We start from the raw sequence: 288,358 nt of genomic DNA on the forward strand, positions 1-288,358 counted from the left end.
CCCTATAGGCTTGAAAACATCCTCTATATGCCTCCTGCGTGGTGAATTGAGAGGGCTGATGGTAGGCTGGACTGAGAACCTTCAAGGTTCTGAGACCTTTCCCTAAGTGGAGTAAAAGGACTGCTTCCTCGTCTGCAGCGTGCCCAATGCCCAGTCCTTGTATTGCCCAGGACCAGAGCTGCATTGCCTCACTGCGCAGTGGCCCTACACCACCAATCTTGTTGAGGTAGTACATGGCAATGTGATGTCCGTCATTATCAGGACATTCTTCCATACAGAGGGCGAAAAGCCTTCAGCGTAAAAGATGGATGTGTAGTTTGGACTCTGATGGAGACAAACGACTGCCGATTGCTGGCGTGGGCTCCCCACCCCATGAGTAAGGCGTCCGTCACTACTGTTCTCTCCGGCCATGGATGCCAAAAAGGTTCTCCCTTCAGTATATTGTCCTCATAGGCCCACCACAGAAGATCCTGTGAGACCCCGCTTGGAACTTGAATTAGGTCTGACATGCTGCCCGAGCATTGAGACCATTGTGTCCTGAGAGCCCATTGAAGGGATCGCATTCCCAGGCCAAGCCTCTGGCACCAGAAAGTTGCAGGATGCCATGAGGCCGAACAACCTCAAAAAGTCAACGGCCGGGAGACGCAGGGCACTCTGAAACTTGAAGACCATCTGCAGAATGTCTTGAGCCCGCACCTCGGGTGACAAGCCCCCCCCCCCCCCCCCAAGGATGTATCCAGTACGGTCCGATGAATTGGAGCTTTAGGGATGGTGTCAGATGGGACTTCTTGCAATTGATGGAGAAGCCCAATCTGTGAAGAGAGTGGCAGGTGACGTTGAGATGATTCAGGGGATAATGTGCCCTGATTAGCCAATCGTCCAGGTAGGGGTAAACGTGAATGCCCTCTCTCCTGAGACTCACTGCCACCACCACCATCAGTTTGGTGAAAAACCTAGAGGTGGAGGTCAGAACTCAAAACTGATGAAGAGAACCGCCAATGGCGAACCTCCGGTATTTCCTGTGCTTGAGATGGATTGGCACATGAAAATAAAATGACACCATCCAATCCTGGAGTTGGAGGGCCTGAAGGATCTGAGAAAGTGTGACCATCTTGAACTTGTCCAAGATGGGTCTCAGTCCTCTGTCCTTTTTGGGCAGTAGGCCATATGGAGAATACCATGATTTGTTACTCTCCGCTACAGGTACCGGCTCTATAGCACCTTTCTCTAGCAGGGTCAAAATCTCCTACAAAAGGTGCGGATCTGGAACCCTCAAAGAATGGTTCCCCGGTGGATGGTTTGTGTGGTCTCTGAATGAAGGGAAGGCAGTAACCTTGGGCTATGGTTTCTAATGCCCAAGCATCTGAACTAAAGTATTGCCATTCTTTCAGATGCTGAGACAGTCTGCCTCCCACTGGGGTTTCGTACAAGACCGCAGGGTTTTGAGGTAGCTGAAGCAGTGGCTGTTGGTAAAGATGCCCCTGCTTGAGCAGGCTTTGCACCTCTCCCTTGTCCACCACGAGGGAATCTTCTTTGGCCTCTGACCTATCATTCCTCTCGCTCTTCCAACTGAAGAGTAGCGAAAGGATCTACCACCCAGGAAGGGCCACTGGGATGAAACGGCTGATGCTGCCTAATAGTGGCACCTTAAGATTTGGCTGCCGCCTTCGAGGTCTGCAGCTTCAAGGCTTTCATTTGCCTTGCTGCCAAAAAGTTGAGACCCGTCAAAAGGCAAGTTGAGGAGTCTAGATTGCACATCCGGTGCAAATTCAGACTTCCTTAACCACACAAATCTGAATTACGATGCTTGCTGCCATGGCTCTGCTGATGCTGTCATCAGAATCCAGACCCGACTAAAGAGACTTGCACATGGCTTCTTTGCAGTCTTTAACAATAGCCAAGAAACAGTCTTTCCTTCCCATCAGGCATATGCTCAGCCGCTATAGAAATACAGTCCCATAGAGTGTATGAGAACTTTGCTAAGGCACATGTGGAGTTGGGCGACTTAAGAGCATCCCGCAGAAAATACTTTCCTTGCCCATGTATCTACCATTTTGTCATCCCTATCCGGTGGGATGGTTGGATAAGCTGCCTGTTTTGAGGTTGCAGTAGCTGCCAGCACCACCAGAATTTCCAAGGCCTTGACTGCTCTCGATGTGGATCTTGCCTTCATCACAGGCTTGAAGGCACGCAGGATGTGGCTCAAGCCCTTTCCTTACAGGCTTTATAAGGCACAGTAGGAGCATGGCTCACTGAGGGTTTTTGTTTTTCAAAGACTTTCAACATTTCTAACCTGAATGCTTCTCTTGGCAGGATTGGAGGCCTTTGGGGAACAAGCCATAGCTCTCAGGAGAGGAGTCAGACAAAGAAGTCGAAGTAGGCAAGTTATGGCGCCTCTTCAATGACTTCCTCGGCAAGTGGTGGGAGCCACTCCTCGACCTGTACCTACTCACCTTCCTTTGACGAGAGTCACCTCTTGCATTGTCCAAAAGTTTCAACAGGGTAGTCGATGGGGATTTCGTGGCCAATTTCTACTGCCAATTTCCCCTTTTGCTCCTTCAGAGATTTTCCTATCATCGATTGGTATTTCTAGCAGGCTGAAGTCATGTGCTCCACACTGAGACACTATAAGCATACTCGATGCAGGTTATCGACATCTTGTAACCGCAGCGCTGACACTTTAAACCGGGTCTTCGGGGTGGTCGGTGTTGAAGATTAAGACGTTTTTTCGAACAAAACTATTGAAGCGCACCATAGTTCTCAGAAGCACCAGCTTACTCAGAAAGGCGGAAGTGAAGCCAACGGGCTCTGTGCGTGCTATATATACCTTCGATGGCATCCTCGAGATGGAGGCCCTCAAGGTACATTGAGTCGACTGCATTGACGCACCGTGGCCTCTGCCGAATGTATTTTTCCAAAGCAGCTGAAGCTGGATATTGAATATCAAAGATGAGGACTACGTGGGAAGACAATCCATTCGAATGGGCCTTTACCCAAGCCCAAGCCTAGATGATTGGCTGATAAGCGATTAACCTTTCTCAACTGCAGGTGTGCTGCCACAGTGTGCCCAAAACTTTGGAGAAAACTTTGGGTTCAGAGTATGGTCCGAATGGAAGACAAGTGTACTGGTAAATCACTTTTCCTATGTTAAACTTCACTGACAGGGTTTCCTCAATATGGGTATACAAAAACACACCTTGAAGATGTAGAGATGCCATCCAGTTGTGCTGGAGCGCGCAAGAATTTGAGAGACTGTTACCACATGAAGAATCTCCACTAGAAGGAATGGGTTCAGTTCCAAATGGACCAAGACTGCCAGTATTCAGACAGTCTTTTGGGATTATAAAATACCAGGAGTAGAAACCCAGACCCATCTTTCTGGAACCAATTATATCGCCCCCAAGGAGAGAAGTTTCTGAATCTGAGATGCTCCTGAGAGGACCTTTGGCGGGGGAAGATGGTGTAGCAGCAAGGGCCAGATAACCCTGACAAATGATGTTTAATACCCAATCCTCATGCACAATGTTCTCCGACTGATTGAACCATTTCACAATGCTTCTTGCTACTGGGGACGTATGCTCTGTGATAAAGAATGGAACAGATGGTTTGCACATCCCCAGATGTAAGTCAAAAATACTTTGGACCTATCTGTGGCCTGTATCTCTTCATTGAGGAATAGTACATTTTAGTTGTGGAGGAGGTTGCATTACTATTAGTAGTTGTGCAAGATTTGAAGGATTGCTGCAGTGACACATGCCTTGCACTTCTGTAGTTCTTAAATCTGTTCACAGCTCAAACATATCAGCAAACACCAAATCTATCGCTGTCTTATATGTTCTGGTGTAATGACGTCGCTGACAAATTAGGTCTACGCATGCAAACTGCCCTGGTCTTAGCCCCTGCTGTATCTTTTGTTTTTTTAAACAATTTTTATAGATTGCAACTTGTACACCTTACAGTTCAACAGCGAATATATGCACATAGATTCAATACACAGTATCAAGTTGTGCTTCTCCCACCTCCTACTCCCAGTCCCGTCTGGACCACCTCTTTCCCCACTTTAGACATCAGCAGCTCGTATATCCGGGAGACCTCATGGCCCGCTTCAGATGCATCATATATTGTTTCAACGACAGCCTCAGGCTGCAGCGTCAGTACAGCTTCGGGCCATGTTCCTCTTATACTTTGCAGCAATCTAACATATGTGATGTACTGTCCTTGATCCAGAGTCATCCACCAGTGCATCAAACTCTATTGCCTTCCCCTCCCGCCAGACTCCCCCCCCCCCCACCCCTCCCAAGGTCACCAACCCATGCTCTCTCGTTTGTCCATCTACTCCCTCTAGTGCCACTAGAGGCATCTGTGGGGAGCACGGGTACAGGTTCCCAAGCAGCTGGCAGGCTCTACGCCACATTTCCCTCTCCAAGGTCCAGTAATCTAGTCTTTCCACCCAGCTGTGTCTTTGACATCCACATCCACTCATTCAAAAAATAGGGGACACATTCAGCGCTCAACAATTTAGACTCGGACGTAGGATCCACTGATAACCACCTCGTCACATATTGTAGTTGACTAGCCATGTAGTATACTTCAAAGTTGGACAGTCTGATGCCCCCTAGTTCATACGGGTTTGGAAGCTTCCATAGCGCTATTCGATTCCTGGAATTATGCCATATGAACCCTCTACACATGCTTTGTACTTTGGCAAAGAATCGTTTGGGTATCATGTACGGTATGTTCCCAAAGTAGTGTAACAGCCTAGGTATCTCCACCATATTCACCAGTGCTGTCCTCCCCATCATGGTCAGAGGTAGCTTGGCCCAAAAAGCCATGATGTTCTTAATTTTAGACACTGCTTTCTTTGTGTTCTGTTCGTGTTCCTCTGCAACCTTATGATATATATCAACTCTGAGATATCTAAACGTCCTAGTTTCCCACTTTATTTGTAGTACAGGCAATTCTTGTTGTGGAATTCCTACATAACTGCCTAATATGCTTGACATTTTAGGGTTAACCGTTATATCAGATAACATTGCATACCTCTCCATAACCTCCAGGATATATTCAAGATTTTCTTCTGGATACTTCAGGTATAGCAGCATGTCATCTGCATACATCGATATCAGGTGTTGCCCACCCTTCGTGTCGATTCCTACCTCCCCATATTGCTGCCTCAAGTACGCTGCTAAGGGCTCCAGACCCAAAATGAAAAGCATCAGGGACCATGGACATCCCTGCCTCGTGTCTCTTCCCAATTGCCATCATTTAGATATGGCCACACCCGTCCTAACTCGTGCCATTGCTTTGCTATATAGCAATTGCACCCACCAGTGGGCCTCATGCCATACTCCTTCAGAACCGCCAACAGCCAGGGCCATTTAACCGAGTCGAAGACTTTCACCGCATCCAGTGGAAATATTGCTATCTCCCGAGAGCTTCCTTCCATCCGTTCTATGATATGATGGAGTCTCCTAAGTTTGTCAGAGATATTCCTGCGTGGGACATACCCAGTCTGATCCGGATGTACACGTTGATTTATGATTGGCCTTCGTCTATTCGGCATCACCGCTGTAAGTATTTTACTATCCTGATTGAGCATAAAGAGCGGTCTAAGACCCACAGTCCGTGCTTGGTTTATTGGGTTTGAGGAGCAGGAAAATGATCACCTCCCTGAGGGACACCGGCAACATGCCTGTGCTAAACGTTTCATTCAGCATCGCCAACGGCGGGGGGGAGTAGGTCCTTGCTATATGTTTTATAGAACTCGATTGGGAGCCCATCTGCTCCTGGGGCCTTGCTGGTAGGCAACAGCTTAATAACGTATTCTAGCTCCTCAATCGTGATTGAGCATCTACATTTTCTCTTTCTGCAGCTTCAAGTTTGGGAAGAGCGATCTGTTAATGCTTCCTGTATATCTATCTCTTCCCTCTCAGTCACTTCTGCATACAATTTCTGGCAATATTCAAGGAAACAATCATTAACCCCTCTTGGGTATCCCGTGTCTGCCCATCCTCGCCTTTCACTTTTCTGATCAGTAGTCTGGGGTGTTCACTTCTGTACACCCAGGCAAGAAGCCTACCTGGTTTGTCTCCTTCGGCGTGCTGCCTTTCTATATATTTCCTATAGTTCAGATTACAGTCTCTCCCAGTGGTCCCTACATTCTCGTTGCAGTTGGCATATCATCTTAGCCCCCCCCAGGGGATCTCGTACCGTCTTGCATGTTAGACTCCAGTTTCCTCTCTGCAGTCTGCAATTCCCGTATAATACCACCCTGTAAACCATTTGATTCTGATATTGCCACTCCCCTCACCACCACTTTAAATGCTTCCCACAGTGTCCCCGCTGATGCTACGCTGCCCATGTTATGTTTAAAATATTCCCTTATTTCAGTTCTCAGTTCTTACCTGACATTGTATCTTTCAACGCTTCGACCCTTAGCCTCCAGGTCGGAATCCTCACTTTAGGCGGTGGGTGAGTTCTGCCATATTACTATCAATGGTGTATGGTCTGAAAACATTATGGCCTTATATTCCGGCCGCGTCATTTCCCCAGCCAGTTCTGTTCCCGTAAATATGTAATCTAACCAGGTATACAGGTTTTGTGGAGCAGAGTAGTGCGAGTATTCCCGATCCTGTGGGTGGTGCATCCTCCATATCCACTAACTGAAAATCCCTCAGTAGGGCGCTCAATGCTTTCACTACTGGTTGGGCCTCCATACCTTGTCATCTGATCTGTCTAGTTTCGGGTCTAGGGTGCAATTAAAGTCCCCTCACCAAATAACTGCCCCGTCCATGTATGGGCAAATATTGGTATATAGGCTCCTGGTGCCACTAATCTACAGCAACACCTGCGTCTCCTGCTTGAAGCTGACAGCGCATTTTAAGCACTCATGCAATTCTTCTATATAATCTCAGTATATTCTTTTTTATAATCTAGTCCCAAGGTCAATATATACACTGTACTTATCTCTCATGGTATCTACTTGTCCAACAGTACACACTGAATAAATACTGGTTCACTTCTCAGTTTGGTCATCTACTCCTGACAGACAGTTTCTCGTGTCCAACCTCTCCCGATCCGTCCTTTTTCCGTTCCTTAATGGCCACGCCTTATAGTTTCCTGGTGCAATGTAGCAGTACACTGGCCATTTGGCTGCACTGCCCTAGATCACCTCCATCCACTTTGCGTCTATGTGCCTCCGCACTGCGAATCCCCACACTACATCTGTCCAGAAGTACACACCGGCATTCGTTTCTAATATCCTTCTCTTATGTTATGCTACCGCATTAATGTCATAGTAACACTGTGTCCATGCTTTCTTCTGAGCGTTTAGGGCCTGCTGCGGCAGCTGACTCAGATGTGTTACAACCGAGTCTCCTCGTTACCTTGTTCTTGCTGGTACTTTCCCGTTAGGATTGGTATCCTTGTTTTCTATCAAGCTGTTGAGTCATCTGCTTACCTCTCTACCTGTATGTATGCTGAGTGCTTGGAAGTATGAGGTCATGGATGGAATGTTTGAGGTGTGACTGAGTAGAATGCTATGGGACGAGATTCCACCCATGGCAGTTGAGAATGATGTAGCCTGGGTGGTGGGAGCCAGTGGGCTTCCCTGTAAGTCTTTCTAATCTCCATGATGACCCCTAATTAAAGGTACTTGAAGATTTCTCCTGGCATCCAGAGTATCCTTTACACTAATGACCCTACGTATGGTCATAACAGTTCCCCATTAATACAAAAGATTGCTCTTTTGGAACCTTAAATGGCATCCAGTGCTTTGGAAAAATGCAAATCTGAAGAACAAATTACTTACCTCTCAAGAATGGTCCAATGATGGTCCGGCCACAAATTCATCTATGATATCCACATCCCAGCACAGCTATTCACTGGAAATATTTGCTGCCATGGGGCAATGAGCAGCTCAGCAACAGGTCTGCCCAACACCTCTACACGTTCATTTGCCAGCAAGGACGTCAGGCCTATATAAGCAGCGGCACAGCATCCCATTACTCAGTTCCACACTGGACTGTAGAAGCAATTGTGTACTAGCTTCCTGCCGGAGAGGCAGGGAAGGGGGATGGAAAATCCATGGCAGGAACATCCATCACAAAGAACTAGAGAGGCAAGTCATTTGTTTTTCTAATGAATTCCTTCCTGCCATGGCTTCCTCATCTATGATAGACTCCCAAAGCAGTATGTAATCTGGAAGATGGTGTAAAGCAAGGACACCATGTACACCAGAATCCCCTGAAGGACTGCCCTAACAAAAACAAACACCCTGACGCACAAGGGATTCTAAGCAGTATTTCTTAGCGAACATGTGCTTAAATGCCCACGTTGCCACCTAGCAAATGTCTGGGACAGGAACCCCCTCATGCCCCTTCCAGGTGGGAGGTGGTAGCCGCTGCTCTGGTAGAATGAGCCCTGAGACCCTAAGGCACATCCTTCCCAACCAGATCTTAGCATTCTGAGAGAGAATGATCCACCTTGGTCAGAGCCCTGCCAGCATAATCAAGAAAAAGAGTCATCTTTCCTAGCCAGTCAAATTCCAAGTCTCTCGAACTAAAGGGCCTGTATCAGCTCCAGTTGCTGAAATTGTTCCTCTGCCTTGAGAGTGTGAGGCAGAGGGACAGGAAGATGGATCTTCTTAGAGACGGAAAGCTGAGACCACCTTCAGCAGAAAGGAGGGTCTCTCAAAAGTCACCTTCTCTTCGAAAATAAAATAGGGAGGTAAAACAGACAATGTCAGGAGCTCTTGCGTCACGTGCAAGTGATGGCAACCAGGAAAATCACTAAAGATGAGCAATCTAATTGAAGATTTCCTATGGGTGCTCTGTTTGAGCACCTTAATTCCTGTTCCAACCAAGTTCAAATCCCATACTGGAACCACAAATTGGCTGGGAGGAAACTGGTTACACAAACCCCACAATTACAGCAGGGATTGCAAAAAATTAGCCCTTGAACACAAAAAATAACAGCAAGGTAACCCATCACAGTGCCAATCTGCAGGTCCACTCGGACCAAGCAAAGCATAAAATCCAACACATGGGACAGACGGGATCAAGCATCCAGGTTTCTCTCCCAGCAGCAAATCGAAACTTGTCTCCCACCTGCCGGCATAAATGGATTTCGTAGCTGGCCTCTGAGATGAGAGTACACGGAGGACACAGTCTGACAAATCCCAATTCTTGTATCCCAACCTCAGTAGCCAAGCATGAAGTTTCAGACCCACGCCTCAGACAGAGCAAGTCTACTCTCCCCGAAAGGCGCCAAGGAGGGGAGATGGACAAGTCAAGTAGCTCCAGATATCATGTTCTGTGTTGCAATCAGGAACAGCATGGGTGGGATCAGATGACCAGCAGGATAGACAGAGCATAAATTAGGTTGCACACCCACTCTGTCAAAGCATCCCCAACCGGGACATTCCCTGGAGCAGAACAAGTCACACTTTCTCCCGACACTGGACGCAAAGAGGTACACTTAAGGAGTTCTCCCTTACCCCCCAATAAGATCTCCAGAACTTCCTGAAAGAGCTCCCACTTGTAGGAGACAGGTCCATCTGCTCAATGCATCCGCTGTGATGTTCTCCCGTCCGACCAGATGAGCTGCCGTCAGTGAGACTGTTCTCCAGAACCCCTTCTTATTACTGCTTTGCAGAGAGGCAAAAACCCCACTGCACCTAGTTTGTGGAGGTAGTGCATGGCCACTGTTGTCAGTCAGGATCAGCATAGACTTGTGTTTTAAAGAAGGGGAGGAAAGCAGCCAGCGCAAGCCTGATCACTCCACTCCAGAAGGTTTATGTGCTCCCAAGACTCTACAGGAGACCACAGTACACTCACCTTAACGTCCAACAAGTGAGCACCCACATCTTCTTTCTCCCCCCCCAAACCCTCCCCCCAACCAACCTTTTTAGATGCATCCATGGCGACCGTCACCTGGGGGCAAGGATGTTAAAACAACGTGTCTTTCAAATTGTCTCACCCGGGCTGTTAGGGAGAATTCTCAGAAATGTGAAAATTCCTCACTACCTTAGAGACCCCCCCCAGCACTTTTGCTGGACTCTAGGACCTTTTCATTTTTAACCTGGAGCGAGTGTGACCTTTTTCCCCCACTCTCGTATATTTTTGTTATGATTTTAACACTTTCTTTTGGTTGTGGAGTCTGACAAACACCATAGGCATCATCTTTCACATTGCGTCACACAGCACCTTTAGTGCAGGGGCACAGGGACGTCTTACAGAATACCTTTCCTCTTGTGTAACTACTGTTTCCAAGAGCAGTAAAGTGAAATGGACTTTACTTACATTTGTAACTTTCTAGACCCAGCACACACTATCTTACAATAGGGTGCTGGAGGGGTTACTTTGTATCCCCTTTGTCTAGTTTCTCATGTAACATTTTTATGTTATCCTTTACACAATTAATGGCTTTTGGCAGTGGTTTACTATTTACCACTGTGATGTGTTTTTACCACAGGCTGCATTCGCAGCTGCAGTGAAGCACCCATGGGTGTCATTTTGGTGGAAAAAAAAGACCAGGGCCATTTTGACAATTTCTTGTTGTTTAGGTCCTTCTTGAGATTTAATCTGCGCATCAAACCAGGTTTGGTCCCTTTGTTTTGTGTTTGGCGGGCTTCACGAGTGAAACCAGTCTCTGGCTCTAGGGTGGCTGGCGGGGGCAGGAACTAAGGGAGGTGACAAACTCCCTGTGCTTATGTGATTGGCCGGCTGGCTTTCCGGCAAGGACAGCCAACCTGCTGGGTGACTGACAGCTAGGATGGAATGAATGGGAAAAACCTGCATAAAAGGCAAGGCTTTTTTGGCTTGGAAGGCAGTCGACCACTGGACGAAGGAATCCAAAGAACTTGGAAGAGACACCTGCTGCAACACTGTTGGTTTGCCCAGTGAAGCCCTGCTTCTGTGCTGAAGCTCTGAATTCGCCTCGACTAGAGAAGCCCTGCAAGGATGACGTCTCCCCTTGAGTTGGTGGGACCAATCAACTCCAAAGTAAGCCACCTGGACATCCTCTCGAAACTGGTTGAATTGCCACTGCAGTCGCTGCTGGAAACGCAGAGCCATGGAGAGGAACACCAGATCGCGTGTGTTGCTTTTAAGTTGGCCAAGAGCTCCAGGAAGATCATACGGACTCCCAGGAAGCAGGACTGATGAGCCTGAGCCACCTCAGAGTGCTGGACCCCAGAAGCAAGGAAAGCCCATCTCAAGAGCCAGAAACTGCAGTGGTGCTATTTGCGGTAGACACGAGGAGCTGAAACACTGCAACTGGCAATTTTCAAACAAGTGGCGCTCAATCGGTCACTGTCCCGTTGCAGTGCAGGAGTCCCCAGAAGTCCTCCCTCTTGTCCACACGACTGAGGCCCAGGAACAACAGGCTCTGCAGAGCTGCATAGGAACAAAAGAAAAATGCAGCAGATGACTTCTAACTAAAGGTACTGTACAGTCTAAGAGAACTTACCTCTTGCATCTTCTACAATCACAAGCCTAACAGCTTGTGGCCCTACATTGATTCTTCTTTTTCTTCAAATACTTCTAAAACATTGTGCAAATACCTTTTACTTAACCTGCAAGAAGTGCTTCAGCTCACATTTACTTTTGCCCATTTGACATTGCCCTAGCCTGCTTCACGGAATGACTCTTCTCTCCTGACATTGTGTTACACCTGTCCTTCCAGGAAGGTGGAAACTTAATCTGTATTTGGGGGGTGGGGAGGAATCCAAAAGTATTTGCCTGCATAAGAATATTTGTGATCAATTATTTATTATAAATAACCCCTTTCATTTAATACATCACTGTTGCATTCAGAGTATGGCTTAGGAGAGTGTCAATGTCCTAGCTATTTAAGTCACCTGAGGGTGTAGGAAGTGTATGTGTGCCATCCCTAAAGGGTATCTGCTGATTCTGAGAAACCCAAGAGTGTGTATTTTGAAGTGTATTTGAGTTACTTTATTGCTCCCTTCTGAAGAAGGCTTATTTAACTGACTGGCAAATAAATTGTTTAAGAAACCTTGAGTATCAGTGTTTATTTGAATAAATGTCACTGTGAACCTTGGTTTAACTACCGTACTGCCCACATGAGGGCTTGCAGGATCTGGGCTATAGTGAACATTATGAACATGTCCTTGCAAAGGAAAGTTCAGCAGCCGCAGATCCAGAATGGGGTGCAAGCCTCAGTCCATCTTTGGCACCAGAATATAGGCGAGTACCAACCCCTCGTTCTGAACGAGAAACTAGTTAGATAGCATTCTTTGCCGAAGCAGACAACCTTTTCCAGAAGGATGGGGACTGGCGAGAGGGGGGGGGGCAAGGGATTGAAGTCTGGTAGGGGTTTGAGAAAAGGAAGGCAGTACCCCTGATGGAGGACCTTTAGGGCCCAAGCATTGCACATGGCCTTCGACCACTCCCTGCTGAACAATTATAGCCTAGCCCCTCCCCACCACCGGTGACCTGTGCTGCAGCCAGTCACTGAGGTGTGGTGCCTCAAAGAGCTGGGGGACAGACCCTGACGCGATAGCTCCTCGCTGCACACCTCTCCCTCTTGGGAAGCATCTGCCTTGGCCCCTTCACAGCGCAGGTTGCCCACGACCACTCTGGACAAACACTGAAAAGGGATGAAAACCCCTGCCCCATGAAGAGGATGGCATGGTGGACTTTGTGCCCAAGGACCTGGCAGTCACCTTTCTGGAGGAAGTCAGCCTTTGCTCCAAATAAGTTTGGTCCATCAAAAGGCTGGTCTAGCAGCCTCGAATGTACGTTGGCCGCACACCCACCTGTCTTTAGCCATGAATGGCACCCGAACACAGTGCTAGTTGCCAGTGACTTGCCCACACAGTCCGCCATGTCTAAGACAGTTTGCAGCAGCTGCCGCACTGCCTCTGCCATCCAGGGACAAACTCATACCTCATCTCACCTTTGTGCTCTGCTGCACTGGCTACAGCCCACCGAAGGAGAACTGGGCTCTGGCACTAGACCTGCCTGATGCAAACACCTTCTTGCCCCACGTGTCCTGTCTTTTGCTTTCCCTGTCCGGTGGAAGGGACAGAAAGGTAGAGGTCTTCAGGCTCGCCGTAGCTGCCTGTACCACTAAGCTCTCAGGTGATGCATGGGTGGAGAAGAAAGCTAGGTCCGAAAGTGCAGGACTGTGCTTCCAAACCAAAGTTTCTCCCACATTTCCAACAGTGGGGCCTCCACCGCCATGTTAAAGGGCAGCAGCGTCTCCTTTGGAGCATCACCCGGAATGTCCGAGTTCGTATTGCCCCCTGGACGGCTCAGAGACCAAGGGCATTTTCCACCTTTGCCATAAGGTGCTGAAAAGCAGCCTGATGTTGGACTGGTGTCAGTGATGGCAGAATGACCAACTCTGGGGAAGTGTCCAGACCATTGGACGCTTGCAGGTCAGCTGCCAGATGCAGCAGGGAGCCACCATCATAGAACTCCTGAGGGGAGGGGGGTGGGAGGAAGAGACCCTCTCTTTCCTAGGACCCATTTGTTCTAACTGAACCAGGACCTGGTTGCCTTATGCATCGTAATGCCATACATTTTTGACATAAAAGCTTCTGGAAGTAGGATGTATTCCTGCTGTATATTCCCACTCACCCATCCTATACCCATTTTTGTTCCTTCCATTCGCCTAACATTCTGTGTTTGTACTTGCATTCACTTTATGTGCACTCATGCTACTTACATCCTTTGATCATCTTCTGTACTCATATCCTACCATCATACCTCTTCCTTCACTAATCCCACCTGCCCTACCTAACTTCACCCTATCGCCACCTACTCATTCTAGGCACAATCTTTCTTCTGCTATCCACTTGGCTTGCAGTCATTGTCTGTACATGCATGGTTTACCCACATATTTCACTTCCATTCTCTGTACCCTCGTACACACACACACTAACTCCACCATATTTACTTTTATTCATCCTACCGCCATCTTCTCTAGCCCTATGCTCTTTATTTCCACCCACTTGAGTTCCATTGTCTCTGCTTCCATCCATTTATCCACCATAACTTACTCCTGTTCTCCATCTACACTCTACCTTTATGTCGTCACTCTACTTGCAACCTCTGTACCCCCGTTTATCCACCATAGCCCCACACACTTGTTAGGGTAAGTTGTGGGGTCGGCAGAGCCATACCCAAGGTCGCGGCCCTCCAGCTCTCGGAAGGCCCCAACTCCTTCCAATGTCCCAAAGAAGTCGAGGTCCACACAAGGAGCAAAGGGTTACTACTGCTTTATTATAGCAAACAAGCAGGGATCATACGCATGGAGCAAAATCCAGTCCAGGCAAATCTTGTCGATTTTGGGCTTGCGGGCTACATTTGTACACTTGTGACGTCACAATCAGCGTCACTTACCAAAATCCTTCCCCAAACCCAACACCACTCCAGGTTGGCTCCCATAGTGGTAGGTCCAGTATGGGGACATATAGGCCGTAAGATTATTGGTGGCCCCTGTGTCAGGTGGTATACTTGGCTCATCCCTGAAAATTGCTACCTGGAAAATGTTACATTGAAAACCCTGTTGGCTGGGGATTCCTGCCACCAGCCCATAACCCTCCCACCCCCCCATGTCCTCATTGGTCAGGCCGCGGCCGCCAAGCCTGGGATTACCGTTGTTCCCAGGCCACAAAACACCTGCTCTTGTACAATGTGTATCAACAAGGTGTGACTATGCGACAGTGTAACAATGGGGTGCTTCTACTAATGCGCGTCTTCCCAGCTTCAAGGCCTTGGCACCATGTCAGTTCGGCCAAGTCACGTTTGAGGAGACAGTGAGGCCGAATTACTTCGATTGAATTTGTATTTTGGCTGGGAATATTCCCTCCTCTAGCCAGCTACACCGTGGTGCGGTGGGTGAGGAATGTCACTTGCAACATCATGGCCTTGGCAACAGCGGTCCCTGCCAGGGCTATTCTGCTTGCACAGGATCTTGCGGCCTGGGATGTCAGACGGCGCTGGCTTGCTGGATTTTCCTAAGGCCTACTTCAGCTCCGATTATGCATTCAGCACAATTGTCCATAGGGTTAGGGCATTACATGGTCTGTCAGGTCCCTAGAATGCTCCTGTCCATCCATAGGGTTAATAGTGCGTAGCATCTGCAAGCATGTGTACAAGCTCTTCTGTCATCTTGCGTTTCTGCAGTGCTGTAGCGAGCCTAAGTGGCAAAATAATAAACATGCAGACCGCATGTATAGGTCACTGTCCTCTAGCTCAGAACTGTATGCATGTGTTCTTCTTGTGGATTGGTGTGTGAATGTCCCGAATGTGCAGGTTCCACATGTGCTTCCTGTCTGACGCAGCCATGTCGTCATGGTGTCTAGCGACCTGCAACATGGTTTGCGGGAGATTGTCGATTCGGTCCATATAATCATCTCCAGCTCGGTCTTGACTGTAGTCTCTTGGTTTGGATAGAGTCCGTACCATTGCATGGTCAGGTAGCTGGGTACCGTTCGAAGTGCATGCTCATGCTGGGAGCGGTGGGGATTGGTGCAACCTCATACAGTCAGTTATTCTGTCTGGGGTGCTTCTTCCGGTTGGGGGGCCCATCAGGAGGGAAGGGACACTCGATTATCCCTCTTCAGTCCCCCCTCTGGTCGACTTGTTGACCACAAAATTATTGCTTCTTTTGTCATCGCTCAGGCGCCATACCTTCATGATCCCAGCCAGATGTCTGTAGTGATTTACATGATCTTCAAGTGACCAATACATATACACGCATCTTCCTCCAGGCTTGCAGTAAGCCCATTTTCCAACATAAATCTTTTGATTCTCTAGTTTCATTGATGGTGGATACATGTCGGATTCCATTAGCTGTTGCCGTAGTCTCTCTCATTCCATATGTATGTCGGTCTGCTGGTCATCCTCTGCAGGAAGGAGTAGCTTAATTCCGACAATTTCTTCTGCAGTCTTTTGCCATACATGCTTTTACCCCAAGTAGTGCGGCCAACCCCAGCATCAGGCCTCCCGCCAGTATTTTTAGCTAGCCAGGACAGCATCCAGGACCAGAGGTATGAAAACCAGCTTCCGTCTTTCTTTGTGCCTTTGGATCCTTCCTGCATCTTAGCTTGCATTTTTGCAAATTGTGATACGGCTTCTGATAATGTCCCGTTATCTTTGTTTGCTGGTGTGAACGTGCAACAGGAACTTCCGATCTTTGCACACATTTCTCCCTCCATTGCTGTGAGGAGGTCCAAGACATACCTGTTTTGTAAGGCCACCAATTGTATAGCTCAGAGCTCTTCCTTTATTGCGTTGAATCGGTCACTGTTGAGTTTGTCATCATTTGCTCCCATCTTGTTATTTGGAGCCACTTTGCATTTGCGTACGTTTGGAACCTGGGATATATTATCGCTGAGAAGAACATGGCAGTCCTGCTGAACAGCCGATGGGATGGTGGTACTTTATCGATAGCAGTTTCCGATTTGCCCCACAGGTAATTTCCTTGTCATTTTACTCTGTAATTTGCCATCTTTGGTGGTGGTGTTGCCTGGTGGTATTTCAGCTGGGGAGAACGACCTCTTCCTTCTTATGTTGCCTTCATCCATTTTAGGGAACAAGTCTATTTTCACATGTTTCTTAGGCACTACCAGTGAGGGTACGTTGACATGTGCCAGTGAACAGATCCCTCCCCAGTTCGGTGGTAGTTTGTCGTATGCTTTTGATCCACAAGTACTGCCGTACCGGATCTCATCTCCACCATCTTCTCTATCCGCCTGCATCCCTAGTTTGTTCCTACTTCAATATCCCTGTTGTGTTGGTAGCAACAGAGGAATAATTGTCAGTGGTCCATCTTCCTTGTCTAGCCATGTCAGCAAGCTTGGGCTCCTGGCCCACTCCTTGAGGCACGTCATTTTCTTCCTGAACCTGGTTTACTGCAGCTTTTGTCAGCGTTAACAGCTTACTTCCAACCACTCCATCTACCCATCCTTCAGCATATACTTTTCCAAACACCAACATCTGGGGACGCTTCCAGCAACTGGGTTCTCCGCCGGTTTCCCTGGTGTCCCATTTGCACGCTAAGTAGTCCAATGTCACTTCATTTCCCCTCTTTTCTGGTCCATCAGTTATGTATCGTTGTGCTCGAGTGTGCTGCCAATAATTAGCAAACATACGCAGTGTTTTTATGACACTATCCATTTACCCATTTCAATTTTCTGTATACCAACCCACCCTACTTCTACCCTTAGCATGCATTCTATCTGCATTCTCTTTACTTTTAGCACATCTCACTTTTTAATCCCACCCTAACCATCACCATCTTTTCTACTGATATGTCCTATCACCACCCTCTTTTCTATCGCAGGCAGTTTTCCAAACACGCCTGCAGTTTCCACTTTGTCTTTTGGCACAATCTGCAAAGCATGTGCCAAAATAGTGAAATAATTTTTTTTAGGCGAAACAGATCGTTCGCCCACCAACTCCGAATAGGTCTTTCGACACTTTCTGCTTCTCATTAGGAGCAGTTTCCTCTTCAACAATAACTGGTGTTTGTGTAGGTAATGTGGGGTTTCTGTAGAACCCGCATTTTGAAGGACCTCAGGAGAGCCCATCTGGTCTTTAATGCATTGGGCTAACCCCTTGTAGCATTGTGTCTTGCATTGATATACACGAGGTTCCAGGATTGACAGTTGGTCACACAGGATGGGAGATACACCTAGAAGGATGAATTTACCTTAGCTCCTCTTCACATCTAATCCCTGTAAATCAATAAAGCCTATTCCTATTTATACTTACCGGCTTCCAGAGTGCTTCCTGATTACCTGTGCTTACTGTGTGAACTCTGATACTACAAGTGGCGACAAGGATTTTTTGGATGTAGAAAAAGGGTAGCAGAAGTTGCAGCAAGAGTGGAGCAACTGCCTGGGCTGCCTTGAGGGTAAGCTCCGGCCTGCAGTGCGAGCCATGGAGGATGTAACTGAATAGGCACGGGTGATGGGGAGCTTGGCAATTGTTCTCCTCAAGGTACTGAGCTTTCAATAAGGGGGGGGGGGCATGCTGAGACACTTGGTTCCCAATGTTGAAAAGTATTATCGCTTCCATAATGGGAAAATACATTGATTTGGGCAATACCGTAATCGATTGAGACAAAAAAAAAGGCAGAGCAATGATGAATACATTTTGGCTTTGGCCACTAGGAAAGCATTATAGGGGGGCATGACTACTTGTGGAGCGGGTGCAGTCCTGCAGCTCAGTTCTACTGAGCAGTAACAACTGGTGACGTCATCCCGGGCGGCGAGAAGATAGAATGCTGGTTCATGGCGTTCCACTCTTTTGGTGAGTACGAAAACAGGACCCAGTGACTTTGGAAACCTAGCCCGGAATGTATGGAGTTCGCTCACATAAACATTAGAGAAAGGGCCCTACGGACATGGTCAACGTGAGGACGCTCGTGTAAGGGCAGTGCTTCAAGTTTTTGGATTACATTGGAGTGCGTTGTTCCGCATCGGAAAAGAACCGTTTTTCACATTAATAAGGTTCTCCTGCAAACGCGTATGCGGTCAGTTGTCTATGAAGTGGAAGCCACGAAAATTTAATTGTTTTCGCCATCGGCAAAAATAGAGGAAGACGAAGGGTATATGGATTTCTTTTAACTGGAACACCTTTTGGCTCACCAGGAGTATTATGGAGTCAGGTACTGCAATACAAGTACACACTGCTTGTAAGTTTTTTCCTATGACAGTTTGTGAAGCGTGATGCCGGCACTCGTTTCGTTGAATGGTTTTCTTCAATTACAGTGCAAGGATTATTTTACATTGATTAATGAGGTTTGTTGTGCCGCTACACTTTTGGATGGACATGTAACACCTTGTAGCATTGTTGCTTGCATTATTGTACACAAGGTTCCAGGATTGACGGTTGGACACAGGTTGGGAGATAAACCTAGAGAATGCATTTACCTTAGCTCCTGCCTCCCTTCACATCTAATCCCTGTAACACAAAGCCTATTCCTGTTTATACTTAGGAGCTTCCAGAGTGGTTCCTGCTTACCTGTACTTACTGTTGGAACTCCTATTACACACCTCTAGTAAAAGGTTGCCAGCATGGCTTCAAGCACCATAGCTGTGATGTCTTGCCACTATGAGGGCTCACCTTGAATGCCTTCTACTCTCGCAGGAGATGTAGGAGTCTGCCCTGTCCAGCTAGTGTATCACATTTGAAGGATTATAAATAAAAGTCTTGGTGCCTGTATATGGTCAAAACCAATTGTTGTTCAGGCTGAATGGTTCAGTCAAATTTCCTGAAGGTCAAAAACTGGGGCAAAATCTCTACGGTCTTGCATCTCACTGGATTACCAAATTCCTCAGTTGGTACAGTGAATTAGAAGTCTGAAATGAGAACTATGCTCATCTTCAACCCTCAGTACCGATGCAATATCCGAGCATCTCCTTTGACCATTTCTTTTGCCTTTTTGGAGTGGTTGGTACCGAAAAAGGATGATCTTTATGCCACTGAGGATCCCTCACTTCTCTTGGGTACAAAAGAACCAGAAGATTTTTCTGCAGTAGCCAATTTTGGTACCAATGTATATCCAGGGGAGCCAGTCGGTACAGATTCAACCCTGGAAGATTTTGCCTTTTTAAGGGTAATCTGGTCTGTTCAGTTGTAATTCGAGGCAGATAAGCTCTTCCCAGGTACTGTAATCATTTTGTCATAAGTGAACATATACTCTGTACTGGGTGATCTTTTCAGATCCCTTCCTTCCTTGGTGGTTCTCGTTTTCCCACCAAGAGGTACTCACAGATGTAAACGCCCGAGGGTTTCCTCTTAAACTGTTCTGCGTAGACCCTAGAGTTGGGGTGGCGGTCTTTGCCTGGGTACCGAAGGCTGGTGCCGAAAACATACCTCACCTGCGGTACAGTCTCCCTCTAACTACAAAGTCCTAATTTGCCTTCAGTACAGGTCCCAGCAGTGACATGGATAGACAACTCGCAGAGTCCTTCATTGAATTCCACTTCAGAAAACAAACTCAACAGGTGATAAATCCCCACGCATTGAATGTCAGTAAACGATCGGTTGCCGAGAACTGCTTCCTACAATGGATTAATTGCTTGAATCCTGTAGTTAAACTGCATGCATCATAGGCGGCACCACATAAAAAAAATAAATAAAACAGAAAATCAAAAATGAAGAGTGGCCAGCCAATAAGTAACTCAAAAAATTGGGATGTCACCAAGCGCAGCAATTCCGACTAACCCAGTTGGTGGAAAAAAACAGGAATTGTGAGGGTGAAGGGTGGGCCCCGTGGAGGGATGCACGCGCCTACAAGAATCCCATTACAAACATTTCTTAAAGGGGCAGCTGAGTTGGCTTTTCCTAAGCCACCTGCGAATGCAGGCTTCCCAATCAGTTAGGAAGGAGGGAATCGCAGGATGACAAATACACCACTTCCAAGGACTGTTAGCCAGCAAAAAGCACAGCTTAAAAGGGCACCTGGAAAATCTTTCCCCAGAGACCAAACAACCTGCCAGAAAATGAGGGGTGGTGGTTGATGCAGGCAAGGCTCTGCTGCCTGAACCCAACAGCCACCATTGCAAATTCTTGCAACTATTTTTTTCCGGTGCAGCTGTGTACAACCATTTAGAAGGATTAGTGGGCAAAGTGCAGTTCCTTCTGAATAAAAAGCTCTACCCATAAAGATGTATGGCTTGGGAGAGACTTTCTGCACTTCATTGTAAAAGTATGTAGGCCCACATCTTACTTGCCGTCACAATACAGTCAATTTTAGAAAAGCTATCTGTGCAAGGAATGCAAATCACACTTCTCCCGAAATCTTGATCATAAACAGTACATTTAAGGAAGCACCCAGTGAAGCCTGAATCCCAAACTGAAATTTCAGTTTTAGACTGAAAACTAAATGCCCCATTGGCCAACCCACTCTTCTAGATTGTGAGTTTTTGGGGTTTTCTAGCATACAATATTAAAGCTTAAAAATAGTTGGTTTAAGGTTTACTGTAACCAACAGCATTCATTCCTAGGTTGCAAACCCCAAACTGCCATAGCCACTATGCCTTCCAAAATGAAAGAAAATTTACAGGAATCAAGAGACGGGCCATTTTAATAGTGCAAGATTAACATGTACAAAAAAGGAATTGAATCAGTGTTCAAAAGATTGGAGGCATATTGGAAAATCTGAGCAGTTATTGTTAAGGTAGTTTCAGCCAGCTTTACAGGTCCCATTTGGTCAAGTAATGATAGTCCACAGACTCCAGACATCACTCTTGTAGAAATGATCTTCACTTCCCATTTTGAGCAGCACCAAACATCCGGGTCTAGAAAACAAAAACATCTGAAATAAAGCCTTGCTCAAAAACAAAAGGAAAAGCATGGAGACAAAATGCGGGACTGTTCACATAAGAGGATGATGGAGCAAAATCAGCCACTTTAAGACATGCACTGCAGTATTTACCAAAAGCCATTACAAGCCAACACAATTATGGAAGGAAATGGCAGACTGAAATTGCAGCCACTACAGAAAGCTGTTTAATTGGATGCATTACACTTCTGGAGCAAGTGCAGCCTACTCAAAAGCAAAACCCAAAAGTTGAACCAAAAGGGTGGCTGCACTAAAGTATTACCATGGTCCAGGTATTTTGTTGCCTCACCTTTATCATTTCTTCTAGTTTCCTTGAATCTGCAGAAAACTTTCTAATTCCATCTGACAGTTTCTCTACTCCCATTTGGTCCTCGTTGTGCAGAAATCGAAAGTATGCCTCATCAAGGTGGAGCTTTGCCAGGTCTTCCTTTTGCGCTGCCAAGAAGACCAAATGAAGCTTACAAGATATCCACATATGACTATTAGAAGAAGTGCTACAACATGTCAAATTCAGCAGTTTGCCCAAAAGTTAGCAGGCACTAAAGTTACATTACCCACAAGGAAAACAAACATTGAAAGAAAAACTAAACTTACCCATTGGTAATAAGGTTTCTCCCATGTATTCATTGTTGAAATACGGATATCCTGCGTGCAGCTTTGGAAACTGAAAGCAGAAGGCCCTGTGCGCCAAGTCAATGTCCCTCGGCAGCCTGCGTTTGGACGTCAGTAAAAAGTAACACGCACTGAGCCAGTTGCTCTGGTTTCTCCCACCTCCCACTTTTCGCACAGCAGACTTGATAGGGTGTTGAAGGAGTAGTCTAGACTGAAAATTACCCATAGTCGGGGATAGGCTGGGAGGGCGATGAGGAATCTGTGGAAGAACACCCAGTAGAAATAATACCATGGGTAAGCAATTTGTTTTTCTAATGGATTGTGTCCTCCCACAGGTTCCTCATCTTTGATAGACTCCCATAGTCGTTGGATAGGAAGAGGTGGGACCAGTGGATCTTGTTACTGGGTAATGTGTACAAACTAGTACCAAACCTAGCGTCCCGACCACACAAGGTGTCCAGACAGTAACGTTTATACAAGACCAATTGCAGCAGTACAAGTGTACCTCTTTGCAGAGCCAAAGTGATTGCCATTCTCTGGTGGAACATGCTTTTAGATTTTCAGGGACATCTTTCTCAGCCAAAGAAGATATTCTGAAATGCACAGAATGATACAGCGTGACAAAGTCCGTTTAATCACAGCTTGACCGAGTCTGTTCGGTGTAACCAATGGAGTAGAGTCTGGTCTGACATTTGCCATCTATGCAATATAAAAACTTAAAATCCTTTCTGGATTAAGTCTAAGCAACCTTTATTTCTCTTTAGAAGCATGAAGGTGGCTAGGGTGCCAGCATGGTAATCTTGTGTGCCAGATGAAATTCTGACACCACCTTGGTAAGGAAGGAGGGGTTAACCCTTAACTTTCTCCTTGGAAAAAGTAGCGAAGGGAGGTTTAGATAACACTGGGAACAAAAATTGTCTTTAGTGTCAATCTGAGTGGACAGGAACGGAGAGGCTCAAATGGATTCTCCCATTAAAAATGGGAATAGCAAGTTCAGATCCCAAGCCAGGACTATAAAAAAGGTACGGGTGGAAAAATATTGGTCAATCGCTTGAGAAACTGTGCAATAGTTAATTTAAAATAAGTCTTGCTCTGAAGCACGTGTGAAGATGGATAATGCAGCCAGATGACACTTGGCTTTAGTCACCTGCAGCACCTGATGAGCCAGGTGTAGCAGAAAAGAAAGTGCTTTAAGGGTATCACAAGTGAAAAGATTTCGATTTTTAGCTCTACACCTGTAAAGGTATTCCAACGGCTGGGGTATAGTGTTTTTGTTGCTCTTTTGGCTGAAAGCAGCGCCTCTACAACCTCTTCCAGGAGGTCCAAACCTTTGTATCTTAGCCTCTCCGAAACCAAGCTTGAAGGTTCAGAGTCCTGGGTCATCGAGACAGCTGACTTGGGAGGTGGTCTGCCCCTGAGGGGGCGGGTTGGGGAGAGAAGAGGAAAGATTGATTAGTCTAGAAGGTCATGGTACCACATCTTCCTCGCCCAATCCAGAGCAATCGGAATCATAGACTTCCCGAATTTCAACCTCCCGATGACAAGGAATACCAGGGACAGGTGGGAACCATGAGTGAAAATCACAATTCAGCTCAAATGCATTGAGGGACTCTCCTGGAGCAGAACAGGTCGCATTTCCTGTTAAAAACTGTTCCCCAAAAGGCGAATATGCCTAGAAAGACTTCCTGAGCCAACTCCCACTCGTGAGACCCTGCTCTGCCTTCTCAGAGCATCCGCTGTCGTGTTCTCTTCTCCAGCTAGGTGAACAGCCGATGGAGTTTACTTCTTGTAGTGCCCAAAAATCAGAACTGCATTGACCCCCTGCACAGTGGTAATGACTCTACACCTCTCTTGTAGAGGTGTACATTCTACCCAGATATGGACAGCAACAAGGCCATAAGCGCTAGACCGATGGCCTCATTCTTGTTTTTGATGGGACCAAAAACCACTGATCGTAATTGACAATGTGGGCGCCCCACGTCATCTCCTGCCAAGGTTGCCCCCCCAGCCCCCATCACAAGATTTTCCTTGTAGGCCCACCACAGGAGCTCCTGCGCAACAATGCTCAGGACCTGAAGGTCTGTCATCCTGCGCGAGATTGGGACTGGAGGGTCCAAATCCTTGGACGAGCCTCAGGGACCAGGAAAATGCAGGAAGCCCAACAACCTTAGAAAAAAAAAAATGGTGTCACCATCTGCAAGATAGGTTGAGCCCTCAACTTGTCCCGGGAGGATAGCTCAGCGGCAACGAGCGCGCCTTGGAAGCAAGACGACACGAAGCAACACAGGTTTGATAACCTGGTCCACGCTTAGAAATCTCTGGGTGTTTAAGCACGTTATAAATACGCAACTAAGACAAAAAAAAACCTGTAACAGCGCCTCGATGCCCGCGGCTGTGTGAGCGCTTTAAAAATGTAAAAATAAAATAAAACTTCCAGGGTGGCAAAGCCTTCAGAGGAAGGATCCAGGACTGCTCCAATGAATAGCAGCTTTTGCGAAGGTGTCTCCTGGGTCTTCTTGAAGTTGAGGGAGAAGCCCAGTTTGTGGAGAGTGGCAGGTGCTGTTGGTGTTCGAGCCTGCTTCAGGAGAAAAGCTCTGATCCACCATTAGTCTAGGTAGGGGAAGATGCAAATCCCCCTGCTCCTTAGAGTCACTGCCACCAGTGCCATCAACTTGGATACCATCTGTGAGTAGGTCAGCCCATAGGTAGTTCATTAAAACAAAGTGAGAACTGCTAATAAAGAACTGCAGATTCTTCCTGTGCTTGGGGCGTATAGGTACATGAAGCATCCCATAGATCAAGTGACACCATCCAATCACTGATTGGAAGGGCCTTGGGGATCTGTGAAAGACTATTTTGAATCGGTCCTTCCTGAGGCACTTGTTCAAGCGTCTCAGGTCCAAGATGGGTCGGGTCGCAGTCCTCAGTCTTTCTTAGGAACCAGAAAATAAGTGGAGTACCAACCGTGGTATTGCTCCACCACAGGTCCCCTTTCAAGGCACCCTTCTCCAGCAGGGAAAGAATATCATACAGAATGAGCAGGTCTGGTTCCCCCAAGACATAGCTCACTCGAGGGGAGACAGTACCCTTGAGATACAGTCTGCAGCGCCCAATCATCCTATGTACTGTGTTGCCATTCTTTAAGATGCAGAGTTAACCTGCCTCCGACCTGAGACCTGTGAATGAAGCACTCAAAATGGTTGGAGCTGTGGCAGAGTAATGAGGAAGTGACTGAGTTGCCCTTCCTCCAAAGCCTCTTGTACAAAGTGGAAACCACCCCCCTTTCGGGGGACTGGCCTCTTATGTCCAAACGAGAAATAGAAAAAAGAACGTCCTCTCCAACTTTGGGAAGACTGTTACAGCCGAGCTTGATGGAGGCTGCACCCAAGGATTTTGCAACTGCCTTAGAAGCTTGCAACCTCTGAGGTTTAGTCAGCCTTTACCCCCAAAAGGTTTGACCCATCAAAGGGCATTTCCAAAGGTTTTGCAGGACATTAGGAGCAAGGCCACAATCAGAAACATACAGTCCAGAGTGAAGAGACCGACATGCAGCCTCCTTATTAATGTACATAAAGCCACCCCTCATTTCTCCTTCAGGAATAATTTCAGCCGCTTGCGAGACATCTCACAAAGTGTAGGTGTATTTGGCTAATGCAAAAGGCACATTAATGGCTTTAAACGCCAAACTTGCAGCAGAGAACATCCCCTTTCCTAGAACATCATATTGTTCCTTGCCATCAGGTGTGGTGGTTGGACAGACAGCTGCTTTAGATCTGGAAGTAGCTGCTTGTACTATCAAGCTCTCAGGATTAGGGTGCAGGGAAGAGAAAAATCAGGGTCAATAGCCAATAGTTCATATTTTCTTAGCAACTCCTTGTTGACAGCAGCGGTGGTTTCTTTTTTTAATTTATTATTACACATTACTTGGTTTTTATTAAACCTTAGATGCAAATGTATACAATTACATATGTGAATTTGATCCAGAATAAAAAGCCAAAAAAATCCCCATTTCTTCCCCAAAGGCCCAATCTTAAGAGTTTGGTTTCATCCGACAGTTAGGTTCGTTTTCCTCCAGGATAGTGAAAATTATCCTCACGAACCGGAGCACAGCGAGCGTCAGGACGATTGGTGGGTCTGCATAAGATGGGGTTGGAAGCTTTCTCCGAGTGTTTGTAATCTATTCCCCAAAGAATCTCCCCAGGATCTTGACTCTTGTAACGTTTAGAGGCTCGCACACTAGTACTAGATGCTTCAAAGTCTCAGTACTTTTACTGCATATCCGGCAATTTAAAGTTCTCTTCCTGGGCCTTTGATCTCCTTTCTGTGACCTCCCGTGTTGGGTAGAGGTTTAAGTGAAGTCTTAGACAGATTTCCTTCACAACCAGAGCAGCAAAACTTCCTAAGTAGGGCAAAACAGTTTCCCTTCTGTAGTGTTTGTCTGATTCATCTGCAAACAATTTATAGGATTTCATTTTCTGATCGGTCCGAATCCAATCCATGTCCAATAGTTTAGACTTCACCCTCATCGGATTTTCAATTAGTGTTGCCGAGAGGGCGAGGTTGGACTATATGGAGGAACAGGACACTTGCCAGGCGTTTAGAACTTCCACCCGTTTCCCTTCCATAGCCTCCTTGATAATTGAGAACCCACTGACGCCTGGTGGTTGAAGGCATTTCCTCATGCGAGAAAGGATTTCCATTCCATCTGGGAATATAATTAAGTTAAACCCAAATCCCTCCTGACCCGCTCTATGGGCGTTGAATTCGGGAAGGACAGAACCCTCTTCTAAAAAAGACCTTCCAAACGGTTCCAGTTTTTGGAACACTGAATGTCGACTTCTGCAGCATAGGTAAGTAGTGGTGCAACTTCAATTTATAAAATCCAGAACTGGTACCATGGTGAATTTACAGGAATGCCTTTTAATGAGCAGGGCTTGGGACGCCAGGTTTTTGGCTTTGCTTCTCAAGTGTGCGATGCCCGGAGCATCGTCCAAGCTGTTTAGGGTTATCCCTAGGTAGACTATTGCTGCAACAACTGGTATTTGTTCTCCGTTTAATGATCAGGTGAATTTGTTCCTCTTCCTGGCCCTGCCGTTGTCTTCCAGAATCAGAATTTTAGATTTTTTGCATTTATTTTTAGGGTATTTTTATAGATGTACAGAGAGAAGTCGTCAGTTGTCTCTGCAGCCCAATTTCCGTCTGGTCAAGCAGTAGCAAATCTGCAAATAGTAGGCGTCCCACTGAATGACCAAAAATGTTTGGTGGGAAGCATCTAGTTTTCCCAAAAGCCTCGGCCATGTCTGATATAAATAGACAAAAGAATGCTGGAGCCAAACGACAGCCCTGCTTAAGCCCGTTTTCTGAGGGAATTTCGTTGGACAGTAAACCCTTCGTCCAATCTAATTTTTAGGGTAGTACCTCTATGTAGGGCTTCCATGGGTTCTCTGAGCTTGAGGGCATCCCCATTTCTTCAGTTTGTCCCACAGGATTCTCCGGTCCACTGAATCGAAAGCCTGTCCCAAGTCGATTGAGGCGATATAAATGGCCCGTATCCTTTTCTAGTAAACCACGCACTTAAGTATATTAATAATGAAGATTAGTACCAATCCCCTTTCGGAAGCCCGACTGCCACTGATCCTGGCAATGAAACGTCAGGCTCCATTCGTTGAGATGCCTCAGAATAATTGCTGCAAGTACCTTAACCACCACACCAAGAAGGGTAATAGGCCTGTAGTTGCAGGGATTAGACCTATCCGCCCTCTTGAAGGTCGATACCACTATAGAGCGAGTACAGGATAATGGAATTTTCTTCTCCCTTACAACAGTGGTGAATAGTTTCAGCACGAACGTTGCCCATCTGACAGGATCCTTCAAAATTTCGTTAGTCCGGCCATCCAGCCCTGCCACCCTCGAAAGTTTTGTATAAAATAGATTCTTTCTTGATTGTCAAATTTGAAGTCCCAAAGGGTTTAAGATTGTGAGCGACTTGATTTGATCTCCCCCCTTCCCCTTTTGGATTCATATAAGCATTTAAAATGAGCCTCCCACACCTGTGCAGATACTGAATTATTTTTGATTTCTCCGGGGTGTTCAAGTCATTTATTAACTTCCACACACCTGCTGTGTTTTTCTTGGTGGCAAGCAACAGCATTATTTCTCCTTCTTGCTGAGTAATTTGTTGTTTATGCTCGAATAACCAGTTCTTGAAGTTGTTTTTTTTTACTTTTTTGAACAAACTAGGTTTTGGGTCGTTTTGTAATTTTTCACTAGTTTCCCCAGTCTATTTACCTCTCTTTCTTCCAGCAATTTGCTTGTCGAAAGCATACTTGGGTGTAAAGGCTGGCCTCTTAAAAGCAGCCAACTTTTCTCTGAAGGCCTGTAGGAAGTCAGGGTATTGCAATATGCCCCCTCTTATACATGGTGAATCTGATTTCAAGGCTGTCAAAGAAGATGTGACAAACTAAGATTCCCTCCCGATGTGCCCGAGAGTCAGACCTTCCTGATGGTGCCCCATTGGTGGATTTCCGGTGGCCCATTCCAACTCAAGTAGATGGTGGTCACTTAGCACTGTGGATATCACGTTCAGGGAGATCAATTATGCTAATCTTCTGTAGCAAAAATGTAGTCAATGGTACTTGATTGGGCCCCCCTCTTCCATGTTGCGGCCACCGGTTGGTCTCCCTGCAGGTTGCCATTAACCATATAGATATTTCTCTGTTAACTCCCTTTCAAAGTCCAGTCCCCTTCGTGTGTTCTCTGCCGCTCCAATTGGTAGCACTTCTATTTTAGTACCTTTTTTGTCGAAGCACTCCATGTTTAAGTCTCCACAAAGAAGCACCGCCAAGTTTGGCCAGGTTGACCTAGCCTCATTGATTTCCCTTATCAAGATGTATTTAGTACTTTGCCCGTTCCCCAAACTACTTCCCCAGTAAATGTTGCAGATTAGCAGCATCTGTTTCTTTGGTTCCTAGTGGAGAGCAGGCATTTGTGCTAGGGTAAATTGAATTTCAGGATTGTTTGTAGAGGTAGTTCTAATTAGGCCACTCTTTCACAGCTATAAAAGGCCCATCATTGGACGACCTTTAGTCCCCTTTGTTGCAGGGTTTATGTGGATTTGAAAACCGTCCAGGACCGGTGTCTCCCTTACCCAGGTCTCCTGGAGGCAAATTAAGATTGTATTTTGTTAGATTTATTTCACTTTTGCCAAATAAGTGTGCAAAATCCCTAGTGTTCCAACTAGCTATTTTCTCCTGGAGGGGTTAGGGTCACTCATTCTGGCATTATGATGAACCTGCCAGCGCTCCAGCTAGCCAGCTCCAGTCTTAGTCACCTTCTGTCCTTCCGTTTTCTTCAGACTGACCTGCCTACTAACCTTGTGGAGGCCAATTTTAAGGTCATTGGTGCCCATTTTATAGCAGGTGTTTATGTTGTTAAGGACATCTGACTGTACCTGGGAAACGTGAGCGTTCAATTTTGACCCTTCAAGTACGTTTTTGATGTTTCGTGATACTATATGAAGGATCACATTGTCGAAACCTGAATTACTAGGAAACTCAATTAGGTCAATGTCCTTGGAATTAACTTGGTCCAGGGCTGGGACACATCGCAGTAACCTCATTACGTTGTTTCTATTCATACAAAGTTATCCTCGACTCCCAAGGTTCTTGCCAGGGATAGCTTGAACACCTCTTTTTGTGAAGTATTGTTGGAATCCTGTGTATTTGCTTGTTTTACCTTTGTGACAGCTCCAGTTTTACTGGTTTCTGCCCATGAGACAGATCTTCTTGAGTCCTCCACTGACATCCCCCACATTAACTTGCTTGTACGTTTCTCCTCCACCTCCATTGGTTTCCTGTGCTACCATCATTCTTCTGTCCCATTGTCAGAAAGTTTTTCTGATGTTTCGTAGGAAAAGTTTCTTCACCCAAGTCTGATGCTTCGTCGGAAGTTTCCACGTTGTAGATTACCTTCGACCTCCATTTTGGACTGGTCTTGGCCTTTTTCTCAGAGCAGGGGGCCACGATTCCCTACTCCTATTAGAATCCTTCGCCACATTTTGATCCTGCACACGTTGATTTCCTTTGGTGTACCGCTTTGGATTACAGGGTCACTTTGGGGTAATCTACTTAAGACCTCCTGATGGTATTTGTTTGCCTCTGGTCCCCTCGAGTCAGTGTCTTCCTAGTAAGTGGGCAAGTTCATCAAGTAGTTTTCTGTAACACTGTTCGACGACTCGTGTTCTGAATCCTCTTCACAGACTGTCTAGGTCTGTCCCAGTACAGGATGATAGACCTTTTGTGTTTGGCATTTGTCTTTATAAGGCTGCCCCAGTTCCTGAGGTTAGTACATTTCTTGGTAAGCCAAGTTTGCTTAACCTACACTTCCGGCTGACTCTTTTTAGCCGAGTCTCGGACTAAGTTACTTGCCAAGACATTGGTTTCTGAGGTGCGAGTTTCAATGTGAGGTAGTGGTTTCTTCACGCAAGTATTGGACACCTTTTTATTGAGGACCATCTCAGGACTTTACAAACCCCTGAACCCTTTTTTTGTACTTAAAATCCTATAGACTAAAACATATGACATGTTAAGGCACCAGTCACCGTATTTCTTGGTCTGTCAAGCTTGCTCTTTGCAGGTGAGGGCAGAAGTCCTGCCTTTGCCCTCCTGATGACCGAGCCATTGTCTCTGGATTCAATGAGGTCTCCAAGTACTTTTCCGCAGTCGTCAATAACATCTTTGGTTATTAATAATAATAATAATAATAATTTGGCATTTATATAGCGCTACGAACCCTCAGGTATCTGAGCGCTGCTTATTATTACCCACGGTGTGTGGTGCTCATTTATCGACCTCGGAAGGATGAAACGCTGAGTTTGGCGCTGCCGGGATTCGAACCTGCGTTCGCAGGCTCTGCACTGATGCCAAAGCGAGCGCTCTACTCGCTGTGCCACTTGACTGGAGACCTCCCTTATGGGTACAAGTGGGGGTAATGGTACTTGTGAAGTGGGGAGGACAGAGTCCTCAGTGCGTGTGAGGTCTATTTGGGCACTTGTTGACAGTGAGTTACAATTCAACTTGTCTGCTCTCAGTTTTTCTTTTTGGAGAATTATTGGGTCCAGTATGCTCTTAAGAATTTGCGTGATCTGGTCAGTGTTTTTGTCCAAATTGGACTGAAGAGCTGAAATGAAACCTTCCACAAAAATTAACTTCGAGTGCATCATAGCAATTACTGTCTGATGACGAAGCTGCTCATTCTGGGTCTTAATTTCATAAATGGAGACATTGTAATAAATGCTGAAATCAATCTTGCGTCAATTTGCATGGTTCCTTGAGACTGCTCTTCGAACTGAGCCGCTGCTAGATTCAACAAGGTCTTCATCAGACAGGACTGCTTGGCCACAATGTCTTTTACTTGAGAATGGCGCATGCTGTCGAACTTCTACTGGTGGAAGCATACTAGTGGACCCCCCCACCCCCCAATGCCTGTGTGACACAAACCTTTGATGTGGTGGCTTTTCCACAACATCCGATTGTGCCTCGGGACCCACTGCTGCTCCTTTGAGTACCCGGAAAGTGAAGAACCAGAAGTTAGGTCAACACCGGCATTGCCGTGTGAGGACACCTTTACATTCGTAGAACTTCGACTAGTAGTGAAAATGTCTGGATAGGAGCCTAGGGTGGATGTAAGGCCCAACGGGTTCCAACTTTTGTCTGTTGCGTTATGGAGTAAAGATTTCTTTGGACTGAATGCCTGTTGTAAATAAGTCCGTTGAAGGGAAAGCGTTAACTGAACTACCCCTATCCCCAACCTCCAGGAATGGCTTATCCAATAGCAACAAGCCTCCATGGACCGTTGATTGCATATTTTTTTGGGAGGTGGGTGAGGCAGTCAGTGAAAAATCGGACGGGTTCTGGATGCCCCCACCCTTTTTTCCTGGCATGTAATTGTCCTCCTTTTCCACGTCTTCCAAGGCTATATTTTCCGGGGACAAATACTTGTTGCACATGGGTGACATTTGGTCAATCATGATATTTGTATTAGGCAATGTAGTTAATACTTGCAGTTCAGTAACTTCGGCAAGAGGTTGGAGCAGATTTTCATAAATTAAGGTTTCCTTGCATATCTCTATAGATTTTGATAGCACGACCATGGACATCCTTTTCGTGAGTAACGCAAGAGTGATTACAATTTACCTTGACTGAAAAAACCCAGACTTTTCCTCTCCCCTTGGGTCCTGGCCAACCAGTGGGCCAGATCTTGATGCGACTGCTCTGTGTGGCCGTCCCCTAGCTTCGTGGAAGTGAATTTGGTGGTTTGGTGGTTTATAGTCTGGTCACCCGGCTCACGGCAAAGCAGCAAACAGTGAAACAGTAGTTGTTGAAAAGACCACCCTTGACTCGCACAGGCTTTAAGCCGCAAGGTTGCGGGTCCAGTGAATTTGTGTTAATCCTGTGGGCCGAGCCTCAATTCCATATCCTTGCAATCCTTAAATCCTTAAATTAAGAGTGCCAAAGAGCCGGGATGCTAGGATGCTGGTGATTGTGGGACAAGTCCTCTGTCCCTTGCCTCGATCCCGTGTCACTCGCTGACTTATTTGTATTGTTCCTCATGCTGGCGCAGTGAATAAAAATAGTCTGCACACCGCGCACAGCACCGCTCATCGTGGCACGCAGCACAGTGATCGTTGAAAGACCACCTCCCTTGACTCGCACGGGCTTGGGAGTGGTTTCTCCAAAATGATGTTCTTCAGTGAAGAGTCAAAGCAGTACAGTTTCTTGGGAGGTACCCTGTCCAGGATATCTTAGATCATTCTGTAATATATCCTTTACAGGGTGTCCCACCCAGCTCAAATATTCAATGACCATATGCATCACTGACCGATTTGCTGCACTTGGATAAACATCTGAGTCTGGATACGCATCCAACCCACTGGCTTGCTTAAGGCAAGTAGCCAAGTCCTCAATTCGAGACTCCTCTGAAATTAGTTCCTCAGGGACATGTTTTAAAACCATGGGATGTGGATGACGTTGGGTCCTTTGATAGTGAAGTGGAAGCCTTTGTGTCGACCATACGAGAAGCATTGAAGCCAGTCTATGCCACTTGAGTAGGCATCTCAAGCTTTTGACCTGGGCTCATTGGTACACAAGTCGGGGCTTCGCCGGCTCCCTGCCAGCTTTAGAAGGTGCCATGGATCGGTAGCCTTTTATGGCTCTTTAGGGACCAGAACGGACTGCCTATGAAAACACATCCATCATTTACTGACAGAACCCTTCCCAATCTGCTGCGGAGGCAGACTGGTCAGGGAAACTTGCATTTCTCCTGTCAGGCGAGGCATCCGATGAACAATAGCATCTCTTGAATTTTCTTTGAGAAGAGCTCCTCGACCGCATTGCATGCTTGGAGGGTTTTAGACCTCTGAGGTGACTTCTTTCAAACTCCTGTCTTCAGAAGCCAGGACAGGGATTTGGACACAGACTGATCCAAGGAGAGTTTTGACTTCCTCTCCTTGAAGACCGTGCTAGTCATTGACCAATGAGAACCACAGTAGTCTACTTTGTGCTCTTAAGCGAGACACCAGAGGAATATCCTGCGCGGATCTGTGATCGACATTTGAGTCAGTCTGCACACCTCTGGAATTACCCTACTCTAACTACGCAATAGAAAATCGCTGAGAGGAGTCGAACCATTATGAAGCGTGCTGTGCATGAGGCAACAGGCGCAGAGCGTGGCATTTATACCAATCTCGAGTCAGAGCAAGGGAATGGAGGTTGCCGAGGCACATACTACTCATGGTGCCCTCTTTCAAAAGCTACAAGCAGGATATCTATATATTAAGATGAGGAACCCATAGGAGGACAATGCATTTAAACAGTGCACGCTCTGTTAAAGATTAAACATGTAGGACTTTACATAGACAGCAGGGGCCACAAATAAGGCGCAGACACTTTTTTTTACACAACTAAGCCTAGTAGTTATATTTTGGTGTGCTGGAAAACATACCTGCACTTGTAAAGTGTCTACAACCTTTTGATTCCAAACATTGGAGGTACAACTGCCACTTAGTAAAACCATAATTCCCCGATTCTGTGCTCTACAACTTCAAAACCTTATTTTAAGGGCTCCTGGGTGTAAAACATGTAAATCTCTGGTGAGTGGATTAGAAGATTTCCAGTTATAAAGGTGTAAACAGCAGCGGAAAATTCCCACTAGTACATTGGCAATCTTTCAACAGCTTAACATTTTTTAAAAATAAAACCTACATGACATAGCTACATGTGCAACACTGAAAGTTGAGGGCTGAATGTTCATGAATGTATTATAACTACTGGCAACTGCTCTTGCTCTGGGCAACCTTGCAGACTCATTTCAGCCTGCCGGGCATTACAAAAAGGGAATGACAGGACACAAAGCATGTTTGTACCCATGCCAAAAGTCAAGCCCAAACTGCCAATTCATTTCACTAGCCTGCTGTGCATAGCAACCACAAGGTACACCTCGCAGACGATGCCCAACAAGTACTAAACGGTTTTAGGGTTTATTCTGGGCGTGTGCAGAAGGATGCTCCCTCTTGGGGTGGTCCCAAACCGATCTTGCACATGGTCCTTTCACCCCTTCTCCAAAAGGAATGGCAGGCTGAAAAAGAATTGTCTGGGGCTTGCCCAGAGCAATTGCCAGTGGTTAAGACCAATTCATAATTAAGCCATAAACCGTATTTGTCAGGATTACACATTACTGGAAAGGTGTTAATATCGGCTTTCTGTAATCCTGATATATGGTCCACTGTAGTAGATCCGCCATGAGATTACGTACACTACCACAACATTTTAATGAAGAAATGTACACTGAAAACACACCTACAATATTTGTTGGCCCACTCATTTTTAAAAACAAAATATTTTCATTCAATCTGAAACTACCAATTACTGTGTTGAATACTTGCTTGCTGATGAATAGTTCATCCTAAATGTAACCTTTTTGCCAATTCTCTATTGGATGTATTTCGTACTTTTACATCATGGTACTTTCCATTAAACAAAATGGTTCCTACTTTAATTTCAGAAATTTAAATCTAGGAACACTATGAATCTTGGCAAGCCAGAAGCCATTTTTATAATCTCAGTCTGCACGAGCAGGCAACCGTCCTTGTAAGCATGCACAGCCCAGCCACTGCCATACACAGTGCTGCCAGGCCACATTCTAAAGCCTACAGTTTCACTTTTAAATTCTCTCCACCTGATGAGGGCAGACCTTTTTTGAATAAGACTATTGGCACCTAGACCTTCATAGGGCTCTGTAGGTGAACACATGGGGCTGAGACATTCTGGCTAGGCACAAATCATGCCCTGGTTTACAATCTACTTAAAGGGCCTCAGGACGACCCCCCCATTAGTACTGTATCCATCTACACTCCCAAGACTATATGGCCCGTCATCTGTGCCAGGGACCACTCAACAAGGCCGCAAGGTGCTCATCCTGCCAGAAATCCAAGCATACACATGATACAAAATGAATATATCCCATTATTGCAACATCTAGCAATGCTGCTTTCATTATCTTTTAGACTACTGCTACCGCCAAAGCTGTGTATAACAGTAAAACATGTTGAGAAATTAAGTCCAAGACATTTAAAGTAATAAGAAAGTAAACTTTAGGCAAAAGGTTGTCCCATATGTGAATGAGAATCTTTCAACATGGGACATTTGTATCAAATGGAAATGTACAAATAATTAACACTGAACCAATATTTTGGAAAAACCCTGCACAATGTGTGCACTTCTTTGAAGCACAAATCATTTTACTATCAGAGCCAAAGGTCTTACCCTTTTCAGTCCCAAAACCTTGGCAACGAGGTGTTGGCTTGCCATATCCATTGACCCTTAAATCAAGATCTATTTTTGAGCGCTAATGTTGTAATTGCTCTCCTGGTCCTATTGTATGGACAGGATGAGTGGAGTCAGGTTGCACAAGCACACTGTATCAGTCTTACAAGGTTTCAAAGGAGAGAGGAAAAGAAAGAAAAAAAAAGTACAGCACCATCAGGAAGAGGTGGTGGCTGCCATCAAAGGCAGTAGTTAATGCCCCAGTTGGAGGCAGTGGAAGCTTCATCGAGTGAGCAGGTTGATCAGACAGTTGACGAGCGAGTTGCTACAGAAGAACCACCAATTGATGAAATCCAGTAGTGGTGTGGTCCTCACAGTTTGGACCCTACATAGTTAGTGGGTCACAGCGCGACCACTGCAGAACTTCTGCAGACCATAGATTCACATGTGTCTAGATCCTGATGCAGAACAAGCGCTACGTTCAGGTTTCAGTTAATACTCTTTGATAATGAGCTTGTAATCACTCAGTTTCCTGGAACAGAGGTGACAGGCTGGTCAGAGAGGCCTAGTGAGGTTACCACAGCTGCAGCAAGATGGTATGCCTCAGTCTTTCAGGGAGAAAATCATGCGTTACAATTCCATGCTGATCCTGGAGAAACAATTCCCATGTTCAGGACGATTCAGAGGAGAAGTTCCAAGAAGAGGATGAGAAGGTGGTGCCCTGGAAGGAAGTTTGTTTGGTGCCATGTCTTGAGCTGTGGCACCTGCATGTACCCCCACATAATCTTGCAAACCCTGAACTGTTTCACAGGCCTCGTCTCAGCCATTATAGTCAAAAGCCTCATTAAGGATGTTAATCCATTAGGTTCTAGGTGGTCGATGAATGAAAATATTAATTCACTTCACCGAAATTACCCAGCTGTTTTTGCTCTATGTTATATAGTTAATAAAAAAAAAAGTAATACAACAATTTAAGAAAAACATCCATTTACAGCTAGACAATTTCCTTACAGTAGATCCATTCACATTTACACACATTACATACAAAGTGTTATAATCAACTATGACAATAAACTTACAACATATATCCTATGACATGCAGTACTCATCGTAATAGCATTTCTGACTATCTGCTTGGATTCACATGTGTAGTCCGACATCTAGAGGAAATCGATTGCATCTTTCTTTCGAAGATCAAAAGGGGACATTGACATGGGCTTGACTAACACTATCCCCAACGTGACGTGTAGTGTACCCAAAATCCCTCACACGTCAAGGTCCCTCTGGTTGTGCTTTTTCTTGCGTGGAGGGAGACTTCTAATCAGCGCGAGAAAGTACAGAAGAGAGAAGGTGTAAGAGGTCCATGTTCCTACTACTCCACGAGGAGAGGAAGGGTAGGCGCATGTGAATCTAAGAAGATACAATCATCAGAAATGCTATTACAGTAATGCGCATCTTCTGATGCTTGTGAATCTGCTTAGACTCACATGCTGGGCATGGACTAGTGAGCAATATCCAGAGGACTAGTGAACAGTACCCAGAGATGGTGGTGGGATGTGTGAAGGAACAGTAGCAAAGAGGTTTTAGCACCGCTTGCCCAATCTGAGAATCGGACCTATAGTGTGTATCCAGGCAATAGTGTTGTGTAAAGGTGTGTACAGAACTCCAGGTTACTGCTTTGCAATTGGAATCTAGAGAACATTTGCAATGAATGCTATGGTAGCCGCGGTGACCAGAGTAGCGTGTGCTCTAGGCGTGAAGGGTAGATCTCTCTTGGCAAGTTTAACAGTGTGATGCAGTTTACGATCCACTTAGAAATAGCTGATTTAGAGACAGGGTCCCCTTCTCTACCAGCTGCCACTGAGACAAAAAACTGGCTCGTTTTTCTTAGCGGCTTTGCCTTTTCCAGATAGTAGATAACGGCTCTCCTTGCATCCAATGTGTGAAGGCTTCTTACCGCTAAGGTAGGATTCTGGAAAAAGGAGGGTAGTTCTATGGACTGGTTTACATGGAACTGAGATGAATTTGGGTGCAAAGCGAGTGTGTACGCAAAGCCACCTTATCTTAGTGAACTGGAGGCCCTTTAAGTTCAGGACCCATTTGTCACATTTCACAAACTCATGTGAAGACACCAGAAAGCTAGTCTCGTAGGTGAGTGCTTTAAGGCTAGCCTTGTGCATGCGTTTAAAGGGAGGTCCCATTAGTCTGGTAAGCATTCAGGTCCCACTCGGGAGCTGGGTTGGAAATAGGGGGAGGAAGTCTTTATCCCTTCCATAACGGATTTGATTACAGGAATTTTCCACCATGAAACCTTGCTCTGCGACAAGGTGTACGCCGAAAGTGTGGCCAGGTAGACTTAAGAGAATTGAAAACCAGTCCTGAATCTAACAGGTAGGTTAGGTAAAGGACAATATCTTTAGGTGAGCATTTAATAGGATTGATGTCCTTGCCATAACACCATAAGGCAAAGCGTTTCCATTTGCTGGAGTAGCAATTCCTGGTGGTAGGTGCCTCAGAGTATGTCCATACATTTTTGAGGGAGCGGGAGGTGCCCAAACTAGGACCTCAGGAGCCAGTCTACTAAGGAGAGTTTCGGGGTATTGATGTAGTGTTTCTCTGCTGAGTAAATCTGCCAATGTTCCAATCAAGGATTTACAAACAGAATGGCACCATATGGTTAATAACTGAGAGGAAATGGGTCTATTAACAGAAGAAGAATCAGACTATATGGACATAGCCAAACCAGTAATGTCCATTTACTTCTTGCCCAAAATACATAAGAATTGTGAAACCTTTCCACCATGCAGGCCAATAATAAATGGCATTGGATCTCTCACGGAGAGGATATCACAATACATCGATTTACACCTTCAACCTCTCAGAACAGGACTTGCCTCATTTTTGAGAGATACAAAACCTGTCATCCAACAGATGGAACTTATCCCGTGGGAACCCAACTTCTTATTTGTGACTCTTGATGTAGTGTCCTTCTACACTAGTATACAACACATCAAAGGACTGGAAACAGAATTGTTTTTGAAAACAAGGTCCATTTCATTCCTACAACAAAATATGATTCTGGAGATGCTCAACTTTGTCTTAAGTAATAACATCTTTATGATCAACCAGTCAATATACAAACAAGAGCATTTCGAGCTAAATCATACATGGCAACACAAAGCATTTAATGATAATGTGGTATATTGGGGAAGGTAGATCGATGATGTCTACAATCTTGTTTCCATTCCATATGTACAACTACATCATGTATCTCAACGACAACAATTACAATATCAAATTCACAGAGAAAGTCAGTGCCACAACAATTGAATTTTTGGATCTAAAACTATACACAGATGGAGAAAAAATACTAACGGATCTTTACATTAAACCCACGGCAATGAACAATAAAATTACATGCACAAAGCAACCATGTGAAACATATCAAAACCATCCCATATGGAGAAATGTTAAGAGTAAAACGAAACTGTAGTGAGGAAAATAAGTACAAAGTACACCTAATGACAAATAAACAGAAAATCACCAAAGAAATGATAAAACACTTCATCACCACATATAGTAGTGAAGTACATATATTGAAAAAATATTAAACATTGGAACATTCTACAAACAGATGCAACCCTACAAGGATATATAGAAGAGAATCCAACAATGGTGTACAGAAAAGCTCCCACATTAAAACAAAGATTAAGTCCCAGCCACCTCAAAAATATAAAAACAAGCAATCTCAGTGAATTTGTTAAACTGCCAGCACCAACAGGATCACACAAATGTGGAAGTTGCACAATTTGCGCTCATATGCTACATGGTACTAACGAATCAACCTACCAACTGGCAAAACACAAGAAATCAGACAATTTATCAATTGCAGAAGCAAATTTGTCATTTATGCAATAGTATGTGTCTGTGGGAAGAAATATGTGGGCAGCACAATAAGAGAAATGAAAATTCGTATCATGGAACACCTAAGAGCAATTAAAAATCAAGATACCCCATGGCTATTAATTTTTCAAAAGAGCACAATCTAGAAAACATCAAGGACATAAAAGTTTTGGGCTTGGGGGGAGAAGAAAAAAAAAAGCCCTACCTGAAAGAAGTGGTGGTAGAGAACTACTACGCAAACGGGAATCAAAATGGATTTGTATTTTGGACACATGTACCGCAGGTTTGAACACAGAACATGAGATGGCCTATTGGCTGTAAAGAAGATCCCTTCAGGGATAACAAAAATGGACATACAAAAGAACTCATAACAACAACATATAGGTCACCAAAAAATTCACGTTCATAATTTTGTTCGGTTTGTGCAAATCTTGAATTTAACTCTTGCTTTAATGTTTTGCATCATCTGAATGTTTATATGTATCCTCTTTTCCATCCATATATTATTTGAACCAGGACACAAACAAATTAGAGTATCATTTTTCTTACAAAACTATCTTTCAGTATATAATATTACCAGCTTTAAAAGTCAAAACTCTCATACCTCCAAATTAGGCACAACAGTACATAAAATAAACTTCAAAAAATGAAACCGTTATTGAAAAAAAGCTTTGCGGTAAGTAAAATGTCCACCGAGATGGCCGCAGCATGTGTTTGGAGCGTCTTGACAATAGCACCATAAAATAGACCCAATAAAATGAAAGTATCAGCAAAGTAAGCCTCACGGTCAATAAAACTTCTACCAAGATGGCTGCGGCACGTTTGGAGCGTTTCAACACCATCGCGGCACGCAATGACGTCATCACGCACCAAACTAAACTATATAAACGGAACCAAATCAGTTTAAACCATCGCGGATCCAGGCGAGGATGCTCCAGGCAATCGGACCTGGAAGATGTCAAGAAGACTAAGGTAATGCTTATTTCACTTAACTTTATTTTTAACTTCTATGGCACTAAAACTTGGCTACGTTGTAGAAGGGAGCCAAAACCTTCATTTTCTACTTAGAAAACAGCTAAGAAATGGTAATTGCACTAATAACGAGCTAGGATACTAGAGAAATAACCGGTCCTTCTGAAATTCTTTTCAGATGCATTAATTTTGGTGCAAAGGAAATCCACTTTTGAATTTTGAAACTAAAAACTACAAGTAATTTTCAAAAAGTGATCACAAAAGGGTGAGTCAACCTGAATATTTAATTTAACATAACAATCCTCTTCTTCAGTCTTTCTTACATAGAGATGATACAAAAGCTCATGAGAATGCATAAATAATGTGTGAATGGTGATTTTTTTAATAAACCAATGTAGGGTTGAGCTCGATATTTAATATTTTTTAAAGATAAACTCTAAACTATTGTTATTTTTGTGCAGAAATCTCTCCTAAAGAACCACGGCTAAAAGCTGGGGTGAAACACGTGTTGGGAGATTAAAAGTGTTTTCATGTAAAATCATATGACTGGAATATGTGAAACAAATACATGAATAAAACCACACATGAATAAAACCACTCATGAATTAATAAACTAAGTGTCTACCATATCTTATCTGGTGCAGGAGTCGCACAAATTACAAGTGACAACGTATGAAGAAAAATATTTAGATATTGTTTCAGCCACAAAAGAGTCACTTGGAGTGCAGATCCGAGCACGAAAAACATTATTGGCTCAATAGAAGGGCCCTTGAAAGGATTAGAAGCCAAAAAAGGCTGAAGTACCTAAACAAAATCTGCCAATGTTGTGAAAGGAGGAACATGTGTTTGAGAGCCCACTTCCATATGCTCTGGGACAGTTTGGACAGCCCTAGAGAACGGAGTGCCTCCTTGTTTAAGTAATACATGGCCATAGTACTGTCCATGAGGACTAGAACTGTTTTCCCCTGGAGGGGTGTCTAAGGCCTTCAACACTGCTAGCAGTCTCAACAAGTTGATGTGAGTGGATGCTACCACTGGGGACCACACACCGTCTGTTGAAGGAGGTGGGGCCCCCCCCCCCCACCACCCTGTCAGAGTAGTCTGGTGAGAGTGGCTTCTACTGCAGGGGGTGGTGAAGGTTTTCCCCTGCAGAATGTTTTCCCTTGACCACCACTGTAGAGTATGAACAAGTGCTGCCAAGACAACACCCTGGAACGTCCCGCTGGCCTGACACTATTGGCTCGAGAGGCACTCTTGCATGGGGCGCATGCGCAGAGGAGCGCGAGGAACTAGGTAGACTCAGGAAGCCATCATCCCCAACAGTCACATGGCTTTGCTTACAGTCACTTGGTGACTGGCTACATAGGGAGGGATCTGCATGTTTTGACCCTTCGTTGGAGAGAAAGAGGCCATCTTTTGTCCAGATTAGAGCCCCCAGAAACGTTTTGACACGATTGGGGTCTAGACTGGATTTTTTTTCTCATTGATACAGAATCCTAGGTTGAAGAGGATATCTACTGTCTTCTGGGTATTTGGCATGTTCCATACGACTCCCCCGTTATGAGCCAGTCGTCAAGTTAAGGATACACTGGGATGGACTCCCTGTGCAGGTGAGCAGCTACTACCACCAGTACCTTTGTGAATACCCGTGGTGGCCCTGCAATCCCCTGCTGCAGTAGTGAGATTACCTCCTGCAGTGTTGTCATCCTGAACTTTTGAGGTTTGACATACTTGTTACCCGGGTTCAGGTCTACAACAGGGCGCATGGTGAGATCGTTTTTTGGGTACAAGGATGTACACTGAATAAATACCCTTGTTTACCTGGAAAAGGGGGACGACTTCTATGGCACCCTTTTCCAGCAGGGCCTGAACTTCTTCCAGCAGGATACGCAGGTGTTCTGGCGACAGGCACCTGCTTCTCGGTGGGTGGTATAGAGGTGGACGTAGAAACTAGAGACAGTACCCGTGGGCAACAGTCTTTAGTACCGACTGGTTGGAAGTGATTCCCTCCCAGGTGTGGATGAATGATGACCTCTGACCCGGGGAGCGTTGGAGGGGACACGAACCAGCGAATCACTGAGGTGGAGGCCAGGGAGCTTCTAGGAGTACAGTTCCTGACTCTACCCTTTCCCCTACGAGGGCCTCTGTTGGTATTGGAGGCTACCAGGTGAGCCTTGGCCAGAGGACCTAAGGGTATTCCCAGAGCCATATTGTCCTTGGGGAGATGGGGAAAGATTTTGCCAAGAAAGGACCAGCCCGAGTTAGAGCCGCCACGCTGGTGGAAGGGTTTAAGTGTGATCTGGCTAAGCGACTTTAGTGTTTCGTGTTCTTTCTTTGCTGTCCCTAGGGCGTCATCAACCACCTTCCCAAAAGGGTTGGAGTCCTCCACTGGCTTTGTTACGCTCACCTGGCTCCAACAGCGGCCATCTGAACTGGACAGCTGCGGTCTCCACCAATGTGACGCGTAGGGCCGCGATGACGGACTGGACTAGCCCACCTAGCTTAGTTTGCTTGGCCCGTAGGAATATTCTTCTGTAAATGGAGAAAGGGAATTAACCACCCGTGGGGTTGAGCGTAAATCCCCCCCCACCCCTGCTGTTCAACCCACAGATCACCTTTGATGTCCCCTTTTATAGTCTCACCTGATGGTTTGAAAAGATAAGCTCTCCATCCTGCATTGAGCGTAGGGGCGCGTTGATAACCAGTTGCTTCACCGGCTCGAAGGAATTGGCAAGTTCCAGAACAATATTGACTCCGAAAAGTATGTAGTTCGTAAGAGTTCACATGTCTGACTTTCACTCTTGTCCGATTCCTTGCCGTTTGCAGCTTGACCCCAGCGAAGAGTTCCTCATGGTAGCTGAAGTAGTTCAGGTAAGGATTTGGCTTATCCTACACAGTTCAATAAAATAAGGCCAGAATGTAACCTGTGGCTTGCTCCCTTATTCAGGTGTGGCGAGAAAATATAAGTTCGGGGAATAATGCCTCCGGCAGTAAGTCCATTGTGGTGAGAAGAGTTCCCCTCGTTTGTCCCTTCGTCTCACCTTGTTGTCCGTTTGTTCCCCTTAGGGGCCAGGGTACGGCGAGGATGCAATGGAGACTGCGCTGACCCGTGAAGAGGAATAGTACCCCCGGAGGTAATCAGGTAAGTCTATGGGGGTAGTTACTATTGCCTCCGTTTATTCCCTTGGCTCACCTTTGCTGTTCTTGTGTTCCCCTTAGGTGCCAGAGTGCGGTGGGAACGTGCAGAAGGATGCAGTGGATCGTGAGGATGCTGCGAAGGCCGGTGAGTTCAGCGCGGCGCTGCAGCAGGCAAGGCGGCGCGCGTAAAATGCTTTTCTTCCAGCTCGAAGGCGTGGTGGATCCGGAATTTAGATAAGGATCTAAGGTTTTGCTCTTATTCTAACCTCCTCTTCTTCTGTTCCTCCCTTTTTCTAGGAGCTGCAGACTCGGGGTGGGCGTGGCAGAAGACTGGATGCAGGCTTGCAGACACGGTGAGCGTTACGTTGCTGGATGCAGAATAACGCGAAGCGTGTGCTGCTCTTCGGGCATGGTTTAAATAGCCTCCAAAGTAGTCCCAGGTTAAGTATTCCTCCCCAGCCCCACCCAAGTAAAAAAATAAATAGTCCCTTCCAAGCCTCATTTGGCTTGGAGCTCTGCAGGATTGTCTGCATCAGGTAGTTTCTATTCTATGAGCCTGGCGCCTATGGCGCCAGGACCGCACCCAAACAGCCCCTAGCAGGGGTTTTTGGGCTTGCTCAAAATAACTTGATGCCTGCTTCTGGGGTTGCTGGACCTGGTCCGGTTCCCCGGGGGTAGGCACGACAGGCTTGTTGATAAGAGAGGCTCGAGTTCTGGGTTTAAAGCCAGAGTTTTTCAACCAGGCATGTTTTAAGTAAGGTCCCTTGGGCTAGGGTGCGTCCATCGGTCTCAGTTGAGTCCAGCATGTTGTGTTACTGGTCTCCCTTCAGCCACAACAGCCAGCAGGCGTGATCGGGCGGGCTCTGGAAGATCTTGAAGACCATCCTGAACTACTCCCCATTGGACAACACTAACTTGCCAGGAGAGGTGTTATTTGCGATCCTTGTGGAGTAGGCTGCAGAGGCGGTGACCCATTTGCCCAGGGCATAAACCTTTATACAGTCCCTGTCCGGAGGGGCTTCCGCCGATGACAGTGGCACCCCCGCCCTCTTCCAAGTGGTAGTAACCACCAAGGACTCCGGTGTAACATGACCCCATATCTAGAGGGGGTCAGATGTTAATGGGCGGATTAATTTCTCAACCCGCGGTTGACCACTGGTGGGAGACGGAAACAGCAAGGTAGCGGGCAGACGCCTCTTTAGAGCTTAGTAAGGGGATGGCGTGACTAGTTGGGGCGGGGGGGGGGGGCGGAACAGAGACGGGAGGAGGTCTGCCATTTTGGTCCAGTCTAGACTAAGGCTTTTTCACTTCCAAACAGTATAGTAGATGACCTGGAGCCATTATGTCATGTTGGGGTAGCCGCACTACACCATTCACTATATAGCTCCATCGAAAACAGTCCACACAGACGGTGTTCTCTCTTTACAGATACTGAAACGGGCACTACACCATTCAGTGACAAGCCATTCATCAAAGGCGGAGGCAGACAACTAGTGTTCAAATCACCACATAGAAAAGTCAACTTCCTAGTTCAGGGCTGGTATTGAACGCGTTGCATCACAGAATGTGTAATATTCACAGTGGCCTTACAGCCCCCAACCGGGGGAATCATATATTAATAATTAGCTTACAACATGTAGATACTGCAAGCTCTAACATCAGACCATTTGGGTTTTCGTAATTTGCCTTTATTTCACTGGAATTGAACTTGTTGGAGACTAGGGTCACTAAACAACCAAATGGCCGTCCCTTCTCTCCCTTGTTCGCTTTCTTCATATAACAAAACTATCAACAAGGCTTCACCACAAACCCTGAAGTAAAACATTTGCAGATGTAAGCAGTTCAGAGGAGCCATCTTGTCTAAATCGAGAAATGTCCCCTTGTATTTCACAATTTTATTATGATACCGTATAAGGGCGTGACCATGGGCGGCAAGAAGGAGTATAACCACTCAGATTTTGCCAGTAAATTATTAGAAGACATTTAAGGCCCCAGAACCTGTCTGGCTACCAACTCTTGAGAGCATGTAGGGTCTTTGGATTTTCTAGGCAACATGCTCATACCTTGCAACTTATCAGTACCCTTTTTAGGAGAGGATTCTAAATTTGCTCTGATGAAGGATGCTACCTCACATGAGCTACAATGGACTCTGAGGAAGAGAGCATCCTTTCATTTGGTGCACATAATGAAGGCACTACCACCAACTGATCGTAGAGCTGAGCTGGTAGATGACCAACAAAAAGTAGTAGGTAACCATAATTAATTGGTGACTTTGCACCTACAAACAGGCAAGAGATAGTAAATGTAGTAGATGGTAAGATCCTCAAAGCCTGTACAGTAGGAGCCACAATTGGACAATTTAGAATTGGCGGCATGGCATTTGTATTTGTACCATTATTAAATAATCATAAGGAAGCGTCAGGCGAGGGAGGTTTCATACAGCTCACATCTACATTAGAGGATATGGCATCTTCGGTTGTTTACTGGTGCTTATTGGCTTTCTCCCCTTATTTTCGACCAAGAGCCAATGTGTTGAGCTTCATTTTATGAGACACCATCTTCCCTCACTAGGCCGCTTTTTTCTTGATTTCTTACAAATCTGTCTCCTACCATTTAAATTGTTAGAGGCTTCAATTCGATTGGCATTATCAGAAACTCACTACAACCGACTAGTGGTTTTTGCTTTATATATTAGTGGCCAATCATCTGCGTCTTCACTGCCCTCAAGATTATCAACATTTGTTGACTAGAAAATGTCCGGGCCTTGAGCAGTCAAGGAATCTGGAAGCAAGGATATATTAAACTATTACAAACAGCACCCAGTTTAAGGCCCCAACTCTCGTGTTGCAAGCATTGTCATTTGTAATATTCTACAGTATTTTTTTTAACAGTACAATAGTTATGACAAAGCTTCAGTAAGATTTTTAAAGCAAAGCTAGTGGCAACATTATGGGCATCTAGTGCAATACTTGCACCACTATACTGTCAGCCCCATTGAACCCTGGGATACTTAGCTGGTATTTGACAGGTGGACTTGGTAGTGGACATCAAGTTCAACCAAACCGGTCAAACAAGGTGTGCAGGACAAGCTCACATTCACCAATCGGATATGGTCAGCAACCGTTGTTACTGCTTTGTCAATTACATGAACAGGTTCAGCCCTTTCTGCGTGAAGGACTTTCATGTGGAAAACATCCGTTTGTAATGAACAACAAAGGTTAAAAGGAGTGAATTGTTATTGTCCAGTTCAGCTGAAGTACAGGCCGCTGTACTAGCTATGGATCCCAGGCAATTGGGCACTGGATGCAATTCTTCAATGGCATCTGGCGCCCCTTTAAAAAAAAAAATGCGTCATATTGCCCTTTTTAGGTTAGGGCACCTATGCTACAGCTCATCACATACAGCTAGTATGTCTTTTGAACCAGCAATTTTGTTGGTCAAGGCCACAGGTTGCCTATTCCGATTCCTCAGGTTATAGGTCTTCTTGCCCACCTTTCCTAAGATGTTTACACCACTTGCTCCTGACCTGGATTATACAAGCCGTGTCCAGAAGCAACTATGTTAGCAAGTGTACTATATTAACACAACCAACGAAATAGGATTAGGCTGTCAATTCCAGTTTTAACAATATGTCAGTCAAATAGCAATAGAGCTTTACTCGCTGTGCCACACAGTGCCAATGGACTAGAGCTATTGCAGAAAGCCTTGAAGCCAGCCTACAGGTGCAATACCAAATCTGTGCTCTGCCTCGCAATGCACTCTCCACACACTCACACTGACGCGCGTTGGGCAGGTTATAGCGAGACATTCAGGCAGTGTTTGCCAAGCAAGGTAGAGCCACCAGTAGAACAGCGCAATTGAGCCAGGAGAAAGGGATCAACCAAAAATCGGATTCCACTGCAACAGAAACGTTTCCAATGTAACAAGGTTGCAGTCTCCCATACACAAGGCATTCTCCATGCACACAGACCTTTAATGATGTTGCCACTCTTACCCCCACAGACCCCTATATCCCTCAGACTTGTACTCTTACCACTGCAATGTAATTTTAGCAATGTAAATTCCACACTGTACCAAAGAAAGAACCCAAACAAAGCATACTGAAGAACAAGTTACCTACCTGTGGTAATGTATTTTCGACTGGATGTTCCTCCCACGTATTCCTCACCTTTGATATATGCAAGTATGCTTGCAGTTTGCATCTATTTTTTCCATCATAGGGTGAAGCGTTATGCAGCCTCGAATCTGGTCTTCCACGGCCTCTGTAGCATCCCTTGTGATGCTGATGCTGGTATATGAAGCACACGCGCTGGCAGTTAACAGTTCGTTTTTCTTCCTTTAATTTGCATGCTGTGTCATAGGAGGAAACAATCTTGACGTTGCGTGAAATGAAGGTGCAAGACAGAAATTCTAGGCAAGCAGGAGGGGATGATGGAAGGGCGATAAGGGATATGTGGCAGCAACATCTTTGAAAGAAGGTTAACACGGGTAAGTATCTTGTTCTTCAAAAGGGAGTGTGTCCTCCATGTATTCCTCATCTTTGATGGACACCCAAAGCAGTTTATGTCAGGGGGTGGGTGCCAAGAATGTTTTTATGGCAGCCACATTTGACCTCCACTCCGTTAAAGAGTCTACACAGTAACACTTACAGAAAGTATGATGGGATGACCATGTTGCCGCTCTACACTGGCCCACATCTTTCCAGAGCTGAGGAATGCACCCTAAAACTTGTGTGAATCTGTGTCTGCCAGGGATTAGCCTTCTGTTACACATAATCTAGAGATTGTTTGACTGCCAAGCCTAATCTTTGCCCAGCATAACCAATGAAACGTTGGTTATCCCGACAGACATTTGCAGCCTTTGTAATGTAGTAGCTTTCTAGATGATGTAGTCTCTCCTCCTCTTTGATGGGTGAGGAGGATAAAAAGTTGGCAACACAATATGCGGTCCAAGGTGAAATTCTGATACAATCTCGGAAGAAAGGATGATCGAACTCTCATAACTATCTTGCCCTTGAAAAAGGATGTGAAAGGTGGCTGAGAAGACAGGGCTTGCAGCTCACCCTTCAGGCAGACGCGATCGCTACTAAAAAGGCGGTTTTCATAGTGTGCATTCTCAAAGGACACCAATGCAAGGTCTTGAAAGAGCTCCTATAAGGCATTTTAATACTAGATTCAAATCCCATTTTGGCACGATTAAGGGGGTGGGTGGAAACAAATTTGTTAGGCCCGTAAGAAAAATCATACCACAAATGGCACTTAGTAAAATGCCTCACCTGGAGATCTCTTGCAAATTGACAGTGCTGCCGAGTGGCCTTCACCATGGTCACTTACAATCCAGAATGGATCAGGTGGAGCAAGAAATATAGAACATTGGGGAAGTTGTGTGAAGGAATCAAGTTTCTTCTCCCTGCACCAGCAGAAAAACATGTTCCAACAGCAGCGGTACAAGGATTTAGTTGCTGGTCTACTAGCCGAAAGCAACACCTCGATCACGTCTTCCAGGAGGTCCCAAATCCATCTCACCCTTTCAGACACCAGGCGTGAAGATCAAAAGTGGTGATCTCTGGGTGAAGAATGCGACCTCACTCTTGCGAGAGTAGGTCCTCTCTTTGGGTAAGACTAACTGGAGGGCAGATGGCCATTTCGGGAAGGTCCGGGAAGGTCCAGGTAGTACGTCCTCTGGCCCGGTAATGAGAATCACGGTTTTCCTCCACTTCCTCAACCTTCGGATTACGTGAGGAATGACGGGACTGGTGGGAACACAAAGTAGACCATCCCAATCCACCACAAATTAGTCCCCTTGAGGAAATTCCTTGCAGCATAACAGCTTGCACTTCCGGTTGACCCTGGTCCTGAACAGATTCACAAGGTGTTCCCCAAAGGGCAAAGATCTCCAGAAGGGCTGAGCCAGTTCCCACTCGTGGAAGATCGTGCTCTGCCTGCTCAGAGCGTCGGCCACATTTTCCTTTCCAGCTAGATTAACTGCCCGAAGAGTTATTGCTGGATTCCAAGGTGGCCACCAATGTGCGAGGACGTTTATTTCACTCCTCCATCTGGGCCCTCTGAAGTAGGCCCTCGGGCCGACAAGCTAAGCAACATTAACTGCTGATCCTCTGATAATCAGAGATAGTTGAGGCCCCAAGGACCCCTGGAAGAACAGCAATCGTGGTGAACTGAGGTGGTGGTGCCTGCTGGATTGGGAGCTCTGCCTGCCAGGGGGAAGCTGCATCCAGCAGGTGTGGTGCCCACGCCTGTGGGACCTGAGGGGAAGGGTACGTAACAGAGCGGCCGCTGGTCCGGATATGCTGCGGTGGCCTGAGGAGAGCATGAGGGAGAAGAGTCTGGAAACTGAGGAAACTGGAGGAGGCAGGGGTTAGCTGGTGGTGCACATTGCAGGCATCTGCTTGGCTGCCTCACCCGATGAGGAACTTCTTTGGACTCGTTTTGGTGGTCCGGGCTGCTGGAGGAGCAGAGTCGAGGGACAGCAGAGCGCAGACGCTGGTATGCCACTATGCAGCAGTTCTCGCTGTGGAGAGGAATTTCACGTACTTTAGAAAGGTCACAGGATCCACAATCTGCCTCGACGCCGACTAATCCAGGTGTGATGAGGTCAGGAGTCTTCCCCTGCGCATAGGACTTCCTTCCCTCCTTCTGCTCCAACTGGTTAGATACATTTCCCTTTCTTTTTCCACGTGCGTTTGCTTTAACATTACCTTCAGCCAAACATGCAGTTGCCACACCATTCCTCGTTGAACAGTCCCATATATGCAGCTGATATTTGACTTGGGGAGTTCCTCACAGGAATGGAGTTCCTCACAGGAATGGGAGTTCTTGTCCCCAAAATGGGACATCTGCTATTTGAGGTCCCACTTGCCTCGACCCCGAGGGAGGGTATTGCAGAGGGGGCTCACCTCCCTAGCCTCTTTGGGGGGTGGGGGGGGGAGCAGGGAGTGGGAAGTCTCCCTGTTTGGGGGAAATCAGTGATTTCTCACAATGGCCCCAGAAGACCTTGTCCAAAACAGTCACCTTCCACAAGCTGAATGCCCATATACCAAAAAGCAATTCAGCTCACTGGGTGCTATAGTAAACACCATTTACTTGTAAAGTTTCATGCTATACAGTGGAGGAAACGTTGGCCCCAGCTTAAAATTCACAACCAGTATGGCCATGAAGTTAGCAGGCAACACAAAGTAGTAGGTTGGGAAACCATTTTTGCTCAGGTTAAACTTTTGGAAACTGAAGTGAGACTGGAGTGGCTGCCACAAATCTGCAGCCTTCAGCAAGATCTGATGTGGCTATAGTTTGAAAACACTAGTGTAAATAGTGCAGAAACATGTAACAGTCTGGTGCCAGTGGAAGTGAACAATGTAGCACATGGTGTGTGATCAAAGTTCTGCATCATCTAGCATGCCTATTTCCCAGCTGGAAGCCATTTGCACGCCATGTAAACGTACCTACTCCCTTGCCGACAGAAAAGGGAGTACAAAATGTCCTTCTCCCATTGAATCTGACACTTTGCTTTGTTTAGTCCAGTCCAGACTTGGAGGTCAGTAAAGCCTTCCACTTTACTCATCTTTTTCCTCATTCTTATGGGAATCTGATTAATTCACAAAGACTCAGTACTGAGCGACTTGCAGTGTGAATCCTGTAGGCTTACAATTGCACACAAGTGAAGTGCAACCAGCCTCAACCCCTGCTAGAGGACGCGTCTTAAGTCTCACTGGGCCAACATGTGTACTGAACAAATCTCTTTAGCTACCACACTGCAGCCATCCAGGGACTTGCTGCTCTGCCCCCAAGGTTGAAGGTTATTTTGAAAATCCATGTAAACAGAGTCCCTTCCCCTTGCAGAAAGTATGGTCTGTTTTGGTCCCTCTACCACCACCCCTTGCTACATCTGGTTTCTGCTCAGTCAGATCAACCTGCAATGTTGACATCCTCCCCCAAGACTACATGATTCCCATATACTCTTACCTAAAGCATATGCCTGGAAATACCATAACTTGCACAAGGTTAATTTGGACCGGATATGGTCAGTGAGCAATGTTTTTTTTAAATGAGGGTTTCGTTTGAGAGGCTGGTACCAGAGTAAGAACCAAGTATTTAAAAAGGTCAAAAGAAAAACTATGTAAAAAATACCCTAGGTAAAATGTGCATATAAAAAAAAAAAAAAGTCAAGACAAAAGGCAGTTTTTTTTAATGAAACCAGACACTCAAATTAGAACACCCATCAGTCACTCTACAAGTATGGCTCACCAACTCCCACACACATAAGGTAGTCAACTTTGGTACTACAAGGATGGGGAGTGGTTTGTGATTCGATCCAGGAATAGTATTCGCTTCATAGCCCTTTATATATAAAAAAAAAAAAAAAAACTTGCAGTTGTCCATCGCAAACATTTCTTTAAATTCATCAAATGCAGTCACATGTACTTTGTACATTTTGGAATGGCACAGTCCGCAAAATCACACCACCTGCTAGAATTTCTTGAATGTAGTGGTCAAACTGCAAGAAAATCTTACCCAGTTCAGATGTGAGCATCAGAGGGACCTCACTGTTGTCTTTGCTGAGTTCTGCCAGAAGTTTGGGGGAGATCGTAAGGTAATCACACCCAGCTAGTGCTTTAATCTGTCCAATATTCCGGAAGGACGCTCCCATCACAATGGTTTTGTAGCCAAACTTTTTGTAGTAATTGTAGATTGCACTCACACTTAAAACCCCTGTAAATACATAAACAAGCATTAATAGCCCCAATACTTCATTCTGTAGCCCATTCAGAGAAGTGCATGGTACTTAGTTGTCCACCTGGAGACTACATATAGTTAAATGCAACTACGGAATTTGCACATCACTTGTACTAAGGAGTTCAATTTCATGAAGCATAGTGCTTTCAAACCAATATGCAATATGCAAATAAGGAGCACACATGAAACTAATTACTGGACCAACTACCCCACATTTCTTTCCCATTTTGTCAATTCACAACATTCCTTTGCTTCAGGCCTGGAAAAATGTACATTAACAGTGCAAAACAAAATGACACAAAACGATGTAGACGGGCTAAAACAAGAAAGCAATCTTAGGTTTTTATAGATCAAAGTGCTGCGTATGCAGGTTTGGGGGAGAAAAAACAAATTGACGACTGGCAGATTAGGCAAGGCGCTATAGGAAAAGGATGAAGGCACTGCAGAACAATGCTGCAGGTGGAGATGTTTGACAGACAATACAACCTAAAAAAGGAGATTTCTGGATGGATGATCTTAATATGCCAGTACCAATTAAAGACAACTGGCTGGAGTCAAATTCCTAATGCTTCGGCTTTAGAGGTGTAATCCTTCATAGTGGATTAGTAGCCAAGTCTAAAAAGGAGTGGTAAATATTGTGGTACAAATGCATGTAGCCAGCCAATGTTTTGGGCCATCCCTTTGTGTGGACCACTAGGCAAACCTATGATTGTTGTGCCAACCTGGCCTGTGAACAGCACCCTCTAGAGTGCTGGAAACTGGGTTGCTCAATACACATCCTGCGTGGTTAGCCTAGAGTGTTGGTGGCGTTTGGGACGTACAGGATTGGGCAGAAGCTAAAACTTTGGGTCGGCCTGCAGTACAATTGGAGTGTTGGCTTCAACTAGAAGCAGAGTACATTTTTAGTGGAGACCCTATGCATTCCTCCCATTCTCATCTAAATTGCTGAAGAATGGACAGAAGATGGGGTGCTGCATTCAAGGACCTGGTTGGCCAGAATAGCTGGACCCTTGTTCCTTTGTCCTCATCCCGATTTCTTCTTGGGGGATGCAGGAAGTGCTTAACTGGCACTCTTGTCCTCGGTCCGGAGTGGCTGGCCTGTCTCGACTATTGAGTTTCATTGCCTCATATTGAGAGTTTAAGGTAGTCGTGTTACCCCACTAAAATCCTCCTGGACCAAGCATATAGCGGTAGGGAATTTCCCCTGGCCTTAGAGGGGCCGGGTTGCAAGACTTGGCCCATCCAGGTTCACCACAATCTTTTGTTTCGATTACATGGGACCACTCATTGTTGGCAGTCTGCCCTGTGTTCCTGGATACCCCTGGCCAGGTCTACCTGGTGCCTTCTTAGTCACACACCTGAACAGATTTTTGTACATGTCTGGGCCATATCTGGTCCAAAGTTAACGTCCCTGGGTATCCAATCTGCGTCCACAGCCCTATACTTCACTGCTTTTCCTGCTGTTTACAAGCCGAATCCTCAGGGACTGGCACAGTTTTTCCTCTAGGTGGGTTACTTAATAGTCTTCAACGCTCCCCTGGTTCCAGGAAGAGTTGGATGTTTCACACCCACTACTAAGATTTGCCATGGTCTTTTATTGGTCTGAATCATTCTTTGATGCAATCCTTCTCTGCATTACAGAGTCTCAAAGCCTGGAGCAGAAACTTCTCCTGGAATCTCCTGTTGGTTGCTTTGTGGCTGCAGCTGTGGAGTGGGGGGGGCAGAGGGGGGTTGTAAAATGGTACTAGTACCTGCCTGCTTTCACTCAGGACCGCGCGTGCCTATGGGTTTTGTCCCAGTTACAATAATAACAGTTGAACTCCTACCATAATAACAGTTGAACTCCTACCAAACTACTGAAAACCAGTAGCATTCTTCACTCTACACACACTCCCTGCTGTTGGCTGCCAGAAGAGTACTTGAGGAATCATTTGTGATCAATGTGTACATAAATATCATTGGACATCACACAACTTGCCACTGTTCTTATATAGGAGAATTGAGTTAACCGATTAACACAAGTAACCCGATCTAAATTTTTTTGGATGGCAAACTAGGCAAGTTTTTTTTAATCGGGCAACCTTTCATCTCCATTGTGCAAAGCAGATGTAGAAATGTTTTTACATTTAGGTATAAGTGTTCTATAATGTATCCAAAGCTGTTGGGGAAACAACTGTTACAATGCCTACACTGGTATGGAGATTCAAGCTTGTGTATGTATTTGCCGTTTTAAATAATCTGTTCGCCCCATCCCTTAGAAGGCTTGCAAAATCTAATCCACTCACATTGGCAAGGGTATTTTATGAAGGGAGTAATTTGCATGGTATGCTACATGGCTGGCAAGTATAGGGATGTTTGTTTGCAGTAAATGTCAAATAAAGGTTCATCTGCATGGCTGGCAGCATTGCAACATATATGAAGTGTGCTTATGGTAAATTATTTCAGAAAGCACTAGTAAATATGTGGTCACCCATCACCATAGGGTCAGTGCACTGGTCTTAGGTTTAGCATGTACACTAAGGAACTCACCCAGGTCTAATGGGATTTTGAAGAATTTGAAAGGCCTGCCCTTAATATTCTAATGTAAGAATGGTCCAATTTAAGGCCCTTTTAGTGGTATACATGCACGGTTTTACTGGTATACCTAACCCAAGTAGATGTATAGGTTGTCCTCTACTGGGGCCAACTGCGGCTATCCACCAACCTTCTCCCCTCCCTTGAGTGAGCCAGACTCGCCATTGCTAACAGAGTTTGGCCCATCTTTCGGCAAGAGCGACTCTCGCCTTTATGCTAAATAGTTTAACAACCCCAAGAGGGATGTGGAAAAATCTAAACCAGTCTATTAACCTGGGGCCCTCGTTGATACGCGTGATGTGCCATACAGTTTCCTGAATTCTTGTTTCGATTGGGAGTCAGTGTAGCACAGCAGATGGGCTAAAGCTATGCTGGTGAAACTGCATGGGAGCAGTGTTCTTCACTGTAGATGTGACGGGGCATTCTGGCTCAACCAATTATTGCAAGCAATAATGGGCAATCCAGCTACCCGATGAACAAGCTTAAATGTAGACTGCCAATTTCAACTGGTGGGCACTGAACCACAATGGGCCGCCAGACAACAGGCAGGTTTTAGGTGGTGTACTAAGTATCTTGGTATTTGTAGGGGTCCAGCTTTACAACATTCCACCCAATCCCTTTACTTGCAACATTCAACAATTATGACTGGATCAGTCTCATGTGATGGCACTATGCAAATGTGCTGCTCGTTAGCATAATTGTAAACGTACACTTTACACTGGAAATTACCACCAATGGATTCAGTTAACTGTTAAGAGGATAGAGGACTTGAGGTACCAGTCATGTCCTTCCCGGCCAACCCCGGCCCCCAATTTGGAATGTGGCAAGACTACCTTGTACTTGCGTTGAAAAGAACGATAAGAGGGTTGTGGCAGCCAGGTGAGCTATATCTAGAGGCCAATGTGTGAAAGGTCATCCAAGTCCAAAAATATTAGCAAATCCATCCTTCCCAAACCTCCCATTCTTAATTTATTCAATAGGGAGATTATAAAGGCTTCAGTACTGTGAGGTGCCAAACCACAGATAGACAAGTGGGTATTGACAAAAAGAATTGTGGAGTAGCTACTTTCTAAAGCAGAAAAAAAGTGATTGGACCAGTTTTCCACATCCGCTGAATGCCTACTGTGTTTTCACTACAGGTATTTCAACTGTTCGCGTTTTCACCATGGAATCTACCACAGCTGTTTTGGCAGATTCACGTTTTAATGGGGTATGGGAAGCAGGTGGCAGGCTGAGGGGGTGAATTGGGGGGGGGGGGGAGCAGAGCAAACACCAGGCAAGAAGCAACACTGTTTATTACAGCTGGACAAGCACAAATCAAAACAGATCAGCGCTAGGCTCTGATCGAAAGGCTAACATCTGAATGGAATACTAACAGTTTTATACCAAGAAATACAATGATCAGAAGTAAACACCTCCTCGAAGTTTACATGGATTAGTGATGCATAATTGGAAAAAAAAAATGTTGTGGTACCACATGGAGAGGCATTGTAATGGCATTTATTCACACCCCACCCTGGAACAACTTATTACTGAAGTAACATTTGTGCTGAATGCTGGAACTTTGATACATTGCCATGGGTCAGCACCATTGAGAACCGAACACGAGACACCCTGCAGCTGGTGGAAAAGGTGACATTCACGTGATACCGGTTGGAAAGTAACTGTAGTAGACACTTTAGGTTGGCCACCTCCCCAGAGCTCAGGAACTAGTGGATTGGTCCTCCCAGGAACGACACTTATCTAGTGTTCCTTTTCCAAAGCTTGCATGGACATCTGGTCACATGACTGCCGTACACTGGTACAGAGCCACCCACGTTGCCATGCAGGGCGGCTACTTTGGCTGACCACCCTGTAATTACATCACCCGGTTCTAGTTAGGTTGGCACTCGTGATGAGCAGCTGGTGTCCCCCTATCCCCCTTTGCAGATCCCAGTCATATTACGCATTTCAGATCGAGGCTTTCTAGAAATTTCCTAGAAACTTACGCATACAAATGAACATGTTCAAAAACACCTCCTGCTAGACCAAGCACAAGTTGGTTTCAGACCCGCAAGAGGAACAGAATCGGCACTATCCATCCATCTGGGACGACCTAAAAAACGAACGCAGAGTCCAACACAACCTCAGCTTTGATTCTGCTTGACCTCTCTGCAGCCTTCAAATACCATGACACCTTAAACAAAAGACTGGAAGACATAGGCATAACGGACATGGCACTACTATGGATTAAATCATTCCTATCAGACAGAACAGAAACTGTACGGCTAAAACCCTTCAAATCTACTCCACGAGTAAAAAACTAGAGTACCACAAGGATCCTCACTTTCATGGACTAAGGCAGGATAGACTTGTGAATGATGGCAGGTGCTGCGCATGCACGCATTAGCCAGCGTCCATTCTAGATGGAATTGTGAGCGTCAGCATGTGCCGCACTTGGCTGGAATTGTGAGTTTTGGCACGTGCCGCACTTGGAGTTGCAAATGTTGGTGTGTGCTGTGCCTGGACGTAGTCTTGAACACTAGCTGGTGACATATCTGGATAGGATTATGAATGTCGGCATGTGCCACGCTTGGACGAAGTTGTGAATGTGGACGTGTGCTGCACTTGGATGGAATTGTGGTTAACCACACATGCCGCACTTGGATGGAGTTGTGAATGTTGGTGAGTGTCGCGCCTGTACGTGGGCATTGACCGGTGTCACATCTGGGTAGGGTCATGGGCATCAGCATGTCTCACACCTGGATGAGCAGTGGGTCTTGGCATGTGTCACGCCTGGACATAGTTGGACATTGGCCAGAGTCGCATCTGGACGTAGTCGTGAACATCGCATCTGTATGGATCGTGGGAATTGGCCTGCGGCGCGTCTGGACGGATCGCGGATGTCAGCATGTGCCACGCTTGGAGTTGCGATTGTTGGCATTTGCCCAAGTAACCATCCCACTAACAATCTCACCGCTCTGCATACACCTCTCAAACTCAACCAAACGCAACCACAAGCCTACAACGCAACAATCCACACAAACTACACTACAACAACAAAACAAACCACACAGACTCGCACAACACCACACGACTACCGACCTGAAAACACCAAGCCCAGCCAACAGTTATCGGGTTGAGGCTGCCAACAGCACATTACTACCCCCTTGCACATGTCCAGCTTATTCTCACTAACCACCGCCCCCCCCCCCCCCCCCCGAGATAATGATAATCTCACCTCCTGAAAGCAGAATTTGGTTGCTCCTGTATCTATGAGAACGAGAACTATTGGTCCCATTTTCACTACTACCTCTGGTTCCTCTTCGGGGTCGTCACCCAAAACGCTCAGACTTTGTGGGCCCCCTATTGCTGTGTTACTCGGCAAGAAGGGGGAAGGGTTTCCTCCTAACACACCGACTCCTGTGTAATGGGGCACCACTGTGGTTCCCCTCTGCTACCACAGGTGGCTCAACCATCGCTGGGACCGTTAGCCCCGCTGTTTGTCCTTCCTTGGTGCTGCACTCCTTGCTGTGCTGGCATCTGCACTGGTTGTACCAGCCATGGAGGGCACTACATCAGCTGCCACTAGAGCCCCTCCTGTTGCACTACTTGGATTGCCTGTGACCGTTGCAAAAATGGACAGGTGTTGATCACGTCCTGACATAAGCAACATGGTCCAACAACCCTTGTATCCTGTTCCTCGATCCCCACCACTGTTCCCAGTTGTGAAAACGTTCTTCCAATAGGGAGATATCCCCCAAGCATGCAATTCCCCTGTGGTGGCGTTATCCATTGTGGTCCATACTGTTGCTGCATGTACCCTCCTTGTTGGGGTGTTTGTCATGCAGGAAACCCCCTCTGTGGTGCTGGTGCCACAGCAACATCTGAAACTAAACACGCCTGTTTCATGGTGTATTTGACCCGTTTTTTGTACCAATTTCTTTTCTACCTTTGCAGCATGCTCAGCTGCCTGCCTCTCGCTTTCCCGCTTCCTTCTAAAGTATTGTACTATTGTTGCTTGCATTTCAGGCCAGCCCTTAGCTTCTATACCCATTACCTTATCCAAGTTAAGCCTTTACTTCTGTTGGCAGTCTTTTTACTATTGTGATAAAATAATGGTATGCATTCATCCCAGGACTTTAATCTCTTGGTTCCATAAATCCTGGACTCGCTTTATATATTCAGCTGGGTCATAGTCACCTTTATAAGCCATCTCTCCCCAGGTCATAGCCATCTGGATACAGGTTTCAAGAACCCCCCGAATAAACACCCCCGACAATTCTAAAAATGGAGGTCAGTCATGAGCATTGGTGCTCAATTTCATTCCTTTACAGCCAGGTCTCCTATACTTGTCATATCCCCTATGGCCAGCGTCAACCCCGCTGTCTTTTTCCTCAAGTGCCTTTATCAATTTACTGGCCCCAAATACGTGGGAGGGCAGGCTGCATATTAGGTTGTCCCAGTTAATTGTTTGCCAGGCCAGATAATGGGACCCCCCTCATCCCTTCAGTAGTAATGGCATTAACCATGTCTTTAGTGCCATCCCTTCCCAGTTCTACATAAGGAGGTGGACCAGTCCCCGTCACAACAGTCATGGTCCTGTTTTTTCCACTCTTTCCTTCCCCCTTCTAAGTTTGTAGGGTGTCCAGTCACTGCATCCCTTTGTCTGAGGCTGTGTCTTCCTCATCCCCTTAGCTTGCATTTCTTCCTCCCCATCTAATTTAAATTGTATTCTTCCCGATAGCCATTCTACCTTATTGCCCTTCCTCCACACCTCGTCTGACAGCAGTTCTGGGTCACTGATTAACGCATCCACCTGTTGGCACGTCTTTGATGTCGGCTAGACATTTACTTTTGCTTCGTATGTGCATCTGCCCTCCTTGTGCTTTCTTACCCATTACTTTGCCCTGTTCTCTAGTCGAGGTTTCCCGCCAAGGGTTCGTAAACCCTGCAGCTGGTTGCAAGGTGCGATATAACCCATAGGGTTATGGGGCGGTGAGCTCAGGCCGCCCACTACTGTCTTTCTTCAATTTTTCCCCTTTGGTCTCCTTATATAATTTCCAGAGACCCAAAATGTGAGACCCAAAATGTGTTGCCTGCTTTTTAAATTGGAGCCTTTATATTTCGTTAATGGGTATGAGAACTCATCTTGCTGTCAAATGTCCCTTACCCTGGGCCATTCACAGTCTGCCCGGCCCACTGAAAATTGTGTTTTAATTGTTTATCGTGATACTGGGTCAATTTGCGGCACATGTGGTCCAGGGGCTGTCCACAGTCTACCCTGCGTTCCCCCCCCGCCTACTGTTCCTCCCCTTTTTTATTCCTCATTGCACCTCTCAATACTCCTAGCCCCAACCACTCACTCAAAGTTAGTACTCAACGTCCCTCTCCACGTTATCACTGTGCCCTAGGTTAGTGCAAAAAAAAAAAGTCTAGTGTCTAATGATGCACAACAAGGACACTCCTGCTGTTGAAATGCAAAAGCCTGCTATTTTACACAAGATACCTCTTGGTGCCTACTCGTCCACCACAAGCACTCACCACTGAAACTACCACACACATGTCCCCCTCCATTATGCACCCCTTCCGCTCCAACGCAGGAATGCCCACATCAACGCCCACTCGGATAGCTACACTACTACAGTCCATCAGCCTCCCTTCTCCAATGACGCTTCCTATACACCATAAAAAGACTGCCCCCCCCCCCTTAAGCATGCACTATTGTGCAGAGTCTTCTTGCACGGTTATACTCATGTCCTGGATACTGAGTCTCCTCGGTACGGAGCCTCCACCACAGGCTCACCCTTCCACTGAGCATGGGACGGCACTCAGGCCCCGACAGACGTTTGCAAACTCTGCATCTGCAGAGCCTCCTCAGTGAACAGGTCTACGCTGGATACCCTGAGCGGTCCAGGGAAGACAGATCGCGGTGGGGCCTCCAAGAATCTAGTCAAGGGTCAACCAATTATACCATAATAAAAACCACTCTCAAAAAGTAGAGTTGACAGGCAAGAAGCAATGTGGTTTATTACAGCTGGGTGACCACAAATCAAAGAGAACAGTGGATAGGCTCTGACCGAAATGGTATACGAAAAGTAGTCCAAAAAAATAAATAAACCCCGCAATGGTCAGAAGTCCCTCGAAACACTTGCAAGTTAGAGAGTTCCCTTTTTCTAGGTTTCTCAGGGATTCCATTGTTTCGTAGGCATCACCGCCTCTAAGATTAAGTTGATTATTGAAACGTAATTCAAACAAACAGGTTACAATGACTCTCCATGTGGTACCACATTTATTCAAACACCACACCGGAACAACTTGTTATTACTGAAGTAACATTTGCGCTGACTGCTGGACTGTTAATGCACTGCGGCTGGTCAGCAACATTGAGAACGGAACACAGGCCTACTTACAAATTCAAAAATACCTTAAAACAAACCAACTATCAGGTTCCCGCCAATCAGGGTTCAAACCCCAACAAGGCACTGAGACAGCCTTAAAAGATCTCAAAGCCCAAATTGATGAACTTAACGATAAAGGAAACACAGCTACGCTACTCCGATTTGTCAGCGGCCTTTGACTTGGTGGACCATGTAGTTTTATGCAATCACCTAGCATCGGCACCCCACTTTTCAAGCAAGGCCATAGACTAGGTCCAATCATTTCTTAACAGAAGTATGAGAGTCTTCTCCACATCTGAACAGCTTGTGGCATTCCCCAAGGCCCTTGTGTCTCGCCAACCATGTATAGTATCTTCACTAAGCCTCTAATCGATAAATTGGACAGGCTTGGTATCACTTACACAAACTATGCTGATACCCAGATCCTTATTCCCCCTTACGGGCAATTTCATATCGGATACAGACTTGGAATCTATATCCTCATTCAGGCATGGATGGCAACCCATGGCCTCTGTCTGAACGACGATAAAACGGAGATCTTAATCTTTGGCTCAGCCACTAACTTAAAAAAACGTAACTACAAGGCCTTCAACAGCGACGGCAACATAATCACAGTTGCCAAAGAAGTGAAAAACCTAGGTTTTTACCTGGATTCCAACCTATCCCTAAGAAAACAAGTAAACTCCTTGGCCTCATCCACTGCCTGCACTGGCAAACTCAAAGCGTGCAGACCTTTCCTGTCACCAGCTAGCTGCATCATTCTGGCCAACACCCTTATCCTCTCCAAATTGGATTACTGCAATACACTTTATGCAGAAGCCAATAAATACATTACAAACAAGCTACAGACCCTGCAAAACAATGCGCTTGGAACAGCCCTGAACCTCCCCACTAGAGAGCACATCTCCAATGCCAGAAAATAAATAAAAATCGCAATTGGCTAAAAATCACTGATCGGATCCTCTTCAAAATGGTCACCTTAACCTTCAAATGCCTAAATAAAGCAGCACCACCATACCTGAAGGAAAGAACTAGAAAACCCTCTACACGCCCAACCAGAACAGTCAACTCCTATCTCCAAATTCCTAGATTTGCCTACAAAAATTGGTGGAAATAGTTTCCTGGTAAAAGCTGCTCAGCATTGGAACTCTTTACCAGTCGAACTAAGAAGAGAACAATCCTACAACAGTTTTAGGCGCAACACTGGCAACGGCATAACGACCAATAACCACAGACACTCTTGCCCGCTCTCCACTATCTCTGCCCTAGGCAGCAATGTTTTTACCCATGCATATGTACTTCCCTGTAAATATACAAATTGTAACTATTACTGTAATTACCCATGCACATACCTGTAACTAAGTAAATAGTAATCTATACATGCACTTGTATTTACTCATCTATGCAAATGTAACCAAGCCTTAAGTAATCTTGCTATGTTGTGCGCCCAGCTACCTACAGGCTTGGGCGCCCTATAAACAAATAGATACCCTGCAGCTGGTGGGAAAGGGGACATTCACATGATACCGGTTGTATAGTGACCTTCGCGAACTCAGATACTGGAGGCTGGCCAACTCACCAAAGCTCAGGCACTTACTGTCCGATTGTTCCTCCCAGGAAACACCACTCCAGCCAGTGTTCCTTTCCCACAGCTACATGTCGATGGGCATCAGCGGTCATGCGACCAGCACACTAGTAAAGTATCTAGCTGTACCTTATGCAAAGTGAGAGCAGGCACTAAGCAGTCTAGTTAAATCAATGTATGGGTCTACCAGTAACCCAAACTGCACTCTTTCGGGAAATAAATCTAAGGCTGAACTGAATGCACCACCAGAGCTGGATACCACCCTATTCAGTGCAAACTACAGCATTCAATGTAAACATAAAACAAGATAACTTCTTTGGATCTTCTTGCCGCTATATACTGGTGCACTTTTGTACTATATTTAAAACGAGTCAGATTTATTTTATCCACTTTCGACAGTTCCGATCATCTGATTACTTACTAGTTGAGCGAGTCATGCCTTTGTGGGTCGGTGGTGTTTGTAACTTCTGACGCAACTCGAGAACAGATTCCCGATACCAGGTTTGATGAAAATGAATGAGGGATTGTGAGTTGGCATCTGACAACAGGTCAGAGGTAATTAGCTACAAAAGGTGAAGCAACACCAGTCTGCCTACTGGATACATGTCATTGGGCCTTGGGAATGTCATGCTTTAACTGGCCCAACATGGAGCTCAAGAATGTTATCTGGCCAAGACCTTCCTTGCTGGTGCTCTGGCCCAGCCCACTCCCGTGCTGGGAACAGGGAAGAAACTGCAACCCTGTGGGGCCCATCTGGTGAGCAGACAATGGGGGGGATGGGGGGCAAGCAAATCTTTTCTTAAGTGAGCTAATCTGTGCTAGAGGGAAGGGTCTGACCTTTTTCTGGACCTCCAGCAACAGCTTTGTGCTCATCAGCCTGGCAGTCTATCCTGCCCAGATCCAATACAAAGCTCTCCCAACAGATCTACATGCCTGGCTGTCAATTTCAGATGTCATGGGGCTACCATCCTGGTGGTGTGAATGCCTGAAAGGAGCAGTCTGTTAGTCTACACTCAGATTAAATACTCTTTACAAGCCACCAGTAAAACAGCAGCATTTGCCTGCTCAAATAGATCTTTCCCCAGCTGTGCCAGGGCCTTTTCTCTTTGCCCAAAACAAGGCTGCCCAAAGCAAGCCTGTCAGCCACTGTGCAAGGGCACCCCAAAACCACTTTATAGTGCATGGGTGGAGTCATGCCGATAAAGTGAGGGAGAATGCCTTACTTATGGGAGGCACCTGGAGTTCATTTATAGCTTTACTTCTGCAATGATATCCAGCTGGAGATTCTGCAATGATATCCAGCGGGAGAGGGATCTTTGCTTCATCTACTCTTGGTGGGAACCAGACCTCCAACCCCAGCCCATGCGTAGGGCCTCAGAGAGGGGGAGGGTTGGGGTTCCAGGATCTCCAGTGATGCCCGAGATTTTCTAGACAGTCAGCATGGGGACCATGAAAGGGGATTGTCCACTTCACGGCCCCGCCCCGCCCCTCCCGAGTGACTGCAGTTTGTGAAGCATGGGAATATGCTCCCCTAGCACTGCTTCAAGTGGGCTTGTGGTTTGGCCATTGGGCCTATCCTATGAGGAGCATGCTCCTTCTGTGCACCGTCACTGGGCTCAGTGTGTGTGGGAGCAGTCAGGAATTTCCTCCTCCAGGCCGGGTGATCCACAGGTGCACCGTTGGCAGGTTGGGTCTTCAGACCTAATCCGTTAAGTTGTCTTATACCGCACTCCATTACCATTGGTGTAGCCTCCAGGCGCTCACGTGGCTCTGTAAGAGGGTGGGTTAGTGAGGGACGATGGATAAGACAGAGGTTGTGCTATTCCATTGATGCCTGACGAACTGGTGTCCTGTGCCAGTCGTTTTCTAAGGGAGTATGATTGTGTACATCGGCTTGTTGTATCCAGAGGGCCAGTGTCAGGTATTGTTTCAGAGTGTTTTTTTGGATGCGTCTTGTGTACGATTCAGCAGGCCCATTACAATACGTGTTCTTCCAAGTGCAATACACTGGCTAATCTTCAGTTCTACATGCAATACAGTGGCCATCCTTGAGAGGGTATTGCAGGTGGAGGCTGGGGTACTAGTCTACACAGCAACACATTCTTTGGCCTCTAAAATTTACTAAAAAAAGTAATTGATTGCATTGATCAGATTTTCCAAAACTTTCTTTTGGGGTGGGGGCGGGGACTAATAGACCCAAGACCCCAAAATAAATTTTAATGCGATCTGTGCAGAAGGGGGGTTCTGGATATCCCAATCTGGCTAACTATTGTAGAGGGTTTGTTCTGAAAACAATCAACATTTTAGTCGATACTGACGGTGATACACCCTATTGGCAAATTGAGAGGGAGAAGTTTAAACCGTATGCTTTGCAAGACATGTACATGATGTGTAAGAAACCCATTTCTGCCAACGGATTACCAACCATGGGCATCACCAGAGAAACCCTACAAGAATTCATGACTACTGGGGGTGAAAACATCTGGGTTCACTTTGATGCTTCTCTATGGCACAATTTAGGATTACAAACAAGACTATGTTGGAAGCCCTGGATACAACGAAGTATTCTTAGACTACGAGACGTGTGGGTAGGTGATCAAATGGTTCCATTTTAACAATTTAGGGAAAGTTTTGGGTTTAGGGCTAGAAAGCATAAACGCTACAAGGATCTAAAAGGCCTAACTGAATGGCAGGGAATGCTTAGTTGCCCTGTGCAAGAGAGACCTGCGGTTTGTAGCATAGTTTGCTCCTCTCCATGTGCAGTGTCGACATATATGAAATTGATGCCAGGGGACCGCTCGCATGTGAAGGGACTGGAGAAACTTCATCAAGCTTGGGTGGAAGAGTTGGGTATGGACGTTTCAAAAGAGGAGTGGGACAAGTTGCTACGCATAAGCACGCAGTCGAAAATGGATCTGGGCTTGCGGTATGTATGGCAAAGAATTGTATATCGGTTATATTGGAATCCGGTGTGGTTGGCCAAGGCAAGTGTGTCTGAAAATACTTGTTGGGGCTGTGGGCGCAGTGGGGGTACCCTATTACATATGTTATGGGCATGCCCAAGAGTGAATACCTGCTTAGCGGTATTTTTGAGCAGACTAGATCTTGTGCTGGGAAATGCAGTGCCGAGAACACCTTACTCAACAATTTTGTAAAATTGTAGCAGCAAAACCAATATTAAAAGTGTGGAAGTCAAGGAAAAAGCAGAGTGTTGAGGATTGGTTACTAGATGTTAGCACTTGGGAGTATGAAAAAATTACTTTGAAAAATCACCAGACTTCAAAATAACGTTGTTTCTGCTTTTAAATGAATTGTATGGCTAATATGAATATACGAAGCATCTGATAGGCGAATCAACATCAGAATGGTCTGTTTTGTGTGTTATGTCTGTAGGTGGTGTACTGTTTTATGTTTGTTGCTTAAGCATTGCTATAAATAGAGGCTTGTTATTGTAAGGTGGGCATTGAATGAAACAAATTACTAGTGCTGTAGCTAAAAGCAATATATATCTCTCAGATCTCAGAGGCACATATTTATGCGATATATATGACAATGCATTACTTACCGTAAAAGCATTTCTGATGGTTGTATCTGCTTAGATTCACATGCTGTGCATAGGTCCGACATCCAGTGGTCACTGCGGAGTATTGCATTTTGTTTTTCGTAGTCGAAAAGGGGACGTCGACAAGGCGTGTCTGTAACACTATCCCTATAGTGACGTGCGTTGTACCCACAATCCCTCACGCGTCGAGGTCCCTCTGTTTGTATTTTTCTGCCCTGAGGGAGCCTTCTAGACGTGAGTGAGTACAGAAAAGAGAGAAATATAGAAAAGGATGTCTATGCTCCTTCCATCCGAGCGGGGAGGAAGGGTGGGCGCATGTGAATCTAAGCAGATACAACCATCAGAAATGCTTTTACGGTAAGTAATGCATTGTCTTCTGATGTTTGTTAATCTGCTTAGAATCACATGCTGTGCATAGACTAGCGAGCAGTACCCGGAGTTGGCGGTGGGTTATGAGAAGGAACAGTAGAGAAAAGATGTCTTAATACTGCCTGTCCCACCTGGGAGTCAGATCTAGAGTGTGCATCTAAACAGTAGTGTTTTGTAAAGGTGTGCACAGAACTGCAGGTAGACGTTTTGCAGATGGACTCAAGGGGAACATTTGCAATGAACGCTATGGAAGCCCCAGTGCCTCGAGTGGAATGTGCTCTTGGCTTGAAGGGTAGTTCTCTCTTAGCAAGAGAGAAAGAGAGTGATGCATTGAACAATCCATCTAGATATAGTGGACTTTGAAACTGCATCTCCTTCTCTTCCTGCTGCCACAGAGACAAAGAACTGATTAGTCCTTCTCAGTGGTCTGGTTTTTTCCATGTAGAACATGACAGCTCTGCGTACATCTAGTGTATGCAGACTTTTTTCTCCCAAGCTGGAAGGGTTTTGAAAGAACGTTGTAGTTCTATAGACTGGTTTACATGAAATTTCGAGATGAATTTTGGTGCAAACCTTGGGTGTGCGTAGAACCACCTTATCCTTGTGAACTGTTACAAAGGGGTCTAGTACAGAAAGAGCCTGTAGTTCACTTACTCTCCTAATGGAGGTGATAGCTATTAGGAAAGCAGTCTTAAGAGTGAGGTATTAAGAGTTGCCTTGTGCATGTGTTCGAAAGGGGTGCCCATGAGTCTAGAAAGTACCACGTTTAAGTCCCATCCGGGAGCTGGGTTAGCTATCGGAGGGTGTATTCTCTTTACCCCCTCCATGAAGGCCTTGATAACTGGTATCTTCCACCACGACACTTTAAGTTGGGAAGTGGTGTATGCAGAAAGTGCCGCTAGGTGGACTTTAATGGAATTAAACACTAGACCTGAATCCAGTAAATGGGTCAAGTACAGAATAATGTTAGTGGCAGAGCAGTCAACAGGGTTGATGTTCTTACCTCTACACCAGATGACAAACCTTTTCCACTTGCTAGAATAGCAGTGGCGAGTATTAGGTTTTCTGGCTTCCCTGAGGATGTCCACACATCTCTGTGGGAGATGTAAATGTCCAAATTCTATGATCTCAGGAGCCAGGCTGCTAAGTTCATGGTCTGAGGGCATGGATGCAGTGTCCTGCCCTTGTCATGTGACAGCATGTTGTACGGGCAGGGAAGTTTCATTGGGGGAGATAGGGACATCTCCATCAAGTGAGCGAACCATGGCTGCCTGGCCCACATTGGGGCCACTAGTATCATGGTAACCTGCTCCTGGTGCATCTTGTGCACCACTTTGTTGAGGAGGGGAGTCGGGGGAAAGGCGTAAACAAATTTCCCTGACCATTGAATCGACAGACCGTTCCCCTTGGACTGGTTCTGGGGGTACCTGGAGGCGTAACTTTGGCATTGTGAGTTCTCCAGGGTTGCAAACAGGTCTATTTGCGGAAATCCCCATTGCGTGAAGACGTCTAAGACGATGTCTTTGTGCAATTGCCATTCGTACTCTCTGGGCAGGGGGGGGGGGGAAGTCTCTGCTGAGTTTGTCTGCTAGCAGATTGAGTTCCCCTGGTACATGGTGTGATAGTAGGAACATGTTGTGTTTGAGAGCCCACTTCCATATATTCTGGGACAGCTTGGACAGTCCTGGAGAGTGAGTGCCCCCTTGCTTGTTGAGGTAGTACATGGCTGTGGTGCTGTCTGAGGACCATCACTGTATTTCCTTGTAGGTGTTCCTGAAAGGCTTTCAGTGCTTTGAACACCGCTAGCAGTTCCAGCAGGTTTATATGCTTGGATGCTAAGCTCGGAGTCCACACTCCGTGAGCAGTCTGATGGGATAGGTGAGCCCCCCCATCCTGTAAGGGATGCGTCTGTGGTTAGAGTGGCTTCCACTGCGGGTGTGGCAAAAGTTTTCCCTAATAACAGGTTTTCCTTTGTCCACCACCGTAGCGAGAGAACCAAGGCCTGCGAGACCACCACTAGATTGTCCCATTGTCCGCTGGCCTGACACCACTGGCTGTAAAGCCACTCTTGCATTGGGCGCATGCGCAAGCGCGCATGAGGTACCAAATAAATACATGTCGCCATCATCCCTAGCAAGCGCATTGCTTTGCGTACCGTCACCTCTCGACCTGCCACATAATAGGGGATCTGAAACAGCATGTTTTGGACCCTCTCGTTGGAGGGGAAGACGAGGCCGTCCTTTGTTCGAATTCGAGACCCTAGGAATTGCTTGATTTGGCTGGGGTCTAAGCTGGACTTCTTTTCGTTGATGGAGAAGCCCAGTTGGGACAAAAGGTCTACGGTCTTTTGGGTATTGGAGAAGCATGTTTCGTAAGAATCCCCTGTGTTGAGCCAGTCGTCGAGGTAAGGGTATACCGGGATGGATAACCTGCGCAGGTGGGCCGCTGCCACTGCCAGTACTTTCGTGAATACCCTTGGTGCAGATGCTATCCCGAAGGGTAGTACTCTGAACTGGTAGTGTTTGTTCTCTATCTTGAACCTGAGGTATTTTCTGTGCGCTGGCAACATTAAAATATGAAAGTATGCATCTTTCATGTCTAGTGTTGTCATGTAATCCCCCTGTGATAACAGTGGGATTACTTCCTGCAAGGTCACCATACGAAACTTTTGGGGTTTGACAAACTTGTTCGCTGGGCGCAGATCTAATACAGGGCACATGGTTAAATCCTTTTTGGGTACAAGGAAGTACACTGAATAAATACCTTCCGTTACCTGAGATAGGGGGGACAGCCTCTATAGCTTCTTTTTTCAGTAGCTCTTCTACTTCTTGAAGAAGAATAGTGAGGTGTTCCGGTGTCATGCGTCGGTTCCGTGGGGGTCTGTATTTCGGGGAACCGTTGAATTCGATGCAGTATCCATGGGCTATGGTGGATAATACCCAGCGGTCTGACGTTATTCCCTCCCATGCTGAAAGGAACGATGTTAGCCGGCCCCCGACCGGTGATGCATGGGAGGGGACCCGAATCTTCGGGTCATTTGTTGGTATTGGGCGTGGGACCTTTGGGGCTGGAGCCGCGACCTCTTCCTTTGCCACGACGTTGGCCTCTTTGACTGAACTGGGTGCTTTGGTTAGAGGGCCAGTTGGTAGCAGAGTAAAATTGCTGTTGGCTTTGCTGCTGGCGTTGGCCACGAAAGGAGCGTCTATTGCCATAGCTGCGTCTGTTAGGTGGCCTAGAAATTTGGTCAAGAGTCTTGATGGTATCAAACTCTTTCTTCGCATGTTCTAGGGCCTCATCAACTGCTTTCCCAAACAGATGTGTTTGTTCTATGGGCTGATTTATCAGGGAAGCCTGGGTTTCCGGCTTAAATCCCGAATTGCGCAGCCAGACATGGCGTTTGAGAAGTATTCCCTGAACCAGGGAACGGCCAGCCGTCTCTGCGGCATCTAAGGAGTTCTTTACGATGCCCTGGTTTACAAGAGTTCCCTCTGAGATTATAGCTAGCAGGCGTGAACGCAGGGGTTCTGGTGCGTCGTCTGCTTCGCTGCGCAGCTTGCTCCACTGTGCATCTGCGTAGCTAGCTAGTAGGGAATTGTTATTTGCAATCCTAGTTGAGAAGGCGGCTGAGGTCGTGATTCTCTTCCCAAGTGCATAGAGCTTCTTGCCCTCTTTGTCAGGTGGTGCCTCACTAGTGGATAGTGGTACCCCCGCTCTTTTTCTTGTATTAGTAACTACAAGTGAGTCTGGAATAGAATGTCCCCTGATGTACAAAGGGTCAGAGGACGAAGGGCTAAAGAGCTTTTCTATCCGAGGGTTGACCCCTCTGACTAAGGCCGGATTGGAAAGGGAAGGAGTTATTCTTCTCCTTATAGAAGCCAGGAGCGGAATAGACTGACCAACCGGGGCTTTTTCTTTAATAACTTTTTCTACAAAGTCTATGTCCGGAAGAGTCTCCCCTGTGTCTATTTCAAAATGCGCTGCTGCCTTGCGCAATAGTGCATTAAGTGAAGGTTGGTCATCTATGGGGGAGGTGTTTCCAATAGGTGAGTCCTTGGGAGGAGACGGGTGAAAGACATCAGGGTCCGAGTGCACTGATGGGGATTGCCAGGGCTGTGAGGTAGCTGTGTCTTCTTCAAAAGCTCCTGCACTAGTGTAAGGGTCTTCTTCAAACCCCTCTTCCTCATGTTCTTCCTCTCCACCCAAACACTCCTCATCTTCCTGGAGGTATTGCTCCTCTTCAGTGAGGTCATATGCGCCTGTAGAAGGGGGGGGAACAGCCTAGGAATCTTGACCCTGGGGTCATCCTGGGTCCATTCTCTTGGTCTTTTGGGTGTGGGTGGGTTTTGGCTACCCAAAAACCTTTCTATTTTCTCCATACAAGAATGGAGTCTTTCAAGGGTCTCATGGGGAACCCCTGAATAGTCTAGAGGGGGGAAATCAGTGTTTTCACCTTCCAAACGCTTAGAACGCTCCCACAACGTCGACGAAAGGTTTCCGTCGCCCTCAGAAAAGCCCTCCGGTAGTTCAGAAGTGCCCTTAGATGAAGGGGCAGTTCCTGGCTACTCTTGTGCTTTTTCGGCGTTTCTATATCTTTTGGTGCGGTATTCAACGTCTGTTTCGTCGTCCGCTTACGTTTGTCTTCGGAAATAATTCTCGCCAGGCTCTCGACAACGACTTCGTCAGTAGAGGGTTCTGGAGTCGACGTTGCCTGCGTTACGTTGTTTCTCGACGGCCGCTCTATGGAGCGTTACGTCGGATGTTTTTGAGGTAGCGCCCGTATTAGATGAAAGCCCAATCGCTGGTCGCGGCTGCGTTTGCGGGTGGGGCTTGAGACCCTTACGGTCTGAGGTAGACGCCGGAGTGCCCTGCGTCCCCTTCGGCGCTGATGGATCCTTCGTCCTCGACGAAGAAGAGCCGTGGGTTGTGTGCTTAGGCCTATGGGGTCTGTGTGCGTCCTTGTCGCCGGGGTGTTCATCCCCATAAGCAGGGCGTGAGCCGAGCCCGTCGGGGCCGGGGACGGACGTCGAGGAGCGCGAGTGCTCCTTCTGGGGGTTAATGACTTCCGTAACGGACGTCGAGTTATCACCCTCCTCGTCACTTTCTGTAACAGCGGCGGCGGGTGAGGAAACTGACTTCGACATAGCGTAGTCCGCCCACCTCTTAACTTTCCGTTCTTTAAGAGTTCTTGGTTTCAAGAGCTTACAGGCCTCTTTATGATCGAGGGGCAAGCAACGATTACAGAGCTTGTGTTTGTCCTTCCAAGTGTATTTGCCCCTACAGCGTGGGCAAAACTTAAAAGGTGTCCTCTCCATAGCTAAGGCAATAAAAACTGGTGATAACAACCCCAAGGGAAAGATAGGGGAGAAAGAAAGACATTCTCGACGAGAAGATAAAAGTTCGAACCCCCACTCTCCCTACTGTATGTTGGCCGGTGAGGCCTGGCCACGTGTTCGGCAGCGCCGAAGGATCTCCTCCGTCTCTTCCCCCCCGTCGAAAACTTGCTCGGCGGAGAAACAGCTTCACGTCGAGGGGAGGGATTTTTAACAATAAGTATAAATTAAGGGCCGAGGTCCGTATTGTTTTGCAATGTCTCTCTAGGAGCTCCGCATAAGACGACCATAAGCTGGGCGGAAAAAAACAATCTGAGGGACTTCGACGCGTGAGGGATTGTGGGTACAACGCACGTCACTATAGGGATAGTGTTAGACACGCCTTGTCGACGTCCCCTTTTCAACTACGAAAAACAAAATGCAATACTCCGCAGTGACCACTGGATGTCGGACCTATGCACAGCATGTGATTCTAAGCAGATTAACAAACATCAGAAATATATTATATATATATACACATACATACATACATACACATAAATATGTGCCTCTGATATGTATATCTTGCATTGCTTTTTCAAATTACAAATTAAGCCATTTCAGCAATTTCCTGCAGAGGCGACTCACTGAAGGTCTCCCAATGAGCGCATGTCCCCCGAGAGTGCTCCACACATTGCAAGAGTGCTAAGCGTGTGACCACCCCAAACACTTCGCAGCGACTGGGGGTCAGAGGAACAACTCCGTGGGCAATCCACACAGCACTTGAACCAGTCGTGAATGTGGGGAAGTAATGGGTGGGGGCGGCAGAGGCGCGCATGTAAGCACAACAGGGCACAGTTGTAGCATTTCGTCCTGTGATGCGGAGAAAGGGACAGAGTTGGGTGGGGTGCACAGGGAGGTGCTGCACAGGACGGTGCTGCACAGGACTTGGGCGATGCCGGTGCTGGTACTAAAAGAAAATGTTAACAGCTTTGCTGCATACCTACAGGCTGTGGTCCCACCCTAGGTCTGTGGGGAATCCACAGGGTATGGAGGAGATTTGTGCAGGAAGGCCATCCTACTACTTCAAGGCCCTGGTTGAGGGTCCAGCCCAAATGAATGCAAAAAAGCTGCAGTTAGCAGTAGAACAAGATGCAGGTTTCAGCTTCTGAGGGGCAGCTGGAGAAGGCACCCGGCACAAGGAATGTTACCAAAACACTGGTGAGGAGCCTGCCGCATCATGACCAGAAGGCAAAAGCAGACCAAAACCAGCACAGGTCTCCCCCTCCACTCCCCCTTGCCAGATGGGCAATTGAACCAGGTCCTGGGATGAAGCAACTTGTGCTCAAATGGCGTTGTGTCCTCAAGATCCCTGCAGCAAATTGGCTCCTACCACTGGATCTGGTGATGCAGGCATGGTCAGGGGATTCTTTGAGCCCACACCTTATCGCAGGAGAAGATCCATTTGGCAATAAACCAAGGTGAAGGAGCACTGCAGGTCATTTATTCTAGTCTTCTGTAAATGCAGATCCTCCGTCAGATTTGGAAGATTGTGAAAGTATTGTGCTGTAAAGATTGTTCTTCCAAGAGCAGTAGGCCTTCCATGCAAAGTACAGAATTCCAAAACCAGACAAAGTGGTTGTTGGGGTTAGGGTTTTATCCAGTTAGGAACCAGTGAGTGAACAGTACCAGGTTTGCCAGTTGGTGGTCAGCCGTGGAAACCCAGGCACTTGGGAAGGGCTCACGGTAGGAAATCAAAACTATCCCAGACAAGCATCTGCAGATCTGTTTCAGGCTTTCTGAAACCCCAGTAATGGGATACTGGAAAGCTGCAACAAACTAGCTGCTTCAGGGATAGTAATGCGACACATCAAGCTATTGCTTCCATCGCCATATACATTTTGTGTGTTCTAAAGGACCCCAGGCAGGAATTGTCTGAGGAAGCACCATTTTACACAAAGGAAATCCAGACTAGCCACATGAACAGAGGGTACAGTTTCAGCACACTATGGGAAACCTGCCTTAAGAATCAGCACTACTCCTAAATCAGAGCATGAGCCACTGGCTAGGAGGAAAAATAAAATCCAAAACCCAGACAAGCCTGCCAATGGTATACCATAGGCATACAAGTGGGCTTTCTACCAAACCCATGCAAACAGCTGGAATATATGCATTGCTAACAGCAGCAAAGCAATGATGGCTTTACAAAGGCTTGAAACTTCCAACTGAAATGCTACAGTAGAAGTTATTTCCAGCTAAGTCCCATGCCACAGCAGCCATCACTGAAGTTCTCCTGAGAGCTACATGGTCCATGCATTGAGGGTATGCAAACTAGTTACAGGGCAAGCTAGCCGGCAATGCACTGTAGTGTGGTGTGGTTCTGAATTTCGTGGCGCTGTATAGAACTGGTATCCATTTTTTTTTTAAACCATTAGCCCCCCAAGGGTAGTAGCAGGCATTTTCCTACAACTGGGCTCTTACCCATTACGGACATCACTCTAGGCAGGATCCAATACTGGAAAAGCCAGTATTTCTGATAGAGTGTCTTGGGCCAACTATAAACCCACAAATGGTCACATTTCAAGCCCACATAAGATATGCATTACTTACCGTAATCGCATTTCTGATTATTGCACCTGCTTAGATTCACATGCTGTGCATAGTCGACATCCAGCGGTAACCGCAGAGTATTGCATCTGGTTCGAGGATCGAAAGGGGACGTCAACATGGGCGTGCCTGTAACACTATCTCTAAAGTGACATGTACCCAAGATCCCTCACGTGTCGGGGGTCCCTCAGATAGTATTTTTTCCTGCCATGAGGGAGCCTAAAGCGAGTACAAAAAAAGAGAAAGCAAGATGTCTATGTTCCTTCCACCCGAGCGGGGAAGGGTGAGCGCATGTGCATCTAAGCAGATACAATCATCAGAAATGCTACTACAGTGAGTAATGCAGGTCTTCTGATGCCTAGAATCACATGCTGTGCATAGACTAGTGAGCAGTACCCAGAGTTTGAGGTGGGTTGTGAGAAGGAACAGTAGTGAAAAGATGTCCTAGTACTGCTTGTCCCACCTGAGAATCAGACCTACAATGAATGTCTAGGTACTAGTGTTTTGTAAAGGTGTGTACAGAACTCCAGGTTGCCGCTTTGCAAATGGACTCTAGGGGAACATTTGCAATGAAAGCTATGGAAGCCCTGGTGCCTGGAGTAGAATGTGCTCTAGGCTTGAAGGGCAATTCTCTTAGCAAGAGTAACAGAGTGATGCATTTGACAAACCACCTTGAGATGGCCGATTTAGAGACGGGATCCCTTTTCTACCAGCTGCTACTCAAACGAAAAACTGGTTTGTTTTCCTCAGTAGTTTAGTCCTTTCCAGGTAAAACATGCCCACCCTGTGCACATCTAAAGTGTGTAGGCTCCTTTCGGCCACATTAGTGGGGTTCTGGAAGAAAGTAGGCAGTTCTATTGATGTTCACTTGGAAATAAATGTAAGCGCAAATCAAGGGCGAGTGTGTAGAACCACCTCATCTCTGAACTGTAACGAAAGGGTCTGGAACTGAACGGGCCTGTAGATCACCAACCCTTCTTATAAAAGTAGTAGTCACTAGGAAGGCTGTCTTATAGCTAAGATCCTGTAGAATTGCCTCATGCATAGGCTCAAATTAGTCTAGTCAATACCACATTTGGGTCCCAGCCGGGAGCAGTGTTATAAATGGGGGTGGGGGGGCAGTGAATCCTTTTAACCCCTTCCATAAAAGCCTTAATAACTGGTATCTTCCACCACAACACCTTTTGTTGTGACGCAGTGTAGGCTGAGAGAGCAGCTAAATGAACCTTCAGGGAATTAAAACCAGGCCCGAGTCTAGTAGGTGAGTCAGGTACAAGTAGAAGAGCAGTCAATGGGATTGATGCCCTTCGTATGGTTGTATACGAATTGTTCGTTTTACAACTGTTCGAATGACAATTGACCGAATATATATATATATATATATATATATATATATATATATAAATCAATTGTGAAAAGGTCAATTGTGACCCTTTAAATTTGGTCAATTGTTCATTCGAACAATTGTAAACAAACAATTTGGGTAATACCCTTCGCATTGCACCAGGTAACAAAGCGCTTCCATTTACTGGAGTAGCAATGTTAGGCGTTAGGTTTTCTTTCTTGCTTCCCCAAGTATGTCCATGCATCGCTGAGGGAGTTGTTGGTGTCTGACCTCAGGAGTCAGGCCGCCAAGTTCAGGGTTTGCGGGCATGGGTGAAGCGTTTCTCTTGTCCTGAGATATGTTGTATGGGCAAAGCGGTTTCATAGGAGGAGAGAGGGGCATTCCAATCAGATGAGACCCAGGGTTGGCGGGCCCACATGGGGGCCACCAATATCACGGTGACTGGTTCTTGGTGCATCTTGTGCACGTTCTTGTTGAACAGGGGAGTCGGGGGGGGGGGGGGGGGGGTCAGCGTAAACAAATTTCCCTGACCATGCTATCCAGAGACCATTCCCCTTGGAGCGGTTCTGGGGTACCTGAGGCGTAATCTAGGCATTGGGCATTCTCCAGAGTTGCGAATAAGTATCTCTGGGAAGCCCCATAGCGTGAAAACGTCGGAGACAATGTCTTCGTGCAGTCGCCATTTGTACTCTGCAAGCACTCTCTGCTGACCACATCCGCCAGAAGATGGAGTTCCCCTGCAAAGTGTTCGGACAACAGGAACATCCTCTCAGAGCCCATATCCAAAAGTTTTGGGACAGCTTGGATGGCCCTGGAGAGCGTGCCCCCTTGTGTGTTCCGGTAGTACATGGCCGTGGTGCCGTCTGTCAAGATCAGGACTGTCTTCCCCTGTAACTGTCTAAAAGGCTTTCAGTGCTTCGAATATCTCTAACAGATTTATGAGGTTCGACGCTACATATGGGGACCACATTCCGTGCACCGTCTGCTGAAGCAGGGGTGCCACCCTCCACCCCGTGAGAGGTGAGAGTGGCTTCTACTGCGGGGGTGGTGAAGGTCTTCCCCTTCAAGAGGTTTTCCTTTGACCACCACTGCAGAGAGCAAATGAGGGCTGGCGAATCAACTACCAGATCTTCCCACGGTCCGCTGGCCTGGCACCACTAGTTGTTGAGCCACTCTTGCATGGGACTCATTTGCAGATGCGCATGAGGAACTAAGTAAATGCAGGACGCCATCATTCTTAGCAGTTGCATGGCCTTGCGTACCATCACTGCCCGACTGGCTACATACTGAGGGATCTGAAACAGCATGTTTTGAACCCTCTCACTGGAGGGGAAGAAAAGGCTGTCCCTTGTTTGAATTGGAGCCCCTAGAAACTGGTGACATGACTGGGAGTCTAAGCTGGATTTTTTCTCCTTGATGGAGAAACCCAGACTGAATAAGGTCTATTGTCTTCCGAGTGTTCAATTGGCATGTTCCGTACGATTCCCCTGTTATGAGCCAGTCATAGAGGGAAGGGTAAACCAGGACGGATTGTCTGCGCAGGTGCGCTGCTGCCACCGCCAGTACCTTCGTAAACACCATTGGCGCCGAGGCAATGACAAAGGGGAGTACTTTGAACTGACAGTGCTTGTCCTCCATCATGAACCTTCAGTATTTTCTGTGCGTGGGCAACATTGAAATATGAAAGTAGGCATCTTTCATGTCCAGTGTTGCCATGTAATCCTCCTGTTTCAGCAGCGGTATTACCTCTTGTAAAGCGACCATACGAAACTTTGAGGTTTGACAATTAGTCTAGCATAGGGCACATGGCGAGATCCTTTTTGGGATCAAGGAAGTACACTGAATAAATACCCTCGTTTACCTGTAGAATCGGGATGACTTCTATGGCGCCCTTTTCTTGAAGATCTCCACCTCTTGCAGTAGGACGCGCAGGTGCTCCGGAGTCATGAGTCTTGATTTTGGTGGCCGGCAAAATTGTATGCAGAACCCATGGGCTACACTCTTCAGTACCCACTGGTCTGTTATCCCCTCCCATGCTTGAAGGAAAGATGATAGATCCACAGTAGTGTATCCCGGAGAAGGTAGTTAAACCTTGGGAAAGGCTGAAAGGCTTCTGTGTCACTGTACTGAAGGTGCTTTGTGACATTGTGAAAGATGATGCTTATGGAGTTGGTTAGACTCCATAACCAAAGGAAACACAAAAAGGTAAAAATACATCAAAATACGAGAGTGGGGAAAAAGGCTCACTCTCCAGAAAATAAATAAATCAAGTCCTCAAAATCCAGCAAAGTTGCTGGGGGTCTCTAAGGTAGAGGGAATTAGCACTTGAGAATTCTCCCTAACAATTCCTTTTTCTGATCGACAAGGAGCTCCGGAAGGGATGACTTCTACCCTTGCCTTGGGTTAGTGAGACCAACTAACCCCGAGACAAACTTTGCTGGATGACCTTCCCAGACGGGGGGGGGGGGGGCAAGACATTCGCGGGCGAGTGCAACATCTGTAGGCCAGCCAAAAGCTCCAGGAGTCTCCCAAGGACCCTCCAGAAGCAGGACGACCCAAGCTCAAATCACCTCAAAGTGCGGGAGAGAAGGAATCCCAACTGGTGTCCAAGATCCATAGTGGTGCTGTTTACCGAGCGCTGAAAACGTGAAGTACTGCTGATCCGAAAAGAGCCCATAGCTGCCGCCAATCATCGAATTGCTGCAACAGGTGTCACCATATGTCCCTCCCTCTTGTCCCCACGAATGTGGCACAGGAACACAGGATCTGCAGCACTGCAACCAGACACGAGCCAGCTGGACCCTCATTGTCTGTAGCTTGCTCTTCAGTTGAGACTTGCAGTAGCTGCTTTTCTAAAGTTGATCTCAGCTCTAACTCACAAGTGTAACACTAACTTTGTGCAAGACTTTTACCATCTAAAAAGTTTCTCAGCTCCATATACTTGCAGGGAGCTAGGACAGCCACATTGAAGCAGGCTCTTCAATTGATTTTAATTCTTACTGTCCCTCATGGGTGATGCATTGGTTTTAAACTAAGATTGCTGGGAAAGATTTTACTTCCTTGTAAGAAAAGTGCCCACATGCTCCGAGAACCTGTTTAACCTTTCCTTTCTACAAAACCTTAGAATCAAAAAGCGTACAAGCGATATAGAAATGCCATTACTGTCCTAATTAGTGTAGTGAAGTCATCTCAGGGTGTAGGAAGTGTGTATGAAGCATCTCTAAGTAGTATCTACTTGCTTTGAATTGATTCTGGAAAAGTATTTTGATTGTTGCACATTGCCCTTTTTAAAGAATGCTTATTAAATACATTTTAACTACAAACCTTGGGTGCAAGTGTTATTTGGATACTTGCATTGGTGGAATGTATTGCTACAGCTCTACCACTCTTATTTAGCCCTCTTGAGGTAGGTCTGGCTGCTCCGTCACACTACCAACTTGTGTAGTACAGACCTATACCAATAGGTGCGCTACCCAATACCAAAAGACAAGTGCGTGTAGTCTCCCACAAAGTTACTACATCAATTCTTGCCCAACACTATCCCTAGTGTGGCATGTACTGTACCCATGGTCCTTCACATGTTACGGTCTCTCAGATTTTGTTTCCGACATGAGGTTGCATGAAGTATAGCGCGAGTAGAGATGTTGTAAAGCAGAAACCGTGATAACCCAGAAAACCTCCATGTGCCTTCTACTCCAGTAGGGTAGGCAGGGTGGGCCCATGTGAATCTAAGCAGATACAAGCACCAGAAATACAATTACAGTGAGTAATGTATCCCTTATGGAGCTTGTGGATCCGCTTAGATCACATGCTCTGCATAGATTAGCAAGCAGTATCTGGAGAAGGCGGTGGGAAGTTAGAAGGTACAGCGGTAAAGATGTTTTAGAATCGCTTGTCTCATCTCTGAATCGGCTTTAGAATGAGTCAATGCAGTATTGCTGAGTGAATGTATGGCTGGATCTCCATGTAGCAGCTTTGCAGATGGTGTCTAGAGGGACGTTTGCAATGAAAGCCAAGGTAGCCCCTGTACCTTTGGTAGAGTGTGCCCTTGGGGTGAAAGGTAGAACCTTTTTGGATAGGAATAGCAGAGTTGTATGCATTTGACTATCCATTTGGAGATGGAGCCTCTTTACCCCTTCCATGAACGACTTGATGACAATGACTTTCCACCAGGACACCTTATGTGAAGTGGTGTAAGCCGCTAGGGCTGCCAGATGTACCTTTAAGGAATGGAATACTAAGCCGAATCTAATAAGTTAAGCGTGTAGTTTATAATGTTAGCTGGAGAACATTCTAAAGGATTTATTGATTGTGATGTGCACCATATAGCCATTAACTGTGCAAAGGCTAACAAAAAATGTTACACGAGAAGCTAGACAAGGGGCTACTACGTATCCCCGCCAAGATAGTGGGTGCTGGGCCTAGACAGTTACAATACAAGTAAAGTCAATTTCACTTTACTGCTCTTGGAAACAGTAGTTGTCCAAGAGAAATGTATTTAAACCTGGGGAAAAATCTAAGAGTTCCTGTGTCACTGCACTGATGCAAAAAGATGCCCATGCCGTTTGTCAGACTCCACTAATCAAAAGACAGCTAAAATCACAGAAAAACATGTAAAAAATAAAAAACTTGCTCCAGGTTCAAAATTAAAAATAAAGTTCTAGAGTCCAGCAAAAGTGCTGGGGGTCTCTAAGGTAGAGAGGAATTAGCACATTTCTGACAATTCTTCCTAGCACTTGCACCCCCCCCCCCCTCCAGGACTAAGGGACAGGAGGATTTCATCCACCGCTGGATGAATCTAGTCAGTCATACTTTCTGGAGGAACCATCAGCATTGGTGATGACACCAAGACCTGTGTTCTATGGTAAAATCAAACGCCTGAAGGCTGATAGACCATCTGGATTTCTTCCCCTCCCCCCCTTCATCTGCATTAACCACCTCAATGGTTGGTGGTCTATTTGAATTACAAAAGTAGATCCATACAAGTATGGGCTAAACTTCTTCAAAGACCACACAATGGCAAAACATTCACGTTCTATGGTTGCCCACCTTGTTTCAGGGTCCTTCAGTTTTCTACTGATAAAGCAGATTGGGTGTTCCTTGCCTTTCTCATCCAGCTGACTCAGAACTGCACCTATACCTGTATTGGTAGCATCTGTCTGTACAATAAATGATTGGTTGTAGTCATGAGCTCTCAAAACTGGAGCTTGACAAAGGGCTTTACGCCCTTAGTGCACTCATTCCACCTGAGCTTGGGGAATTTGGGTGAGGCGATCACATTCAAGGGAGACGCTATGGTCAGATAGTTCTCAATGAAGTTCCTATATTAACCAGTGAGACCTAAAAAGGCTCACTTGGGTTTGAGTAGTAGGAGTGGCCCAGTCTTGTACAGCTTGTACTTTGCTAGGCAATGGCCTGATTTCACCTCATGTCCAAAGTAGGCAACTTTACTCTGACCAATTTGACATTTAATTGCCTTTATGGTCAGATTGGCCTGCTCAAGAGCCTGCAAAACATATCCCAAGTGGTCAATATGTTTTCCAAGTAGGGCTGAACACAGCAATGTAATACAAGTATGCCAGGCAGAAGTCCTCCATCCCATTCAGAACATGATTTATCATCCTTTAGAATGTAGCAGGTGCGCTCTTTAGTCCAAAAGGGATAACCTTAAACTGGTAGAGACCTCCAGGAGTTGAAAATGCAGTTCTCTCCTCGGCATGGTCTGTCAGAGCTATTTGCCAATAGCCTGAGGTTAGGCAAAATGTACCAAGTAATTTGGCGGAACCAAGTTTATACACCAGCTCATCTGTCCTAGGTAAAGGATGGGCATCAGTCGTGGTGCCTGCATTAAGAGCTCTATAGTCCACACAGAATCTCAACAACTCCTTGGATCCTACCTTTGGTACTAGTACAACTGAACTAACCCATGGACTTGTAGAAGGCTCAATTACCCCAACACCAAGCATCTTCTTGATCTCTTCCTTGATGTGGATCATTGGCTGACATCCTGTAACCCCTGCTTTTGACAGGTAGACAGTCTCCAGTGAGAATATCGTGCTGACCCCAAAGGGTCAAGCCTGGTGTCAGCAAAAACAGGAGCAAACTGAACAGAAACTTGCACTCCTCCTGTTGTTCGTGTCAGATCAGAAGAGAGATTAACTCCTATGTTTCCATCTAAATGTTGTCCCCTGAGATCAGGAAGAGGCTCACTCTCTTCCTCCAAGAGCAGAAGCTAGAAGCAAAGCTCCCAGTTCTGGTCTAGAGACATAGGCCTTTAGGCGGTTGGTGTGAAAGACCCTGTGGGCCTCCTTATGATTGCTTTAGTCCACCAAATAATTGACCTCTCCAAGTTTGCCCACAACCTTGAAGGGTCCAATCAATTTGTCCTGCAAGGCCCTCTGCCTTGTAGGGTATATAACTAAAATTAGCTGGTCTTGAATAAATTCAACCATGTTGGCCTATGCCAATGTTTCACCAGGGACTGACTTGCTTTTAAGTTATCTGAAGCTTCTGTCATGTGCATCATTCTCCTTCGGAGACCTAACACATAGTCAGTGACTCTCTCTGGCTTGTTAGAAGAAGCACTCTCCCACCCCTCCTTGATTAGGCCCAATGGACTTCTAACCGGCTGACCATAGAGGAGCTCAAATGGGCTGAACCCAACCCCTACTTGAAAACAACAGGGAATGCTTGGAAAGCTAAAGTGCACGGTAAAACCGTGATCGTCCTTTAAACCGTTAACAAGGAGAACATATGATATCACAACAAAAACGGTTATATTAGGAAGCGGGACATTTAAGGTGCATCTTAGGTATGCTAACACATTGGTAAAATGGAGTGCTCACACTCAAACACAGAAAAGGAGGGGGGGCACCCAACTCGGCGTACCTATCCCTCAGGAAGAACACCCTAGCCCTGGCGGGGGTGTCTGTCCCTGGGTAGCACGTGGTGTATCGCCTACTAAAAAGATATAGAGGAGAAAGCTGTCCCTCAGCCTTCTATACTGGTGGCTGTGTCCAATGACTGACACATGTTGTCCAAAAAAAGAGAGAGAAAACAGAGAATTAAAAAAATGGTATTCTCCAGACGGTTGAGCAATGTTCAACAAGGTGTGGATTAGACCTTGGGGCTGCTTGATCTAGAGGGTAGGTACAACCTGCTGGGCAGGTCAACTGTTTTTTCCTTTCCAAAGTGTATAACTTTACTGGTGCCCGTGGGTCACTAAGGTTGGGATGGAAAACAATTCGTCTGGAGAGACCACTGGTGGATGGAGAGATAAAACACAGCCAGGGAAAGGCTGGGGGGCTAAAAAAAGGCTCTTGTAAAAGTGTTGAGCTCACTCGGTGGTGCCGGGCGTGCTGCAACACGTTATTCAGGAGGAAAATCTCTCTGTCGGTGTGCAAGAGATCAGAAGTGGGTCATGAGAGCCCTCATGACCGAAAAGGGTCGACCGGTTTCAATGGCGATAGGGATTTGTGCCATCTTCGTCAGGACCGTTGATTTTAGATACAGGCTGGATTGCCAAGGTTCAGAATTCAGCTGAACATGATCGAAATTTTTTCCCAAGAACAAACAAACTCACTGCACCCTTGGTGTCTCATTTTGTAGCCAAAGGACATACTGCGGAACAGTTCACGTGGACAATTATTGAAAAAGTTACACCACCCCGCAGAGGCGGCAATTATAACATGCTGTTTAAGAAAGAACAAATGTGGATTTATAGACTCAACACCCACTCTGAAGGACTGAATGAACAGATCCAATGGCACGAACTAGCAGTATTATCTTAAAACTGTGAACCTGCACAGGACCATAGTTGCCCCGTCCTCCAATCCACGCCTCTGATCATCATACCCCAATAGCCACACCACCCATCCACCCCCCGTTCGTTCGAGCCTTGTTTTGAGCCTTTCTCTGAGCCTTGGTCGTTTTCTGAGACCACATGAGTTGTGCAAATGCTTGCACCACGTTCCCCCCTGCTCCTCCATTTTCTTCCCCCATTCCCCCCCTTCCCCTCCCTCCCCCCTCCTCTCCCTTCCCCCTCTCCCCCTTCATTCATTTTTCCTTTCAGTTAATAGGTACCCATCATCTATTACCTCGAACCATTCCTCTGTCAATTTCTTCATTCCTTTATTCTTTGGAATGTTTATTTATTTATTTATTGGTTGCACAATGTGGCAATTCACCATTCATATTAATTAATGGCCCTATAGAGCCTCCTCTGCTAGCTACGCGTTCTTGTATATTTAAACAGAAAGCCACAGCACCATCGAGCCCTTACACCTACCGCACTATTGTTTTCCTGAGTGCGTGCTCTCCTGTGCTTTTGACAGGCACTCAGGCATTTCTCATAGCCTACTCTACACGCCCCCGGCGTTAGTATGAAGCTTAGAGCGTCACGGCGACGCCAACGCAAAAACCGTGTTTTGAAGTGCTTTTTATAGGCGATGGGCCTTATTTTTTCCAGTAGTATTCGTCCGGAGCTGCAAGTACAGCACACGGACCCTCTGGAGACGAGCAGCAGCCCTACTACAGGTATGCCATCCATCTAGGCCCCACAGCTGTGCTTCCACACAGCCCCTGTAGTCCACTCTAACATTAACAATATTCCCAACAGGTACGTCTGACCTGTGAGCCCTGTTTTGCCGACTGGGGCACTCAACTGTGTGGTGCTTGCCTCCACCAGCCTTGACGCCCATCGGCCTCCTCCCTCCCACAGTGGACTTTGGCCCAGAGGTAATAACCTGTCTTTAGTACCTTGTAATGGCACCAAGTAACTGCACTAGCCCTGGTTCTTCCCAATAGGGGCTTATAGGTTGTTTTTCTATCACCGTGGCACTTCGTCCATCCTTAGTGTATATGGTGCATTCACCCCTGGATTGCACACTTCCCTCCTATCGCCCCCACGTTTTTGTCCCCCGGCGGTGAGACCCACCACAGGTGTCCAGGCACCCTCAACCTCTCCTGCAACCAGTTACCCTCGCAGTTTCTGCTTCCTATGCTCACTTAAACACAGTAAAGACTCCACCTTTGTAATTGCATTGTTCTTTCAGTTACCAGTGCCCCCTATTGCCCTGATCGTGAATTTCCCCCTGTTTCCCCCCCCCTCTTTTTGTCTCCCTACAGGAGACACCAGAAAAAGTTTTTTTTTTTTTGGGAAAAAATTTCGATCATGTTCAGCTGAATTCTGAACCTTGGCAATCCAGCCTGTATCTAAAATCAACGGTCCTGACGAAGATGGCACAAATCCCTATCGCCATTGAAACCGGTCGACCCTTTTCGGTCATGAGGGCTCTCATGACCCACTTCTGATCTCTTGCACACCGACAGAGAGATTTTCCTCCTGAATAACGTGTTGCAGCACGCCCGGCACCACCGAGTGAGCTCAACACTTTTACAAGAGCCTTTTTTTAGCCCCCCAGCCTTTCCCTGGCTGTGTTTTATCTCTCCATCCACCAGTGGTCTCTCCAGACGAATTGTTTTCCATCCCAACCTTAGTGACCCACGGGCACCAGTAAAGTTATACACTTTGGAAAGGAAAAAACAGTTGACCTGCCCAGCAGGTTGTACCTACCCTCTAGATCAAGCAGCCCCAAGGTCTAATCCACACCTTGTTGAACATTGCTCAACCGTCTGGAGAATACCATTTTTTTAATTCTCTGTTTTCTCTCTCTTTTTTTGGACAACATGTGTCAGTCATTGGACACAGCCACCAGTATAGAAGGCTGAGGGACAGCTTTCTCCTCTATATCTTTTTAGTAGGCGATACACCACGCGCTACCCAGGGACAGACACCCCCGCCAGGGCTAGGGTGTTCTTCCTGAGGGATAGGTACGCCGAGTTGGGTGCCCCCCCTCCTTTTCTGTGTTTGAGTGTGAGCACTCCATTTTACCAATGTGTTAGCATACCTAAGATGCACCTTAAATGTCCCGCTTCCTGAACCCAACCCCTTCTTGAGGGACTTCCCTATAAGCAAAGAGAAGGCATGGCAGTAGACGATCCCTTTCTTCTAAAGCACCCACGCTCTTCATAGTTCCGTTAAACCTCTCCACCAACCCATTGGTCTGGAGATGGTAGGCGGTTGAGAACTTGTAGGTCACTCGCAGTTTTTCCACATTTTCTGCATGTAGTGGGACATAGAATTGGTCCCCCTGTGAGATAACCAAAACCAACCCTGGTAAAAAAAATACCAAGGAGGGCATTAGCTACTGCCTGGGCAGTAACAGTCCTCATAGGTATGGCTTCAGGATATCTGGTAGCATGGTCTACCACAACCAATATAAATTACTTGCCTGAAGATGGGGGAGGATCTAAGGGACCAACATCAATCCCTATCCTCTCAAAAGTGACTCCCACCACTGGGAGAGGCACCAAGGGTGCGACGTTCTTGGATCCACTCTTGGCAGTGTGACAGCTTCTACAGTATTTATCTACATCAGACCCCATCTTGGGCCGGTAGAAGTAAAGAGAAATCATTTCCTTGAGTGACCAGCTAAAGGGATCTCAGGGGGCAACTGTAGAAATGGAGGTCTCACCTCAAGAGGCACTACAAGTCTTCTGTAGTTCCCTGGGGTAGACTCAATAGGCTCACTGTAAAAGGGGCCATCCTCCCAGCACAGCCTCTTGCCCTTTCAGCTGGGAAGTTGCCTGTTGGCGAAGTCCTTCAAGAGTAGGACATTCTTTGACCTCTGCTTATCTGCCCTATAGAGGCAAAGCAAAGTCTGCAGCTCAGGATGGTCTTTAGGATCCAGATCTCCAACAAGGGGGGAAGGGGTTCTTCCAGCTCTGATTCATCAGTAGCTGTTCACCATCCTCTGCTTGAACCTCACACTCCACCTGAGCTGGTGGAGGGGGGGTCACAGGTGTGACCTTGGACTGTCCTCTCAGGGATGTGCTTGTTTTATGCAAAGGAGTGCTACTTTCCTGGTTTCCTGAGATCTTGTGTTTCCCCTTTGTCTCTCTTCCTGGAATCAGAAGGTTGTTTTTCCTGTGAACTGGGAGTTCTAGGTACCTCCAACTCCCCACTGAGAGTCATTCAAAGTTTGCTCTCTTGCCAGTCTAGTTTGCTCCCGCTTCCTTCTGCTGGGAGGCTTTGGGGTGCTTGATACAACTCCAAGAGCGTTTAAGTCATTCCCCAACAGGACTCTCCCAGGCACCTCATTTTGTACACCGACGTATTCTTACAGCAATATTGTTGCACTGGATGAGAGCGGGTACTATTGGAACCATCTGATCAGGGCCTCTAGCAAGCTTAGTGGGGCGTTTGGGTGCCTTAGCAACATCCTCCGGTTTGAAAAAGGTGTCACCACTGTAATGCTGGCCCCAGTGTCTAATGGCAGGGGTTTCCTGATCATTCACAAGTACACTGTCCTTGTAATATTATTTTGTTTTATCTGGCATAGAGTTATACAAATCCACATTCTGCTGTTCCCACAGACTCAGACACTAAAGAAACACTGGCTGAGAATCCAATGGGGTCTTAAGCCAATAGATGAATGTTTCCACTCACCATATGAACTGTCTCTGGGATGAAGGCTAAGAAAGAAGTGTAGACCCCTGAAGGTTTACCATTGCATCTGGGATCCGCTTTCACATGGTCAGTTGACCCACAAGCATAACAGTTTCAAAATGTTTTGACAAATGGGGCTTCTGCTGACCTCCCTCTGATTTGGAACCAGAGGTTTCACTAGACTGAGCTGGCTTCCCCATGGTACTTAACCTTCTTATGTGTGTGGCCCTCATTTGGATGGGAAGTTTTAGATTGCTCTTTGTCGTCATCTTTCTTTTGCCGCTTCCCCCTCATCCTTTATGCGAGTGGCCCGGGATCAGTCTCTTTAGAGTCTGCCAAGTGCTGTCTCAGCTCAGGAGAGCTGTCACAACCCTCACCCAGAAGCCCCCCTGGCCTACCAATGGGCCAGAGGGAAGCCTTGACCCCAGTCCCCACTAAATCCCAACCTAGGCCTTCTTGGCGCCAGGCTCATACTTAATAATGAGTTTGTGCTAGGGAACTACTTTGCGTTACTGTCATTCAATGTGGAAGCATCCACAGGATCAGTCTTCTTGGAACCTGGCTTGCAGAAGGATGGTTTGGGTGTGGCATCTTGGAACTCTTTTGCCTGGACTTCTTTCTTGAAGCCATTTAAACCATGCCCGACTGGACTGACACGCTTCGCGTTAGTTTTCAATTCTGCAACGCGACGCTCACCGCGTTCAGCTTCAGCCACGAACCTCAGATGAGCAGCATCTGCAGAAAAAGAAAGAAGACATTGTTAGAAAAGGTTGCAGTTTACCTGAATTCCATCATCAGCGGTCCTCAGCTCTTCCGACCGGCATCCTGGAACCAGGGCTCCTTCGGATCGACGGACCTGCAGAAAGGGAAAGACAAGGCATTAGACATTTTGTACAATTAACGAACTCCGCCAAAAGGCTTACCTTGCCACTCGCACTTCATTCAGCAACATCTCTGGAATTCTACACTCTGAGCACCGAGACCTGTGAAGACAAAAGATAACAGGTTAGCAAAGGCAAGGCACCTTAGCGCTGCGTTAAGCGCCTACTCGCCGCGTCTAGGCGCTCCAAAATCGCTAATACTTACCAGCGAACCCCGAATCCAATCTTTGCCACGAATTGGACTTCCACGTACCTAAGGAAGAGAAAAAAAAAATACATTGTTAATTCCAGAAAGGCATGCTATGACAGCAAAACACCATAGCAATAAGACCTACCTGAAAGGTTCAAGTCGGGCCGGCATCAGTGAAGTAACTCGACCGCCATAGCCCACAAAGCACCACGCGCCCCTGCCTAGACAGCAGGACCCGCCAACATCAAGAACAAGGATTCTTCCGCTGGTCACTACTGGGCATCGCAGGGAGGGATACCTGGACACAGATTGCTGGGTGGCGCCCCCGTGGAACCAGGTGAGCTTAACAGAGCAGGCATCAAAAATAGATACAAAACCAGATCTCATATCCTTTAAAAGTAGGTACTCTGTAACCCTTAACCATCTAAGTTTCTCTAACATTCAAACACCCAGGTAGCCCAAGGGGTACCATCAGTCCTAAAGGTACTGGGAAGGAGTATCTCACCCCCCACTCCCCCCCCCCCCCCCCCCCCCAAGTCTAGCTATCAAAGCTAGCTTCACATTTTCATACTTTAATCTTTCAAGTTCCCCCACCTCCATTACAGCAGTTGCAACCTGATTCCCTATGCAACCCTGAATCGCAATTGTATTCAAAAGCACCCAACCAATCCAAAATATCAAGTTTCACATCATACATACTCACTGCTTCTTCGGCATGCAAGGCCTTTTTGGACTAAGAGGAAGACTACCTGTGATAGAAATTTACATTGGAGTTAGAGAAAGAAGAAGTAAAAACATTTGGCTGCTGGAATACTCGAGGATTTGAGCATCTGGTATGGAGATCTTGGAAACTATTACTTCTGCTTGATATTATATGCTTACAGGAGATATGGATGAAAGAACCACCCATTGTTGAGGGTATATGAAGTAGCCTTTAATCCTGCCATAATCCAAAGCAAAGGACGTCCTATGGCCAGATTGATTACTCTTTATCAAAAGGAAAAGTGGACTTGAAATCAAGCGAGCCTTCGACATACACACAGGTGATTAAGTTTGGTCTGAGAGCCCAGCCCGGGACCGACACGTCATTATCATAAATGTTTATTGGCAGCACAAAATACTGGGCAAAACATAGCGAACATCTAACAGAATTTTGGGACAATATAACATCTCTGGAAGTGAATGTCTGCACCGTTCTATGTGGTGATTTTAACAGACTTAGTATCTGAAATTAAAGGTCAAAAACGAAACATCAAATAAGCTTTGCACAGTGGTCATTGAAGCGTAAGATGTCAGAAGTCTGGACATCCTTAACTGAAACAGGAGGGGGGACATTCCCGGCCACGTGACGACCAACGCTCAATTATCACCTACATAATCACCTCCAAAAACATGACATATAAAGTCTGCAAACTCAAAATTATCAAAACACCCCAAAGCGATCATAATCTGTTGATAATGTCGTTTGAATTTAAAAAGAGAGCTATGTTACGAGCACAGTGGGATCAAACTGTTGAACTGGAGCCTGGTAGGAAAAAAAAAAAACTAAGATTAAAGACCCAGAACATCGTCAGCTTGATGAATATTAACAGGATGTAGAGGGGACCAATACCCTAGAATACAATGGCTTACTAGAAGTATATAGAACCAACAGCTTCCGGAACCAAAAAAAAACAGTCGTAAGAAAACATGTCTATGATCGAAATGCTGTTGATAAAAGAATTGAGAAAGGTTGAGAGAAATAGAGCAATCTATTCTAGACAGAAACAAAAAGATCAGTGGGAAAAAGGTGACCATGAAATATAAAAATTGGTTAACATGGCACAAAATGTCTATGGAACAAAATGATGCCGAGCGAATTAATCTTTCTGGCCCAAAGAAACTCTAGACACATTTGGGCAACAATAAATGAAATTGAATGTTCCCAGAACTCAGTATCTGCAATGTTGTAACGGAACAAGAATGGATCATTACAGCGAGTTATTCCAAAAACAATATTCTTGTGAAAATAATGAGCAAACAATAGAACAATGGAATATAGTAATCTCTAAAGAAGATCTACAACAACATCAAGAGTCTCGGCTCGAGTACCAGGGCCAGATGGTCTGACAAACGCTATATTAAAAAAAAAGTCCTGAAGAATGGGCAGACTTTTGTAACCAGCTCTTTAAGATAATTTTAAACAGGAAAGTCCCAAAAACCTGTAAATGTGCCATAATAGTACCATTTATAAAAAAGGGTCACAACTTCAACCGGGAAACTATAGACCCATAGCACTAATGGATGTAGTGGGGAAAATCTTCACAACTCAACTCATCCCAATTATCAACATGGATTAAGCAAGCTGGAGTACCCGCTATAAGACAAACAGGTTTGGTCAAGGTTGCAGCCTAAATTTGCTAATACTGAACGCATTGAAAATGGAAGAAATAGAAACAGCCAATGTACATCGCCTTCATTGACCTAGCCCAAGCCTTTGATGTGTGGACCGAGCGCTCCTATGGTCGAAAATGTCAAAGGAAGGCTGTCCGGCAAGTCTAGTTGCTGCTATGAAAGCATTGTATAGCGAAACCTCAATACAAATTCGGCTTGACAAACAAGGAAATGTAACTGCTCCAATTCGAACTTCCTGTGGAGTCAAACAAGAGTGCCCCTCAACTTTTTTTTTTAATAGCAGACGTGAGAAGATCTGTTGAGGAAGTGACGTCCTTTCCACCACAAATTAATGGCACCCATGTTCGTACATTAATCTACGCAGATGACATTGTGCTACTTGACATGACCCCAATTGGCCTTCAAAGAAAAAGTTAATGTTCTTGAAAGATCTATCCATGAAAACCGACTTGAGATAAATGTAAAGAAATCAGATTCTGGTGTTTAAAAATCTTCAAGGAGCCAAAATAAAAAAAAGTTACATCTGGACAAAAAGAGACTCCAAGTCTGGTTAAAGTAAAAAAATATCTTGGAATCACGTTAAATTCGAGTATTAACGATAAACCGATGGTCAAAAAACTAGCATGCAAATGTAACCAGTTGGCTGCACCAGCGGACAGGCTTAAGTATGGTAAATTCTCAATGCTACCTGTAATCCGCTTCTATAAGAATAAAATCATCCCAATACTACCATATGGAGCAGAGACTGTTTGGCACCAATCCCAAAATATGGACAAGATGTGAGCACGTTATATGGAGGATACTAAAACTACTGAAAGGTTTCCCTACTGCTTGCTTAAGGTATGAGGTTAGTTTATCATCAAGGACTGCTGTAGTGACATGGAATGCTTTAGCACTCTACAGGAAAGCGATTGGAGGGGATAACATACCTCAATTCCATATAAGACTGATGCTGAAAGCCTATTAAACCAATGGAAAAATGTATGCGAGAACATTCTGAGCCAGGTGGATACGGACAAAAATGGCTAATGGGTAACCCAAATGCAGTAAAAAAGAAACTATGAGCAGGATTGGATCGAAACAAGTGAAAAACGAATCAACAAACCAGAATGAACAACGTGCCGGTTGAAGCAAAAAAAATGTTTTTAAAAAAAAACACGTCACACCAGAATACATGGTGAAGTTTCAATGCAACAAGATAAGAAAATTCCTAAATTTTTGATTGAGCAACTTTGACACACGAGACATGGCATGAAGGATGTGGGTAAACAAATCAATACCACGTGCAGGTTATGCAACCTTGAAGATGAATCTTTGAAGCAACTAGTTCTGTTTTGCTCCAAAATCAGAGAAGAAAGAACTACACACTTAAGATCCGAAATTGATAAATATCCAGACCGGTGCCCTGAAGACTGGTGGCAGATATTGCATGAAGGCATTAACAAAAAGTTACCATTTGCATTATCATTCTTTTTAGATAGGATAAGTCTCATGAATGATAAAGAAATGAATGACAATTACGCCTTTTTATTTTGCTACATCTAATGTTTTTTTTTAAGATAAAGGAAATGGAATGTATCTAACAGTTTGTAAATGTGAAATCTGTTTTAAGGTTTGTAATAAACCAATAAAAAAAATTGAAATGTTTTCAAGAGACAATTTCAAGAACATGTTGCGTGCGCCGAGTTTGATGTCTTGAGGTTTGGTTTCAGCCTGGACTTGTAATCTTTTGAACTCTAATGCAAGTCTCATTTTCTTAAGAAACACATATTCTGGACTCTGGAGCTGGTGGGGTCCCAGTGGATATAGGGGAAGGCAAACGGGCAGGCTGGAACAGAGGGGCTCTCTTCCTGAGACTCCTCTGACTCTTCTAAGACATTAGAATTAGACTCTGAATGATCCTCATTTTCCACATTTCCTGGTTTAGTAGGTGTTACAAGCCTACTACCTAAACTTGATTATCCAACAATCTTGTGATCAATTCATTTTGCTTTCCTGTATCAGGGAGATCCCTGACATTTCCTTCTGCTATTCTAGTGGAGCTTAGCCTTGTGAAGGTTTTTAGTTGAACAAAAATAACAGCAATTTCTCAATGTAAAAACTGTACAATAGATCCTCACCGTTTGCCACCAGTGTTAGGTAAAGATTTGTGGGGGGCGGGGGGAAATAGTACCCTTTGGGTGCACTACAACAACCATAGCCTCCTGGCAATAGGGACCAAACCTTTGTTATAAGTCTGAACTACACAGGTTGGTAGTGTGGCAGAGCAGCCAGACCCATCTCAAGATGGGTCAATGTGAGCAGTAGTGGCGTTACAGAGATTCACATTGACAATTATTCAACCAAACACATACTCCTGGTTTAAAACAATTATTAATTTAAACAAGCCTGCTTCAGAAAGGAGCAATATGAAAGCAACACAACTACACAGGTTTCTCAGAATCAGTAGTTACCCATTGGGAATGGCACACAGGCACTTCCTACACCCTCACGTGACTCAAATAGAAAAAAACAATCTGAGGATCTTAGACGCGCGAGGGATCTTGGGTACAGTGGACGTCACACTAGGGATAGTATTACTGGCACGCCTGTGTCGACGCCCATTTTTGAGTTTCGAAAAACAAACTGTAATACTCCGCAGCTTCCACTAGATGTCGGCCTATGCACAGCATGTGATCTAAGCAGATTCCACAAGCCTCAGAAATTACTGTTACAATCAGAGTAGGCTTTTAGAGTGTCAAAAGAAAAGGTTATTAGAACAAACAAGAGATCAAATATTCCTTAAGCAGTCAAATACTTTTGAACCCCACAAGGAGAGAAGAGTCATTCAGAGAACCAGGCTAAGCCCATGTCAATGGGCAAAAGTCTGTGGCTGAAGCACTTCTTGCAGGCAAATAAAAGTCTTTGCACAATGTTTTTAGACGTCTTTGGTGAAAAAGATGAATCAAATGTAGGGCCACAAGCCGGGAGACTTGTGAAGTAGAACAGCAAGCAACTCTACAATCAGAGTTAAGTTCTCAGATTTTACAGTACCTTTAGGTTGAAGTAAAATGCAGCAGATGACTGTTCCTGTGCAGCTCTGCAGATCTTGTTCCTGGGCCTCAGTCGTGGGGACAAGAGGGAAGATTTCGGGTGGGTGGGGGGTTCGACTCCTGCTCCACAACGGGATGGTCACCAACGGCAACCAGCAAACTTCAAACAAGTGGCACTTGTGTTTCAGCTCCTCGCATCTACCGCAAACAGCAACACAGCGGTTCTTGGCTGTCGAGATGGGCCTTCCTTGCTTCTGGGGTGCTACACTCTGTTGTGGGGGCTCAGACACCCTGCTTCCTAGGAGCCCGGAGGATCTTCCTGGAGCTCTTGGCCAAGTTAAAAGCAACATGCACAAACTGGTGTTCCTCTCCCTGGCCATTCGGTTCCAGCAGCGACTGCAATGGAAATTCAACCAGCTCCGAGGGGATGTCCAGGTGGCTTACTTTGGAGTTTTTTGGTCCCACCAACTCAAGGGGAGAAGTCGTCCTTGCAGGGCTTCTCCGTCGATCCAAATTGGAGCTTCAGCACAGCAGCAGGGCTTCACCGGGCAAACCAACGGTACAGGAGTAGCAGCAGGTGTCCTCAAGTTATTTTTCGGATTCCTTCGTCCAGTGGTCAACTCTGCATTCCAAGCCAAAAAGCCTGGCCTTTTATGCAGCTCGCTCCCACTCATTCCATCCTAGCTGTCAGTCACCCAGCAGGATGGCTGTCCTTGCCAGCCAGCCGGCCGGCCAATCACCTAAAAGTGCATTCCTGTCTTGGAGATTCGGGCACCTCCCTCACTTCCTGCCCCCACCAGACACTCGTGAAGCCCGCCAAAGACAAAAACGAACAAAGGGACCAAACCTGGTTTGGCGCGCCGAGTAAATCTCAAGGACCTAAACAGAAAATGGTGAAACATGTAGACCAAAAATGGCACCCATCAGTGCTTCACAGTAAAGACACATGCGGTAGTAAAATATAACTACTGCCACCAGCCATTAATTGTGTAAAGGGCAACAAACTGTTACATGAGAAGCTAGACAAATGAGCTATTAAATATCCCCTCCAGTACCCCACTTTAAGATAGTGTGCTGGGTCTAGAGAGTTACAATGTAAGTAAAGTCAATTTCACTTTACTGCTCTTGGAAACAGTAGTGGTCCAAGAGAAAGGTATCAAACACCTGGGGAAATCTAAAAGACTACCCTGTGTCACTGCATTGAAAGTGCTGTGTGACAATGCAAAAAGATGCCTATGGAGTTAGAATCCACTAACCAAAAGAAACCGTTAAATCGCAGAACACCTGTGAAAAAAAAAGTTGTCACTCTCCAGGTTCAAAACTTTAAAAAAATAAGTCCAGCACAAGTGCTGGGAGTCTAAGGTAGAGCGGAATTAGCACATTTCTGAGAATTCTCCCTTAACAGTTATGGAGAAACTGACTAGTCCTTCAGACTGTCTGTACTGGGAAACAGTTTCCTTGACTGTGCAATATGAAAGTTACCCAAACAGATAAGCATCTTACAATGCAGTGCAATAGGGACACTTTTGGTCACCCTTGGTCACACCAAAAAGGGATTGGTTACTTTAAAAGACAAGCTGTTGGCAGTAGTTGCATTACCATTTTGTTTATATTTAGCTCATTTTATTTTACTGTGTATGGCTACCAACTGTGGCTAGTGCAGGCCATACGATTTTGGTCTTCTGCATACCTGCTCAGGAATGACCTTTTATGGACATGCACTTGCCTGGGAAAGATGGGTTTTCGCAGGCTAGTGCATAAGATGAGTGTAAGGATCCAGTATGTGGATGTGCATCAGCAGCATCAATGTCCTCCCCACAGTGGTCCCCTGTTGGACCAAGGCTGGTGTGCATGTGTGGGGCAGATCTTCCTAGGAGGGTTGAGTTTGCTCACTCACCTGAATCTATAATAAGAGTCGTCCTGCAGCCATTCCAGAAGGATCATAACCATTCCAGAAACGGAGCCAAGCATTATGTGTACCTTTGCAGACGACTGAAGACCCAAGGACAAATCCTGAAGAGGCATGGCGACCATTCTTGTTGCTGTCCCGGTGAAGTCCCGCTGGACTACCTGATCTCAGACCTCCCTTTCTGGTATGTCAACCCTTTGGACAGGCGGGACCAATCAGTCTTCGCAAGATCCTGGGGTGTCCCTGGACAACCCAGTGGTCGGACCAGCTTAGATTTGGGCTATGGTGTCAGAAGCATCACTGTTCTGCATTTTGCCCAGAAACTTCAGTGGTAGTCCTACAAGCCACCTTCCTGCAAGGTGTTAGCATCCCAACAATGATATTTCCTGTCCTGGAAGGCTTTCTTGGACTGCGACACTTCTGTTCGCCATGACTGGAACCGACCATCCCTATTCTGTTGGAGCGATTTGAAGAGTCCTGCATCAGTGCCTGCTGTATTTCTCCACTGGAAGTGTTGCACTTTGTTCCTGGACCCGACCGGAACTTCGGTTGCACCTGCAGCTTCTGGGCATAGTCTTCTGGATCCACCGGCAGGAAAACCAACCTCCATTGACCCCCTTTTAGACTGGCCAACTCCTTTGGGAATATTGGAGTAAGGGCAGTGAGTAGTCGCAATACTTAGTGGGCCAATTCCTTCCATTATACATTTTGTGACTAACCGATACTCCATTCCACCATTTTCTAAATGTTTGTTGGTAAAGAATGCTCTAGTAGTTATGAACATCATTTAAATTGTGGTCTTCTGGAACAATCTTTACAGCCACAGGAACAATTCCTAACCAGCTTAAGATTCTTTGGGCACAAGGCCCCATTCAACTTAGGGTTGGCATTAAGTTAACTGCTTAATGCCATTCCTGTGGGCTCTTGGTTCAATTGTTAACTACTTATCTTTCAGGTATTAACTGTATACCTTTCATTAATTGAATATATATTATATTTAGAGTGTTGTGTGATAACTCGCTTGACTCGTGTGTATATTGTTTTTGGGCCTTCAATAACTAGACAGGCAAGTAAAGAAATATTCAAAGTAAAACGATTGTGTATTTCATTGTGTGGGCTCATTGTGATATCTGACTCGACACACCTCAAGACCAGGCCTTAACCATTCTCCATGCTTACTTTGAATGGGTTTTGCTAAATCCCCGTAGACCTTGTTAACTACAACTACGTGGCCTCTTAAACTCTGTCCAACAGGCCAGAGTTCAGACATCAAGTGTAAAGGGACAAAGCACAATACATTAAAGCAAATATCATTTTACATCACTCGGCCAAGCACTGAAACTACACCTCCAATTCTTGTTTCAACAGAGACTAGCCGAACGGGGCAAAGCTTACCTGGATCCTCTGAGGGTTCATACGACTTCTTGCAAGTATAGGTTGCCAAATGCCAATCTAGAATACGGCCCACGAAAGGAGAGATCAGCGTGACCCCAGCCTCTGCACAAGCAACAGCCTGTGCAAAGGAGAAGATTAAGGTCATGTTACAATGGATGCCATGCTCCTCTTCTAGAATCCTGCAGCAGGGTCAACAATGAGAATGTATTAGGCATGTTCTGCAGCTATGAGGCTGCATCAAAACACATTTTAGAAACATAATAAACAGGCCAACCAACCTGAGCTTTTAGGGGTGGGGGGTGGTGGGGGGGAAGAGAGGGGGTTTGGGGGCATGGGAAACAAATGTGCGTCTTGGCTCATTTCGTGGTACAGCAGTGGGGGAGAGGGAGGGGGGTTGGTGAGTCTGTGTAGGCAAAGTGGCTCACATTCAATACCCCCAGCCATGCACACAAGCATCTAGCACTCGCTCGGATGCAGGCCTCACAGGTTCAATTAAAACCAAAACATTTCATATACTTCAGTAAAGGAACATACAAAAACTGCACTACTTCGCACTACTTCTAGCCACCCCTCATGAAAGCACCACAATTAACAAGGAATTTGCTTTAGAAAACTTAAAAAGGCAGCAGCCACAGAACTTACTTTCCAGCCTGGATTCCCTCCCAGGTGGATGAGAGCTTGATAAGAATCCGCTCCTTGCAGATGCCAACTTCTTCATAGAGTTTAATGAGATCCTTTGCCTTCGCAACCATACCCTCTTTGTCGAAAGATAACCTGAAAGTGAGGGGAGCGCGGGAAGAAAAAATAAAAAATAAAAAATAACTATTTAAAATTAAATTAGTCAGCACCTGGAAGAGCCAAATAGGTATTTAGTGCCAGCGGTGGTAGGCCAGGTCTCATTTTCTGCTTTTTATTGCATCAAGGAAGCTTAGATTGCACTATTTTCCTTGAACCTACTTGGATCATTTTGTAGATGTAATCCAGAATTTTACTTTAGGTTCACAACAAGAAATTACAATGTATCTGGCCATTCTGTACTTGGTAACAGCTTGTTGCATATGACACCAACCGTTATCAGTGCCTGAAAGCAAGTATTGTCAGCCAGGTTCAGACTTCAAAACAGCACTGCAGGAATGCTGTCTCACCCAAAGAGAGGCATTACTTTGCAAGTGGAACCTGCACCTGAGTAACTTAGTTGAACAAGGAGATGGGCTCGTAGTAAAGTACAATTAGCCCACAAAGACCCCACACTGGCTAGAAGAAAAAAGAAAAACTGCAATATTGTATAAGCAACACATAGTAAAAGCACTGCATGCATAAGAGCCAACTCAAACACTAACATTTTAGTTATGCCATCTGGAGCTAGACAGTACATATAGAATAAGAGACTGGCATCACACATGCTGTGATGACACACGGAAAGTGAGCTCCAGCTGATCCTGCAATATGATGTGTAAGGCAGCTGTGCTGACCAGGAGCAGAAGGAATCAGTGAATTGCACCTCCCGACCAGATCAGTGTCAGACCTGGCCTTGGGGGAGGTATGAACAGATCTGACAGACTAAACAAAAAGGCACCAATGCGCTTAAACGGCAGCAGAGCAACGAGGGTCCAGAGTGCAGTCATCAACAACCGCCTTGATATCAGCTGCCTGGCAGGTGAGATCAGCCACAGAATGACCGCATGGGACCTTCCGAGGTCGAACACAGCTCGTCAGAGTCCAGGCACAGCAAGTCTGCTGAGAAGGGAGGAGGAGGTGTGGGCGACACCATGGGCTAGGCAAGAAGGTTGCTACTGGAGGCCCTGGGCCCAGTCCTCCCCTTGCCGTACATTGAGAACCTGGCTGGAGGCTGGGGCACCAGAGAAAGGGAAACGAGTAGCTGCCCCAACGACACAGGCCCAAAGTCAGCACACAGCCCACTCGCCAAGATGGTAGCATTCACCCAAAAACCACATTCCAACTGGGCGAAAGCCCACGGGGTGAGGAAGGCGCGTGAAACTCCATGGACCCAATTTTGTGAAAACGCACTAGCCTGAAAGTAAAAGCCAAACTCAGGGATTCACTGCAGGGCATTATCTAGGAAAGTGAAGTCTCCCCGAGACAAGATGTATGTGCACTATCTGAATGGGAGAGTACAACGGAGTACAAGATGTATGTGCACTATCTGAATGGGAGAGTACAACGGAAGAGACTAACGGGGACCCAAACTGAGACCCTGATGCGGCAGACAGCAACACTAGAAGATCAAGTGGAGGCTTTAGAAGGGGGAGCTAGGAGGACCAATATCCAGATACTGGGCGTTCTATAAGGGGTGGGAGCGACCCAACGAAGGCTGTGGTGAATAGAAATCTGGCCTGGCAAGTGGTCCAGGGGGTTTATTGTTAAGAGCGCATAGATTGGAGTAGGAAACCCCCACCTGGAGCACCACCAAGGCCAATCATAGCCAAAAGCCTTAACTACAGGGACAAAGAAAGCATACTGAAGTTCTTGCGCCAAGGAGGCAAAATCCACAGGAACAACTCCAACCTAGTGATATACTCAGTATACATTGTCTTGGAAGAAGCAGAGATAATGAGGCAGACCATGCTATGCCATAATTGGATGCAATCTGTACTAGGCTCAGGATAATGGGAGGTTATGTTTAACTCCCCGGAAGGCACAAGCCTTTGGATGGACCAGCACGGACTGCAGCCACATCCAGGGGATAGTCTTGGCACCTGGAGGGAGGAAAGGCCACAGATGCAGAGGGAACACCAAGCAGGCTGCTGGCATTGGCGCCTGGAGAATACACAGTTTAACTAGACTTGAACAGAATGGAAGATGGCTGAGAGATGCCCTTGATGCATACGATTGGTGGCGCTGCCAGAGGACACATGAGAATGGCCAGGCCATCAGCCGGCATGCTCAAGATGGCAAGATTAACCAATAATAAACCCAACTATGCCCGAGAGTGCCCTCAAAGAGGGTTGGGGCCTGAATAATGTGCATTGCTCCCCCAAAGGGTACCCCGAAGCATTGCCAGCATCACCTCGAATAGCCAAGATATTGAGGAAGACTGGTTTGGTTATAAGGACATTGGGAGGGATAGGGTCACAAGTGTCCGATTTCTTTGTGCAGATGAATAGGCTGCCTGTTAAATGGGGAATTGAGGCATGTCAGGGAAGGGAGCTGAACACGGAGTCAATTCATATCTGAATTTGGTGATGACATGGAACGTCAGTGGGCTTGAATGGGTACATCGGGTCTAAAATGATCTAGTTAATAAGACCGGTTTCAAATGCACTGCTCTGCTCCAGGAGATGTGGGAAACTACCCATTCATAATGCCCCCTCATGGACACAAACAGCAAGAATGAGATACTGGCACACAGCTAGTATGACAATCAATTTTATTCTTACAGAATGGACGGAGAGCGAATGAGTAACTGCTTAGTTCGGGCCTCTGTCTTTTTACAAAATCTTGGAGCCCAGCAAACATATGCATAAGAAATTCTAAGCACACGTAAGCATGTTGCTTCTGTTTGACAGTTGGAATGCACGTTGGCAAGCAAGGTAGCCAGAATTCGCCCACTGAGTGCATTACCGTCTTCCAAGCGGCACCCTGAAAGAACTGCTTGATCATCAAGTGGTCATGCATATGTTTGAGCTAAGTTAACAAAGCCCTTTGAGCATCAGTTCTTTCACCACCTATAGGAGGAGGAACCCTCAACTATGCACATAAGTGAGTGGCGAAGTAGAGTTGGTAAGATCTAGGGCCACAACGTCCTTGATGGCATTTTCCTGTATAATTAAGGCATTTGTGGTTGTGGCAGGCAGTTTGAGTCACGCAGTTATTGTCTGGCACATTGCAGGGAGGCAGTTGATACATAGACCTAAAAGAAAGATTATCACCAACACCACCATGAAAATGGATAGCACCTTCCAGCCAAATGAAGTGAGCATAGACCACAGGGAACCACTGATGTCCAATGTGCCAGTGGGGACATGAGCTTGGGCAGCGATGCTCCAAAGGCTATTGCATGATGTACCAAGGGGGTGGAGTCAGGTATAAAGGAACAGCAGGACACTTACCCGGCAAGCCCCCCCCCCCCCTTCTCATCCAGGATCATATCTAGTACAATACTGTTCTGGAGAGCCAATAAGCATACAGCTTGTAGTTCTATAGTATTAGAGGACACTTGTGGTTTCTTCTATAGTGGCCTGCAGTAGTCTCGCTAGCCGGCATATGTCTCTGGAGTAAACAGAAGGGCTATAGCCAGGAATTATTGCTTCAAGGATAGCTTCGGTATCATCCTGTATTAAATGGCGCTTTTGTCCTGAGAGCAGACCAATGGCTTGCTCTTACCGTGATAGCAGGCAGCACAGCACAAACACCATATTGCACCGCCCTACCCAGTTAGAAGGTAGCCAAGAATATGCATTTGTGGCACAAATAAAGTACAACGATTACCCTAGGTAGAGAGGGCCTTTGATTATCTTAGCTGGTAGGTGCAGCTACCCAAGACCATGTAGTTCCTTCTATGGAGATCAGGTGCATGTTAAGGCAGCCGAGGGGCTCGATTGCTGTATGAGGACACGTTCATAAGGAAAGACCATTTCTGCCATTCCCTGGGGAACCTGTCCATTAGTGGAAAGGCTCCATTAGTTATAGTGACACCCACACCACCCTCCTTTTTAACAAGACTGTCATAGAAATACCGATACGAGGTCCCAGGAGTGTTGTGCTTGGTGCTACCTATTCCAGCGAAGATGAGAGCAAAGAGGGCATCCCCTGGCCACAGCTATGTGTAGCGCATAACATGAGGTGGAGAATGGTGAAGGGAGCTGCTGCAATGGGAGGCCTTAGTCAACATATGCTGGTTAATACAGAGACATGACAGTTGCTTCTATTGATTTCGTGTGTTATGTAACAAACAAAAAGGCATTATTTTCTATGAATTGCCCTGATACTGTTGGATCGGAGACAGGATGGCAGTGGGGACATGGATTATTGTACCAAATAAGGATGTTGCTACATAGTATTCATTAGTAACCAACACAATCAAGCCTAACAATACCACATACGAACCGCTTGGAACATACCATTTTCCTCCGACAGCAACATTGAGGTGCACAGACACTTGAGGTAAAATAGCTGTGCATTCATGGTTTGGCATAGCTAGTGTATATATATATATAAAAAATATATATATCAAAAACAGCAAAAAGAAAAATACAAGACAGGTTTCAAGGCAAGGGTTGAGCTCAATTGCTCCATGGAGTGTTCTATGCTACTGCAACCCATTCCCCCAGTAGTCCAAGTTGGCAGTCTTGACTGCCTGCCAGCTGTCCCTCACGTATGTTTCCTTGGTCGTAGAATGTACTGTGGTCCTTCTACTGCTCTGGCAATATCTTTGGGGCTAGAAGCAATGATGGGAGTGTGAAATGACGTCGGCAGAAGGAGCGACTTCGGCACCAGACATGGCAGTCAATGGTTTGGGTAACAGGGAAGATGGTGTTCGTCATGTGACTGGTGTAAATCCAATGCTTGTGGCAGTCACAGTTCACTGCAGACCAAGTAGTGAGCAATATACTTACACCAGCTCTTTCCACAGAGGTTGTAGTCCTGATGTTCGCTGAAGTTCTTTGTAAAAACCCAGTCACCTGGCCAGATGGTGGTGGCAGGTAATCAGCAACCAGTTTGCGGAGAACAGACGGGGTTATAGTTCGCTATTTACAGTAGTCAGTCAATACAGCATAAAGATACATTTGGCACGCCCCATACATTTGCTGGGCAGCCCATGACTACTTTGTAAGGGTCCAACACCTGAGTGCATAACAGTTCAGAGAATGATGCTAGTGGGAGTGTGTCTATCCATTCTAGGGCACATCTTAGACCGTTTGTTCTTCATAGTAGTTTGTTCTCTCCCTAATCCTTCTACTTGAGGATGGTTCGCATGGAATTTTTGGCATCTGCGTAATGCTCTATACACCAGTTCCATCGCGGCATTAACAAAACATACACCATTATCGCTCCAGACAGTGTGAACTAATCCAAATCAAGGAAATTACTCCTTCAGAAGCATTTTAGCAGTACTTAACGCAGTGTTGTCCTTGTAAACATGCATACTAATATGTTCTTCCTTTACAGGGAGAACATAAAAAGTCAATTTTCAATGTTCTTAAGGGAAATTCACGTGGCCGAAAGTGCCCTTTTGGGGCTCCCTCACTCTTTGCAATCTTCCAGGAAGCACATACTAGGCAATAATTCTTACAGAAAGCAACAGTGGCTGGTCTTAGATTGGTGTTACTCCACACTGTAGTGAGCAACTTGTACACGTGAGACGTGCCATAAGCATAGGATATCAAGGCTATATATTTGACAATTTCCACCTTCCCTCATCTTGCGTGTCTAACGTACAATTACCTATACATTTCCTGGTCTGCCTCAATTCTTCCAATTCTTGGGCAGTGGCCTCAGACTGAATGATTTTTTTACCTTCTCTGGTGTCAAACATCACAGGGCCTTCCTTTTGTGCGTGGCATGAGCGATACCGAGGACTAGCCTGGTCAGCAAAATCATTGCCTCTCCCTATATCCTCCACAATAGTTGTGTGCACTGCATTGAATGAAGGCCAGTTTCTTTGGCAATGTCGGGGCATTCAGTAATTTCAAGATCAATAAACCATGTATTTTTGTGCCATGTGAAGTCAGGAACCCCATTTCGGCACATAGGCGGCCGAAATGACGCGCTATGCCAAAAGCATACTAGCTTGTCCGTGTATATGTTTACTGTGAGTTCTGCACCAAGTTCACATGCTCGGTTAAGGGCAATACATTCAGCTGCCTGGGCCGAGTGTTGGGGAATCCTACAGGTTTCAGCTATTGTTTTTAAGGTTGCAATGGCCTATGCTGCTGTAGAGGTGCCATCCGGTAGTTTAGAACAAGACCCATCTACATACAGAGTACCATATGGTTGTTCGAAGGGAACATCCACAAGTCCCTTTGTTTCTGGTCAGTACACAATCATGCATTTCAACAGAACCATCAGAAGGAAGGTGTAGCAGGGTCGCTGGATTCAAGGTATTATAACACTGAATCATAATATGAGGCGCCAATAGATTCAATTCATACGTAGCAAGCCTGGCATTTGTTAAAAGGTCTGGTCTTGGTATAATTAATTAATAGGTCTATTGCATGAGGGACTGAAAGGGTGACAATATCGCATCTGCTTGTTTGATGGATAATGCTGCAGCAGCAACACCCCGTTAACAGTTCAGTAGTGCCTTTGCCACTGAAGTGGAGGAAAAGTATGCACAATGCCCGTTTTTTTACCCCCTTGCGGTTGTTAGGACAGACAACGCACAGCTTTGGCTTTCATGCACAAACAGGTTTAGTCTGGAGTCCCCAAAAGAGGGGAATTGCAAAAAATGCCGATTTTAGAGCATCAAAGCTCTGCTTGTGACAGTCCACGGCAAGGGAACAGGAGCGTTGCTTGAGGTCATTTCTAGCAATAGTTTAGCCAGGAGGGACAAACTAGGGATGCACTGCCTACAGAATGAAGTCATCCTAGGAGGCCTAACTTGTTCTGTTGTCGGAACAGACATTCTCATAAGGTCTTCCAAGCTCCGTGGGTGCAGCCGTCTCTACCCTTTTGACAATAGACGTCCCAAATAAGTGAAATGTGCCTTATAAAACTGCAATTTTCCTGGGGGATACTTGATGCCCGAGGGGTGCTAGGATTGCAACAAACCCACTGTACAATATGTGCTTTGCTCTAAGCTGCTATCAAAAGATAGTCAACATATTGTAAGAGCACTGCATGAGTGGTTGGGGGTGAAAAAGTCCAATTACGTCTTTAAAACTTGGACTTTCAGTGCCTCCCTGTGGTGCTCTGCAGAAGGTAGATGGCCCTTCAACATTAAAAGCAATTAGGTAACAACTTTGTGGATTGGAATGCTAAAGAAGAACAAGTTACTTACCAACTGTAACATTCTTTCGACTGGATGTGCCTCCCACGTATTCCTCATCTTTGATATTCATTTCCAGCTTGCTGGCCTCACAAAATGTTGTTCAGTAGAGGGCGCTGATCAACAATGTCCCTCGAGTCGATGTCCCTCAGAGCTCCGCATCGGCGTCACCATGATTATAAATAGTTGCACGCAGCGTCCGTTGCTCCGTTCCATTGTGCGGTTTGTCCAGGATGAGATGGTTAGTACCCTTGACGGAGCGTAGGCTGCAACTACAAGGAAGGATGGTAGGGGAGAGAAGGAACATGTGGGAGGAACATCCAAAAAGAATGCTACAGTTGATAAGTAACTTGTTTAATGGATTGTGTCCTCCCACGTATTCCTCATATTTGATAGACTCCCAAAGCAGTATTGTGTACAGGGAGGCGGGAGTTAAAGTTAGTATGGTTTAAACAACTTTTCCAAATTTAGTTTCTTGGCTAGTGGAGGAGTCTAGACTATAGAATCTAGTAAAGGTATGTGCAGATGACCATGTGGCAGCTGCACAGATGTCTTTTATTGGAAATCCCCTCTGGAGAGCTGATGAAGCTGCGATATCCCTGGTTGAATGAGCCCTCGGATGTTGTGGGGGTGTAGGGGGGGGTCTTTTCCTGCCAATTTATAGCATTCTAGGATAGTTAAAAGTATCCATCTTGAGATGGTTTGTTTGGTGATGGCTAGGCCTAGTTTATGTCATGCATAGCCCACAAACAATTGGTCTGATTTCCCAAGTCTTGCAAGTCTGCTGATGTAGACACTCAAAGCACGCTTTGGATGAAGTCTATGCAATCTTTCCTTATTCCCAGGATGAGGAGGGTAGAATTAAGATAATGTTACCTTCTGCGCAATATGAAATTCTGACACAACCTTTGTGAGGAAATTAGGCTTCACTTTAACTAGTTAATCCTTTACGTGGAGGTTTGCACGATACAGCTTGTAGTTCGCTCACTCTTTTGGCAGAAGTTAGTCACTAGAAAAACAGTTTTAAGAGAGAAATCTTAATGGGCAGGAAGGGAGGGGGTTCAAAGGGAGTGCCATTACACATTTTAGAACTAGAACATCCCACAGGGGGCCTTGAAAAGGAGTTTTGGGGGGGGGGGGGGGGGTAGACATTAGTCAACCCTTTCAGAAATTGAATGACTAAAAGGCATCTTAAAATAGGAGGGTTCCTCAGCCGTGCGTTTGAAAATTGATAGCACGGCGAGATAACCCTTATTGTGCCAACTTGTAGCCCTAAATTTGCTAAGTGTAGTAGGATAAAGTTAAAACGGTTGGTGTGTTGCATGGAAAAAAAAAAAAAAAAAAATACAATATTCATCTCTACACCAGCTGCAGAATGTGTTTCAATGGCAGCAGTATAGTGATATTGTTGCTGGCCTGCTGGCTGAAAGCAACACTTCAATTACGTCATCCGGGAGGTCCCAATCTTTGCATCTCACCCTTTCAGAAACCATGCGTGAAGGTTTAGCGTTCTGATATCCAGATGACCATCCCGTGAGAAAAGATCCTTTGTGGAAGACGAATCGGAGGACAGATGGACATGAGTAGAAGATAGCCCATGTTCTCCTGGCCCAATCCGGGACAATTAGGATCATGGTTTTCCAGAATCTTCTCAACTTCCTTATTACGTGAGGAATGACAGTGACTGGAGGAAACGCGTACAGAAGCAGAAACTCCCAGTCCACCACAAACGCATCTCCTAGAACTCCTCTCGGGGGAAATTCCCTGGAGCAGTACCATTGGCATTTCCTGTTGAAACTCTTTGAGAACAGATCCACCTGAGGGGTTCCCCAAAGGGTGAAGAGCTCTTAAGGACTTCCTGAGCTAATTCCCACTCGTGGGAGACTGGTCTGCCTGCTCAGAGCGTCCGCTGCTGTGTTCTCTCCAGGAAGGTGAACTGGTGATAGAGAAATTCCTTCTCAAATTGCCCAGATAGAACCAGAACTGCATTGCCTCTCGCACAGTGGCAGTGACCCTATGCCTCCTCCTTTGTTGAGGTAGTGCATGGCCACTGCGATGTCCGTCATTAGAATTTCTTTTCCCTGTACTGATGGCAGGAAAGCTTTCAGTGCTATTCCAATTGCTCTCAGCTCTAATAGGTTGATGTGTAGTTTGGACTCCGATGGACAGCAACATCCGCTGATATTCAAATAGTTGACATGGGCTCCCCACCCAGTGAGTGAGGCGTCCGTCACCATCTCTGGACATGGTTGCCAAAACGGTTCTCCTTTCAAGAGGTTCTCCCGACAAGCCCACCACTGAAGGTCCCATGCGACGGTTCTGAATTTGTAGGAGACTGACATCTTTCCTTAGAATTGCGACCATTGGGTCCCTAGAGCCCACTGGAGGGACCTCATTCTCAAGAGAGCCTCTGGCACTAGAAAAACGCAGGATGCCATAAGGCAGAGCAACCTCAAAAAGTCAAAGGCCGGCAGATGCCGGGCATTTTGAAATCTGGCCACCATCTGTAGAATATCTTGAATCCTCACCTCTGGTGGTGAGGCTTTTCCCAGGATGTGTTCAAGACTGCGCCAATAAACAGGAATTTCTGTGATGGTATCATATGGGACTTCTTGAAGTTAAGGGAGAAGACCAGCTTGTGGAGGAAGTGCCAAACGTAATCGAGCTGGTTCCGGGGACACTTCTCTGATCAACCAGTCTTCCAGGTAGGGGGTAGAGATTTATCCCTCCCTCCTGAGACTTGCTGCCACAACCGCCATTAGATTGGTGAAAATCCTTTGGGAAGAGGTTAGCCCAAATGGCAGAGCCCGAAATTTATAGTGAGGGCTGCCAATGGCGAACCTCAGGTACTCCGAGATGGACTGGCACATGAAAGTAAGCATCCTGAAGGTCCAGAGATACCAACCAATCCTGAGGTTGGAGGGCCTGAAGGATATGAGAAAGGGTCACCATCTTTAACTTGTCTTACCTGCGGAATTGTTTCAATTCTCGTAAGTCCAAGATGGGTGTCATTCCTCCGTCCTTTCAGACTTACCAACCCTTATTCCTCTCCGCTACAGGCACAGGTTCTATAGCACCCTTCTCTAGCAGGTCCAAAATCTCCTGCATTAAGGAGCGGGTCTGGAATCAAAGAGTTGCTCCCCGGTGGATGACTGAGGAGTGTGTAGGAAAGGCAGGCAGTAATCTTGGGCAACTGTTTCCAATGCCCAAGTGTCTGAAGTAATAGCCTGCCATTCTGTCAGATGTTGAGTTAACCTGCCTCCTACTGGTGTCTTGTGTAGTAAGACCTCAGAGGTGTTGGAGCGGCTGACGCAGATGCTGAAGGCAATCTAAGAACCTGCGGATGCAGACTTCGTACCTTTGCCCCGTCCATCAAGGGTGAATCGTCTGGCACCTTTGAGCTGGCTGTCCTATGCCTTTTCCGAAACCGGACTAAAAGCGGAAGGACCTACCCCTCCAGGGCGTACCTGTGGGGTGGGTTGGAGTTTGTCAAATTACAGCTCCAAGGGGTTTGACCGCCGTTTTGGGAGTTTGCAACTTCCCCAAACTGTAGCTTTTTTTAAACCAAATAGATGGATGCCATCAAAGGGCAAATTCAGAAGTCTGGATTGGACATCAGGAGCAAAGCCAGATTTCAGCAACCACGCAAATCTGCGGATTGTGGCACTAGCCACCATGGCTCTGCTGATGCCGTCAGAGCAGAGACCGGTTTAGAGGGACTCGCATTGCATCCCTCCCAGTCTCTCCTCCCCGTCGCGGAGGTGGTCGGCCGCCATTGAAGCACACGCCCAAAGGGTGTGACTGAGTCTTGCCAGCGTGCAAGTGGTGTTAGAAGAGAGCCATGCTGCATACAGAGAAGACCTTCTAGGCCATGGCGTTGTCTCGATCCTGCAGTATTGTGGGGTATGCGGATGGTCTGCCTGATGAAGTTGCAGCTTGGACTACTAGACTCTCTGGAGTCAGGTAGTTAAATAAATAAGGAGGGTCTGAAGCCAATGTCCTATATTTTGCAGAAGAATTACTTCTGGAGTTTCCCCAATTTGTGGTTACTCTTTTCTGCAAGGCTGTATGGAAGGGACTATAGGGTCTTCTTGAGGTCCCTTATCTAAAATGGCCGTTAGGTCACATTTGGTCAAAAGTGGGTGTCGTCCACCCCATGTACTCCATTAACCTGTTCATAATTAACCTATCATTCCCTTCTGCATGGTCACCAGGCTTCGGTTTACTAAAGTCTACCTCTGGAGAGATCAATACCGCTGGCCTCCTGCAACAACTCTGGCAGATCCTTTAGCCTGACCTCTTCTGGTAGAAATTCTTCTGGTAGAGAAGGTCCTGTAGGCTGTAGACCAAAGGGCCTTTCTGAATCGAGGTTTTCCCCCCCTTCTTCATATGTGAAAGATAAAGACATGAATTAAGAGCGAGGAAGAGGTGTGAAGCCCAAGTGATGGGGGGGGGGGGCTATATTAGTTATCACTGGCTGAGAAAGACTTGAAATCATCGAGGTAGACGTCATAGGTCTCGATGTAATAGAGATTGGCCTTTATGTTGGCGAGGGATTTGAGATTTTCTTTGATGTTGCCGATGGGTGGGGATTAGAGGGGGGCTCGACACCGGTCTCAAAGGAGACTCCCAATGCCTCGTGTGGAAGACGGCAAAGGGGCACGAGGCGTTTACGGTAATTTGTACTTCGACGAAGTCGTTGATGACGCAGTTTTGGACTTCAAAGGTAAAGTCCACGTCATGTGTCGAAGAGGCTTTTTTTCTACTCAAGGATTCAGGACGCACTCCGAGTACATTTTGCTGAGTTCGACAACTCACTAAGTTTTTCCCACAATCCCGGCATTTTTTTTAAAGGCGGCTCGGGGTGTTGATTGAGCCGACGATGCCATCAAATGTTTTTTTCTTCACAAAATGTAGACTTTTTTGATTCACTCAGACAGCGTTAGGTCTCTGAGGCTTACAAAGCACAGAAAAAGGGAACTGAGCAGCAGACTTTTACTGAAAAAAGAAAAATGGAGGCCAGCAAACTGGAAATGTGTATCCAAGTTAAGGAATACGTGGGAGGACAATCCATTTGAAGGCGTTCCAGGTCAATGACCGAGGGCAGAATAAGTGAAAAAGCAAAGTCATGCCAGGTACCACAGGGAACGGAGGTACCATGACCATCTTAATGGCGCAGCTATCACAAGTCTCCACCGAGTAGGGGGGGGGGGGGGGGGGGAAGACTGGTTTTCGTTTACTATGCTTCTGTGGGGGTGGACTGTTGCAGGGGCTACCCACCATTTCCCTTAATATCCCTTTACCAAATCAGTCCTGCATTACTGGTTTGATTCCTTCATTTGTTAACTTACATTGGGGCACCCTGGATAACAACGCCCCCAGTCTTACTTTGATGGGCTCCACCACAATGCAGCTTACATCATTAGAGCCAGAGGCACAGATAATGGGGTCAACTTGTAATGCTGGAGGTAGTTCGTGGCAAGAAAGCACTTCGAGAAGGACTCTGCCCAACACATCAAATATAATATATCAGGCGAGCAATAAAGCGCCTATGTAAATCCATGCCTTACAACAAGTTCAAAGCACATTTGTCCGCAACCACCAGTGGCGGCATGCAAGAGATAGTCATCATTGGTCCACACACTGGTTCTGGTATTGGACTTTGAATAAGTTTGTTTACGAACGAATCCCACTAATGTATTAACATTCCCATATAGGGGGAGAGAGAAGCACTATAGACACTATTCTGTGGGAGATGTGTTGCGACACCAATGTATAACACAAGTTTAGGCGTCTTGCTGTGTACTGGCGTTTCGACAAACAGTCCTTTACGATCTACAGGAATATGTCCCCTTCCCTCTCCTGGGCAGCCCTATTCCACTAGTTACCCATTGTAAAGTCATCCTCGTAATATTCCCTAGCTGAGTACTGCTGACTCAGTCGTGAGTCAAAGTAAGTGTGCTGCTCATTATTTCCTTCAGGTGTCTCACTTTTTGAATGCCACTGCTGGCCTTTACAAATGCTCCCCTAATTATGCTGCGATCCCATGAACAGCCGCAACCTCTTCCTTGGTGGACATTCCCAGATCCAATGGTCCTCAGCCTTCTAATAGTTACAACCAGTGGCCACCAGCGTTCCACCACCTGGTGGCGCGCTGCACCTCGTCCTCTGTACATGCCTCTCACATGCAGATGGGATGTTTCTCCTGCCGATTTTGGGAAAAGCCTGCTGCATTAAAGGTGTGTTTCTTTTAAATATTTTTATACCCGCCGCCCCCCCCCCTGTATTTAGCATGGGGGTTTGATTAGTACCTAGAAATGGTCAATATTTGAGCAGCATTTTGGGTTGGCCAGGTGGACTCATTAAGTTATGTAACAACCCTTCAACAAAATGTTACCAGAAAGCCTTTTGTCCCTCCGGAGTACACATATCCATCCCACTAAACTAGGTAAAAAAATGGAATTTCAAGATATTTAAACAGACTCCCCTTCTCCCTGCCTGTAAGCGGCCAGTGTATATTTGCTTGCGGAGGAACCACTTGCTGGACATGCAAGAGCCATTATTTCTTTGGCCAACTCACCAGTCTTCCCCTTTCACACGCTGCCAACAATTGCTCTCTCTCACCAAGCATTAGCAGACCCATCTTTAAGTTAGTCAATCTGGGTATACCACTGCTCAGGCATTTGCCTGATATCTGGATCATTTTTAGTAAAAGACTAACTGTGTTCTGTTCCAGGGTACGTGAACCTGGTGTGTGGGGGTTATCAGCATCAAACCCAGACACTTCTCTCATGGGAAACGAAAGTTACCTTGGAAATTTTTAATACAAAATAGGAAAGTCTGAATCATGCTTACACGCCTAGATTGCTTGCTCAAAGCACATTTCGCCCTCCTCATACACCCTTTCATTCTCCTGTTACTTCTAGCACTATTGCTAATATAAGCGCATCTCGTTGCTGGGGTAGGTATAACGCTTGTTCAATTCCTTCTACCCCATTTTTGATCCATGCTAACACTAACCTTCTGCGGTTTGTGTCCTGGGCTGTAATCCTGTGGACATTCATAATGTCCGCTCGTCAACAAAACACCAAGAATGAGATACCGGCACTGAGCTAGTATTACAATCAAGGTTTTATTCAAACAATGCGCTCGAGTGGAGAGAAACGACTTCATTTGGGACTCTAGCTTGTTAAAAAAAAGTATTCATATTTATACATTTTGACCAACAGGATTGCATGACACAGGATTACCACAAAAGGAGCACAGCAAACAAGCATATTCTCAGCACACAATGTCAAATCAGCAATCTGGTGTGTTGCTTCATGTTTGACAGGGAATGCACATCGGCAAGCAAGGTAGACAAGAGTTCACCCATAGTGTATTCCTGTCTTCCAATCGACACGCTGAAAGAACTGCTTTTTTCATCAAGGGCTTGTGCATATGTTGGAGCTTAATTAACAGAGACACCTGAACAAAGACAGGAAACCATTTTAAGATTAGGGGCAACGTACTCCATAAGAATGTGGAGGAATATTTTTTGCTGATGAGGGAGCCCAAAAAGTGGAAACTCGTGTGCATCTAAACATGCACCGAATGTGGAGGCTGCCAAAACATATTGGGATCTTGGCTCAGAGATGCACTGAATCTGGGGGGGTCTTGAATTGTACTGCACACTGGACAGATTGGATGGGGGCCCCGTTGGCAACAAGCACTCAATCGGGATGACACTTGGCCTTCTACAACTGTGGAGGAAGCACAACCCAATCGCTCCGAGGGTTCTCCTCTTACTCTGCCCCCTCACAAGACATATACCAGGATTTCCTTTCCATTTACCAGCACACAGGAGTTTGTAGACACACAGTATATGATCTGGACACTCAGACCAAGTGACCACTACACTACTGGGTCAGTGACCTAGGACAATAAACCCCACTTGGAGGCTGAGGCAAGAGGCTATGACAGATTTGGTGTAGAGGAAGTGATGCAGCAGTGGACATACTTTGAACAGTTGCTTGGATTATGGACGGTACTGAGAGGGGAGTTCACTAATAACAGCAGCTCCAATGAAAAAGTGGGAATTGGTGGAAGTGAAGACTAGGCTGAGAGGCAGAGGACAAAAGCGAATTAGCACAACTTAGCATTGAATGCATGCAACTGTGGGATAGATGGGACCATAACCATGCAGTGTATAACAAAGGGCTACATGAACAGCACGACAAATGTGGCAGGCTCTTAGCCTGGCTGCTAAAGAGGGAACATCTGAAAACCTGCATAGCCAAAATAGTAGATTTATGTGGGGAACAGTGGCTAGCTTTTATGAGACTCTACAGAAAGAAAAGCAGGTTGAGGAAAGGGAACAAACACTCGAGAATACGGCATTGCCCAAGCCGTCAGCTGAGACTTAACTGACCAGGAATTCATGTGGCAATTCTGCAGCTCTCGACAAATAAGACCCCATGAAGCGACAGCATCCCTACAGCGTTTTATAAAACAAACACAATTAGCAGGGAAGCTGCTGCACATGTTAAATGCATCTTACAAGGTCTGTATTCTACAAGCCTCAATGAGGGAAGCCCTAATAATCCCAATACCAAAAGCTGGTAAGGATCCCACACTGCAGATCTTACAGGCACCAGCTCCCCCCCCCCCCCCTTACCCCCCCCAAAAAAAAAAAAAAAAAAATAATGTTCACCAGTGTAATTCTGGCTAGACACCTGCAGTTGGTTATTGACTGAAACGCAGACCGAAACACTTTCACCCATGCTATTGTATTGGCCATGGAGCCACTGGAAGTTTAACTTCGAGCTGAATTTGGGGGATACAGCAATTTGGTGGTATGGGCCATTTAATATCAACGTATACAGACTACATACTATTTTAACCTCAAAGTCAATTTACTGTACATCCTGACAATTGGGGAAATTATTGGACGCAACAGTTAACTGGGAAAAGCAGTGAATAGTTCCCTTAACGGCCCAGACAAATGAGATCGCCAACGAAAACTGCAGGTTTTTTGTGCAAAGCACTTGTTCAGGTATTTAGGAATAGGAAGAGGTTCCCTACACGCACCTGAATGCACTCACTGGCAGGACCCTAGGTGAATAGCCTACCACTCTCGCTCACAAGCTGCATTGCGCTGGTCAAAAATAGTCTTTTTGCCTAGGAGGCCATATTTTATTGCAAAATGTCCCCTTGGAGATAGCCAGAAACATTGTGCCATTAAATGTCTGTATTATGGCCTTCGGGCGGGCCAGCCCAAGAACGAATAGCTCTGAAGATAGTCAACATGCGTTATAAAATGCTGGGAGTTTGGAGGAGGGGGGGGGGGGCAATACCTCACAGCACAGCTGCAATTTGTGGTGCTCTGGCTGGCAGAAGACCAAAACAGGGAGACCACACTACGTCACCTCATAAGGAGGTACTTTGGGTCACACCCACTAGGCATACTGGCACTCTAGAAATCCCAACACTAGGCAGGAGACTGAGCCCAACCTTGACGATCCTGCACTGGGAAAACCCATATTCACCCAATATGCCAGGATTTCAATAAGGGGCGACAGTGTGCGGCCCCAATTCAGGACATGCTGGGAGTAGGAGTGGAGGTCTGGGGAGATTTGTTCACTAGTGGCAGGCTACTCACATTCTCAGACATGAACAGACGTGGTCTACTGAAGTGGCCATTTTTAAACCCATGCTGTAGTGACTAGCATGGGGAGGAGTAGCTAGTCCACTCCGAGTGGACCCGTTTGAGTTACTGACAAAAATTGTATGAAGTATCAGAAAGCCCCAGTGGCAGCGGCTTAGAGCTCAGCATTAAGTCAGGTTGGGAGAAGGACTTCACGACTATGGATAAAGAGGCATGGTCAAAGATACTTACCCTCAGAGGGTCTCGTGAAACACCAGACTCAAACAGATGCAGTATACCCCGATGCATAACGTTTACCTAACCACAGCATGGATGGCCAGGATATTTAAGAATCACACAACAGACGCAGGCAAATTTATTCTGGGACTGCCCTGTGGTACAGCAATACTGGACAGAGCCTCATAGCAAGCTGGCAGTCCTGGAACTGGCATGCTAACTCCTATACCCAGGTGTCTGTTGGGCATAGGACCAAGAAACATGTGCCAACCCGGTGTTTGTACTGGCAAAGCCAAGAATCTGAATATTGTGGTGGGACAGTCAGGGCCCAACGTACAACAGGTGGCTGAAAGATAAAAAGAGAGGAGCTTGTGTGGATGAGAACCAGAGGGAAGTGGGGGATTTTACAGCATGGAATAGCCTGACAAGCTTGCCATTTTACTAGTGACCCATGGAGCTTACGAGCAGTCATATGAAGAGGGAACAGACCCATAGGAGAAAGCGAAGGCAAGCAGCTGTGATTTAGGAACAGACACAAAAGCAGTCAGACTAGGGGGAGAGGGGGAGAAAAAAAAAAAGTAGTTGGGACCAGTGATTACGGAGACTAATTAAGGACCAGGATTGTTGGCAGTGTGTGCCCAGTCCTTTACAGCCAAGATGTCTGAACAGCGGACATTTTGTCTATTTGACAGACAAAACAATAAAGCACATGATCTTTTCCTCCAGTGATGAGCAGCGCAAAAGTTTCTAGAATCCTTTATGCCGATGACCTTCTACAACTGGACCAGACCCCAATCGGCTTACGTCTGCTGGCTTCCTTAACCAAATACACTGAAGCCAACGACCTGGAAGTAAATAGACAAAAAACAAAGATAATGGTCTTTGAAAAAAGGAGCAGAAGAGGTAATCCAACATGGTTTTTGGCAGGAGAAAGTGACCAGGTCTTAGATTTTAAATATCTTGGGGTCCCGATTGATTCTTCAGGTAAACACACTGCAATGTAACTACATCCAGTGCTCCAGATAAGATTTTGAGGGGAGTATTTTACTACCCATTTTTAAACTTTGAGAGTAAATGTGATTTTAAGAGAGTAAAAATGATTCTCCTTTGCAAGAGAGTAAAATGTATGTGACATCCAGCCTGTGTGTGCAAAAACTATATCGAAATCATTACTAGGCGGCGGTTTTCTGCACTGTGACAGAATACACCTTTCATTATTTCTCCAAGGTCAGGCCATTTCATCTCTCCTGTATGTATTTAAATGTTGAAATCAAAAAAACCTAGCCAATTACATAGTGAAGCAAACAATTGTATTGTGGGTTTTGGAGGTTCGATAGCAGAATTGTCTTTTGATATGTAAGAAAAGTCCTAATTTCCTGGGGTTACTGCTACCTAATGGTATGCCAATGTTATGATACAACAGTGAATAGAGGCATGGAATCCATGCTAAATTCTATATCTAATCTAATGGTCAAATTGTTATTTATATAGCGCTTTTGGCAAAGCGCTGTACATAGAACATATTTATCACCAAACAAAAGTCGGTACTCCTTTCTCGACCTCGAAAGGAGGAAAGGTGGAGTTGGCCTTGCCGGGATTCGAACCTGCAAATCAGGCACAGATTGCAGCAATGACTACTCAACCAGCTGAGCTATCTTATTGGCCAACATCCTACAGAGGTCGGTTAATTGAGTATCGACTGAGGTATAATAATCACAGTACCTAGATGTTGGACGAACCCTTTATGAATCGCTATATAAAGTTATACCTATCTAGTTTATCACAGGGACAGGTTTTGCTGAGTTTCTATTTCAATTACCAGTGTATCTTTCCTTTGTTTCTATTTGGAGATGAAGGCAAAAGGGAAACTGCTAGGTGTGAAGAATTAAACATTACAATTTGGAACCACCATGCTCACTCATGGTCTCCCCCCCTTCCCCCTTTTCTCACCAGCCCTCGCTACAAATGAGGTAATTCCATTGCATGCTAGTAGTAAATTGTTATACGGGCGCTGATCCCATGTTACAGTTTAACTGACCGATTGTTTGTATTTATTTATAAAGCGCAGCCAGGCCCGGGGGCATACGGGCGCATAAGTTAGGTCTGGTTACAGTTGCAATAGAAAGCAGTCACTAAGGGTTACGTTACATTGCAGTTACAGGTGGGTACAAACTTAGTCATGCAAATGCATATATACGTAGTCTAGTATAAGTACATTAGCTACAAAAGTGTGCCAGTGACAGTCGATCATGCTGGGATCAGGCGGTTAGGGTGTCAGAGTCCAGGTTGTGAAGCCAACACTTCGTGTTATGTTTAACTAGGTTAAATGAAGGTTCTGCTCGCAAAAGCGCAGGTATTGTGTTCCATAATTTAGAGGCTTGTACAGGGAAGCTAGCACCACCCGAGTTATGAAGTTTAAATCTCGGTATGGACATAGTGTTAGCTTGTGCTGCTCTAAGTGGTCTTGAAGAAGTGTGAGGTGTAAGTTGGTTGGTGAGGTAGGCTGGTGCAAGGTTGGCCCTGGCTTTATGTGTAAGGGCCAGAGTTTTAAGGGAAATTCTGTGCTTGACAGGAAGCCAACGTAGTTTGCGTCTGGTCTCCGAGATGTGCATCTTTTTGGGGATGTTGAGGGCAGCTCTGATGGCATTATTTTGAATTACTTGCAGTTTGTTGATATTTTTGTAGCTAGTGCCTAAGTAAAGGGCATTACAATAGTCTATCTTGGATAGGACTAATGCTCTAGCAAGAGTGATGCAATTGGGTGAGGAGATGAACGGCTTACATGCAGTGATCAGCTTACAGGTGTAAGCGGCTGATGATGCTACTGCATTAGTTTGTTTGGAGAAGGATAAGGTGGCATCGATGTAAACCCCAAGGGTTTGGGTGTTATTTGACACGGGAATGAGATTGCCATCTATGGTGAAGGATTTAAATGCGGGGTTGAGATTTTTGAGTTTGGCGCGAGTGCCAAGGATGATCAACTCGGTTTTTTCGTCATTGAGACAGAGTCCATGATGTGCCATCCATGCGTGAATTACTGAGTAGATTTCATTAAGGGTTTTGCTGTCTGTTTCATAGTTCCCCGAGATAGGAATGAGTATCTGGGTGTCGTCCGCGTAGTTGGTATACGTGACACCCAGATAGTCAAGGATATCAAAGAGGGGCTTTGTGAATATATTATAGAGTGTCGGGGACACGCAGGAGCCTTGCGGGACTCCACAGGGTACTGGTGAAGGTTCAGCAGAATCAGTGGGAGAGAAGACCCTCATGGTTCTGTTCGCCAAGAAGGAATTGATCCAGGCTGTGGCTGCTTCTGAGAAGTGTGCTGCAGTTTTCAAGTGGTGACAGAGTGTTTGATGGTTAACCAGGTCAAAAGCTGCTGACAGATCAAGCAATAAGAGGAGTGCAAGTTTACCATTGTCTTTCAGGATTTGGATCTGGGTAGTGAGATCTATTAATGCAGTTTCCGTACCGTGTCTAGGTCGGAAACCTGACTGCCTAAGTCCTAGGAGATTGTTTGATTCTAAGTAGGCCTGTATTTGTAAATAGGCTGCTCTGTCCAGTATTTTTAGTAAGAAAGGTACAGTTGTTATCGGTCCATAGTTAGACGGGTTGGCTGGATCAAGAGTAGGTTTTTTAAGGAGTGGGATGACCCACGCATCTTTTAGGTTATCAGGCACTACTCCAGTTTTGAAGGAGGCATTGATGAGGTTAGTTATGAATGGTGCCAGGTCGTGCGCAGCAGCTTTGATGATCGGGGCAGGGCAGGCATCACCTTGGCAATTTGAAGGTTTAAGTTTCCTGATGATGTTTTCTACTTCCCAGATTGAGAGGGGTGAGAAGCTGAAAGGTTTACAAGTTGACTTAAAGGTAGGTGATTTGTTGGGTAATTGTTTGTAGTCCGAGTCAGCAAGTAGCAGGGATTTTTTTGCGTTGATTTTAGATTGTAGGCGAGCTATTTTATCTAATAAGGCCTTCTGAATATTACTACACCATAGTGCATCTGTAACATATTTGTCTATGGGGGCAATGGGGGATTCTAGTTCTTTCAAAATCTTAAAGAGTTCCTTTGTGTTGGATTCTGCTTGTGTTATCCTTTTGTTATGTGTCCTTTTTAGCAATAAAGATAGCTTCTTTGTAACTAGAGGAGGCTAGGGTTAGCTCAGTCTTATTGGATGCTGTGGGATGTTTTTTCCAATGTGACTCTGCGGTTCGCTTAGCTTTGCGTAATTCTCTTAGCTGCGGCGTGAACCAAGTGTTAAGGTGACGCTGTGGCTTGGGTTTCTGCAATTTTAGGGGGGCAATGGAGTTCAAAGCTTTAAGTATAGCCTGGTTGTAGATATCCACTGCGACTGTGGGGTCAGTCTCCGAGTCGATATTGTTCAGGATGGGGAGTAGTATGGGTAAGAGTTTGTCAGGTGTAATATCTCTTATTTCTCGTGCTGGTAGCTGGGGCGATGATAGGCGCCAGGTGAGGTGTATTGGCTTTGATAGAGAAGGTTATTATGTGATGATCCGACCAAATGCATGGGTCATTGGATAGAAGGTCAATAGAGCAATTGAGGTGAGTGATCCAGTCCAGTGTTCTGCCTTTGATATGAGTAGGCTCGTGAATAATGTGCGTGTGACCTAAATCCGATAAGGTGTTAGCTAGGTCATGGGCGTTAGTGTTCTTAGGGTCATTAAAACCAAGATTAAAGTCCCCAAGTAGGATCGTTTGAGAGCTGGGTTTGGTATCTGTGGTTATGAGTGATGCAATGTCCTCTATAAAGGAGGAGATGGGACCTGGTGGTCGGTAAATGAGGTGCAGAGATGCCGTGTGGTTAGGTGATAGAGGTAGCTTAATAGACAAGGATTCAGCAGAGGGGATTTGAGAGTCCTGGATGACTTTGATGTCGAGTGTATTTTTGAATATGATGGCAAGTCCACCTCCCTTCGTTTGAGTGGTGTTTCTGTCGCATCTAATAATAGCATAATCAATAGGTATAGCAAGGGCCAGAGATGGACCGGAGGCAGCATTAAGCCAAGTTTCCGTGACGGCGAGGAGATCGAGCTTTTTGTGGGAAATAAGGTCAGCGATGTCGAGAGCATGGGCAGGAAGAGCCTTGCATTCACCAGAGCTGCTTGGACGAGTTTGTCTTTTTGGGAAGATTTTTCAGGTGGTACAGGTAGGTCGTGCAAATGTGTATGGGCTAACTTGACTGAGTCAGTGGTCGAATTGGCAGGGTTGTAGTCAGTATGCAAATGTTTCATGCTGCGGGCTCTTAATCTAAAGTTTCTGGATAAAAGGCTGGGGTGGTGGGAGCATGGAAAGGTAGGAGGGCTAGTTCTGGAATTCAATCTAGTGTTTCTAATGGCCGTAGTACAAGGTTGGTTAGGTGTTGGTCTGGTGGCAAAGTGGCGTATCCAGAGAGCTGGATCATCCAAATACGGGTTAGCAGGTGTCATGGTGATAACCACCACCCTCACCTCGTGGCCTAACATAAATGTGCAGATGTAAGTGTCTTGACTAGGAAATGGATTAGGTTGACTAGTCCAACGTCTAGTGTAGATATATAGTAGGTGGATGAGAGTAGATAGGCACCAATACATGATGTGGGCAGTGTTGCTAGTAAGCGGGGGTTGCAAATGTGGTCTAATGGCGACCATAAGGCACAACACAATAATCAATCAAATGTGGTCTTGTAGGCGACCATAAGGCACAACACAATCAATCAAATGTGGTCTAATGGCTACCATAAGGCACAACACCTGATGCAGTGTGGCAGCATCCAAGTACAGAATAGTACGTAAACTGAAGAGGAGTTAGACATCGCCTGGGTTCGGGTAGGATACTTAAGCTAATAGTGCAGGAGGGTAGCAACTGAGTTCCGAGTCGTGCCTAAGGCTGCAAAGCTAAAGTGTATTCTAAAAGCTATTAAGTCCTAAAGCTAGTTTTTGGAACTTGCTACTTTAAGAAAAATGCTAACTAAAGCGGGAAAATAAATGCCATTGTACAGAATGCTACGCATCACACGAACTATTCAACCTTCAATAGTAGATGGAAAATAAATGCGGCCATTATGGTTTCGAATGCACGGAAGCAGCGGATGGCTGCTAGTTCTAACCTGGCGAGTTAGTTCATTGAACAAAAGGGTTCTACTACAAGCATCAGAACGTGCACTAGTGAAAAGGTATTCTTGGAGAGCAGGAAATTGTGTGTAGAATGAGGCAGTGAGTGACTATGGCTTGCCAGCAGCTTGTATATTGAAAGATTTCCACCACATTCTGTAGAAACCAAAACCATGTACCAGCCATGACGACTGCCAAGCTTGCCCAAGCAAGTTACTGTAATAAGCAATGCAGCTCAGACAGCAGCAATGCCTAGGATTCGGCCAGTAAGTCTAGACAACTGTTGCATCATTCAGCTATGTAGCAAACATGACCAATTATTTTTCGGGAGCCCTTCAGTCAGATAGGGTGCACGAAAACTTGCAAAAAGGCTTGAAAGAAAAGATCGCCTGAAGGATCAATTACCAGTTATTAACGGACACCTCATAGACGCTCGCAAATAGTCTGTCCACCACATCACTGCCTGTGCTTAGTAACATGCCAATGTAGACCAGGCAAGCAGCAGTATACAGTGGCTGGTTCTGAAGACTTCGGATGGGTCACCAAACGGCTCAGCTGCTATTTGAGGGAGGTCAGCTTTTGACAACACTGGTACTTGACCACCACGACGACCACCACCACCACCACCACCACCACCACTACCACCACTACCACCACCACCACCCCTCACCAAGGCGGTGATGTCTCCTAGATATAACATAAGGCTGATAACAGGTCAGGACTATGATGTGATCGTGTTGGGTGGGGGTTCAAACGCAACTCCAACTACACGCCAGGTAAGCCTGTGAGGTGGCAACACATTTGGTGCCATGCTTTAGGCATCCAGAAAGGGGCATCAGGTCCCAATTACTTACTGGGGGTGAAGGTCTCAACTTCACTGAAAGGGTCATATTAAGCCACCTCGCACCCCCACCTCTTCCAAAACACTAGCTACAATAGCTTTCTCCAATGCACCCTTCATACTAGAATGCTTTGGGGCTACCGTTTTGTGGACCAGAAAACATGTACTGGTATGTGGCAGCATAGAAGGGCTGCAATCTGCCTAGGCTTCACGAGGCATGGCGTTTGTTGCCTTCAGGACAAGGAGGGAATGAACAGGCCTTGTATGGTGCTTGGTTCAGACTAGCTTAGAGCTACTCTGGGGCTTGGTGCTGGGGCGTCTCAGCTCCTACTGGAGTAGGTGAACCAGTCCGTGCGTTACTCTGTAAAAAGTTGGTTAATGACTCATGCGTTAGCCTCCAAACTACCAGAAGTGAGCTGGACCCCAACAGACATCAAGGTAGGCAAAGTGTGTGCCGATCCAACGTATATAAATCCTGGAGGCAGGCAAATGTCCAAACTGCAAAGAATAGGTGACAGACATGCCAGAATAGTTCAGTAATAATTGGGAGCAAATCATGAAAAACAAACGTGGACATGCCAACTGTGTGGAAGAAAGGGCAGTTTTCAAAGAAAGAGCACACAACAGGTGGTCAACACTTGCAGAAGCATTTAAAAATATACATCTCGTTATGCAAAAGGCACATTTCTATCCCAACAATGAGAGGAAATGATGCCTACATACCATTTGAGGACACCTTTAGGACCAACTTCCCATTAAGAAAAGCCTTACCTAGCATCTACTTCTGTAGACACGCGGCCTGGAATCTTCTTCAGGATTTCCCCTCCAAACAGCACAAACAGCTTGTCCGCTACATTTGTAATTTGTTCATCTTCCGACCTGTTGGGAACACCTGCATTACATTTTGCTGCTGCCATATTTAAAGAAACGAGATTGGTCTTTCAGGCCTACAACGGTTTAATGCAGCATTTGAACAGACCTCCCCTGGGTAGGAAAGTCAATAACTGGTTATTTTCCGACTAACCAGGTTTGAGCGAAATCTATGCTGCCATACTTTGCTGGTTAGACAACAAAAATAAACAGAAAAAATGTCCATTACATGGAGCAGATCGTTTACCTGTCGAGTCACATATCCAATGACAAAGCAGCAAGCCATTCAAGAACTTGCTGCGCATGAATTTCGTTTACCACATTGGAAATCACTTGTTTCATATGCTTTGTTTTAAGACAAAAGTTATCCTAGTTAAATCACCTCGTGCTACATTGCCAGTAAAAATTAACCTACCCGCCTTTCTTCTTTCCATACTCAATGGCATCTTCAACCAGCTTCTGGTAATCTGGCATCTGGGCTGCTGCCAATATGAGCGATGGGTTAGTTGTTGCATCCTGGGGTTTATACTCGTCAATGGCTAGGAAAGAATAACCACCATGAATTTACTGTGCTACCTGCAAACAGAAATAATGTACCATTACAGGAACATGTCGCAAGCATGCAGCAATCTTTACAGCCAGACAACACAACCTCGTTGTGCACCATCCAGACTGTTGGTCACACACAGCAATAACGACATGCCAGTCCAGCACACTGCTCTACTTCCAGTTCTAGGAGAAAGTTAGTGGTTGGGCCAAACTAACACAGAAAACTACGTTTCATGTCCCGATTCTAAGACCAGGGGTAAAACTTTAAAATGCAAGCTACTAGCCAGCATAAGTTGCCCAGTGAAGGCACATAGCACACAATTTCTCACCTGCCAAGGGTCAATTCTTGCTCACCGAGAGTGGAAACGTTAAGGTCCAAAGATACAACAAAATCAGATTGTCAAAGTGTAACAGAATAATAGTCTCCAATCCACATGTGCGCTTTCAATGGGCGGGTGACAATGGACTCTTGGTGAGTAAAAGAAGTGCTGTATGGATATAGACAATTGTATTGACTTTCTTGATCACTACAGATCTGATCGCGCAATTTTGTAAAGTCGACGTTTACTAGACTGAATGAGTGAACTTGAATCAAACAGATACATTATAACATTCTGTTATGAAGACGAATGGGACTCAGGTAAGTCTTCATATAGGTTGTTTATTTAAGTAACAGGATGAAAAGACCCCCCACAACTGAGGACCCTTCTGCTTCAGTCCAGAAACACCAACTGCCAAATATAGAACATCATAAAGACTTGCAGGCTGGTTCTATGACATCACCAGAGCAAAGTGAACCTGATTAACATAGCATTCAATTTCATGCTTACCATGCAGCACTACTCTTAATAAGCAACTTCACAACCCTTTTTCTTTTTAAAGATGTATGTGTATACAACAACTAATTTGCGTTACCACATCACCTCACCTCTGATTCTCCTCACCTCTTACCTCTCTTCGCAGTGGCAACTCTACTTTTGTTCCAAACCTGACCACCATCTACTCGCACTGCACCCTTCATAACTGCAACTACCCTAACTGGATCAGAGTATAATGGCTCTCCCTTCCTCTTCTCCACACCCTTTATCCTTACCCAGTCACCTCGTTCCACATGCAATTCCTTTCTTCCTCTCTTCTTGTTTTCCCGCATGACCCACTCACTTTTTTCTTCAAGACATTTCTCACTTGAACAATAACCACATCCGAATCTCTGCTCCTCCCTAACCATGGAGGACATGCTATAGAGGACGGTTTTCAACCCCTCATTAGTTCAAAAGGACACAATCCAGTAGTTGTGTGAGGTGCCATGCGCAAAGCCCACATTCTGTTTTGAATGGTCACCAACTTGTCGAAACCACAGTGTTCACACATGCGCACGCTCTCCATCACACACCTATTTAACCTTTCTACCATTCCGTTAGTTTCAGGATGGTATAATGCTGCCCTCTTATGGGCTACTCCACACTTTAAATATGCAGGAAATACACCTCCCACGAATGGAGTTCCATTATCCGTGAGAACACTTTCAGGTAAACCTTCACTTGCAAAAATTTCCTGCAACACCTTCACCATGTATTCTGATATCTCACGGACAACCTTGAATTCTACCCACCTGGAAAATAAATCAACCACCAGAACCACATACTTTCCTCGTCCATAGCCTAGCTCAACCGGACCTAAAATGTCCATTGCTATTTCACTCCAAACCTTGGTTGGAACACCTACATCAATAAGAGGTTGTTTTCTAGCCTCCACCCCCTTCCCACTCTTGATGCAACAATGACATTCTGCCAGGCAATTCTCAACCTCTTTGTCAAATCCCGGCCACCAATAATCCGATATCAAAACCCCCTTGGTTTTGGTAATACCAATATGAGCTAGGTCAATAATCCTTTTCCGTATACCTGCCGGAGCAACTGCTCTCTCCCACCTGAACAGCACACCATCATTAACAGACAATTCATCCCTAACCTCCCAATAAGGTCTTTCCTCCTCGACCAATTCAGATTTGTTGGGCCAAACGGATGTCAATATATAAGTAATTACCTTGCTAATTGTTTTGTCCATGCTAATCTCCGCCAACCACTCTTCCTTAGACACAATTCCTTCAGTGTTCACAAACACCATTTCCATTTCCATCTCCTCAATTAACCCTTCCTGGGTTGCAACTCTCACCCTTGAAAGATTGTCTGCTAACATGTTCTCCTTCCCGGGAATGACCTCCATAGAAAATGTGCGCGCTTGCATCCTGGTAACCCACCCGGCTACCCTGCGTGACACCTTATCCAAACCTTTACTTTCGAAAAATAACCTTTAAGGGGTTATGATCCGAGCGTAAAATAAATTCCATACCCCAGACAAAATTCCTGAACCTCTCACCTGCCCAATAACATGCTAAAGCTTCCTTCTCAAGCACGGAATACCTCAACTCTGCACCTTTCAACCCATGTGATGCATGTGCTATCACTTCTTCTGAACCATCATCCTGTTTCTGCAAAAGTACTGCACCCAGACCACCATCGCTGGCATCTACTGTGATAATGGAACATCTCCTCATGTCAAAACATCCCAATGGCCGGGCCATATCAATCTCTTGTTTGATCCTTGCAAACTCCATATCACACTTTTTGTTCCATTTAAACTCAACACCCTTTTTTAGAATCTTCCTCATTTCCAACACCTTGGATGCATAATTCATGACAAACTTGATAGAATTCCGTCATGCCCAAAAATGAACGCAGTTCACTTTTATTGGTTGGCTTCTCAATCACCTTTATCGAATTTACAATGCTCTCCTTGGGTTTCACCCCTTCATGTGAAACTTCATGGCCTAAGTAATCAACTTTGGAAACCGCAAATTTACACTTTTCCTGCCTCAACGTGATTCCTCTCTCCTCAAAGATTCAACACCTCGAGCAATCTTTTGTCATGTTCTTCCAGCGTTTCCCCACATACCAAAACATCATCTTGGAAACAAAACACCCCCTTCACACATCTGAGCAACCGATCCATCACTTTTTGAAAAACCGACGAGGCCAAAGCCAATCCAAAAGGCATCCTAAACTGAAAAACTCCCTTGTGAGTGATGAAAGCAGTACATTTTCTACATCCCTCCTCCAACTCAATCTGGTGATAAGCTGAGGCCATATCCAATTTTGAAAAGAATTTCCCCCGCCCAACCATGGTCAACATTTCACACATGTTAGGCAACGGGTGCCTATCAACCATGACGCATTTGTTGAGTTCACGCATGTCTATGCACAATCTTAGATCCCCTGAACTCTTTTACAAAGACTACCGGGGACACCCATTCAACACCACCTGCCTTCTCAATTACACCCGACTGTAACAAAATCAACTCCTTCTTGACCCCTTCCCTCAAGGACAAGGGCACTGGCCTGAGCTTAGCAGCCACGGGTGTACCATTTCGCTTTAATACGATTTGGTGTATAAAACCTTCCACTTTCCCCATTGAACACACCTCTGTGCTCTTCTACATATTTGCATGACCCTACACATGGTCCTGACACCTGAAAGACCTGCTCGTCTTTGTGGGGATCTAGCCTGATAAGGTCTGACCCCTTTTCGTTATGTAAACCTTGCCATTACATTTACGTCCCTTGAACTCAAACTCGCACCAGACATACCACAACAAGTCAATCTTATCTTGATTATAACCACCTGGATTTATATCAGGTTTAGATAGGCTGGACACTTCTCCTTGCATGTCCTTCTCAAATACATTTTTAGGCACTAAGGTAATTTTAGACCCAGAATCTGCCATCATGGATATCTCATGGCCATTCACTTTAACTAATGCATACGGACGCTCACAATCATCCATGTTTTCACTCTCCGACACAACATTAACAGTGTTAATAACAACACTCTGCAATGGAATAGACATTTCCTCCTCAGGCGATCTTCCATCTTCTTCTTCATTCACATATAAGACTTTCCTTTGATTACTCTGTCCAAATTGAAAGTTTTTACAGCAGTTCGCATAATGCCCCTTCCTTTTACACCTAGCACATGTAGCCCTGCGACCCAGGCATACAACAGATGATGCAAAATGTGTGTTGCTAGCACAACGGAAACAAAGTCTTTCATCCTTCTTCTCCGTTTTCTGCACTGTCTCTTGACCTCTTTTCTCCTCCACAACTCCACGACTTGACTGCCGATTCCTGGACTTTTTCTTTGGCTTCCCATCAGTCACACTTAAGACTTCAGATTTGTTCTCCTTTGGATCTCCCATCTCATTTTTAGATAACTTGGCTACACACGCTAAGGAATGTTCTACTCTTCTTGCAATGTCCAACACTTCATCTAAATTTGGCTCATCTCTCAGCCATATTTCCTCTCGAATTTTGTTTGCCCTGCAATGTGTCATAAACTGATCACGTATGTGTTCATCAAATTTATCTTGAAATTTGCAAGACAAGGCAAGAAGTCTCAACGCCGTTACATATGCTTCCACCGATTCTCCAGATGCCTGCACACGCATGCGAAAGTTATAACGCTCCAATATAGTGCTGGTCTTGGGGTTGAAGTGCTTATCCAACTTCATCAAAGCCACGTCAAATTCGTTCATGTCATCTCCAGAGCCATCACCATGGGGTTGTGGGAGCGTCTCGTATACTCTGACCCTCATACCACAAGAAATGCAGTAACAAAGCTAATTTTCTCTCACTTGAGTAAGATGTTCCCCCAGCTGCTCTCCAATAGTGCAAGAACCCCTTGCGCCATTGGGCCCATAAAATTTTAACAGGTCCTGGAATTGGCATGAAAATTGGTGGACCTGCGATGCCCGGTAAACCTGCCATGCTGCTGAGCAATGCTCCTACCTGGAACAGTAGACTGTTTCAATGAACACCTCTTGGCTGTGAGAAAGACTCTTGGCCGGCTCTCCACTCTCGTATAGTTGCAGTAGGTGCACAGTAAAATCCTAAAAGTGCAGCTCCTAGTTTTGCAACAAAAAAAATGCACTGAAAAAAAAAATAATTCCCCGTGTATCAATGAACCACCATCAGTTTCTTCTGCATGTCGAACCTACACTTGTCCATACGGTAGGTTGCACTGCTCATGTGTGACCGCTGGGCTGTGTGTTATTTTTTTTTTGTGCCGTGCGCGCTTTACCGTCAATACGGTATTACTCTCAACTGTGTCCTGCCCATCAACCAACTCGGCGTGCGTTGTGCGGGTATGAAAGTCCCAAAACGCAGTATCGTTGCCGCTCACAGTCACTGTGAGCCTCCTCGCCTCACACGGGTGAACTACTCCTTCACGCTTCTGTGCCTCGAAGCGAGACAGTGCTGCTGGGGCCCGCGCACTTTTCCCCCCGGAATATACGTCCTGGGGGAACAGCCTCGTCCGGCCCGGGAGGGCACTAGGATCGATGGGACTGCGCGGCAGGCCTCCGTCGGCGCTGGCGGGGCAACACGCGCGGCACTTACGAGTGTAGGCGGCAGGAACTCACGCTGGAGGCAACGAAGTCTGTCCGATTATCTTGTTCGAGGGCCCGCTCCTGCACAGCCAGATAAGCCGGGCAGCCCAGAGCACCGGACAACAGGAGAGGGCACGGCGGGTCTTCACTCCCTCGGAGGTCACTACAACGCTCAAAGAAGCAGAGCGACTTACGCGCTGGAGACAGGTCGTGGGAGGTCTCCTGTCATCCCATCCTCGTCGCCATTGTTATGAAGACGAAGGACTCAGGTAAGTCTTCATATAGGTTGTTTATTTAAGTAACAGGATGAAAAGACCCCCCCACAACTGAGGACCCTTCTGCTTCAGTCCAGAAACACCAACTGCCAAATATAGAACAACATAAAGACTTGCAGGCTGGTTCTATGACATCACCAGAGCAAAGTGAACCAGATTAACATAGCATTCCATTTCATGCTTACCATGCAGCACTACTCTTAATAAGCAACTACACAACACATTCATAGATCAACTGATATCAGTTATGTCAATAATTGTCACCTAGAAAGATATTCACTTCATAGTGATCTCATACAAATCAAGCCTCCGCTACAAGATGTACCCCCCACTACTTGAGCAGCATCAGGACAGGTCCTGGCTGTCGGAGGCATTGGGTGTTCAAAGTTACCAGAAAGACCCCCCTGCCAAGTCAGTCTCCAACACCTACCCTGATAATGGTCAACGGTTGAGAAATCATAATTTCATTATTTAATAACCCTGCAAGAAGCCTTTGCGGATTTGCCCAGCATTTGATGGCTATTTGTTGCCTTTACAATCTGCTAAAAGGGTGTGGTTGGGCAGCCCTTGGATGGACTGAGAATACTGGTATGCTCCTGCCCATATTCAAGTATAGTTACAGTAATGGACATAACATTTGGAGCTTTATCGACACACAACAACCAACCTAAAAAAGCAAATAGAGATATTTGTATACTGGCACCAGGGTATTGACCTAACAATGAAGTGCATTGACGTTTGGCAATGGATGTCCCTGGGAGGTGAAATTGTAATCCTGGGTGACTTGAATGCCGATTGTCTGCTCAGTCTGATCTGCCTCTTCCACCTCTTAGTTCAGAAGTAACCAGACATGGAGGATCTTGGGTTATCTGTGTTAAATGGATATATGGGAGGTGACATTCCAATTAAATGTCCTTGGTGAAATGGCTCTTTTGAATGAACTAGATTACATTTTATGAAAGATGCACTCACCTACACATTGTTCCAAATAATCATAGATATATATATCCACGGTTTCAATTTCACATTCCATCTCAAAAAAGGGACCATCTCAGAACATATCTAATTTAAGAATTGACCCAGCAGGAATCCAAAAGGGTGGAATGGAACTACTATCGGTAGGGTAAATTAGATGGCCACAAGAGTGTCTGCAGCATTCCTCATTGGAATGGCAGTTTGCAATGTTTACAGTTGATAAGTATGGGGACTTTGTGGAGGAACCTCACAGATAGAAGCTCCATTTAAAGCACACCAACATGAATCTAAAGGGGCATATCCCCCTGAATAACATTTTTCAAAAATGATATATTACACGACCTGCGGTAGCGGGTGTGTAGTTATTGGTAAGTTGCTCAACTCATAGGCAGACCACTTTTTGGGCTGCTTATAACTTCGCTCCCCGTGGACAATTCCTCACCAAACTTGCAAAAAATAAAGAAAGACAAATGGCTCACTGATGCCAAGTTTGGTTGTCATCACAGGGGAGTGGGGGGGGCAAATTTGTAGGGACAGCTCTTGCCAATTTTGCGGCAGGAGCAGCGGCTTGGTCACGGAAGCACGCTTTTGTAAATTGTGAAAATCCAGACTTAAACAGGCAAAATGTAGGTCTTAAAACATTAGTGATTTCTGCCTCCGTTCCGCAGACCCATTTCCCAGTTTGGTCCGCGGACCGGACACCGATATGGTCCAGAGGGCTGCGGACATACGTGCCTGCTGATTGGCTAGTGAAAAGCATGAAGTGCGTCAGATTTTTGGAAACGCTCGGCATGTTGGATTTGCAGACATTCGCCGGTGTCCGTGGACACCACGGTAAAAACATTTATATAAATAAAAATAAAAAATTGCACTTGGCAAACAATCTCTGGGGAGGTAAGGGATGAGGATGGATGGGATATGGCCATAAGAAGCCAAAAAACAGGCAGTTTTTCACCCCAAAAAGTCTGAACACTGCAGATGTTCGGGGGCAGTCCTGTAATGTTCTCAGCCATTTTCGGGGGCATCTGTGCCTATCACTGCATTGCAGGGTTGGTGAAAAGCACTTCTTGGGTGGCTTATAACTTTTACGCCACTCAATGAAACTGCATGAAGTTTTGGAATCCTAGACTTCATTCTGAAAGGTGGTGGGATTCTGTAAAGAGGGGGCAAAATTAGAGGGATTCCAAAATACAATATTTTCGGACCCTCTAATTTTGCCCCCAACTGCAAAAACATGTTCAAATTGTTTTGCAAACTTTTGTGCCATTTGTCAAATGGCACCACATTTAAGGCTTATAAATGTGGTGCCATTTGACAAATGGCACAAAAGTTTGCAAAACGATAATGTAGATATACAATGTTTTTGTAAAGTTTGTAGGGATTGTCTAATTAGAGAGGGTCTCTACATCATTAGATGGCTTATAACTGTTGCCGTTTGAGGAATGTGGACCACATTTTTCAGAAAGATGATATGCCCAACCATAAATGATTGTGTGAAGTCTGAATGGATTTTGTCAAGTTGGGAAGTTATGACTATTGTATGTACATATATTTTAACACTTTTGAGGCGGATTTCAAGCACTCGTGTAAGGAGCATTGGCAAGGACCTGAAAGCATGGTTTCGCAAATGTGCCCATGTTTTATTTTTTTGACAAGTGTCAAAATGTAGGTACCAAAAAAAAAAATACTCCTTTTGTGACCGAGTTATAGCTTGTGGCCATGGCCAGTGGTTAGATTGTCCAGGCCATTGTATAAGGTCATGTCCCAGACAATCTGGCTACTGGCCATGGAGGGACATAAAATGGTGTTAAAGTGGCCAGGTGTCCCTGGGACCGGCTATGTGGTAGAGTTATTCGTGGGATAGGTTTGAAAGGAAAAAAAAAAATGTGCTTGTGGTAATATTGTCATAGGGTAGCCTTTGCCTTCTGCAGGCTGCCATGGAACGGGAAGAGGTGCTCTGTACGGAGCACCACCCTCCCTTTCCATGGTGGCCATCTGGGAAAAGGATTTTCCTTCCTACAGCCGGACGCTGCAGGCGTCCCACTGTAGGAAGTCAAAATCTATTTTTAGCACCCCTGGTTCTCAGTTTGTGAACCAGGGGTGCGAATGGCCTTTATTTCCCCCCCACCCCCCCCCACCCCCAATCGCAGGGCTTGGAAGGGAGGAAAATGGTCCGAAGCCCTTGTTACTTATTTATAATGTGCCGAAGCCCCCAGCCATCAGGCCGCACACAGACACTTGGGCTGCCGTGCTGTTATCCCCAGTTCCAGGCGATGAACGCCACATTTCCATTAGCGTAACACAAAATTATAATGGAAATGTTGGGAAAACGTATTGAGTCCATGTACTTTACTGAGAAATGTAAAGGAGAGGGAGTCTAAGATTTGTTTTGTTCTAGTTTTAACTGTGAGAGATGGTTCCTAAAAGGAACCTCTCTTTTGTTGACCTTGAAGAAAAAAAGAAAACGTGCAGGGGTTTGAACGCAAGGTGCGGACGGAAATGAGGGAAGAGGCACCAAGCACTAATATGGAGGGGCAGGTGGACAGGGGAAGATGTTGCATGTGTTTCTAAGGTAGTGGGCAGTGTTTCCCATGCTCCTTGATTATAGCTTCAAAAGCACTTTGAAATCGCTTCCCCCTACAGAGTGTTGTAGTATATACAAAGGACTGTTGTCTTCAAAATATATGGATCAACAGCCCCCCCCCCCCCCCCCCCTTATTGCTTGCAAGGTAGCTGGTGTGGAAGAAGATAGGCAGCTACTAGTTGCAAAGAAAGGTACAATCTTTGAGAGCATTGCAGTGGTTGGATTTGGTGTGGCGGCGCATGAAGGTGGTCCAGTAGGAGTAATGTACAGGTAGTCGTGACTGAAGTTGCACTCCCTGCATTTCACTTTTGTAGCTTTTGTCTTTGGCACATTCCCAACAGTCGTACAGAACGGCCACACCCATGATTCTATCTGGGTGCTAGAGGTAGGCACTTCCCACTTCTTGGCTCTCCTCACTGTTTTAGGAAACATTGCACTTTGTTTTGTGGGTCCTTTAGCTGATGGTGGTGGCTCTTGGGGACGAAGGATGGCAATAGCTGATGCATTTTTAAGATAAATAGCAGTTTAGCTACTCTCCTTCCACGTATGTGCTTTGTACTAGATTGTTCATGGATAAGGATTAAGAATAGGTCTAGGAGCTGTGCAAGGGTACATTTTGAGCTTGAAAGTTCCTAGATCAGTAGAAAATGCAGTGCCACTGTCCTTGAAGCAAGGACCCGAACGCAAAGTGCAAAAGCGTTCATGGACACATCATGCCGAGCGCATGGCCACGTGGCACCGTTCGGAAGGTCCACGATAATGTCAGACGTCCACGGATATAGACAGAAGCAAAAACAGAGTAAGTATAGAAGTGTTAAGTGATGCTAGAAGATGGGAAATGGCAGATTTTGAAGGCGAAACCTGTGACACAAATGTTGCTGTATAGTGGAGTAAGTATGATATTATAAGTTGTAGAAAAAAAGCATGCACTGAAAAAAACTTTGTTAAAGAGACATTATGGTTAAGTTGCACCACTAAAAACCTATGTTACGGTTACAAGTAAAACCGAAAAACCTCAGAGTGTAACATGGGAACAGGTTGTTGAAGTCCTCTCTAATAATGCACTTTACTGGGAAACACAGCACTGTACATTTGAGTGGCTACTTGCCAATGTAAGGTTAGAATAGGTGAAAGAAATTGTATATTTGGGATTCCCGATAACAAATGTTGCATCTGTTTTGTGCAAAAGCAGTGGTTGCTCACTGGGAAATGCATTGGGGGAACCAATTGTTTTATGAAGGGAAAATTATTTCCAAATTACTGTAAGGATACAAAATGCTTACATCCTGTGCTTTAAATTTGCTTCCTGGCCTAAGAAGGTCGACTGTGGAGAAGGACCAAAGTGGCACAAGGCACACCCTTTAGATACAAACTTGTTATTACATTAACTAGGTTGTGCCCAGTGGAGGATCCTCTGGCTGAACTAGAAGTTCTTATGTCTACCTTGATCCCCCCCTCATTTTATGAGGAAGTTAATAGGGAACACGTGTTAAGGAATTCTTTTTGCAGGAGTTCAGCTTCATGCAACCAGATATAAAGAGAACTAGATCTCACAGTTGATGAACTTAAATAAAACCCATTGAGACATCTTTAAAAGGCATGACTGGGCAAACACAATGGGAGTCCATGCACTCCAAGTCCCTAACACATTTAAGGATTTAAAACTATAGGAAGGGTATCTTGTGGAGTATCCAAACAAAGCTGGGAAACGATTAGGAATTGATCAAATCCATACCAAGGAGATCCTAACCCGAAGTGTATTAAACCATAACTATACTCCCAACACTGATCTAGCCAAAACCGAACTAAACCCATTCACAAGCTCATGACCCATGGCAGAAATGCACATAGTACAATGACAATACATTTAACATGAAAGGCTTCAGGTTATGGCAGTAATAAATGTTGCAAGGACAGTTCTGCGTAGTCATTCAAACAAATGCCTCGACATTGATATATCATCTTACAGTCACAGGGATGGCTTCAAAGTTAGTCCTTACAGACGAAATACAACTTGCATTAGACTGCAATTATATACTTGAGAAGACTGTTCAATTATTAGCAGAGATGTAGCGACAAACTAGTATGAAGTGTCCAGGTGCAGCACAGATTGCTAGTCAGCAACTATGAACTGAATTTAAGAGTCTCAAGCCAAATGTATGGGGTATAATGCTAAAAAGGTGGAAGTAGCCTTCATAAATCAGTTTACAGTCTACATTTCAGTTCTCCGCTAAATGTACATGCAGAACAAACAATACATCAGCTATGTGGAAGCTACACTGAACGTTAGTCCACTGGTTGGGCTTTGAGAATGACCAGCCAGAGGCACTAATCATACATGCACACAGCAGGCTATATGCATTTAAGCCGTGCTTTAGTGTGGCATGCCTGTAACCCTACACAGGTTTAGGGATCCACAAAATAGCACGCCAAGTCCAAACATTGACTAGCTTCGAAGTTAACAGCCTCAGCATACGGCCAATTGTTTTGTAATTAATGCAAGTACCGCTGTGCAGGAGGCTCCGCTGTAAATCCAATAATACTAGAGTTTGGGAGCAGAATCAGCTTGTCGCTAAAATCAGGAGTGGATCAGGACAGCCGCATGAGTTGGGCCGAGTGAGTTTTAAGGACTAAAACCCTGGCACTCCCTTTGCCTTCAGCAGGTATTCAGGATTTTAGCAGCTGGATTTACAGCCTTGGGTATGCGTGAACACCCTTGCACCAAGGCCAAAGCAAGATAGGGGGACAAGTGGACTCAACGATGCATTCTTGTATAGGGACCGGAGGACAGCTCAGGGTAAACGAGTTTGTCTTGGAAGCAAGACAAGGCAGAGCAAAAGGTTCGAATCCTGGCCCGCGCCGGTCTCTGTATTAAGCCTTATATAAAAAAAAGATTCCTTGTAAGGTTACCACTGGCCGAGAGGACAAGCTCAATCCATGGCAAAAATCCAGCCTAGCTGACAGTCCAGCTTTCGTTATATGGTCAAAGCGCTAAGAGCATAATTGGCTAGCTCTTCTAATGGCCCTACAAAGACACACTAGCTCTGAAAAGGCCAGTGCTTTTGGGAGCTGGCCAAGTGTCTAAAGGCTCCAGAAACACTGCAGCCAGTCAAAGGATCAGCAAGCCAACCATCAATCAGGAATAGTAGCTTCCATTTAAAAAATTGAATTTGTTCCATCAGCCGGTGGAGTTTACAGATTGATTCCAAAGTAGTGTTTCAAAGTCAGCTCCTCAAATATTTGAGTAGGTGACATCGCATTTCAGATAACTGCAATAAGGAATGAAATAGAAGTACGTTGCACAAGAAGGTGAGTAAACTGGTTGTGCCAATAAACAAAACTTACGAGCACATAATTAAATGAAAAGAAAAAAAAACGAAGACATGCATGCACACAAATAAAACCTGTATCCCCGCCCATTCCACATTAGCATAACAAAACCATAATATTAATCATACAAGTCATTAAAAGGCACCCAGTTTCAAATATAGAACCTTCCAGCCCAGTTTCAAATAAATAACTTTCACTCAGTTAGCCAGTCTTCCACCTGCAGCTATTTCCTTGTCTTCCAGATCTTCAACACTCTTTCCCACAACTAAAGCCCAGTCAATCCACCGCCTAGGACTACAAGCAATTTCACACCTACCCATGTGTTTGTTCATTCATTTATATTGTGCGTCAGATCCAAGGGTATCTGGGCGCAGGAGCAACAAGGTTATTCTCAGCATAGTTACAATGCTGTACAGTAATTACAGTGTGTACATAGGTTAAAACAATTGCAAATATAACGAACGATGCAATGACGAACAATTTACAACTATACAATTTACAAATATACATGTTGTAGGCAAGGGTGAGTTAGTGGTCATTTTCCTTTATCCACCGAATGTAGTTACGCCTAAAGTGGGGGTAGGTTTGAGGTGTCCTTAAGGTGGGTGGAAGGGAGTTCCAATGTTGACAATGTGTGACATGAGAACCTGAAGGGCATCCTAGGAAAGGAGATGTTCACCATCACATTCATCCTTTCAAACACACCCTTCCAAAATTTCTGAACCCTAGCATAGTCTGACGCTGTGTAATAAAGTATCCTTCGCCCTACCATAAACCCAACATATTAACACTGCCCAATAACCAAGTGTATGCACACAAACAAGCATCCAGTAAAGATGGCCTAATGTTGCTGTTGAATAAGGCAAACATTTAAATCAAATGTTGCCTTAAATCCTGGCCTCATTAAGTAATCAGAATGCTATACCGAGATTTCGCAGTTCAACTCCATTGCCCAAACCTGTTGCAACTGCTCCCAACAAGCAGCATATACAGGTTTCACAGGCATGTTAAGGAATGTCAAAGCCATTCAAGGTAGCAAATCAACTATTTTACAGTTATCTGGCGCGTCCACTAGCAGAGTGTCCAGATCTAGTCTATGGGACAATAATGACTTGAGTGTTCGTATTTTTCACGAAGTCCCAGGTGGAATTTATGAGCAGCGTAGCAAATCATACCATTTGTCACAACATCTATCCTCAACACTCCGTTCACGAGTCAACTCCAGCAGCATAAGTATGTTACCAATTCGAAGTGCAGGTTATGCTAGTGACGCCACAAAGCACTTCATGGGTAGCTTCAATTTAAGGCAACATATTACTTGGGTCCAGCAGCTTCCCCAGTGAATGTACATGCAAGGGGAAATCACCTACTTTTCTCCATCAATCCAAATTGGAAGGGGGTTCTTATCTGAAGCAAAATAGGCTGACTTAAGGAAAAAGTACTTCTGGTAATTAAGATCAGGATATCCAGCCCCCCCCCTCCCAACACTACTTCAGGGGGAAAATGTCAATCTTCTGTATGTCAAGCAATTAATTGAATATACATGACATTGGTAAGAAGAGTCATCGTAATGCATTTATTTTGGCCCAAATATTTAACTGCAATGTCTCCATCTTCCGCACATCACCTATTTTATTCACATTAAACTATCTTTCAAAATTTCGCACAATATAGATCCCCCCCCCACCACACCCCCAAAAGATACTTTACATGATGTTCAAAACATTTGTAGTCCCACAAGTTGAAATTCCCCACAGCCAGATGTAGAGAGGAAAAACATGTTGTCCAAAATAATTTTATGGTCCGAGAAATATCCTTCCTCAAATATTCTCTTCAGCAGCACACTACCATCATGAGGGTTAGACAAGTATCATCTGCATAAGACAACACCTTAACCCATCTACTACGGATCCCCTGTTCCCGTCTAATGCAAGCAGCTAGCGGCTCCAAAGCAATGTTGTACAGAAATGGCGACAACAAGCACCCCATTCCAGTGCCTTTTGTCAAAGGACATGTATCCGAAAGTACACCATTTACCCAAACCTTTATCAGTCACTTCAGCATGCAAGTAACAAACTGTCTTAAAAACCTTGACCAAAGCCCATCTTTGTTCGAGTATGGTCCAAGAACACAGTTGAACCGATCCAAAAGCTTTCTCTGCATCCAAAATTACCAATGCTGGTTTAGAAGGACACCATCACAAAGTCCTAATACATTAACAATTGTTCTATTCATGAAACCATTGTGATTAATGTATTGTATCCCCACCATACATTTTTCGAATCAATTTACCAACATGTTGGTGAATAATTTGATATCCACGTTAAGCAATGAAATTGGGTGAAAACTCCCACTTTGTGTGTACTGTACAACAAAGGTTTTGTCAAACTCGACTGGTAAACTTGTCTGATCTGGGATATTCACCAACTTTTAAATTGATCAATAGCTGCTGCAATTTCTGCCTCCTTTTTTAATTGGAATCATCTTTCTAATCGTAATTTTCTACCACCTTTTACAGAGGGCAGCTGCAACTCAAGTCTTCCCCATGGGACAGTCAGGTCTGAACTTCTGCATAGCCCAAATGTGAACTGCTTTCCTGATGTAAGCGAGTACATACAAAATGCTTACTGTACGAGACAACCTTATTGTAAAACATTGAATTCCCAAACTAGCTTTTAGAGCTTTGTGCTGTTACATTAGCACTTTGTGCCAGTAGCCTCACACATGAAGCAGTGTCACCATTACTGGAGAATATGGGAATCATGAACAAAATGGTTACATTGGCCGTGTGACAATCCTACTGTGCAAGTGCTTGACAAGGTGGTAGGGGGAGGGGTAGAGGGCGAAGTGCAGGAGTGGGGTGCCCCTGGGAAGGGAGAAGTGAGGAAGCATGCAGTGGACAGCAAGGGCAAGGATGGGTTAGTCTGGGAAAGGGAGCCAGAGGGCAAGTGCTGGCAGATGATGCCAATGGCACTAGTAGGGGTTGGTCTGGCTCCAGTTTGACTCAGAAGGGACCAGGGCCCAGAGGGAGAGTTAGCACAGGAGGGGTGTGGGGGGTTAAGTTAAGGAAGGTCTTAGTTTCCGGAAGTTAGGCAGATACGGCTCAAGTCGGAGGAGGCCGAGAAGCCAGCTGAGGAAAGGGATCTACCGCCCACACTCTGCTTGAAGAAACGTTTGACCTGCAGAGAGTTGGAGCCAGAGGACCAAAGGACTCTGTCCGGGAGGTATTTAGGGAGGGCAAGGTAGATGTAGAGGTCTCAGGCCCCAGACAGTCTTGTGGATGACGCAATGGGTCTTGAATGAATGCGGTCACTGAGAGTCAGTGGAGAGATTTTAGGGCTGAGAGATGCAGTCCCTGGGCTTGAGGCCAAGGATAAGTCTCTCAGTCCTATTCTGCATAGTTGAAGGGGGCAGAGGGAGGAGAGACCGTCTAGCCTAGAGAAAACCAAGGCTCTGGGAGACATTGAGCTTTTGGGGAAGGAAAAAGAAAAAGGTTAAAATGCCCCTCAGAAGGTCCGTGACGTGTGGAGAAAGAAGTCAGATGATCCCAAGGTTTTTTTCCCCCACCCCTCACAGCTGAAGAGGGGTAGCCAGGCCAGAGTGGGTGAAAAACAGGGAGCAGGCGTCCCAATGAGAAGGATCCGTCTTACTGGCATTAAGGTAAACATCATTGGCAGAGCACCATGCATGAATAGCGGTCAGGTGGGAGGTAGAGGAAGGCAGCTTGATAGAGAGCTGTGTGTCATCGGCATAACACTGGAAATGAGGCGAGAAAGTGGAGATCAGGAGAGCCAGGTAGATTTTGAAGCTCCATGGTGAGGGAAACTACAGTAATGGAAGAGTGACAAGGAACCGTTTGCACTTGGGAAGGTCTCTTGGAAAGAAAGGAGGTTAAGAAGACACCTTAGCAGGATTCTAGCAGTGGGACTGGGTGCACTGGATGAGAGGCTCCCCATCACAGAAAACAACCCACAGCTACACAGAAATCCTAACAGGCTTAAGGTAAGTACATACCCAAGCTAACACATTACCTCAGCATTGAAGATTTTGTAGCAGGAGAACTTCAGGGTCTGCAGTCACATACCCAGTCGGTGGATTTCTTATCGTGGAGACTGAAACCAGACCTCAGAAGGGACTGCAGTTGTGGGGGGGGGGGGGGGGGGGTGCAGTGTTGGTCGCCTTGTCAAGGAACACAGAATCGCAGTTGGATTCTCATTGTTACAAAGTTCCAGCACTCTGGTGAGGGGATTTTTCGGATTCTTGTTTGTGTCTCTGGAGATCCACCAGGATGCTCCCTAAGTTTCAGCGAGATTCGGAAGACCGTGCACTGCATAGTGGCTTGAGGTCCCAGGGTATTGCAACAACGCAAGGTCACAGCAAAGTATAGGATGGCTCAAAATGCAGGTCTTCTTGAGTCTAGTGGGTCTCACCAGGCTCTGGGGGTCGTAGTTCCCCCCCCCCCCCAGGGCGATTGGCAGGAAGGGCTACAGCAGGCTCCTGTTACACAGCAGGCTCTCCGGTCGCTGGAAATCGTCTCAGCCCCTTTTCATCTTCCTCTTCGGTTTCAGTTCCAGTGGTCAACTTTTCGTCAGCTTCCAGGTTCGAAGTATTTATCAGGAATTAAAAACCTCTGCATTCTCTCCCCGTTTTACAAGAAAGGGGAGTCTGGTTGTCCAATCAGGATTTGTCCCTATTCAAGCAAGGGGTAAAACAAAGGGTTGGGGAATGGACTCCTCCACAGGCAGATTGGAGTCAGGGCAGGGAGTCCAGGGGACTGCCATCACACAAAGGAATTTCCCTACCTGGATCTCAAGGGAAGGAACAAGAAACACTAAAGAGACAGACAATATTGGTCAAATGGACACCCTTAGGTCCCTTTACTGCAGCTGTAAACAGCCCGCGGTAAAGGTGCACCAAATTAATACAAATTATCACTGCCACCAGCCTTTGAAGGTAAACTAAAACTAACAATTCTGTTAGTGACAATGTGAAAGGGGTACACTGCATCTCCCCAGCACTCCACATAAGGTGGGGTGTGCTGGCTTCACAGAATAAAATGTAAAAGGGATCCAAAGATCTGTTCTACCCTTGGGAACTGTAGTTCATGCAAGGTTAGCGCATGAAAGTTAAAAGGAATAGTGTGCTCAAATATTTAGGGCGCTCAGAAATATTATTGTCCCGAAGGTTCGGGCATGTATTTTTATGCATACGTTGATCAATCGTACAAAAATGTCCATGTACCTTACCGTAGTTTTTCACTTTTGAACACATGCGAAATCAGGCAGCAGGGTACGGCCATTTTATGATAATCTTATCCGTTGCTTCATCGCCCAAGGTGAACTGCCCTTGCAGCACCAATTCATATGCCCCGCCCCTGAGCCCGACATCACCAAACCAGCACTAATTCATATGCCCCGCCCCTGAGCCCGACATCACCAAACCTAGTTTTATTCTCCGCCTTTCTCTTTGACATTACTGGGCAGTGAAGCCAAACTCGCACAATCACCACCTACGTGACGCAGAACCCAGAAATCACACATCGTCTCACAACACAGCACGTCACAATTTGGAATATAAAACTGTATTTTAAAAAGGAAACAGCAAGAATGTACAATTTGTAAAGTACTTTTATTTCACAACAAACGTTACAAGAACATCCGGCGATTGCTATATTCAATCAGTGGAATTTTTTTTCTTTGCTCTCGATCCGCAAATCGATATCGTGAGCCGCGCGGTGTTCCTTTTGGGTAAAAGAAGCACTTGGTCGCACGGTGAATTGCAAGGCTTGTGCATCAACTTGGTGCTAGACCACAGTAAAGGATGTTATGTTGCTCCTAATGGCTGGTACGGTGTAAGGGCATATCGGCCCTTGGCGATAGTCCCAAAAATGTGACAAATATATCGAGCTAGTGACGTGCAATTGTAGCTGCTGGTTGAAAAAGCCATCAGTTGTATCTGGAATCGATGACGTCGCAGAATGGCAGGATTTACCCATTTGGAAAACATAATAGAAATGTGTCTCAGTAGCTATTACAATTTATCGTTTTACTTATTAATTTGGCATCGTGTTAAAACTAACGATTAGCACAGACATGAAACAATGTGAACCGAGATAAAACGTGGAAAGTACTTCACGATTTGTTATGTTACTTTGCATTTATATAGCACCTTATGTACCATTGGTATGGACTGAAGGCGCTGGTAGGTTGAACGCCCTTGGGAACTGAAGTTCAAGTCAGTAGAGAGTCAAAGGTGCGTGTGAACACCGAATGTGTGCAGCTGGTGTGGCAATCGTGTAATCGCTGCTTCTTAGCGGTAGTTGAGAGATCAGGAGTATGTGTTCGTTCTGGCATGACATGATTTATCCAGACCGATTGTGGCTGCGTTAGGCCTGAGGAGAACGCCTAGCTGGGGGGGGGGGGGGGGGGGAGTAACCAGCAGTGTTTAGAGTGATGGGGAGTAGGAGGCAGATGTTGGTATGAGAACAGTTATACCGAATGGCGTCATAGCATCTCTGTGTTCGAGTTGAATGGTGGTGTAGAGAACAGAGTAAACGTGGTGATGTGATGACATGTACATGCTCTTTCGAGCGTTCCATGCACTCCAGACCATTCCATGTAAGTCGCGCAATTCTATGCACTGCAGTCCGCTCCCATGTATTGCCGTTCCATCCGCCCTACGCAGTTATCCGCCCTACGCAGTTATCCGCCCTAACGCACCCATCCGCTCTAAAGCACTCATTCATTCTTACGTACTCGTCTGCTCTACCCACTAGCCTGTTCTATGCATTCATCCACTCTACACTCCTCCGTTCTTACACACACCTCGGCTCTACGCCATCTTCCTCTCTGTGCACCCACCACGCACTGAACTGGTCCCCGCACTCATCTGCTATATGCCCTCATCTGCTCTACAAAGTAATTTGTTCATACACACTTGTCCGCGCTACACACTAATCCACTCTACCCACTCATCTGCTCAACGCATTCATCCGTTCCATGCACTTCGTCCATTCTAATGATTTCAACCGCTCCATTCATCATGCATTATCGATTCAGGCCATGTCATTTGTCATACGGACTGGATCCGTTCCGTGCTCTCCGTTTCATGCACTACACTGGTCTCATGTACCTGAATCAACTATTCTGTACTTTCCATTTATGCCATGCATTAATACAGTCGGTGTCATCTGTCTGTGTACTCATCAGTCTCTTGTATTCATCTTCTCTTTATTCATTTCGCCCATTGCGCTCATTACATCTATTTCATTAATTTAAACCTCAGTAGTTTTCGTATGATTTATTCTTTTTATCTACTGCACCGCTTTGATCTACTTTACTCGTTCTATTCTGTTTGTCCTTTTAGTTTACATTAGCAGTTACTAGTTGTCGATTTCTCATATATCTTGATGTTGTATTGTTATGGGTCTTAATGTTATTCAAGATATAGTAGTTTGTTGGGTTGGTTTCATTGAGATGCGGTTATTCAGTTTGGGTTAGTTTACGTATGGGTTGGTTTTAGGGGGAAGAGCCAAGTTTTCAGTAGTTTGCAGAAGGACAATAGATCTTCAGTTAGGCGGATGTGGGGTGGGAGTGCGTTCCACAGCATGGGGGCCAAGGCTGAGAATGATGATCCGCCTAGCCTGAGTTTGTTTTAGGTATGACTAGGAGGCCGGCCGAGCTTGATCTTAGAGGCGGGTGATAGGGTTTTAGCTTGTCTTGAAGATATTGAGGTCCGGTTTTATGCAATGCATACGGTTTTGAAAGTCACCCTTTGGGCTACTGGAAGCCAGTGCAGAGGTTTAAGGGCTGGGGAGATGTGGTCTCTCGGGCCGAGCGCTAGTAGCAGTTTGGCTGCAGCGTTTTGTGCTCTTTGAAGTTTATTCAGTTGGTAAGCGTGGACTCCCGAGGTAGAGGGGGTTAGTGTAGTCCAGTCTTGATATAACAATTGATTGGACCGCGGCGAGTCTGTTGGGAAAGAAGAGATATGGAAAGATGCGCCTAAGAGTTTTACAGTGGTAGTGGCAGGACTTCGAGACGTTTTTGACTTGGCGAGAGTGTTAGGTCGGAGTCAAGGGTGTATCCAAGGTTTTTTTACTGAGTTAAAGAGTCGGTGAGTTGCCCATGGCAGATGGCCAGGGTAGTGGGTGTGGAAGCGGTTTCGGAATTGTCACATACCAGGATTTCAGTTTTGGAGGGGTTTAACAAGGAGGTGGATTTGGGTCATCCAAAGCTCTATGTCGAGGAGGCAGGAGGCCTGGTCGGCAGTTGGGTTTTGAGTTGAGTTTTAGAATTAGTTGTGTGTCATCAGCATAGTTGTAAAACAGGATGTTGTGTGAACAAAATATTGGTGGGAGGGTGATCAAGTAGAGATTGAATAGAAGGGCAGACAGGCATGCTCCTTGTGGGACTCCTGTGTTGACTGGTCGGGCTTGGAGGAATAGGTGGAGAGTAACATTATTTGGTGTCTATCTTTGAGGAATGAAGCTATCCATTTGAGTGCAGTTCCACAAATTCCTAGGGAGTGGAAGCAGTCCAAGGAGGATTGATTGTGTCGAAGGTGGCAGATAGGTCAAGGATTAATGCGGCGCATCTCGCGGAGTCTGCTGTGATTTTAAGGTCATCCCAGATTGAGGTTAGGGTGGTTTCAGTTCCGTGTCGGGCTCTGAAACCTGATTGTGCAGGGTCTAGGAGGTTGTTGGCTTTGACAAAGGCATTTAATTGGGAGTAGGCGGTTCGTCAATGAGTTTGGCAAGGAACCTGGTGTTTGAGATGGGGCGGTAGTTTTTGGGGCTCAAGAGGGTCGAGGGAAGGTTTTTTTTTTTTTTATTAGAGGTTTGACATGGACCATTTTGAATGCGTTGGGAAAAATACCAGAGGAAAGGGAGTTATTTGATGGATCTTGCATGCTCTCCTGCGCAGGTAGAGCGAAAATTAGGGTTGTGGCCGGGCAAGGGTCTAGAGGAGATCCGGATGGGCAAGGGTCTAGAGGAGATCCGGATGGTTTGCGGGCAGAGAAGTCTGAGAAATTAGTTGGGTGATATTGGGCTAAAAGTCGAAAGTTGGTTGCGCAGTGGTCGCAGGCGGTGGGTTGGCCAGTATTGGGGGGGGGGGGGGGGGCAATTTCCTGGTGGATGTAAGGGAGCCAGTTTGGCGGTTAGCGCATTTGTTCTTTCGAGAGCTGTGGTGTAAAAGTGGAGAGTGAGTCGCACAGTGATTGAGAGGGGGGTCGGGACGGTGGTAGTGCATGCTGCTTTGGTGAATTCAGTGATTAATTTGTGTAGTTCTTTGCAGTTTAGGATTCAGGACTTGTAGTGTGCTTTTTTTGCTTTCTGGATTTCGGCCTTGTACTGATGAAGGTGTCGGGCCAAGGTGGCTCTGCTCTCTTGGGTTTTGCCTTTCTGCCATTCAGTTGTTTAGTGGTCTTCAAATCAGGTGGCAACCATCTAGGGAACAGGCTACGGCGGGCTGATGTTTGCAAGAGGGTGTGAGCCGCATTAGTGAGGTGTTGAGCCATGAGTCAAAGGCGTCGGGGAGTTAGTCTATTGAGTTGGCAGGTAGGCGGAGGAGTGCGTCGACTAGGTCAGGAACGACAATTCGTTTTTTCCAGCATTTGCATAGATTCGGGGGTTCGAGTACAGGAAGCGGGTCGGGTGAGTGAATGGCCAATGAAGTGATCGGACCAGATTATAGGGGTGGGTGGGTTTAAATGTATCCGGTTGTGGGAGCTAAAGATGGCATCAAGAGTGTATCCTTTATAGTGAGTCGGCCGTTTATGTGGAGTTGGAGGTTAATCGCGTCTAGACCGTCAACCAGAGAGTTTCATAGGGTTGGTGGGGATGTCGAGCCATATGTTGAAATCTCCAAGAATGGTGAGGTTAGGATGGTTTAGTTGAAAGGTGGCAATAGAGTCAGAGGTTGTTTGAGAATTGTCTATCGTAGCCACGGGGTCTGTAGATTATTAGGAAGCTGTGTGATAACGACAGGGAGAGGGATAGTTTAACGAGGAATGATTCACAAAAAGGAATGGAAGGTTGATCGAGGTGTAGAACTGAGACTCGAAGACAAATGCCATTTCCCCTCCTCTAGAGGGACGGTTCAGTGGGATGAGGCAGTAGTCAGGGGGGGGGGGCTTCATTGGTAATTTGGGGCGAAGTCGTCAGAGTGGATGGATGCACGCGTTAGGGTGATTGGGTTTGGCACAGGGGATTTGAAGGTGGGGTGTGGGCGGTTAGGAGTTTCAGTTGTGGTCGGTGAGAAAATCGAGGGAGAGGGGTTTCAGGAAGGGTGAGGCAAGGGAGGGGGGTGGTGATTGGGGGAATGAGGTGGTGGCTCGAGACAGGGGAGGCGATGAGTGCTGAGAGATAGAGGGGGACCAGGTACGTTAGTGTCTTTGTTGTGATTTGTGTGTGCGTGAGAGGGCAGGAGGGGTCAGAGGGGGAGAGGGATGAGGTTTCTGTTCTTGCTAGGGCTAGGCGTGCCGTTTTTAGGGAGGGGAAGGGGTGTGGTCGGGGGGATGCTGGGGGTTAGTGGGAAAGGTGGGGGTGCATGATGGCAGGGTGTGCCCAGTATGATACTGAGGGGAGCGGGCATGATCAACGTAGGCAGGTCGGTGGAGCAGTGATCTTAGGGTGGATGGCTCGCCATCGTGCCCCTCTGGCTTGGTGTTTGGAAAGGGGATGTGAAGGAGGGTGGGATGATTTTGGAAGGGGAGAGGGGAAAATGGGAGGCAAGGCTGACGGCAGTCCACAGTGGTAGTTTCTGGCCGACCCTGGTGGATTGGGTGCACTCATGGTTAGTACATGGTAGTTTTGGGTGCAACTTACACCATGTTGGACTTTATAAGTTCGGCTACATCACTGGGTGAGATCAGTCTTGGTTTCTGGGTTACACTACGCGGGGTGATATTATTCACTCATTCTAGGTTTTAGTGTACTAATTGTGACTAGGCTGCAGATATTAGGCCGTTTTGAAGTGTAGCTACACTTTAGGATATGCTGTTAGGCTGCCCATTTAGTTGCAACTACAGCACAGTTACGCTGTTGGGTAGACTTTCTTCTAGCGGGCTGGAATACAGGTACGCTATTAGGGAGAAATTGAATGTAGCAACACACAGGTATGCTTTTAGGTGGACTTTAAGAGTCGCTATTAGGTCTACTTCTAAATTTAGCTATGGACAGAGAGGATATTGGGGACACTTCTAAATACATTTTCATAGAGGGGATATTTAGCCACACTTCTAAGTCCAGTTTTGCGCAGAGGGGATATTAGACTATTATGCACACTTCTAAATTACAGATGATATTAGGCATACATGTAAATTAAACTTTGCACAGAAGGGATATTTAGGCAAGCTTCAAACTTGAGGTTTTGCACAGAGAGGCTATTAGATACACTCTACTTTACACAGATTGGAAATTAGGCACTTTTCTAAATTCAACCTGGGTGGACTGTTGGGTGCCCTTCCAAGTTCAACCAGGGCACGCTATTAGGCACACTTCCAAATTCAACTTTGTACAGAGAGGCTATTATTTGCTTCTGAGGATATCGCTAGGGAGTAGGTTCAGCTCTAATCGGGATGCGGAAGCTACAATTCAAGGTGCACATAGATGGCATGTTAATGAAATATTAGCCTTGAACCTGGGAGAACTGAGTGGTGGTCTACATGCATCTCGATGCTGGACTGCCCATGTGCACGTTAGAAAGACCAGTACACACAAAGGTTGTACTTGCGTTTCATTGCAATATGCGACACAGAACAAACGAGTACAATGTAACCCAGCAATAACGATCAGCTAATGATGTTCACTCGTTTGGGTATTTAAAAAAAAAAAAAAAAAGAAAACGCAAGTCAAACTTATTATATTCGGCATAACACAGACCATAAGGCAGACTCCGTTCTGATCAACGATTTTTCATAAACTGAATTTACATGTTCCTTAGTCCAGTTTTGGAATGGAGACCCTTATCATATCTTACGTTATTACACCCACCCATTAATTTCAATTCCTTTCGGAATGGTCCCTTTCTCTCAAGGTCAAAAAACAATTTTTACTTTATACTGTGTCTGCGATGCGTGGGCTTCCTCAGCTCGCAAGCAAAAATTCAAAGCCGTTGACCTTCACTCATAATGGAGATACAGTCTTAGTTTGCAACAAGAACTGGAATTGTGAAGCATGGGTGAGGAAGAAAAGTGTAGGGGCTGTCATTGATCGTGGTTTGTGGTGCTGCTGAGGGGGTAGGGGAAACTTTGCAATGACAAAATGCACCCTACTCCAAAATTGGAGTCGAGGGTACACAAAATTGAGTCAAAGTGTGTCTAGCAATAAGGGGCTGCTTCCTTTCACATCACTTTGGCTTTTCCTGCTGTGCTGAAATTACCGCAATTGCGAAGCCATGCGAGAGTTTTCGGGTACTGTCCTTCATTCAATTTATCTTAGGTCCCATCTCCCATTTACAGCCTCAGATGAAGAGTCTGTTTAGACTCGAAACACGGGTCAGGCTACTTTGCAAATAATCGGACTTATAACCACACATCCCTCTTCAATTACTTGTAACACATGCCTATATTGCACTCTTGGGCACAGTGCGACTGAGAATTGCCCGTGCTCTAATTTTTTGCACAACAGTGGGTTGTACTTGGCAGTACTCCCACACCTCTCAAGCACCTGCAGCCTGTGTGCACTCTAAATATTTATTCATACAAGCGCTGTGGTTTTGTGACTTTTTCTGCCAAACCTGTGTTTTTTCGTGTCTAGCAAAACCACCTCTGCTTGTCACAGCCTCCTTTCCCATGGCAGTAGATTGGCAAAGGAGGCGCCCACCTAGAGTGCAAGATCAGGATGCCACTTTCACATATCATGCATGTTGGCCGGGGGCTCAACCGACCCACCCCTTCCTTACATTAGAAACAACCCCCAACACATGCCCCCATGAATATATTGGTCAGAGTGCTTCTATTTCTCACCAACAAGGCCATTTGATGCACCATTTTGTTCAGTTAGTACTCCTTGCGTGCCAAGTATCTTATGTGGCCTAGGTCTCATCCCTTTTGTGGGGCGAGCTGTTATTCAGCTATTTGGGAAACTGTATGGTAAGGCACTGCTGAACCCCAAAGTTTCTTTCACACCGTTATCCATCTGGCCCTGCCACGATCAGTGAAGGTCCCACAGTTGCTCGACAAAACTCAAAGCAAAGCGTTACATTGAATGGCAATCGTAAAAATTGCACTAGTTGAAAACAAAAAAAAACCACACAAGGGGATACATTTTAAAAGACAAATTGGATGCTTTATTTGGACAATTCATAAAAACAGTTTTGATAAAATACAGATGTAATCATTCATACCTGGATTTGAACGGTTCCACAAGCTCTGCTTTAGGTGGACAGGGCATGTTGACAATGTTCGTGTACGCGGAACAAAATTGCGTGCAATTCCGTGATTATGCATCTCCAAAACAATAATTCCATTTCTTCATATACTGGTCTGACCACCCATTTTTCGCTTCTCTTCATAAAGGCCATAGTGTAGCGAAGCATCCCAAGGTTTCCTGCAGTCCTAGATTGTTCATGGCCTACATTCTCGTTATGCGCTAATAACGCTAGTATTGTCCTATATTTCATCCCTTCAATGCCGAAATGCAATCACTTTGGCCTGTACTTTAAGCACATATTGTGGACCACCTCCAAATCTCCCGTGTGACATAATTCTGAGTCCCTTCAGATCTCTTGATAGAGCTATCAAACACAATCTTCTCAAGGGCTTTGTGTGGAGGTGAAGATGGAATCAACCATTTTTTCTTCCGTTCCTGCTCCAACGACAAAGGGCCATAATTTTGGTTCTGTCCACTAGTGAACGTTGGCACAGTGGTGCATTAGTGACCGACATTTTTCTAGTAGAATTTCCACAGACCCATCACAAGTTTTGGAGCTCCACCAAAGATGGTTGCTGAATGACTGGGACCTCAGTGAAAAAACTCCAACACCCCCCCACCCCCCCTGCAGCTGAGATTTTTATTGATGGATTTGGCAACATGTCATACATCAAATTGATGGCAAATATTTGGAAACTGCTCTCATTGTCAGCTATTGAAACATGTCTATCTGTGGCTATGAGGTCGATTTGCAACCCCACCCCCTGATTGTAGATCTTCCAGTGATTTTATAAAACGAAGTTTCTCCATGGCCACTGAGGATTTACATGCGACACCTGCACGACCACCAAACCATTTTTTTTCTTTCCATGTCCTGAAAGTGGTATGTGAAATCCGGGGCTGTCGCACCAGCTAGTCTGAACCGTTTCGGAGAATGTAAGATATTTGTTCAATTTTCCAAGCTTGACTAATGGCAGGGTATTGATACCCATGTTGATATTTGTAGTACTGCCGTTTTAGAAATGAAGCCACACCAATTGACAGAAAACGGACAACTTAATGAAACTAGAGCCACTGAAAAGTAAAAGCTGCTGCACACAGTAGATTGCCAGCTGGCAGTTTTCCCCCAGCATTGGTTGAGCGGACCATGAAAGGTTTTCATGAAACATTTCACAGGTGGCATGCATTTTGAAGTTACTGCCTTGTGATACACGAGTCACATTCACCAATGGCTTCCCACATATTTCCCCTCTCACTGAAGTGCACACATTCAGCATCTTTATAATCTCCATCAAGCTGCTGTCAAATACTATGTATTTGGCATCCTTTATTACACTGTCATCCTGCATTAATGTGTGACTCAACTGTGGTTGGCATATCAGCCAAACTGGACATACTGTAGTTGAGATATTTCTCCAATTCCTTGGTCAATTGTATTGATGCTTCAGTCTGTCATTTCAGCGTCTGTTACTTGAACGTGAATCGGGGAAATCTGTGTCGATGGCCCTTTTTGGCAGGTGTCGATTGTGTCAAGTGGTCTGCGACTAATTCAAAAGCATCTTCAAAACATTCAGTTTCATCTTCATCTGGTGGAGCAGTCACATTGTAGCAATGGTCCAAAAACATTAGCAGATTAAATTCATTTTCTGGCCATTGGGCAAACATTGAGTCTATACACGCTGTGCCTCAATTAATAGTTGCTCCATGGTGTAATCAGTTTGGCAAACAGCATCTCATTTGTGTCGATGTCTGCATAGTCCCTAACACCATCAGGCAACTAGAAGACAGGTTGGAAAAAGATGTTCAATGTAAATCCAACATATAGTATTGGACAATTTACATTTCTTTTAAAAAGCATATTATGAAGACCCCAGCACAAAACAGTTTATAAATTACTATCTTTTTCATTGAAACCTTCTTTACTGTATCGTCAACAGCAAGCTGGGGATCCATGTGCCTCCTCTTCTATATCCGGATAACTCTAGAAAAGAGTATCCATTTAAAATAAGTCATATATTAGAAATCAAATTATTCCTTCACACATGGCTTACAGACTCTTTACATCGTGTACGTCATTTAGTCAAAATATACATCTGGAATTTCACCCAATTGATGGCTAGCTTACTCGATTAAAGTTGACTATGCGAAGCACACTTTGAAATGTTGCACTCAAGCTATTTGCAAAAACTGCTTGTTTCTAATATTGTCACTGTCTAATAGTATCAGATCTAGGACAGACTTTCTTTCATGCGAGGGAACTGTCATTAAGCTGGCTCTACTACAAGGGATGATGTAATTGTAGTCGAAGCATCAGCATCTCGCTAACACACAGTACTTCTATTAGTATGGATGAAAAGAAAGACACTTTGTGATGCAGACATTGGTACCCATCAATAGCAACAAATGAAACACTAAACTAATGGCACGCTACGCAAATATGATCAGAAACAATTCCGAAACAGCTAAGCAAGAGTACCTGATATGCACTCAGTTGTGGACTCCAGGCAAGACATGGATGCTGAATCTTGCTCCTTCAAATTCAGTGCATAGTCATGGCGTTGTAAAGCGAAAAACTGGCATGTAAGGAGACAGATTAAGAAAACATTGGGCCTCATTCCGAGTATGGCGGTAAGGGATAGCGGCCACCGCTAACGAGAGCGGTGGCGGTAATCCCTTACCGCCATACTCCGAGTTCCCTTTGCGCCATGGAGGTTTTAACACCTGCTTTTAGCAGGTGTTAAAAACCATGGCGCTAAGGGACCTTGATGTTAATTACGCCACCGTAATTTACGGTGGCGTAATTAACGCCTTCCCCACTCCCATTATGCCCTATGGGGCAAGAATGGGAAAAGGGTAAATGGGGATTGGGGAATTACCGCCCCGCCAACCTTGGAATGGGGCGGTAATTCCGCCATCCACCAAGGCGCTGCCGGTCCGGGTACGGCGTCAACCAAGGCGTTAATAGCGCCATTGGTTAGCGCCGTACTCGGAATGAGGCCCATTATGCTTATTTCAAAGTGCACTCTATAGCATAGTTATCTGTGCCCATAAATCAATTTTCTTTGAGGCTTCTAAAACCAAGGACAGATGTTTAGCAAAATGGTCTTTATTTAAAAAGCAATCCAATTAGTAAATATGAAAAGTATTATAAGGGACATTTACACCTATAACCCCAAATCCGTCCATTTAGTTGCCTGTTCACTACCCCAAAGGCTACAGTAAATTCCGGAACCGTGACTCACCTGAGGCGGCATGTGAACAAATAGAGTCGGAATTGCATTTGGGAGCAATTTGAGTCGTTCTGAGTTGATTCTTTGTGTACATGGATGGGTTGTACATATTTTAGGGTAAGGTGCAGGCTGCAGTTGTGATATCGATTACCCCTCTTGTCCTTTGAGATTTTTGACTCTACTTTCAAGCCCTGCCGGCACAGATCTGCAATATCTCACCCATTCTCTTATTCAATCTATAGTCTTTGGAAATAGATGCATTGTAGTGGCTTCAGATTTCTCATGTTTCTTGGAAGGGCAACCGAAAATCGCACATGCAGGCATTAATGTGAAAAAAACAAGTCAACATTATTCGAAAATGACTTTGCATTAAAACGTGAGAAAGAAGGAATTATACCATACATTCTTCTAAGCAAATTATGTTTTGGTCACCACCGCAAAACCATTGTAGCGCGGCCGGATGTAGTATAGGATAACTTTCATAAACAATTCATTGATGTGATCAAAACTCATCCCTTGAATGTACTAACGTGCACCAAAAGGAAACATGCTTATATTATAGACACGGTCCGCGAAGGATGCAATTCGATGACAAAGGATACTGATGACAATTGTTATATTGATAACACAACAAATTAAACTCAAGTCAATGGCAATGAGACGAATGAACACCACACTACTTACTTGGTATGTTCGTTCGAAATATACCGAAATTTAGAGATCAAAGAGATAGGATTAGGTGACATGCCCTTACCTTGACCAACAAACAGATTCAGCAAGCTGAGTAGTTAGTGGCAGGAGAACAGGGAGATGTTCACATGTAGCACGACGACGAGCAGATTTGCAGTGGTCACCAAGTTTCTCAGGTAGCACATTCACGAGTTGACTTGCAGTGCTCAAAGAGGTTCTCATGATAAATATCAAATGGTTTATAAAGAATTAGAAAAGAGGGTGTGTATTTGAATGAAAGACATGTGTCGTGGTCTTATGTGGATTGCAGGGCCGTGGCCTGCTTCAGGGGATCCTGCCTTGAGACACAGGGTCTGTGGAGGGCATGTGTATAATGGCCCCTGGGCGTGAGATGACTGGCGTGTACATGATGTTTGTCACATTGGCCGTTCGCGCCCCTGCCAGCCCCTTTTGGCAGCACACATCCACTGGTGCCAACTGCCTTTGATAATGGGGGGGGGGTGGATGGGCCCGAGGCGTGCATACAAGGCCCGGAACACTGATGAAGCACACACTTGATTCACTGAAAAACTGAAACCATTAAAAGTTTATTTTTTTTTTATTTTATTTTATTGTGGTGTAAACCAAATGGTTTTTTTTCACAAATACAAGAAAGAAAATAAATAACTTCAGGGAATAAATTTACAATTTTACATAAAAGTTTTGTGCTTTATTTTATGGCACAAATGTACTACACGTTGTAAAGTTCAGGTTGCAGCACAGTGAGAGAAAATCCTCTGCATGGACCACTGACACTGGGGAATGTGCCTAATGGCACCAATGACACAGGCGTGTATTACTCGAACACGGTGTCCAAGCCTCCCATGAAGCCACCATGTGTACGAATGATAGGCCACCAGCCTGTACCACATGTGAACGAGAAAGATACAAACTGTTCTTAAATGACCAAGATAAGTATTAAACATTAGTTGCAAATGACAATTCTTGTATCGAATGGCATTGTTGCCAGTACAAGTGCTAGACACTGTCCAATTATATTACTAGAGAATTGCAAGACTAAATTGGTTTGACATTGATATATTGAAGTTACGTCAATATATTAGACAACCATGAAATAGTGGCGTAAGTGACATCACAACCAGGTTATACTTACTTGTTACTGGGATTCCGAGTGCCAACTGTTGTGTGTAGTTCGTGCATAAGCACCATCATAATCCTCAACACGGACCGTGTGAGGCTGGCTGCCCTGAAGTCATGCAGCTTGGTAATGCATAGCAGCCGTGTCTCACCTTGTGAAATGTATGGCAAGCATCCAGAGTAGTCAGCAGCAGTTCTCCTCGAGTGGCATTAGCGCGTACCGATTGCAGGTGCACCAAGTGGAAACACCATCCATGAGACTAGGCTCAGGCTCTTGATCTGTTGAATTGTCCTCCCAACTGTCGTCCGAAGCCCCATCGTTTCCGCATCTTTCTCTTTCGAGTAATTCCACTTTGGAATACTCTGCTCGTACTGGTACGGCTGTATTGTTGCCATTATGGGGGAAACGAAAATAATTTATAGTAACGGTACAGGCATCCGTTCGCATGGGCTACAAGCAACAAAGGTAGCTGACTAGAGCACAGAATACTCAAAGAAAGACAGCGAGAGGAATGGAAAAGAAAATCTGATGTCTGTTGTGGAGCGGTCTGTTTATACAGATTGAGGAAAGAGGTGTCCAGCCGTTATCCATGGTGATCTGTCATTAGCTGAAGCGCAGAGAACATTGACACGAGATGTGCTTTGGCGTTGTGAAATGGGGGGCACGTCCAGTGATGTCAGGCTCAGGGGCTGAGCATATGAATTAGTGCCGCCAGGGCAGTCCACCTTGGCCGATCCGGCAATGGATAAGACTATCACAAAATGGCCGTTCCCTGCTGCCTGATATTTGCATGTGTTCAAAAGTGAAAAACTACAGTAAGGTAAATAGGAAATGTTTGTACGATCGATCAACATATGCTTAAAAACAAATGCCTGAACCCTCGGGACAATATTTCTGAGTGCATTATTCCTTTAAAAGGGGAGCCTCTAGGGCAACCCAGCAACAGGCACTTATTGCCAATAAGTTGTTAAAGAGGATAACTAAAAACTATGAAGTCTTAAAAAATGACACCCATAAAAAGAATTAAAGATTGTGAAAAAGGTTCCCACTCACTAAGGTATTATATAAAAACAATCCCACTAATAAGAGCAAAAAGTTCTGGGGTTGACCCAGGTTAGGGAGATATACCACCCGTTCTGTGCAAATCTTACCCAACATCCCACTTAGACTTTTACTCCTTACACTCCTTTTAAACACATCCGCTCCATAACCCAAAGACTACTAACCGTACCAAGAAAATATCAAAAGGCCCTGGACGCTCGTGTTGTCTGCACCGCACTGCCCCAGCATGGAACACACTTTCTGAATCTACACCTAAAGCCACGATTCTCGGTGTTCAAGAAAGAAACTGAAGATCTGGCCATTTGAATAAATACTGCTTTTCTAGACCCAACTTCTGTTGCTAGATAGTTGGTTGTCCTGTCCTTATCTGCTTGTCGGTGTGTTTATGTTCCTGGTTGATGCTTGCAGGCTTTGGCACAAAAAAAATTAAAATACATTTTGTATTAGGAATGTCAATCGCAATGAAAACCTGAAGTCGCTACTCAGTCGAGGAAAGGAATTTTTTTAAAGTGGCTGAATAAGATGCCTGAAACTGTGCAGACAGACAAGATATGTAAAGGACAGAGGTAAGAGGCGATCAGGCATTAACACCGGATGGCGATGCTGGAGTGAGTCCACATTGGATGGGCTCGATACGTGGTTTGTGCCGAATTGGGCAGTAACCGCTGCGAGTCGGGGCTGCCACATACAGGAGCAGTGGCTCTATATATAGCTTCGCAATTTAGTTCATTGGGGTTTAAGAGGCAAAATGCAAGAGAGTGCTTCCCTTTAAATAACGAGCTGCAAGTCTTCCAGCAGGAGCTATGGGGCAGTGCAGCTTTAAGAAAGAACGTTCTCGGTCTGTCCTAGGTGCACAGACTGATCTACTTATGAAAATATAACCAAGGTTATGGTCTACACCATAACTGGTGTCCCATGAATTTTTATCCCCCCTTGCGGCGCACGCTGACCTGTCCTTTAAGCAGATGTGTCCTTTTGCTCAGATTGGCAGAGCGGCATAAACTGCCAGAAGAGATTTCCTGTTGCTGGCTTTCTGCAGACACCCTCCCGTCCCTAACCCTGTGTTTTTATGTAGGTTGCTGGCTTTTAACCTGCCATGGGTTCCCCCTCCCCACCAGTACCAAGGGCTTTTTTGGCGAATTTGAAATTTCGCCATTCAATGCCTTCTAATGTTTTCTGTTTCTTTAAGCCCTTAAGTGGCAAGCACGAGGCATCTCGTCCTTGGCACTTTCAGGGTTAAGAGGTGCCATTTCTCATTATTTTGAAGAAATTGTCCAAATGAATGCAGGTGTGAATTGGTGCCTTTTGAAGGAGATATTGGCATAGCAAAGCCTGCAGTTCCTTCTGAACGGAGGGTGCCCCCACCTGCTCGGCATGTCACTTGCAAAACCCTAGGCACCCTTCGCTTGATTAGTCTCGAGTGAAATTAACACGATTGCCCTCTTCGACAAGGAACGTGGTAGGGTTTTGCTCGCCAGTGGTAGTGCAAATTGCCTTGCTGTGTGCTCTGGGCAGCAAGCTCTACAAGTCCTTTTTACAGATTAAATTCTTGTAAATATTTTTCGTCTTACCATGCGTATCATTTACGCATCAGTTGATCGCAGGTGACCAAACCAGAACACATCCTTTGTTTTTTTTATTTGCATTTATGAAATGAAAGGCCTATTTTTCTCTGAGCTGTACACAGTCTTACAGAAAGAAGGAACGGTTGCTTTCTGTTATGTCTGGATTCCCATGGGAGCAAGAGCATTATGCATATTTTCTTAGCAGTTAGGGACTAAGTATTCCTTAGTAACAAAATAGTATTTTTTTTCTCCAGTGTAAGCAGGCACGTGTTGCAGCGTTTTAGTTCCTGGGCTTTGTGAATTTATCATCCAAATGCATCTATATAATATATTCATATACCTTGTGTAGAAGACTTCAGACATATTTGCTACACAGCTGTTTTGTTTCTAATGTGCTGAATTCATTTTAGTCCTATTATATTTGCCAGTCCCATATTGTGTACACTCTTGCAGAGGGAAATAATGTTCACCCTTGCATTATTTACACTCCAATAGTGAAAACAGTGTTTACAAATTGTGAAAAACCGTGTAAAATGCTCCAAACCCTCATCTAGGACACATGTGCTAATGCAGTGTCTAGTATAAACATCTATTCAACCTTAACTTGCAATCACTGTGGTAAATTGTTTTAAAACGGCCAGTGGCAGCGGGGTCTTTACTCCAGGGTGGGAAAATGTCAGTACACTAATCCCAGTCTCTCAAATCTCCAATACTTTAAACCCCCCCCCCCCAAAAAAAATCAGGCCACTGCAAGCGCTGTTAAAAGTTATGACTTGCAATTCAAATACAAACTCATCAAAATATGACCAGGTAGTGTTGATCTAGATGGGCAATAAACTTTATGTACTGCTTCATACAGGGTCCTCCCAACTTCTTAGCACTGGTTATTACATTGTCATAGTTGACCAAGCTCTAAAGGATGTAAAGCCAGCCTTTGATCATGATCAGAAGGTTATATAGAATTTTGCATTGAGCCCTTACTTCTGCACTAATACATCATAATAGCATACCATTCAGTAGTACTAGATGTCGTTAATCACCAAAGACCCTTCTATCGAACCTCATGCTTGCTTCATGAAATAACGGAAGTGCGGGTCCTTGGTACAGTGCAGGACACCACGTAAGTTATACTTTGTAGAGTTGTACACTTAGCCCAAGTGTAATGTATGAAGAAACACTGGAACAAACGCTGGCCCATCCACTCCAGCTCACTCTCTCCAACTGTCCCCTAGAATCCACACAAAGCACAACATTCCACACCCTCATAGATCAGCAAGCACCAGTACATTATTACACTTACCCGGCTGTTAGTCATACGATAAACCAAAGAGGAAACCATTTATGCAGCCACAAGATGCACAGCAAATGGAAGGAAACACGCTCAACATAACCTGCTCACAGGCACTGCTTTAGACACCAGGCAGACTAAAACGATGAACCACAGCAAAGTGCATAGGCACAACAAAAAAGCATCCAGAACTAAATATAGCACCACTACATGAATAGTTGCAAAGGCAACAGTAAAATGCATGAGCGCAATGCATGCACCCTGAACTACAGATGTAGAAAAACTGCAACCGCCCCAAAGACAGCTCACAAACCGCAACCACAAACCCTAACTGGCAGAAGATAAAACCAGAATGGGTTATGGCAAAGATGAGTGATGTACACCAATATCCAACGTAATCCGCCTCCTGCGATGGATAAACAAGTGCGAGAAAATGTTGCACACCTCCACGCAAACACTGCAAATATATACAACCGCTACTGTACACCAGACACAGGAGTTGTGCCTAACAGTGGCAATGCACCAAGACAACAAATCGCCCCATCCAAAAAGGGCAACACCCTTTCCTGGATATAACCAAAGCAATCAACTGCCTGTAACCAACAGCTACTAATACCCACTGTAACCTACATCTTAACACCACACAAAACCCTGACTGTAACCAACAGCTTAAACTCTGTATACTCACCACAACTGTAACAAACAGTCCAAAACGCACTACACTGCCCCCCAACACACGCACACACACAATACAACACACCACAGTAAACTGGCTGTACCCAATAGCCTAACACCACACATGACCTCCCTTGTAACCAACAGCTTACGTCACACACAACCTCCCCGACTGCAACCATCAATCACTCTGGCTGTAACTAACAGCTAATCACCTTGCACACCCACCCTGACTATAACCAACAGTCAAACTCCACACCTCTGACAACACGAACAAATGAAAACCATACAAATACAACAACATAGAACACCATCCTGCAAAGTCATTTTTTTTCATGCACGCCCGTCACCACTTAAATTATTTTTTTTTTTTTAAATGCTGCTACACGAACACTCATATGCCCCAGACTACTTTAGTCCATGACCAACCCCACTAGAGAACATGAACCTAGAGGCCATAACACAAACATCAAAGGCCTCACCCAGATACCTAAACTACTCAAGTCTTCAGACAAGTTGTGGGCTGGACAAAAAAACCCATAGATCCGGACCCAGCTCCCTCAAAACGTCCTCATAACTGCTGCACCTTCTGCAGAATCCCTCACAGGAGGTTTTGCCCACCGTACAGGTGGGACAGTCACTCATGTCCAGGGATACACCAGCAGCACTGCGCTTCTTCAGTTCACATTCCTGGCAACACTACACCTGCAACAGCCGGCTTAACGCTCCTTCCATTCTCATCATCCTCCTCTGCTCCACTATGCATCGCCATACTCTGCACATCAAACAAACTCTCCAGCATCTAAAAACAGGGACTTCTGTGGAATGCATACCGCTCCTCCGACTATCCGTCATTTTTTCTCGGCCCTGGAGAAAAGATCATGCCCCGTGGTGGCTTCTCGGCCCCCCCACAACATGGTCTCAGTAGCCGTCGGCACTATGGTGTTCACTACTGCACCACCTGGAACTTGGGAGACAACACTCCTCTGAATGGTGAACACCCTCAACACTACCAGTGGGTGCTGGACTCTACACTCCTGGCCCGTTCCAGTACCCGCCTCTCGACCAGTGCGCATCAGATTCTGCAATGCTGCTTGCTCTCATGAACTTCCTGCGCTGCCCGGCCCACAGGTGAATGGAGGCCTCCCCCACCCTAGAATCCCCACACTCAAAGCACATTTCACCACAGCATTCCACACTCATAGTTCCGCAGGCACCAGCACAATACTACACTTCACTATGCAATTGGCGAGGTTCGTTTTCAAAATTAAAATATACAGAATAGATCAAATATCCAGACCTTTGTAGGGGAATAATGAAAGTCTTATTGAGACTTCTCCCCTTTGTACTACATTAACATCCCTTACTGCAACATGCTTTAGGAAGTGGGCCAGCTGTAGAGTGGCTGGGAATTGATACACAAACCCCAACCATTTTGAGACTAAATTCCACCCAATTATGGTTTACCAAATTCGTACTAGGCATAGCTTTACTGATAAAGTTATCCTGAAGTGATCCTTCATATGTTAGTCACACTCAGTGTTATTTTAGTTCTGTCTAAAGAGCTTGCACTACTAAGGTAATTAACTGTTAATATTCTATGTGGGTGGTGCTCCCACTGCTGCGGTTATGCTGCAGCTATGCTATGTGAGGGGAGCTTGGATCACAGAGGCCCATGCTCGGCATGTTCTTTGCAACAGGAACATGGACTGCTGAGGCTTACGTTCCAGTTCTCTGCGAGCGACAGTGTGGAGGGGTGCTTGTACTGCATTAACCCATTTAAGTGAGTGGAACTTCCACTGCTCTGACCGATGGCTTATCTGAGGTAATCGTGTACTCCCGAGAACCTCATCTTTCCTGGCCCATGTGAGGAAAGAAGATCTGAGGTCCACAGAATACCGCTTCTATAATAGGTGGCGAGTGTGCACGCCTAAAACCAATTTCGCATCTGTTCTATGTGAGAGGAGCCTTTACTAAAGAGTACTCTATAGGAATCTTCTCCCTTGCTTTACAGCTTGCACTGATCCACTCCAGCTATTCTACATGAACGTTTGTATTGGGGTTGACCTTCGGATTGTGTGTGGGGGGTTAGGGGAAGGGAGAAAAGCAGCATGGCTCCTACTGAAGCCGACCTTGTGTGTGAGCGAAGTGTTAAGCTTATGCCGACATCGTACCAATGCTCTCCATGCAGGGGAAGCGCTTGTTAGTGAACTGGCATCTGTGCTACATCTGTAAAGTGTGAGAGAAACCCATTTCTGTCCCAACGTGGGACGCTGCTGCACGATAATTTTTTGATGCAGTTTTAGCACACGCCAGCAGAACGTCACATTTTACTCTTGCGAATGAGAGTTCCGTTTAACACTGCACCATTGGGTTTCATCTCAAAACGGGCTCCCTTCACAAATTCAGTATTCCTAGCCTACCAATAGCTGAAGGTATTCTCAAAATACAGGGTAGACCAAGGTTTTCAACCCGCATTACCTGTGGACATAACGTTTGTGTTAACAGGACCAGCACACAACCCAACTGTTATCATAGAAAGCAATTCGACGAGCCAGAAACCTCATGTACCCTTAATGTCAGGTCTGCCTTGTGGTACAGTTTTAAATCCAGCATGAACCACCATAGCAAAGAGGGGCAGGGACATAAGAACACCATAGCCTGCAAAAGGCAAGAAATTAGCATGTAACTGAACAAACAGACGGTACACACAGCACTATGGACAAGTAGTATGTTACCCAACACCAGGAAAATACGAAGTTAGTAAACAATTTTTAAAATAGTAAAATACCCCCGCCCCACACACACACTTCTGCTTCCAATCACACAGTTCCACTAATTACGTTCTACAAATGCTGCCTGGTCGCAAGAGAAACGTGAACGAAAAAAAACACATCAATTTGCACGAACTACCAAGTGCAAATGGAGAACGGCAAAATAAATATATATCTCTCCGTCATGTTTGCCCGCTGGAAAATAAAACTATAGGACATTTTACTCCACATTATAACTTAAAATAAACTTAGAAGGGATACTGAAATACGCCACTACAAAACATTATCAGGACGCAACTATCTGCGGAACGCGAGCTACAGGAAACAATGGAATTAGACAAATCTAAAATATAACACTGGGTCTTCAAAGGTTGTGGGTTGACTGCGGAGTGGCTTGACGTATGCATAAGCAGCCCTTTATAAGACCAGGGATTACGTTTACAAGATGCATTTCTTTCATACACGACGAAAATAACTAGTTCCACTCACTGAGGCAAGTAGAAGAAAAAGTTATTGCTGACCGCCCCCTCTATAATTGCTAAAAGGTCGCGATTACTCAGAAGACGGCGGCAGCCATGGAGCAATTAAGCATCACGGTATTATTGCACAGTACTACCCCGCCGAACCTAAAGAGGCGGCAGCCAGGAATCAAAATCCACGATGTATTTCTATGCCAGCCCTCCCTCCCTGTATCAGAGAGCAGCGGAGTAAACGTTAGAATCCAGCAAGCATAAGGGTGCGCCCCGCCCTGCATCTCACCGTTGAAGTCGCCTGTATCCGCGACCACCACTGTGTGCTTTTTGAGCTGCTCAAGCGCGGATACCTCCATCTTCTGCCGTTTGCCTGTGGACATAACGAACTTGGTGGTCGCGAGACAATATATACCCAACGTGACAGCCTCGAGGAACGCTTGCGGAAGAGCGACGTGCAGTCAGAGGGCAAAACGTGCGTCCGCTCAGACAAATCTCCAATGCGCATATCCGCTTTTGCAATGGGAAGGCCAAGAGGGTGTGGCGTAGCCATGTCAGGGCCAGGCAACGTGTTCGTGGAGTTCTTATGTAAGTTTGGTGTCGGAGCTCGGTCCGCAGTTGCTTTTATTTCTTGTGAGCCCCGGCCTACGGCACCGGAGACAGCCGAAGACGGACGAGACTAGATATGTACGGTTAACAGGGGCAAAGTAGCGGATCGCCGTTTGCTCATTTTATGACTGGCCACAGGGCTGGCTAAAGATTTGTCGCGGCTCGTGGTGACCCGTTTCAATATCGCATAGCATTCAACCTTTACCGTTTTTATTTTGGCGGGTTACGGCACATTAAAGGGCTGGGCATTTAGAGGGCTTGACGGGCAAATCAGCTGACTGCAAGGCGTGTGAAACCCGCCGAAAGCACGGGAATGGAGAGGTATGATATCATGCGTAGGGTGGCCCTTGTATATAGTTGTGAAACGGTCTGAGTCACCGTGTGGTGCTTAAATAATGGGCAGGCAGCGAGCTGGGAGCCGAAACACTACATGTCCACTGAAAAGCAAGTCATTGTGGCGCTAATGCAACCAAACAGTAAAAGGCAACCAGGTGGGAACAATGCTGCTGGGTGCCAGCAAAGGCAGACCGTAACATTTGTGCTACAAAACGCACATTTAAAGTAATACATTATAGAAATATGTTGCTGTGTAGTAGAACTAACTTGGGGGCAGGTGCTCATGGGGCCCCTGGGGCTCGGGCCTATTTTAACTGAAACAGAAAGGCCATGACTCTCACACTGCTTGTCCAACTCTCCGGACACCGATCGCTTGTACCTAGTGTATGATTAGCATCCATGATGGGTTTGTCATGTAATAGCCAAGGAACCAGAAGTCTAATTGTAGAAAGAAAACCCAGATCGCATTAAAAGCAAAACGGAAGTAATGGACTATATCTGTACCATGGAGAAAGCCTCGGGCTACAAACTCTTAAATCACCTACCTCCAACATTTAAGCAAAACAACCTCTAAAGTACTGTGTAAAGTATCCGGATAAAAAACTGAGAAATTCCATCATGAGAGCAAGACTCAACTTGATGCCAACCAGGGAAATCCTAACAATCAGAGGAGACTTATCCGAAAAGCGGTGTCGCCTATGCAAAGAGGACTCATCCATTGAAACGCTGAAACACCTTGTGATTGATTGCGAAATTACAAAGAAAAATAGAAACATCTACCTCACCCCGCTGGGGGAAAATCTTTGGATTTTTGAACTAGATGAACTATGGAAGAGACTGATCTCTGGCGAAAATACAAGATGGACCCAAGCTCTGGCAAAACCTATTGAACTAGCTTTTGACCAGATAAACCGTGATAGATCAGACGGCAAATCTGTTATGGGACCGGAAGCAGATTGAAGCGAGTGGAAAGTAAAGGGTGTTCAAGGTTCTTGACCTTACGGGCTAGTCGGGGCGAGGTTCTGGACTTTAAGTCTCTGACTTTGAGTTTCAGTCTTCTATATGCTGGAAAATGTATGTGTTGCACTGTTTGGCAGCACTCTGAAGATCTGAAAATTTGACAAAACTTAGTTAACTGAGTAAAGTTCAATAAAAAAAAACAATTGTAGATGTCAACGTTTCACTGTGCTTGAGGGTCATTTGAACATTACCCACACTATCAAGTTTCCCCTACTACGTGTGAGAACGCCAGCAAGTCTTGTTTTTTTTTCTTCTTTTGAATTCTGGGACTTGTAGTTTTCGAAACTACAAGTCCAATAAAGTCCTAGGTTTCAAAAGGAAAAAAGCAAGACTGGGGAATAACACTGCCACACCACCACTCGGAATCCTGTGGTAAATCCAAGGGACTGACTGAGAGTAACCGATTTGGGTAGCCAAACTCTGAATGATGATACTAAGCCTTTCTCTTTACAGCAGAAAGCCAAAAGGGTGCTTGTCAGGATCAGGATGGTGAAACATAAAAGTCCTCTGTCCAGAAACCTATTGTAAACTAGTATCTTTTTCTACTACTCGAAAGAAAAAAAAACACAAAATCATCAAGACAGGCTTGCCCAATGAAAGGCATGACTGCTGGCTTCTGACCCCCTCCGCTTTGTCTTATAATAGTCCCTTGGCATTTGTTCACAGTCCCAAACACATAATTCATGTACTACTGGAGTGCTGTCCCGGTACGCCAGCCAGGTCTGACTATTCCTTTATCACATTGTGTTTCCCACAGTCTTTTTCCCTTTGGTTGTCTCCTCTCAGTTGTGTTCCCTCAATCTGTGTTCTTTCAGTCTCTTCCTCCCAGATCCTGGGGTTCTGCTGCTTCTCATTCCCTTCCCTGGGGTCTCTTCCTTCTTTCCCCAGTCTGGGGCGCCGCTCTTTCTCCTCATTCTGGGGTTTCGTGGATCTCTCCTCATACCAGGGTTTTTCTGTTTTATCCCCACTTTGAGACGTGTCTGTGCAGTCCCCACTCCGGGGCTTACCTCTGTCTCCCCACTCTGGGGTTTCTCAATTTATTCCCCACTATGGGGCTGGACTCTGTTTCTCTCCCCACTCTGGGGCTTCTCAGTGTCCTCCCCACTCCCGGGTTTGTCTCTGTTTCCCCACTCTGGGGTTCCTCTGTGTCTTCCATACTTCTCTTTCTCTTACCCCACTGTGGGACTTTCTGGTGTGCTTCCCACTCAGGAACTTGTCTCTCTGTCTTGTCTTGCCGTGCAGCCCACCTCCCTCTTCTCTGGATCCACAACGTACCTGCTTGATGTGGGCGGTGCTCCTCGGGAGGGTTGTGCGGTCTGTGCGACACCCCTATCGGCAGAGCTGCTTATGCGAATCACCAATTGAACTCTGCATCCACCGGCTGCTTCTCTTTCCTGGTCTCTCTTGAGTTGGGACCGGTGTGCAGCTTCTCCCCTGAGACTTGCTTCGGCCCTCCAAGGCCTCTGCTCTTGCTCCTCTTGCGGCGTCAGACGGTTCCAGTTCCCCGTCCACAAAGCCTACCTGCACTTGCTAAATGCATGCCGCCGGCCGGGAAGCCTCGTCCGGCATTCTCTCTAATGCTAGCTGCACCTCCTGTGTGTGCTGCAACATTGTTGAATTCTGCGGGCTGTACTGATACCTTCTTCTGATTGATTCCTCACACTACACGCCCCCAGGAGGCTCTCATACGTTTTTCTCTGCTGTTTCTCATAAGGACTAAGTGGACTTTGGGTCAGAAGCACAGCCAGCCATTAAAGGGGTCATAAAGTTATCATATACCTTAACTCGTACTTACCCCATAAAGGTGTTAGTGTCTGGGTGGGAGTGATTGTGACTTGTGCCCTTCTTTGAGGTCTTCCTGTCCCCTAAGGGGGAGGTCACCTTCAGAGGGATCCTGCTTATCCTGCCCCTACAGGGTGTTAAGCATAGCTGGCGCATCTCCCTAGTCTCAAACTACTTGGTTTCGTCACCTACTGCACTGTTTGCTTTAATCCCTCCTCTATTCGGTGTATAGGGTAGCGGCTGTGATAGTCCACAGTCTGTTGGCATTTGCCCTTCCTATGCTCGACCGGGAAACAGAGCGGTCTGTGATGAGCCGAAACTTCCTACCTTAACTATCTGAAGCTGGTGATGGACTATTTGATGGGAAGGGATTCTAACTCCACAGTTGCAAAATATTACTCCTGTAGAGATAGTTTCCGACTGGTATGTAAAACCACGTTTTGTTGATCCTCTTGCAACTGGTACTAGACAGCTTCTAACTCTACCATAGAAGTGTCTGTCTGGAGTATAAACTCCTTATTGAAGTTCGGCATTTTAAGAACATGTTCGTCAGAGAGGACCTTCTTTTGTGCATCCAGACTATTGTGGTTTTCCAGAGTTCAGACAAGTTTGTTCGGTTGTGATTTCTTAAGCTTGTTTGTCAAACTTGTTGCCAGAGTGGAAACATTTCGGATAGACCACTGGTAAAAGACAGCTAGCCATTAGAAGGCTCCAAGTTCTCACTTGGTATTTGGGGTGGTGGTTCAGGCCACTGCTCTCCCTTTTTCACTTTGGAGCTGTATTAACCCATTGCCAACAACCTAGCCAAGTTATTTTATAGTACATTGGGCTATATGATGTTTCTTTGAGTCATGCTCTTCTGAAGGCCCTGGTGACATCATATAGGTGGCACAGATATTCTTCCCAGCTTCAATTATGGATCCTGCAAAGAATGAGTAAGGTCATAAGATTTTGTCCATTAGCCTTTGAAAAGTAGCAGGGCTTCCATGTAGCCCGAGCAGAAGAACTGTAACCTGATAAAGACTTTGGCAGGTGCTAAAAGCGGTCTGAGTCCCCATTGCTGTTGCGCATGAAGCGGATGGCTGCCTGAAGTAGAGAGCTCTGACCCAAACAACATCCTTGCTGATATAAATCCTTCCAGGGGCCACCCTATCACCAGAAACATCATGGAGCTGATGTCGGAAGGTTTATAGATAAGAAATCTAAAAACACAGTGGAAATCCGTTGAATATTCGCTGAGATATCCAGCCCGACCGCCTCAGTGGGAGCGCGGCGAGGAAGGAGCCGTGCGTGAGCTCCATATGAAAACTACAGTGGAGCGGAGGCAGAACCTGGTGGAAGGCCGAGTGGGGGAAGGGCTGTGATGGCACTGTAACACCATCGTGCCCAGCGCATCGTGGCTGCAACTGTTATGGACATACTGCCATATGTACTGTGAGGGGACGGTGTACATAGGTCCCGAAGGACGAGCCCGATCTGCCCTACGCAACACCGTTGAGTAATTCGAACTGAGGGCGAGCTTTACACCAGTCTCCGGTGGCCCGACGAGCCCACGGACTCGCGGGCGGATCAGAGGTACGCTCCTGACAATACAGGAAGACTCCGATCTCTTGATCACCCGAAGGCGGGCCGTTACCCAGAGGTGAGCGGGAGCCTGAGGACACATATAAGGTACTAAAGGCAAGTGCGATCGGCACGCCAGAGGGCTGAGGACATTGCTGCCTCGCCCCCTCCCCGCGCGCCTGTCACGCTTACCTGAACCTCTGCAGGGGCGATGGAGTCCACCAGCTCTTCCCTTGATTCCAACTTGCCCACTACTGCTGGAAGGACTTTCTGTTTAACTGGGCAAGCTCTCCCTCCTGCTCTTGCAGGGGTGCAATGTCTGGGGTCCAGAGGGTGTTGCTGGAGATGGCCGCTTATAACGGCTAATGTTCAGGTATGTGTTAGTTCAGTTACAGTTCGGGACCAGTTGCCTCACTGGTAGGTTTCCTTGTGCCAATGGTAAGTTCAGAAACCCAGTTAACACACTGGGTTTGGAGTTGGCAGGTAAGTTCTGATACCATGTAAGTTCAATTCCCCAGTTGCCTTACTGGGTTACACCGAGTTCATTGCTCTGCGTGATTTACAGTCTGAATGCGGTGAGAGTACTGAGCAAATGTTTTCTGAGACTAACCTTGTCTTCTCTTTCTTTTCCTAGGTCTGCTCCAGGAGGTGCTGAGCTACTGATGGAGAAAAACGGGAGCAAGAGGCAGGAGAAGTCCACACGGAACTGCAGGTAAGCAGAGAAGTCCACACAGGATTGCAGGTAAGCGGAGGCAGGGGAAGCCCACACAGGACTGCAGGTAAGCAGAGAAGTCCGGGTAAGCATGTGATACAGAATTCACATGAAGCGCGTGTTGATCCCTGGGCGTGGTTTACATAGGCAACCACGCCCAGAGACTAGACCACGCTGCTTGCTACGGCTGCACCGAAGGCTACTTCTGCCCGGGGGGGCTGCATCTGGCTAATGTATGAACATTCCAGTTTTAATTCCTCGCAAACTGGGAGGGAGACCCGAGGACGGGGGCACGATAAACTGAGCGGGAACCATCCACACACACGCATCCCCCTTTCAGTGGCTGCCCACGCTCGGTGGGATCACGCGGACATCCCGGGGGCCTCCTACGCTCCGAGAAGTTTCAGCACTGGCCAAACGGTTGCAGAAGAGGCTGAAGACGGGGTAACTGCACACATTATAGAGTATAGCTCCGGCTCTCATTAACGTTGCCCCAAGATGAAGGTTAGGACTTTGACAGATTATATGCACTAGACCAGTGCAAATGTATCACGCCTAGCAGGCCTTAAAACAGTCAATACTCAAAAAACTAAACCTTAATAGGAAGACTGCACTCTTCAGTGCCCAGAGCTCCTTATCAAAGAACCGTGGTTGACTCTGGCTCTATCAGAGGCTGGCCTCGTGTCCGGATTGAGCGAGCCAAGTGACACTCTGAGAGCACGGAAAGTATTATAACTCTTTATCCCAGTGTGGATGGACCCCCCATTCGCCTTGAAGGAGCCGACACACCCCAGAGTGTGCACTAAAGACAGAAACAAGGGTGCCTGGGACACGTTAGCTGCTACATATCCATCTCTACGCATTACACTGCATTCCTGCATTATTGTGGGAAGGAATCCGATTCCTCTACATACACGTGCATAAACAGTCTCCCCATTGCAGTCAGCCACATAAGGTAAGGGCATACTGCAAAATCACCCTCATCAATCGGCTGAAACTGGAACCAGATCTACACGTCCGCACTCAAGTGCTGTAGGAACCCTTTCACGACACAGCGCATACCAACGCTGAGCATGGACACATATTGAAACTTGGCCCAAGTGGCAGTCCACAACGCAGCAGAACTTTAATAACAGCAGGGAGTGGCCCTGAGGATACAATTTAGGCGTGACCTGTGAAGCCACTACGCAATAACTCCAGGGAAGTCCATATAACATAACCCTATCAGGATCGACAAGGCCAGGCTGTGCAGGTGTAACAGAAAGGCGAACCAGCCAGACGAGCCAGAAGAACCTAACCCGCCCTGGTATCACCGAAACAAAGCGGTCCCATACAGTCACGAGACATGGGAGAACACAGTCCACTCTCCGGTAATAGCTGCGCCACATTGGCCGCCACGAGAAGAGGGGTACAGGAGCCAAGAAAACTGGCCCAATGGACTCCTTTGCTAGCTCCCAGACCCACGGGTCGGCCAAGACACCGCTGTTGACGACGGACAGCCAGAGACCCCCACCGACGCAAGAGGACTGCCTAATGACAATTGTACAAAACGGCTTTTTTGCAGTAAATGTCAAACTAGATGACATTGTGGCAACGATCAGCTCACTGAAGGCGAGGGTGGACAAGGAGAGCACACGTATCACTGATGCAGAAAATAGGATCAGTACAAACGAAGATACGATAACCCAGCAGAGCCGTGACATCGCACAACTAAAAGGTGAACTCCATAAAACCCAAAATAAGTGTGAGGATCTTGAATGAAGATCCAGCAGGAATAACATCCTGATTGTTGGAATCTCAGAGTCCTTATGTAAAGGCCCAATGGAACAACATGTAGAAAACCTTCTGAAAACCCTCCTAGGTGCAGAATCGTTCTCAGACCACTTCCTTGTCAAAAGGGCCCATCGTACCTTGGCAAGGCCTCATACGATAGTAGCCCGTCTCATCAACTATAGGGATAAAGACACAATTCTGAGGATATCCAAAGAAAAAGGCATCTTACACCACAAGGTAAACAGAGTGCATATCTACCCAGACTTTTCGGCCAATGTTGAAACACAGAGGAGATCCTATGAAGCATTCAAGAGACAACTCAGGCTACGCCACGTCCCCTATGCCCTCATCTTCCCGCAAAGATGATAATCCAACATTGGGGAAGAGCGCACTTTTTCGAAAATCCTACTGAAGCCATGGCATACATTGAGGCTTCCATCCCTATGCCCCCCAGAAAGCGGGCAATGGATCAAAACATGCGACCACGACCAGGCGAGGAGAGACATGGTCCCGCCGATTGAGAGGGATTTAGACGCATTTCCTTTGCAATATTTGATGTCTTAAGTAAGGAAGAGTGGCTCTGATTAATAACAGTTGAAACTGGGGTCATGAGCCTTTGTTGATGGCAACCATGTGACTGCAACGAGCGACCCTCAGGAGAAATCCACAAATTATGGGAAATGGGATACATCATCATGTTGGGGTTGATGGTGCGGGTGGGGGTGGGGCACGAAGAATGGTTACCCCTGGCACTTAGGCAGGTTTTGTTGGGGATGTTAAAAGTTCAAAATCAGGGAGTTATGTGGTAGCGGACACCGCGCGCTAGACGGAGGCGCATCGATACATGGGACATAGAACCAAGATCAGTGACGGCTATGACACAGGTTGATAAGGGACTGATGATTAAACTGCTCTCCTGGAATATTCAAGGTCTCAGCAACCCAGTCAACGCCAGGAAAATCGCAGCTTATGTGACTAGGGATAGCCCCCAGATCCTCCTTATACAAGAAACACACGCGCTCAATAATGTTAACACTAACTTTCTTCCACGCTGGGGACCCCTTAGATATTATACGGAATACTCAGTCCAGTCTAGAGGAGTGCTCACGTTGATTCACACAAAACTGGGTTTCTGATACCTCTCTAACAAGATAGACGACCAGGGCAGATACGTACTGGTTTGGGGGGAAGTGGCGGGATGACAAATAGTGATAGTTAATACCTGTGGACCTAATGTCGATGACCCAGACTTTTATTGCACGATACTAGATATTGTAAGCGATATTCAATCAACACTACAGCTAAGTCAATGCCTAGTCTGGGATGCTGAGGAAAACCCTTATTGATGTATTTTTATATCCAGTTCAGTACTCTGGATGACAACCCTTGTATAACACCCCCCTCTTCGAATCCCCCTGACCCCACTGAGCCAAGAAGTAGGTTTGTTTTGCAAATTAAAAGGTTTATTTGAAAATTTAAACAATATATATATATATCACACTTCTATAAATAATTTGATAATGGATATTACACTTGTGAATATGAGCAGTAGTCAGCAAGAGGTAACTTATGAATAGGAACAGAAGAATAAGGTGGGAAAGAATGCTTTATATGGTTCAAGGAAACGCAAGGTGGAATAAAATGCAGTACAGAAATAACTTGTTATGATTTTAGCAAAAGGTAATATGATCACTTTTTCTTTTGACAATTCACCCCCCCCCTATGCAATACAAGAAATGGAAGGAAAGCACACAGTCTTCAAGAATCCCAACAAATCACACTTTATAATGCAAACAAAGGGGGGTCTGGGAATCTCTCTACCAGCACGAACACAGCCCAATGACCTGTTCTTGGGTGAATAACCCCTGGGAGAGACTCTACCAAGTCTTTAGCTCACTGTCCTTTTCACAGAGAAGAAATGTCCCCGCATATCAGCCTTTGTCCCGCCCAGGGGCAGTCCAGCGCCGAAATGCTAGGCAATTCTCCTCTGAACAAGAGTACCATCAGTAACCCCATACACGTGTTTCAGCCTTGTTGGGCATCATCAGTGAGGTGAAACTGTTGCCTCTCTAAGAACAGTGAGCAAGGGGTCCACGTCTGGATTGCCCTGTTAACTTAGGGTGAAACCCAAAGTTAATGTATGCAAACAAAGGGGGGTCTGGGAATCTCTCTACCAGCACGAACACAGCCCAATGACCTGTTCTTGGGTGAATAACCCCTGGGAGAGACTCTACCAAGTCTTTAGCTCACTGTCCTTTTCACAGAGAAGAAATTTCCCCGCATATCAGCCTTTGTCCCGCCCAGGGGCAGTCCAGCGCCGAAATGCTAGGCAATTCTCCTCTGAACAAGAGTACCATCAGTAACCCCATACACGTGTTTCAGCCTTGTTGGGCATCATCATTGAGGTGAAACTGTTGCCTCTCTAAGAACAGTGAGCAAGGGGTCCACGTCTGGATTGCCCTGTTAACTTAGGGTGAAACCCAAAGTTAATGTATGCAAACAAAGGGGGGTCTGGGAATCTCTCTACCAGCACGAACACAGCCCAATGACCTGTTCTTGGGTGAATAACCCCTGGGAGAGACTCTACCAAGTCTTTAGCTCACTGTCCTTTTCACAGAGAAGAAATTTCCCCGTATATCAGCCTTTGTCCCGCCCAGGGGCAGTCCAGCGCCGAAATGCTAGGCAATTCTCCTCTGAACAAGAGTACCATCAGTAACCCCATACACGTGTTTCAGCCTTGTTGGGCATCATCATTGAGGTGAAACTGTTGCCTCTCTAAGAACAGTGAGCAAGGGGTCCACGTCTGGATTGCCCTGTTAACTTAGGGTGAAACCCAAAGTTAATGTATGCAAACAAAGGGGGGTCTGGGAATCTCTCTACCAGCACGAACACAGCCCAATGACCTGTTCTTGGGTGAATAACCCCTGGGAGAGACTCTACCAAGTCTTTAGCTCACTGTCCTTTTCACAGAGAAGAAATTTCCCCGTATATCAGCCTTTGTCCCGCCCAGGGGCAGTCCAGCGCCGAAATGCTAGGCAATTCTCCTCTGAACAAGAGTACCATCAGTAACCCCATACACGTGTTTCAGCCTTGTTGGGCATCATCAGTGAGGTGAAACTGTTGCCTCTCTAAGAACAGTGAGCAAGGGGTCCACGTCTGGATTGCCCTGTTAACTTAGGGTGAAACCCAAAGTTAATGTATGCAAACAAAGGGGGGTCTGCACTTTATAATGCAATACACAGTTCCAGTTCTCCCAGCAAGCTTAGGGAAAACAGGGATGAGTTTTAAACACAGGCGAATTACTTTAATGCGGTTTGCAAGGAAGTGAAAAGGTGCTAAAATTGCTTTTAATTCCCTCTAGAGGTTCAGGGTAGGTGATGGCTACTTTATATTAGTTCAGGCTCACTTTAACAATACTCTATGAATGATTAGCAGATTGCAAACGAATTTTAGCAAAGAGAAGCAAAAAGCTGCTGATTTCTACAGATGAAGAAATCGGGCCAAATCGCAAATCGTGGTAAATTTCGCGAGTGCGTGTCTCGCGTTTGCGGAAAAAGTATAGGGAGTAGGAAGTTGGTTCTAGGTTTGTTGGAAAGCCTAGATTCTAAATCTCGTTCCTAGCACAAACGGTTCCGGAGATACGGATGATTTAATAAAGGTAGATTTTTGGATTTAAAGTAAAACTCAAAATGACAGGTGACAGCTTGCAGCTGCAGAATTGACAGGTGACAGTTGTGCAGCTTTAAAAATGACAGATGACACGATTTCTAGGAGGCTGTTCTAATTAGGTTAAAATAGCTTGAATTAGATTATTTTAACTAAGAGATTGGGTTCTGCACAGTTCTGGCGGATACTCACTCCTAATTTTGAAATGAATGGGCCTTGTCACGGATCTGGTCAACTGGACTGGACTTCGGTTCTCTCTGCTCGGCGGGTCAATCAGGCACCGGTTCTGCTCACAGCGGTCTGGGTCTCTCTGGATCTCTGGTCTGGTCTCTGGCAATTGTTCTTGGCAAAGAATTCAAACAGCTCGTCCGGCTGTGGAATAGTTTGCAACTGATTTTAAGGATGCTGAGGCCTACTGAGAAGAGTTCTCAGTTTGTGGGTTTAGGCCCTTGCTTTAAGTTCTGAAGTAAAGTTCTGGTCTTTGGTGATTGATGGATGTGAAGTCTGGAGTCTCCCGGCAGAGCGTCCCGCAGAAAATGGAATTGCATCTCCCTACCTGTCCCAGCAGTCTCTTTTTATGTGTTTTGAAAATGGGTGTGTGCCTGGGCCTAGCTAAGCCTGCCCCTCTCTACTTGTCATTGGCCCAATTCTCCCCTCTCCCATGATTGGGGGAAGGAAATGGATTGTCATCATGATGAGGTCTGTTTATGGGTCAGAGGATCCTCCCCTGGTCAATTTGCCCACAAATCTATTTCTGATCCAAATACATATTTATCTATGTACCATTTCTCTCATATTATAGGTCCAGTTAACCTATTTTCTGTAGCACCAAACCATCCGATCCCTGTCTTTGTACGATGTCGTGTCCACTGATGACAGAATTCTCCCCTTTTCATCCAGATAACGACCTCTAAACCTTTCCAGATTTTACACAAATGTGCACCAGGGATATGGGTTTCAGATGATAAAGTGTCAGATTTTTAACATGCAGACATTTGGAGTGAGACCCTATTTTCCGCTAGCAACCCCCCAGAATACACCACAGGGTCCTAACGCCTCTTAAAACGTGCACAGAAAAATCACAATGTCAGGACTTGATGGTCGTGTAGGCGATGATACCTCTGTCCCCAAGTTCCACTCGAGCAAACAGTCAATATACTGCCCGAGCAGCCCTTGAAGCCACAGGTGGTGAATGTCGTCAGCCGGAACCAGGAATGCCGGAAGATGTTTTCCCCTGACCACTGTAAGGCAAACACGCGGGTTAGATAACCATTATACCCTGTGCCCAATCCTAAATGAATGCTTATAAGGAGCTTACCCTGAGTGGTTGTCTGGAATGTGATGTAGGGTGTCTGAGGGGCCAGCAGGGTTGACGACAAGGTTGCAGCCTGGCAAAGCACTTGAAGGATGGAATCACCACCTGATACGGAACCTGGTACTGTGAGCCAAAACAGATGACACGTGATGCAGAGAGCTGAATTCAAACCAAAGGATAATCCAATTGCAGTCCAGAAGAAAAGCCAAGGTCGTGTCCAGGGGGAGCGGTTCAAGACAAGGTACCAAACAAGGGAAATCCAAGAAGCAGTCCGTGGGAGTAGCCGAGGTCTAAACCAGGAAGAAGCGGGTCCAGGCGAGGTACAAAAGAGGAAGTGGTTCGGAATCCAAAGGCAAAATCCAAGATCAAGGATAGCAGCGTCCGTAGTCCAACCAAGATCAGCTGTGAAGCGTGGATGGGAGTTCGCGCGTCACTTTTGAACGCTCGCTCCAGTGGTCACGTGACTCACACACGTGATTGGCGCACACGCGATTGGACGCGTGGAGGAAGAACGTCCAAGCGTCAGCAGCGGAGACGCGGAATGCTCATGGCGCGTCTCCACGGCAACCGCCAATGCAGAAATGGAGAGCGAGGCATAAACCAGCGTCGCAGAGTTCGGCCAGCCCCTTGTCGGCAAACCTGAAGGCGAGAATGTGCAATGGTGCGTGTGGTGTCCTGTTGTGTACTATGTTTCTGCCGTATATTGATGGAATTACGGGATGCAATAGGAGGGCTTGTGGATGTGGATGGGGGCGTGACAGAGCCCCCCCTCAAAGGCCCACGACCCCGTGGGCTTGAAGGGTACTCCCTGTGGAACCGAGCCACCAACAACGGAGCATGGACGTCAGGAGACGGAACCCAGGATCGCTCCTCAGGACCATAGCCCAACCAATCAACCAGGTACTGCAACTGCCCTCTAACAATTCGGGACCCCAAAACAGCGCTAACCTCATAATCCTCCTGGGAGGCCAGTGGAACAGGACCGGGAGCGGACGTCATGCGAGTGGTATCAGGGCAGGGTTTGAGAAGGGACGTGTGAAAAACAGGGTGCAGTCTCCATGAAGTGGGGACAGCAAGACGGTAAGCAACCGGATTCAGGACCTTGGAGACCCTATATGGACCGACGAAACGGGGCAGTAGTTTACGTGTACCTTGTATGCGCAGGTGACGCGTAGACAACCACACCCGATCGCCCGGTGAGTATGAAGGGGCCTCCTTTCTCCTTTTGTTAGCGGCTGTCCGCATCGACTCCTGTGCTTCCCGGAGATGGACAAGGGTTTGTGCATGTAAGGAAGCGATATCCCGGGCACAGTCATTTGCCGCCGGATTCCCGGTCCGTAGTGCGGGGGTATTGGAAAAGTCAGAATCAGAAAAAGGGAGAGTACGTGGATGCTGGCCATAGAGCGAGTAAAAAGGGGAGAACCTAGTGGATGAATGCATGGTGTTGTTGTAGGCAAATTCTGCGTAATGTAGTGAATCAAGCCAGGTGTATTGAAATTGCAAGGCTAAACAACGTAGGTACTGTTCCAGGGCCTGATTTACTCTCTCGGTCTGACCATCGCTTTCGGGATGGTAGGCCGACGAGAAGCGTGCGTCGATACCCAGTAGTCTGGTAAGAGCCACCCAGAAGCGTGACGTGAACTGTGTTCCACGATCCGACACAATGACACATGGCAGACCGAACAGACAGAAAACAGACCTGAAGAACATTTGAGCCAAGGAAGGAGCGGTGGGGATGCCTTTACATGGTATAAAGCGGGCCATTTTGGTGTATGAGTCCACTACTACCCAAACTGTGTCATAACCCCGAATACGTGGTAATTCTGTTATCAAATCCATGGACACCGTATGCCAAGGTTTTGGGGGTATGGGCAGGGGTTGTAGTAATCCCAACGGACGGCCTCTCTGTGTTTTGCACTGTGCGCATATAGAGCAGGTGTTGACATAAGTGTCCACATCTCGCCGCATCGATGGCCACCAGCACCAGCGTTTCAATAATTCCAGGGTTCGTCGTTGACCTGGATGACCATTGATGAGAGCATTATGGGACCACTCCAAAGCCTGGTTACGTGTATCATTGGTGGGTAGGAATAGTTTCCCTTGAACAAAAGGCAAGCCGTCTTGTATGTCAGGATCCCAATCAGCTAGTATCTGGGGACTTTGTGCAACCCATTGTCGAATAGCAGTCAACATAGGCGGGGGTGGCTAAGCCCGGCGCGCAAAGGGCATCGTTTGTTTTGGATTAGAGGAGCTGTTAGGCTGTGGCTGCGACCCTTCTACACCCCCCCCACCTGCCCTCTGACAGCCGTTGGAGGATTTGAGGTGCCTGCCTGCGAGGAGAGAGCCGTGCAGGCTCGAGCGCTGCTGCGCTAGTTGGCTCCGCCCCCTGCCCGCCCTCTGTGACGACACCAGGAAGTGCAATAAGACCTGCCCCCGGACACCCTTGCGGCGCTAAGCCCGGCGCGCAAAGGGCATCGTTTGTTTTGGATTAGAGGAGCTGTTAAGCTGTTTGGCTGCTTGCGGTGGCGGTACAGGTATTGCTTGACTACCAGCTGCGGGAAGCTACTGAGGCGAGAGATAACGACGACCCCTTCGAGACAATGAAGTCGATCCCGATCTCAAAGGGTACACAAGCAACAGGACTAAGAACACGCCTGCAGGTAAGAGAGAGATTCGCTTCACTCCCAGAAGCAAATGGGAGCCCGGAGCAAACCCTGAGACCCACGATGCTAAAACAAAGCCGACTACCATTTGGCACTGATAAAAGAAAAAGCTTATCAGTGGGAGACAATCAATCCAACATGGAGAAATCACTCTCACAGTCGGCGGAAAACGGTGACAATCTGTGGTTGGCACCTAATTCTCCAGAACTACCCATGGCATGTACTATCGCCACGGAAAGAGAAATCACAAAAACTCTTTCCCCATCATCATTTCCAGGCCAGGTAGAGGTGGTATCTGATGGGATTTGTGAGAGGAAAGAAACTGAACAAAGTGTCCTAGAATCCAATGAAGTAGCTGAAATAGCAATTGAGGACTTTCGCAAGGGGAAAGTAGCTCCACCTGCTGAAATGTCAGCAGGTAAGGACACTAGCTCCACACAGGGAAAGGAGATAACAAAGTCAAACCAATTGTCAACTAATCCACTTGTAGACGCGATAGGAAATCAGAAGGCGCCACCAACAGAGGTTGTGGCCCTCGGAACAGTTCCTAAAGATGGAATAGGGGTGGATCTTAGTGATTCAATAATTCAAGAAAGCCTGGACATGAGTCTAGAAAACCCTACAAGATCATTAGCGGCACAATTTAGCCCTGGCGTGGCTAGTATTGTAAATAGCCAGCAAACAGTAGATCAAACTGACAAATGGGACGTGCTGGAATTGGGACATATTGAAGACGCTCTGCAGGATTCGATCAAGCAGAATAAAAATACTGACCTCAGAAGGACTTCAATGATAATGCAAGATCCGATAGACATTTTTCAACCATATAGGGAAGAAAAGATTAGTCCCACATTGAGGAAATACACCATAGCAGCTAGCCCAACAAAGGAGAAGGGGAATCGAACTGTAAAGCCCCTAAAGGAAGTAAATAAAGGAATTCTTACAGATAACTATGACACAGGATCCATTAGTACTCGCTTGGGAGGGCGGAGGCCGTTAGAAAGATTGAATAACAACAGTGCAGCAGACACTGCACCGGCAAGCTTGAGTAATCTTAGCCTGGCAGATAAAATCATGCAAGACATCACTACAATAACGGATAAAATAGGAAGAGAAAAAAGAAGGAGTTTCTGCCTGATCAATGAAAAAATGGCTGCCTTGGATAAAGAACAGTTTGAGAATACCGTCATATCTCCTTTTGGCCTTCGAGAAAATAGGACAGCCCTGAAAGGAACTCACTTGCCACTTTGGGACGACAGAAATAAAACTTTGCCAGTGGCGAGGGCGAACGAAGATATGGAAAAGGTTGAAGTAAGAAAGGATCACACGGGAAGTAATCTAGCCAGCCGCTTAAACTGGGAAGAGGAAAACAGGCCTACAGGAGACACATGGGATAAACAAATCCTAGGGATAATAACTGAGGCCTGCAAAACTGAAAGAGAAAAAGATTTGAACCATATTGAAAAAGTGGTTATGTCATCGCTATCTATAACACTAGCCCCTTTTCTTAAGCTCTATGAGGAACTTAAAGACTCTGTTCAAGAGGTAACCATCAGCAACACTCAAATAAAAGAGAATCATGTTAATATGACCTCGGCCCTGCAGAGCTTAAATGAAAGAACAAACAAAGAAGCTGAATTAACTCAAATTTGGCAATCTCGCCTCAGTGATCTAGCTAGACGTGATGCGATTGATAAATCTGTATTAATGGAAGCGGTCCTGGAAGACTGTAAATGGATGAGAAGCACCCATAAACATAACAACCAAAGGCATAAGGAGGACTGTCCTGACACAAAGCTTAAAGAAGGCAAGGGACCAATGAAATTGAAAAAGGATGCAACTAACCTCCCGAATCAAAAGGTACAACAACAGGAAGAGGCGATCCTGATCCCGTCCGGGATAAAGGAGACTAACAAGCTGAACTCTACAAATTTAGAACGATCTTCTTTTGCAATATTTGCTGGGGCGACACCGAAGGATCCGAATCGCCGAAATGGTAAGGAGATTACGAGTGCATCGAATGAAAAAGGGAAAAAACCCAAAAATGAATCCCTTAAACGTAAAGTAAATGGTTCAAGAGCCTTTTTGAGAAATCTAAGAACTCCACCAAGAAGAGAAAACACAAATTGTGCCAAGAAATCTAGAAAAGAGATGAGTATGAGTAGTCATATAGGGTCCGAGGGACTAAAAGATCAAGCAAAGGAGTTAAGGGAAGAAAGCAGGGAGGATCCAGAGCAGCAAGCGAATTTGAGTGACCTCATTGAGCTGATGGAATCTGATAGTGAGAAGGAAGACTGGGATAGCTTAAGTATCTCGGATTGGCAAACTTTAGACAATTGGGATACAGTAGACCTAACCAAAAAATCTAAGGAAGACCTGAAGTCAAAGCCCCACAAGACAAATGCCCAAGAAAACATCAGGGAAAAAGAACGAAGACCAGGTACAAATGAAATTGAATTGGACTCTGACCAGGAATCTATTAGATTTAAGACATTGGAACAAAAAAGAAAAGAAATGGTGAAGGGAGGGAGGATTGAAAAAAAAATCCAGAACAACACTTGTCTTAAAGAATCAACTGATAAGGAAAAAAAAAAGGACACTGAAGTCAAGAAAAGGAAAGAACTACCGTTAGGATCACCCCTGAAGAAAACCATTTTATGCAAAGGATATTATCTAAAATTAGAAACAGCTGAAAATGGACCAAGAAGGGTGATCTTAAATAGAAGGTACGTGGTGGAGCTCTGCAAGCAAGCCCTGTCACCAAGGACGATATCAACGGAAGACATAAAAATAGTGGAATTCCCAAAGGAACACAGGCTGGACCAAGTTATCTTGCACTTGTCATCTAAAAATATAAAGCAGAAACTATTGGATGCATCAGACACTTTAAGAAAAAGAGGGTTCCGACTGGAGGACTTAGACGAGGAACCTAGACAATTAAAAGAAAAAGCCCATACAGAACAAAGAAAAAAGACAAAAAAGGAAATCGCAGTAAGACCAAGATCAATAACTCCGGGGGTGAAATTGAAGAAAAATAATGAAAAAAGTAAAAATGAGAAAGAGTCTCAGGAGGAAGAGTCTTTATCAACTAAAAAGAATAAAGAGATATTGAAAACCCTGAGATTCACAGTGGATAACTCGGAAAACTTAAAGATGGATAAGAACAAACCCACTAAAGTAAACAACCAGGGAAAGGAATGGGCCTGGATGACAAATGCCTTGATTTCCAAGAAGAAACAATAGAGTACGGAGAATGAGCAGACCCGGATCCTATGTGCATCGTGGAACACAAGAGGTTTCAAGCATCTGCTCTCTAGTAAATGCGATTTCCTGACCCAATATGATTTTATCTCAATACAAGAATCATGGCTACGTAAATCCCCTATATGCGAGGGCTATGAGGTATACACAAACCCGGCTAGGAAGGGACCAAAGGGAAGACCGTTTGGAGGCCTCATGATACTTAAGAAATTGGAATGTCCATTAAAAGTAATAGAACATCTGACACCAAACCCCTATGTGCAAATCCTGAAAGTGACATCTGAAGTGGAATCCCCGAAAATCCCAAAACAAATGGTCCTGATCAATATCTACTGGAGCGAGAATATGCAGGGCCAGACGAACTTCTTAACGTCAATCACGGAGGTAATTGATCAATCCATGATGGAGGGAAATGGCCAGCTGATAATATTAAATGGCGATTTAAATCTCAAAATCCTAGACAAAAATGGTAAGATCAAAGCTACTGATCATCTGCTAGGAAAGGAAAAAATATGGATGCAAGAAATGAGAATCCGTGAGATGAAGATGTTAAATGGCCAGACTAAGGGAGATCTCCAAGGGGCCAATACTTGGTACAGTGGGAAATCAGGTGCCTGCTTAGACTATTGCTTTGTGGGAGGAAATACACTGGAGCGGATACTCTCCTTCACAATAACAAAACAAACTAGCAGTGATCACTGTCTGTTAGCAACCGAAATCGTTTGGGAAATAAAATCTAACAGAGGAATTGAAAGAACAATGGAAACTGAGGTTACAGGAGGAAGAAATCGTCTGAGAATTAAAAATCGGGCAATCCCGAATCTAGTACTAGGATACAAAAAAGCGATAAACAACAATGAAGAGCTAGTTGACTACAAATGGCTGTTGGAAGCCCATGAGATTAAGTATGATCCAACAAAAAAAAAGAACACTAAAATAAAACATACGTATGATGAACAACTTGTGTTAAGAAGGAAACAATATAGGTCAGAATTGAGACGCATAAAAAAGATTAACAGCTCAGAAAGACACGATCTCCTGAGAAAATGTCAACAAACATATAAAAACTGGCTGAGACAAACTCGGTATCTAAGACTGCAGAGAGACGCGGAAAAAATGATAGCAGCCATATCGACAAACAACGCTAGAAGTACCTGGGACTTACTTAACGACAGAGAGCACAATCAATCTGCCGTAGGTATTAATCAGGTCTCAGAAGATAAATGGTTTGAACACTACACTACTCTTTATGAAGCGGAAAGTGGGGGAAAAGCAATTAAAGAGATCTCGGACTCAACTCCGTGGGCCTTGAACTTTGATAAGGATGATATCCGAACCCTGATAAAAAAACTTAGTACCTCAAGAGCAGCCGGTCCAGACGGCATTTCCAACAAATTACTAAAAGAAAATTGTGAGGCCTGGACGGAGCTAATATACACATTATTTCAACAAATCATGAAAACCAAACAAATACCAGCTACATGGACGGAGGCTTATATAGTACCGATATATAAGAAGGGTGATCGCGAAAACCCTAGGAATTACAGGCCCATAGCACTCCTAGACTCAATTGGCAAGCTATTTGCGTCACTACTTCTGAGAGATCTAAAAAAATGGGCCACCGAGGCAAAAATTCTTGATGAAAGACAAACAGCCTTTGTAAGTGGAGTTGGCACCGCCTTGAATCTGTTTTTGATCAACTTGTTGAAGGCAAAGACATTAGCCGGGAAAAAAAAGCTCTATCTTGCATTTATTGACCTCGAACAAGCCTTCGATGGAATCAATAGAGAGCTCCTGTGGTTAAAAATGAGAAATTGGGGATGCCCTAAGGATCTACTTGAAGCTATCAAAACATTGTATACCGATACCTCAATTCAAGTCCAAATTACAAGCAATGGGGGACTTTCGAGGAGGATTAAAACCTATAGAGGAATCAAGCAGGGCTGTGCTGTAGCCCCATTCCTTTTTGTCCTGTACATGGCAGATATGAACATAGCTCAGGAGAAGATTCGTGCATTTCCACCGACAATAAATGGAAAAGAAATACCTTGGATGCTGTACGCTGATGATGCGGTATTCATCGACCAAACACCAATAGGTCTACAACGACGGATCGAATCCTTTAACAACTACTTAAAAGAAAATAGCATGAAGATGAATATCAAAAAATCCATGATCTTAACAATGAAATCAAGCCGGGGCAGAAGACAGTCCGGTAAAACAATACGATGGTCATTAGAGAACCAGAATTTAGAAGAAGTGGAAACGACACTCTACCTGGGGATAATGATAAATAAAAACAGCAACGAACAGGCGCACTACTGTCTGATCCGGGAAAAACTAGTGGCTCTAACAAATCAAGGGATTTGCCTACATCGCAGATATGGGAAGTTCTCTTTAATTCGAATTGTAACTTTCTACAAGCAAAAAGTGCTGGCGGTCATCACTTACGGCACAGAAGCACTCGTAGCCCTTAGATGGGAGGTTTGGAATCTCTGTGAAGCATATTTTTGGCGGAAAATTTTGCGCCTACCAACCTCATTACCAGTGGAGCTCATTAGAACTGAGCTCAGACTCCAATCAATAAACTCTGTCGTACTCTGGAAAACCTTATCATTGTATAGAAAGTGCATTTTGGATATACCACCAAAACCATTTGAAATTCTAGCCAAGACGAACATCCGGAATGAAGACAAAATGCTTAATGATTGGAAAAGCAGCTGCAAGGCACAGTTGGAACAACTAAATCTTGAGGAGGATACCCTAAAGAATAACCCGGACAAAGCAAAAAGAGTTATTCGGGAAAAGGATTGGGAGGAAACCCAGGAACAAAGATTGAGAAGAAATCTATGCTATAACATCATCTGGGAAAAAAAAGGCTTGAATATCCTACCGCCATATCTGTTGAAATTTCCAATTGAACGCTACCGGGATTTGCTGCTGCGTTGCAGACTTAATATTTGGAATAGCAGAGAAGTGAAATGGAAAAGAAGACAAATTGACAGAACAGCTGCATATTGTCGGTTCTGCAAACGGAAGGACCAACTGGAAACGATTAGACATGTTATGTTAATCTGCCCAGCTTTAAAATGCAAAAGAGAGATCTATATGGGAAGTTACACAATAAATATCACTGAGGAGACGGAAGAAAGTTATTGGGAAAGAATCCTCACTGCGGAAAAAATTGGCAAAACTCTAGATGCATTGAAATTTGTTGAGATGTTAAACTTGAATCAAGAGGAATAAGAATCTGATCTGTAAGAGAACGCTACGAGTAGTCCTAGATACTTAAGTACTGAATTACTTTGATTGCCCAAATCTTGAATAAATGAGGCTGTGGATCATAAGAAAATGGAGAGATTAAGTCAATGACGGGACAATTATTGCCTGATGACAATTGGATCTAGGGAAGTTTTAACAAAGTTTTAACAAAGGAACATTGTTTTTTACTAAAGGAATAAGGATGTAATGTTAAAGGTTTAACTATACTTAACCAATAAAACACAAAAAAAAAAAAAAAAATAGGCGGGGGTGGTGTGCAAGCACAAACTACATGGCCTTCGCCTAGAAGCATCTCAGGATACGAAGGAAGGGGCACCCCCCCTGGTGAACGAGACAGGGCGTCAGCTTTTCCATGGATCGTCCCAGGTCTATGCTTGACGATGAAATCATAGGCGGAAAAGAAAAGATGCCAACGAACTTGTCTACTGTTAACGCATTTCAATGACGCTAGGTCCTGTAGGTTTTTGTGGTCAGTGTAGACTGTGGCCTGGTGCTTTGCTCCCAGGAGATGATGTCTCCAGACTAGCAAAGCATCCCTGATTGCTAGGAGCTCTTTTTCGGTGACCGTATAGTGTGTCTCGGTCGGTGTGAATTTCCTGGAATGGTAGGCCACCGGGTGTAGTGCTCCGGTAGAGGAACATGGTTGGGACAGGATGGCCCCCAAAGCGAGTGAAGAGGCATCTGCTTCCACAACATACGGGAGTTCTGGGTCCGGATGTTGCAAGACAGGAGCCGTGGTGAACGAGGTTTTGAGGGTATCAAAGGCTACCTGATGTGTAGAGGTCCAGTCAAACAACACCGCGGGACTGGTCAATGCGGTTAGGGGTGCCACAATGGAAGAGAAATTCGCGATGAATCTCTGATAGAAGTTAGCGAACCCCAAGAAAGATTGCAGTTGTTTCACAGTGACAGGAATCGGCCAGTCTATGATAGCTTGGACCTTGGACTGGTTCATAGTCAGCCCCCCAGGGGATATATGAAACCCCAAGAATTCGACTTCGGCTGTGTGAAATAGGCATTTCTCAGGTTTGACATATAAGGAATGTTTTCTGAGTCGTGGGAGTACTTCTCTAACATGAAGGACATGCTCGGCCATAGTTTGGGAGAAGACTAGTATGTCATCTAGATATATTACGACATATAGGTCCAGAATATCATTGAATATGTCGTTTACGAACCGTTGAAAAGTGGCAGGGGCATTGCAAAGGCCAAAAGGCATCACCATATACTCATACAACCCCTGACGGGAGCAGAATGCCGTTTTCCACTCGTCACCAGAGCGCATACGGACCAGATTGTATGCTCCCCGTAGATCCAACTTGGTATATACAGAAGCATTGGTCAATTTGTCTAGCAAGGTTGATATGAGTGGGAGAGGGTAGCGGTTTTTTATGGTGACCGCATTCAGGCGTCTGTAATCTACACATGGACAGAGGTCTCCCTCCTTCTTCGGAACGAAGAATATGGGACTAGCCACAGGGGATGAGGAAGGCCTAATGTGGCCTAATTGAAGAGCATGACCTATGTATTCCTTCAGGGCCATTTCTTCTGATGGTGATAGCGAATATATGCGCCCCTTGATAAGCGTTGCCCCATCGATCAGATCAATGGGACAATCATACGGTCTGTGGGGTGGTAGTACTTCGGCAGAGACTTTATCAAAAACCGAATGGAAATCGTGGTATTCCGGGGGTACCCCTGACATAGTGGCTCCCACTGTGTGTGCCCCTTCAGGAGGACTCTCAACCACTATGCGAAGCCCCCCGAGTGCCTTTGCGGGACTGTTGAGAACATCGTCGTCCAGTAGGCAAAAATGTTGGCATACCTCAGATTCAAATGAAACCTGACCAGTACCCCAATCAATGAGAGGGTTATGTTTCTTCAACCAGGGAAGACCCAAGATTATCCCGAACTGAGGGGTGGATATCAGATCAAAGGACAGTTGTTCCTTATGGTTGCCCTGGATGGTCACGTCCATTTGGGCGGTTTGTTGCTTGATCGGACCGGACACGAGGGAGGACCCGTCCACTGTCTGGACCAGTTCGGGATGTATCTTGGTCACTAGAGGAAGGTTCAGTGACTTGGCCAATGATATGTCGATAAAGCAACCAGTAGCTCCTGAATCAATGACAATGTGGACTTCATGTGAACACTCTCTGGCCGGTTGAAGAACCGCTTGAACAGCTATTGGCCTTATTGGACCGAATGAAGGAACCCCGGGGTTATAAACCGAGCTCGCCTTGTCCCCGGTATTCAAGGGCGAGCTTTCTGAAAACCCGAAGCCTTGTTCTTTGGACGTCGAGGGCACTCCTTGACAAAATGTCCACTGAGGCCACAATAGAAGCATGCATTGTCGGTTCTTCGACGCTCTCTCTCGATTTGGGTAATAGGGCTTCGTAGACCCCCTATTTGCATGGGTTCCCCAGCACCATCTGGGGTAGAGGGGAAGGATTTTACAGAAAGGCCTGACTCCATCCGGCGTTCAGACTTCCGAGCGTCTACCTGTAGGGCTAGATCTACCAGATCAGAATAGGTGTCAGGAAGGGAAGGTACAACAGAAAGAGCGTCCTTCATAGCGTTACATAAGCCTTTGTAGAACACCACGGCTTTCTTGTTTTCTGGCCGTGAGGTTTCAGCTGACAACTGGTTGAAATGTGTGATGTATTCTATCAAAGACTGTCTGCCTTGGGATAGCTCTAGCAGCTCCAGGTCCCGGGACTGGGCTTTATACCTGGTGTCAAATATCTTTGCCAACTCACTCACCAGGAGTTTGAAATCATAAAGGGCCGGGTGATTGTTTTCAAGGAAAGGATTAGCCCAAGTAGCGGCAACCCCGGACAGATGGGAAAGCAGAAAAGCGGCTTTTGTGGTGGAATCATGAAAGACTAAGGGCCGACAAAGGAAATGAAGCTTACATTGATTGATAAAGGTACGGTATTTTCTGGGGTCCCCCTGGAACTTCTCAGGGGGTGCCAAAGGAAACTGAGAGGGCAATACCACAGGAGTAGGTGGCGTGAGAGGTGCAGAGGGCCCCGGGGTAGGCGGTACCGGATCCCCAAATTCGGCATCTGGCGGTAAAGGGTTGCGGTTGCTCTGGATGGTGTCTAAGCGATGATAAATCGCGGTTGTGGCAGCCGCCACTTCCGTTCTAAGAGATGCAACCGCTTGCATTAGAGCGGCCACGGGATCCCCGGCAGCGGATTCCATCGCCTGAACGACCAGAAGTGGCTTCACAGTCTGTCAGGACTTGATGGTCGTGTAGGCGATGATACCTCTGTCCCCAAGTTCCACTCGAGCAAACAGTCAATATACTGCCCGAGCAGCCCTTGAAGCCACAGGTGGTGAATGTCGTCAGCCGGAACCAGGAATGCCGGAAGATGTTTTCCCCTGACCACTGTAAGGCAAACACGCGGGTTAGATAACCATTATACCCTGTGCACAATCCTAAATGAATGCTTATAAGGAGCTTACCCTGAGTGGTTGTCTGGAATGTGATGTAGGGTGTCTGAGGGGCCAGCAGGGTTGACGACAAGGTTGCAGCCTGGCAAAGCACTTGAAGGATGGAATCACCACCTGATACGGAACCTGGTACTGTGAGCCAAAACAGATGACACGTGATGCAGAGAGCTGAATTCAAACCAAAGGATAATCCAATTGCAGTCCAGAAGAAAAGCCAAGGTCGTGTCCAGGGGGAGCGGTTCAAGACAAGGTACCAAACAAGGGAAATCCAAGAAGCAGTCCGTGGGAGTAGCCGAGGTCTAAACCAGGAAGAAGCGGGTCCAGGCGAGGTACAAAAGAGGAAGTGGTTCGGAATCCAAAGGCAAAATCCAAGATCAAGGATAGCAGCATCCGTAGTCCAACCAAGATCAGCTGTGAAGCGTGGATGGGAGTTCGCGCGTCACTTTTGAACGCTCGCTCCAGTGGTCACGTGACTCACACACGTGATTGGCGCACACGCGATTGGACGCGTGGAGGAAGAACGTCCAAGCGTCGGCAGCGGAGACGCGGAATGCTCATGGCGCGTCTCCACGGCAACCGCCAATGCAGAAATGGAGAGCGAGGCATAAACCAGCGTCGCAGAGTTCGGCCAGCCCCTTGTCGGCAAACCTGAAGGCGAGAATGTGCAATGGTGCGTGTGGTGTCTTGTTGTGTACTATGTTTCTGCCGTATATTGATGGAATTACGGGATGCAATAGGAGGGCTTGTGGATGTGGATGGGGGCGTGACACACAATAATAATGATATTACTTATATAATTTTGACCAGTCCGCACTATGAGTTATCTATCTTTTTAACTTATGCCCTGGTCAAAAAGGGGTGTGGCTTCCCACATCACATGGTGGAAGAACTGGTTTATCCACTTCCCCCAAGCTCAGCTGCTAGCAGAGGCACTTCTCCCACTTCTCCCAAGAGGAAGCCACTTTACGCCCCCCCCAATATAACATTTGCCTGAGTCCATTGTTCACTTTCCTGCAGTCCCCAGGTAATTCAATCAGAGAGGTGTTACCTCCTTTTTGTGGGGGCAGCAGAATGCAGCCAGGCCTGGGAACACAGCTGTTGATCCAGCTTCAACTCCTGTCGGGGGTAGTTGTCAGGCAGAATCCAGTTTCATTAAGCCAGGTTTCAGCTAAATGTCACTTTTTGTTCCCAGTTTTCTACATTCAAATCAAACTGACAATTTTTACACATGCAGCTAGAGTGCTGATTCTAAGTTCAACACTATGACATTTCAACAGTTACAAACTATGTGACACTCAAAAGTAGGTCCCTCATTTAATTTAAATATTTTGATTTTTGTGGTTTTCAGTTCAGTTTAACTTAAGCTGCTGACCTCCACAGCTCAGCCAGTTTTGTTATGAACATTGTTTTGGGCTCTTTTTATTTCCAGATTTTGCACACAAAACTTTATTCTGCCAAATGTCTGCTGGTGTTCAGTGAGATCTTTGAATATCCTGCAATGTTTGACATAGGCATTTTTAGCTTGCATTCAGAGAAACCAAGGTGATTTCAAAGGGCTTTTTAAGCTAACAGGCACTGCTGTTTTTCCTTTGGCACACATTCCACTCATGGCACCCCTGGCCCATCACACTCGCACTGGTGGGTGAAAGGTTAGGCAACCACTTTGGTGTGCGCACAAACTGCACGGTTCTCCTATTCTGGCGTGAATGTGGGCGGCGATAGCTCATCCCCTCATCCACCCAGTCTATTGATTTAGTTTGTTCTGGGATAGAATAATGGGCGGCGACAGCTCATCCCCACATCTACCCAGTCTATTGATTCAACATGGGTCAAAACCCTTGACAAATCCCCCCGCCCGACTGCGCTTTGATTCAAGTCGAGGGGAAGTCGGGTGCAAAGGAGGTTTTGAGCCCTTGCGCTGGTATGTCCGCATTATCTTCTTCCAATTCTGTAGATGGCACAGTTCAGCATCTTTTCCTCCACCCAGTTGGATCGATCGGTTCTCCTCGCCGGTCCTGATGGGAATATTGGGCGGTACCCCGGGCCTCTCGGGTCTCTGTTCCCGGTCCCCGGATCGTCCTCCTTGGCCAGTGTCCAGGTTTTCTTTCTCCTAGGACGACAAAGGAAAGCGGCAATACCTATTCATAGACATTTCTTCCCCACCATTGATATAGTTGGGTGGCATATACATTTTATAGTCAAAACATTTGCGTTCTTATTTTAACAAAAACAAGATACAATTATAAGACTTTTTTTTTTCCAAATCATAATATTTTAGAGACTATATGTGGGATATTTTAGGGTTGGAATTGAATTACTCTGGAGCGGTCCCCTCTGGTATTGCAGAGGACTCCTCCAGTTGTTGCAGAGTGTGCCTGGGATGGCAACACTTTAGCTGATTTATATGTACCCACTTGTCTTCCCCCTCTGCCGAACTGCCTTTGGGGATGCAGATCTTATAGGCAACAGGGGAGATCTTGTCTATAATTTCAAACGGTCCCTTCCATGTAGGCAAGAATTTTCGCTGTTTGGCCTGGTTCCTTTGGAAATTGTATAGATAGACCCGTTCACCCACCTTATATTCCTTTCGGGTAGTTTTCAAATCATAGTGGGTCTTCATGCTCTCGGCTGATCTTTCTAGATTCCGCTGAGCATAGGCAAAAGCATGCTGAAGGTGTTTCCTTAAATTCTCCACATACTCATGAGTTGTGGAGGCATTTATCAGTGTCTGCTCTTGGGTCCTGTAGAGCAGATGCTGGGGAAGCACCATCTTCGTCCGGTAATCAACTCAAATGGTGACATTTTGGTTGCAGATGAAGGGGTAGATCTGATGGCCATTAGGACCAGAGGTAATCGGATATCCCAACTTGGCCCAGAATCTGCCACAAACTTTTTTAATATGCTCACATTGGTTCGGTTGTATCTCTCCACTGCTCCAGAAGAAGCTGGCCTGTAAGCAATGTGTAGCTTCCTTTTAACCCCCGGTATCTCCCCCATCTTTGTCATTACTTCACTGGTGAAGTGGCTACCTCTGTCTGACTCAATCCTTTGAGGTAGACCAAAACGGGAAAAGATCTGATTAATCATCAGGGCAGCTGCTGTTTCTGCCTTGCAGTTTGGGGCTGGGAGACATTCCACCCACTTGGTAAACAAGCATGTAACGGTCAACATGTACTTGTTTCCTCTAGACGAGCGGATTACAGGGCCTACAAAGTCGATTTGCAAATCTGACCATGGCAGTGTCATCCCCCTCTTTTGGAGAGGCGCACGGTATGTGAGGGATGATGGCTGAAATTGTGCACACACAAGACACCCCTTCAAGTATTGGTCGAGGTCCTGCCCCATGTGTGGCCAATATGCAACCTCTCTTAAGATTTCCAGTGTTGTGTGAAACCCCCTATGACCGGCGGTGGCCGCGTCATGGGCGTGACTTAACATCAGGCTTCGGAATGAGGTAGGGACCACCCACTGATCATGGCCAGCTTGGGATTTCCTTACCAACAAACCGCCTTGGATTCGGAACCTTTTTGGACATTTCATCAACACTCTTAGGTCCTCTTTCCCAATGTAATCGGTATCCGTCAGGGGAAAGTTCTCAGGGTCCTCAATGTGTTGGTAAAACTTACCAATTATTGGATCCCCCTTCTGAGCTGTAATCAAATCAGCATCAGAGGTCTCCTTACTCCATTGTGCAATTGAAAGATCATTGTGAGCATTCGTCTGGGACCTAGTGATAGCAGTGTCCTGGATTTCCCCCAACAGGGACTCTATTTCTATTAGATCCCCTTGTATGGCCCCGGTTTTGGCCAGCTGATCAGCTAAGTAATTTCCAGTTTTGTCTGGTCCCTCTACTTTGGAATGACCCTTGATCTCTTTCCAGTAGATGGTCATCCCATTCGATGTGACCAGATCATCAATATTTTGGATTAGCTTCCCATGTTTCAGGGGTTTGTTATTAGCACATAACATGCCTCTGGTTTTCCAATTAACCAGGTGCTCCACGAACCCGTTCCGTACATAATCCGAATCTGTGATTATGACCAGTTTGTGGAGTTGATGTTGGACAGCAGTGAGGATGGCCTGATGCACAGCCATCAATTCTGCCACCTGACTACTTCGGGGACCAATTTTGTATCCAGCGGAGGGTTCTGGAAACTCCCTCACCCATGCATTCCCTACGCCGGCCACCAGTTCTTTCTCCCCGTTGTTGTCAACATGGTAAGAGCATCCATCCACATAGACAGTGGGTATTCCCTCACACTTGTCTTCTTCAAAGACTTTGTGTGGGGAATCAAGGTATGCGTCCATGTTGTCCTTGGTTTTTAGACTTTCGTCCTCAAGACAGTTTTCTCTGGCACAATCATGCAAGTCAGCCAGACCTTGCGCGAGGGGACTCTTCTTGTTTTGGCCATATCTGACCTCTACAGGAAAGCCTTGCATTGACAGGAAGTAATTCAGGAATTACTCACATTTCCGGCCCGGATTCTGTCACTTTGGAGGTATTGCAGAGGCTGGTGTGGAGTCTCCACTATGATGTGTTCCCCCTGGATAAACGGGCTGTAATTCTTCAATGCCCACACCGTTGCCAGGAGTGCCTTCTCACAATCGTTGAATTTTTCCTCCACAGAGGATAAAGTTTTGCTCGCATAGGAGATTACTTTATTGACCTTGTCATGCTTTTGGTATAATACTGCCGTCAAGCACGTATTAGAGAACCCTGTCTCCAGGAAGAACTCCTTGTTTCTGACAGGGTAAGCTAGGCAAGGCGCTTGTGAGAGGCTTCTTTTGAGTTGTCTTACTGCCTCGGATTGTTCTGGACCCCATTCCCACTTGACCCCCCCTTCAAGAGATGAATCAGGGGTCTAGTGATCTCTGCGTAGCCTTCAATGAACTTTCTGCTGTAATTAGTCAGTCCAAGGAGGCTCGTTAGTTTCCGCAGAGTTGTGGGATCCTTCAGTTTCTGAAGTGCTTCCACTTTCTTTTCTTGGGGACAGAGACCCTGAGGAGTAATCTCATGCCCCAAGAAATTAACACAGGTTCTACACCACTGTGCTTTCTGAAAGGAAAGTTTTGCTCCGGCGGCCCTCAACTGTGTCAGAACATAACGGATCTCCGCTATGTGTTCCTCCACAGATGAACTTTTGATGAGGACATCATCTACATAAGCCAGGTTACCCCTCGCACCCAGGTCGGGCATGGCCTTATGTAAGAAAATGTTGAATTCATTGCCAGAGTTGAGGTATCCGAAGGGAGTCCGGGTCCATGTGTACTGCTGGCCCCCAAAGGTAAAAGCCAGTTTGTATTGGTCCTCCCTACTGACAGGCACGGTCCAGTATCCATTGGTCAGGTCTATTGCAGTGAATACCTGTGACCCCTGAATCTGGGCCAGCCCTTGGTCAATGTAGGGCAGAGGCCATCGGGAAGTATGGACCAGTTTGTTGAGCTCCCTAAGGTCGGCGCAGAGTCTCCACTGGCCGGTTGGCTTCAATATTCCCAGCGCCGGATTATTGAAGGTGCTGTGTACTGGACGGATTATTCCCCGGGACTCAAGGTTCTTAATTATTTCAGTAAGGGACTCCATGGATGCGAGAGGCAAACGATATTGCTTCACAAACACTGGAGTCATTCCAGGGTCCGTGGGAATTGTTGTGGTGTGGATGTCGGTGCGACCACAGTCATATGAGTCTACCGCAAAGAGAGCTTGAAAATCCAAGAAAACTTGTTTCAACTTTTGCTTCTGTTCCAGAGTCACACAGGCATCAGCTAGGTTGACTCTCTCTTCCACCATCTGCCTGAAGCCTGGAAAGACTTCTGGTTTGGCTATCTCAGCGGCCTCCTCCAGCTGGGTGGAGAAGTCCCTGGTCAGAGTGCTGATTTAGACTGGAGGCTTCAGGTGGGAAAGGCAGCCCTCATGGACCTGGAAAATCACCTCATCCCTCCTGAAGTCACAAGTCACATCTTCCTTACCATAAGGGCAAGAAGTGTACACCAGGAGGTTCCCCCCATGCCGGGTGAAAGTCCTGTCCGGTGTTGTATTGTCCTCACTGTCACTGTCAAAACAGTCCTTGGGGATCGGTCCTAACAGTTCATTTCGTAAATCAATGGAGAAATGTCGGTCATCAACCGCCATTCCAATAATGGTGCCTGCGGCTAGAGAAATACTCTTTAAGTCGCTGTTATCCACCTCTATTGGAATGGTGTCATGTTCTATGTTGACTAATGGAGTTGGGTTTACCCCCAACCCTTGCTGTTGGAGGGAAGCATTTAGATGTATGTAAGCATCAGGGGTTTTCAATTTTTGTCCTCTTTTAACTTTCACTTCCAGGGAGGATTGTCGGGTCCTTTCTGGGATGGTGACTTCCTCTTTAATCTGAATTTCAACTGCATAAGGTAGCAATTGAGCTGACCTAAATGCTTTTTCTTGATCATCAAAGCCCATGGGATTATCCGCTAATCGGGACCAAGCTTTGAAGTTTATTAGGTCCAAACTAATGGCAAAGCGATTGAGAATGTCACTGCCTAAGTAAAAGGCGGCAGTGACGTCTCGCACGACCCAACAATTATGGACTATGCTCTTGTTGCCAATGGAGATTTTGAGCATACACCTGCTTGGCAGGAGATGTTTGGAATTAGGTGCTTCCAGGCCCATTTCCCATTTGTCTAGCAGTTTGAATGTGGGAATGGCTGGATCTTTTGGGAGTTGGCGGAACATGGCTTCGCTGATGAAGCTCTTACCGTTGTTCACACACACTCGAGCGAGAACAGAGTCCTTCCCATCATTTAACTGAACAGGGATGAACAACTGCTCTCCAATTTGCTGAATATCAGCCAGGCTCTGAGCTGATTTCACATCTTTCTGGACTATAGGTGTGGGAGTTTCTGATTGTGGATTAGTAAAGAATTTCAGGGTGTTTCCTTCCAGTGTGGAATACCACCTTAAACTGGAAGAAAGGTTGATTTTCAGAAATAGAGAGGACCCCCCACCACCAGTCTGTTGTCCTACTGCTATTACCGTCACGTCTGGAATTTGGTTGTTCTGGAAGTGAAATTCTACTTGGTCCGATTTTTGTTCAAACATGTGGCAGGTGCCGTTTAAAGTAACATGGTTGACACTCTGTTTTAATTTTATTGGTCGGCTAGTCTGGTTCCAGACGACCTTGTTTAAGCAATCTACTAGGGGTGACAACCTTCTCAGGAGGTCATTCCCTAGTAAACAAGGGGTACCCTCTGGAGTTACTACTATGACCGGGTGTTTCACCTTGTGTCGCCCAATTTTGATGTCCAAATCTGCAGTCCCCTCGACAGGAATTTCCTTCCCGTCAAAGTTCTGCAGTTGTCCAGGAAGAGAGGTGAGAGGAATACGGTAATTCTCCCCCCTTTAGTTCCTCAAAGGCCCTTTTGGACAGAAGGGTAGCTTGGGATCCAGTGTCCACCAGTGCCAAAATTGTACCCTGCCCCTGTACTTGTACCAGGGCATAGTATCTTCCCTCCTTCTCCTCAAGGGGGCACAGATAATGCACATTTTTGGACAACTGGTGGGCTAACTTTCTGGTTTTGGACATTGCTAGCGAAGAGATTTGGGCAGAATTCTGTGGAGAGCCTTGGGAATCTGAAAGAAAAAGTTGGCAACTGGAGATCAGAGCCATTGTGGGTTCCCTGGTTCCGGTTCTGGGCCGCCCCCCCTTTTTGGAGGCAGTCACCAGGATGGGTTTGAACCAGGGGATTTTGGTATTGTCGGTTCTGGGATGAGATGATGGGCGGCGGTAGCTCAGTCTCCACATCTCCCCAGTCTGAATTGACATCCCTTGGGACCCATTTTTCCTTGGGAGGAGTTCCCCCATCTCTGAAGGAGAAGATCCTTTTCCCAGGATCTTCTGAGGATCCCTCTCCCTCAAATTGGAAGACCTGTACCTCCTCCACAAAGTGGGTCTGTTTGGGTCCTTTGTTTCTCCTACCCCCCTTCTGCTCCTTGGGAGGCAGGCTTTCAGGGGCAGGAGATTTTGTTTCCGGTTCCTGGTATTCCAGGGGCTGTTTACAAGTTGGGAAGGAAGCTTCCTCCAAGGCTTTACACCCCCCTTCCCCTTGTGCCTCCTCCCTGGGAACCGGTGGGTTATCGGGGGTGCTGCCCCCGTCATTGTTCTGGAGCACCAGGTCCAGAGTTTGGGGCACTCTGCGGTGGCATACTCATCTGAGGGTTCTGTTGAGCCCTCAGTATGTGACCAAGATCCCGTGCCATATTTTGGACCTGGCACTCAAGTTGTGAAACCCGCTCAGGCTGATACGGGGCTCTATTTTCTCCCCTGGGCTGATCCCGGGAAGGGTAGCTATCCCTTCTCCGGTAGTACCCCTGGTTGGGAAGATTTTGGTACCCCTCCACCCTTGGCCTCCCCTCTCCCGGATTAGGTTGTCTGGGCTCAGGGAATTGGGGAAAGTAGGATGGATGATTTTGGGGCTAGAAATTGGGTAGATAACTGGGGAAAAGGTTCTGGCCAGGATTTGGAGAATTTCTGCCCTCCTGTGGGAAGTTGGGAGGGAAGTTCCCTGGGTTAGGTGCTTGGCTGAATCCCCCCCCCCTTGGGCTGGAGGAGTCCACACATAACCCAGGATTGGTCGGTTTCCCTTGTAGCGGGGACTTACATAGTCAGGGGAGCGGGAGACCCCATTTGTGGGACTACCTCCTCGACTCCCTGTCTGTGACTGGCCCGAGGGCCTTCTGGGCTGTGAATTATTTGGTGCGGGCAGGTTTTTAGGCCCCCCTATCTCCAAATCTAAAACGGGGGCAACCTTTACCTCTGCCACCTTGGCAGCAGCAGGGGTGCTGTTGGTTTTGGGGTTTTTCGGTGGATTATTTTTATTTTCGATGGGCTTCTGCACCTCATAGATCCGGGTAGCCTGTTCAATGACCTAGTATAAAGATCTTTTCTCATGAAAATCTCTCACGAGTTGGGTCATTATGTATTTGGGTAAGGCATGGAAAAACGTATTGATAAATTCTCTGCTATCCGTCCGCACCCTTCTGGTGGACTGCGCAAAAGCACGCTTTAATTCTTGCACTAACTCTTGTGGGGCCTGATCCTCCCCACATTGCAAATTGTAGGCTGCCTTGCAAGCCTCTTGAGGATTTCTGTGCACAGAAAAATGTTTCAAGATGGCCGCCCTATATGTGGACCACCTTGAATGGTTTTGATCCTCCAGCCCCGCAAAGAAACTGGAGTATTCTGGTGAGAAGGTCCACTTTACATATTGAATACAGCTTTGGCTGTCCTTCAAATGGAAAGTCTCCATCATTTGCTCATAGAGCTCCAAGTGTTCCCAAACAGAATACTTGGCGTTCTTATGATAAGGCGTGATGACACTCCTTATTGCCTTTATTTGTTTCAATGGGTCCTTAAGCAAGGCCCTTTTTGCCTTATTGACCTTTTTGGTTCAGGTAACCCTGGTCCATTCATCCTCTGACTCAGAAGCACTGCTCCCAGAGGTGCCCGTCTGACCTTCCAGGTTTACCCGGATTCTGCAAGCCTGGGAATGGCTGGCAGAATGTGGGGACCTGGTCTCCTGTGTCCTGTAATGCTCAGAGGAGTCTTCAGACCCCTCCTTGCTGCCAGGATTTGATGGGTACCCCCCCCCACTGACCTAACTGGGCAGAGGTTTTCAGGATGCCCTTAATGGGCCTACTCTCCTGGGGTTCCCCACTAAATTGCACTGTGCTTGGGTGCCCATACCCGGATGCCCGCCCATCCATTCCTGGGAGGTACTGGCCTATGAGCCCCATACATCTAGCTGGATAGTAATCTGCCATCCCCGTGGCCCTGGGCTCATGTGCGCGAGGGGACATGGGGGTGGCAGAGTCCAGGGACTGGGAGAGATCAAGGCCTCTGGTACTAGGGCTCCTGAGGTTATGCTCAGGAGTTTCTCTTTCCCCGCGAACCTCATCTCTATCCGCCCCTGCTTCCTGTTGCAAAGCAAGAGCCTGCACTTTCAGTTCCTCAGTTAAGGCCTTACTAGACTCTATCAGTCTCTCCTGCATGGCTACCTGTTGCTGGAGCCTATCATTGTGCTAGCAGAGAGCGTCATTCTCGCTCTGTGCCTCCTGATTGGTCCTGGAGTACTGGGCCAGTCTCTGCTGCAGGAGGGTTACCTCCTCAGTCCCATCCCTACTGGCCTGCTCTTTTCTTGCCAGAGCCTCCTCCACCCTCCTGGTGTGATCTAGCAAGCCCTGATGCTCTTTTTGGAGGTCACCCAGCCCCTGGAGGGCCAAGTGATTTTCTTCAATTTTTCTTTTTAAATGGCAGACTTCCTGGCCTAAGGTATCCCTTTCCTGACCAAGAGCCTGCATTTGTGACGCCAGGTCGTCCCTCTGCCTTTGAAAGGCACCAGCTTTCTGGTGTTCTTCGTCAAACTCTGCCTGGGTATCCAGGTCTTTCAAAATCAATGTATTGCTTTCCTCTTTCTCTCTGTCTAGTTGGATTTGCAGGGTGGCTACCTGCTCTGTGCATGCCCTGTTGAAATTGATCTGTTGCTCCAGCTTTTTCTGGCTCTGCATTAAGGAGTCCACACTGTCTTGGTGCTCCTTCTGCGAAGCCAGAATTCTGGTATCCTGGTCTGTCTTTTCCTGTTGCAGTATATCCATGTCCTCTTTTATTTTAATGATATACTGCCTACTATCGTTTTCTGACTCCTGGCTCCTCTGCAGCCTCTGCTCAGAAGAGACCAGGTCAGATTGGGCCTTTTCTAATCCCATCTGTTGCCTATTTGCCAGATCTTGGCCTTCAGCACATTTGTCCTGCATGGCTCCCATATATAGATACAAATATGCCGCTACCCTGGCAATCTTATTATGTTCATCTTTGGCTTTAGGGGCCATATATAGTTCACTGAGGGACACATGTAGGGGACCCTGATCTCCCCATGTATCTGACCCTGTTTCAGTGACCTGTTGCGCGATTGTCTGCAACCAGACCGTTTGGTCCTGATGAGTCCCCTCCCCTCTCACAAATAGCTTATGTAAGAAGTGCTCTCTGGCTATTTTCATATCTACCAAGGTCGTCATTCTGGAATTTGAGTTCCTTCCTGACTTACAGAAGTTTGTATTTTATTTTGCAAAACAGACCGTTTCCTTAGAGCGTTCCTTTGAGGGATGCTGTCATGCCGTGGCGGGGATGGCGGATGTGCAATCGCTGGCGGTTCTGTCCGCCTTAGCATTCCACTCCTCGTCTTCCGCGTACCACTCTAGTCGTTGTACGCGATCGTGACCCGGAAGTATAAATCATTTCACTTCCGGGTCTCATACGCGTTGCAACGTTTCCGGGTTCCCTCCTGTGTTGCTGCCGCTCCCGTTACTGGTGATATTCCTGCCTTTCTGCCTTTCGTTTCGCTGTTTCCACGCAGCTGTGTTCCACCCTTGTTTCTCTGCCTTGCGCATTGCCTCGTCCCTGTCTAGCCTTCCTTTCTCCTTTTCCCCTTTCTTTCTTGCCTCTTCTTACCTCTTCCTTTACCCCTTTTTCTTTTTCCCCTTCCTTCCCAGCTTTGTCCTTCTTTCCTATCCTTTTTTCCTTATTTGGATCCTCCTCCTGCCAGACCTGTGCCTGCTTACCCGACTGCCTGTGTTTTATCCCTTGTACCTATTTGGATCCTCCTCCTGCCAGACCTGTGCCTGCTTACCGGACTGCCTGTGTTTTATCCCTTGTACCTATTTGGAACTTCCTCCTGCCAGACCTGTGCCTGCCTACCGGACTGCCTGTGATTTATCCCTTGTACCTATTTGGAACTTCCGTCTACCAGACCCGTGCCTGCTTACCGGACTGCCTGTGTTCAATCCCTTGTACCTTTATTGGTATCTCTGCTTGCCTGATCTGTGCCTGCTTTTCGGATTGCTCTTCCATCAGCGAACTTACCTTCTTCGATCACCCACCTGAAATACTACTTCTAGGGTTTTTTTGTGCCTCCCGGCTTTTTTCCCCCCTGTGAGGCGCTCTCGGTAGGATAACCCCCGTTGCCCCTATCTTAGTGGCACGGTGGCATCCTATCGAGGGCGTCCTTATCTTCACAAGAAAAAAGAGAAGCCTCCACGACATAAGGACGGAAAGATCAAGCAGAAAGAGGAAGGTGAGAAGTTGGGGGAAGGGGGAGAATCCGCCATTTCATCAGAAGAAGAAGATATAACCGACATTCGTGACAGTTTGCAAAGCCAACAAGAAACTGAGATGGCAACCCCCCAGCAAGTACAGGAACTTATAGCGGCTGTCCAAAACCTTAATTTGGAGGTCCAGAACCTTAAGACAACCAACGCAGCATTGCAGTTAAGAATGAATGAACGGGAGCGACCCTCTGCAGACCTACCTTCACTCCCTTTGGTTTCAGGCAAATTTGATGGATCGCCGAAACGAGTCAAGGAGTTCTTAGATGCCTGTAATCTCCACTTTTCCTTCCGTCCGCAGACCTTCACATCAGATCATGCCAAAGTAGGATTCATGATTACCCACATGACGGGTAATGCCCTGGCGTGGGCCACCCCTTTGGTTAACCAACCAGATCCTGTGCTGCAGAACTATAATGATTTCAAAACCCTGCTGCAGCAAACATTTCTACGCACAGAAAGTACCTTTCTGGCCTCTGAGGACCTCTTAGACATCCGTCAGGGAAACACAGATCTTCTCTCCTACATCACTACGTTCAAGCAGATAGCCGCCGAAGCTGGCTGGCAGGAACAGGCCCAATATGCCATTTTCCGTTCAGTGTTGCGAGAGGATCTCAAGGACGAACTGGCACGTATCGACCGTCCGTCCTCCTTTTCGGATCTCATCACGGCCGCTCTTCGAATTGATTTCCGGCTCTCGGAACGACGGTCAGAAAGAAAAAAGAACAAACTCTACAGTCTCCCTCCCCTAGAAGCCCAGTTGCCTTCTTCTCTACCACCTTCACGTCAAGGCAAAGAGGAACCGATGCAGATCGGTACTGCTCGTGCACCACTCACCCCGGAAGAACGGAAGAGACGAAGGGATGGCAACATGTGTATGTATTGTGGAGCCTCTAGCCATCTGTTACGGAACTGTCCTGACGTCCCTCCGAGGTGTTCGCGAAACGAGCGCCCTCCGTGAGTATTGGGACGCACTCCCGAGGGGCCATTCCTAGTCCTTACGCAACTCTGTCGATAGCATCTTCTGGTATACCGGAGGATTCTAGGTTGATGGTTCTGTCAGTCACTCTTACTGTGGGCAGGACCGTGGTCCCAACTCAGGCTTTACTCGACTGTGGTGCAGCCGGCAACTTCATAGATACCTTGTGGGCTAAACAAAAGGGCATAAATCGTCTGGCCAAACAGGATGATCAGAAAGTCGAAGGAGTGGATGGTGAACCTTTGATTTCCGGCATGATCACACACACCACTGAAGAATTACACCTAAGTATCCAGCAACATACCGAAAATATCTCGTTTGACATCATCCGAGCAGCCCATTTCCCTATCATACTAGGGATAAGCTGGCTCCGAAAGCACAACCCTCACATTGACTGGGCAAAGAACGTACTCAGTTTTCAGTCCACCTTTTGTAGATCCGAATGTCTGCCTGAACCAAAGTTTGAGACTGTACAGACTACCAGTGTTTACGACTCCAGACTCATACATTGTCTTCCACATCATCTACAAGAATACGCAGAGGTAGTGACAGAAAAGACGCCTAGCGACCTTCCTCCCCACCGACCGGAAGACTGCTGTCTGGATCTTGTTCCTGGTGCACTGGTACCTTTCTGTAGGATGTTCCCTTTATCTCTCAGAGAAAGACACTTCCTCCGGGAATATCTGGATAACAATCTGGCCAACGGGCTTATAAGACCTTCAAAATCGCCGGCTGGAGCTTCACTGTTTTTCATCCCAAAGAAGGACATACAAGAGTTGAGACCCTGTATTGACTACAGGGGTCTAAACAAGGTGACCATAAAGGACAGGTATCCCACGCCTCTTATCACCGAAATCATTCAAGCTGTTCATGGTGCCACAATCTTCACAAAATTGGATCTCCGGAATACCTACCATCTTCTCCGGATCCAAAAAGGGGATGAATGGAAGACAGCTTTCAGGACCCTCTATGGGTTGTACGAATACCAAGTGATGCCCTTTGGGCTCGTCAATGCCCCTTCAGTGTTCCAGCGTTTTATGGACCGGCTTTTTTCAGACCTGCTGTGTCAGACCACGATTGTCTATCTCAATGACATACTGGTGTATTCAAGAACTCCGTAGGAACATGTAGTCCATGTAAAAGAGGTCTTCCAGAGACTAAGAGAAAACCACCTCTCAATCAAATTAGACAAGTGTGTCTTTTCTGCAACCTCCATCCCATATTTGGGTTTCATATTATCCAGTCGGGGTGTTGCCATGGATCCCCGCAAAGTATCTGCCATTTTGGAATGGCCTTCACCTAAATCCATCAAAGATGTACAAAGATTCCTAGGTCTGGCGAACCTTTAACAGAAATTCATATCCAACTTTTCCCACTGGATTGTACCTATTAACTCTCTACTCAAGAAAAGCTCCAATCCATTTTCCTGGTCCAGCGAAGCTGAGGATAGTTTCCACAATCTCAAGGAAGCCTTCTGTACTGCCCCCATCCTTCAGCAGCCAGATCAAGACCGGCCTTTCATTGTCGAGATAGATGCTTCTTCATCAGCTATGGGGGCAGTTCTTTTGCAGGAACATCAAGGAGTGGAACATCCAGTCTCCTATTTTTCCAAGACTCTCAACGACAGTCAAAGGAACTGCTCAGTCATAGAGCATGAATTATTGGCCATGAAGTCAGCCTGTTTGGAGTGGCGTCACCTCCTACAAGGAGGTAAACACCCATTCTCCATCAGAACCGATCACAAGAATCTACAAGTCCTGCGACAGTTTGAGTGCTACAACACACGGCAAGCACGCTGGGCTCACTTCTTTGCCCAGTTCGATTTCGATATTACCTACATCCCAGGGCAACAGAATTTAGTCGCGGACGCTCTGTCTCGCAGAGGAGACTATGTGACAGAATCCGACAGGACACATGATCTGATGTTCCCTTTGACAAGAAGGCGAATAGGAGTACTGTCCACTTTCTTGAGGCAAGTGAAAGAAGCTTCAAAAGGGGGTTTTGAATCTGAGAGACACCCACAAGACATCGTCTACGATGTCAAGGAAGGACTCTACTTTGTGGAAGGCAAATTATACCTACCCACTCCAGAATTTCGGAGATTGGCGATAAAGTGGTGTCACGACTCCAAGTTGGCAGGTCATCGAGGTACCAAGGGCACGTTGGATTATCTGCAGAGGCCCTTTTATTGGCCGGAGATGCGACGAGACGTGGCCTGTTATGTACAATCCTGCGTGACCTGCCTTCGCAGCAAGAGTTCCCGTCTTAGACCTTTGGGGCTTTTGGAACCTAATCCTGTTCCCGACGGTCCTTGGGAAGTTGTTTCTACCGATTTCATCGTGGACTTGCCTCCTTCTCAAGGGTTCACATGCATTATGGTGGTGATCGATTTCTTCACTAAAATGGCTCACTTCTCCCCGTTACCAGGTGTACCGACAGCAGTAGCTATGGCCGAAACATTCATCAAGGATGTCTTTCGTCTCCACGGGATACCAAAGAAGATCATCTCAGATCGAGGTAGCCAATACACCTCTCGTTTCTGGAAAAATCTCTGCAGCCGTTTGGGTATAGAGAGAGCTCTAACGTCCGGGTTCCACCCTCAGTCCAACGGACAGACGGAACGTCTGAATGCCACCTTAGAGCAGTACCTACGATGTTACGTGAACCTTCAACAGGATAACTGGGTTTCTCTACTACCCCTGGCAGAGTTCTCCTACAATAACTCCTTTCATACTACTCTCGGTTTCACCCCTTTTTTCTGCAGCTATGGCTACCATCCCCGGTCTATACTGCCGGTCTCTAATGTCTCCACCTCTTTACCCACAGTTGATTCCACTCTCGCCTTGTTGAGAGACGTTCACCTGCAGGCTAAACACAACCTTAGCAAAGCACAAATGAGATACAAGGGCCAGGCTGACAAACTTCGGAAAACAGTACCTGATTGGGGGGTGGGTTCTCAGGTCATGTTGTCCACAAGATACCTACCACGATGGGTACACCCTTCCAAACTTTCCCCTAAATTTCTGGGTCCATATGAAATCACCCAAGCCATCAACACGGTAGCTTTTTGTCTAAAACTACCCAAGAGCCTTCAGAGGGTTCACCCGGTGTTTCATGCCTCACAACTTAAATCATTTCATGCAGACATCTGGTCCCGTAAAGAGAAGAAAACTCCCTTGCCTGCTACTTCGACCCAGGAGGAATTTGAAGTAGCCCAAATCTGTGACTCCCGATACCGCCAGGGACGGCTGGAATTCCTGATATGGTGGAAGGGGTATCACTGGTCAGAAAACTCTTGGGAACCAGCCTCTCATGTACATGCCCCACTTTTGGTCCGCAGGTTTTATCGCTCTCATCCGGGTAAACCGGGGGGAGGCCTCCCTAGGAGGGGGCATACTGTCATGCTGCGGCGGGGATGGCGGATGTGGAATCGCTGGCGGTTCTGTCCGCCGTAGCATTCCACTCCTCATCTTCCGCGTACCGCTCTAGTCGTTGTACGCGATCGTGACCCGGAAGTATAAATCACTTCACTTCCGGGTCGCATACGCGTTGCAACGTTTCCGGGTTCCCTCCTGTGTTGCTGCCGCTCCCGTTACTGGTGATATTCCTGCCTTTCTGCCTTTTGTTTCGCTGTTTCCACGCAGCTGTGTTCCACCCTTGTTTCTCTGCCTTGCGCATTGCCTCGTCCTATCCTTTTTTCCTTATTTGGATCCTCCTCCTGCCAGACCTGTGCCTGCTTACCGGACTGCCTGTGTTTTATCCCTTGTACCTATTTGGATCCTCCTCCTGCCAGACCTGTGCCTGCTTACCGGACTGCCTGTGTTTTATCCCTTGTACCTATTTGGAACTTCCTCCTGCCAGACCTGTGCCTGCCTACCGGACTGCCTGTGATTTATCCCTTGTACCTATTTGGAACTTCCGTCTACCAGACCCGTGCCTGCTTACCGGACTGCCTGTGTTCAATCCCTTGTACCTTTATTGGTATCTCTGCTTGCCCGATCTGTGCCTGCTTTTCGGATTGCTCTTCCATCAGCGAACTTACCTTCTTCGATCACCCACCTGAAATACTACTTCTAGGGGTTTTTTGTGCCTCCCGGCTTTTTTCCCCCTGTGAGGCGCTCTCGGTAGGATAACCCCCCTTGCCCCTATCTTAGTGGCATGGTGGCATCCTATCGAGGGCGTCCTTATCTTCACAAGAAAAAAGAGAAGCCTCCACGACATAAGGACGGAAAGAGCAAGCAGAAAGAGGAAGGTGAGGAGTTGGGGGAAGGGGGAGAATCCGCCATTTCATCAGAAGAAGAAGATATAACCGACATTCGTGACAGATGCTTTCACAGTGTAAAACAGCGTGGTGATCTAACCGGATATGTGTATCTGGTCAGTTGGCACACTGTATTAATCTGCACAAGTGGTAAATCTAACCCAGAATGTCCCGGCTCCGAGCCCCCACTTTTGTAAGCGATATTCAATCAACACTACAGCTAAATCAATGCCTAGTCTGGGATGCTGAGGAAAACCCTTATTGATGTATATTCAGTACTCTGGATGACAACCCTTGTATAAGACCCCCCTCTTCGAATCCCCCTGACCCCACTGAGCCAAGAAGTAGGTTTGTTTTGCAAATTAAAAGGTTTATTTGAAAATTTAAACAATATATATATATATCACACTTCTATAAATAATTTGATAATGGATATTACACTTGTGAATATGAGCAGTAGTCAGCAAGAGGTAACTTATGAACAGGAACAGAATAATAAGGTGGCAAAGAATGCTTTATATGGTTCAAGGAAACGCAAGGTGGAATAAAATGCAGTACAGAAATAACTTGTTGTCATGCATGCTGGACGTGGTTCTACCTCTTACGCTCATAGAACAGCTAGACCGTTCTATTCCAAATGGCGGTTGTTCGATTCATTGCCGGGAAAGCGACGTCTGCACTTTTCACGTCGCTAAATTCACGTGAATTCTGCTTCGTCACGTGATCTACGGCATTACGTTTATAAGTAGCGTGGAAACTGCACTCGCTGCTTCTGATCGAATCATTTGGCGTTGTGTAGCTGAACCTCCGATCTGCATCCTTGCAGTTTTTCTCAGCTGCTTCTTGGGCCTTCTATAGCGTGTTTTCCTCCACACGCTGATTCCTGGAGCTGTTTGTTCGCGTGTAATTCCACACGCGCACGTTGTCTTCAAACGCGGCTGTCCTGGGCTGCGTGTATCCTGTCAGCGTGCAAATCCACATGCGCACGCTGTCTTCAAACGCGGCTGTCCTGGGCTGCGTGTATCCTGTCAGCATGCAAATCCACACGCGCACGCTGTCTTCAAGCGCGGCTGGCCTGGACTGCGTGAATCCTGTTCGCGTGTAATTCCACACGCACACGTTGTCTTCAAGCGCGGCTGGCCTGGGCTGCGTGAATCCTGTTCGCGTGCAATTCCACAAGCGCAGGCTGTCTTCAAGCGCAGGTGGCCTGGGCTGCGTGAATCCTGTTCGCGTGCAATTCCACAAGCGCACGCTGTCTTCAAGCGCGGCTGGCCTGGACTGCGTGAATCTTGTTCGCGTGCAAATCTACAAGCGCACGCTGTCTTCAAGCGCGGCTGGCCTGGACTGCGTGAATCCTGTTCGCGTGTAATTCCACACGCACACGTTGTCTTCAAGCGTGGCTGGCCTGGGCTGCGTGAATCCTGTTTGCGTGCAATTCCACAAGCGCACGCTGTCTTCAAGCGCGGCTGGCCTGGACTGCGTGAATCCTGTTCGCGTGTAATTCCACACGCACACGTTGTCTTCAAGCGCGGCTGGCCTGGGCTGCGTGAACCCTGTTCGCGTGCAATTCCACACGCGCACACTATTTTCTTCGCGGCTGTTCAGAACCGCGTGTACTTTGTTTATTCCACAAAAGGGCGCTATTTCCGACTCCTGCATCTGTGATACTAACAGGTGGATTTATTCATTTCTATACTTTTCTCTACGTGGGAAGGAAGCTTTTCAAGGACTGTTGGAAGGTGACAGTGAACAGTACTTTGGACGCTATCCTGTGGTGCAGCAACCCGGTATCTAGCGTGAGCCTCGTGCCGTTCGGGATAAGTCTCCCTTACTAATCTTCCCTTCCTTGTCGTTTGTTCCAATTCTTGATTTTCCTCAAGAGACTTCTGCTGGATTCTTCTACACCAGTCATAAGGTCAGTGTGTGAATCAATGCCAAATACTGTTCTATCATAGAGAGTCGATTTGGGGCAGTTTCTTATGATACTTTATTTTGTTCTAGGCTGACTTCCTATACTTTACCCACGCCCTTTCCAGTGATCCATCTCTCTGCCTGTTTCATCAGTCAGAGAGTCGTATCATTTGGAAGGTCTAAACTTGACTTCACAACTATCAAATCGTGTGAACAGGGATCCGGAAGACCCTACCATCTGTATCCTTTGAGTACCGTATCCTTTTCAGTCAATACATTGGTGCTTTATGACACTTGTTATGATTCTAGCAAAAGGTAATATGATCACTTTTTCTTTTGACAATTCACTCCCCCCCTATGCAATACAAGAAATGAATGGAGAGCACACAGTCTTCAAGAATCCCAACAAATCACACTTTATAATGCAATACACAGTTCCAGTTCTCCCAGCAAGCTTAGGGAAAACAGGGATGAGTTTTAAACACAGGCGAATTACTTTAATGCGGTTTGCAAGGAAGTGAAAAGGTGCTAAAATTGCTTTTAATTCCCTCTAGAGGTTCAGGGTAGGTGATGGCTACTTTATATTAGTTCAGGCTCACTTTAACAATACTCTATGAATGATTAGCAGATTTTAAACAAATTTTAGCAAAGAGAAGCAAAAAGCTGCTGATTTCTACAGATGAGGAAATCGGGCCAAATCGCAAATCGCGGTAAATTTCGCGAGTGCGTGTCTCGCGATTGCGGAAAAAGTAAAAGGTTCCGGAGATACGGATGATTTAATAAAGGTAGATTTTCGGATTTAAAGTAAAACTCAAAATGACAGGTGACAGCTTGCAGCTGCAGAATTGACAGGTGACAGTTGTGCAGCTTTAAAAATGACAGATGACACGATTTCTAGGAGGCTGTTCTAATTAGGTTAAAATAGCTTGAATTAGATTGTTTTAACTAAGAGATTGGGTTCTGCACAGTTCTGGCGGATACTCACTCCTAATTTTGAAATGAATGGGCCTCGTCACGGATCTGGTCAACTGGACTGGACTTCGGTTCTCTCTGCTCGGCGAGTCAATCAGGCACCGGTTCTGCTCACAGCGGTCTGGGTCTCTCTGGATCTCTGGTCTGGTCTCTGGCAATTGTTCTTGGCAAAGAATTCAAACAGCTCCCCCGGCTGTGGAATAGTTTGCAACTGATTTTAAGGATGCTGAGGCCTGCTGAGAAGAGTTCTCAGTTTGTGGGTTTAGGCCCTTGCTTTAAGTTCTGAAGTAAAGTTCTGGTCTTTGGAGATTGATGCATGTGAAGTCTGGAGTCTCCCGGCAGAGCGTCCCACAGAAAATGGAATTGCATCTCCCTACCTGTCCCAGCAGTCTCTTTTTATGTGTTTCGAAAATGGTTGTGTGCCTGGGCCTAGCTAAGCCTGCCCCTCTCTACTTGTCATTGGCCCAATTCTCCCCTCTCCCATGATTGGGGGAAGGAAGTGGATTGTCATCATGATGAGGTCTGTTTATGGGTCAGAGGATCCTCCCCTGGTCAATTTGCCCACAAATCTATTTCTGATCCAAATACATATTTATCTATGTACCATTTCTCTCATATTATAGGTCCAGTTAACCTATTTTCTGTAGCACCAAACCATCCGATCCCTGTCTTTGTACGATGTTGTGTCCACTGATGACAGAATTCTCCCCTTTTCATCCAGATAACGACCTCTAAACCTTTCCAGATTTTACACAAATGTGCACCAGGGATATGGGTTTCAGATGATAAAGTGTCAGATTTTTAACATGCAGACATTTGGAGTGAGACCCTATTTTCCGCTAGCAACCCCCCAGAATACACCACAGGGTCCTAACGCCTCTTAAAACGTGCACAGAAAAATCACAAGAATAATGATATTACTTATATAATTTTGACCAGTCCGCACTATGAGTTATCTATCTTTTTAACTTATGCCCTGGTCAAAAAGGGGTGTGGCTTCCCACATCACATGGTGGAAGAACTGGTTTATCCACTTCCCCCAAGCTCAGCTGCTAGCAGAGGCACTTCTCCTCCCACTTCTCCCAAGAGGAAGCCACTTTACGCCCCCCCCAATATAACATTTGCCTGAGTCCATTGTTCACTTTCCTGCAGTCCCCAGGTAATTCAATCAGAGAGGTGTTACCGCCTTTTTGTGGGGGCAGCAGAATGCAGCCAGGCCTGGGAACACAGCTGTTGATCCAGCTTCAACTCCTGTCAGGGGTATTTGTCAGGCAGAATCCAGTTTCATTAAGCCAGGTTTCAGCTAAATGTCACTTTTTGTTCCCAGTTTTCTACATTCAAATCAAACTGACAATTTTTACACATGCAGCTAGAGTGCTGATTCTAAGTTCAAAACTATGACATTTCAACAGTTACAAACTATGTGACACTCAAAAGTAGGTCCCTCATTTAATTTAAATATTTCGATTTTTGTGGTTTTCAGTTCAGCTTAACTTAAGCTGCTGACCTCCACAGCTCAGCCAGTTTTGTTATGAACATTGTTTTGGGCTCTTTTTATTTCCAGATTTTGTATGCACACAAAACTTCATTCTGCCAAATGTCTGCTGGTGTTCAGTGAGATTTTTGAATATCCTGCAATGTTTGACATAGGCATTTTTAGCTTGCATTCAGAGAAACCAAGGTGATTTCAAAGGGCTTTTTAAGAGGCACTGCTGTTTTTCCTTTGGCACACATTACACTCATGGCACCCCTGGCCCATCACGCTCGCACTGGTGGGTGGAAGGTTAGGCGACCATCTTGGTGTGCGCACAAACTGCGCGGTTCTCCTATTCTGGCGTGAATGTGGGTGGCGATAGCTCATCCCCACATCCACCCAGGTTATTGATTTAGTTTGTTCTGGGATAGAATAATGGGCGGCGACAGCTCATCCCCACATCTACCCAGTCTATTGATTCAACATGGGTCAAAACCCTTGACAATATGTTAATCACATCCACAGACGCGCTAGTAATTCTGGCGGGGGGACTTCAATACAATTCTTGATGTGTCCTTCGACCGCTCTTCGGTGGTTCCGTGGGCACCCACTAGGGCCGCACTTGTCTTAAAGCAGATAATGGAACAAACAAGCACAATTGAAATATGGTGTGAATTACATCCACAAGAAAATGAGTTCACTTATTATTCATCCATATACGATTCACACTCACGCATAGACTACTGGCTTATTAGCTCATCCCTCTCAGATGCAACTTCCGGCGGTGAGATTTACCCCCACACCCTCTTGGACCACTCCCCAATAACACCCTTACTTTACATGACACCGCACCACCTGCTAGACGCTGGAGGATGCCCCCTGCAATACTCAGAGACCCCCGTGTCTGCGAGGCACTCCACATCGAAATTGAAGAGTTTTTTTTAACTAAATGAGGGGTCGGGAGCGGTTATGCCACTCTATGGGAGGCGTTCAAGGTGTGGGTCCGAGGTGTCATCTTGGCAATTCCACTCGGCTATTGAAATCTGTTAGGAGGGAACTAAACATAGCCAAAGCAAAACTGGACATGCTTGAAATTGAATACAGCACCACACACAACAAGGAGACTCTTTCCGATATGCATAACACTGAATGAATTTAATAAACTTGCAGATAGAGAAGTGCTATATATGACCACCCCAGCCCGGGTCCCCAGATATGGGGAAAGCAATAAAGCAGGCAAGTTCTTAGCTAATATGCTCAGGGCTGAGAGTTACCATAGCCCCATCTCCAGTATCCAGACGACTCAAGGGACGATAGTGAACCTGGAGCAAGATATCAATACCACATTTGCTGACTTCTATACATCCCTGTATTCCAACCGCGATGTGAAATCCAAGGAAGAAATTACTAGCTACCTAGATGAACTAGATCTCCCAACACTCACACCTGATACACGCAATATACTGTATATGCCCATCACACTTGAGGAAATCACTTGTGCGATTAAAGCATATACCTCCGGCAGGGCCCCTGGCTCAGATGGTCTGGGAGCCGAACTATACAAAGAATTTCATGACAAATTGGCCCTGTGCTGGTTTGGGAGGAGGCAATGGAGTGTGGCACTCTCCCCGAATCTATGCGCGAGGAGGTTATCACAGTCCTCCTTAAGCCCGTCGTCCTGCACAGGACATGGCCTCTTACAGACCGCTTTAAATACGGACGCAAGGATTTTTGCCAAAGTCCTTGCCACTAGACTCTTACCGTATATGCCCATCCTGGGCCACCTTGACCAGGCTGACTTCATCCCCACTCGATCCACAGCCTTAAACTTAAGACGCCTCTTTGGTGTGATGGCACAGATTGACCCAAAGGCAAATGCAGCCACCGCAGCATTAGATGCAGAAAAGGCTTTCGATTCAGTCTCTTGTTCCTATCTATTCCTAGTCCTGGAGCGGTTCGGACTGGGCCAATACTTTGTTAAGAGCATTCGCCTACTGAACATGAAACCGACAGCCAGAGTCCTCACCAACAGCACCATGTCACCCACATTTATTTTAAACAGAGGTACCCGACAGGGATGCCCCTTCTCTCCCATCCTGTTTGCACTCACCATAGAACCTATGGCGGAATACGTACAGAAGAATCATTCCCACAGAGAACTCAGGATGACGGGACCCCCGCAGATTATATCCCTATAAGCTGATGATACCCTGTTATACATCCATAACCCACAAGAAAACATGGAACCCATCATGGCTGACATACACACATTCTCTGACTACTCTGGGTACAGGATCAATGTGTCAAAATCTGAATTGTTCCCACTGACCCCTAGCACCGGTGATCTATCTGGTATGAGCGGGTTTAAATGGGCCCCCACACAGGTTCGCTATCTGAGAATAATGATATCCAGGGACAAACACACACTCTATATGCAAAACCATGGGGCATTGCTGCAGAATCCGGCTGTCAAATTACAACTATGGGCTAACCTCCCCATTTCCCTTTACGGCCAAGTGGCCCTTCTAAAGATGGTGGTCCTCCCCAAACTATTATATTACTTTGGTAACATCCCGGTCTGGCCCGGGAAGGCCTTGTTTGCAAAACTCCAGACACTTGCCACCTCCATTGTGTGGGGCAGAAAAACGGCTAGGTTGGTGGAACCGTTCTCGAGTGGTGGCATCTCTGCTCCCGACTTCGAGTTATACTACTTATCGTCTCAGGCGCAATTTGCAAAACACTGGTTCGACCCTGTTGACACAGCCACACACATTCCCTTAGAGAAACATGCTGCCTCACCTATTGATATACGATCAGTCATCTTCGGATCTAAATATAAAGACACTTGTACATTTGACCCAGTAAGCACCACCACACATGCATGGTCCAAGATATACAAGAGGATTGGACTGGCAACCCCATATGACCCGGAAACCCCCCTTTGGAACGTCCCCTACATTTGACAGGGCATTACAGGAGTCATGGGACCCGAACAAACTCTTTAAAATGTGCGACATGTTCCCAGGGGGTACATACTGTGAACTCAGGGACTTTGTTGAGACAGTGGGAGATGGGCAACTCGAACGCTTTCAATTCCACCGAATGAAAGCCGCATTTGCCGCTAAATGGCCATCATTTCCCTTGGAGCCCCCAACCCATGAATGTATAAGAGCCATGATAACCAACGGTGGGCAAAGGAAGGGGGTCTCGATGCTATATATATACGTTTATGCTGTTGCACTTCACTTCACACAACACCATTAAAGAGGTTTGGGAACGAGACTTGGGCATTGAAATAAACAAAACTTTATGGCTCCAATGCTGCCAACTCACTAGAGCTGTGTCCATGAACTCGGGGCTACGACTGATTCAATTTAAGATATTGACCCAACTTCATTATACCCCGGCTAAATTAGCCAAATTCGTGGGTGGCTGTACGGGGAAATGCCTAAAGTGTGATGCACCGAATGCAGACACATACTACATGTACTGGGCGTGCCCTTTGGTGATGGAATTTTGGGGGGAAGTTGCAGAACTCCTAGAGGAAATCACAACAATCCCTGCATCCCTATCTCCACTAAAATACCTGTTCAGGGATATTGGTAAGGTGGCAGAAACCACAAGGCGGCTGTTTAATATCTCATGTGCTATTGCAAAACGATGTATCTTGAAATGCTGGAAGTCCACAGGGAGACCTAGTCGAGCTGACTTTCTTAAAGATCTGTCAATGGTGAATGAAAACGAGGAACAATTTGTATTAACCGTCCCATCAACCTGCCGGCCCAAGGACATTTGGACCCCATTCCGGCTTTATGTAATTTGCTATCAGATGAAGATACTACACCCCCAATATCACCATAACCTACCATGTTTATTGTTAAATATGCAAATGTATATCACAACTGTATCTGATGTGCTTGTGTAATGTCTATAGTGCAGATCTGTTCCAATGTAACTCTCTATGAAAAATAAAGGTTTTTTTTAAAAAAAGCGGTCTTTTCTCTATCTGCTGGTTTCAATGGAACTTGCCAATAGCCTTTCTTCAAGTCCAACGTGGTGATGAACATGGCATTCCCTAGGCAATCTATCAGCTCATTGATTCAGGGCGTAGAAAAACTGTTGAAAACCCAGATACAGTTTAGTCTTTGAACTTCTATGCAGAATCTTCATGAGTCAGTGGCTTTCGCTACTATAGATTTAGAGGATGACGTGGAGCTTTCTGATGTTTCTAAAGTTTCAGCATTTTCTATGTTTCCTCTGCTATGATCTACCTTCTAATTTCAGGGATCCGATAGGGCTTCAACTTGACCAATAGCCCAGGCGGTGTCCTTATGCGATGGAAGACATTTTTAACCTTCACCGGTTACTCTGAGAAGACCTCAGGGAACTGCACTAGTAAGTCCTGGAGGTAAGCCTGTTGCTCCCTACAGAGATTATTGAGAATTAAGGATTTTCCTCATCCTCCACCAGGAGTCCCCGTAATTTGCTCTACTTTAGTCAGTTTGTTGGGTCTTGAACACATTGATGTGATCATTTTGGGTTTTTGTCTTCAGTTGGGCTGGGGGACCAGATAGTGTAGTGGACCTTCACGTTCCAAGTTTTTATAGGGCCCATACCATTGCAAGACCATTTTATTCTCAGAAGTGGGCAGTAATACTAAGACCTGATCGCCTACTGAAAAGGATCTAGCCACCACCTTGTGGTTATAGTGTTCCTTTTGGTGCTCCTAAGCTTTGGATAGGTGGTTGTTGACAATCTTTTTCACCTCTTTCATGTGGGACTTAAAATTGGCAGCAGCCTGGGATATGGATGAAGAGGCCTCCTCTCTCTCTTCCCAGGTCTCTAAAGCATATCAGGCACATCCCCGGGTTCCCTACCATCTAAGAATTAAAAGGGGGAGTAACTCAGTGATTACTGAGCAATTTTTTGTACAGTAAATTCAGGAGCACAGTATCATTATGTCCCAGTTCTTCCCATCAGTCTCTACTAGTTTTTTAAGGATAAGTTTTAAGGTCTGATTAAAACGTTCCACTAGGCCATCCATTTGTGAGGTCTTTAGTGTCTTGATGTTTTTCCAACAAATTTGTATTGGCAAGTTTTATAAATTAAATCTGCACAATCATCCATAAAATCATGTAGTACATGATCAACAAGTGAATGTGAACAAAATGGTCAGGAGATTGAAACGTTCAATGCAAAGTATTAAAACCCCCACCTGTACCCCCTCCAACATGTTGCTTTGATTGAAAAAATAATAGAACCGAGAAGTTGTCTATATTATTGTTTATTTTTATTAAACTCATAGTACAGAACTTTGCCCACATCTATATTTTGTACATCAATCATCAAAAGAAAAACAAAGAAAGAAAGCAAAAAAAACATACAAACTAAATGGAAAATGCATTAAAGGCAACATTTCAGTTCTTAATAGTACCATTCCTCAGACTTTCACCAAAAAAATTGAATTAATCAATCTTTCCATAAAAACAAAAAAAACGTGCAGAACATAATAAAAAATGATATACAGAGTTTCAGTTCCTAATAGTACAATTCATCAAAAGTTTTTCTGAAAGAAAATCTAGTTAAAAAACAACTACGCCCTATGATAAAATATATACAAAAAATGAATTAAGATTTAAGTACAGCACATAATTGACTACCGCAATTGACAGAGCAACATATCGTTCACTATATCAAATAGCAAGCTATTTTTCTCTAGTTAATAACAGATACTGGGATTTCAAACTATCTAAGAAACACACCCTAGATTCGTTCAATGCATTACAGTCTATGAGAAGATGCCCCAAAGTTTCAAATTCATTTAAACAAAATCTGCAGTTACGATCAAATGCTCAATCCTTTTATCCAGCACCCAGAAGATCTCAAGTGAGGAGCAGATTGAATCTAATCCGCAATAAGATATTCCTGTACTTCAGACTCAGGAATTTACCAAAATATTTTGGGAGATTGTAGCCCCATTTAGTATTAATGGATCTCTGGAATCCATTAAAAACCTCAGGTCTTCTCGAGATCTAGAATCTTTGACTGACCCTTTAACTAGCCGGGAAAATCACTATCTAAATTCGAACACGTAGTGTTAAAATATCCTGCCGCAATAATTGACGTAATTGATTCATCATGGAGGCAATTGTATATAACATTACCCAAGGCTGTTAAAAATACATCTGAAGAGATACTTTACACACAGCTATATGAATCTTTGACTTAGGCCCATCAATAGGCCAGGATAGTTTAGACAGTTAAATATGATGATTGGGAGATGGGCATTCTTCAAGGGTTAAACCTGTAGAATTTCTCACTGCTGTTAAACCTGATGAAGGTCTACCCTTGTGCACATTTATAGCTGGAACCAAAAGCACCAATAAACCATCCAAAATAAGTAGCTTCACAAACCAGGTCTCCTGGAACAAGAGGATATCATTACTCATCAAAAAGCTGATCTCTGGTTACAAGAGATGGGAAAAACCTCTTGTATTCCATGAGATCATGGATATGGGAGCCTCCAATACTGGATCTAGTAACATTTCAGTATCCCCATTGGCCAAATTCCTGGCAGGCAAGCCCAGGCGTTAGGCTCCAGATGTTGGGATGGACAAATAAAACATTCCAACACCTGGTGAGTGCCCGTCAAATTATTCTGCCTAGTAATCAGTAATGGGCCATAATACTTCGGCTGTTCAATTTCAGTAGGGGCCTTCAAAGGATATTTGGTGACTGCCAGAATTTTACCTCTTGTCGCTTTTCTTAATTCACAGCCCATAGGCAAAAATAGATGGGCCATATCCAGAATAAATTTCAATTTAATTCTTGAACCTATGTGTAACAAGACTATATCCAGTCTATCATTACATAAATATTCAACATGCTCAATATCGGCTGACTGGATGTTACGTAAAGAAAGAATAGCCCCTATCAATTTCAAAACAGTCAATCTATTTAAAATCATTGGGTCCTTCGAAATGGACAGCCTCTCCAGCAGCAAACAATCTAATTCTTGGGTGGATTCCCCTTCCTTGTGATTTAATGTTTGAGCTTTAGAGACTTTTAAATCCATCCGCTTATGCAAACCCAATCGTTTTTCTTCTAATGTCAAAAAAGCGATCTTCATTTGCTGAAGGTCGCATAGCCACTGTTAAAATAGATTGATTGCAGACATTTTGTGTTGTTACTGCACGTAGCGTCTTTAGTGTAGATTGAGTAACAATAGAAACACACTGGAGGACTGCAGCCGAAGAAACCAGTGGTATCTCCACTGGATATTGTGTCAGATTAATTAGGAGATCTATCTATATTTTCTTCATCACTAGGAGTTTGTTTGTTTATTAATTTGTAGGGCGCACTGAACCCTTAGGTAACTGGGCGCCGCAAGGTACAATGGATACTTAAAGCTTGGTTACACATTAATAGAAGATACAGTAAGGTACATACATACATTACACATTGAGGAGGATGTAGTGAAGTTCATACATACATACATACATACATACATGGCGAGGGATACAGTGAGGCAGGGAGCCAGGTACAAGGTACAAACAAGTGCAGGGGAATGTTCCAGTAGCTAGTGCAAGGGTTCATATTGGTTAATCATAAGGGTCGTTGGAGCGTAGGCAGTTGATGGGTTACATCTAAAGCTCTAGTAGGACTGGTCCATTCTAAGATCAAGTGGGAGTGCATTCCGCGATTGGGCAGCTTTCACCAGGAAGCTATTACAGCCTGTTTTCTTTTTTAGCCTGCATCTAGGTATTTGTAGATAGTGGGAGTTAGCCGCACTATAGAGGGGCGAGTCGAGGTTCTTCGGACTATTCTCTCAGTAAGGTAGGGGGGAGCTGCATTATTAAGGCACTTGAATGTTAGAGAGACTGTTTTAAGTAGGATCCTGTCACTTATTTTTAGCCAGTGGTGGTCTCTTCTCATATTGGATACATGTTCTCTATTAGGTAGGTTCAGGGCAGTTCTGAGGGCATTGTTTTGCAGAGTTTGAATTTTGTCAGTAATGTATTTGTTAGCTCCCAAATATAGGGCATTGCAGTAATCCAATGTTGACATTATTAAGGCATTGGCTAGGATAATGCAGCTAGCTTGTGTTAGAAAGGGTCTACAGGCCCTGATAAGTTTGCAAGTGTAGACGGTGGATGATGCCAGAGAGTTAACCTGTTTCCTTAAGGTTAGGGTGGAGTCAAGGTAAAAACCTAACGTTTTCACTTCTTTAGCTACAGTGATTGTGTTGCCATCAATGTTGAAAGCAGACTAGTTGGAGTTAAGTTTTTTTTAGGTTGACAGCAGACCCAAGAATCAGGATCTCTGTTTTATTGTCATTCAGGCAGAGGCCATGGGTTGCCATCCATGCCTGAATGAGGAGGTATATTTCATTTACTAAAGCCGTATCAGAGAAAAAGTTGACCGAAAGGGGAATGAGGATCTGGGTGTCATCTGCATAATTCATGTAGGTGACACACAGTCTGTCCAATTTGTCAAATAGGGGCTTAGTAAATATGTTATACATAGTTGGCAAGATGCAGGAACCTTGTGGAACACTGCATGTTGTCTGGATCGGGTCCGCCGATGCCAATGTGGAGAAAACTCTCATAGTTCTATTGTCTAAAAATGACTGGACCTAGGCTATGGCTTCACTTGAGAAATAGGCAGCCGATGCCAGGTATTTGCACAAGACTGCATGGTCCACCAAGTCAAAGGCTGCCGACGGGTCAAGGAGGAGCAACATGGCAGTGTTTCCTTTGTCGTTAAGCTTGTCAATGTGTGTCTTAAGATCGATTAATGCCGTCTCCGTGCCATGTTGTGGTCTAAATCCGGATTGGCGGGAACCTAAGAGCTGGTTAACTTCGAGATAGTTCTGGATTTGTAGATAGGCTGCTCTATCTATTATCTTGAGAAGGGAGGGTGCCGTGGTAATGGGTTTATAGTTAGTAGGGATGGAGGGGTCTAGAGTTTGTTTCTTGAGAAGAGGTAAAACCCATGACTCTTTTAAGTTACTTGGAGGCATTAATTAGCTTTGAGATGAAGGGAGCTAAGTCTTGCACAGCATCTTTTATTAGTTTGGCAGGGAAGTTGTCGCCCTTACAGTTAGACGGCTTCAGAGATGCAATCATTTTTTTCAGTTTCCTGGATGGATACTTTTGTGAATTTGAATGGAGTTGGACCGGGCAAGTCTTTAGTAGGGCTAATGAGTTGCGTCTCAGTGGGGGGTAGGGAAGCTTTTTTTTTTGTTGGCGATTTTAATTTGAAGTGTTGTTATTTTATTGGCTAGGGCATTCTGGATGCTGGTGCACCAGTGTTTGTCTTTGGGAAGGTATGAGGGATTCTAGTTCCCGAAGGATCACAAACAGTTCCTTAGTATTGGAGCTGGCGTTGGAGATTCTTTCGTTGAAGAGGTCTTTTTTGGTACAAGTTATTTCTTTTTTGTAGTTATTTGCAAAGAGGTTTACTTGCGATTTGTTTTCCTCAGAAGGGGAGTGTTGCCACAGGGTTTCTAATTTTCTTTTTTGCAGTCTTAAAGCTTTAAGGTGCGGTGTAAACCAGACATTGAAGTGTGCCTGCTGTTTACTCTTACGTAGTTTAAGGGGTGCAATAGTATCAAGGGCCTTAGTCATTGTGTTGTAGAACTCCACAAGGAGGTCAGGCTCTGAATTGCTTGGGAGAGTGTTGATGACGGGGAGGAGGAGTGGTAGGAGTCTGTCAGGTGTGATTTTTTTTTGTTGATCTAGTAGGTGCCATAACTTTGGCTGCTTGTTTATTTATAGTTATGGAGAAGTAGTTTAGGTGTTGGTCGAGTTTGTGAATATTCATCAATATGCACCTGCGGCTGCGATAAAGGTTGTTGCTTTTTACGACAAAGTTTCGGAAAAATTAAAATGGGAGTAGTTAACGCTTGCAAAAACATCCTAGAGCCTATTTGTTTTTTTGTTGTTGATTTTTTTTTCTTTGTGGTATGCTGTAGGGAATTCCTGTTTTATTAAAGATAGGAAAGTTCATTGGGTAATTTTCGTCCACCACAAGAGCTACTAGGGAGTCATGAGTGGAACTTGCCAATGGATAGGAAATGTCTTCCAGGCCATTGTGAGCAGGGATAACCAAATTGTGATGGTACGATTGATGATGTAAACTGTCCAAATCAATCGCCTCTCCCCTAGTAACACAGCCTGGGCTGCGTGAAACAGCCGCTTGGTTTAAAGTCTCCGAAAGTGAAAATACCACGCTAGGTTCTTTATTTCCAGAACGAGGTAAAATGTCCTCATCTAGAACAGGTGTCTGTGCCTGAATTGCTCGACTCATTGCTGGATCTATATTTATGATTTTAGATGGCAGTAGTTTTTTCAATGGATTATTACACAGTAAAGCAATTCGACCTTCAATGGAAGAAACCTTTGAGTTCAAGGCAGTTAAAAGAGAAACCTGATCCGAGATCTTTAAATTAAGAGAATCATAACGTTTTACTAATGATTGCATGGTAAAGTACATAGCAGCCAGGGTTAATTCCAACGTGGGAGGGCCAGGTCCCCTAACCCGAAGGATCTTCTCGGCTTTCGACGGACAAAAGAGACTGATGATGCTGATGAGGAATCAAGAGAGTCAGCATACAAAATTGGGGAAGCTGACAAATCTACCTCACCCCTTTGATTTGTCCTCCTTTCCTTCAGTGATTGTTTTAACAGATCCATCTTTTTCTCTTTGGCTCCCCAATCCTCCTCTTGAATAGCTGATAAAGCAGTCTCTGGAATATTTGATGGGGAGCGGCATGATCTCATCTCTGTCTCCAACAGGGGGGGCATAGCCGACTCTTGAGCACCTTCTTTAAGAAGATTCGGTTGACTGTGCAAAGTCTCATTGATGTTGGGCAAATGGACTTGTGCCATGATTAATAACAGATTCACCGAAGCTAGTGATAATGATGTGTTATTTATATAGCGCCTTAATCCAAAGTGCTTTACAGAGCAAATATTTACATACAATATCACCCAACCGAAATGGGTACTCATTTATCAACCTCAGAAGGATGAAAGGCTGAGTTGGCCATGCCGGGATTTGAACCTGCGACCTGCAGCTCATGCTCAGATCGCAGCAGTGAGCGCTCAACCCACTGAGCTATCTTTAGGTATCTCCCCCTCTGGACCCTTTACAGTAGATCTCATGGGTCCCATTATGCTTTTGTTGGAATTGCCTGGGCAGAATCCTGACATATCACACCCGCTAAAGTCGAGGCAAAGTCGTGAATCTCGGAGAATGAAAGTAGAAGGTCTGATGTAGATGGATTTTGGCAAACTTTAAGTATCGTCCTGCGTTCCCCTTCCGTAAATGGCCTGTAGGCCATTGGCTGTCCTCTGGTCTCTTGAGGTAAGAGTGGATATCTGATGTTGACTGCGTAGGTTTGCTTATTGATGAGAAAGGTGGCAGCAATAATGGCAACCTCAACCTCAATTGGGGTGGAAGAATAGCTCAGCGGCAGGGGAGGAAGACTAGCTCAGGGGCAACACACTTGTCTTGGAAGCAAGGCAACACAACACAGGTTTGAATCCTGATCCCGTGCTTAGAAACCACTTGTTGGTATTAAGCGCCTTATAAAAGAACAATTATAATTATAATCCCGATCTTAAAATGTGACTATTATCAGTTTTATCAAGAGAAGCCGGTTGAGGATGAATTGCCGGCATTGTACATTTCAAAGTAATTGCATAAGACATCTTCATTCCGATTTATGATATATTAGTGCTAGAACACCGAATCGCTTACCCTGCTCCCCCACCCAACTAATTGTGACAAATCCGTATGCTGGAGTCAAATAGGAGAGCCGTTGAAAGAACACTGCTCCACCGGCCAACAGCCTAACAGCACTCTTGGAGCCCTCTTCGGGTGCACACGGCCCACTCCTTTTATGTAGCTCCAAGTGGTAGTGGGCATGAGATGTACCCAGCAAGTAAAATTGATATTAAATAAACACCTTCAGTCAAGGTAGAGCTCTAGCACAATTAGTAAGTCTTTCAGCAAAGAAAAATGAACACCAAAGGCTTAAATAGCAGCAAAAAGTCCATCTGTGAATTAGGGAAAGAAATTTAAAAAATGTGCCGCCTCCAATTCTTTCCATCTTAACAGCACTCTCTGAGCACTCTTTAGGTTTTCTATATTAACAGATGAATCTTAGACTTGGGTGGTGCTAGTGTTATTGCATTCATGGAGACAAGGAAAGTGAGGCAAGTAGAAAATAAAGACTGGGGACAAAAGGCAGTCAATGCCCAAAAAGGTGCAGAGCTCAGCGTCTCTCATGGAAATTAACATCACTGTTCCCTTGATAAAGGAAGGCAATAAGTGGCTGCTAGATTCAGTGGAAGCTTTTTAAGATAACACCTAGGACGGCAGTCAATTTTTCCATTGCCACCATTGTCCATGGCCCTCATTACGACCCTGGCGGAAATCGAAAAACGATGGCGGAAATTCAATACCGCCATCGAATAGCGCTCGGTGCGACTATGACCCGTCACCGCAAAGTACGATGCCATTAGCGACACCGTAGTGAACGCCAACGCTAACTGCACCAAGTACGCGCGCGCGCGCCATGCCAAACCGTAAATACCACCATGGCGCAACGGTACGCGAATTCCGACCCTAGCGGACATGTACCTAACGCCATCAAGCACGGCGGAAAGTACCATTCCGCCATGGTGAGAAGTACGGCATCGCGAATCAACCGTAAACGGCCCCACTGAGTGCCTGTACACCGCTCCCTGGCCACATAGTACAACTCCCCGTAGGTGCAATGAAGTCACAATGCAACCAGTGAAATGTACAAGTCACCCATGCATGCCAACGAACAAAAGAATCTCAAGAGGGGCCAATGGGAGCTGCAGGGCACAGATGGCACGAATACAGAAGCCATTCCAATGGACATGACCTCAGTCCCCCACCAAGAAACGCACGCAAACACAGGCACCTGTGACCAGCAATATTCCGAAAATCACATCATTCCACCAGTCCACCTGGCTGACCGGCATCTGTTACACAAAACCTAATCCCCCGCCCCTGAGCATGACATCATTCAAACAGTCATATTGGCAGCCCTCATCCCTGACCTCACTGGGCTTCGTAGGCAAACGCGCCCAGCACAGTACCACGCAACTATACTCCGAAGCTGGAACCCAATGCAGATCTCCTCACAATACATCGCTCCCCAAATAGGAATATGCCACATCACTTGCAAAGAAGAACGCTACACGGCCATATCAGAATAGAAATTTAATGCACAACAAATTCACCAAGCCCATACAGCCATTAGGCCATGAACTCCAAAACACATTTCACCATTGTGGGCTGCATCCGCAAGAAATGACCAGCTACTTCTTGTGTGACGCCCTGTTCCTTCATGGTACACAGGGCCACATTCTCGTACGAAAAGGCAACATGGAAGCGCACAGAACCGCAGGGCCGTCCCAATGGGGAGGCACTAGTCCAGCTGAAAGGCCGAAATGTTGCTCCGAGCCACTAGTACTGCGTAAGGGCATGTGGCCCATTGGCGATCGTCCCATAAGATCGTAATGCTGCTCCACTGATTAACACGAAGCAGCAGGTGTCGGGAGTAAAAGCCATCTGCAGGAGTGGCATACAGATGGCAGTGGCAAAAGGGGAGGAGATACCTGTCAACCAAAAGAAAAGAAAAAGAATAGAATGGCCATCAGAACTACATTCGAACAACTCACTTCAATGATCACACTAAATCCACAGCCATATGCATGCTAGCCCACTCCAAAGGATCATCACCACCCCAAAACCACTTGCGACTCATAACTATCTATATCGAGCTGAAAACACCATCACAAACGAGTGTACCTGTGCATGCGTCTGTGAAAACAGAATCCATCAGATGGGATTGGTAACGTGCATGGACACAAGTGTCTGAAGGCGCGTCGAGACAGGGAGGGCTCAACAAGGCCAGATAGACGATGGTCCCACTATGGCAGCCCTGCATCACATAGCGCAGGGGAGGCGGACAGATTCCAAGAAGCCCTGTACATGGCAAACACTGTATCAAATCATCTGTCCATGCATCCATTCATCATTCCCTCATCCCGTAATGATAACGCCTGTTTCCATACTCACATAACATGTGAGAATTCCATTGAGTCTGTGCGTTATGCAGCCTGCAAAATCCACTGTGCCCCAGCCCGTAATTCCAGTGTTGTGAAGTAACATGTATTTGGGAACGTCCGGCCTCATCGTCCACTTCGCTATTGCGCATCCCAAACTATTCATATCAATCATTGCATCCTCGCCATGGCCCCTGTCCCAAGGACATTGAACAATAGAACGTTATATTTGCAGTCAGACCTGTGGGCATCTCCTCGCCGCTAGCTGATAACCGAAAGCGCCGCCCTTCGAATTCCTCATTTGCAACATCACGTCGAAAAGGCATCTGTGGCCGCTTGAAATCACAAATTAATCCATCTAGTGCGGCTGTGTGTGAAAATGGCAACTGCCTTCACTCACAAATGGGACGCCCCGCCCGTCGTTGCAACTCGGTACAGTGATGCATGAGGGTCCACCGTTACTCGAGTACTACGTTCCACTGACCCTTCACAAGTCTGTTCGCGACTGCAAAGATTGTATGTGAAACAATGGGACCATAGCCGAATGAACATATCAACCAATGTTACACGGCCATCGGGTACAAATACATGATTGTAATAGCAAGATGCCATTCCTCGAATTGCAGCGTTGTGTGCGGGACGTGCTCGGCCAAAGGGGAGAGCAGCTTGCACAGGTGGAATGAATCACCACAGGTGGAGGCCATACAGCCTGAAAACACATAAATTGCACACCCAGTCTCCTCCCACAACCACACCCACTCCGAAATGCTACCGGCAGGACTCGCGATGTTGGCCCTGGGGGACCTGATAGCACTGCAAGTACTCCAACTCCAAGAAGAAGACGAACACCAACTACAACCGGCCGCACGGAGGAGACGCAGGAGGAGGAGGAGGGCAAGGCAGGGCCAGCAAGGGCCGCCAGCACAGCCACTACCACCACGCAGGCAGCCCGCAATCCCACGCCTCCGAGCACATCCGTTCAACCTCACTGATGAGCAGATCCACACCCTCTACCGTTTGGACCGGGACACCATAGCCGCCATTGTGGACATGACACAGGCTGACCTTGTCAGCATGATAGATAGCCCAACCGCCATCCCACCCCTACTGAAGGTGGTGTCTGTACTCCACTTCCTGGCCACAGGCACCTACCAGCACACAGTCGGACAGTTGCATGGCATTTCTCAGCCACTGTTCTCACGGACACTATTGCAAGTGCTCGATGCCCTCCTGCAGCACGCAGACGACTACATCTCTCTACCACGCTCGGAGCAGGAAATTACCAACACAAAAGTGGGATTCCATGCACTTGGCGGCATACCGGGCTGCCTTGGTGCCATCGACTGCACCCATGTGGAATTGGTCGTCCCACATGCCATGGAGGCCCAGTACCGCAACCGAAAACAATTTCATTCTCTGAATGTACAAATGGTGTGTGACTCCAACAGGATCATTACACATTGTTGTGCCCGATTCCCTGGATCAACCCATGATTCTATGGTCTTGAGGAACTCAACAATACCACGCTACATGGAGCGACACGCAGGGTACAGATCCTGGCTACTCGGTGAGTCTCATTTCATGCATGATGATGTGGGGTATGTGATGCGGCAATGACCTGGCAGGAAGGGGGGGGGTGCGTACGTAGCAATGGCATTCCACATAATTCGTTTATCGTCCACATACAGGTGATGCCGGATATCCACTGAAGAGATGGCTCCTCACACCAGTCCGGAACCCACGGGACCAGCATGAGGAGGACTACAACCATGCCCACTCACGTACCCGTGTAGTCATTGAACAGGCATTCGGCCTACTGAAGACTCGTTTCCGGTGCCTCAGCAGGTCTGGCGGGGCACTCCTGTACCGCCATGAGAAGGTTGCAAAGATGGTGATGGCATGTGTCATGCTACACAACATGTGCGTACGTAGAAATGTGCCCATGCCCCCTGACGCAGAACTGCAAGCACCTGAAGATGGTCATGATGAGGGTGGGGATGTGGCAGCACCTCAAGGAGTCCGCGAGGCACAGGAGGGCCGTGACATTCGTCAGCATCTCATTGATGCATGCTTCTAGCACTCACGCCTGGTGGCTGATACATGGACACGGGACTCGTGGCACTGTGTGTGTCTGGTACATGCACAATATGGACTGTACGCCCATGATGGCCTAGTACACAAAGATCATTGTCCACACATCTCATTGGTTGATCGTGCATTGTTTATGGCATATGTGATATCATGTTGAACACCCTATCGACCCGCCACCCAAGTGAGCCCAACACACCCCCTCCACCCTCCTACCTCCCCCCCGAACACCAGTGTCCAAAGATGCTCATTGTCAGTGGGCAGTCGCTATTGCAAGCCCCCTCTGCGGGTATCAGGGGCACCCCTGCCTGTGGAGCGCAGGTTCCTCCCAGATCTACGTTGGGGGCTGCCCTGGACGGAACTTGCAACGGATGATGTCTCTGCCTGCTCACGTCCATGCATGTCCCTAAGGGTTTGTGAGAGCTCAGTGAGCACACGGCGCACTGCGGCAAGTTCGGCACATACGTCTTTGGACGTCGCATGCAGTTCCCCCCTCAGGCTCTCGGTGCTTCTCTCCATTTGGACTCTCAGGCTCTCGGTGCTACTCTCCATTTGTACTCTCAGGCACTCGGTGCTACTCCCCATTTGTGCCCTTAGTGTCTCTGTACTTCTCTCCATTTCTGCCCTAAGTGTCTCAGTTGATGTTTCTATGTCTGCCTTAGTGCCCCCACATTCATCGGCATGGTCCTTGAGGAGCGTGGCCAGTTGCTGCTGTTGCACGATTAACTGGTCGAGGGACTGTTGCCTCTGCTGGGCCATGGCCATTTGCGGTGGTGTCACAGAGTGGCTGTTCGCCTCATGTTGCCCTGCCACACGGCTTGTGGGGGATGGCCAGTCGTCGTCTTGTGGGTGCCCCTGCGTGGTATCCTCATGGTGTACGGGATGGAACAGACAGGGGGATTGGGACAGGTCATGGATGGATCTGACTTCGACATCCCCGTCTTCTGTGTCGGAGCATGCTGCCATTAATGGGGTGTCACCTATGGTGCTGCTGCCACCAGAGGCAGTGCCTTCTGTGGCATCCATTGGGGGGACCTGTGGTGCTGCTGTTGTGGGCATGCTGGCTGCTGGGGTGCCTGTTGATGTTCCCTCCTCTGTGCTGCCACTTGATTTGTGCTGCTGCCGTGTCTTGATGCGTGCAGCTGAGGTGGAGGGTCTTTGGCCGTTGGTCTTGGCCCTCTTTGCAGGTGTGCTGGTAGGGGTGTCCTGAAGCTCATCGTTTGGATCGGACCCTGTGGTGGAGTAAAGGAGGGCGAGCGTTATTAATGGGTCTGTGGGAATTGGAATGGCAATGTATCACATGCATTGGGGTGGTACCTGAGGGTGATTTGGGTCGGGGCCTTGGAGGTGCTTTCATTTGTGTGTGGAGTGAGGGTGCAGTTGTTTGGCAGCCTGCAGTTAGGGTGTGCCTGCTGCACGTGTAGTGGGTGTTTTTGGGTTTTTTAATTATTTATGTATTTATTGTGAGTTTTAAAGTGCGCTATCAGGCCAATGTGTGTGGACGTTCTCCTGGCCATGTGTTGCTGTTGCGCTATGTGGACACATGTGATTCACATGATTGGACATTGTGGATTTGGCATGGTTTTATTTGGGCCACCTACCGGATTCTCCGGATGTCTGCACTCCTTTCTCCATCCCTCCGACTCCCTCTATGCTCTCCATTCCAATGGTGGAGGCACAGATTTCTTCCCAGGGGGTCAACTTGATGGGTGATTCCGATCCTCCCCCGGTGGCTGTGGCAATGTTGCGGTTGGCAGAAAGTATGCTACGGACGCGTATCCGCAGGTCGTCCCATCGCTTTCTGCATTGCTGTGGGTTGCGGGGTGCGGTCCCCACCGCACTTACCCGCTGTGCCACCAGGGCCCATATGGCCTTCTTGTTCGCAAGTGCCGTCCTGGTCATTTGCGTGGAGAAGACGGCGGCGGCATTCTCCTGGAGGGTCTCTGTAAGCACGGTGAGTTCCTCACGGGAGAAGTGGACCTGCCGCTTGCGGTCGCACGCTTTCTTCGCTACTTTTCCCATTTTTCTTGGTTTCACTAGGGTGGATGACGGGTTGGGATGTGTCTCAGGGTAGTGTTTTTAGTGGTTGTGTGGATTTTGTGGTTTTATAGGTGTACGGCGTGTTGTTTCCCGTTCCGGGCCCATGTTTTTACTTCCGTTTCCGTATATTTACGGTCACCGTACTTTCCGGTTGGCGCTCACTGCGGTGTCCGCTAAGATGGGTGGCGGTATTGCACCTAGGGCGCCGTACGGCGGCGGTGTGGGCCGTTTTGGGGTCATTTCCGCCATCGCGGACTTTGCACTTCCGCCATGCCGTGGTGCTCGTGCCCGATGGGTCGGAATGGGCCGCACTTTGCTCCATCGTGCAATGGCGGAAACGCTATTTACGCTGTGGCGGTCCGGTCAGTCACTTTCCGCCAGGGTCGTAATGAGGGCCCATGTGTTGTTTAGCCATGTGTTGAGGGTCGGCGTTCCTTCCTAAGCCAAAACCTAGCAATAGCTATCCTGGCCACAAGCAACATTGATGTGATCAGTTTGCTTTTGGATGTTCCTAATCAAATACATCTTCTGTTGGTATGCCAAGGAGAATCAGCTCAGGGTACCATGGAATCTCCAGCACCCTTCCTATGTATTGTGACCTCCTTCCAAAACAGTTCAAGTATTTGGCAGACCCACCATGTGTGTGAAAAGGTTCCCTCCGCCTCACAATCTCTTCAGCATTTTAGGGTGCTTCTCATATTCATTTGATGGAGTTTAACAGGATCCAGGTACCATCTATGTAGTTACAAAGGAGTGTGGGAGCCCCTCTACTGAGAACGAACAAGGGTCAAATATCCTTTTCTATGGAATTTCTCCCACCCAGGAGGGTCTACAACCATGTTTTAGCTCACTGCACCCTTCACAGAGAAGAAATATTAATTTGCATATCAGTCTTTGTCCCACCCACAAGGGCAGTTCAGCACCGAAATGCTAGGCAAATCTCCTCTGAACAAGAGTACCATCAGCAAACCCAGACATTTGTTTCAGGCTTTTCGGGCCTCATCAGTGAGGTGAAGCTGAGCCTCTCTAAAACAAAGTGAGGAAATGGGCCACACCTGGATTACTCAGGGTTACTTAGGGTGAAACCCCACATTTTTACAAAATTACAACTGAGTGTAGCATCCCATCTACTGAGAACGAGCATGGGTCAATTGCCCTGTTCTATGGAATTTCTTCCACCCAGGAGGGTCTACAACCACGTTTTACCTCACTGCACCCTTCACAGAGGAGAAATATCCATTTGCATATTAGTCTTTGTCCCACCCACAAGGGCAGCCCAGCACCGAAATGCTAGGCAAATCTCCTCTGAACAAGAGTACCATCAGCAACCCCAGACACATGTTTTGGCCTAGTCAAGTCTCATCAGTGAGGTGAAGCTGACCCTCTCTAAGATAAAGTGAGCAAGGGGTCCACGTCTGGATTACCCTGGGTTATTTAGGGTGAAACCTCCAAGTTTTACAAAGTTAAAAAGGAGCGTGGGAGCCCCTCTGCGGAGAACAAACAAGTGTCAAATACCCTGTTCTATGGAATTTCTTCCACGTAGGAGGATCTACAACCAGGTTTTACCTCACAGCACCCTTCACAGAGGAGAAATAACCATTTGCATATCAGTCTTTGTCCCTCACACAAGGGCAGCCCAGCAACAGAAATGCTAGGCAAATCTCCTCTGAACAAGAGTGCCATCAGCAACCCCAGACACATGTTTCGGCCTAGTCAGGCCTCATCAGTGAGGTGAAGCTGAGTCTCTCAAAGACACAGTGAGCAAGGGGTCCACGTCTGGATTACCTTGGGTTACTTAGGGTGAAACCCCTGAGCATGGGAACCCCTCTACTGAGAATGAACATGGGTCAAATACCCTGTTCTGTAGAATTTCTTCAACTCGGGAGGGTCTACAACCATGTTTTAGCTCACTGCACCCTTCAAAGATGAGAAATATCCATTTGCATATCAGTCTTTGTCCCACCCACAAGGGCAGTCCAACACCGAAATGCTAGGCACATTTTTTCTGAACAAGAGTACCATCAGCAATCCCAGACACATAGCACTTTGAATTCTCTCCTTATGTTGCACACTGTGATGACCTAGCAGCTCTAGTCCACGTACACTCCAATTGCTCCTGAGGTATTGACATCCAAACTCTCTTTCCCATTGCTGTATGTATTATATGGAGATGCGGGGGGCAAATGACCCACTTGTAGGATTGTATAAAGATTGGACATCAGGCCTCTCATACCACGCATATTCCTCTGGAATTGTTCCAGCTGAGTAATTGCTCTTGTGGCAACCTTGCATATCACTGGCTGCAGCACCCAGTGCCTTAGTTGGAGATATTCCATTCTATAGGCTTCTTGGAGGTCAAATGGATTCAATTGGTGAACATATCAGATATCTGGATACAACCACTCTTCCACCAGGTTTCGAATCTCTGGGGATCCAATCCTGGGGAGAATTCTGGATTATCAAAAAAAGGTGTCTGGGGAGATGGAAGAGTTATTTGTTGTTTATTGAGAATAACTCAATCCCAGACTTCAAGTGCTACTTTTGTGCCTGAATTAATATGGATTTAGGGGGGCCTATTTATTTTGGTATCCAGAGAACTTTCCATAGAGGTAATCCCACCACTTCTCTTCCATCTCCCACCCTTGTTTGGTTGAGGACAACTTTGTCCACTCTCCTGTTATGCACAATTGGAATGCCTCGTAATATCTGTCGAGATTAGGGCATCCCAATGATCCTTGTGCACAGCTGGTAGTGGCCAGCTTCTTTGCTACCCTATGCTTTTTACTCCCCCACATAAACCTAGCTATAGTTTATTCAAGCTTCAGAAAAGTGTCTTGATGTTAGGCATTGATGATGAAGGCATCCCAATCCACCAGTGCACATCTGGTGGTGACCAGCTTCTTTGCTACCCTAGGCTTTTTACCCCTCCAAATAAACCTAGCTATAGTTTGTTCAAGCTTCAGAAAGGTGTCTTGATGTTAAGGATTTCCTTCATTTCCTGCATAATGCGGGACATGAAAGTTGTGCCATGGTTGGTAAAGATTTGTTTAGGAAAGCCCACTGTGATGAATCCAATGAAGCCTATTGCCATACATCTACACCCCCTTTTAGGGAAAATAGAGAAACCCTTTCCCAAGTCTCTATAGACCAAGCTTCCATCCCTGGTCTGAAATGTGAAGCTCCAGGAACACCCTTTTCAGTTTTAATTGTTCACCATATAGAACTGATTTACCATACAGAACTGTTGAAAGTGATTTTCCAAATAATCTACATCACCCGACAACATTGGACACCTTTTCCCACTACCGGCCAAATACTGGGATGGGAAAGAGGAATACAGAACGAAAGGAGCCACAAGCTCAATTTACATTCTAGTTTTAAAAATGCATCTGTACGCAAGAGATTTAAGGACAGGAGGCAAAGATAGAGAGGCTGCTGCTGTTTGGAAGAAGATGTCTCATCCACTCGCGAGGCTTATAAAGCTTGGAAGCACGCACCTGTGTGATAGAGCAGAGTGTCTCACCAGCAAGGAGGAAGAGAAACTCTGCAAGGAAAGGTTGCATCACAGACACACCAGGAGCCAGTGGACTCCTGGCCATGCGGCAACCCCAAAAGACAACGTTTCACCTACCGGGACCTGGATCGAGACAGGTGTGCTGAGGCAAGGCCGCAGGAAACAGTGAAGCAAGAGCAGTCCAGGGAGCAAAGCAGGCGGAACACATTTGCCACTTGAGCGCAAACAGGATCAAGAACGCCAACAAGAGCCGACGAGTCAACCCAAGCACAGTGGGGGCCCTGGGGTGTTTCTGCGGCCGTGCCATATCCAAACTATAATAATTAAAGCCACAGAAGGAGAGAAAATAAAAAGACTGAATGAGAACCAATAAAGTATATTGCAAATAAGACCCCTAACAAGATATCATTGTATGGAATATAAATATATGGGGAACCAAAATTGAATGATGTATCAAGGATATATACTACACTAAAAAGGGTATGCACAACTGTGGAAGTAAAAGAGGAACAGCATGTAAATATAAGAAGTCCTAGCAGGAGAATAAACCAGGCAGTTACAATCGTGTGTGAATACAAGAAGCCCTGGCAGGAAAGTATACCAGGCAAAAACAAGTGAATGATATGTCCTGGCAGGGGAGTATAAAAGACAATTGCAAGTCTACAAGAAATCAGGAGAAGAAATATAGAACTGTATTTACCAGACAAAAAGGACATTTTTCAAAGAAGTGAAACTACAAGGCTAAACTGCTTTGTAAATAACAGTACTTTTGTGGGCCAAGAAAAACACAAATAACTGTTAGACAAAGAATCAGTTGTATTGAGGGGAATTTCAGGGGAAGCCACTCCCTGGAGCCAAGGCTCTTTTCCCATGGAGAACCTTTGTGTGGGAGCTGTTTATTCTTCCTTTTCAAACTCTTTTGCAATTCCCTAAAGTTAAAAGGGTAGTTCGGTCAGAAATGTTATTGTCCCAATCGATCAGGCATGTATTTTCGATCATACACCCTATGCATCTTGCCTTAGCTTTGCCCACTTTTATACATGCAGAAACGCTTGCCTGGGCCCCGCCATCTTGTGGAAATCTTATCGGTTGGTCCATCCCCCTAAATTCAAGTGCCCTCGCAGCACTAAATCATATCATCCGCCCTTAAAGCTGACATCAATAGACACTTACTCTCCTATCCACAACGCCAATGCACGTCTCATGTGCCATCTATTGACGTGTCTCCATGGAAATGCCAACACACCTCTTTCCTCCACAAATGTAAACAAACCCTTTCTGATCACACAACGTTGTTATTTCTTTTTCCTTCATGTCAGTTTATTTCGTTTCGAGTCTACCTGACTTGTTTGTGCTCTGTTCATATATCTACCAAGTACTCCACACATTTACAGCAGATATTTATGCTGTCGAAAAATAATGAACTCAGTAGTCGCTCTTTATTTTATAATTTCTTATATTATGTACAATGTCTTTACCAAACCATATTTATACATTAACATGGAATGTTCTTTACATGTGTCCTTGCAAACATTTCAATGTTGTCCCAATTAATCTTGTCTGTGCACAATTGGTTTTTCTAACATGGCTGTTTTTTGCTTGTTTTTAGTTGTCATTGAATTTTAATGTGAAACCTAATTTCGTTGATGTACACAAACAAAAACATTTCTATTTATCTCTTTTTTCATTCTTTACTTCTAGAATATTCAGGAACTATGACCACAATTCAGTCCTACATGTACAAGCCTGAATATTCAGAAGAGGGAATCCGTGATAGGGAAAAAAGTCGAGACCCTGGGGAATTGGGTGCTAGTCATGACGATCAACCACCGGAACCTGAAGCCAGTTGCAAGTAAGACGTTTCCACCTGCTGTACCTGCTAGCATTGTGAGGTTTTGCAATGTGTATTGGAGAACTGCTGCTGCCAAGAAAACTCTGTCTGCTTGGCCTACATTGTTGATGAAGACACACCACTGCTATGCATTACCGAGCTGTATGACTCCGGGCCTGCCTGCCTTACAAGATCCGTGTGGTGAATGATGATGGTTCTCATGCACGCACTTCGAGCTACAGTTCGCCTGCGTAATCCAAGTATTGAGTAAGTTAACTCAATATATATTTGTGTGTTTGAGGAACAAGCTGGCTAACATTAAATGTTGTTTACCTATATCATTGTAACTTATATCGTTCAGTAAAAAAACAAAAGCATTTTTCTTTACATTGAATACATTTCTTTTTCTAATCTCAAACCCTAATATTCAGCTTTACCATCAACGTCCAAACAATTAGCTTTCTTTCACTTGGAAGTAAAAAAAAGAAATGTCACCCGTCTCCCAAGCTGTTTTTGATTGAATGGGCGTTCACCTTTTCAATAGATTCCCACTTGATATCCCAGGCACAGTTAGTACTTTCCTCGAAAATGTACTTTTTAAAGCATCACAATGCCTGACATTTAAAAAGGTATTTGAAACATAATACATACAATTATTGGGTTAATTCAACTAAACTATTTCTGTATCTCTTTCACAGGTGGTACAGGTTTGTGGCCTATCGTGCGTTTACATGGTGGATTCATAGAAGATTGGGATTCCACGTTCGACGAGTGATACCTGCCTGTGTTGTTCACGCCATTCGTGACAAATTCCCAAGTGACTCGGGACAATACCACAGATTTATGCAGACAGTACATAGACTGCAGCAGTACAATTTGTAGTTTGTCATTGCAACCCACTTTACAAAACATATTAAAAATAAATTTAAAACTGAGTCTACATGAAAAGCTGTTGCAAATCATTTGGAACTATAAACCATGTACAAAAATATAAGAGGATCGTGAATGATTGGTGTGCTTGAACAGGTTTACTGGCCTATTGTGCTCCCCTTATCCACATCCATCCCCTCCCCCAGTATCAAAGGCAGTATGCACCTGTGGCCGTGTGCTTGCAAGGTGGCTGGCTGGGTGGGAACGCACAAGGTGCCAAATAGAATGTACACCTTAAAGAGCTCTTTGGCATGGGGATCATTGACCACATGGCCTCCTCAGACCCGGTGTCTCCAGACTTTCCGTTGAAGGCCCAGTCCCTGCAATCCACATATTAATGTGTCCTTTTACTAGTTTCCGGGCCTATTGCGCTCCTCCATCCACATCCATCCTCCCGGTATCAATGGCAGTTTGCACCTGTGCCCGTATGCTTGCAAGGGGGCCGGCTGGGTGGGAACGCACGAGGTGCCGAATACAAGTACACCTCAAAGGGCTGTTTGGCACGAGGACCATTGACCACATGGCCTCCCCAGACCTGGTGTCTCCAGACTACCCTTTGAAGCACCAGTCCCTGCAATCCACATATCTATGTGTCCTTTGATTTGTTCCTGGGCCTATTGCGCTCCCCTCATCCACCCATTACCCCTGGTATCAATGGCAGTATGAACCTGTGGCCGTGTGCTCGCAAGGGGGCTGGCTGGGTGGGAACGCACAAGGTGCCAAATAGAATGCACAACTTAAAGAGCTCTTTGGCATGGGGATCATTGACCACATGGCCTCCTCAGACTCGGTGTCTCCAGACTTTCTGTTGAAGGCCCAGTCCCTGCAATCCACATATCAATGTGTCCTTTGACTAGTTTCCGGGCCTATTGCGCTCCCCTTATCCATCCACCCTCGGTATCAATGGCAGCTCGCACCTGTGGCGGTGCGCTCGCAAGGGGGCTGGCTGGGTGGGAACGCACAAGGTGCCGAATACAATGTACACCTAAAAGGGCTCTTTGGCACAGGGACCATTGACCACGTGACCTCCCCAGACCCAGTGTCTCCAGACTCCCCTTTGTAGGCAAGGCCTTACAATCCACATATTTATGTGTCCTTTGACTAGTTTCCGGGCCTATTGCATGCCCCACATCCCCATCCATACATCGGCCCTCCGCCATCAATGGCATTTTGCATCTGTGTCCGCGGGCTATCAAGGGGGCTTCAATGGCAAGATGGAGGCGGTCCAACATTGTCATAGAGGCCTGGTGGTTGGGAACAAACACGTGACACACTCACACACACTTTTGTACGCCTTTATAAACACTGTGCAAGTCACCAAGAAAACATCTCTGAAATCCCCTAGGAATACCGCCATCTATCCACTTTTTTCCTTGCTTGCTGAATCGTCTCATCTGTTCTTCGAACTAACGGTTAGCCACCTTTAACTATTGTTTTTGTTCGTGTCAATGTTATGTGCGCCGCCACTTTCTATTGCTTTATACTCAATGTGCACGCTATTCTATGTAAAAAGTCTACACCATGATCACCATGGTCCTATGTACTTTTATCTCCCTAACTAGCTCATGGTCCACTTGATGTATACCTTCTCTTCTAAATTTCAGTGTTATGTGGATGACACTCAGCGCTCTTTCATGCCACCCTCAGCCTCCTCTCCTACCTCTATCATTCCTGAGTGGTTATCCGTGAGTTTGGATTGGTGCGCCTCAAACGATCTCTGCCTTATTGCCAGTAAGGCTGAGATCCTTCTCATTGGGACCTCTGCTCCCACTTTCCATCTCTCATTCTGCCCGCCCTCCTCGGGCCGTCTACCTTTGCCTTCATGTGATGCAAAAAACATAGGTGTCATCTTCAAACTCTCTCCTTCTCTCCTCACATCACAGAGCGTGTCATGAAGGACCACTTCCAGTTGCACCTCCTCAGAGGTCTTCTACCTTTTCTCCCTTTACCCCAGAAGCTCACTGTCTCGAGAGCCCTGCTTCTCTCCAGTCTGGAGTATTGAAACAGCCTCTCTTTCTCAATCTGCCAACCTCTATGGTTTGCCCCTCTTTGCAACTAATTCAGAACAGGGGCTAAACGTATCCTTTCCCTCAAGACCAGGCACTATAGCTCTCCATCCCTGAACTTTCTCCACTGGTTTCTAGTGACTGCAAGAATCAAGTTGAAGACCCTCTGCATCGTCCAGAATCCTTCCTCTGGCCGTATCTCTCTTGCTTCCTTGCTAACTTACTTGTTTGCTGCACCGTCTGGTTGCTTGGCTACCCTCAGAGTCTCAATGGGTACCAGGCTCCTCCATGACCAGTGTTCCTTGCACTGCCTCTGGGCAAATTGCGCACTTATGGGCTGTAACACCTACAGACCCCCTGCCTCCTTGCACTAACCCAGAGCCGCTATGCTATGGCTTCACTTAACCAGAGCCATGCTGCCCTGATCCCACTTCCCCCTACCCTCTCTCTTGCACTTACCCCTCTCCCTTCCACCTGCTCTTCGCGTTGTCGCACTTACACGATCCGAGTGGTGCGAGGACTAGTTGGATTGTTTGTCTTGTCTTCCCCCATCTTCCCTCCCTTGTCTTGTGGTTCCTAGAAACACTTGTGTACAGGTACGTTATAATTGATATACCATATTCTCATATCACATAACATTACTGAGTATTGCTTCCAAATGTAATATTTCCTAGTGCATATTTTCAATGCATGTTTGCCGTAGTACTCAGTTGTCACATTATTTTGACATTACATTTTTTTTTAACAGATCATATGGACAATCCAAATATGCCTTCATGTATCGTTTTCGGTTGCCCCAATGTCAGCCATGCCAAAATTGAAAGTACAGTATATCAATTTAGTAAATAAAGTCTGTCAACTGTGGGTTATCAATGTACAAGATTGAAGGCAGAGCCAACAATTTCTTGGCTAAAGTGAGGGGCAATCGATTCCACGTCTGCAGCATGCACTTCTCTGAAGATATGTACGAACAGTCAAAGTTCACTAAAAAGGTCACCCCAGACTGCATCACAAATTACTTTTGAGCACACGCTGAACAAGGTGAGTAGTGCAGTGGGGCAGATTTCTTTACTGTATTTCACTTTTTTGTACAGTTCTTCTATATAATGTTTTTTCAAATTATCATTCAATACATTTAACTAGTCTGAACAGGTAACATAATGAAGGATTTGGATTTTTCGTGGAATACTTCAATTTACATATTACTACACAAGTTTACTTTGTGGCACAATGTACTGTGGTTTATACATGTATAACTGTAGATTACTTTGTGTATCCCTTGTTTATGGATATAGTAAAAGTTTGGAGCAATGTGAGCCTTCTCGAAAAACGTACATTGCGTCTTTTACAAATAGGTCAATTGGTTCAATGTGTTGATTAGCATCTCTGTATTTTACGTAGACTGCACTGATGGAAGTACAGACCGTTAACATGGAGGAAACCACAGACACATCAAACATCCAAATGGTGAGGCTGAGTGACTTGAACATAAGCTTACTTTATTGCTTTTCATGTGATCTAATTTATAATACTAATGTACATTTTCTATTTCATACTGTAATGAATATATGCCTAAATAAAAGGACAGAGATTGTACATCTACCACTATTCGGGAGTCAACAGTAACCACTCACCATTCAAGTAATTTTTTGAAAACATTCATTCGGATGCAACTATACAAAATATTGATTTAAGTACGTAGCAACCCAGAATTTTTTTAAAATGTGCAATACTATCTGCAAATTGCAAAGCATTCGCTAAACAACCGTGATGTATTTCTCACAGAAATAAATGCCACAATGAAAGTTTTGTCAATTATAACTGCACATCACTTAGTTTATACTGAGTTCAGGAATACAGTGATAGTTCAGTGAAATGTGAGCCTCCTAGAAAAACTTACATTGCATCTTTTACAAATAGGTCATTTTGTTCAATGTGTTCATTAGCACTTCTGTCTTTACATAGGGTACACCAATGGAAGTACCGACCATTACCATGAGGGAAACCACAGACCCTTCCGACATCCACATGGTGAGGCAGAGTGACTTGCACATAAACTTACATGAACGCTTTTGATGTGGTATACTTTATAATACAAATGTACACTGACTATTTAACAATGGTGTTAATATATGTTTCATTTAAAGGAGATAGATTGTACATCTATCACTATTACAGAGTCAACAGCAACCGCACTCACCATTCTAGTAATTTGTTGATCGACTATACAAAATATTTATTTGTTTCAGTCCATAGCAACCCTGAAATCTGTCTCAGTGGCACATAGGCTTCTAAGTAAATATTGTCCAACATTTTTTAAATGTTATTTTTTTCAATTTTCTTTTTGCATCTTTATTATTTCTATCGATTTGATGTGGGGGAGGCTGGAACGTCAGCACCGTACTATTCTTATACTGCAACTGTTCTGGAGGATGAGGTATGACAAGTGATTATTTATTGAATTATATTAAACTCTTTTGGTTAGAATTTTCAATACACTCTGCAAATTGCTAAGAATTATCTCAACAACCTCTACATATCGCTCACAAACTAATGCCACAATTGAAGAAAAACTTAATAAAAATTATAGATACTTCCACTAACTATATGAAAGGAGTATGTTTTTGTTCATAAACTTTATCGGTTTGTTTAAAAATCGAATGGCTATACAATAACATTTCAATGCATCATTTAATGAATGTGTTTTGCAGGATGATCCCACACCAACTCCCGCTGACATCTCTGAAGTTTATCTGGTACACTTTTGAATCTGTCTTTTTAAAAATATATGTCAGTGTTAGAATATATGTCCATAATAATGCCAAAAATGTAATTGGCCAATTAACCATATCTTTTTATACATTTTTAACTGATATTGTAAGGAGGACAATCATTAGATGAACTGTCCCAAGATGTAGTTTCTGAGATCAATGATTTTAATATTACATTGTTTAACAATGTAATATTTTTTGTTGATTTGTTATGTATAATGAATGTACTTCTGAAGTGGTTGAAATTGAAGATACCCATGGCCGTGAGGTATACATAAGATATTTATAAATGTCAAGTTATCATCATTTATAACATTCATGTAATATCTTTATATTTTTTAATGTTTACCAGAGTGAAATTGATTATTTGTAGATTTGTATATGTAAATGTTGCATTTGAAGAGCAAATTGCATGGTTGATACAATTTCAAAATGTTGTCTTTCAGCTTAGTCTTGTGGTCAACAAATCAGAATCAAATGTTCCAAGGAAAATACAGAAAAAAAGGGTAAATAAAAAATGTCTTTTAATCTAAATTAGTTGTTTATGAAGTATTGTTTTCATTGTACATTTTGACTGTGTAATTCCTATATAATATGTGTACAACAAATTAAGCATGTTTCTTTTCATCCATTAGAGACCTAGGAAGAAGAGGAGCATGAAGACGCATACAACAAACAACACAAACTAATGAAGTCGCTTGCCAAACCGATATCAGTTGGGAGTAGCTACTTTTTGAAGCTCAGCATGGTCCAAGCGAAATTCAGAGCCATAATGCAGATGTCCAGCATCCAGAGTTTGAATTTAATGTCACCAGTGACCCATGTAAAGTAAACATGGATCATTGCTACAACAAAAGAAGGATCCACAAAGCTATAAAAATAACAGACGATTTTTCCAAATTGCTTGCAGAAACGCTCACACAATCCACAGGCACTAAAAAAAATACAATCTAAGAAAGAGCAAATGTTCACTCTGTCTCCAAAACAAAAGTCAAGCAACTTTGCAAGTGTTCAACGATTTTGCTCTTGATCCGCACTTCACTCTTCCGAGTGTTGAGGACTTAGCCACCACCATGGAATCGCAAACCATGGCACTGCAGGATGATTGGCTGCTACGGGTGCCAAAATACATTTTATTTGACTGCTGCTTGATTCAAATTATGAAAAGGATAAGATGTGATAAAAAAAAATTACATAGGAGGGTTTGTGGGGTGCCATTGGTGAACTTTACTTGTGTAGTCAAAGGCACACACCTAAAGATCGAGGGTAGCTAAGCATACAACAATAACACATTTGCATGGTCTGCTCAACCTATACTTGGAAAAGTGCCTGCTGGAAATGTACTTTGTTCAGCTGCTCTGCTGTTTAGCGAATGAACATTATGCAAAACTTCAAGTTTCTGTACATTTGTGGGACTTGAGTTCCTTAAAAAAAATCAATGCTACAGCTATCAGAATAAATTCTTGTCCCCGTCGATTAGCCAGGCATGGGCACAGGAAGAAATATCTTTGAACAATGCTTTACATGGAAAAAGGCTTAGGCTTGCGGGTGATGGACAGTGTGACAGTCCTGGTTTTTCAGCTAAATACTGCCCTTACCACTTCCAAAACATGGAAACCAAAATAATAGTGAGTTCAGTCATCGTGCAAGTTTCTGAATGTACATCCTTCTTTGCAGTGGAAAAATGCAGGTTTGTTAAATCCATTAAACTTCTGCAGTTGAGATGAATACAAATAGGCCTGATAGCCAGTCACAGGCACGTGGCAATAGCCAAGGTCATGCAAGAGCAGATCCCATAAATACAGCACCAGTATGATGTATTGCACATTGCAAAATCTATTTATAAAAAAGTTACAGCTGCTGGAAAAAAAGGCCACAGAAAACATTTTAAGTTGGTCACATTCTATCAGCAACCTTTTGGTGGAGCTCAAAAACTTATGATGGAGCTGTAGATATGCCGATTGAAAAAAAATTTTGTTCATTGATGCACAATTATTCAAACAAACACACTTGGGAAGAAAATAAAAATGTCTACAAATGTGCACATGGACCATTGTGAGAGGAGCATGAGCGTAAGAAAAGGTGGTTGGTGCAAGGCTCCCCTCCTCACACAGCACTCGAGAAGATTGTGTATGACAGAACGCTTTTAAGAGACATGAGTGGACTTACCGAATTCTGCCACACTGGAGATTTGGAGGTATTCCATAATATGTGCCTAAAGTACAGGCCTAAAAGGTTGCATTTTGCAATAGACGGCATTAAAGGCCAGAACAAGACTGGCTGTACTTGTACATTATGAGAACATTGGCAGGCATCAATCAAAAACTGCCGGAACATTCAGTATTTTCAGTTACAACAAGAAAGTTACCAAAAGAAGCAAACAGTGGGTGGCAAAGCCAATCTTCCAGCCAATGGATTTCGAATTTGTTAAAGATCTGACATTGAATGTGCTGGCCACACAAACCCATGGAATAGCTCCTGATTTTGTTCCCAGAGCCCAGGCTATGCCACAGAACATTGCGAAAGAGGTTTTCCCTCGCAAACTTGAACTTGTTGAAAGGTTGACTTCAAGATTCAAATGTGTGCTTTTCTTCAAAAAATGTTTTGTTTGTACAAAAAGCCTGTTTCAGCCGTTTGCACAGTATTTGTAATTGTTCTTAATTGTACAAAGTTGCACAGAGTGTGGACAGGCCTCTCTCCTTGGCTGGTGCCTGCCTTTGGAATAGGCTCCCTGCTACCTTCAGACTTGAGCAGAACATCAGGACATTCTGGACACTGGTCAAAACTCTGCTCTTCACCACCTCTTTCACTTCTCTGCCAATCACCCCACTGCTGCTGTGACCGATGGCCTCACGCTCGGAATGTTACATGATCCCAGTCCCTTCCTCCCAGTCAATTCAAGCACCCCACTGCCCTGTGGGCCATTGCTTGGTGGCTCCACATCCCACCCTAGTGAGTCACCTGCACTTGTACTTAGCCTGAGGTTCTCCTCCTTGGCTCCCCTTAGCACTTCCTTCCCAGGCTGTCCTCCAGCACTTGTCCACTACTCTGCTCCTCCTTCCATCCCCTGCACTACTCCTAATTGCACGTGCACGTCCGAATACAACATGATCTAGTCATGATGCATCTATAATGATCTCGGTATTCATGCTAGCAAGACTGAGATCATTCCTATCAGACCACTCTCAATGGGTTATTCTCCCTCTGAAGCCAGAAATCTTGGGTGTTGTTTGACTCTTCTCTTTCATTCACTCCTCATATCTTGGACCTTGCCAGGAAGGCCCACCTTCACCTCCTTAGAGGGATTCTATCTTTCCTCACCTTCCCCCAGAAGTTCAATGTCTCAAAAGCTATGGTCCTCTCCGGGCTGGTGTTACGATCACCTGGTCTCTGCAGAGGCGTTGGGCACGGTTGCAGCCCTCCCTGAACTTGAATCACCCCCTTCAGGCCTCTCCCCCAGTAGAAAAGCCGTGAGAGGTGGTATGTGGTGATACTGCTCCTGCGTGGCGATAATAGTGTGTGAGTGCACCAATCTGTGATTGTTGTACCTCTCGAACCCTTCACCCCAAAGTACAGTTTCTGTGAGCATACGCCGGCCCATAAAGCTCACCTATGAATTATGGAAGATAAGCTCTTCGTCCTGCTACTTCTGGCAGGGGCGCGTCGAGTGGGATCTAGTTCCTTCACTGATCCCTGATAAGGATTAGTCCAGTCCAGCTGCGACTATGCTTCTCCTTATGATTGGTAAGTCTTTCTTGAGCTCTTATGATGCTGTTCGTTCTCTTTGATGTCTGTATATGTTGCTCCTATTTATGCCCGCAATAATGTCTCTCTTCTGTTTTCTTGCCTTAGATGGAAATGCAGCCTCAATGCAGCTGTGATCTGCGAGACGCGGCCGGATGAAAGATGGATGCAACCGCAATGCTCAACAGCAGGTAAGTGATGGTTTAAGGGAAAGCGCGAAGTATGGTGAAGCGCAACCTTAAACTGACAGTTTTTTCGATGTCTAACCTTGTCTTCTGTTTTTCCTTGCAGGCGCTGCTGTCGACGATGGAGCGTGTCGTGCTGCAGTGCCAAGATGAAGATTGAGATTTTGGCATTCCGGAAAGTGTAAAGATGAATACTTGGCTCGCCGAAGAGATGTAAAGGTAAGAACAGCTTCCCCCAGTTGGTAAGTATGCTGGCATGAAGCAGGATGTCCAGGAAGCAGGATCTTCAAAGGTAAGTCTGACCTCAAGCGACAGTGAGCGTTACGCTGCTTGCAAGTGCAGAATAACGCGAAGCGTCTGTCTTGAGGTTCGGGGCAGCTTATATAGCTGAGATTGTGGGCACACCCATTAGTGTCGGCTTACCAGCCACACCCTGCCACTCCTAGAGAGTGAGCATATGCGAAGGCCATCCATTAGCAGCCACACACAATAATTCACTTGGGGCTGCTTAATGGATGGAATGTTGAAGGTTAATGCATCCTGCTTAAGGGATGGGATGTTCAAGTTTAATGCATCTGAAGTGCTATGTCCATAATAAAAGTCTTTTGGTGTTAAATGGCTGTTCTTGTTTACTTTTGTTCATCAGCCTGGCGCCAAAGCCGCCAGGACATTGTCCACCCAGGTCTCCTCTGCATGTGACCCCTGCATGCCTGTGCCCCCGACGTGATGACCATGACAGCTGGCCTACTGCAACAGCCACTTCCCTAATCTACCCTCTTCCTCTCTACGGCCCCTCCAACTAATCCAGAATAGGGCTTGCGTGACTTATCCTTGGCCTCAAGCACAGTGACCATATCACTCTGGCCCTAAAATCTCTTCACTGGTTTACGGTTGATGCAAGGATCAACTCGCTCTTACTAAATACTCTCCTTCTAGATCCCTTGGATCCTCCGGCTCCAACTCTCTGCTGGTCAAACGCTTCTCCAAGCAGAGAGCTGGTGTCAGATTTCTTTCTTCAGCTGTCTCCCTCCTTTGAAACAGCCTCCCTCACCCTACCTATCTTGATATCCTCAAGTTCCACAAGCTTCTGAAGTCTCTTCTCTTCCTTCCCTCTATCCCTTATGTGCTTACTCCCCTCAGTCGCTGAGGTTGGCGACCAGGTACCTTATGAGTCCTAGCGGGTTGTGGGCATCTGCCCAATCACCTCCAGCATCCGATACCCCTGAACTTGACTTTGGGCCCTCTCCTGCCTCTGTAGCTGTATCAAGTCCGTTTTGCACTTACTGGTCTGGTGGCTGGCATCCCTTTCCTGGGCTGTCACAGCCTTGGCACTTACCTGCTGTCTCCTAAACAGCCTCTCTCACACTTCCCCCTGGGGATCCCCATGCAATTTCCACACCCCCTTTCTTTTCCCTCCTTCTCTGCACTTACACATTCCGAATGTCACAAGGACTAGTAGAACTGTTGTTTTTTTATTTGTAATTTTTCTGCTTTGTCCTGATTGTTCCCCTGCTCCCTTGCCTTCTTGACTTGTGGTGCTTCTAAACACTATTCTAGCTTTATAAGCGTCTTACAAATACCCAATAAATAGTAGATCCATGACTGTATAATGTTGGGGATGAGACATATTCTTCCCACACCCCTAAGCGCTTTGGAATAAGGCAGAGGTCACTATCAGTAGTGTGAGACCAGGGGGATGGGGGTGCCCTTATCGGCATTCGCACAATTACATTATTGTGCATTTTGTAGGTGTAGCATGCATGCGTGCGGGAATAGCAGCCATCTTAGATATTAGCAGCCATATTGTGGCGCGCAGATTAAAGGTGGCGCGACATACAGCACTCAAGGCATAGGCCGCGAACATTAGCACAGGAATAGGCTGTATCCCAAACACTGATTAGAAAGCCCAAAGCTATACGGATCCACAAAACTCTTCATTGTCCTAAAACTTTGCCAACCTTCGCGCCATGGGAAGAATATGCCCTGCAAGGCCACGGGAGGAGGGCTGGGTTCCTGTGAACAGTGTGATCCCCTGAGAAGGAGGACACAGGCCGCCAGCCCTAATCCTAAATTATATCCCACAACTGCTTTGGTTCCAGCACCCCTGAATTCCAGTGTACCATATAACCCCAGACCCCTGACCATAAAACCTGCTGGACCATCGATCGATCAAAAGATCAGAAATTAGGATCCTTCTGACTTTGCTCCTAGGTCACGTGATTTGTGCTGCGAGGTGCAGGGTGGGATGAAATTATAGCCCAAACCAAGGGTGGGAGATCTTGGAGGAATACCGACCTGTCTGGGACTGAGTGAAGTGTGTGCAAGTTAGTTTCCCCCCTAGCCCCTTTCTGCTTAGTGCCAGTTGCCCTGGTACATAGAGATGGATGTATTTTCTTAGTATTGCAATTGTTACATGATCATCGGCTGACCAGTGACAGCTGCAACATCACCCACATGGACGAAAAAAGATGTATGAGGCAGAGACCAATGGCCTGGCATCCCCTATGGAGCAAGTGACCTATGTATAGGATCTTTCCAACGAGCTGCACACGTTTCTATTGTGTGCAATGATGTCACAAGTGACAATGTCCACTGTTATAATGTTGCCAGAATGTTTTGCTTTTTTCCTTTTGTATGGAAATAAAACCTGTTAACCGTGCAAGAGGTGTCCTGGGCCTTTTCCCCTAGTGGGTTATATTTTCTTTGGTGTCTGAGGGGCTTTCCTGCAATAGTTACAGTTTTTGCCATTGTTGTTATTATTTCCCCTGTTCAGATCCCATTTGGCCTTGTGGCACTTTGAAACACAATTCTGTTGTTTGAAGCGCCTTAAATGCTTAATAAAATATAAACACAAATATTGATGGGGGGGTGCAAACCGTCTTTTCAGATACGTAGTCTTACTTCACTGGCAAGTCGCAATCTTGCTAATCCACTGCAGACTGAAACAGAACAAAGGTTTATGTGACAATTGATTTCCTCTTTCTGTACTAATTTCCAGTGTTATGCTGATGACACAAACCTTTCCTTCAAGCTTCCCTCTACTACCTGCTCTTCCACCTCTCTCATTCCTGAGTCCCTGACCGCAATTCAGGCTTGGTGCGCAGCCAAAGATCTCTGTCTTAATGCCAGTAAGACTGAGACCCTTCTGATTGGGACCTCTGCATCATGTTTCCATCCAGCCCACTGCTCGCCCTACTTGGGCACTCTACAATCACAATCGTTCAGTGATCTAAGACTCCTCTCTCTCATTCACCCCTGAAATCTTGGACCTTTCCAAGAAGGCACACTTTCAACTTCACCTCCTTCAATGCATTGTCCCTTTCCCCACCTTCCCAAGGTCAATGTGTTCAGAGCTCTGGTACTTTCCAGGCTGGGCTAGTGCACTGGCCTCTTTCACAATCTGCCTCTTTCCTCCCTTCACCCCTTTAACTAATCCAGAATAGGGCTGCAAGACTTATCCTTGGCCTGGACCCCAGGGACCGCATCTCTACAGCTTTAAAATCTCTCGACTGGCTTGTGGTGTTCACCCACTGTGACTGGCGGGCTGGTTCTTCATGAGTGTTATAGGCTGCAAAGCCCTCTGCCCAGTCAACACCAGCACCCGCCCCCATCAGAACCTCCCTCTGGTCCACCCGCATTACTTCCAGGCTGCTGGGCATCCACCCCTTGAGACACCTCTGCACAAGCACTTATCCAGTAGCCTCCTCCCTTGGCACCCCCTGGCACTTACCATCCTGGGCTCCCACCAACGCTTGCCCATACCTTGGCCCACCACCCTCACCCAACACCCTTCCCTCTCTTCTTCACTTCCAACATCACTTGCACAATACGAATGTGACAAGGCCTAGTACGACTGTTATTGTTTATTTATTGTTCAGTAACTCCCCTTGTTTCACTACCAACTTTGTCTTTGTCTACGTCGCGCTGGCAACACTATTTGTTGTATAGGCGCCTTACAAAAACTCATCAAATCAAAGCGAAATAGAAGCAGAAATGAAGATGATTGCTTTTTTAGATCCACACATAAGGCATGTAAACTGAACTCACACTAGACATGCATTAATTATAGTGATGTAAATTCTGTTTTTGCCATAGAATGTTTCCACACTTTAACACAAAAAATTGCCCCACAGTATAATCTTGATATTTTTTTTTTACCTTTGCCTTATTGCCGTCCAGGAGGAGCCTGTCTGCACCTGGACTATGCGCATCTGTGAAAGAATCTGTAAATGTTACCAGCCGCGTTGTTGCTGTTAGAGTGGGAGTAAATATTTTTCTATGCAGAATACTTGAAATAATTCATTGTTTTTCACTGCACAGCTTCCCATGAATATTGTTCATTTATGTGGGATGCACCGTCAGAAACTAAACTCGCAGTGAACACCACATAAAGGCCTTCAATCCACCACACTAACAACTTGAAGGACACAATGTTGTGAATATCTACAAAGAATTGGTAAGATTCACTGCATTGAAAGCAGACACAGCAAAGTTAGGTTTTCTATTATTGAAATGTGTCTTTTGAAGTGGTTGGTCTCCCGTTACAGAAAGAATGGACACTCAATGCACAATGTAAGCAAAGTTTTCATTAAAATGTATGCAAGTGAGGATGGCAAGTGTGCTGTATGCTATATGATTAACGATGTAATGGATGAATGTTCATGTAGCCGCAAAGAATCGACATTATGTTAATTATGACTTGAAATCACAGTAACATATCTATTTAGTGTGTATATTATATTTAAAAGGTTGTACTTAAATCCAGTCTGCTTCTTGTTGCGTATGTTAGTTCTTATCTGCAGCATCTTTCAAATTAGGGCTGCTTTCATATTCCCGGTTAATTCTCCACAAGAATTCACTTGTCTTTTTTACATATTCCATTCTGTCATACGCGCCGTGTATGGTTGCCCTGCATGCTTCGGAATATCAAAAATGTGTCTTACCTGCTCGAAGAGGAATTTCCCTACCTAAAACCTAAAAACAAAGGATCTGTCTGTGTCAAGTTGTCAAAATCAAAACTGTCCTTGTGTCCAATAGTTCTATTCTGACACACTAAAAATGTAACTAAAAGGTTAAAAGGGAAATGTCTTTAAAGGGGTAGTTTGCTATGTATTTTCGATCACACATCGATCCATCTTAAAAAAAATGTCCTATGCGTCTTAACTTAGTTTTGCTCACTTTTATACATGCAAAAATGCCTGCCTGGGCACCACCATCTTGTGGAAATCTTATCCATTCATCCATCGCCCTGAGTTCAAGTGCCCTTGTGGCACTAAATAAAATCACCCGCCCCTCAAGCATAACGACATGCTCCACCTATTTTAATGAAGTTGGTGGGAATCGTAGCCAAACGTACCCTGTCATCACTCATGTTATAACGTTATCTAATGCAGAACCCAGAACATTAACACACACATTCACACAGTACACAAGGGTTTTCGTTCTTTTCACAAAAAGGGTAAAAAATGTATATTTCGAAGAAAACAGCGATAATCGGAATAGTAGCAAGTACTTCTATTTTTGTCAAACGATGAAAAGAGGAGGTTATGTGCACAAAAACATCTTATAATGCAGATTCCCTTCAGCAATCGATTAATCACAGTCTTTGTATTGTTTGCAGAAAGTTCTTTTCGATCGACGTACATTGCGATATGTTAGTGAGAAGGACAGAGTGCTTTCAGTTCGAAATGCAACATCTTCACATCTGAGCATCACTCCATGACATGTACACATTGGTACAATGTAACTGTAAAATCGAGAATAAAAAACAATCTGACAATATTTGACTAATGTGAAATAAAGATGGGCCAGATTAGCCAGTGTTTGAATACCAATTTGGCATAATGTGTTCTATCATATGTGGTCAGAATAAACACATGGAACATCATGCATATATTTGTATCAGGAAGTCGACACAATGAGATTGTTGCCCTGATAAAACAGCTGCCGCGTCTTCACTTAATTCAAGGAAAAGAAAGGTCAAATCGAATATACATTTGGTTGACAATTATTTGGGAAAGAAATAGTATGTTAGTTTAAAATGCACTAATAGAGATTGGGTCTCTTTAAAAAATGACCGAAAGATATGTACATTTTTTCTATAGTGACTGCAACGGAAAATGTATAAAAAATGCAGCACTAAAGAAAAGGTTGTTATCCACTTATGAGAAAATAAGGTCAGTGTTAAGCTTGTGATTACCAATATGGTGAGGTTAAAACCACCAAGGTGAATCTCCCTCTGATTTTCAATATTTGTATAGACTTGATGAAGTAGCCCAGGGGTTTGATATTATATAAGTTATTTATAACACGCCTGTACACAAGTGTTTCTAGGCACGACAAGACAAAGGAGGGAAGACAGAGGGAGGACAAACTATCTGACTAGGCCTTGTGTCATTCAGATTGTACAAGTGCAAGAACGAGAAGTGCAAGGGGAAAGGGAGGGGGGAATTGCAATGGAGAGTGGAGGGGAAAACAGGACAGCAATGCTCTGAGTTAGTGTAGCCAGGGCAGCGCGGCTCTGGGTGGTGCAAGGAGAACAAGGGACTGTAGAGTTACAGTTGCAGCCCCTAAGTGCGTGGTAGGCCTGGAGGCAGTGCAAGGGTGACATCAAGAAAGAGCCTGGTACCCAGTGTGACTTTGAGGGTAACCAAGCAACCAGTCGATACAGCAGACAGGTAGGTCAGCAGGGGAGGGAGAGAGAGAAAGCAGGAGGAGGAGAAGAGGAAAGTTTTCAGCTGCTTGCGGAACTTCTGCTGGTCCGGCTCAAGTTTAATAAGGGCAGGGAGGCCATTCCAGGGGGAAGCACCTGCAGAGGAGAGAGATCTACCACCAACACTCTGCCTAGAGAAGCATGTAATCGTTAGAGAGTTGGAGGTAGCTGAGCGAAGGGCTTGAGAAGGAAGGAAGCGAGCGTTGGATGTAGGGCGGGCCCTGGCCCCAGAGAGCCTTGTGGACAATGCAAAGGGTCTTGAACTTGATCCTTTCAGCCACCGGGAGCTAGTGGAGAGATTTCAGGGCTGGTGAGATACAGTCCCTGGGTTTCAGGCCAAGCAAGAATCACAGCCCTGTTCTAGATTAGTTGCAGTGGGCGGACAGTAGAGGAAGGCAGATTGAGAAAGAGGCTGTTGCAGTAGTCAAGCCTAGAGAGAACCAGGGATCTGGAGACAGTGAGCTTCTGGGGGAAAGGGAAGAGTCCCTCTGAGGAGGTGCAGCTGGTAGTGGGACTTCTTGGCGACGTTCGAGATGTGAGGCGAGAAAGAGAGAGTGGAGTCAAATATGACACCAAGGAAGGTGAAGGAAGAGGGCCCAAGGCGGGCGGCCAGGGTGAGAGAGGGAAAGCATGGGTCCCAATGAGAAGGATCTCAATCTTACTGGCAGTAAGGCAGAGATCGTTGGAGGTGCACCAACCCTGAATCGCGGATAGACAGTCAGGAATGAGCGAGCGAGGAGAGGAGGCTGAGGAGAGCCTGAAGGAAAGCTGAGTGTCATCTGCATAACACTGAAAACTAGAGGAGAAGGTCAAGATTAGGAGGGCCAAAGGGGCCAAGTAGACATTGAAGAGCCAGGGTGAGACGATAGAGCCCAGGTGGACACCACATGTGGAGAGAGAGAGAGGTGGTGGAGAGAAAGGATCCAAGTTGGACCTGGGAGGGGCAGTCCAAGAGGAAGGAGGTCAGCCACACCACGCCCTGATCCGTGATGCCCAGGTTCTCACAGAGTCGATTGATCAGGATGGTGTGGGTGACCATTTTGAAAGCAGAGGAAGGATCAAGGAGGATGAGGACAGAAGGAATGCTGGAATCAAGGTTAGAGAGCAGATCTTCACGGGTGTTTAGGAGAGCAGTTTCCGTTCCTCTGGCAGCTCTAAAGCCAGACTGTTGGTCATGGAGACAACCAACAGATTCATCGTAGAGAGTAAGCTGGGAGATGGCCAGCTTTTCCAAGAGTTTGCCCAGGAAACGGGTGATGGAGGTTGGGCGATAGTTTGCCGGGCACGTAGGATCGGCAGATGGCTTCTTGAGGAGGGGGTGCACAAGGGAGTGCTTAAGAGGATTTGGGAAAATTCCATTGGTAAAAGAGTGATTACAGAAATCAGCCAAGGCTGGAGCGAGGGTGTCAATATGGTCCTTGATGGTTCTGGAGGAGCAGGGGAGCACCTGTTTGGATGACACTTTCATAGATCAGACTTGTCGAGAAACCTTGTCAGGTGTTGCCAGAGAGAAAGAGGAGAAATGAAGAGGAGAGGGAATGATTGCCAAAGGGGGCTGAGAGAGGAAGAGGAGATAGAGGACAGGATGTCCTGAGTTTTAGCGGAGAAGTGAGAAGCCACAACCGTACAGAGGGCCTGGGAGGGAACAGGAGAGGTAGAGACTGCAACAGGATTGGCCAGTTCCTTGCCGATTTTAAAGATGTTGTTAGAGGCTGCAGAGATGCAGGCTTAAATGTGTGCTCTCTTCTTGGACAGGACAGAGAGTTCAACTGGATAGTCCAGCCCCTTTGATGAGTAGCAATTACCCTTCAGATGGATGGGGATGCAGATCTTACTCATACATCAATAATAGAGCCGACTCATGAAGTTGACAAAAGGAAGACTGTTTTTAATATCAATTTTCTTAAACAGGGAGCATAACGAACATCAACGCAATCACTCGATCTTCAAACTCAAAGTACTTTAAGAAAAAACTGAACTTTTATAAGCAATATGTGTCATCAATGAGGTCTAAACCACATGTGTGCTAATGTCATCCTACGTGGCAAACCACAAACACTTATAAGCATGGGCTATTGGCTCTGAGTGAACATCTAAGTATATAATCCATTCTAGTCTAAAAACGTGTGACTATGTGATTGGCTACTTAACATCAGGTGGGGCAACTAAGCCCTCCCCTAAAAATGACCACTATGAACATCACTAAATACACAACGTCCCATTGGTTTACACAACTATAGGACCCCTAAATATGCAGGTCCTCTACAATTGGTTGGCACTCTACCTTCCTTCAGTATTTTTCCACCTATGTTAGCAGCAAACAGGCTGACCGTCCAGGTGCTGGTGAGGCCGCCTTAAGTTTAGCTTCCCACCAATTACCATATCAATCTATCATCACCTCAGTGGTCTACTGTCAATTAGGCCTTTAAAGCTTGCCCTTGAGAGTGTTCTTAGCTCTGAGAAAATTAGGGAGTGAGAAGCACAGTCTGCCTCCATGCATAGGTGTGACCATCTCGTTCGTCCAACTGCATGCTTCCATGTGACTAGAGACCATGGAATCGAGCCTTTTCGTGCATTTATTATTATTTTTTACTGGACCTCTGATGTCTTCCTTTTTATGTTCATGCCTTCTGAACAGGAGTTTTGTTCTTTCACACGATTTTGTATCCAAAGTCAATTCACTCCAATTTTGTTAAGACCTTGGCTTCTTGGCTCGTCCAGCCTTGTCTGCTGAAATTCACTTGTTAATTTAATTTGCTTTTTAACTGCGACACACTGAAAATGAGGCCTTTTTGCTATTGTTCAACCTGCTATAATATGTTTAGTGGAAACATCCATAAGTCCCTCATTCCTATATATGTAAACGTTGGCGCTTGCTGCAGTCTATTCACTATAGCCTTAAAGCTAGCTTCACAATTACTTTGCTGCTTGCGTTTCTTCTGCATCTGTACACATGTAAAATGACTTGATATCTTCATCTGTTTCTGTGGCATAAGCTTCTTCACCTTGATCCCAAGATGTCACTTATCCTTGATACTTTCTTGATGCCTTATAGAATATCTGCATTCTCTGATCACTGCATCTCTTCTATGTACATCATCTCAGCTTCATGTGACATGTACTGGCAATGGTAAATGATATTACCATTCATCCATGCCACTTATTGGCTCTGCTTCTTCAGGGATTTCATTCAAATGGCCATCATATTTTCTTGTATGCAGATATGGATTTCTCAATGAGTACCTTGGCTCCCAGATTCTGTTAGATACTGGCACTTTCATTGGTAATGGACCAAGTCCATACTCTGCTCTTTGTCGATTCAACTGTTCCGTGTATGTCACATACTCTGGCTTCCAATCTATAGGTAATATGGGCGGGAAAGTTGAGGTGGGGATACTTGGCTCCTCCTCTACACTCCCCCCTCTGGGTGATTCATCGACCACTCTCACATCCAGACATTTTGGCCTGAAGAAAAGCTTCTTCAGGACCCATATCTTTATGACTCCCTTCAGGCATCCTGCTGTTTTAACATGCTCATCTTTGTTCCACGTCATGAGACTACATTCTCCACTTGGACTGCAAATTATACATCTTCCCACATACTTATTGTGATTCTTTGGATACAGGAACTTTGTCCCCTCAGGTGCATGGATACTAGCCTTCACAAAGTCTCTGATCTCTTCCTCTGTCAGGTCTTTGGGCTTCCATCCTGATTCAACATCGATCATAATCTTCATCCCTGTGGCTCTCTTTGCTATCTTTTTACATTGTGAGATTACTATCTTGATCACACAAAATCTAAGCAACATCAATATGTTCAGGGCTCTAAGAAACTTGAACATATCTGCCATCCATTGTGGAACCCATGAGAAAGTTGATCCAAACCAATCAGCAATGTCTTCCACTTCAGCTATCATCTAGCCATGGAGTTTCGTCAGCATGTCTATGGCCTCTGTCAAGGTTCCATTCTCGTCATCGTGAGAAGGTATAAATATGCAACATGATTCTCTGACTTTTGCACAAACACCTCCATCCATTGCTGTAATCACATCCAGGATGTATCTGTTCCAAAGAGTCATCAGTCTTATGGCTCTCATCTCTTCTCTGATTGCATTGAATCCCTTTATTGTAGTGGTAATTCTCTGCAACAATTCCCATCTGGTGATCTGTAGCCACTTGGTGTTTGCTGCAACCTGGATAGCTGGCATGAAGATCAATGCGAACACAGATGATGTCCGGCTAAACATTGTGTGCTCATATGGTATGGCATCAAAAGCTTCTATTGACTTAGCTGAAAAATAGTTCTCTCTCTTCATTCTCTTCATCAGCTCCACAGATCTCTTCTTTCTCAGGTGAGCATCTGCTTTCGGGAAACTGTCAATGTGCAAATCACTTTTTGGAATTACCAATGCTGGAACATGAACATTCAACAGTGTACATATTCCTCCGCAGTCTGCAGGCAATCTGATATAAGCTCTGGTTCCACATGCCCAATAATGATCCATGATCACAGCAGTACCAATGTTCATCCTTGGTGCATCAAAGATTCTGTCACAGTTGTGATTCTTTCCAACTTTTATTGTGCCATTATTTCTGAAGCACAGCTTTGAACTTTCCAATGGCACTATCTGCAGAGGTCCTCCTCTGTCTTTGACCCATGTCAGTAGTTTGGCAATGCTCTTGAATTGCACCTGCACATTTCAAACAGTCGATTCAGGACGATCATACACCATCCACGCTCTGCAGATATCTACTCCTTCTTCCCAACTGTCTGGAGACAACACAGATCCCCAGATTTGCATTTGGCCTCTGTTCTTCCAGTGCTTGATGTTTTCCTCAGTTTTTTTCCGGATTGTTAAGCTTTTTATTCACCTCCCATCTGATTTCAGCTGCTTTTACTCCTGGTTTCTCATATCTGATCACATGATTCTTGGTGTGTTCTCTGTCTCTTGTCTTTGTGTCTTGCACATATTCATCTTCATCTGGATCCATCCATTCAGTTGCCCATTTCATGTAGGCATCTCGTCCCATGAACTGGCCTCTTGTTTTGCAAAGTGCTAAGTGTGAAAGACAATGAGCTGTCAGGACATCTATTTCAATAGCTATGAAGATTTAGACTTCCCCCTACTGTATGGCAAGAGTGCACAAACAAAGCATTCCTCATTTGAGGTACTTCTTCAACCTTCTTTCATATGCTGATACCAGAAGTTATTTTCCAAATGAGCTGTACTATCCAGGTAATCGTTTAGCTCAAAATCATCTTCTTGAGTGTTTGTTTTAGTTCTCATTCTCCTCATGTGACCTTCCATAACCATGTCATGAAGTGTACCAGCATAACTTCTTCTTTCTGGATCGATCATAGGCACATCTAAAAGTGGACGGGGAACACCTATCAGTGTTCCCTGAGAAGGAGAAAGTTCCGAACGTCTCATCTGCTCAGCAGCCCATTTAGGCATGAAAATGTCTCGTAAAAACTCCATGTGTGTCTGCCTTCTAGGGATTACCTTTGGGTTATTTATCACAGGACCAGGTGTATTTGCATGCATTACCTGTATAGGCACATCATCTAGCAATCTCTTGTCTTGCCGGCCTTGCCAAGCCTGCTTTTTGTGTCCAAACAGAATTTCTACAACCTTTCTTGCATGGGAATGATTGCTAATGGCACTTATCTCAGACTCAGGTAATTTGTCATCTTTCTTTGGAACAGGGATAACTACATAGGGCCTTGGGTGCCTAGTAGTTGCCACAATTGCTCCTTCCTCTTGCTCAGGAAGATTCACTGGAGTCTTGGCTCCATGTACATCAAAATATTATGATGTGCGAAATGTGAGTGAAAGCAGTATGTTTATGAACAAAATGCAACCATAAATGAGGCAAAGGTATGTTGATTTACAGCATCTATTTCGTGGACAACGTGGATGTCTCTCTGCATCAGGCATCGTGAAATTACTATTGATGCTACCCATCTTTATTGCCTAAGGAAGGAAAAAGTCATCTTTAATACATCAGCATTATGCACTACTTCTGGAAACTGCTGACTTGTCTCTGCGATTTCGTCCTCGCTACACTGTCTGCTTACTGGATGATAAGAACAAACTCTCAATCTCTTTCTGGAACCAGTTTTTTAACCACGCGAAATGTAAATGTCTTTCCAGCAAGCAGGAAACCACTCTCAGTATGTCTAGACCAGTTCAACGACACACACTGTGGAATCAGAAAAAATACAATATTACGGCTGTTACACCGAGCAAAGGAAAATACACCGACACGGGCTTATAAAGATTCCCAGAATCTTTATTACAAAACTGAACAGTATTCAACAAAGTACACAAATAGCTATTTGGCCGTCAATACATCACAGTGACCACAGGTTCAATATGAGCAGTGAGGGAATTTCCTAGCTGGACACCGACGCATTTATACAATTTGTAAAATGATGTCCAGCCCCTTTACAGGTTAATCATGCACTGGGCTAGGGTCGCGCCAGGTTCACTTTCCTAATTTACATATCCCGTGCTTGCGGTTTACTTTTTCAATACATTTACTAACACACTCCATTATTCTTCAATTTAACATTTACACTCTTTATATATTGCTTTAATACAGACCAAACAATGTTTCGCATATTATATTCGGATAGCATTACTGTTCTTGTTTACTTGTAGTTTAACATTGCTAATTCAAGTAATCCCCTGCTCCCGAGGTCAACAAAGGACAAGGTCTACATGACCCTAACATGTAGCCTGAGGGCAGGTTGGACATTAACTCCCCTACAGAGGTTGGAGAGGTTAAGGCAAGAACAAGGACACACGAGACGGCCATTTTAGATTACAGGGTGACTTTGTATAAAACCCCAAAATGGCGGTTTCTAACCTAAAATGGAGGCTTGATTCAAGATGGCAGCTTACATCAATTTCTAAGGTCAAGACCTTGCCGCAGAGAGTTATTTGCGTACAATTTTTAAGCAACTTGGCGTAGGCCAATATACATGCAAATCGTTTGTAATAAGAGGCATAATTTAATATCCGGTTTGACAAACCCTCCTTTTGACCTATGCCAAGTGCTAGTACTATTTCTGATTTGATTACAAGTAACTCCATGCGTCATCGTCCAGACACCCCAAATCATTGTCAGACATATCTATTGCCATTAGGTCTGATACCAGAGTTTCCTTCAACACATACTCTTTGGAGAGCTCCTTTGGGGCGTATATTTTATTCCCTAATACACTTGTTGCTTGCGCGCAACATCCCCCTAATACTGAGCATATACCAGGGAGACACTGTATACAACAACAAAGAAACAGAAAACTTCCCAAGATAATCAGTAGGGCCGAGAACAACTTCCATCCCCATGACCGTAGGAGGTCCCAAAACCATGTACCAAGTTCCCAATTTCCCTCAGGAACATGTACTTCTGAACTAAGAACATGTAGATTTTGGATCGCCCTAAAGATCGTTGGAGAGGATTCTGGAACGTAAACGCAGAAAGCGGACCCCACTAATTTACATACTCCTCCTCGCTCTGCCAGGATGACATCTAATGCCATCCGGTTCTGAAGAGCCACTAATCTTATCGCTCTCTGCTCTAACGTCATATTATAGAGTATGTCAGTGGTCCGACTGATGGTTCTCTCCAATACTCTCGCTAGTCCCCTAATATCTTCTGAATTCGTAATTTGCCCAAAAAATGGTACAAAAGATTTCATAATATCTCCTCAAGTTTGCACTGGAGTATCCCCCTTTTACACCTCGTCGTGGACGAGTCTTTGAAATTTCTGTAGTACTGGCAATAAATACCCCAGGTAATAGAATCCCTGAATAACAGGTTCCTTGCCAATCCCTGGGCAACCACGGAAATGCCACATTACCGCAAACAAAATAGACAGGTTCGCCTACGTACAGAGGTCTGTTTTCACTAGTCAAATTCGCAACGTTGGCGCACTTTCTAAAATTACCCATTGACCGTGTTCAATTCCTCTGTATGCAGAAGGATACTGAATCGGGGCTGTGATTAACAGAATAAGATGGAGGCGTGGCATTCTTATTGCCTATAGGAGCCATTTTGAAAGAGATTAAAGACTGAAAAGGATAAGACAATCTATCAGAGGGCCTAACAGAAGCAACGTTTGGCTTACTTCTATTTGCAAAAAGTGAGCATCCCAGGGGCATCAAAACATTCTTTTCAAAACTATTTAAATTTGTACCATCAAAGTTCCCTGAGATGCTGTCATTCCATCGACCAAAAAATAGTGCTCTAAGAGAAGCGTAACAGGCAGTTGTCAGAGGCAAAGGGTAAATATACCAACCTAGCCCCTTTATCCCCATGTTGCGGTAGATGTGTACAGATCCAGCAATTGGTCTTATTAAAAATTGCATGAGTGGCATTCATTATTAACAAAAGGGTATTATTCTGATAATTCCGTCTATGCAAAGAATCTCTAGGCGACAAAGTATGCAATTGCACAGAAGGAGTGGGAATCACAGATACATTTTCAATAGATAAAAAGTCCTCTAACGGATATGCTTCTTCCAGATACCATAACCCAAACCCAAAAGTCATTACAAATCCAGTAATTAGTATGAGGAGGCAACAATACACTTTGGGGGTCCCCTTACATACTTGATCATTGTCTCTGCTAGTCACATTTTTATCTAAAAGTTCAGTACAAGCGGTAGCGGGTGCAGGCATTGTAGTCTTCAATCGAAAAACACCAATTGTTTGTTTGCTGGCGACTCCAGTCGCGCAATTTCTTAATGTCTTTCCCACAACCCTTAGCCAACAGAATCTTTCCGTACAATCGGGCCAAAAAGACAAGGCCTCAAATGATTTTTTTCAGTCGCACAGTCAGACCATGCTGTACATTTATTTCCTAGGGCGCAAATTATATTTTGCAGTTTCTGGTGAGACCAAAGTGTCGTCACTTCCTCCTGGAAGTGGTAAACGGACGGAAATGGGATCAGGAAAGGATTGATCCGGAAGTTCCACTGTTGGGGAGTGCGGAGACAAGATGGCCGTTATGTCCGGCCTTGCGGATTCTGGAGCAGTCTCCGATTCTCCCTTGTCGGTTGTTGCTGTTTCAGGCATGCGAGTTACAGCAGTGGGAAGAGATTCTGTATCTTCTGTATCGTATGGCACGGGCTGTGGGATCCGTTTGGTGTGTATCACATGGATCCAGTGTTTACAACCCGCTACCCGCACTGCAGTCTGGGTGACTAGCAGGACTTGGTAGGGACCCCTCCACCGAGGTGCAAGGCAAGATGACCTCTCAAAAACCTTTGTGAGGATCCTGTCCCCCGGTCATAGACTGTGACCGGGGCCCTCGTAGTGTACAGGTAATGCCTCTCGTACCTGGTGATAAATTGAAAACAGATTTTTAGTCAACTGGTTACAGTAGTCTGAAAGAAGCACATTTTCTACATCCCGTAATGAGCGACTTTTTGGCATACCCCAAATATTAGCAAGTCTCCCCATTACCACCTCAAAGGGAGAGAGCCCAGTCTTAGTTTGAGGGGTCGTTCTCATCGATAGTAACACGATCGGTAAGGCGTCCAGCCATTTTAGCTTGGTGCCAGCACACGTCTTAGCGAGTTTGTTCTTTATAATGCCATTGTGCCTTTCCACTAATCCGGCACTCTGGGCATGTCTAGCTGAATGGAACCGCTTGTCAATCTGTAATCCTTTTCAAATTTGCAGGATTACAGTGGCAATAAAGTGTGGCCCATTATCAGACCAGACGACTCTCGGCAGCCCGAACCTAGGAAAAAACTCTTTCAACAGAGTTTTTGGCGTGGTTATGGCCGTTGCATCTTTAACCGGGAAGGCCTCAACCCACTTACTAAAGGCGCAAATAACAACCAATACATATTTAAGATTGTTACACCGTTCCATTTCAATAAAATCAAAGTGAATAACCTCAAACGGGACAGAAGGTGGAGCGAAACTTCCTCTAGGAGTCGAGGTACGTTTCCCTACATTGTGCTGCAAGCAAACCATGCAATTCTGGACAAAACGCTCTGCAATTTTGAAAATCTTATCATTGGCCCATACACTGTGTAGCATTTTTGTTACCGTCCGCGCACACATGTGTGTCGGACCATGAGCCATAATAACCATCATTGTAATGTAGGCGTCAGGGAGTAACCATTTCCCTTCAACATTGTCTACCCAACACCCATCATCATCCAATCTTCCTGCACCCTCGATCCATCTCTTAGTTTCCTCTATGGTAGCATCTGCTTGAATATCTTTTACAAAATCGATACTTTCTCCCAAAGTGCAAACATTTACAACTTCTTTTACAGCGTACATTTCTGAACTGAAATCAGTGGCAGTCTGTTTAGCTATCTGATCGGCGAAGGCATTCCCTTTTCCTACATCATCTGTAACTTTTTGATGTGCTGAACATTTTATGATAGCTAACTGAGCAGGGAGTGCAAGTGCTGAAAGCAATTGCACTATTAAAGTGCCGTGCTGGATTTTCGTTCCGTGCGAGGTCAAGAAACCTCGTTCTTTCCAAAGTCTACCGAAATTGTGGGCCACCCCAAAGGCATACTGACTGTCAGTATATATATTCACTGTACGCCCTTCAGAAAGCTCACAAGCTCGAGTTAACGCTATAATTTCTGCGGCCTGCGCAGAGTTATGCATAATTCTTTTAGTTTCCACAACTGTGCTGAAAGTAGTGACAGCATAAGCAGCCGTGGATGTACCATCTGGAAGTTTAAAACAAGAGCCATCACAAAATAGCTCTGCTTGAGGGCTATTCAAAGGCGTGTCTTTCAAATCGATCCTGCCTTTAGTCTCTTATTCTGTCATATAAAGGCAATCGTGTGACGTATCGTCATCATCAACAATATTTTGTGAGACAGGTAAAAGTTCAGCCGGATTTAATACGCAACACCTCTGAATTTGAATGTGGGGAGCAAACAAGATCAGTTCATATCTTGTCAATCGTGCAGAAGTGAGGTGTTGCGTTTGAGTTCTATTCAATAGAATATCTACAGAGTGAGGTACCATTAGGTTAACGCATGACCCACCACCATTCCCTCACTCTGTTTTACAGACGCAGCAGCAGCAGCAACAGCGCGCAAACATCTTGGCAAAGCGCATGCTACAGGATCAAAGGCGGAGGAATAGTAGCCGCACGGCCTATTCTTCCCTCCATGTTCCTGCGTTAACACAGCCAAAGCACATCCATCACGTTCATGCAAAAACAATACAAAGGCCTTATCATAATTCGGAGTTCCTAAAACCGGCGCCGAACACAGCGCGGATTTGAGCAAATCGAATGCTGTCTGGTGTTCCAAGGTCCATGGCAATGGCAAAGAAATGGCCTTCTTTGTCAAAGCCAGCATTGGTTTAATTGTTAACTAAAAATTCGGGATCCACAATCTACAATAAGAAGCCATACCTATCAAGGCTCTAACTTTCTTTTGCGTATTTGGGACAGGCATACCAGAAATGGTCTTTATTCATTCAGGTGTCAACCGTCTTCCCTCCTTTGACAGGAGATAGCCTAAATAGGCGACCTCCTGGCAACAATATTGGAATTTCTTAAGTGAAGCTTTGTGGCCATGTTTTGCTAGATGACAAAGCAACAACACGGTGCCTTCTTTACAGGCACTCTCAGAATCAGCAGCCAAGAGGAGGTCATCTACGTACTGTAGTAACGTGCAAGTAGTAGGCAACTCGAGGGTATCAAGCAGCTCTTTCAATGCCTACTATAAATACTTGGACACTCAGTGTACCCTTGTGGTGCACGAGTGAATGTAAACGAGCGTCCACCTAGGGAAAACGCAAACAAATACCTACTATCCTTGTGTATAGGAATACTGAAAAACGCGTTTTTAAGATCAACAACACTAAAGTGAGTGGCAGAATCCGGAATCATGGTTAATATCGTTGTAACATCAGGTACAATAGGAAATTGAGGAGCAACAATTTTGTTAATAGCGCGTAAATCAAATATAAAACGAAAGGGAATCGCATTATCACCTTTTTTGTATGCTGGCAAAATGGGGCTGTTACATATGCTACTCGTAATCTCCTCAATTACTCCACGATGTACAAAATCAGAAACTATACATTTCAAAGCCTGTTCGCCTTCAACTGAGATCTTATATTGCGGGATGCGAGGCAATTTTACTCCATGTTTCAAAATAATTTTAACAGGTTCAATTTGGAGAATGCCCACATCATTATCATCAATTGTCCATAAGCATTCTGGAACATTAATAAATTCTGGCGGTAAAGGTCGAGTCAAAAACTGAGAGGCGAGTGATTGCTGAGGTGAAATTGTTAGCCGAATTCCATCCGGAGAACAATGAATTACTGCATGTAATGCCTTCAACAAATTTAGCCCCAGCAAGTTCTCCCCACAGTTTGTGGTAAGTAAAAATGGACACTGTTCCGTGAAGGGACCCAGTGTTATCGGTACCGGCAAAGAGACCGGACAAACTACAGGTGTGCCTGAAAACCCTACGGAAACGTTGGATTGCCCTGACAGGGGAATATTTGGAACCCGTGAATGGTCGATGAAACATTTCTGTGCTCGCGTATCTACTAAAAATAGATGCTTCCTATTTCCCACCGCCATCTCAACGTAGGGGCCTTTCTGATGAACGGAAATAGGTGTAGGTTCTAAATCCTGCTTCGGGCAATCCTAGTGGAACAAAATATTATCAAAAGGAAGTTCTTCGGAGAGGTACGCGGCAGAAGGGTGATCAAAAATGTTTCTATTATCCAAATTCGAAACTTGCTTATCCTGTGAAGGAGATTGCTGTGGTTCTGGTGCAAACTGACCTCTGCCAGGGCCCCCTGCACCTGGGCGACCTCTGGATAGTCTACTCATGTTCCCAAATGACCTTTGCTGTAAGGTCGGACATTGTGCGCGCCAGTGGCCTTCCTGCCGGCAATAGGCACACTGGTTAATGGTTACCGGAGCCAAGGGCGCACTTCCCTGTGGAATGTACTGAGCTCTAAATTGATTACCCCCTCTAGGGTTTCTAACAATCTGCTGCAATAAAACTTTAGTTTTCAAGTCACCCTTTTTTTTCTCAAGTTTCTCTTTTTCAGTGTTTACACGATTTTCATAATACTGAGCCATATGCAATACTTCCGATTGGGACTTCGCCTGCCAAGCGCTTTCAGAGGACATAATCTGTAACTGGATGTCAGGCAGCAATCCACATACAAATTTGTCGACAAACAACCTTTTCCCTGACTCTGTGCCCAAGTCTTGTCCACTGAAATCTGAGAATACCTGCTCGAACCGATTGAAAAAATCGGTAGCACCCTCAGACTTTCCTTAGACACAGGCCGTAAGCTTGTCCCATATGATTCTTTTTTCTGGAACCATAGTTTTCAATTTTACAATAATTCTATCAGGCAAGGTTAATATCACTTGAGGTGGTTTTTCGCCAGCTGGTCTTTCTCTGTCCAGCCTAGTCATGTTATCCCATGTATCTCCCAACCCAGGTATGTCATCTATCGTCCTAATCTGCTTCCACAAATCAACTGGCAGGAGTACGGGAAATAATAGGTCAATATCACTTAGAGTGAATACCGACGACTGTAAGATCGACTCTATTTCTTTATAGAATCCGGTCAGATTTTTTCGTATATCAGGAATAGATTGCTTTATGGTGTTCACTTCCTGTCTTGAAAACGGGACGTGAACAAACTGTGAAACGTAATGTGCAGGAATTTCTCCGGCTACGATACCTCGTGCAGCATCAGCCGCAATCTCAACTTTTGGGACAAATGTCGGAGGGACCTCTCTCATAGGCAACTGAGAAGTAGGCAGCTCCGAACGCTTACTAAGTAACAGAGCCAAATCAAGCGCTAAGGCAGTCGAAGAAGTATCAATCGAAAAAGCTCTCTTATAAACACTCAACAATTCTGCGGGACAACAAATCTTTCTTCTTACACACTCATTCTGCAGGTGCTCTACCATCACCTGTATCACTTTCTTTTGCATTTCTAACGTATATTGACTGCATGTGTCATATACTTCATCTGGAGTTATCGACATATCCGAAATCCATTTTATCGCGTCCTTTGTACAAATTCGTGCTTCCTCACCTTTTAATTCTCGACGAGGAGAAAACCGTTTCCGTAAATACATAGTACCCAAACTATCACCATCTACTTCCTCGTTCTGTAACTCTTCCAACTCCTTCCTATACTCAAAAATCCTCTCAACATGCTCATATACCTTCTCCGCAGTATCTCTGGACAACGCTAAGGCGTTCAAATCCCGTAACCCTTGTGGGAAATCTACATCATTTAGTCTATTCCACATTATACTTAAATGAGTCCCTAATCCTTCGATAAAAACATTTTTCTCAGGAATATCTTTTAAATTTTCGAGTGTGGAAAAAACATCACCTTGTTCACCCTTCTCCATACAATGTTTAGCCCAAGCAGTCAATTCACTCCTCTTGTCTGGCGACACAGTATTACGAGTCACAACCCTTGGTCTTGCTCCCTGGTCTACTACAAGCGATGTAGGATCACTTGGAAGAGGAAGAGTAGGCATATTCTGAATAACAACAGGTGAAGGCAAGGGGGCAGGCAAAGGGGCGACGGCTGGACGAACAACAAGAAGAACAACAGGGAGGACCGGAGGAACTATGGGAGGGAGAACTACAACAGGAAGGGGCAAAGCGCCAGTAGGATGGCATATGGAGGTGGAGCGGAGTCATCAGGCCTTCGTTCATGCAAAAGTTTATTAATCAATTCGTCTTACGTATGAAAATCTTTTGAAGGGTAGATTTTCTGAATGCCTAATTGAAATGCCCTGTCGGTGTTCCTAACTGACTCCAATTGTTTATTTTGATCATATAACCGTGCCTTTTCGACACTCGTCATATGTCGACGCATATGTTTCTCTATACTCTTTTGTTGCTGCAAAGCTTCTATTTTCCAACTGTGCAACGCGTCAAATGCTGCAGGCCTAGCCTTCTTCTTTACTAATACAGACTCTAAATATTCTATACGAGGGATTTCAAAACTACCATTGGTTGGCCACCGAAGATTAGAATTATGTCTGGTTTGTCTGTGCCAAATGTCATTAAATGCTATACTACCAAAGCCTTTCTTACAGTACATAGTACATGCCAGCGACCCCTCCTGTGGTGCGGGACGGCTATCTTCCAAAGATTGTCTGTCACTGTGGAAAAATGCCCTAAAGCAGGCAGACAATTTCCCAGGCATATCAAAGTTCTGGTGTTACCTGGTTAAATAATTGTGCTCGCGAGTACAATGCTCTGAATTCAAATTTGTCAGGGTTAAATTAAGAATCGGGACATGATTCACCTGGCCAAAGGACTGGGAGGCCCGATCGGGTTACTAAGGACAATGCAAAGGACCCAAGTGTCTGGTGATTTTCGGCAAATTTACCCACCTCAAATATATGGACCCTCGTCAAGACGTCGTCTCAGGCTACAGCTCACCGTCCAGGGATCGGATCGTGCAGTTTCGTCGAGGAATTCACTTCTCGTCTTAGAGTGGCAGGTTCTGTTGACACCGTCCGATCCCGGTCCGATAGCTGAGCCAACCTCAAACGAGACGAAGTCAATATTGAGGGTCCCTATTCGGGTGCTATCTGTGGAATCAGAAAAAAAAACAATATTATGGCTGTTACACCGAGCAAAGGAAAATACACCGACACGGGCTTATAAAGATTCCCAGAATCTTTATTACAAAACTGAACAGTATTCAACAAAGTACACAAATAGCTATTTGGCCGTCAATACATCACAGAGACCACCAGCAGGGTTCAATATGAGCAGTGAGGGAATTTCCTAGCTGGACACCGACGCATTTATACAATTTGTAAAATGATGTCCAGCCCCTTTACAGGTTAATCATGCACTGGGCTAGGGTCGCGCCAGGTTCACTTTCCTAATTTACATATCCCGTGCTTGTGGTTTACTTTTTCAATACATTTACTAACACACTCCATTATTCTTCAATTTAACATTTACACTCTTTATATATTGCTTTAATACAGACCAAACAATGTTTCGCATATTATATTCGGATAGCATTACTGTTCTTGTTTACTTGTAGTTTAACATTGCTAATTCAAGTAATCCCCTGCTCAACAAAGGACAAGGTCTACATGACCCTAACATGTAGCCTGAGGGCAGGTTGGACATTAACTCCCCTACAGAGGTTGGAGAGGTTAAGGCAAGAACAAGGACACACGAGACGGCCATTTTAGATTACAGGGTGACTTTGTATAAAACCCCAAAATGGCGGTTTCTAACCTAAAATGGAGGCTAGATTCAAGATGGCAGCTTACATCAATTTCTAAGGTCAAGACCTTGCCGCAGAGAGTTATTCGCGTACAATTTTTAAGCAACTTGGAGTAGGCCAATATACATACAAATCGTTTGTAATAAGAGGCATAATTTAATATCCGGTTTGACAACACTAGCTCCCATTCAATTCCTCGAATTTGCTTTAATCCAGATGATATAATGAACTTCTTTCAGCATGAAACAAGAGTCTCTCTTTATCAGCAACCTCTCGATCGGTCCCTCGAAGGAAAGTTTCACACCACCGTCCTTTTGGTTAGCTCGGAGTATAGGCTCACTTGGATTATAATTCCTTCGAAGATCACATTCAAATTTGCAGTGTTTCTAGGATCCCTTAGAAGTGTGAGCACATCTGTATGTCTGCCAAGAATATGCGGGTAAACCCTTCTGACAAGTCTGTGTGCAGCATTAGTTGATAGGAGCATTTGTGCTATCCCCACTGAACTCAGGTAACTGCAACACTTGCTCGATGATTGCTGCAAGTAGTCTCCTCACAATAAGACCATTCTTAGGATCTTGCAAGAAAGTACGAATATTAGAAGTTCTCCCCACAATAGCCAGATAAGAGCGCAGCACATAGAGAAAAACTTCAAATATGATCCTTGAAACGTTCTCATTGGATAACACCATGGGCAAAAATGAACAAAAACCCAGTGTGGAACGAGTCGGGATACTGCACTCTTTTCCAATTGTCAAAACCACGATCAGAATCTGGCATATTTCTCTTCTTATCAAGGCTTAAGCATGCATCAGTCCAAAGTTTTTAACAAGCTCCTCTGTGGCTTAAAAACAAATGCTTTTCTTTCACCCTGAAATGACAGCAGAGAGTGTTCCCATCAGCTTCCCTTAACCCTTTCAAAGATGGCTTAAAAGAGTGTCCCGAACCAAGCCACAGTTCAATGAACTCTTTGTCTTTCTACTTATCAGCTTCTGGGTCCTTCTTCCTCGCCATAGATCTCGTCTGCACGTGCTGTGGTTCTTCCCCGATGCTTGTACTTCCTTCTAGTTGGGGTGCGGGCAGAGGGGGTTTTCCAGCAAAGATCTTGACATTGCCCAGGAAAATCCAGGCGCGTCTGCCCTGCACTTTGACAACAGACGGCGTGACGTCGTCGACAATGAATGGACCGTTGAAACGGGGTTCGTCCCACTTTTTCCTTGTGTGGACCATATCTATGGGGAAAAGTTGGGGAACACAAAATTCCTGAGATTCACTTGTTGAAGCATCTCCTTCTGTGTTCTGTCCTGCCCTGCACCCTTGTCACTGCAACTGTCCTGAAATGATAGAAATACTGGAAGTCATACAGTTCAAATAATCACGCAATTCCATTCCAAACAAATCTGCAGTTGGCTGAGCATCACTTCTAACTCTGGACGGAGGCATTAGGGGTGTTCTCATTCGCCTCCCAGTCACAGTCTCGTGGGGCGTGAGATGGTGGTCAGAACCCATTTGGTACCTTAAAGCATATAATGCCAGTGGTGGGCAATGCAACCACCCTTTCTTCAAGGTAAGCTTCAATTTGGCTATCCTTTCCATGAACAGACCATTGAGCCTCTCACAGATCCCATTTCCTCGCAGATGAGAAGCCGAAGAAAACATGTGCTTTATACCAAGCAACACGCTGATCTGCTCAAATGTCTGATTTACAAAATGCGGGCCATTGTCTGACCTCATTACTTCACATACTCCCCATCTGGGAAACACTTTCTGCACTAAAATTTAGCTGCACATGTGGAATCTGGGTGTGTACAGGGACCTGCAATCCACCTTGAAACGGGACACACTACAACAATCATGTATCTATATCCATTACATACTTGTATCATATCGACATAGTCTATATGCAAATGCTGAAAGGGGCCAATTGGTCTCGGAATAACCCCCCTAACTATGCGCAGTGTATGCCCAGCCGTAAATTTTTGACAGACCATACAATTTGTCATAAAAAATGCAACATGCTCTAATAGATTTGGTACAAACCAATCTTCAGCAATCGTTGCAGCAAGGTTCTCCCTAGTTGTGTGCGCGGGGTAGTGTAGCTGTTCCAGCACCACCCTCAATAAGGCTATAGGCATCACTGGTTTACCAGTGCTGTCTTATCACCACATTGCTGCAGAGGGGTTTAAAGAACACCCTCTTCGTGTCCACAAATCTTTCTCATCTTGAGGTGCTTCCCCCTGAACCTCTGTAAGCTGCGTTCTTGACAGATCACTATATTTTTTAACCACATTCATCAACACAACACTTTATTCTTTTACATCGAGTGTTTAGAATGACATTGGGCCTCATTGTAAGGCTGGGGCTCCCGTAATGAAGGGGACTGGTACGGGACCGGCCCCCTTCATTACGGGAGCACCGATTACGAGCTTCCCTTTGCGGGACCCAGATCAGACGCCTGGTAAAACCAGGCATCCTTTCCAGGTCCCGCGAGGGGAAGAGGGAGGTAATAACGGGCCAGATGTTATCTGCCCGTTATTACCTCACTCCCCATTCGCATTGAGCCCTATGGGGGCTCAAATGGGAATGGGGATGGGTTCCTGCAAGGAGGACTTACCGAGTCCTCCTATGTCGGAGTAACCCGGTAAGTCCCCATTGCAGGAACCCGGTAATGGAGCCCGGTAGGGAGGCAGCCATGGAGCTAATAGCTCCATAGCTACCTCCATACTCGTAATGAGGCCCATTGTGTTTTCTGAACATGCAGCGATTTTGGCTTCATCGTCTCCTGCTTGGTTTCCATGTGAGATAAAATCTGCACTTTTGATATGAGCAGCGCATTAAATGACCACGATGGCCACTGGGAGTTGCAGTGCCTTAATAAGCCTGTCCAATAAGACGGCGTGCTGCACTGCGTTCCATCCACTCGGAGGTAGCCCCTCCTTTTCCAATGTGCTAATCCTGCGTGCACCGTTGACGTCACGTAGGCGGAGTCGCTGTACACGGTTTCTTCCTGGTCTGCATGATTCTTGAGCGTGACAATCAGCACCACTAGCTCTGCAGCTTGTGCTGAATAGTGAGACAGGAGTCGTGCACTTACCAATGTCTGAAACTCCCCATTGGCTGTTTGTTTTACCACAGCGGCACCCGTATATCTCTGTCCATCATTTTGATCGATTCTTGAAGAACCGTCAATAAAAACAATTTCTCCACCTGTCAAGGCATTTTCCTTCATCCTAGGGATTTCATCATAGAACTCTTCGTAGTTCGAACAATCATGCGCATGCTCATCCTCTGCCAGTGGTTCAGCCACAAACATGGCAGGATTCACTACTCTACATCAAACTATTTTGATCGCTGGATTCGATAGGACTACCTCGTAGGCAGAAGCCCTTTGAGAAGTCAACGCCCCGTTTGGTTTCTCTAGAATGGCAAATTGTGCATGCTCTACAAATAACGTCATGGAGCATCCCATCACTATGCTTGCAGCTTTCTCTATGGCGAACGCGGCAGCAGCCAAAGACAGTTCACACGGAAAGTGACCCCTCATTACTGGGTCCAAAATCGCACTGTAATATGCAAGAGGCTTGTACTCCAATGTAGTTCTCTGTGTAAGGACTGCTGTCATAACAGTACCATCTGTATGCGAGAATAAAAAGAACTCCTCAGCATAATTAGGAATCCCTAAATCTGGAGCTGTGCAAATTGCTTTTTTCAGCTCTTCAAACGTTTCTTCCATTTCCTCAGTCCACAGAATTTGTTTCTGTGTTGCCTGTGATTTCTTTAAAGCCTGCTGTAAAGGCCTTATATACGAGCTGTAGTCAAAAACCCACACTCTGATATAATTACATAATCCCAAAAATCTCTGCATGTGTTTTATCGTGTGTGGCTTTGCAGTTTTCAAAATAGCCTCAGCTCTCTCAGGAGTAACCTTCTTTCCTTCCTTCATGTGAAATCAATTGGCCAATGTACAACATTTCTTGACAATACTGTAACTTCTCTTTGTCAACTTTATATCCTTTGTCAGCGAGTATAATCATTAGCTGAACAGAATCGCGTCTGCACTCTTACTCTGAAGTGCTGCAAACCAAAATGTCATCCATGTATTGCAGGACAATGCTTTACAAATCAATATTGCTTAAGTCCACCTGGAGGATGCTATTGAAAATCGATGGAAACTCACAATACCCCTGAGGCAAACGAGTGCTTTTCAGACGTGTTTGTCTGAGCGTAAATGACGTCAGATCATGCAAGCCTTTGTGTAATGGGATTGAGAAAAACGCATTTTTCAAATCAATCACAGTGAAATACAGTGCTCCAACAGGTATATTACATAGAAATGTAGACGGGTTAGGAACTAGAGGGAACTCGGCTTCTACAATCTGGTTTATCGGCCCAAGATCTTGAATTAAAGGCCACGATCGCCCCTTAGATTTTTTGATATGGTACACTGTGGTATTACATGGAGGACTTTGATGTCACTAAGATGCCCTGATCCATCATGACGGAAATCGTCTTAAAAATACCTTCATCTGCCTCTTGATACATGGGATACTGTTGTGCTCGAGGTCAAATTGCTCCTGGTTTCAGTTTAATCTTCACTTCTCTGACCCCCTTCAACAGGCCTACATCATAGGGGCCTGTAGTCCATAATGAAGCTGGCACTTTCGCCATGTCTTCATCAAAATACTCAGGATGTTGTGCTATCATAATTTTCGGAGGCACCTCTTGTTTGATTGCTTTTACCCAATACGTAATACTCATTTCAATTATCACTTCATCATCAGATGGATGATCGCCAAATAAGTCCTCATCAGTGACATCAGTTAATCTATAACCTTCCCCGATGGCAATTACTGCACACCATCGTCTGCCTTTGTCATCATTCCCATCAAGCAAAGCCATTTCACCTCGCACTATGGCTGCTTGCAACTCTAAGGGAAAAAAACGGGCCCTTCTTCACGCATAGGTATCTTTGGCCCAAACAGAAATTCATGAGGTATTGTCATTGCTCTGCCTGCTAGGCCTGGCAGAGATGCCAATAGAATGCGCCCTCAATAATGGAAAACGTCTGGTTATAAAGGCATTGTTCTCATGGCTACTTGTCCTGCAAATGCTCTGATAATTTTGCACACGTTTAAATAATGCATTCCTGGTGTCGAACACACCATGCCTTGATGCGTAAAAGAGATTGTCATATTCAACTTTGTCATCAAATCTCGACCCAATATATTGACAGGTGTCTACCTCGAATATAGCAAAGGCACCTTCATGCCGCATTCTCCTATAGAGACTGGTAATTCTTCAGTGAAAGGAACTCTGCCTGCAGCTCCTGAAAAACACTGAGTAGTCATGGCAGTGCCAGACATTAAAAACATTCCCTCACGTATACATGAGCGGGTTGCATCCGTGTTCACTAAAAACTAAAAACCTTTTCCTCCTATATTGACGTCTATCCTCGGTTCCTCATGAGGATTCAGTGTCACAGATAGTACTGAACACATCAAGTCTCCCAGTGAGCTGTCCTATTGCGGGTACACACTCATTCCGTTACCTGCAAACGGATTCCCTCTACCGACAGTGACACTTCCTATCCTAGGTGTCGTTAACTGTCCTGTACTCATGCTCTGCTGAATCTGCATGGGCACATACTGTGACTGCCCTTATGGCAGAGCCACTGCTACCTGCTGTGTCTGCAAGCCTTGTTGCACTCTTGACGCTTGCTGCTGCTGCATCGTTTGATTCTGAGCAAACCCATCACCACGCTGCTGCGAATATGCAGGCGGGTTTGCAGTCCCCCCTCTTAAAAACTGGTCGTTTTGCACGAACCCTTGACTTCTACACATACGAGTAAAATGCCCTGTCATCCTGCATGTCCAACATATAGGTGGCCTCATAATTTGCCCATCCTGCATGTTTTGATCCTCATTCTGCATATTTTGGAACCCACCTTGATTGTTCTGAAAGCTTCCCTGATTGTTCTGCCAATTTCCTTGATTATTCTGAAAACCTCTTCCTCGAAATCCACCTCTTCCACATGCAGTAAACCCATTATTACTCTGGTCAAACTGCCTTTGTTTATTTATCTAAGGCATACTTGTAATCTGCTGTGAATTTGATCCATCTACACTCGTCAACATCGCCCCTTCGATAGCATACTTAGACAGTTTTTTCTGCACTCATTTTGCCTCCTCGCTATTTCTGGCATCGTCTTTTTTGCGATCTTTTCCTGCAAGAGTCTGCAATAATGCGCAATGGTCAGCTGAATCTCGGACCACGGTTTGGCCTCTATACCTACTAACTTCTTGAGCTGCTTCTGTACAGGGTCTGGCAGCCCTTAGCACAATATATGATAAAACACAGGTATAGATTTTCACCAAGCCTCGCGTGTCTCCAGGCTCCATGCCTCCTGAGAATTCTGAATGTAAACAAGTGGATCATCTCCGTCCTTCATCTTTTTCATCATTATAGCTCCCATACCGGACGTGTCTGGATACAGTACTCAAAGCGCTTTCCAGACTGCCGCCCTCCAGTTATTGAATGGTGCTCCATCATAAGCAGTGTTGACTGTGGTCACACCAGGGTACGCTGCCCTTGTCCAAACGTCATCAGCTCTCTCACCAAGTATGGTGATTAGGAGACCCTTAATGTCCCCTATAGCTAACGTGTTTCCTCCCGTCATTTTCTCTACCTCATGTATCCATTTCCAAGCGCCCAAAGTTAAATTCGGGAGTTTACATCTTAGGTTATTCTTGTCCATCTGGGGCTACGGTATATACTGTGGGCTGGCTCCTCCTTTCTCTAACAAAGGAAATTGTGACGCTACAAACTCTTCTCATATCTCATCATTTGTCTGTCCACTGCAGGGACAATATTGCCACACCGCCTTCTTCCCGGTAGCGATCTTAATCTACTCACATAAGGCTGCGACTCCCCCCTCTCACCATGGAGTTGCCCCTTAGGTTGATCTGACTTTGTTAATGGTTCTGACGTCCTAGTTACAGGTGCGTTTAAATCGGACCATCTAACTTCTTTATCCATTGAAAATCATCCCTCAGGACCGCATACGTTCCCTCTTTCTTCCTCATGGACAGTGTCTCTGTCTTCGTCCGACACTTCCTGCCCCCAACTCATGCAACTTTTCTCCTTGTCATCTCTATTTAGAGTGAGTCTATCTAGAGACAGCTCCTTTTGCCTCGTACTACATGAGGCTCCCTCTATGTCATACAACTGAGTGCTCTCGAGTCGATCATTTTTTCCCTTCGCCCTTAACTCTTTCTGAGTTTTCATGTCATAATATACTTTGTCGATCGATTCCCCAATGCTCCTAGAGTCAAACTGGTCTTCTCGATTTACTCTAGATGGGCCTTTTAATGACTCGTATTCTGGCAAGAATTCCTCTATGTCCTCCCATGCTCCTTCTGGCTCAGGATCTCTTATCTCCTTTTCTAGGCGATCGAGATCTTGTGCTCTCTTCTTTTACGTTCCATATCATCGTCAAACTCCCTTTGTTTCCTTGCTTCCTCTCTAACTCTGTCTTCTTTTTTCTTCATATCCCTTCTCTCATTTGCCCTGCGTATATCCTCATCCTTTCGTCTCTGTATTCTCTTATCCCTTAACTTCTGCTCCTCTGCTTCTATTCTTTTTCATTCTAACCGTTCCTGCTCATCCATCGCTCTCTGTCTGTTATCGCGTTTTCTTTGCTCTTCTGCTCTCTCTTGTTTTCTTGACTGCTCTTCTTGGTATAACTGCTCTCATCTTTGCCTATCCTTCCTTTTCGCTTCTTTACCTTTCAATCGTTCCTCTCTTTCCTTATCTTTTTTATCTTGATTGTCTTGATCTTCCCGTTGCCTTACATCCTCAATGCTTTTCCCATTGAGTAAAATCTGAACCCCATCCATTAGATCTGTAAAAGTCTTATCTCATCAGCCTTGTCTCTTTCTCCCTTTCATCGTTTTATCTCTCTTCCTATTTCTAGAGATGTACTTGCTTGATCACTTGTCTCCTTATCGCGTCTCTCCTTGTCCCTCAGGACTTTAGAGATTACATCTTTCTCAGTATTTTTCTCCATGGCCTCGTCAATACTTTGCACAGGTGACTCATATGCTGGGTTGCTATATCCTGTTGCTGCTTTAAGCTCCCTCAATGGGTATAACCCATCGTCTTTTTTGTTCTCGTCTCCTATTTTGGTTGGGGCAGGGGGAGCAGAGGGCTCCTCACCCCCCTCTTTGCATACATTTAGTATCTAGTCTACAGGAGGCGGTTCATTTCGCTCCTCTTGGTACATCTTCCAAAGCTCTACACTATGTAGCCGTTTCTCTAGCTTCTTACCCGTATATGCTGCATGCAAATATGTCATCATATGCTGCAGAAATGCCTTCGATAGTGACCCTCCTTGAGGCCACAGCATAAACATTTTATCTGCTGTTCCTTTAACCCATTCTGCACTGTACTGTCTAAGCTTAGATGCATGTTTCAGCAACTGCTTGCAGAGATGCACAAGTGGAGTAATATCCTCCCTTCTCAACTCGTTTTACTCTTAACTTTGTGTGACACTCATTTATTTTCAATCACAGATTTAAAAAGGTACGGTTCATAAAAACAATACAATATGATCAAGCACCAATCGTCGCAAGCTCCAATCCCACTAGTCACAATTTTTACTTTAATCTTGCTAAAAACAACCATCAGGTTCAACTCTAACCAATCAATTAATTGTTTCCACTTATGACATCATCATTTACAAAACCACATAAAGCAAACAGACAAACACAACCGGTTACATAAATCTCTTACGATCTTCTCTCTAAGACTCGTCTTGCCCTCTAAAAATACTTCATACAAAGTGTAAATTACCCCTTTAAATCCGCCTTTAATCAGATTTGTCTCCTACGTGTCCGCTTATGGGACTATGGGTGCAAATTTCTCCTGTTACATTGTGAAAATGCAGGGCATATTCTCTTATCGTGGCCTCTCTCCCAGTTTTATATTGCTCGGCCACACTCGAGTCAATATCTCATTCCCCATATATATATTACACTCTTACTCTCACATTATATTCTATCCCACCACCCTCCGTTACTCACTTTTTTCTTCACTCATCACCCATGTTTTTGTCAACTCACTCAATTTTTTACTCACCAATATAATTTTCGTCTTCTGACTCTCGGGATCGTCCGCTTTTTTGACTGCCTCTTCAACCTTCTCATCGATCCGCTTTGTGTAGAAGTGGGAGGGGATTCTATGGAAACTAGGGGACCCGTCACACCCGGTCTTGCAAGATTTTTTTTTTTAATTACACTAACCACTATCTACGGGGAGCTTCACGTCCTTTCAGCCGAATGGCAAAGGTCGTCCGATATTTCCGAAACTCTACAGTTTACTCAGATCGATGGCTCTTAAACCATCCTCTCTATGCTACAAAGTGAACTGGATAGTCCAGCCCCTTTGATGAGTAGCAATTACCCTTGAGATGGATGGGGATGCAGACCTTACTCATACATCAATAACAGAGCCGACTCAGGAAGTTGACAAAAGGAAGACTGTTTTAATATCAATTTTCTAAAACAGGCAGCAGAACGAACATCAACGCAATCGCTCTATCTTCAAACTCAAAGTACTTTAAGAGAAAACTGAACTTTTATAAGCAATATGTGTTATCAATGATGTCTAAACCACATGTGTGCTAACATCATCCTACGTGGAAAACTACAAAAACGTATAAGCATGGACTATTGGCTCTGAGTGAACATCTAAGTATATGATCCATACTAGTCTAAAAAAGTGTAACTATGTGATTGGCTACTTAACATCAGGTGGGGCAACTAAGCCCTCCCCTAAAAATGACCACTATGAACGTCACTAAATACACAACGTCCCATTGGTTTACACAACTATAGGACCCCTAAATACGCAGGGCCTCTACAATTGGTTGGCACTCTACCCTCCTTCAGTATTTTTCCACCTACGTTAGCAGCAAACTGCCATGCGCTCCTTCTATGTGAGGTTGTGGGACCGATGGTGACGCGGCCGCCATGGAATTACTCCATCACGTTAGACCGTAACATATGCAGCGGTCTAGTGTCATGGCCGCCGCCGGCTTTTTCAGGTGTTTCCAGCCAGCGGCGATCGCATTGCAACTGTGTGTTCTTTTTTTCCACTTTGTTGCCAGCGCTCGCAGTGAATTTCCCTTGGCTCTGCTGAACCCAGCTATCCTTCCGTCCTTCAGCCCTCTTACTCAGGTATTGTCTTCTGTTTGCTCTTACCTCTTTTTTCTGGCTTTCCTCCACAACTCTTCCTTTCTGGCGTCTCTCTGTTTGCCCTTCTTCTGCCTCGTTCCTTCCGCTCTGGGCTTCATTACATGCCTGTTTCCTCTCCTCTGCATTCGGATTACCCTTGGACATTGCTTATCTGGTTTTCCTTTAAAACATACTCTTCTGGCTTCTGCTCTTACTTGGTTGGATGTACCTATCATCGGATCGGCCGCTTACCTGTAAACCAGAAGAATCATCGCATCTGTCATTCGGAAGGCACTTAGGGTTTTTTGCCTGATCGGCTTTTTCCCCTTTCGGCGGCTGCAGGCCTCTGGTTTCCGGATTTTTCCGGTACCATAGTGCCGTCGTTCCGCGGTTGGCCATATCTTCGAAAAAAGAAATCTACAGTCCGGGAAAGAAAGAAGAAATCACCCAAGACCGAGTCCTCTGGTGAGGAAGAGTGTGAGAGGTCAGAATCAGACTTGCAGGTTGATATACCTGACACAAACAGGCTGGCCATCCAGGTGCTGGTGAGGTCGCCTTAACTTTAGCTTCCACCAATTAGCATATCAATCTATCATCACCTCAGTGGTCTACTGTCAATTAGACCATTGAAGCTCACCCTTGAGAGTGTTCTTAGCTCTGAGAAAATTAGGGATTGAGAAGCACAGTCTGTCTCCATGCGTAGGTGTGACCATCTTGTTCGTCCAACTTCATGCTTCCATGTGACTAGAGACCATGGAATTGAGCCTTTCTGTGCATTTAATATTATTTTTAACCTTGGCTTCTTGGCTCGTCCAACCTTGTCTGCTGAAGTTCACTTGTTAATTCAATTTGCTTTTTAACTGCGACACACTGAAAATGAGGCCTTTTTGCTACTGTCCAAACTGCTATAATACGTTTAGTGGAAACATCCATAAGTTTCTCATTCCTATATATGTATACGTTGCACTTGCTGCAGTCTATTCACTATAAGCTTAAAGCTAGCTTCACGATTAGTTTGCTGCTTGCGTTTCTTCTGCATCTGTACACATGTATAATAACTTGATATCTTCATCTGTTTCTGTGGCATGAGTTTCTTCACTTTGATCCCAAGATGTCACTTATCCTTGATACTTTCTTGATGCCTTACAGAATATCTGCATTCTCTGATCACTGCATCTCTTCTATGTATATCATCTCAGCTTCGTGTAACATGTACTGGCAATGGTAAACGATATTACCATTCATCCTTGCCACTTATTGGCTCTGCTTCTTCAGGGATTTCATTCAAACGGCCATCATATTTTCTTGTATGCAGATATGGTTTTCTCAATGAGTACCTTGGCTCCCAGATTCTCTTTGATACTGGCACTTTCATTGTTACTGGACCAAGTCCATACTCTTCACTTTGTCGATTCAACTGCTCTGTGTACGTCACATACTCTGGCTTCCAATCTATAGGTAATATGGACAGGACGGTTGAGGTGGGGATACTTGGCCCCTCCTCTACAGAGTCTGTATTTCCTTTGGACCAGGCGGCAGGCCGGTTTGTCAGCGTATGCGCCCGAAGCCCTCCACTTCCTCTTAGCCACCCTGCTCTTGCGTTTCAGGACAACAAGGTCAGAATCATACCAAGATCCCTCAATCTCGAGAAGAAACATTCTTAACTCTTTAGCAGAGATGTGACCAGATTGCTAAATCAGTACAAGTCTATCTATCCCAAACAAACTCTTTAAAATCTAAAAATACACATATCAGTAGTAGTTGTTTGGAAAAGCAACCTCAGGTCTCTTTGATTAGGAGTTGTAATAGGAAAATCGAACCACAGAATTCACCATCGCCCACCTATTCAAGAATACCTACATGTGATAAGAGGTTAGGACTTCATCAATTAATTCTTCAATGTAGGAATCACCCCTTTCCAATGTACGACTTGAATAGAACCTGTGTTGTTAATATATTTGGCGAGATACCTGCCTTAGAGGACATGTGTTCAACTGACATCCATCAAGTTGCATTTCTTCATGATCATGATCTGTCAGTAGTAAAACTATGGTGACATCTGGTGTAACGTATCTGGTATGGTAATGAACACTATATGGCAAGCTCGAGCAGAATTCTATAGCTTGGGATTTCTCTTAATCAACCCATCCTCTTTTGATCACCAACACCTTCCTCATCATGGGAAAAAATATACACCCGATCAGACTACCTATCAAGATCAATCTAGAGGCGGTCAGAGGGCTGTAAAAAATGAAACAAAGACAGATTCAGTGACAATTACAAGAACATTTCAGAACTGGAATTAACAATCCGTTCAGCCCTCACTGTGTTACCTCGCATCTTGGAACACTACAGGTTATAAACATTTAATAAATACTTAATCTAATCCCCTGAAAGACTTTAATATAGTAGCTTTGCAAGAGGTGTGGCTTACCATCACCCTGGTCTCGGAACAACATATCTGTTACGCTCACCTGGTCTCTGCAGAGGTATTAGGGCACGGTTGCAGCTCTCCCAGGGATGAAACTCCTCTTGTCTGTTCCCCCTCTGCGACTGTGTGGGGAACTGCACTGATGAACAGTGTGGTTCCTGCTGAATGATGATGATGAGCTCTACGTCCTGCTGCTTCTGGCAGGGGCGCTTGTTGAAGGGAACTCAGTTACTTCACTAGTCCCTTGTCGTGGAAGTCCAGGCCAGTAGCAACTAGTCCACTTCTCTTCTAGGTAAGTGTTTCCCTTGTTTCCACTTGCCCGCTTGTCTTCCGACTGTTGTAATTGTATTTGTAAATTTCGTTCTCTGTCCTTTGTATGTAATGTCTTTTTTCTCTGCTCTCTCCCCTTGCAGGTGGTGTAGCGGTGCCGGGGGTAGCTGCGGTAGAAGAAGCGGTGCCGGCAGTACAGAGGAGCGGGGCTGAGCCGGTCCGACAGCTGGTAAGTGGCCTTTAGTGGTGCCTTAGGGTTCGCGTTGGGTTTTAAATGCGGTGCGACCCTGGTTTGGGTGTTTTCGGGAGTTCTAACATTGCCTTCTATTCTTTTCTCATTTCAGGACTTCGGCTTCGTGGGACAGAGAGCGCAGGTGCTGCGGCATAGATTCGGGATCTGCCACAAAGATGGAGCGTTGCCGTGAGATGCGAGCCACGGTCCAGGTAAGGATGCTGTTGTTGCAGGATCACGAGGTAAGTAGCTGGTCCAGACGGCGGTGAGCGTCACTTTGCACTGAGGTGCAAAGTAACGCAAAGTGTTTGCTTGAGGGGTCGGTGGGTTTATATAGTCTTTTCCTGGCCACGCCCAGTAGCTCTGGCCTGCCTGCTGCCACGCCCTGCCACACCCGATGAGTCAGCACCTGAAGAGCAGGCCTAGGCAGCCACGCCCGATGAGTCAGCACATGGGGATGTTCTCTGGAATTAAGGCTTTCAGCACCTGGAAAGTTCTTGTAAAATGAAAGCACTCAGCACTGAAGTAAAATAAAAGCCTTCCTGCACTGAAATAAAGTGTTCCTTCTCACATCTCTCTATGAGCCTGGCGCCAGTCCAGCCAGGGCCTTGTGTTTATGAGTCCCAAAGGGACATAAGTGAGTCAAGTGACCCATTGCCCCCGTCACTAGATGGTGTGGTTTTTGTGTTCTGGGGCCCGTGGCCATGACAATATCCTAATGTTGATTCCTGCCAAATTACCAGTAAGAGGACACCCAATGGCTGGTCTGATGTTAGCAGGAAAAACAGAGACTAATTTAACTATGGAACTTTGGGCCTCTCCAGATAGCTTTCTCCAGAGCAGCATCCGCGAGCAGTACTGGATGGCAGCAACGGCCCGTTATTAACGGTACCGCTGCTACCATCCTCCCCATTCCCATTGAGCCCTATGGGGGCTCAAATGGGAATGGGGATGTACCGGGTCTGGGTCTCACGAAAGGGAATTATCGGGCCCTCCAAGGTTGGGATGGCCCGGTAAGTCCCATTTTGTGAGACCCGAACCCGAGTTTGGTGGTAGCTAGTAGCTACCTACCTCCATGGCTACCTCCATGGCTACCTCCATGGCTACCTCCAAACTCGTAATGAGGCCCATTAAGCGGCCAGGCAGCTAGTAGTGCTTTCTTTGTGAGTGACTGACAGACAGGTACTCTGATTTCTGAATGTTACTTGCTTCTGGTGGCACCATAGAAAGTTGGAGGCAGATTGGCAATCAGAGCACTCTGATAGTTTGCTTATTCTTGAGTGCCACACACGGACTTTAGTACAGAATGCAGTGTTGTACTGGTGGAGAGTTTTATCCTAGCGCACCTTTTTTGCGCTTAAGGCAAGTTGAAGTGATGGCTGTACTAGCACTGAATCAGCGTACTGCACTGGAGCTCCTGTCCATTTGTCTTTTCTTGGTTTACTTGAGAGTTTTTTTGCAGCACCACTGGTAGTGCCTTCTCCAGTGCTCTGGTAAATGGTGGTAGTTTGTTTGAAAGTGCTTTAAATGGCAGTCACAGAGTGCCATACTAGTGCTCCTTGTGCAGATTATGGTTGGGTTTGCCCAGCCCAATCACTATCCTAGTGCTGTTTCCTCAAAGCCTATTTCAGAGGCCAGGCAAATGAGAAGGAGTTCTATTGGTGTGAATGCTCTCCCAGTGCTGCGGTTGTGCCTGTATGGCTGCCCGGGACAAATGGGGTTGTTAAAATATATATCGCATATGCTGATGTGCCATATGGTGCTCTATTCGGTTCTACATCAACCCTGGGTTACAGAAAATGCCCATTATGATTCTCAGTGTATACACTTTTGTTTTAAATAGGTGGGCATACCCACCCAATAATGAATTGGGGGAAACTTGCATTTCTAATTATCCTAATTCAAATGAATTGTCCATGTACATTTGTTTGAGCTCGCATTTAAATTTAAAATATTTATATATAAATATTATTTTACAATAATTCTCATATTTTGAGATTGTTTGTTTTGGACTGTCATGTCTGGGGAGTAAAAAAAAGGGCACTGGCTATGCCCACCATGGTTTTACTTATGCATTGTAGTAGGTGATGACATGATTGTTTTTTGGGGTATTTTATATATGAAAATAGATCTCCCGTGTTAATGACACCTCACAGCTTACTATCATTTCATTTACGATCTAAAGTATTGTTCCGCGACTGTCACGCACCTTTTGGCGCCATAGAATAATGTCATTAAATGACACTGGTATATTCCATGCCATGCTGGATGGTATTCGGTACTTGATCACTTGATTTTGCTTGGAAAAGTCATTGCAAGATATCATCTAGGAATTTACGGCTGGAGAGGAAAGGCCCCTTTCATGATAGAATGCCATTGGGGCATAACTACTTTGACCGTTCCTGTTTCTTTTGCTATTCATACATAGGTATATTAAACATGTACTTAATTTGGCCTGGCCTATGTTTTGTGTTGTCTTTTGAAATTGATAATACGTTGTCCACTTGTGTAGCACTTCATGGCTTATTCTTCCTGCTCCCAAGTGCTGTAGTAATAGCGTGTTTTCATTACCCAATTTATTGATATTAAAATGTATCTAACTCAGAATGACGATGGGCTGAGTTGGAATGGCCGCCATGTTCGAATCTGTGAAGTTCTGGCTTCCCCCTGGCCCTGGCAGAGATGAACATTTTACTTGTGTGCTCTCAACCCACCCTTTGAGCTGGCACGAGGCATAGACAGTTTGATCGGGTGCCCAAGGCCCCACTGACGGGGCCCCCACAGGCACCAGTGCCTGCCTTCAACCTACCAAGTAATGTTTTAAAGAGTGCCCTATTTACAACCTTTGCAACATGCAATTTTTGTTGTTATTTTTGGGCAGTGCGGGAGGTGGGGGATCGGGGTGCGCCAAGGATGCTTCCCGCCTGTGGTGCAATCTGATCTAAGACCTGCCCTGATAGTCCCAAACATATAGTTCATGGTATGCCAGCCAGGTCTCTCTATTCCTCTTCAGATTGTGTTTCCCACAGTCGTTTTCCCTTCGGGAGTCTCTCTTCTGTTTTGTTCCCCCAATCAGCACCCCCACCCCACTCTGGAGTTCTTCTCCTCATTCCCCACCCTGGGGTCTCCTCCTTATCCCACTCTGGGGCTCTGCTCTTCCTTCCGCTTCCCCCATGCTGAGGTTTCTTAGTTCTCTCCCCACAGTGAAGCTTCTCTGTGTTTTCCCCACTCCGGGGCTTCCCACCATCTCTCTCCTCACTCTGGGGCTTGTCAGTGTCTTCCCCACTCCGGAACTCATCTCTTTCTCTTCCACCACTCTGGGGCTTTTCGCTGTCCTCCCCACTCTGGCTTGTATCCCTCTGTCTTGTCGTGCCTCCCGTGTCCTGCTTGGTATGGGAGGTGGTCCTTGGGAGGGCTATGCAGTCCATCCAGTGCTCCTTTCTCCAGAGAGCTGCTTACATGACTCGTGACCTGCACTGCGTCTCCACCCGTGACTTTTCTTTCCCAGTCTCTGAGCTGAGACCAGCATGCAGCTTCTGCCCTGGGCCTTACCCCGGGCTTTCAAGTTTCTCTGCTCTTGCTTGTCTTAAAACGTCTAACAGTTCCGGTCACTCTTCCGTGAGGCCCTCCTGCTCTCGCCAAGTGTAAGCCTCGGGCTGGATTGCCTCACCTGGCGTTCTCTCTCTACTGCCAGCCACATGTGTGTGCAGCGACGTAGTCACATTTTGTGGGCTGCGCTGATACCTTCTTCTGATTGGTTCCTCAGATGTCGTGCCTCCAGGAGGCTTTTTAGTTTCTCTGCTGTTTCCCCAAAGGACTGAGTAGAGTTTGGGCTAGAAGCACAGCCAGCCATTAAAGTGGTCACAGGGTTCTCAAATGCCATAACTCCTACATAACACATTACAGTTTTAGTATCTGGGTGGGAGGCATTGTGACTTGCACCCCTCTCTGAGGTCTTGTCTGCCTGTCCCCCTAAGGCGGTGAGGGGTTCACCTCCAGAGGGACCTGGTTACCCTGTCCCCTACGGTGTATTAAGCATAGCAGGCTCACCTCCCTAGTTCCAAAGGGGGTGGCTCCCCCTTAGGGAGAGATGACAAACTCCTTGGATTCTTGACTCATTTAGCTGGTCGGGTAAAATTTGGCAATTGGGGCTGTAGGGAGTGGAAAAGTCTTTTTGAAATCTTTTGTGAAGAAAGGGCATCGGCACTGGGAAGTGGTGAGGTTTCATTGCAGTGCAACCTTGTCACCTTTGGAAACACTATGGGCCTGATTCACAGAAGTGCTTTATAATGGCGCAATCCCATAGGAACACGTTCTGTGAATCAGGCTCTACGTATTCTGAGAGCTTGCATTCGGTAGGAATAATCATAAGAATAATAATAATAATGTGCATGCTTAAAATAAAATGTCATCAACAATTATTATAATTTGCACAGCTATTCACCAGACCAATGCCAGGCAGGTGTTGCTTATCCAGTCCTGTCTCTTCCTTTCCATTCCAAAAGTTGTAGTTTTGCCCTTTCTATTGTAAACGCAGGACTATGCAAAGAAACATCTCGACTGGATGGCCAGCACATCTAGCATGGATTTACTTGGCAGCTTTTATTTAGTAATTGTATTCTCTGTAGTGGAATCATCAATGCAGGTAAGAAAAATGTTTGCCATCACCAATAATCAACTGTGTGAACGAAGCATAAGTGAGGTGTAACTTCACAGCGTGACTAGATCTGATACTTGCCCTGTAGTATGGGTCTGCTGGCAACAAACAAAATCAAATCAGAACTGCCATCATTTTATGCAGCTGGTTTGGATGGAAATGGCGAGTGAGGTATATAACTCACTTAGTTATCCCTACACCTTGCGACTACTTACCCTCTGCCCTCCTCTCATAAGGCGTTCCATATCTTGTAATGGCTGGAGGAAGGGTTAAAGCTGGCCCTGTGCACCGCCGATGTTTGTGCAGCTTTCTGTCTGAGTAGTGCTGCAAGTGGTCTGCTTCCGATGTCCGTGCAGTCCCACTGAAGTACGTGCCTTTGATGTCTGAGAGGCTCACTGAGTGAGCACTGCAAGATTCAGCAGGGTGTCTATGGAGCCTAACTCCGTGTTTATTTTCCATGTTGAGGGAAACTGAATCCATCACTACCAGCTATCATTTGCTCACAGAGCTCAGCTCTCTAAAGGGGACAGTGTTTTGGAGTTTCTCCTTGTTGAACTATGGTATATACCTTCTGGGAATGCGAGGAGCATAATATCGTGGATCCCTTTATGTCCTGGCATCTTAGGATCAGGGACTCTCCTCTTAAAGGGCCTTATGTGACTGCTGACCTCCCTGAGACTGGGGCTAAGTCTGGGAGACCAGAGAATCCTCCCAATATCACCTGGGTGCTCACTGTCTATTAGCTCTGGGATAACCCCAGATCCCTTCGTGGCCTTACTGGATGTCCCCAGAGCCAGGTAGGGACTTCATCACACTACCCCCAAACAACTACTATCAGAAAAACGAATGCCCGTAACATGGATACATGGGGAACAGGAAGTGTATCCTATGGCCTGGCTCTGTTTTTGTACAGAGACACAACACTTTAAGGTGGAGGTAGCAGTTATCGCTGGAGGGAGTCATCCTAGGAATTGTCCTGCCACAGTTCTAAGCGATGCTTTGAGCAACATCGAAAGAAGAAGATGTAACCCTGAAAAAGAGATACAGCTCTGCTGACCAAACAGGGAAATGTGAATTGTTGTATGAGAAAAACGGTGGGAATCTGACAGTTACCACAAGATTTCTGGGGAACATCACCACCCCCTCCATTCAACATCCCAAGCCATAGCCATAGGGAAGGCATACACCCCAACCCAAGGCGAGAGCTCGGAGGAAAGGAAGGGGGGAATATGTGATTAAGTCCCCTGCTTGTTTTTTTGGATGAATGGTGCAGTGGTGATGGGGGCGTGGTCTGGTAATTCCCAAATTAGGCATGGTATGACAAAGTACAGAGCATGAGAGAACTGTCGCCTTCCCCTAGTCCAATCAGGAGATTGTTTTGGGAGATGCACGGTGTAAAGAAACCTGTAAACTGTGAGGGAGAATTAGAGCCAATATGAGCAAACCTCCATACACAGCAATGCCCCAACTTACTAAGGACTACTAGTGAGCGTGAGAGAGACAGAGTCACTGTGGTAGGAACATCCAAGATGGCGGCCAGTCTTCATAAACGCTTAGTCCGCTTCATTGTGACTACTGAACATTTTGGTGTGGCCGCTGGAATGCAGTATGCAGTGGGCTTTGCCTGGGCCAAGCCATGTGTGTTTTCCACATGGGACAGTGCCTCAGTACCATCATATTGCCCAAAGGACTGTCCTGAATAAATATTTACAGAAATAACCTGAACTGGTGCCTGTGTGCAGTTGCTGATGCTCGCTTCATGACAGATGCTACATTCAGTCAGCCATGTCTAATGCGCGGTACTCGCAAATCAATGCAGGAGGGTCACTGCTCTCAGGTTAAGTCCAACATTAATTGCCCTTATAGGACTATGGCCATGTCCTGTGGGTAATCTTGGTAGAGGTATTGCAGTTGGGAGGACATGTCTGGAGGGTTTGTCCTGTAAACGTCCCGGAGGGTACTGTGGGCACATGAACTGTTCAGATGACATGGCCACAGGTAATTCCCAAACATAGTACCCACATGACATGGCCAGTGTCCATGCCTTATGGGTAGTGTGGACATATTGTCCTCAGAGCAGGGCCACAGGCAATACCCCACGCTTAGTTCCTAGAGGTTCTGCTATGGCCATGCCCTGTTGATTCTGTGGAAAGGGTTTTGCACTCAAGGGATGGTCCTAGGTCATGCCCTGTGCACATAGGACAGGGATCTGCAACCTGCGGCTCGCCAAATGTTTTGCACCACGACTCACATGATCCCTCAGCATTGACTATAATGACAAGATCTGATGGGAGTTGCAATTCAAAGCATCTGGAGAGCCAAGGGCTGCAGAACCCTGACATAGGAGATAGCTGCACAACACACATACTGGGATGGCAGTTGGCCATGTTTCTTGCACAGCACTCACCGGGCACAGCCACAGGTCAAGCCCAGTGACCTATGGCAAGAGGGGATAAGTTGACACTGTGGCAAGGAAGAGGTGACCTTCACTTGGGGCATGGCCATGGGCTATGCCTCATGTATGGTACCTTTAGGACGTGCTTTGCAGCGGTACCTTGTAAGTCCCTTTGGCATGGCTACTGAATGGTTGCTACAGTGGGGTGACTTGGGCATAGTTACTGTGCAAGGCTCATGAGGTAGGCCATAACAAAGATCATTGCATGGCTGCTATAGCAAAGTATGTGGTATCAGGCTCATGCTACTCACCATGTCTCTTGCAAAGCACCCTTATGGCTGCCGTACTGCCTTTAATCACCCATGTCCAGTGTGGTGATACGTGTGGGTGGGTAGTGACGGTTGTAGTACGGTTCACAGGGCATGTCCTGGGGACATGCCCATTGTGCGCTTCTAATAGGCAATTTCCTGTGGGTGCTATTAGCAAGGCCTCTGCACTGCCACATCCTGTACACAGTGCTTATCCTTTCGGTACTGTGGCAGAGGTTAAGTGGCATTATGGTTCTCTGCTGAGTTCACAGACTACCCAACGTTGCTTGGTGAGGGAGTTACTATTCCATAGCTAAAAATAACGGGTTGCAGGATTTTCTAAGTTTTGTGTCGTAGCTATAACAGCCTTTTTAAAATGATTATTTTTTTCAAAGAACCTCAAGGTACTCATTCATCAGTAGTGCCAAATTCTACATGCACTATGGGTCTCATTTCAAGTTGCGCAGTAAATCCGGTGGTAATTCCGCCTGGTGGAATTACCATTATCGGTTTACCGCTGTGGTGTCCAGTGGGATCACCGCCAATCAGGAGTGGACGGGTGCACCCACCAATCATTGCGATAAAGGCAATTCCATCAGGCAGACTTACTGCCAAACAATGAGGGACAGCAGTAATTCTGCTGATTTTTGGCAGAATTACTGCAGAGCGGAAAACCGTCATAACGCAAATGAGAAGATCTGTGATGGCCATCTTGAAAAACTCAATCCATTCAAAATCACCATTTTGGAAGCGTCTTTCGAACCTGGAAGACTGCCAAATCATGTCAGGTGGCAAAGGGGACGGCAAGGTGCCCGAAATGTGCTCCTGCCACTTGTGGCACTGTATTGGTGGCATCCACAATCCCTAAGTGTTGTTCAAAGCCCTGCTTTAGGCATTCAAGGATGGTGTTCTCCCGCATCGTGTTCTCCCATCGCCTGTTTGATTGAGGTAAACTTGGCCCACTCAATCTTTCAGGGACAGATCTCAAGAATAGTGTGTAACAGTCTATCAGTGAAAGCTTTCAAACCTCTTTTGATAATGGCTCTTCGGCTGGCCAGTTTGTGCGCGCTTGGAGCAATGTAAATGTGTCCAGGGGTAAAACTGCGCACAACAGTTGGTTTAAATTGGCACATGTCAGGTGATTACAGTCTCAGACTATTATTACTTGGAGTTCCTCCTGAAACTTGACCTGGTCCTCTCGAATCTTGAGGAATCTCTAAACCAAGTTGAATCGAATGGTGGCACTCCTGGAGGCATACACAGTGACTACGGTACCTTCTCCTCCGGGGAGTTGTCTGAGTGGAAACACACCAGTGCTGGAGTTTAGAGTCAAGTTTGGGAACCCTTTGAATGGGCCTGAGGCTGATGAAAAAAATTTGAAATGTGTGCTCTTGCTTCGCGGGTCAAGGGTCCTTCCATGACATGTTTGGGTGTAGATTGGTGATATGTAGGTGGTTGGAAGGAGTCGGGGATGTCGATTTGCTGTTGGGGTGGATTATTTAGTATGGCCGGATTGTAAGTGTCCAGTATATCTTTGAGGCTTTCTTTCAGTGGGGGGTTCTCCTTGGAGGACGGGGTACAATCGTTTACCCAGTTTTGTGGGTTGGGACCTTTAAGTTTGTGCACTTATTCTTTGTGGATTTAACTTGCTCCTGGAGTTTTGTTTGAGAGTCTTTTAGTGCCCGGGTCTTAGAGTCAGTTATTGTCTTAGTGACTTCAGTGTACTGTGATGAATCCAAGGATGTCATCACTCCTTTTCTGGGGCTGACCCTCCCCTATGTGGCCAGGGGGTGGCAGACGCTACCCGATCCTGACCCTAGGGGCGGCTATATGAGGGAGGATCATC

The 288,358-nt window shown here is 45.7% G+C and overlaps 1 protein-coding gene across 1 annotated transcript; it reads right to left on the bottom strand.

Moving 5' to 3' along the window:
• Window positions 1–21,054: 21,054 nt before the first annotated feature.
• On the bottom strand, window positions 21,055–163,109 carry TALDO1 (transaldolase 1). The gene is made up of 8 exons (XM_069624037.1): window positions 162,905–163,109; window positions 123,611–123,734; window positions 123,097–123,204; window positions 98,206–98,337; window positions 97,564–97,742; window positions 52,301–52,498; window positions 21,620–21,765; window positions 21,055–21,286 (listed from the first exon to the last, which is right to left on the bottom strand). Exons 1-8 carry the CDS (start codon window positions 162,996–162,998, stop codon window positions 21,251–21,253), a joined length of 1,017 nt encoding a protein of 338 aa, XP_069480138.1. The 5' UTR covers window positions 162,999–163,109; the 3' UTR covers window positions 21,055–21,250.
• Between the last annotated feature and the right edge of the window lie 125,249 nt (window positions 163,110–288,358).

This window comes from Ambystoma mexicanum, chromosome 11 (genome assembly GCF_040938575.1).
Source record: "Ambystoma mexicanum isolate Mex_15411 chromosome 11, UKY_AmexF1_1, whole genome shotgun sequence".
In the NCBI taxonomy this organism is placed as follows: Eukaryota; Metazoa; Chordata; class Amphibia; order Caudata; family Ambystomatidae; genus Ambystoma; species Ambystoma mexicanum.

What these genes read in the sequence shown, in the direction of transcription:
- TALDO1 (XM_069624037.1), bottom strand. Translation starts at nt 162,998, where the DNA reads ATGTCCACAGGCAAACGGCAGAAGATGGAGGTATCCGCGCTTGAGCAG. An exon ending in GGATACAGGCGACTTCAACG is followed by an intron (nt 123,735 to 162,904) that starts GTGAGATGCAGG and finishes ATTCTTTCCTAG; the next exon opens with CCATTGACGAGTATAAACCC. An exon ending in GATGCTCACATCTGAACTGG is followed by an intron (nt 21,766 to 52,300) that starts GTAAGATTTTCT and finishes TCTTCTTGGCAG; the next exon opens with CGCAAAAGGAAGACCTGGCA.